This window comes from Topomyia yanbarensis, chromosome 1 (genome assembly GCF_030247195.1).
Source record: "Topomyia yanbarensis strain Yona2022 chromosome 1, ASM3024719v1, whole genome shotgun sequence".
Classification (NCBI taxonomy): domain Eukaryota; kingdom Metazoa; phylum Arthropoda; class Insecta; order Diptera; family Culicidae; genus Topomyia; species Topomyia yanbarensis.
This window is the reverse complement of record NC_080670.1, coordinates 180,458,615-180,701,665: the sequence shown is the minus strand read 5'-3', so window position 1 is coordinate 180,701,665 and position 243,051 is coordinate 180,458,615. Positions and strand designations below refer to the sequence as shown.

At 38.1% G+C, this 243,051-nt stretch overlaps 4 protein-coding genes across 4 annotated transcripts; 2 read left to right on the top strand and 2 right to left on the bottom strand.

Moving 5' to 3' along the window:
• Positions 1-10,890: 10,890 nt before the first annotated feature.
• LOC131683426 (histone H2A.V) lies at positions 10,891-13,511 on the top strand. Its single transcript, XM_058965412.1, has 4 exons — positions 10,891-11,081; positions 11,503-11,580; positions 11,686-11,799; positions 12,916-13,511. The coding sequence occupies exons 1-4, from the start codon at positions 11,079-11,081 to the stop codon at positions 13,099-13,101; spliced, it is 381 nt and encodes a 126-aa protein (XP_058821395.1). The 5' UTR covers positions 10,891-11,078; the 3' UTR covers positions 13,102-13,511.
• A 6,691-nt stretch (positions 13,512-20,202) lies between these two features.
• Positions 20,203-21,604, bottom strand: LOC131683421 (peroxisomal multifunctional enzyme type 2-like). The gene has a single exon (XM_058965398.1). It carries the CDS (start codon positions 21,303-21,305, stop codon positions 20,649-20,651), a length of 657 nt encoding a protein of 218 aa, XP_058821381.1. The 5' UTR covers positions 21,306-21,604; the 3' UTR covers positions 20,203-20,648.
• Positions 21,605-25,497: 3,893 nt separating this feature from the next.
• On the top strand, positions 25,498-28,948 carry LOC131676113 (cation-independent mannose-6-phosphate receptor). The gene is made up of 4 exons (XM_058955237.1): positions 25,498-25,554; positions 26,173-28,159; positions 28,215-28,276; positions 28,805-28,948. The coding sequence occupies exons 1-4, from the start codon at positions 25,498-25,500 to the stop codon at positions 28,946-28,948; spliced, it is 2,250 nt and encodes a 749-aa protein (XP_058811220.1).
• A 17,510-nt stretch (positions 28,949-46,458) lies between these two features.
• Positions 46,459-217,549, bottom strand: LOC131676112 (uncharacterized). Its single transcript, XM_058955236.1, has 12 exons — positions 216,055-217,549; positions 161,510-161,541; positions 127,362-127,421; positions 97,524-97,558; positions 67,722-69,242; positions 66,159-67,659; positions 65,279-65,835; positions 58,857-58,969; positions 49,727-49,791; positions 48,384-49,651; positions 46,843-48,316; positions 46,459-46,790 (listed from the first exon to the last, which is right to left on the bottom strand). The coding sequence occupies exons 5-12, from the start codon at positions 69,032-69,034 to the stop codon at positions 46,470-46,472; spliced, it is 6,612 nt and encodes a 2,203-aa protein (XP_058811219.1). The 5' UTR covers positions 69,035-69,242; positions 97,524-97,558; positions 127,362-127,421; positions 161,510-161,541; positions 216,055-217,549; the 3' UTR covers positions 46,459-46,469.
• Positions 217,550-243,051: the final 25,502 nt, after the last annotated feature.

Sequence of the window (243,051 nt, the reverse complement as noted above, 5' to 3'; positions counted from 1 at the left end):
GCCTTGTCCTTGATTCGTTGAACCGACTGACAAATGTCAAAAACTCTCCAAAGGAGATGTTGGCCAACGACACGACCTGAAACTTCATGAAATCTTCTGATGAAAAAATGCCCGAATAATTTACTGCCAGTTACCAGTACATTAACTCACCCCTCGGTGCAACGTGCAAAATAAGTTTCCCAGCAACGCTTCTTGGTTTATTTGGTTTTCGGTTGCTGTCGTTGCTGTATAGCAACCATGTTATATTTACAACTTCTGCTACCGCGAGTATGATAAAGTACAAGCAAAGATCAAATAATGTTAGCTTCTAGAAGAGTAATTATTACAAGATGGTGCAGACCGAGACACACAATGCGGTATTTACACGATCACCCCCACCCGGTCAAACCATTCGGAATTTGATTCTGAGTCGGAATCGGTTATTGCATTTGATTTGGAATCCATACTGACTCCATTCAGAAATCCGAACCGGTTCCGGAATGAGTTTAACTGGACAGGAGCAACTATCCCGAATGTTACATGTCGTTTGAGCGGTATCGGAAGCTACATCGAGGCATCATGACAAAATTTAAGATACAGGATTTAGCATTGATAACAAAAATTGTTCACGAATCGGATAAACTGACAATGCAAGACTACAAATGGACTGGGCTTGTAGATAGAGATGGGCCTTTCGTTCGCGGACGGTTTAAATGAACTGGTGCTTCGAAAAGAATGAGAGAACCAGCGATGCCAGATGTGAAGACATGTCTTCGTTTTGAAGACATTTGAAAGGCTGTGAAGGCGGGTTTTTCATTTTGAAGACAAATTTGTTTCGGTTATCTGACCGATTTCTGGCAGAATTCTGGCTCAAAATCTAAAACCGATTCAGAATCCTGGTCGGTGAAGACAAATGAAGACATTTTTTCGTGAAATGTGAAGACATCTGAAAAATATGCCTGGTATCTCTGGAGCGAACAGAACAATACGTTCTCGGTACTTTCCTAGTATGGAACCGGGTGAAAAATAACAAGCAAAATAAAAATATTCCCCTCACTATATTTCAGTCATTATTCTCACCACCTTCGTGAAACCTTTCACCGTATAGAGATATGTTCTGTGAGAGCTCTTGCGCAGGAATTACCTCTGTTTGGTGCTTCTCTCAGATTCAAATGTATTGAAACCATTCGCTAGACACAAGTAAAACATCAACTGAATGGAAGAACGGTTCATGTACTCTAGTTCATTTTACAGAACTGTTAAGTCAGGAATGGTTCTTCGACGTGAACTGCGTTGCCTATCTCTACTGAGTAAACGAACTTATTTTTTATTATTTCGATTATAGAGGTTTTAACCTTAAGGTCATTCGCCTCTTCGGGTTAGAAAAATCTCTTATGAAAAGTTTCTAACCCTATGTACGGGGTCGGGACTCGAACCCAGGTGCACTGCGTACAAGGCAATCGATTTACCAATACGCTACGCCCACCCCCACAAGAGTAAACGAACTATCAAAATGCAAGATAGATCCATTGATTATATTTAGTAGTACATCTATCTGCTAGTGTTACTACACGATTAAAAGCCTAACGTACAAAGCTGCCTGAATGTAAGTTCCACGATCTTCAAAGCTGCTTTCAGCTGATGCTCCTTCTCGACGTTCTTTTAGAGTTTAATGAATGCTTTATAGGATAAATCGGCAGCAAAGCTGTACACAATTTTTCCTACGCATACTACCAAGCGTTCAATTCTAGCACATGCTCAAAGAAAGTAACATGAGTCCTAAGAGTAATAAAGTTTGTTTGCAGCTATTGTTAAGATTATATTGATTTGTATGCAGAGCTACACTAAATAATTTTAAATGTTGGAACAGTGCAAGAAAGACTCCTGGCCGAATCAGAAACGAACTGTTTCTCAGTCGTAGTAATATTACGAAACAAGCATTTTCATGGATGTCAGTAATTTGACGTTTCGTTGTTGTACTTTATCGGAAATGCTAAATCGGGTAAATAGCTAGTTTTTGTTTACGACAACAAGTAATATAAGCAAGTGCATCACCATGTTGAGATTCTGCTAGATAGTATTATTTACTGTAAATTTTAAAATATGGAAGAAAAACTTTAGTTACAATGTTTTTTGCTCGAAAAAATATCATCCCTTACACAATATATTAATAAATCGAAAATATTCGAATAGCAAGCTTTTTGACTTATTAGATCGTACAAAGTCATATCAGATGCGGAAGAAGAGAATTTGAGCTGGTTTGTGGTTTCTGTCGGAATTTTGGATCAAATAAAACAACTGATCGCGACTTATTATCGGTTGTTTCATTTAAAATTGATTGTAGCTAGTTTGACTAGAATTAAAAGTACTTACAGGTGTTGTTCCGTTGGGATAATTTTAAATGTGCCATTATTTTTTTAAATTTACGTTTTGGTCGTTATAACGCCTCTTACACTATTTTTGTATGTTATAACCTTGAATTTCATGTACGTCATGATATCCAGAGCTATTGTTTAATATTCTGATTGCAGTTGAAAACTGTAAAATCCAACCAGCGACAATCGTATTTTCTCTGGTTCTGAACAATGGAATCACGTCGGAAGTAGTTAGCATTTAGTTCGCACGACGTCGTGAATTAGCACTGAACAAAAGAGAAAACGATTGTCGCTAGTTGGATTTTCCTGTTTTCAACTGTAACGATATTTTAACTGTACAAAAGACAGATAGATTAACCCTCAAAAAGGCAACCGGGTCTCAGAGGCCCGGCACGTTACAATTTTTTAGATACAAATAAATGTATATGCAGTATAAGCTTGGGCATGGAAATTTTGATAAGTAGCTTTGAAATCTATCACAAAAATAAAGAATTGTGAAATTTTCATCTATGGAGTGATGCGCAGCTATGTTTGAATTTTTTACATGCACAAAAAGGCAAGCCGGGCCTGGCAGGCCCGGTATGCACGCAATATTTACTAGGAATACCACGGAATATATTATACATTAATATTTATCGGAAAAAACATTTTGATGAGTTCATCTTCATATTAGCAGGATTTTTTTTTCATGTTTCGATTGATTTTATCTTTTTACCTTTTTTTATAAGAAAAAAATCTTGAAAGTTGAATTCTATACATTTCTTTTATAAGAAATGTAAAAATAGCATACGACAATGACGTGTGTCATATGTTTTTGGGTAAATACTTTTATTTCACCCACTGTGGTCTACTTGACAATTATTTGGATACAACATAACCTAACTCTGTCGTTATTGTCTATTTTGGTTGTCAATTCTTTGTGTTATAGTTGTCGTAATTATTCAAATAGTAGAATCTAAAAGCAACAAGAATTCAAATAGCTATAAGACCAGCGTTGCCATTATTTATTTTGGAAAATCCGCAAATTTGATATCACTGGCTGACGTAAAAATCCGCAAAAATCCGCAAGCAATAAAAGCCCCTCTTTTTCCACTATTAAGGGCTTTTTAAGCTTTTTTACAATCTATTATCGTTTTGTATGAATAACTTTTATTTTTCAATTTTCAATGTTTGACTGAAAACTTTTTCCACACTCGCCGCTGAATGTGGGAGAAAATCCACTTTCTCAATGAACTAAAGGAGCTGCGGAAATTCGACCAGACGCATATTTAGTTCTGCGCACCAGAAATTTTCAAAAAGGAACATTTAAAAAAACATGAATTGGAAATATAAAAATTGAAAATTAAATGATCGAAAAATCACAATTAAAACCTAATAAATTAAAAATTAAAAAAAAACCTGAACTGAAAAATGACCAAAAAGCACAACAATTTAAGGATGCGTCAATCAATTTCAAAGGGGCGGGCATAGCGTAGATAATAAATTGTTTGCCTCGTTCGCAGCTCACTTGGATTCAATTATCAATCTCGCACATAGAGTTAGAGGGTTTTCTAAAGAGATTTTTCTATCCTGATAAAGGAGGCAAATGACCCTAAGGCCAAAACGTCTATAATCGAAATAAAAACAATCTAACTCAGGAACTCACGAATTTAAAAATCAACGCGCTTCAAAATTTCAAGCTTAATGATTTAAAATTTTAGAAATTAAATATTTTAAAAATCTAAAAACTATGAAATTAAAAAAGTTATTTAAAACTTCAAAAAGAAAATAATTTCAAAATTCAAAAGTTTAAAAGTTTAAAGGTATTGAAAATTGAAAGATATAAAAATTTAAAAAAAATATTAAAATCTGAGGATTCAAAAATTTAAAAAGTTAAAAATTTGAAATCCAGAAATTTAAAAAATTGAAGATTTAAAAATCTAATAAACAATTAAGATATTTTTTTTGCAGGTTCAACTGGAAATTTAAAAATTTACAGGCCTAAACATTAAATTTGAAATTTTTGATTTAAACAATTGAAATGCATAAAAATTTAAAAATATCATTGTTAAAAAAATTTAATTCGAAAAGTAAATATATTTGAGACTTCAAGAAGTTAAACATTTAAAAATTTATATATTTTAAAATTTGAAGATTTGTTAATTGAAAATTTTGTGATATAAAGATTATATCAAAATTTGAGAATTAAAAAGTTTAAAAACATAAGGTTTAAAGGATTAAACATAAAAAACTTTAAAATTCAAAGATTTTAAAGTTCCATTTCTTCTCAAAATTTAAAAATCAGAAATATAAAAATTTGAGAATCCAAGAATTTTGAAATTTAATAAATTGAAAATCAATAAGAAAAATATTCATAAATTCAAAACAAAAAATTAAATATTCATAAATTTGATTTTAAAGCATTATACTTTCAAAATTATAGACTTTTAAATCTGTAAAGTTTTAAAACTTTAGCGTTTTTGAATTTGAATGCTTAAAAATTTAAAGATATACTTAGCGAATAGTTGAAACAACGAGAAAAGCGGAACTGAAGAAACAATCTCAGTTTATAGTATTTTTTGTCGAACTTCAACACTTGTATTGTATTGTCGTCGATTAAAAAAATTACATCGCACACTAACTTAAACCTATTTTTAATTTGAACGAGTCTTTACTAATATTAAAATCAAACAAATGATAGACACTGTTGAAGAGTTGACAGCAAACATCCAAAGGATTATTCTGGCCGTACTGCGTGCAATGTGTGGAGCGTAGGAAAAAACCTATTTTAATCCACCTAGCGGTGCAATTGTGCCTTTCTCAATCATGAATCACGAGAATGTGTGCGTTGTTTATATTCATTAAAAGCTTTTAAATGCATATATTACATTTTATTAATATACATCACATGACAACTATATACAGGACAATAAATCATTATTCTAGTTCTAAAATTTTGAAAAAGAAAAAACAGCCATGGTAATATTGAACTGAAAAAAGGTGCGAAATCGGCAAAGTCCCAAAAAGTCGATTTTGAAAAAAAAATTGAGTTCCGGCTTATATGGGAATTTCATGTGTGACCGGACCGTTCAGTCTATATTTCCGGAACCATACAAGCGATCCGTGCGAAATTTTACAGACATCTGTGGGGATAATATAGCTATCATTTGGGACTAAGTTTGTGAAAATCGGCCCAACCATTTCCGAGAAACTGATATGAGTTTGCTAGTTATGAAAGATGGCCGCTTTTCCCGGGCACTTCCGGAACCGTCTATGGTGGTCAATGTAGTCAACGAAAGTTTGTTTGGCCGTCGGTGACCTAGAACTGCAAAGTTAAGTTATTTGAGAGACATTTTAGCGAAATTTTTACCTTTTTTGCTTCCATCGGGGTATCGGTTTGAATCACAATTTGCTATGTGATCGCACGCCACAACCCGTAACTCCGGAACCGGAAGTCGGTTGGGGATAAAATTTAATAGCCATTTACGGGGACGCAATACCTTTCATTTGAGGTCAAGTTTAGTCGAATCGGTCTAGCCATCTCCGAGAAACCGATGTGACTGTTACTCTGAATTTGGATACTTCCGCCGGGGCTTCCGGAACCGATGATGGTGGCCAATGTGACCAAAGAGACTTTGAATGGCTGTTAATGACCTAGTACTACAAATCGAAGCAGTTGTGGTCACATTTTGGAAAAATTTTCACCATTATACATTCATTGCAGAATTTCTTAAAATCGACGTTTTCTGCGTGATCGTACTCATCACCCTGTAATTCCGGAACCGGAAGTCGGATCCATTAGAAATTCAATAGCAGCCTATGGGAACGTTGCACCTTTCATTTGGGACTAAGTTTGTAAAAATCGGTTCATCCATCTCTGAGAAAAGTGAGTGAGATTGTGTTCGCGTACACACACACAGACGCACATACACACACACATACATACACACACACATACATACACACACACAGACATTTGCCGAACTCGACGAACTGAATCGAATGGTATATGTCACTCGGCCCTCCGGGCCTCCGTTAAAAGGTCGGTTTTCAGAGCAATTGCAATACCTTTCTATTGAGAAAGGCAAAAAACAATTCTTCGGAAAGATCTTCCAGGAACGTTGAGGTCAAGTTTTACTAGAAGCGCAGGAGAGTCTACGTTGTCTGTCAGAAGGTCGAAAATGAAAAGTCGTTGCAGAAAGATCCGTCTGTTTCGCAACGTAGGGAGATTGATGAGGGTACAGCGATCTTCATATGAAGGAAGCTGGAAACGATTTTGCCAGAGTAACCGACGAAGTGCAAACCTGATAAAGTTCTTCTGTACCCGTTCGATACGATTAATATGTATGGTGTGATAAGAAGCCTAAACAGTAACGCCATATTCTAGCATACAGCGAACCAGTGTAATGCATAGTGTTGCGTTTGATGAGTCCAACTCGTGTAAAAGTGATTGTGCTGCATTTTTGAATATTCACACTCATTCCGTTTCTGTCACTCCAGTCAATGATCCTATCGACGTCCATTTGCAATGCACAACAGTCTATCATAGTTGTTATGACACGGTAAATTTTCAGATCATCAGCATACATGACTTTAGAAGACGATAATTCACTGCAGAGGTTGTTCACAATGAGCACAAATAGAAGATGTCCGAGATGACTCCCTTGAGGAACGCCAGATGAAATGTGAAGAGGATCCGAGAGTATAGTTCCAAGTTGCACCGAGGCGCTACAGTTCGCAAGGTACGAGAAGATCCGTCTAGTCCGCCGGTCCAGTCTAGTCCGGCAGTCTAGTCCGCCTTAGCTTTTCCACAGCAAGCTGATGAGGAACACGGTCGAAAATAATCAACACTTAATGTATTTTTATTGAGTTCTCAATGGTTACTGAAACTATTTCGCTGAAATTCAGCAACCAAAATTTACTTTGCCGTTTCGAAATCAATTGTTTACTCGTTCCAGAAATTTCCTAGCTGAGTTAAGTGAGTAGGGGAACATGGGAGACTTACCAAGCGCAGAATTCTATTATTGGCTATGACGAATTCTATGAGGTTCCAAAAAAAAAATTCAAAAAATTTTCTATGCTTTGTAATTTTAAAAGGCAATTTTAAAAGTTTGGAATAAAAAATCCTTTCCTTATAGAAAATATTCCGTAATTAATAAATTTAAGTTAAATTATGTATTTTTTTTTCAAATTTTGTATAGACATATCCACTCGACTAATAATTACATTCAAAGTACTTATATCACATCTTATTCCTTATAGTGAAACGATTTTACATTAATCGGAACATTGGAATTATTATTACTAAAATTTGCACGACATCGAACGTAAGAACCAATGTTGGCGAGACTTGACCAAGTGACAATAATCCGAAGAAGTATACCAAATTTCTGATCTTTACTACGCTGTGGTATCTACTGTTAACGTTAATCACGTCACACAAAAATCCCACCTAAAATACCAGTCTATATATTTTAGTATTAGTAGTCAAAGTTAGCAGTAATATGGATAATTTCGTAACGTGTGAACATGCAATGTAAGCAGTACAGATAATCCTTAAAAGTAAATACATTTAAAAATCGAAATTTATGAAACGCTACCCTTTTATATTTTTTACTGTTACCTGAGGATCTGTACAATATGGAAAAAAGGATTACAGTATGTTTTATGTCTTTATTTTTTGTCCTGGTTTTTCAATTTTTGCTTGGTCAAGTTTCCCCAGGCCTTGGTCAAGTCTCCCCGCAGTTGACCACAGAAAACGTTCACAGAAAAACTTTTACATCTTTTGCAAAAATGTTTTAAAAATTCTGCGAAAAAAATCATGAGCACGCACATTCCCTTTCTACATCATATCTCAATGAGTTTTGAAGGATTTAAAACTTTTTAGAAAGTTATGCAGGTTTAGCTGAAAACCTGGGCAAGTCTCCCCATGTTCCCCTATATGTCAAAGTCGGTTACATTCCTGTACGCCAATAATTGCACAATTTAATTTATTAAAATAATATAATGTACGTATTGTGATTAAACATACAATTTAAAATTGAAAAATTAAGGCCAACCATTTGATTCAATCATGAAAAATCCGCAAAAAATCCGCAAATGCAGAAAATCCGCTGAAAAATCCGCCACTCTATTTTAAATTGCGGAAAATCCGCAAGATTGCGGAAAAATCCGCAACTATGGCAACGCTGTATAAGACGATATGCCCATGTTTTCAATCGTCCCAAAAAATCTGAAATAATGGAAGAAATTGGAGCAAATTCAACAGCAGACGATTCTGATTTGCAAAGCGAGGAAGAAGATGTGAATGATATTGCTTCCCACGATGAATCTGATGCAGAAAAATATGAATATGTAATCCGGTTATGCATCAGAAGAAATTAATAGCAACCCAGAAACATTTATTGGTCGTGTTCAAACGAAATGGAGCTCAGAACCAATCGACAGTCGACGTGATCTTCTGAGTACTCACCTTTTGGAAAAAAAATTGACCTTTTTACATCCATCGCCTTATACGCTGAAATCGGGATTTGCTGCGTGTTCGTACTCATCATCCTGTAATTCCGGAACCGGAAGTCGGATCAATTAGAAATTCAACAGCAGACAATGGGAATGCTGCACCTTTCATTTGAAACCATGCTTATAAAAATCGTTAAAGAATTCGCTGAGAAATAGGTATGACATTATCTTAGGAACTTGGTAAGTTCCCCCGGGGCATCAAGAACCGCCATAGCTGGCCAATGTGGTCGAAGTGCCTTCGGTGGGTCATTAATGATCTAGACATGCAAAGCCAAGTAATGTTGCACATATTTTAATATATATTGCATTATTTGGACATCATGGTGGTATCAGTTTCTATGGAAATTTGCTGTGTGATTGTACTCTTCAACACGTAACTTCAGAACCGAAAGTCGGATCAATAAAAAAAATCAATGGCGACTGATGGGAAGGCTGCACCTTTCATTTGAGACTAAATTTGTACAAATCGGTCCAGCCACCTCAGGGAAAAATCGGTGAAATTGTTTGCCACATACATACATCCATACATACATACACACACATACAGACATTTTACGATCTCGACGAACTGAGTCGAATGGTATAAGAGATTTGGCCCTGCGGGTCTCGGTTAAAAAGTCGAAATTTCGACCGATTGCATAACCTTTCTATATGAGAACGGCAAAAAGGAGCTTGAATTTAGACGGGCCTGAGAGGCCCGGCTTGCCCTTTAATGTTAGGATTTTAGCTTGCCTTCACAAGGGTTAATAAATACACAAATGGTAAAAAATACTTCAACATGATACAGAAGAAATAAAGTCAGAGACTTGGCTACCTCTTGAACAATTATGCTTTTGTACTTCTAACCGTAAATCTATCCATGTATTACCTCTACAAAGGATAGAGAACCGATTGAACGATTCAATGATTGAATATGATGATTGAATCAAGATTAGACTCATCGAGTGGCTCGCAAACCAAAACAATAATATTCCAATCTGATTCACTCACATCGAAACACATCATTCTTAGAAAATATTGAGAGAATGAGAGGCTCTCAGATTTAGAATAAACGGGAGTTAATTGAGTGCTGATCAGTTTTTGACATTTGTCAGTCGGTCCAACCAGCGAATCACGACTGTATTCATATAATTGTGCACTATAATACAAACTACTTCCGACGTGTAGATGGAAAAAAAATGCGGTTGTCCCTGGTTGGATTTTCCAGATTTCAACAGCAACAATAGTGATGATTAGTGTAAACAAAAAATTATAAAAAATCTAGAGAAACTTTTCAATAAGAACATTGAGAGCCTCTCTTTGTTTACTTTCTCTTTCGTTTATTACGACGTCATTACAACACTTTGCACTAATTTTCCAGTACATATCGAAAGCCGACGGTTTTTACTAGAATATTATGCAAAGAGTAGAGTAGCAAATGTTGAAATGGGCGAGTAACGAACAAAAGAGAAAGACCCCAAAGAGAATCTCTCATCGTTACTTACGTCTTATTCTAAATTTTCTCTAGAAATATATACGAAAACCTGAAACATTAGAAATGCCATTATAGCCTGTTCAATTACAATTACAACAATTACGGTTAACGCAGTCAAATAGCACACATTTAACTTGAGTGATGCACCAACGTTGGATGCACATTTTTCGATTTTCCTTAGGATTTATAAACAAATGTGTCAATATAATTCGTCGCATCAAAATGATCGAAAAGCGCGTTTCTAATGAAACAAATATATTTTTGTTAGAAAAAGCTTAATATGAAGTGATTTTGGTTCAGTGCTACTTCATGTGAATCGCTTATTCCAAATTTCAGCAAGTCACCCAAAACAGCATTCTATTAGCCCGACGCTTGCCGGGCAACGTTTTCTACCCGCCTAGTCACCATTCACGATGAATGGGCTCACACTTCAGGAAGTTCCTTTCTTTGGTGTGGCCAACGTCGAAAGTCTACACACGTCTCTCTTTATTCCCTTCTCTCCAATCTTTAGCTCTCTCGCTAGTCAACGGCGCGCATCAGGCAGTTTCTCTTCGGCAGCCGATCTTCGACAGTATTGTACTTTAGCTCGTTCAGTTCGGTTGGGTGTGTTATCTATTCGTGGCGCGCGGCAGCACTAACAGCAAAAGCAGCAGCCATTTTCCAAAGTGTGCGTGTTTACAGAAGAAAAAGTGTGATTTTGGTACATTTTTATTTCGAGACGGCTGAAGTAGCAAAATTTCTAGTTAGAAAAAATGGTAAGCTTGCACGGGATTAAGTTTCTAGCTTGAAGTGGAAGTTACCTGCAACGGAAAAGCGGCTGGAAGCCGGTGACTGACGCCGCCGCTTGATGCGCGAGGCTTCTTTTTCCGTCGAATCAAAAATGGAAGCTCCCTCTTTTTCGGTGTACCTTCCAGCAAAAATCAACAACAGGAGGAAAATCGATAGACGACATCATCATCCTTGAAATTTTCCTTTGCTCTTATCGTCGCTGCTCAATTGAGAGCAAAATTCCCTCGAACTGTGCTCGGTTTTGCAGGCGGAAAATGTCTTGCGATGAGATAACCTATATTTTCGCTTGTTTCCCGTGATGGCGACGGTAGCTTCCACTTCAGACAGTATGATGAAATTCGGCTTGATTTCAGTAAATAATGCTTGTCCCCCTTTTCAATCGCGCAGGCTGGAGGAAAAGCTGGTAAAGATTCTGGAAAGGCGAAAGCCAAAGCCGTTTCTCGCTCGGCGCGTGCCGGATTACAGGTTAGTACTTTTCCCCGTGACGAGGGAAAATTTTAGCGCGAACTTTCTCCCAATATTTATGCGGGATTTGTGCGCATTTTTTAATCGTTTATATTTTTGTTGTAGTTCCCCGTTGGCAGAATTCATCGGCACCTGAAGAACCGTACTACGAGCCATGGGCGCGTCGGGGCCACCGCAGCCGTATACTCTGCCGCTATCCTGGAATACCTGACAGCTGAGGTAGGTTGTGCTTATTTTGGCGCGCAAAACCCAAAAACAACAGATGGGACAAAACGAATGAGGTACAGCGGGATGGGATAACTGATAACCAAAGGGGGATGAAAGCAAAATTTAACGTCTATTTTCGGTTGGACACATGAATCGCGCGCGGGTACGCTGTTTAGTTTTCAGTTGGGCGCCATTTTGTTCGTTTTTTTCTCTGCGTATGCTTTTGTATAGCTGCGACTGTGTTTATTGCAGTGACGCGCGTTTGTAGATGGAGCGTTGCAAAAGGGAAAATGTTTCGTCTAGTTTTAGGGCGGGAAATTTAGGGTGGATTTTTTTGTTTGTAAACAAATACATTTTTGCGCGTTTATTTTTTGGGAGCAACTGCCTACCTGTATGGTATGGCGTTGTAGTCACGATTCCGTAAAAGCGCTTGAAGCATTCTTTAATGATCACGCTTTGCATCAATTAACATAGGCCAAATTAATCGAAATTAGTATTTTTCATTTTGAAACTTATATTATATGTCTTGGATTTTTCTCATGAAACAGAATTCTTTAGCATACGTAATTTGCAATATCAAATTTGAAGTTTTTTGCTTGGATTTTCCTGTTCCCGCAGGAGAAGCGCATAATGTAAAAAAAGTGCGTAGAAAATGTAGGTTTAACCCTTAAATGCGTTATGTTGTTTAAACAAAGCATTGCAAAAAGTATCAGTCACCAATTGAAGCTGCGAGACAATTTTCACAAAATTGAAAAAAAAATTGATTTGCGCCTTTAAAAATTATGATAAACGTGTAAGAAGCGGCTTTTGGGTGTATTTAAAGAAGGTTGTTTAAGGAGCAACTGAAAAATTAAAAGTTTGCCCCAAGAAAGCTGGTATCAAGCAAGAGGCGATGCGCTTCTATTTTTCACATTTTTTTTTTGAATTCTAAAAATAGCGAAATAAAAAATCATTTTCAGCGCGACTAATTTTTGGTGCGCTTTGGATAAACAATAGAATTTGGGTTTAACGGAAATGGGCTGCTGGGAACCACCTAAAAATATTCCAACACTACCATTCCGCGCATCGCCGCGGCGCATATGTCACGCATCACTCGTAAAACTAATCGTACCAATCTCCCCCTCGCAGGTTCTCGAATTGGCCGGAAACGCCTCCAAGGATCTGAAGGTGAAACGTATCACGCCCCGTCACTTGCAGCTAGCCATCCGCGGAGACGAAGAGCTGGACAGTTTGATCAAGGCGACGATCGCCGGCGGTGGTGTCATTCCACACATCCACAAATCGCTGATCGGCAAGAAGGGCGGTCCGGAATAACCTCCCTGCTAAGGTGGCAGAGTAGGCAAGGGGGTTCTTCTGATTGATCAAACCAAACTGTTGATTATTTCCCGGATTCAAGACCTATTTCTCCGACAACAAAAAAAATATGTATCTAACGATTTTATTGAGTATAATAGTCGCGCGTAGGCGGCTGAAGGTAGACAGAGAAATAAGAGAATCTTGGTTCTTAGTAGAAACAATAATGTTGAATTGACAGACAGCGGGCGGACACGACATTCTTGTTCGTTACTATGTTTAGTATCAGTTTTTAAACCAATTACTACAGACGTTAGTGTAGCGTTTTTTTCTTCCTCTAGAGAAAAAGTCAGCTTTACATTGAGCTGATCGACGTATTTCTTTAACAATCGAATGCGACAGTTAAATAAAAGAAACTTGATTTCTCGACACTTTTTGAGTTTACTTCGAAGCTGTACTTTTCCTGATGGGCGATGAACATGAATAACACACTGCAGATTCAAAATACAATTTAATTTTTAACGCAGATTGAGAGAGAAAACTAAAATGAGAAAAATCTAAAACCTAGAGTACATAAGTTAAGTGCGTTTTTCTTATTATATTTTCGATGAAAAATAATAAAATTTTACTACTATTAAGAGAGCAAAAACTGAATTTCACTTCTATTCATAAAGCAAAAGGCTATGGTGTTCTCTCGTTGAATTGGAACATTTTTGGAGTATGGTCGATCGAATAGAAATGCTTAGTTGAAGCCTTACGCCTGTCCTCATCCGATGAGACAAAAGAAAAGCAGACCTTGTATGTAGCTGTCTTTTTCTACAGGGATTTTATAAAGTGCGTCATCTGTTATTTCCCTAATTAATTGGAAAACGATCAATTTTCCAATTTATTGCTAGTTTTTGTTCACATCAACGAATTGGCCGCCTTCTTTGACGTTCGTGTCTTTTAGAGCATCTGGCGGAATTTTGGTACGCATATGTCGCGCTCATAATAAAATCTCACATTACGCGCGTTTTCGGTAGAGCCGCTAGAATATGAGACAGTCGATCATAAGCGAATTATAGAAGACTTCTTAGTAATATGCAGTCTCTATTGTTAATGGAGAGGGTCTCCTCTTTCAATGTTTATTTCCCTGTCTGCTGTGTGCTTTCAAAGGCTCCAAGGAAAAAGCTTCCTGTGAATTTATATAGGCGACTGTCACGCGCCTACTTGAGTTGAGCTTTCATAAAATCGCACGCCGAGTGTTTATCTCGCAACGCACAATGTCTTGAGCCAATCGTATGAAACTTGCTGGCGTGTACGCCAGTGTAAAGTAACTCCGCCGAAAAGCGCATAATGTTTCATAATCGTTAATTGGTGGCCTCAATCATCTTGTTCGTAATACGTTCAACACCCCCTTAGGTTGACAATATAGTTGATTTTGTTTACGCCAATAATGTCAGACATTCATCCCAGTCAAGAAAAAGGCGGACGAGCATTGTCAGGCGAGTTGAATTTTTTGACGGTTTACTCTACTCGCCTATGCTAATTGCAACTAGGATCAAACGCAATTTGCAAATACGATTTAAAGGCAAGTTCAACGGAAAAATTTTTGGCGACTGAAAAGGTTAAAATTTTTTTTTATATTGTTGCCAGCATGCTGGCACCAGCAGATGGCAACCAGCACTAATGTAAACTGGGCATGTAAACGCTACATTATGCTTGTATTTTTTTATTCGTTATAATAGAGTGAGTTTTTGTCACATAAGGTGACTAAGGGAATATGGATTGAAATGTGACTCGATGTTGTGATGTGAGTGACGATGCGAATAGGGTGAAGGGGTCAATAAAAATTTTGTTTGTTGCGTTGCTTGTTCTAAAACGGACATGTGAATAGAGTCGTGATTACTTTTTAATGAGAACGACATTGCTGTACTGGGCGGAAGCATTTTTTTTTTACTTTCAAAATGAAATCTGTAGTTTAGATATTTGGATCGATAGCAGTGCTGATGGGAAAGATAATGGTCCTTATTACGAATATCACTTCGCGGTGAAAATTACCGTTCTCACCTACAAGTTCACTTTCACTTCACCTACACATCAATTCACTTGTTTTACCTATTACCGTTGTCACCTACAGTGAAGTTATTAAAATGAACGTTAAAATAAAATGAAGATCGGATCGTGAATAAAATGATGTCCTGGAAGATCGAATCGGAGAATTCCATGATTCGGGGTTCGAGACGACTGACGAGTTAAATGAGCGACGTACTGGGCAACCGGTTCTCGAAGTAACGAGTGTCGGAAACATTGACCGAGATATACAAGATCGACCCGAATTTCGAACAGAAGCAGTTTCAGCGAGAATTCGAAAACGACTTCATCCCGAACGTTCTGTAGGCGACAGTTCGCGGGGAAAAATTGATGCTTCGAGAGTACCCACAACAATGAAATATTAAGCCACTAATTCCAACGAAACACTCGTTCGTATTTAGTCCCAGAATATCCGACCCAGCACCGGTCAATCTCGATTCTTTATGCAGCGATTAAACAAAGCTGGAAGAATTGTCTTCCTAAATCGGACGACGGCAGTGTCCAGCATATCCACCTACCGGTTACAGAATGTAGCACGACGTGTTATCCGTTCCGTTGAATCGGAAGCATCCAAGGGTAGTGAAGGGTATGAAAGAAAACCTGCTCCAGAGTCAAGGGAAGGTGTTGGACGAGGCTGCATGGACCGGTACGCAGGGAAGGTGGATCGGGGAGGAGATTGGCAAAACTGCCAAAGGGGGCCAGAAATCGACACTCATAGCATTAGATCCCGTGTTTACCGGGCGCCGAAGCAGCTCAGGAAACTGGTTAAAGTTAATTTAGCCGATGCATCGCGTGTCTTCAGAGCCTATACTGATGCACTGGGCATGGAACTGCACAAGGTTAACAAGTTATACCAGAGCTGGCATAATTTCAATGATAATAATGCTTACGTGAACGAGATGATGTCCTGGAAGATGAAGTATAAGGAATCGAAGAATCCCACGATTTTTTTTCTTCACATCAAAATAGCAGTTCGTTCGAACTGGATTGCCCGTCACAGGTTAAATTAGTATCAAATGTTATCGGTATGGTTCAATTTCTTTACAATAGTTTGATCAAACTCTGCTTTTCTACCTAAAAATCAAAGCTTATCGTCAGTAATGAAACAAATAGGAATGCAACTGTTTTTCTTACAGCAAACACCGACGATCGACCCCGAAGCCAGCCGCCAGTCTCCAAACTATATCACTCGTTGCTAGAATAAGGTGCTTCTGATTGGTTTTAGCAGAATGCTACTGTACGAATTATTCTCCACAGTTTTCGCCCAAATTATTGGAAGAGAAATAACACAAGAAGCCTTGGTACAGTCGACTATAGATTTCGTGGAGCGAAGTATTCGAATCAATGTTTCACAGAATAACAAATGTAATACTAATAATGAGGAGTACTATTCGTCTTAATTTTGTTAATTGATATGCAAGTTAGTTGGACGCGTGCATCAAGAATCCTTTGGTTTCTGGGAAATTTAATTTCATGTGTTTATCGTGAGAAAGCTGATGCCTGCTGGAGTTTGTGTCTGCCGTTAACAGTAGGTGTTGTATAAGCAAGCAACGACACGAGTTCTATTCCTAAGACCAGCCATTTTTTTATTGTTCTACAAAATCAATGAAGAAACCGTTGTTTAGTTAATTCTGCTTGCATTACTGATATATACCTGCTAGTTTAAATCAAAAAGTTTAGATTAAAAAACGAACTTTCAAGTTCAGTGATTTAAGGACTTGTGGGGGTGGGGTGCTTCGAAGGCAGCTTTTTTCGACTCCGCAATCAAATCCAAAACCGCTAAGGGACGATCCATAAATGACGTAGCATTTTTTGAGTGATTTTTAACACTCCCCTCCCCCATCGTAGCATTCGTCACAAACCTCCAAATACCCCCCTTGGTAATTACGTAGCTTGACGGTAATTCTCCCCCCCCCTTGTCATCGTAAAATAAAAAAAATAAAAAGCGATGTTAGTTATTCCCCTTTAAAAAAGCTACGTAGCATGACATGACCCCCCTGTCGTCACACATCATCACAAAATACAAGACTCCCCCCTCCCCCATATAATGCTACGTCATTTATGGATGATCCCTAACATCAGCTTTGAACGCGCGTTCTAGCATGATGTGAAAATGCACTTTATGATCGATGTTGATCTGCTGGATGCTGATCGCGAACGATTTGATTGGATTGGAAGTCGTCGCGAGCTGGAACTTCGCTGACTCTCTGTATCCCTCGTAGATCCGAAACATTAGCAGTCTTGCATCGCTCCCAAAAAAACAGAGTCGTATCTAAACTGATATCGAAAGAGGGTCTGCTATAGCTTTACGCGCTAATGGGCAGCTATGCTAGTTTTCGGTCGACTCTTGCAATCCTTCCCTTGCCTTCTCCATGGGCACAAATCATTGTCTGTTTGAAGCTCTAATGGTTTCGATTACTATACATGTTTTCTCGTTGAGAATGCGAACAGTTTCTTGTTAATTTGATTATTCAAATCCTCATCCTCTCGTATATTTGACAGTAGTCAACATATGTGGGCCTAGCCGGCTCTAGGCCCATGTCGCCCGTGCGATAGCATTGGGTTGTTTTATTTTAAACAATGGCAGATGTTGGCTAGGACAAAATGGCTGCCTAGCAGGGGCCTGGTTTTTACCTCAAGAAACACAAACTCAAAATCAGCAGCAGCACTTCTTAATTTTTGACAGTTTGTTTTGACGCCTCAGGTTTTGACATTGAGTTCTTGTCGGTCGGTCTCACGAACACTAAAGCAGTTTCTTGGTTGAAAACAAACCCATTTGCTTTTGCCGTCTTTGTTTATTATTTTCCACCAGCTAGTGATGTAGTATTTGTGTTATGTGACGTGTACGTAAATGAGCCGTAGAAAAGTCTATTGCAATCATCGCATTTCTTTTGAAAAGGTTCTGTGCACTTATCATTTCTTACACGCGGTTTGCTACGGTTTTGAACGGTTCGATATCGATTCGATAGGGTAAGAAAGGATACTGTGATTTAATTGGGTCATTAAGCTATATAATAGGGGCGTACGTTGTTCCCCGGTCAGCGTGGCAAGCAGAAAGTTAGCAAAAGTTGAGCAAAGCGAAATTGATGCTAACAGAGTTTCTGCGAGCATTTTGCGCGATTTGTGCGAGAATTCTGGCAACGCATTCGCTCAAATGCAACAACCGTTTCTGGCAGAAGTGGTTAAACCAACCGATGCTGCTCACTTTTATCCAGAATCCAGCCAGAAATGTACGGCCAAGATCTCTGCACGCTTCCTGCCATATCTTTGTCAGATGTTTTGCTCGATTCGTGCTAAATTCTACCAGGTAGGAATTGCCAGGATCTTTGCATAGTTTATGTCTGAGTTATGCCAGGGTTTCGCTCGGTTCCTGTCAAAATTTGCCAGAAAACGGGAGCGAAACCGAGTTCGCCCTAGCTCAACTAACCAGACAGGATACGCGCAGAAATCTAACAGGGCTGCCAAACTAAGACTTACAGAAATCTAGCAGAGCGGTCTCTGCCAGAAAATTTGCTCACTGGGTGGATTTTGAGGAGAAATTGAAAGTTGAGACCACAGATTAAAGACCAGTCCAGAACGAAATTTATTTAAAAAAAAAAATGGTATAAAGTTTCAAATCGATATAAGTTGAGAATTGGTAACATAAAGGCAGGCCCGTGCGCAAATTTGTGTAAAGAGGAGGGAGAGCTCAAACCCATTACAATGAATGAAATTTTCCAGACCGGGAAAAAAATTGCATTGCAACATCAGCTAAGGATGAAAAACACCGAAGCCAGAAACAATCGGGATAAGATGATCCAGAAAAATATCACTGTCTGTGATCTGTCCTAGTGCCAGAGAGATAAATGGTTTACGAAAATGGGAAACGGTATCGGCAGAAATTCCGAAGCCAAAGTACTCTCAGCACCAGCTAAATAGGACAAAATAATTAGGAACACGTAGCGCCAAGAAAGGTACAGTCAACGACACGACCTGAAACTTCATGAAATCTTTTGAAGAGAAAGTGTGCGAGTAATTTACCGCCAGTTACCAGTTCATTGAGTCGCCCCTCGATACGACCAAAACATATTTTTTTCAGCAACACTTTTTGTTTATTTTATTTTCTGTTGCTGTATAGCAACCATTTTATGTTTACAGGTAGCGTTCTTTCGTTCGATGTGGAAGGAAAGACAAGCTTTGAAATCCCGCTGAATCATGTTTCCCAGTGTAATGCCGGAAAGAACGAAGTTACAGTCGAATTTCACCGGAACGATGAAGCTCCGGTGAATTTGATGGAAATGCGGTTCCACATTCCAACAGCGGAATCGGCTGAAATTGACCCTGTCGAAGCATTCCAGGAGCAGGTGATGAGACAGGCTTCCGTAATTTCTGCGTCTGGTGACGCCGGTGACGCAATTGCTATATTCCGAGAGATACATTGCCTGACACCGCGCGGTCGCTACGACATTAAAGTATTCCAGAGCTTTTTCCAGCTGCACGGTAAGACGTATGATTTTAAGATTCCGACGTCGTCGGTGCTGCGGTTGTTCCTGCTTCCGCATAAGGACAACCGGCAAATGTTTTTCGTCATTTCGTTGGATCCGCCAACAAAGCAGGGTCAAACTCGTTACCACTTACTGGTGACGCTGTTCCAGATGGACGAGGAAACAAACATCGAATTACCCTTCAATAACAATGTTAAGATAAACATAAAACCCGCAAACAAATTCCATACTTATGAAATACATAATCGTCTAATGGAATCAATATTGTGCAGGTTCATAAGTCCTGACTTAAGAAATTCTTAAGCCTTTTTTCATCAGTGTAGTGTAACTGTGCTCGAAATGTTTTATTTGATTATTTTTATTCAACAGAAATCTGAAAAATCCGACTGGGAACCTGAATCAGAAGCGTCGGCAAGTGAATCCGCCGAGGAAGAGGAGGAAGCGGATAAAGCAAGCAGCGACTAAAGTAAACTATCGGGAGCGAAAAATGGATTCTCTTTGACCTAAATATTCTCACGTTTGCACAGTTGGATAATACATAAGTGCGTAATAGACACCAAGACAATTCAATGTAAAAGCGCAGTTTTATTTACGTTTCCGCACTTTTAGTCGCACCTTTGTGCGCAATGCGCTATAACAACTTTAAAGTTAAACTTAAATGTTTCTGTAACGGAATTTTCGGCATGCTTTCCCTCGCGTAACTTTTCCAGTACGTCTACTAAAGATATGCTGGCTTCACTGATGGCATTAAGATGTTTCGCATCCGACATGTCAGTGACTTTATTCCAAACACTCTTAACATACTCTGGTGTAACATCATCATCGATTGATGTACGGAGAATTGATCCTTTTCCCCTAACAAAATGGACCTATGTGGCCCAACCAGCTGCACTTTCAATTATTGCCCCCGTATTCTGACAGGATTGATGACACAGATAAGCAACGACCGGAGCAATCAATTTAGGTTCCGAAAATCAAAGAAAAAATGAATTTACTTCGCCAGTTTTAAATTCAATGAAACTCACTAAGCTCATTGAACAAAACCTCTGGAAGTATTCCCTCGGTCATCCTTGACGCAGCCGTTGGAACGATTACATTGCATTGAATGTTATTTTTAGCTCCCTCGATTGCGACTGTGTTGGCTAACCCGACCAATCCTAGTTTGGCGGCACTATAATTGGCTTGGCCGAAATTTCCATAGACACCGGAGTTGCTGGATGTCATAATTATTCGACCATAGTTCTGTTTTTTCATGATCGCCCAGGCAGCTCGTGTCGTTAGAAAACTACCTTTCAAGTGTACATCATGAATAAGATTCCAGTCCTCATCGGAAATGCGAGCAAGACTCTTGTCTCGCAAAATTCCAGCATTGTTAATCAAAACATCAACACGGCCAAATGCTTCCATTGCAGTCTGAATAATTTTATCCCCATCCACTACGGAGTTGTAATCTGGAACCGCGGTTCCGCCAGCCGCTCGGATTTCCTGTACCACATTATCGGCTGCATTCGATTTGCCCTGACCGTGAAAATTGCCACCCAAATCATTCACCACAACCTTTGCACCGCGGGAACCGAACAGCAAGGCATATTCGCGACCTAGACCGGCACCGGTAACGACCACCACTCGGCCATCGTAACGCAGTTGATTCTCGTTAGCTGATACCATTTTCTCTCCGCACCCAAGCTAATTGACCTCTGGAATGAGCAAATTCGGCGCCGGGAAGCTTATTTGTTCACCAATAATCATAAAATTAATTTTAAAGAATTGAAGATTCCAACCAGTTTATTTATAGTCACAATATTGTAACCATGGGTTACTGTTATTAGAAAAAAAAATATAGCAACAGATTCGTCAGAGCTGCTAGTTTCATGAATATTTTAAGCAAACATCAAATTTGACATTTCCAGTTACCTGAGTCACTGAGGGGTAGTCAGATTTGAGATACAGTTTCGGAATGCAAGTGTCTAGTCGTGTCGTTGGTACAGTCGTGATTCGCTGGTTGGACACTCTTTAACTGGACCGCTTTTTAGTTGGACCTCCGCTAGTTGGACCATTGTCCAATTAAAAAGCATCTGAACGTCAAAATCTCATGGCAAATTTATTTTGACAATCTATCTAACAATCTTTTACACTACTAATGTCTTGTTTGGAGAGTTTTTGACATTTGTCAGTCGGTCCAACTAGCGCATCAAATTCGTTAGTTGGACAGAGGCTGTGGCCCAACCCAACCCAAATATAAAATAAGTTAGGTATACCTCGTAAGTTGGACAGCAAGCAAGAAACAATAGTAATGGGATAACTACTAACAATTATCACATAATAAAAAGAGGAAGCGCACAATCCCTACTGAAGTAATACCCAACGGTGACTGTGTAAAGGTGAAGGCTGGGAGGAACACGAGGTTCAGGTTTAGTCGGTTAGCTTACTACAAATTACTGCAGTAAGAATCCGCACTACCATGAGCCACAGGCAGCGATGTCTGTTGAGGATTCCTTCTCGACATTGTCTCAATTTGTTGAGCTGTGTCGATTGATACAAAAGAAAAGGCCCTCCAGAGCTGAGAAAAGATCTTAAAGTTTGAAGGTTGCAATACGCTTCTTTTGCAAGAAACGAATAAAATTAACCCCTCCCCTCCCTAAAAAAATGGTACTGAGCACGGGCCTGCATAGAGGTGGAGGTAAAAACAGTTAATCCAGTAATTACGAACAGAGATGCTAGATTTGCAGACAAGTCTGCAAATTCGCAGATTTTTAATTTAAGCTGCAGATTTTTTCGATGACGCAGATATTTGCAGATTTTTTAGTTTGGTTGCAGATATTTACAGATTTTTGAATATAAATGCTTTTGGTTACACTAACTCTCCTGACATTTTTTGTTCTTCCCAGACTTATAAAATTATTATTGCAGACATTTGAAAAAAGTACCTGGCATCTCTGATTACAAAAATGGTTATATAAAAACGGGCATGATGGCGGTTAGCATAAGCTTTTGTTTGGATTTCTTCCTATCCAGCTTTTTACGTGCCAGAATGGCGGGCTAAGTTATTTGGATCGTAATACGTTCGATTGTCCCTTTTCGACAATAATCGTTTACGTCAGCTTGACAGCAACGCCCAGTTGAAAATGTCGGGCGTTCATTGAATAAACAACCAACGCATTGGACTAACGTAGGATGACTTTCTCTCGCTGGGCGGATGACGTAAACGATTATTGTCAAAAAAAGGGCAATTAAACGTATTCCGAACTAAACAATTTAGACCGCCATTATGGCACGTAAAAAGCTGGATATTATCCTTCAGAAATAGTTTCATGAAATGTTTTTACCGGGCGGTGGCAACTATATTGCCATCTTTTTCAAAACACTTTTTATTACTTAATAAATGTAAATATATTCCAAACTAAGTGAAAGAACCGTGTTTCCATTAATATAACATTCATTATTAGCCCCAAACTCTGGGCCTTATAAAGGGCACAGAGAACAGACATCCATGATCGAACAAAAATATTTAAAAAACGTGTGTAAACATTTGAATTAATATACTATAAACGCTAGCGCCGCCACACCAACCTATCCCAACTATCTGTCAAATCCATTCCGGAACCGGTTCGAAATCCTGAATGGATTCAGTATGGAATCTTGCTCAAAGAAAACAACCGATTCCGACTCTATCGGTTGATGCATCTGAGCTGGAATTGGTCGGTGTTAAGTCAGAGCGGACTAAGTCGCAAAACATCAAAAAAAGAGATAATTATACCACTGGATAAAGAATTTCTTCGGCTATATTCGAATGTTACCAGATTTGAAATATGTAACAATAAGCAAGAGTTATGCCAAAATACATTTTCAATTATAATGTAAAGGATGCTGCGATGCACACTTTAAACTCGTTTTTCTCAAAATCAATAAATTGACACTTATTCCGGTCTGACTTAACACCGACCAATTCATGCTGGAAGTCCGAACCGGTTCCGGACTAGTCTGACTGGGTAGTGGAATAACTGCTGTCAATTCAGTCGAACTCAGCCACAAAAAACATGACGACAGCAGCGCACCTGGTTTGGATATCCCAAACCGTTAGAGATTTTACACGAGTTGAATGCTGAAGATGGACGTCTGTTCTCTGTGTAAAGGGTTAAAAGAAAAAGTTGTTCTGGAGCCCCCGACCGATTATTTAAATTTTGATTGCAAATGAAAGGGAAAGTCCATTCTATCACATGCTGAAGTTTTAGAGATGCCGACTTTTTTTCGAATTAACTTGTTCTACCAAACACACCGTGACAATGTTGGAAAGTTTTATTCATCATGATTACGTCATAAATAATCGAGAGAGAGAAAGTAAACACAGAGAGGCTGTCATTTGCGCTTAGGCCTTTTTCACGTGTTTGTCTAGAATGAAGGAGTTTCCCAAAATCATCGAAATTGGCATGACCTTAAAATAACGGTGGGTAACCGTAGTAAAGTTCGAGGGAAAAAACGGTGCAAAACAAACCCGCTTTATTGAGTACCTAGGTATATCGCGATTTGCAAAAAATTGTTGCTTCGCTTGTTGCCAATTTTATACTACAAGAACAACTTAACTTTTCAGTGGATTAGTATAAGATTTTCGCATTACGTTGTTAATTAGTATTTTTTGTAGTGCACGGTGACTCATAAGCAGAAGAATAATAAAGGTTCAAAAGCGCTGTACACATGTATAGGTAGTAGTGAGTGACCGCGCATCAGCTGGTTTCAATGATGTTTTTCTTTGCGCAATCATCAGTGGTGTAGGGCTGCCAGTTTATATTATTGAGTTCAATAATTGTGTCAAATCTAAAACACAGTAAACACCCGATTTTATTAGCCTTATACGAAAATCGGTTTGATGGGCCCTGGCAGACGAACCAAATTAAATTTGAGTAAATCCTTTCATGATCAATATTTTTATACCGGTTTTTTAAAAAGAAAATTTGTCCATATTTTTTCTGTTTCCATTTTGTCAGTCTAAAATACGCCAACAAGCTGATAAAAACTGACCTTCGCCGTATTTAGTTATTGTTCTCTAGAAAACACTAACGCAAACAAAAAATATAGACCAAAACTAGGATTTAAGCGTAATTTTGGTTCACGAAGGGATGGAATTATGTGGAAACCAGCAAGCATGGTATTTTCAACCAGTACTCGTTAACTTTTAATAACTTGTGATATCCAAATTTCATTCGAATTCAAAACAAAAATTTATTGGATTATTTCATTAAAAATCAATGAAAATGTAAACTGGCAACCGTTTCGACATCGTGCAAGGTTCACGTTTGCTTTCTCTGTTCAACGCACACTTCGTGTCGGCGAAAAATCGGCGGTGTCGTTTATGTGCTGCTCTCGCGATCGCCGCGAATCAACAAGGATAGAGTTACGTTATTGTTTAGCTGAGTGTCCTTCTGTCCGATACGGAAAATCAAAACAAATTTTTTTCTCACGGCTACGGATTCAACGTACCTATACGGTTGTTTTGTCCCAATTTTCTGCGTTCGAATTCGGTTCCTTTGTGTAATGTTTGTGTTGTGATTGGATAAGCCTTATCAGCGCGGATGGCTGCTAAAGGTGTGTGATTGAATATTAAATATTTTCCCTATTATTTACCTGTGCAGTTAGCGCTTTCGACTTTAGTGTTTGTGTTCGGTGTATAAGCGGCGGTATAGGTATAATCGCGTTTTAAAACAAAAGTGTATTACTGCGTTGTGCAAAATCATCAGTGAGCTGAATAGTATCAGCAGGAGAAATTATTCGTCTTCGAAGGCGATCGGAAAATATGACAACAGACTGGAGAAAATCGATACCCCGCCCTCGGTGGTGGTACTTCTGGTCGCACAGGTGTTCGGCGATGATGATGATGACGATGATGATAGCGTTACTGCTTCCCGTTGAATCAAATAGCCTTGTGAGTATTTTCCTGATTGACTTATGTACCTAGGCACCGAGGAATGGGGTCTGTTTGAAACAACAGAACGTTTGGCCAAATTTAAAAGTTTGAAGAATGCTTGTTTCAAACCGAAATGGTTTGTGTTAATCCTTTCTAGTCCACATTTTTATCATCGCATTGAGGTAAAATTAAAAAGTCATGAAATGTGCCTTTTGACTTCGTTTTAACACCTAACTTTGTTGGTAAGTCGAGCTATTTGCGTTTCAATTTCATCTCATCAGTATCGTGACAGGGCGACTTGGTCGCCAGATAAACATAAAAATGAATCACTACTTGTGTTCACGAGCAAACAACTATTCATTAGTGCTCGTGAGCACTAATGAATAGTTGTTTGCTCGTGAACACAAGTAGTGATTCATTTTTATGTTTATCTGGCGACCGAGTCGCCCTGTCAGGTTTTTGATATGACCAGTACAGAGCCGATACATGTATATTTAAATATGCAAGAGAAATACGCATTCCTTGGTCTGAGTGGGTCAATGACTGATATTTTGAAAAATAACGCTATCAAAGCTCAAACTACACTTTAATTATAAACTAGCTTTTACTAAATAGCGTCCCATTTCATATTTTCAGGCCTTGACCGGGCAGAATTGTACCGTCAAAGAACCGCTGTACGGCATTGAGTTCAACCTATCCTCGCTAAACTCCGACTTGGCACATCACGCCACCTCAGACATCAACGAAAAATTCATTTTCGATGTATGCGACCAGTTGGACGTCCCATGCAACGGTGTGTCCGGTGGTGCGGCTTGTCTGCGCCGGAACGATGGAACAGAAGTGCTCCTCGGTATAACATCCACCCTGCAACTGGTGGACGGAAGAATCCATTTCAATTTCACCGGCGGTGAACGGTGTCAAAAGGTGAAGCACTATTCGTTCGATATAATTCTAATGTGTAGCTATGTGGCGGAAATCGAACCGATGAATGTGGTACCCTACTCGAGCGATCAGTGCAGTTATTTCATGTTCTGGTCAACGGAGAAGGCCTGCGCGCCCTTACCGGACAGAGTCAAGAACAACGAGTGCTCTGTGACGGATGCCACGGGACACGTTTTCAACTTGCTGCCGTTAAGTCATGTCAATCATCATGTGCCCGATCGGAATGGATCGCATTTTTTCGTGACTGCTTGCAAACCCGTACACTACGGTCACATGACAATGTGTCCCCTGGGAAGCAGTGTGTGCTACGTGAATAAGATGGAGGATGATTACACGCATAAATATCACGATTATGGACAAACTGATGCTAACCCGACTATCGAACAGGGAAGGCTCGTAATGAATTTTAAATCGAAGGAGGGAACCTGTCAAGATTCAAAAATTATTTTCGAATGTGATTTAGCCGCTACAGAGGAAGTTCCTGAATATGTAGGAAAGGAAGGTTGCACGCACCTGTTCTCATGGCGTACCTCGTTGGCTTGCAAGAAACGTGACCCATGTGCTGTGATAGATCCCATCAGCGGATTGGTTTTCAATATGACCTCTCTAGCCAATAAAACTTATACCGTCGGACAAGGCGATACATTATATGAGTTCGGTATTTGCAGCCTAGCGAAAAGTCAGTGCCCCGATCAGTCCGGTGCCTGTCAGTTGGCAAAAAACAATTCACAAACTATCAGCTTGGGTGCCATCAACGACAACCTGTTGTACAACATCACGGGGGCACCTTATCTTCGGTACACATCCGGATCGATTTGCGATCAGACCAACCGGAAGTGGTCTACCAAGATAGAATTCATCTGTGAAACGGATAAAGGCGAAAAATTGCCACCTAAACTGGTGGAGAATACTGGCTGCGAAATGATCATTCAACTGGAAACGGAATTAGCATGCACCCACGAAATATCCTGCTCTGCGATGAATTTCTCCAGTGATCAGGAAGTGGATCTTAGTCCGTTGATTTCCTCAGATCACAACTATGAAGCTCTGATCAATAGTTCGTTACCAATTGCCGGAGATAAACGAAAAAAGTTCTTTTTAAATGTGTGTCGCCCGCTAATATCCACCTTCGGCATCGGTTGTCCGGGAGGATCGGCCGCATGCCTAGCTGTTCAAGGCCCATCAGATCCTACACCTACCAACGAACTATCACTCGGATATCCGGATGTATCGTTGACTATTGTTGGCGAACGGGCACAACTTAGATACCTGCGTGGTGACGTTTGTCCGCAGGACAATGCAACGGAGCTTTCAACCGAGATAGAATTTTTCTGTTCACCAAAATCCGGTCGAGGAAATCCAATTTTGCAAGAGGTTCAACACGAATGCCACTTCCGGTTCGAGTGGCCCACGAATGCAATTTGTCCGAGTGCTAGGGTGGAATTCAGTTCGAGCGATTGCGCGATTTTTAATGATCAAACCGATGAACGAGTTAATTTACGTGATATCTTGCCTAACGGAGCACTGTTGGTTAATCCAAACCCGAAAAGTGCTTCGAGTGAATTGAAGGACGGTAGAGTGATGTTTTGTGAGAGGAATGTAACTGCTGTGGTGGACTACAGAAAGCAGGCAGTGAAAATGTTCTTCACAGTTCCGGATGCACTCTGCGAGGGAACGGGAGGTAAGGGTGACGGTTTTCGTTTTCTAATACTTATTGACCGAGGTGTATTTTGCAGGCAACGTTAATGTCAATCTACGAGTCACCTGTGCGGACGAGAAGAGTTTCTCCATAAACGAGGTAAGGCGAGTTTGTTATTTGCTACAGACGGTTACGCCATTAATCTCAATTAAACAGCCGTCTTTTCGTGTATTGTTATCAGTATTGGGATTTTCAGCTAGGGAAGCTCGTGATCTCACTAAAGTTAAAGGAATGCCTAACCTAACAAAGAAAGCAGAATATTTGGGGAGTATTTTTTTCCTTTTTCCTAAAATCTGATAATAACCGGATCCATTGTTGGTAAACCTATTAACCCCGAGCCATTTTTTCAAGACTGCAGAGAAAATATGTTCAGAACATTTTAAGACAAAGGAAATGATATACCGCAGATTAACTGCTTACAATAAGGATTTAGTTTATTAATAGGAAGAGAGGCGAAACCAAAAATACCTTATAAAACTGACCAATCGAACAAATTCCAGCTAAATTACACAAGTATACGGCACGATTACCCGAATTAGGTCTCTCCACGTTGTACTGGGTTCAAGAGGGTTTAGAAGTGTACACGGAAAATTTCTTCGCATATAATTTTTTCCCGACTGGTGACAGCTACAAAGGCGCTTATTGGCGACGGTTCGTCGAGCGGTTAACGAGGGAAACATCGATGAGCACTGCGCACCAGTGTACACGGAACCGAAGCTATTCTATCGAAAGCGAGGAACAGCTAACCCCGATCATTTGGCGTTATTTTGAGAAATGATTACATTGAATGTCTTTTATCAAGACGAGTATAATATTTAGGGAAAATAGCTTATGGTTTCGATATACTGAAAAGGATAGCCGCAATAGTTGAATAAACCGAGCAATTAGAGATCTCAGTTTTACGAGAGTTCAATTCGACATGCTAAAAGAGACGATTCGTTTTTGGCTGTCTCTCTTATGTGTGTGTTTCCCGGGTAGCACCCATAGTGACCACCAGGCGATTCATTGCTGCATTGGTCAACGGAACGCCGCGGCAATACGGCAGACGAGAACTGTCTAGAGGAATTGGAAGACGAATAACTTAGACAAGGATCTTTTCGTTAACGCACTTGGCATAGACAGCGATGTTCAGAATGAACAGAAAAGTGAACCTGGATGCTGAGGTGCCGAATGGAATGGAGATGTGTCTGATGGCTGCGACCAACTCTAGCGCAAGCCGGTGGTATTTGGACTCCCGTTCTACATCTTACAGGACCAATGACATACATTTTTTTAAGGACGTAAGCTCAGCAAAGCAGCCAGAAATTTGCCTGGCCGATGGAACGAGGTTTAAGCCACGCGGCACTGGAAATGGAAAGCTTGAGTCGGTCACTGGCAATGGTGTACGAATGAATGTTTCCTTGAAATATCGGTGTGTACCATGTTCCTTTGTTATGAGGTAACCTACTATCGGTGAGCAAAATTTGTGACTTAGAGTACAATGTTTTATTCGATTGTGCCGGTTGTAAAGTACTAAAAGGAAGCTGCTCTAGTTGGTGAATGAATTGGTGTCTTGTACCGCATGAAGCACTATTCACAGCAAGCATTTGTGGCTAACGCTGAGCATCCGGAGCTATGCGAGCACCTGTTGCATCGATGGTTTGGACATCGACACAGTGAAGCAATCTCGAAGGTTGTCCGCGAAGAACTTGCTTTCGGGCTAAAAATTTAGCAGAGTGAAATTCAGACCGTTTGTCGTATTTGCTGTGAAGGGAAGATGAGTAGTATACTGTTTCCAATTGTCCCACAGCATATCCAAAGCAGTCAGTGGGGGATTTACTGCACTCAGATCTAGAAGGTCCAATGGAGAAGGCCTACAGGTACTACATGACGATGGTGGACGACTAAAGTTGCTATATAGTGATGTATCTGTTGAAAGCAAAGTTGGACACTGAAGAGAAAACCCATTGCGGACGTGCTCCGCGGGAGATTCGAACCGACGGAGGCGGCGAGTATTCCAGTGCATCGTTGAAAGGCTACCTAACGGAGAAGGGTATAATTTTGCAGGCTCCTTACTCGCCGCAGCAGTATGGGAAAAGCGGAACGGAAGAATCGGTACGTAGGTTTTTGCTGGCGGAGTCGGGTCTCGACAAAAAGTATTGGAGTGAAGCAATCTGAAATACCAACTACTTGCAGAATCATTTACCAACATCTGCTCTTGAGAAGATGCCGTCGTACGAGCCGAGCTACGGAAAAAACCGTCATACGCCCACTTGAGAACATTTGGATCGGAGGCCTACGTCCTTGTACCGAAAGACAAGCGGTTCAAGCTGGACGAGGTGAAAAAGATTATTTTTTATTGGATACGCGGAAGAACGAAAAGCTTACCGTTTCCTAGATCCGCAGAATAAGCGGATCACGATCAACCGGGATAATTTGAGTGATTCGAAGGGGATACGAGTTTCAGCTGCTGAGCCAGAGCATTCCTCGTCGTCCATACAGCAGAGGTCGCTGAAGAGGCAAACGTCAGGTAGAGGACAGGATGGTGGTGTTGTCTCTAGAATCGACTTCGAAACAAACGTCGTGTACATCGCCGGTTGTTACAAATGACTACATTGCGTCTGAGGAACGGCATGAGTCGATTAGCGAGTGTATCTGAAGCCAGTTCACGCTTTCCTAGTTGCCCTCTGGATGAAATTTCACGACGTTCGTCGCGGTCGAATAAGGGTATTGCAGCGAGAAGACTAATCGAAGAAGTTTTTGCTCTTAGGTGATGTATCGCTTCAGGACCCGAAGGAACCAGCGAGTTTCAAGGACGCAACGACTGGTGAGAAGCATACGGAATGGAGCTGGGCCATGGAAGCTGAAATAGTATCTCACAAAGTAAATGGTACGTGGGATCTTGTGAAGCTGCCTGACGGAAGTAAATCAGTTGAATGTCGTTGGGTATACAAGAAATATAAAGCGCGGTTCGCGGCTCAGGATTTCAGTCTGAAGTTTGGACAGGACTACGACGAAGTATTCACTTCTGTTACCAAGCAAACGACGCTGAGAACCAGAGTTAAAATAATCGAAGCTCCTATTTTTGAAGGTTGAAAATGAACCTGATGCGACTCGTGGTGAATATAAAAAATATTCATTTAAAGATCCATATTATTCATTCAGTTGAATATCGTACAATAATATTCATTTCGCTATTTACCTAGGCAAATGTTTTCAGATGACGGTAAAGCATGTAAAATAATTATCGCTTACATTGTGCGTTTGATTCGTTGCTGCACGTAATAATCCGAGACGACTGAAAACCTGCATGGATGAATGGGCAATTTGTTCGTTTGACGCATTCAGCTGCGTCACTAAATTGAATACTTTACGCTTACGTCACAAATGAACTGAGTGTTCATTTTTGACAGTTCGCTTGTACTGTTTACATGGATTTTCTTCGAGCGAATCTAGTCGTCCACAATTTTTTCTAAGTCCATTTAAACAGTACAAGCGAACTGTCAAGAAAAGTGAGGTTAACTGTGCCAGTAAAAAAAACCTAATATTGAAAATGACTCCGGCTGAATATGATCAATTTTTATTCAATGAATTTGAATATTTGTAACTCTGCTGAGAACACTATTGGCCGCCAAAACTAATTCTGAAGCAGTTTGACGTGAAGACAGCTTATCTTCACGGGGAAATCGAAGAAGAACTGTACACAAGGCAGCCACCTGGTTTCGAGGAGATCAATGGCAAGGTGTCGATGGTCTGTCACTTAAGGAAGAGCATCTATGGTTTGAAGCAGTCGGCTTGATGTTAAGACCAGTGGCTACATTCCGTTCTCCTGGGGCTAGGTTTCAAACAAAGTGTTGCCGATCCGTGTTTCTTACCTGTCTGTATACGTGGATGATATTATGGTAGGCAGCAAGAGTGAATCTGAAAAAAATGTCTACTAATCTCTGAGCAAAGAATTTGAGATGGCGGATCTGGGCGATCTGAGCTTCTTCTTAGGACTGGAAGTTACCTGAATGGATGGAAACTATAGTATATCACTCTAAGGATACATCGAACGCGTGGTTGAGCATTTTGGACTAAGTGATACTAAAGCCGCTAAAAGTACAATGGAGGTATAGGTTTACGAAGGTTGATTGTAAAAGTCCACTGCTGACGGATGCAACCAAATACAGGATTCTAGTTGGAGCTTTGCTCTACATTGCGGTATGTGCCAGCCCGGACATAGTACCGAGCGCTTCGATACTCGGAAGAAGTGTGTTAGTGCAACACGAGAGCAGAATTGGGTAGCGGCTAAACGTGTGGTCCCTTACTTAAAGGCAACAAAACACACCTACAGTACGGAAATATGATCGGAAAACTAATCGGATATTCTGAAGCGGGCTGTGTGCTGGTAATCACAAAACATGGAAGCCAACATCAGGAAATATTTTATTTGGATACTGGTGCAACGATATCTTGGCTGAGTCGTCTATAAGGTTGCGTAACTCTGTGGTTCATGGAATCTGAGTACGTTGCTCTGAGCGAGGCCAGTCAAGAGGCAGTTTGGCTTGCTTGAAGACTGTTGGCAAACAACAAATTGATCCTGTGGTAATAATTGAGGACAACCAAAGCTGCCTTAAGTTCGTCGGATCAGAAAGAATCAGTCGGCGATCGAAACCAGGGAATATGTTGTGAAGCAATTGCGCGACGATAGTGTGCTGAAACTGGTCTACTGTCCTGCTGAGGAGATGGTATCCTGGTAACCGCTGGGCAGGGTACAAGTTGTAAGAAGTTTCTTCGATGCTAGGTATTGTTGCTGGCAGTCGTTAAGCAGGAGTATTGAAGTCGACAACAATTCTCGACAAAAATGTCAAATGGTCCTAAGTGCAAATGAGAGCCTCTCTTTGTTTACTTTCCCTTTCGATTATTACGGCGTCAGCATAAAACATTGTTTCAGGATATATCGAAAAACGCTGATTTCGGCTAGCATGTTATGCTAAGAGTTAATGAACAAACGTATAAACGGACGAGTTATTAGTGAAAGAAAAAGTAAACAAAGAGAGGCTCTCATTTGCACTTAGGAACATTTGACATGTTTGGCTAAAATTACTACATCATCGGCCGAATCCAATCGCGCGGAATGTCGACTACGTGCTGTCAAACTGAAGAAACGAGAGAGAGTGAACAATATTTCGGTGCGCATTCGCAACGTCTACTGCGATCGACCGATTTTGTGCCATTCCGGTGTAATATCTTGCCGAGTGTAGTTCTATATGTAAAATCAAAACTATTAATAAAAACCAAATTCGTGTTATTGCTGGCTGCTAGCTCAGCCTGGAAGGAGGCTAATTAGGCAATCCATGAGACGTTTCTGATCAGCTGATTATTTCTTGTTTACTTCTTCTGACGTTACTCCGAGGGGTGCGACGTCCAACAATATCGTTGATCCGATCCAACATCAAACGAATCGGACTAACGAAAGATTTTTGTCGGACGAGGTTTTCTGTTCGCAGGAGTAAACTTATTAACAGAACCCACCGCTGAATTGTCAAACAAACGTCTGGTGGACTGCCTAATTGCCAGACAGATGAAAAATTCGGAAGCTGGTGCCACGACCCAAGCAAGGAAAACTGCCAGGATATCCAGCTAGATATCTTCGGGAAGTTAATGGAAAGAGTTGTACTGAACAGCATGATAAAATGCACGGAGTGCGACAGCGGTCTGTCGAATAGACAATTTGGATTCCGGAAAGTAAAATTAAAGGCGGAAGCAATCCGGGCAGTTCTAGAGAAACAGAGCAGAGAAGGTGTCCAAGCAGAAGAGGACATCATGAATGCGTTCAAGGCATATAACAGCATCGTTGAACAAAAAGTGAGTCCCTCGATGTGTGCAACATTTTGAAAAGCTAAACGCCTATAGCAGTTGTACTAACGATAACAAGCGAGATTCTGGAAGAGGTGGTATTGACAATGAAGGCAACCAACAGATTCGAAAATTAGATGAATGTCAAGTTGCAGTTAACGTTTCAGTGGACTCAGAACAATAGCATCAAAACGTGTACTGAAACAGCTGGTAGTAATGATCGACGAACGGCCAAACTTCAATAACCACGTCGATTATGCCCGTGGTTGGCAGGTGGTCTTTGACTGCCCCAAATTCGAGGACATTCGAAGCGAGTTACCGTCGCTAAGCGTAGAGAATGAGGTACGAGAGATATGTCAAGAAGAATGGACTTGGAATACCGCCAGTGGAGCAGTCACGCAGGGACTAGTGGAACTGCAGAGGAAATAGAGAAAAGATTATCAAACTAATGAGTAGAGTTGTCAGTCCGAATAAGCGCCTCCTACCGGTTGCCGTGAAGCAGGCTAGATCCATCGCCGAGGACTAGCTCGAGTTGGGGGTCGACGAGGTGCCGGTATACCGAATATCACGTTCCTACCAGGTAGCTCGTGAGTATTCTAGATCTGCTGATCTTTTCCCCAACCTTCTAACACAATTCGTTTCCCGTGGTGCTCGTGCAGAGGTCGATCTCTATCAACAGCAAATGTCAAACAAACATTGCTTTCCTTCCCCGATACAACAGCCAGGGTCGTTGCTGGCGTCACCATTGACCATTTTATGTTTTATATTTTATCTAGCTGTTTAGCGTGTCTTTTTAGTCTATCTTGTTACTCAACCTTGTTTAGTTTTTGCGTAGTTGCTAGGAGACATAACCGTTTAAAAACACTGCAGATGGTACGTACCTGGGACGGGACATGCGAAGACGGTCTTCTTTTTCCCTCTCGGTTTTGTTGTTATTTTGCAAGGAAAAGTTCGCTCACAATATAATTTCAAGCAAAGGTCAATGATAGAGCTGTGCAGATGAGGTACAGAGTTGTGCCGATGATGTACGGAAAATGATGTAGCTTTCACATGACACAAAATAATGTTATCATTCATATGAATAATCTGATTATAGCTTCATTATCCGTAACTGTCAAGTAGTAGAGTTTTGTACCTATTTTTATCTAGAGACATTAATTTTTACCTAGAGCCGAAAATTAAATAACTGCTTACAAGAATTTTGAATTTGTCTTGTCATAGACTAATAGATCGCAATCGATTGATCAATTTGACCGATCTGATATAAACAGAGCAATTGCATAACCTTTCTGCTGAGAAAGTTAAACTAATTTCTACGCACACATTATTTTCCACAAATTTGAACGAGAGACGCAATGTTTCATAAGTTGTGCAGGTTATTTTTGCTATGGCAACCCAAAATAAGAGGAAAAGAGGCTTCTAGTTCTAGATTTTCTGTACTCCTTCCTGCGGGAAACGCGGAGACAGGTTACTATGATTATTTAACAGAACTTTGTTGGCTGTTTTTGAATTGACAGAAGTGTGCTACCACGGCTCTCAGAAGCGAGGCTTGCTACTCCGCGAATTCTGCGGTGACGTCAGAGAAATCGTTGAGATAAACAGACGGATTTCTACACCCAGCCAAATCATGCAGCGAAATTCATAAGAATTATCTTATGATGCATAGAAAAATAACAAAACTATGTTTTCATAAGATGATTATGTAAAAATAAGACTTTATTGAGTATTGCATACGTTACTCGCTTGAGTTTCATACGAGCATCTTATGATTCACATAAACATAAGAGAAATATATAATTTTGCCTTATGAAAAATCGAAAATGCGTTATGGAAAATTAAATCATAGCAAACCGATTTGACGAAATAAAGGCCGCTTCATACGATAGTCTTATGATTTACATACGTCCTATCCTATAAAAAATATACGAAATACTTATGAAGTTCACTGTATTTTTTGGCTGAGTGTAGAAAGTTGATAATTGAAAATATTTAAACTCTTACGGTAAAAATACAATGTGCAACGAATTCTTGACGTAGTTTACGCCATAATTACACTAGACACCAGAGGTAAAAATAATCGAAGCTCTTATTTGACGGCTGAAAATGAACCTGTTGCGATTCGCATTGAATAGAAAAAAACCGATTTAATCCACCTAGCAGTGAGATGAGACATTTCTTACACATTCACACACTATTGGATTAGTTTGCAGAACTCACGAGAAGTAAGCACCCAACTAGAGGTGGGATGAAAACAGTTTCTAGTCTTGCACGAATACAATCTCGAATAAACTGAATAAATTATAGAAATCAACAAAACGACCGAAATAAAAAAGTAAAGCAAAAAATGAAATAATAGGTTTTTAAATTCATAAAATGAGTAGAAAAATTAATGTAAATCAAAATTATAATATACACGAATCAAATTAGATTAGGTTATTAAATAAAAATTAAGATTATATTTAGAAATAGTTATAAGATTGATAATAAATAATAAATATAATAAAAGATAATAAATTGACTCATACTAACAAATTGAATGAAATAAAACGAATGACTGAACATTAAATGCATAAAATTAAAGATATGAATAAAATGCATCTAATGAATCAATTGAATCAAATGAATTAAATGAATCAAATGAATTAAATGAATCAAATGAATTAAATGAATCAAATGAATCAAATTAATCAAATGAATCAAATGAATCAAATGAATCAAATGAATCAAATGAATCAAATGAATCAAATGAATCAAATGAATCAAATGAATCAAATTAATCAAATTAATCAAATTAATCAAATGAATCAAATTAATCAAATGAATCAAATGAATCAAATGAATCAAATGAATCAAATGAATCAAATGAATCAAATTAATCAAATGAATCAAATGAATCAAATGAATCAAATGAATCAAATGAATCAAATGAATCAAATGATTTAAATGAATCAAATGATTCAAATGATTCAAATGATTCAAATGAATCAAATGAAACAAATGAATCAAATGAATCAAATGAATCAAATGAATCAAATGAGTCAAATGAATCAAATGAATCGAATGAATAAAATGAATCAAATGAATCAAATGAACCAAATGAATCAAATGAATCATATGAATCAAATGAATCAAATGAATCAAATGAATCAAATGAATCAAATGAATCAAATGAATCAAATGAATCAAATGAATCAAATGAATCAAATGAATCAAATGAATCAAATGAATCAAATGAATCAAATGAATCAAATGAATCAAATGAATCAAATTAATCAAATGAATCACATGAATCAAATAAATCAAATAAATCAAATAAATCAAATAAATCAAATAAATCAAATAAATCAAATAAATCAAATAAATCAAATGAATCAAATGAATCAAATTGATTTAATTCATCCAGTGAATACAATGAATCAAATTAATGAAATGGATCAAATGAATAAAAAGAATGGATGAACAAAATGAATAAAGTAAAAAATAAATGAAATGCATAAATAACACAAACGAATCAAATAAACAAAATGAGCTGAAGTGATAAAATAAATAAAAAGAAGAAAATGAGCAGAATTTAATGCATTGATTAAGATGAAAAATTGAACAATGGTAAAAGGTTATAAATTAATATAAAGAAATAAATTGAATCAAACAAATTAATAGGATGGAATGATTAAAACTGAAAAAGTAGTCAGATTATTAAAATGAAGAAACTGAACAAAATGAATAAACTGGAAAAAATGAATAAAATGCATACAATGAAAACAATGAATAAAATAAGTTAAATGAATGATATGAGTAAAATGCACAAAAAGAGTAAACTGATCAGAGTGAATCCAAAGAATGAAACGAATAAAATAAGTAAAATGAACGCAGATGAACAAAACGAATAAAAAGATGCGGAATGAAATAATTAATTAAAAAGAAATGGTCATATATTTGAAGCTAAAAATATTTTTGAATAAAAAAATGAATAAACCGGATTGTACGAATTTGAGAACCATTGCATCAGAAAGTTTTGAAATGTTTTTGAAAATCTCATCTTCTGAGAAAAAGCTAATAAATATGCAATGGACTTTCTAGAGCTTCCATCTTTTTCTGGTTTTATTCTTTTGTTTTCATGCTTTTTTACTTGACGGCTTCGTTTTAAGATTATCTGGTTTTTCTACTTTATTGTTGGACCTTAATTAGTTTTCAGGAACCTGTAACGTTCAATTTTCTTTGGAATTCGAAGTTTACTTTTTGGTCACATATTCCCGAAAAAAAGATTTATGTACAGAATAGAATTTACAGATCCAGTATTTTAACGCGCAATTGAATATAGTAAAGTGAGACAAGGTCACATGTGCTTTCAAGTCCCTTGAACAGAGAACGACAGGGAGAATGCGATTCGTGAATGAGACAGGTAGATATTTCAAAGTTTTTATTTGCATTGAAGTAAATGTTGTGAAATGTCTAGGTTATGTCGATAGTACAAAAGCCGTGCATTCAGTTGATTGTAGACTGCTTTCGATTCATCCTTATAGCTTTCATATTGTTTCGTTCAAAATTCTCGTGCAGGAAATATGGATCAAAAAGTCCTATGCAGACCAATACTGTGAAAAAGAAATGGTTCAAACTACTCAGTATATCCAGATATAGACGACGATAAGTTAGAAGACACATTGTAGTTGCATCCCCCATCGAGAGTGGGTACTTTGGGAGACTTCTTTTCCTGGATCTAATTTGTGGATATTTTTGGTCTTTGATCCGTTATTTTTCATGAAAGTTCGTACCAATACAACTAATGTGCAGCTGATACAACTCATGGTTCATTCGCCTGCGCCACGTTCCGTCTTCCATCTGCACGCCACCATAGATGGTACGCAAAACCTTTCGTTCGAAAACTCCAAGGGCGCGTTGGTCCTCCACGAGCATAGTCCAGGTCTCGTGGCCGTAGAGGACTACCGATCTAATCAGCGTCTTGTAGATAATCAACTTCGTGCGCCGGCGAATTTTGTTCGACCGGAGCGTCATCCGGAGTCCAAAGTAGGCACGATTTCCCGCCAAGATCCGTCTCTGAATTTCTCTGCTGTTATCATTGTCGTCGGTTACCAGTGAACCCAAATACATGAATTCGTCGACCATCTCGATTTCCTCACCGTCAATCCGAACTCGGGTGGGAGGTTCACACTGTCGTCTTTAGAACCTCTCATGTATTTTGTCTTCGAAACGTTGGTGGCAAGTCCAATCCTTCTGGCTTCAGCTTTCAGTCTTTGAACATATATTTCATTCAAAATTCAATAGAGATACGAATAGTTTAAATATTTCACGTGGAATGTCTCTTTTGAAAATTTTCATCGTCAAACTTTCATATTACCCAGTTAAGCCAAATATTTTTCTGATATAGCCATGAATTTCCTTAATTATAGTGTAGATACAGGCTTTGAATAGAATTGAATTAAAGTTGAGTTGATGTAGCAGCAGACAAGACATAGTTTTGTTTTCTCAAACCTTCGCAATTACAACACTGAGAACTGACATACAAGTAAACTTTTCAACTTGTGTAAGAAAAATAACTGTCGCTTTGAAATGACAACAGCAAGTAGACACTTGCCACTGGTCGGCGCTTCGATCGGCCAGCAATCACTATACGGGACTTGAAAGCAAACTTGGATACAATGGTGACTCACGCATGCAAACCTGTATGCGATGGTGATATTCAACGTATTTTCATTTAAATGTTTACACAGGTTTTTCGGGAAAGTTTGTTCCAGCTTATATGTCTGTTCTCTGTGATTACAATTAATAAATATTTCAGATTGGCAGAAGATCTTATCACACAACTTAGAAATGGATACAGAAATAGTTAGATAGATGCGATAGAAGAGAGACAGAGAGAGCAAGAGAGAGAGAGAGAGAGGGAGGGAGAGAGAGATGGTGGAGGGGGGGGGGGGGGGGGGCGTGTGAGGAATGGCAAATGATGGTTAATGCAGTGACATTATTTTTATAGGTATATTATTTTGATATATTGATTCTTACATTCTTATCATAAATAATGTAAGTAGTAATTTTTGCGCCATAACCAGTATAACCTAAATCTTGCAAAAGAGATAAATTTTCGCTAGATTTTTGGGCTTCAAACATACAGTTGCTTTCGGTGACGCCACAAGTATAATTATATTAGAAATCTTTTATCTCACTACTAGGTGAATTGATTGTTGATCTGTGTATTGATATATCATCCAACATTTACCTCATGATTGAACGCAATGCCTAATCCAAGGAATAAATACTAGAACTCACTGTTGCTTTATCAACACATTATTTTGTCTTTGAAGTGAACTTATATATTGATTTTTGAGAAATAGTTAATTTATTATAAAGGTAATTTACAAAATGCTCTCAACATCGAATTCCTTGAAGCACGTAGATGTGTTTTCATACCCCGATATTCAAAATCGGTTTAGATTTGCCCCTAAAACACCAGTAAAGCAATACTCTGTATGAAACAATCTCATTTTTAGTTAGGGGAAATTGGTAAGCGTGGACTAAAAATACAAAATGTTCAATATCTCCGCTGCTCGTGCACGAATTTAGACAATCTATAGCTTGTTAGAAAGGTATTTTTACAAGCTTTCTATTTATATTTGTGGGACGAAATTGTATTGTTTGAAAGTTATTTGCAAAAAACCTGCCGTGTTTTGACAAAATCGCCCATATTTCAGAAAGTAAACAACATATCGAAAATCAAAAATAATAGTGTCAAATGGTAACGTTAGGCCTTTCATTTGAAACTAATTTCATTAAGATCGGTTCAGCCATTGCTGAGATAATTACATGACATTTTGTACATACATACATACACACATACAGACATTGTCTCAATTTGTCGAGCTGAGTCGATTGGTATATGAGACTCGGCCCTCCGGGCCTCGGAAAAAGTTTTCAAAGTTTGAGCGAATCCTACACATTTCTTTTGTAAGAAATGTAAAAATATCTTCTTTAACGCATTCTGATAGCAATAGGAACTTCTTTCCACCTCAAAATATATCTAAAGGTTATTTAACAAAGGCATATAAATATAGATTCAAAACAAATTTTATAAATGCAAAAAATTTGTTTTTAATACGTCATAGACTTTGCCAGGAAATAACGATACTGCCCAAACGTTATTGCTTTCAAGAAAATGAAAATCGTCAAGATAGGTCCGGTTCGCAATGACAGGCCATTGCCGGTTCGCGGTGACATTTGCTTTTTTTCACTTTGCACGTCCCGTCCCAGGTACGTACTATAAAGGAGATACTTATCCCGTCATACACCATCCCATGGAAGAACTTGGTGCACTGAATACACTTCCCGGGGACCATCCATAAATGATAATTTAAAAAACTGGTTTGTCTTTTTTGTCTGTAAGCTGCAAAAAACTCTGGCTGTGCCAGATAAATCTGGGATAATGGCATCCCTGGTCCTATGTCTTTTACATTAAATTCAAGGTCGTGCTTGCCTCTCGAGTCGACCGTGGCTCGGTAGGCGACGCACGCTTGTTCGCTTTCACTAACACAAACCCATCGTTTGCTATACAATTCGAAGAACAGATCCGGTTTAGGTGTAGAGAGGGGCGCGCAGCCGCGTGGTTTTCAGTTGAGATCGGTCGCTTGCTAGTGAGAGTTCGTCGCGTGCGTAAGTTTATTCTGGAAAGCGAAAAACTTTTTAATGCTGGCGTTTTGGAATAAAATTGCAAGTGAAAATAACCTTGTATGTGTCAGTGGTTAAGTCGATAATTGCGGTATAATTTTAACGTTTCGTTGTTTGATTTTCGCGATTGTCGCTCGGGACAGGAAGCAGTTTTTATTCGTGTAAAATGTTTCGATGAAAAGCGTTTTTTGGGTTGGTGGATGAGATAAACAAGGGAAAGTGTCTATTTGTGAAAGAAAAAAGTTATAATGGCGTTCGCTTGTGGCGTCACTTGCTGCATCACCAGTCGTTGGCGAAAGAGAGATGCGGAAGTTTGTGGTGCGCTCACGTGTGGAATACAATTTGGCTGAAATTTTGCTTGAATTAAGGGTTGATACTGGAGTGTGAGCGAGTGAAAAGAAAAAATAGCGTTTTTGCAAAGTTTCGTGTTAAAAATGCATTCAGTTTTGAAGAATCTTTGTATAATAGAAATATTGATGCTTACGGTATTCAGCTCGCAGTGCGTTCTTAGGATACAGTATTTTCAATATAAATGCTCACCTTTTAAATAGATTATTAAAAAAATCCAAGACTTTTGCTCCATTCAAACATATCAGTTATTTATATTTTAAAATAATTTTGGGATAAGGATAAAATATGCTAAATATATTCTGTAACAGTAAGTATCTGTTCTTATTTTTTGCGTTTCGTTTGAATTGCAGTGTTATTTTGCTTTCGAACGATGAGGCCTTAGCACAGACTAACAGACATAACACTATGAGGGAATTCCCTCAAAAAACAGCGATCCGACAATTTTCCCAGAACACTAGCTCCACCTGTTATTCACAGTCCCAAACAATCATTTACTAGTGGGTTACCCCTCAGGTTTGGGAACAATTTTTCACTAGTGGTCTATCCCCCATATGCTTGTTCATATGTCAGTGGCGCCATAATTTCAAATGTGGCCACAGTCCCAACTACAAATATATTATAGTCCTTGTTAAAGCGGGCGAAGCTTTGTTTTTGAGTGTTATGTCTGTTAGTCTGTGGCCTTAGTAGGATCCACTGTGCGCTTTTACCCATTACCTGTCAACAGACGTTGAAATATGCACTCATTGCAACGACAAGCAGTTTATCGCACATTCTTTTTATCTTCAGTAGTCTTAGACCTAACTTCGTTGTTTTAGAAATTGCGAAAAGTTGCTGACAATGCAGCAGTGGCGTAGTAGCGAAAAATTTAATTAAATTTTGAAAAATTGAATATGTTCGACAAAAATGTGCCTAATATTTTAAATGAAATTCTATTGCAAACTTTTCTTCAGGGAATATTTTCTTGTAGTGAAAATGCGCGACCTCGACATCTAAAATGCGCGACCTCGACATCTACCGCTTGACTCGTTGCGGAGGCTAAGTCTACCGCCGAGGACTACATCGAGTACATCGTCGAAGCGGAGAGTTAAATGGCTCACTAGTACCGTGACAAAGCTGGTAGCTAATTGGTTCACGAAACGGACGTCGGTATCGAGAGAAATTCCGCCACCGGGGAAATCTCAGTCAGAGTAGTGGGTAGTTTCACCGCCTGGGAGCTAAATGGTTCAAGAAAATGGGTATCAGTTTCGGGAGAAATTCCGCTGCTGGGGAACTCTCAGTCGGATTAAGGTGAGTTTAAGGCCGGGGATTATCCGAGTACTTAATGGTTCACGGAAACCGGAGCTAAATGGATCTGAAACGAAAGCTAAATAGCTCACGAAAACGGGAGCTAAACGGCTCACAGAAATGCCTTGCAGGTAACTTACCGCTGGGTAACATCCGAAAGGAGTTCGTGGCTAAATGGCTCAAGTACGCAGAGTGTCTGTAAAGCGTAATAGATGAAGTGAACGACGGAAAGCAAGAAGAATGTCGGAAATTAAATGAATAACAGGTCGAACCATTTCATGGATCTAGCGAGGGTTCGAGTTAACTTCAGAAAACTCGCAAAAATGAACAATGTTTTTATGTGCAGCTGTTACGTACCTACAAGGTGGATGGTGGTGCAGTTCAGCCTAATGTTGGAACAGTTAACCGAGTAGTTGATCGGCCGAAAGCCCGGTAGTCATTGGTGGTGACTCAATGCCTGGGTAGTGAAGTGGGCAGTAGAGTAGCCAACACAAGAGGATGTATCCTGCAGGATGTTCTAGTTAAGTTAGACCTACGGTTCCGTTAGCACATTTCGGGGAGACGGGAGTGAGTCTATCATTCTGCAGTCCTTCACTGACGCAACCATCAGGCGATTCGCTACCACATCGACCAAGGAACCCCGCTGCAGCGCGAAGAAGGACGACCGGCGAGCGATAGTGGATGACCCCTTTGTTTAGGCACTTCGGTCGGACAGCGGGACCGAGAACATCGATGCGGCTGATCTTACAAGAAGAATTATGACGCCATAATGCCGCGAAAACTGAAGCCACGCTGTAGTCGGCATCCAGCTCCCGGTCCGGATGGAATACCAAATGTGGCGTTGAAAGCTGTGTGTGTTCAGGATGGTGCTGCAGTAGTGTTTCCCTCTAATGTGAAAGGTACAGAAGCTGGTGATGCTGCTAAAGCGAGGGAAGTTATCGGGTGATCCCACCTCGTACAGGCTTATGTCCACTAGATACACTCGGAAAACTAATCGACGACTGGTTCACCTTCAACAACCACGTCGACAGCGCCTGCGAAAAGTCGGCGAAGGCAACGAACGTGATAGTATCATGCCAAATGTTAGTGGTTCGAGAAACCGCACGAGACGTCTGCTAGCTAGTTTTTCGTCATCGATACTGTGATATGGGGTTCCAGTCTGGGGTGCAGTGCTGAAAACCAAGCGGAACCACGACTAGCTGTACAGTGGCAGTATGCGATATCGTCGGGATGATCCCCATTTGCATCACCCTGGCGGAGAATATCGAGTGCTACAATCGGAGAAACGCGAGGAAGATGGTGAGAATCAGCTTGATGGCGAGGCGGCTGCAGGAATGGGATACGGAAAAAGGTAGACCTACCGGCTCATCAATAGTATGTCAATAGGTAGAGGTAAATTTCCACCTGACACAGCTCATGTCGGGCCACGGATGCATCAGAATGTAACCTCATCGAATCGGACACATAATGTCACCGTTGTGCCTGGAGTGTGAAAACATCGAGGAGACACCGGAGTACGTCTTCGAATATTCGAGGCTTGAAACGATACGCAAGGGGATGTTTGAAACTGGAAGCTCGAACATCAACCCGGATAATGTTGTCCACAAAATGATAAGCGACGTAATCACGTGGAACGCGCTCAACAAAATGGTGACGCAGAAACAACGGTTTCAGAAGAGCAATCACCGCCGGGCAACTCAATGGCGGAGTAGGCCAGATCTACCGCTGGGGATTAGTCGAGTAGACCGCGGCAGGGCACCAGCGAACCGGCTTCCACGCACCACCCACTATCGCCGGACTGACCACGGCACCCTAGCAGTAGTCCCGCGAGAAATATAGGTAAAACTACGTCCGCGTAAGCCAGAATAACCGTCGGGGACTAGGACGCCATACTTCTCCGGAACCGTCGAACTGATCTCAGAACGTGGCTGGTTGGCTTGGTTTCGGGAGAACTTCTTTCACCGCGGAAGTCTTCGTCCAAGTAGGCTAGGTTCATCGTTGGGAATTAGACAAGTAGTTCGAGAACTAGTCGGGAGCTCAACGAGAAAGTGGTACTAAATTGTACAAGGGAGCCGAAGGGTTCAGTAAATTGGATAATCTGGAGTTTGCCGCCCAGATTGTCCTCGTAGGGGGAGAGCACTAATTCTCTGCCCAGAACTAGATTTCCTACTGCCATACAAAATTTGCCATGTTGCAGTGATCCCAAAGAGCAAAAATGGCATTTTTTGATTGCGTCAAAACTGTTGAACAGACTTCTCATTAACCTGTGTGCAAAATTTCGTGCACGCGTTCAACCTCAAACACACTTCGTCTCGATGTACAGGTTCGCCTCGAACACCGAACACAAGCGAACGATGTTCAAACTCTAGTTCAAACATTTGTGTATGTACACCAGGTGCGTACCCAAGAACGATTCGCACAAGGCGAAAATACTCGACGCTACTGATGATGAGAATGAGAAAGAGAAAACTGGTGCCACGAACCTGCGTACGCACACCATGTACGTACATGGGGTTTGGTTGAGCAGGCGAACATGTGCACGTGTTTTGGTACGAAATAGCGTGTTTAAGCACAGAACTGGAGCGCACATTGGGAAGTTTGACTCTAGCAATGTGGTGTCTTTGAGAAAGTTTCTTGGAATAGAACTCCCCTTCTTTCCGTCTTAATGGATTGATGATTAATCCCCCTAATAATGAGTTTCGAATTTTTTTTCAATAATTGAGATTGAAAAATTCTTACTTCAGCAAAGTAAAAGAGAAACTCTTTACAAACAGATTACCTGAAGACTTCAACTCTCTAGTTTTATGCTTTTTGAGATATAACGATAGTTTATTTGTGATAGGCCCCTTAAGAAAAGTTTTTTTATCATAAGTTTTCTTCTCGATTTTTTCCATTAGATTAATGTTTTTAGAACATTGTTTGGATTGTTAAGCTTCCTTACTTTGCGAAGACGAAAACACGCTATCGTTAATGTGTGTCGAGATATTCTCGTTTGAAAATAGCTCTTTTTCCAATGTTGATAACTTTTAATCGGCAAATCATTCGGTAAACAAATTAAAGTGCAAGCAAAGCACAACAAATGCTGGAACCATCAGATCTCCCTGAAGCGGCCATCCAGGAAATTACTCGAGTTAAAATAAAATAACAAGCGCTTTTTCTAGAACTAACGCAGCTCATGAACATTTTTATTCCCCCTCAGTCCTTTCACCCTTGGAGGATGCGGCATAGAGTAGCGGAGTTTATCCCAAAACCACGGATCGCCCCACTTGATGTAGGTGTTCATTTTGAGATAGGCCTTCAGTTCCGAATCCAACCGCTCAATATCCCCGATATCGCCATAGATGACGACAATCACCCGAACGCGCTTTTCAGCCATTGAGTTCAGATGTGCGGTATGAAACTCCATCCGACCCCAACCCGACTCCAGAAAGTTCGTCGATAGGACGACAATCGTTCGGCGCGAGTCGTCCACAGATTTGGCGATCTGAAATCATGTGTTTTATCATTTATTCCTTTTTGAATGGAGTAAAACTCACCTGCGACGGAATCAACTCCCCCGGAATCCAATCGCGAACATGCCAGCATGTCTTGAAATTCATTGGTTCGCTTTCCAACGTCGTCACCAGGTGATCCGTGATGAATTCCTCATCCTTGTGCGAGTAGGAAATAAACGCATCGTACAGCTTGTCCTTGTCCAGTTCCTCCTCCGATACGAACCACATACATAGATTGTGCTTGAACAGCCACACTTTGATCTCCATGTGGTAAATTGAAAATAGAATCATGAAAAACGCAGTCAACATGGCGAAAATTGACAGAACAACAATAACAACGGTGATGGTTGAGCTGATGCTTTCACTGCAAAGAGCGCCTACTATGATCGAAGCGAACTTTCGACCGTCTTCGCAGGTCATGTTTTCAAAATCTTTAACTTTTGTTGTGTTGAACATAATAAAACTCAAAAACTGAGTGGCGTCACAATCACAGTGCCAAGGGTTGCCGGAAAGCTTCAAACTATTCAACTCCTCGGAACTGATCAACTTTTTCACTGCTGACTGATTCAACGTGGTAAGACGGTTTCGTCTCAGATCTAGGACCCGCAAACGATTCGGTAGATTGTCACGTTCCAATGTCCAGATGCTGTTATTTTGAGCGTATAGTTCGGCCACTTGCTCATATCCGGTAAGATGTTCCGTGGTCGGTAACCTGGTGATGTTATTGTCTCCGATATGCAACTCAAGGAAATCGTACCCGAACAGGGTTGGTTTGGGCAGTGGCGGTACCTCGAAGAGTCCTCGCCCACTACAGTTGACGATAGTTGCGTGATCCAGCGGGCGAGTGAAGCAACTGCAACTGGCTGGGCATAGTTTTATGTCCGCATCGGGATGGTCCAGTGAACAGAGGAGTTTATCGGTGCGCACATTCTTAATTTTAATGTTGGAATGTTCCGCGGGTTCGCTACAGCGTAGTTCGTCAACTGAAAACTGAATTGGTTGGCGTTTGGAGTTCTGTACATGTTCGACGAATGATAGGATGTTACAGTCGCAGTTCAGTGGGTTTTCGTTGATGTCGACCAGGATCCTGACATCATCATTAGTTTTATTGTTCAGGTCGACGCTGGTAATGCGATTGTGGGAAAGATTTACGTGGATGTCTTGGGATATGAATTGTAAGTTTAGATAGGACAGGGTAGATATTTGATTGTAGCTTAGATCTAGTTCGCGTAGTTTCACGGTTTGGCTGTTCCAGTCACGAAATATTGTTGTGATGTTGTTGTTGCTCAGGCTTATAATGCGAAGATTAATGAGGTTCTGGAACGGGCTTCCGTTGTCGGTAATGTTTACCTCTTCCTGGATGATCAAGATTGAATCGTGAAAGGACAGCTGATTGTTTTGCATGGACAGTTCTTCCAGGGCGCTTGTCCTGCTAAACGTCAACTGATCAATAACGTAAAGGTAGTTGTTGTCTATCTTTAGTACTCTTAATTTTTCCATCGATTCAAATATATTTCTGTAATGACAGATTTTTGTTTTTCTATTTTTAGGTTGGAAAATCGAATTGGTTCAGAAATACTCACGCTGATAAATTACACAGACGGTTGTAGGACAACTGGAGCACAACCAGTTCCTTAGTGTTCTCGAACAGTCCGTCGGGAAGTATCTCCAGCTTGTTGAATGCCAAGTTCAGATCCTCTAAACGTAGCTGATCTTGTAGAAGCAGTTTCGGCACGGAACTAAGCTGGTTGTAACTGAGATCCATATACATTATATCTCTGGAACCGCGAAACAGTGAAGCTGGAAGGTTAGCAAAATTACACCGGTTGAGTATTACAGTTTTCAACTGGGTAAGATTGCCTAGAAAGTTTTCCGGAAGAGTTCGCAGTGGGCCTTGATTGCTGGACAAGCTGAATTCCTTGAGCTTACGGTTGTTGGATAGAAGTTGCTCCGGCATGACGGCGAATCGATTGAAACCAAGATTCAACACTGTCAGATCCGGTAGCAGGGTGAACACATCCGTGTTGAGCGATTCGAAAACATTATCGGAGATGTCTAGTTCTTCAAGAGTTTCAACCCCACGGAACGTGTCTTTGGTTATGCTATGAAGCTGATTGCGCTTCAAATTCAAGTAAAGCAACTGTCTTTGATCCTTGAACAAACCTGGCTTCAGCTCAGTGATCTGGTTGTCTGCAAGGTCCAGTTTAATCAAACTATTAAAATTAGAAAGTACCCTGCCCAAATCATTAGTGTTGCTACGTAGAACCAACCATCTGATATACGAAACATCTGCCATCTCCGGACTGGGCAAACTCAAAATATCCGGCATATTCTCGAAATGTTGCTGAAACAACAGAAACCTAAGATCTTTGCCGTAGTTCTGTAACCAGAACGTTTTGATATGTTCCATTCCAAAATAGCTGGTAACTGGACAGGGTATAATCTTCACCTGGGGCGTGGACCCAGGTTTCTCGTAGCACTGTATCTGTGCGAAGATTCCTGGTATTTTCACCGTAATTTCCGGATTGATTACGCTGTATAGACTCTCGTAATTGGTACTGGCGTACATGCAACTACAACCACTGGTGAGATTTGACTCCAGACAAGTGAACCACTGCTCGTTCCTGTTAGTGCCGCAGTCGGAATCGCTCGAGCTTGGTGTGGATACTTCTTCGTCGCAATAGTACGCTTCTATCACGTAATCGTAATGCTGCTGAGCTTCTCGCGGTATTGTGAACCCGAAATCTTGCGGTATCGTGAACCCCAAGTCGAAACCGAAAAACTGCGCTGATGAGCTTCCTAGAATGTGTGTCAGTAACACCATTTTAAATAGCAGTGCCATTTCAGGTCTCTTGTTTTAAAACAGTAGATGAATTTTTAAAATCTAGCCAAATTCATATCGTTGCAATCCAAGCGGTGCAAGCACACTGCTGGATCTTTCTCCGTTCTGGGTTGGCTGAACTGTGTGAGCTTGGAGTGTAGACAGAGAGGCTGCAAATATGCAAACAAAAAAACAAACAGATAACGTTAATTAGAACAGATAGATAAAGGATGCTTTCAACGATTGTATCTGAAAAGGGGGTAACTTACCAGCGACCAGCTGATCATCGGTACTAAACTAAGATGCGACAGGTTTTAGAAAGTTCGTCAATGTGAATTGAATTTTGCAACCCAATCCACGCTAGTCCTGTTCTCGATTTCGTGAGCTTCGAATTCCGCCCTTTTTGAAAATTGGTCTAACGTTTGCTTGTGCGATTTCTGACCGGTAAACTTGGGGATGATTAGCTTTCAAATAACACACATCTCATGCATACCTGTTCGGTCTACCGGCTATCTCGTTCTTATCAATGTATACAAATGATATCACATGCCAGATTGTTTCCTTATGTTGATCTTATTACTGGTGGAGAATACTGTTATCTGAATGAATCAGAATCTTCCATAGCTGCTCCTACGATGAACCGGTTGCATTGCATCGAGAAATAAGTATCGACATAGTACCCACTGGGTAGATTAAAAACTACCAACACCTTGATGGGTATAGTACTAGAAATGGTTATTAGGGTAGATGATCCCGTATTCCTTTTATTGGTTAAGGCATATGAAACCATCCGGTTAATTCGAAGGCATACCTTTTTCGTCGTAGGTCACGTAGCGGATTGCTTTGTACAGTCGGCCTAATTTTGTTTGCATTTGACTTAGCGTGTCGTAATTAAAAACATTTTTAATTTTGTTGAATTTTTGTTAGTAATACGATTTCGTAGGCCCGGCTAGGCTAGAAAAAAAATGTACCGCGCTACCAGCCGGTAACCAGCTCCGTCGTCCCGGTCCTGCTTTCGGTGGTCGATAGGGGATTTTTCGAACTCCCTTCTAAGGCGAGTATTTTGCTTGAAATGACGATTCGCTCCCTGAAAGCTTTCTGGGTTCTAGCATGCCACATCACGTCCTGGTAATATGCCGGGATGCTTGGCACGTGGCACTGACGGTTTGCGATTGTACTACCCATCGTCAGAGGGCTTAGGACGAAAATCAAGGACGTGTGCTAGGCTGTAACTGACGGCGACTACGATATTTACGTTCCGACAGAAACTTGGTTTGATGATCGTATCACATCGATGCCACTCTTCGGGGATTTTTACACGGTTTATCGAACGGATTGAAGCGATCGCAACAGCATTCAGGATCGTGGCTGGAGAGTTTTGATCGCTGTTTCTTCCACAATTATCTCCTGGTGTGGATAATACATCAAGCACTGACGCTGTTTGGACGAAGATTACTACGTAGATGACGATCTACTTTATTGGAGTCGTTTACATTCCTCCAGAAAAACGACTTGACTGCAATATTACGCACCATTTAGACCATTTAGACTCTGTAGAACGCACTTCTCACGCAGATGCAAACGATGTTGACGGAAAACTAGGACTAGGCAGACACATATTGATATGATCGAAAGGAAATGTGAAGAATCTTTTGTCTTCTGCTGGTAGGAGTTGGAAGGTCCATCCAAGTTTATGGTATGGTTGGTGTTAGAGCATAACTAATCATCATGTTTTGCCACCAGCACTGGCAAAACATTGTCCACAAATTGGTAGTGGATCATCAATTGTCAATTTTTAACTCTCATACATGATTCAACAGTCATTATTCAACTCAAACAAAACCATGCGTATTTCCCATGCACATTAAATGACCTGTGGATTAGTTCCGTAGTTGGTCAAATAGTCATACCAGAACCACACGCCCCCCCCCCCCTCTCTTTTTTATGTTTTGAAAAAAATGTTCGACAAAAATGTGCCTTATTTTTCAAAAGCATTCTCTAAATTTTGTTTGTAAAATATAGTTTCTGAAAATATTCAAGAAGTCCCTTGTAGTGAAACTCCCTCCCCAAGGTTTAGGGGTTTGACGGTATTGCAAACATCATCAAGCATCAATTGCTTTAAGATGGGTATTGCATTACGCCTCGATAGTGGTGCATCGAGGAGACCGAGAGGGCTAATGCGCCTTTTTTTATTTTATATGTTGCTTCATACTCTGCACCTGCGCATACCAACGCTAAACCACTGATCTATGCGCGGTGGTGTGGCCGACTGGCGGATCGACGTAGATTGACTTTAGCTGTGTGCCATATTTGCAAATACTGTTGTATTGGTGGTATTCGTGGACGGGGCTCACGGAGGGAGTCATTGTGTGTCCATTTATCGGTCGACTTCGTCATCGTGCATATACTAATTAAACTAATTTAATAAAGTAGAATAAGTAGAAACTCATTAGTTGTAGCTTTGTGATAATCTTAGTTTTCCGTACTAGTGTACAACTGTAATGTGCTAGTCGTATGTCTATCTATGTATGTGCTCGTCTGAGTATTTGTGACAGTTGGGTCAGGGAATGGATGCAGAACTGACGTATATGATAGAATAGTGGCTGATGCTTCTGGTGATCAATCCGAGCATTTGGTTCTATTCATTCGGGAAAGTCGGGTTAAATAAATTAGGGTAAAATTAATTTACCGACGCACGCGAGTCATCCATTCCCGGACAGCATAACATGATGAAAGTCTAACAGCATGCAATTGTCGTTAATGATAAATATACAATATTTGCTGCATTTAGATGAGTTTGATTGCATGTTACATATACTTTTCTATTCTACTTCATTAGTCTGTTTCTTTTGTACATCTATTTGATTTTCCATTATTTATGTATACCAAAATAGTATTGTTCAATTTGTACACTTCTAGTCAAGCTCTTTGCATCTTTTTTCTTTATTCGGCATGTTATGATTCCTTTTATTAATATATCTTTACTATACGCTATCTATACTCATATAGGTACAAACGCTCGTGGCCTTCGTGATAACACAAACCTGACCACAAACGCGACCACATATACTTACGCCTGCGATTTCGCCTACATGAAAACACCCCGGTAGTTAAGTAAACGTTGCATTTTTAAACTTCTAAACGCGGTCTCAAACATTAACTCACCACTCGCGCGATCATGAAACGGTCACGTCCGAAAGTTTTACCAGCCTGGACTAATGCCTTCAGTTGAACCAATCAAAAAAGTGACGCTCATATTCACTAAACAACACAACAACATCCCGGTGAATGTCTCAGCTCCTATAAATTTTCAAACGCGGTCTCAAGCGAGAACCTAAAAACTCCCGCACTCGCACGATCATGAATCGGTCACTTCCGGATGTTTCTATCCTTGATATCAGCAGACTAGGTCCATGCCTTCAATTGGATCATTCTAAAAAAGAAAGCTCTCATATCCACTGGACACCACGTTACATGGCGACATGACCGAGGTCTCTAGTGATATGGGGTAACTTATTCCCTGTCAGAATGTGAATTGTACACCAAAAACTAACTATCAGAATAAAGGTCCGCGTGACCATCCAAGAACGCACGCGTATATAGGAAATGCCACGGTTACAAAATCCAGTCTTGTACACGCGAAGTCACATTAACGCGAGCACACGTGACAAACATACGAACGCTTAAGCCCTTCGCGATTATCAACGCACACCTACGTTCGCGATCGCGCAAACTTGATAACACCCCGGTAATAAGGAGAACGTTTTAGCACTCACGAAGTTTCAAACGCTGTCTCAAACCTACAAACGTCCGTTTTCGCGTGCTCATGAATCGGCCACGTCCGGAAACCATTACTCTCTGTCCTAATAACTTAGATCCATACATTCAGCAGGACCAATAAAAAAATAAAGCACATATCCACTAGACAATACCGGGCACTCTAGTGATATGGAAGATCTCACACTCTTTTAGCATCTTAGCAGTGCACCAAAAAATAAAGTATTAGATTCACGGTCCGCGCGCGATTATCCAAGAACACACGAGAATATGCGAATGGCACACGGTTATAAAATAGAATTCATACACGCGAAGTTACATACACGTTAGAACACGCGACATACAAACGCACACGCGATCGAACACGTTAACGTACAAATGCTTGAGCTCTTCGCGATGATACACGCGATCGCGAGTCCCTACGCCCGCACATACCTGAACCGTACAATGAATATCACATTCAGAATCACGCCCCGCTACAATTGGCCTAATGCAGTGTTTTAGTGGGCGACATTGCCTGTCTCGTCTGCCAATTGTAGCATGTGATTCTGACGGGGAGCCCTTCCGAGAACCTAGCTCTACAGCTCCAGCAGGATAACTCTGAAAAAAAAGAAGTTCCTTGTAGTGAAACTTTGTGGAGTCTTATTTTTGGCGAAGCATTTCGTTCGTTTTTTATCGTACACCATTAGTGGGGTTCGAACAAGGTTTGCTTGCGGATCTTGGGAATCGTTATTTTCAAGATTCGTAAACGAATGCGGCATAGGTCTCAAAGATGAACTGATGCAAATGTGCAAAAAAGATATGTAAAATAAAGGAATGTACGTATGTGACAGCTGTATCGGATTATGTGAGTTGACGTTTTCCAAAAAAAGGAGACACGAAACGAAGAACCAATCCAAATTAAATAGTTCTGTAAACAGAAATAATTCACGCCGTTTTCCGGTGTGGCGGACGCCAAGCCAGGTAGTTTGTGAGTAGGCTAGATCCACCGCCAAAGATTACAAATAACAAACCAGTTGACGGCTGGTGGATGACATGCTATCTAATTATTTTCATTTCTGATTGGTTACCGCTAATTTTATGCACCGAGCCGCAAATTAGTTTGTACAGCTCCGCCATGCTAGTCACGAGGGTCAATTGGAACAAAAATCTCCTACACAGAGAAAAAAGCCCTTATCAGTGCTATTAAGCAACCAAGAATTAAATTTGAAAATGTTTTCCACCACCATCTATTATAACATGGAAAAATCGATTTTAAATCATCTGACCGAAACTCATTCCTGATTGGTTTCCGCTAGTTACAAGCTCCGACCCACAAATGTTGGACAGTTTTTGTTCGAATCTCCCTTTGACGATGGCAGTAAACTGATTTCACTTAATGACCTGCCCATTTGGCATCGACCGTGAACTGAACTGAGTACAAAATCGGGGGTCGTTTGCGAGTGCGGCATCATTAATGTGTTGCATTGACTACACCACACATATGATCGCTATGTCTAGATGCGGTACAGAACCGCTCGCGTTGCGTGCCGGTCTCCAGTTTCCTGTTGGCCAAAAACACCGTCTGCTGAGAAAGGGCTACTACATCGAACGTGTCGGTGCCGGAGCATCGGTCTCGTTTGCGCCTGTAATGGAATATCTCACCCCTGAAACATTGGAGCTGGTAGGAAACGCAGCCTGTGGAAACAAAAAGACCAGTCTCCCGTAAGCTGCAGCTGGCCATTCGATGTGACGAAGAGCTGAACAAATCACTCTCTGGTGTGTCTATTGTCCAAGATGGCCGCAGAATGGTATGCCCAACGCCCATACCATTCTGCTGCCAAAGCAGACCGAAGAGAATTAAATTGTTCTTTGTTGGCAGGTGAAACGATCCCGAGGAAAAGTTGGGACTCTAAAGTCGCCTCAATTCATGAGAACACTATATAATTCTAAAGGTATTTCTCTACTGAACACATTCGTGGAACATTGTAAGTTTGTGAAAATTCGCTGAGAAAAGTTATTAACTAAAGAAGCAGCATGACTTCAAAACAAGTGGATTTTATTATTAATCATAGTCCACGATCCTAGCATTTCTGAACATGTTCAGACCACTGTTACAGTAGGTCCTCCCGGATAGATGGAAGATTCAGAAGCTGGAGATCCAGCATCGTATCGGCCTATATGCCTGCTGGATACTCTTGGCTAACTTCTGGGAAAGGTTCAACAGGCTGGCGAACTACACTGAAAGTAGGAACAGGCTATCGCAGAGGCAAATGGGATTCCGGAAAGGGATTTTTATTAAAACCAAATTAAAAGTAAAATAAGTTCATGAACAATAATGGCACTCATATAGTGATGATATACTAGCGTCACTGTTAAATCAGTGGTACATATATGAAACACTTTATGTCAGATTGTCCCCAGGCTGGGCCGTTGCATGATCCGGATTCCTTCATGAAAATACAGGAATTTCCACGATCTCAAGGAATTGATCGTAAAATATTGTGAGTTCTATTCTAGCCATTATCGGATTTGTAGAAGTTGTGAGTTGTTCCGAGAACTCTATGGGAAATGTCGAAGTATCTCTACTGGCGCGCATACCATGCTATCTGAAGCATAAGAGAAATTATATACCACATCATAGATGATCGTCCTAACGTCCTAATGATGTATCATCAAAAATGCGTCAGAGAATCTTGTTTGGCAGCCTTCGACACAAGTTTGACCGTACAAACCAGTAACGCGGGTGACATCGTGTAAACTGTCTAATACGAATTGCCAATTTCCATAGCTTAATTTAATACAGGTAATACATAATGCAAAACTACTTTTTCAGGAATGGTTTCGATAAAAAAATTGGAAATTTTGGTTAAGTACGACGATTGTTCTTTGAAACTATCATTATTAAATTTTTTGTATCCCCATGAGTTAGCCGCCGATTTATCCTACCTACTTTCGGGTTAAGATATAAGTTTCTCAGAATATTACAAATTCGACGTTCAATAATAGTAAATATAAATGCGAATTCCACTCGTCAGTAATTCGTTTTGCCGTAGACAGATACAATTGGACGCGTATGATGCTACTGCAGGTTCGAGTGATTCTATCATTCGTAGATGAGCATAGGATCCAGCTCGGGTGCCCAAAATTAGAAATCTTCAGGATCTTTGGTTGATTCTTCGTATTAGCAAGTCGGGCTCGGATCGGGCTTCTCAAATTATAAATTTTCTAGTAGTTCGGGTTCAAGATTTACAAAATTTTACATTCTCGGGTTCGGGTTTTTCAATTCTAGAATATTTGGGCTTGGGTCGGGTTCTTCAATTTTTAAGCTCTCGGGTTCGGGATCGAAAAAAATGAAACCCGACCATCTCTAATTATCGCATGAAAAACTTCTTTTAACCACTCTATCGCACTCTGAAAAGCATGTAAATGTCAAATTTGTAAGTGCTTTAATTTGCTTTAACAATCAATCTAACAAACGGTTTAAGATATAGCATAGTGATGTGCACAGGTGCATTCCCCATCAAATCATTCAAATTCATTAGTTGGATGGGGGTGGTGGTACGAGCAACGAATCAAGGTTGTGCAGCGAGAGCCCTTTGGGGTTACGGAGGTCGAATCTGTGTTTTTGATGTCGCATGTTTTAGGGGTGCGTGGGACGTTGGGATCCGGTGTCGCCTTGAAGAGCTTTTTTTGGGTGTCGCCTTTTTTAGGCTTGGACGGTGTTTGGGTCAGGATGGGACTGGAGATAGAAGCATTTCTGAAAGTTTTGACATCGGGCAAAGGTTGAACTGAAGAGGAATTTTCTGGCTTTGCGGTGCCTCTTGATAGTGTCAAATTGGGCTCGTGTTTTGCCGGGGGACCTTTTTCGGAGTGGTCTGGCTTTTGCGGTGCGTCCGTTTTGAAAATTTAGGATGACAATTATTTTTTGGCACCCTACTATTGCGATCTCGTAAACATAGAAACGGCCCAGTATTAAGTCAACGTATCCTTATCCACGAATTTATAAGCGTGGTTTCATGCGCGAACATATAAATGCATATTCTCACACGATCACTTATCGCGCACGCCTGTAAGCCCCGAACCTCGGTCTTAGCAGCTTAGGTACATGCCTTCAATTGGACCACCCCAAAACAAATTGTACATAAGAATCACGGCCTTGCGAACATAAACTCACGCGAATATTCAAACAACCACACGGCTATACATACTGATTTCCACACGAAATTACATAGCCGCTAACACTCGCCGCATACAAAAGCTCACACGATCGAATACACGTTAGCATACATACAAACACTCGCGACCGTCGCGATAATACGAATCTGCTAGCAAACGCGAGCAAGCAATCGCGATCATTCATCATACCCCACAGGTCCTACCGCCTGGCGCTAGTTGCTCAGTTGGACCATTCCTACAAAAAAAACAAATTCATGCACCATCACCATAGCCGGAGTCTCTAGTTCTCTTTCAGCATTTGATTCGCAAACTCAAAATTAAACCTTCGAATCTAAGCCACACGTATGTTCAGAATATGATAATTGCATTGGAGTCTTTACAAACGAATTTATACACGCGAAATTACATACACGCTGACACTCGCAGCATACACTCGCTCGCTCACGCGATCATGTTAACATACAAACGCTCGAGCCCTTCGTGAACAACCCTGTCAATAAACGTGCAATCGTAGTTGAATACGTACGTGATCAAAGTAAAAAATACTCTCACACACAAACATTCAAAAAACCATACTTAAGAATACTCAAAAAACAAAATAGCTCCTGCAACAATGTTAAAAATTATATACTGAATTTGATACTAGATGATTTTTAGAAGCCCATGCGCGGATCTTTCTTGATATGCCGTCTGCCTACAATACTGTTTCGTGATCTGGCGTACGTAGTTTTCGCCAGATCTGATAGTAATTTATTGGTCGAGCTTGTTTACTCATTGCTCGAACCACCTGGGAAGTTTCATCTTTAGTGCGATATTTTTTATCAACGTGTTTGTACCCATGAATAGACGCATGGACACATCAATACTTAACATCAACCGCTACGGTGTAGTTTCACATAACAGGAATGTGACACATTGTTCTTTGTCTTCACACAATGTACAAGTGATCAAAAATCTGGCCGAATTAGAGCAGACTGGAGCACTGATTTTTAAGATAGAGTTATTTCACGATACATGATTCGTTATAATCATTGAGTGAGGTGCAAAACTACCAGTACTAATTTGGGGGGAATTATCAACGAATTACACAATTTTATGTGCCTAACCAACCTACCGACTTTCCGTAAAGGAAATTAATCACGTCCAAAACTGATAAACGTAAAATCATTTCTAATAGAGGCAATTTTAAGAATATTCCGAGCAAAAAAAATCTGAAGCTATGCAAAAGTTAGGCAAGAACTGAAACAATCCGTTCATCGTTTTTTTGAATAAATTCTTGCATTCGTCAGCAGCCGCTCACCTTCCTCAGCCACGGTCTTTGCAAGCTTATTCCACAAATTCTTCTTCCGACCAATATCACTGGTAACTGCTCCTTCATCTTCAGTTTTCTCTCCAGTATCGTCCAATATGTCTCTGATGGCCGAAACGGGGGACAATTTTGATTCCATTGTCGTTATACAATTGAAGCAAGCCTTTGCAGTTATGGATGCTGGCTAGATCCGGGCCATAACATAACTTGACTATCGTGGGACTTAATGAAGAGTAAAATCCGTTTTATATACTTCCGAATTTGTTAGTCTTATCAATCACAAAAATGCTGATTTTTTTGGCCACCGGAGCAATTCGCTTGCCAAATCATATTTTTTACGAGAATTTATTTGCGAAACCAAACTTTTATCTCCTCCCTCCCCTTAGGTTGACGGGTTTGACGGTATTGCAAACATCAAGCATATTTGTGTAAAGAACCTCTGACAGACAACTGCTTTAAGATGGTTATTGCATTACGCCTCGATAGTGGTGCATCGCGGAGACCGAGATTTTTCAATCCGCTAGCAGCTTGCAATCCCAAGTTTTATGTACAAACTATAGTGGATCTGATGAGTCAACATATAAAGTTGTACGAGTCTCATGGGTTGTAATATGTTATTGTCCTAAAAGGAAACAATTTAAAAAAAAGGTTTTTTTCAATAGTTTCGTTCCTATAAATAAAAAAGGGGGGGATAACCCATATATCCCCAAAGATCCCTATTGTCGTTAATGGTAAATAAATATTATTTCCTGGCATTTATACGCTAAGGGCACAAGACCTAACTTAAATTATGTTTTTAAACGCGCAAATCGGTTTAGTTCAATTTACCCTTTTTGGGAATTTATTACATAATACAAGGCTTTTGGTTCTTCTACCAAAAGACAATAGTTCGTTTTCGCTTTCTCGTAAGGACAGCACTCGGGACATGTGGCTTTAGGCGTTCACATATGTCGTGTGAACTGTTTGTGATTTTTTGTATCTAACTAGTGCTAATTTGGGTACTAATTTATATACATCGTCTAACTAGACACCCAGATGGTGCTAGTTACTGACGAGATTAATTCGAAACACAAAAAAAACAAAACTTAATTTGAGTTAAAGTAGTTTGATTGCATGTTACATGTGTGCATTTATTCTACTCCATTAGTCTTTTTTGATGTACTTCTATTACTTTGCTTTTCTACCACTCATGTATACCAAAAATAATATCAGTCAACTTATACGCTTCTACTTAATCTTTTTGCACCTTTTTATCGTTATTCTGCGTGTGATGATTCCTTTTATTACTATATCCTAAATTAAATTCATATTAGCACTCACTAAGACAATTAATTGCATATTCTCTCCAATACACTCACAATTTATCCCATTCCAAACGTACAAGCGCTCGTGTCCTTCGCGATAACACAAACCTTGGCACAAACACGAACATGCAATTGCAATCAGCAACACTTGCTTACACCCGCTATCTCGCCAACCTTAAAATACCCCGGTAATTAAGCGAACGTTGTAGCACCTATAAATTTATAAACGCAGTCTCAAGCATTACCCTTGGTTATAGCAGCCTAGATCCATGCATTCAGTTAGACCAATCGAAAAATAACGCTCATATTCACTGGACGACCCGTTCCATGCCTAGTGATATGGGAGAACTCACTCTCTTCTATCATCTGAGCACAGAAAATTAAGTATCATCCGCGGTCCGCGCGCGATTATCCAGGAACCCACGCGAATATGTGAAAGGACACACAGTAATGAAATAGAAGAATTTATACACGCGAAGTTGCATACACGTTAGCACACGCGACATACAAACACCCACGCGATCGAGCACATTAACGCACAAACGCTCGAGCTGTCACCTTCTAAAGCACCTACCATAGTTAAAGAGTCCGCCCACTCATTGCCCGAAAAATGGAGCAATGAGAAGGGACCCAAAACCAAGGTAATCGGGAAAGCACTGACGAACTCCAGTATTTTTTCCCAGAAAATACGTAGAGTCGAACGAACAGCCTTAATGGAACGGAGACTCTCCGAAACGATGAAGTAATGGTCTATGGATAAAGTGTCAATGACCCTAAGGGTCCATAGAATAACAGCTAGTTCTGCGGTAAGTCGAAGCTGAGTTTGTAGGAAGTGATTAACTTTTGATTAAAAATGGACGGATCGAGCGTATCTACCACAAAGCGATAGGCAAACAACGATACTGAATTCTTTCGAAATGTATATGGTGAGTACCCCACCATGTTCCGGTTATTGTGCGAAGAAAATGTATCCTTTGCTGACATTTCTGTTTCAGAGGTTTGGCAAAGCTGTATTATTGTGCAACATGAGGCCAACCTATGCCGCCATTCACCTCTGATACAGAACACCTATCCCTTACCTGTCCGCGGTGCCACCTTTTGCCGATTTTGCTTGCACCGGGGGCTGGGTCGGATTTTGGCCTGAACCGCTGTCAGTTCATACATTTTGCAAGCTGTTGGGGTTGGAGTCTGACTCAGTTTCGCTTCGGGCAGGAGCTACATTAGCGAAGAGCTATGGGTCGTACACAGTTAATGCTGATTTTGGGCCGCTCAAAATTATTTCATATTATCTTCTCTTCTCGAATTTTCTGTTGTATGTTCAGCTCGTTGACTATCTTCGATTAATTTTTTGAGACTATGTCATTCTTTTCCTTTGCTAGTTTTCCTTCTGCAAAAATGTTTCACGACATTTTTTAACGGAAGTTCATGCTCAACGAAAACTAAAAAAATCTGGAAATGATCATTCAAGTGTAAATAAGAACCAACATTCCCGATGATCGACTGTCCGAAGTTGAAGTTGCTTGTTTAAAATTCTAGGAAATTGATCGCGAGGGACTTTCGTACATATTGCTAAGATCATACTGTCTACCAAGACATTCTTCTTGATCTTTTCCCTTTCCTACTAACACAATTCTTTTCCCGTGATGCTCGTGCAGATGCAGAGGTAGTCTCGGTTTCCATCAACAGCGAGTGTCGAACTAACATCCCTTTGCTGCCCCGGTAGAACAGCACATGCCCGGTGTGGTTATTGTCTATTTTATGAAAATGTTGGGTCAGTGAAACATGATGTGCTCTTCCAAAACCATCATTTTTTTTGTTCATTGCACATATTCACTCTTTCGATCAATCGCGAAGTGCGGGTCTATGCTAAGCTTTGTTGGTATTTTTGTTCCAGATACCTAATGTGGCTTTCCCTGGAAGCTTTCGAGACGAATCAGACCCCAAGATCTTTTACTAAGATAAATGATGACCTGTGCGATATGATAGATTTACCTCCGTGGAGAATTCGATATCCAGCTTACTACCCCAAATAGACAAATATGCTAAAGTATCCTGTAGTACTCTTTGTAGGTCGACAGCATTGGGTCCCCCTATCAGAAACCACATCGTCGTCTGTAAGTTACCTTAGTGTAAAGGAGTTATCTATCAAGACATTCATCAATGTCATTGACATATAAATTGACGAGGGGAAATAGGATCGGATACAGGAGAGCAATCGGCCGATACTAGTTGTGATCGGAGGCTGGTTTTCCGATGACGATGATACTCGCTTGTCTCGCATCGAATTGTTGAAGACCTCTGACCTTGTCCGCTTTATTGATAAATGGTAAGAGAGCAAGTGAGAACTCCACCTTTTCGCATACATCGGATCGGAGCTAAAGAATCTAGCGCTAAACGTACTGCGCCACGGAAATCCAACACGTGGAACCGATCAGATCAACGAAAAAAGAGGACTTAACAAGTTATATGGTCTTAATTCGCCGGTTAGACTTTTTTAATTGCACCTCTTTTCAGTTGGATTCAACTGAAAAGCAACTGAATGTCCAAATTCCACGTCAAATTTACTTTGACTGTCAATTTGACAACAGTTTGAGATGTGAACAGGTGCATTTACACTTCCAACATTCCCATCTGTCAGTGGTTCCAACTAGCCAATCAAATCCATTAGTTGGTCAGAGGCTGTCCAAAGGGGTCTTAAGGAGGTCGATGAGCGGAGTTTGGGTTGAGGGAGGGGGGGGGGGGGGGGGGGTATTGGCATAAGCCGATCGAGGTTCGAAAGATTTCACCCGTGCGGGTTGCCGGATGGGGGGAGGGGCTCATTGGAGTTTAGGCGGTCAAATTCGTATTTTTGATGTCGGATGTATTGGAGGTACGTGGGGAGTATTGTGTTTGGGAATCGCCTTTTAGGGCTTGGACGGTTTTTGGGTTATGATGGGGCATTTCTGGAAGTTTTGGCATCAGGGAAAGGTTGGAAACTGTATTTCCGGAATCGGCTTGGAGATTGTCTGGATTCCGAAGGGGCGCCTTTCCTAGGGTACCTTGTTTCCGTGTTTCAAGCATTTCTGGGGTTTCTGGCATGGCGGTGTGTATTCGATTTATGATGAGGGGTTTTCGGGCTTTGACGGCTTCGCCGTGTTCCTTTGTCGTGTCCGATTAGGCTCGTGTTTTGCGTGGGGAGTTTTTTCAGGGTGCTTTGGCATTTTCGGTGTGTCCGATATGAAAATTTGGAATTTTTTGGCATCCTACTGTACCTCACCTACGCATACCTACTTTCGCAATCTCGTAATCATAGAAATGCCCCGGTATTAAGTAAATGTAACAGAATCAACGAATTTATAAACGAACGTATAAACGCCTATTCTCACACAATCATTATTCGCATATACCTGCCAGCACCTTAGCAAACTAGGTACATGCATTCAATTGAACCACTCTAAAAAATTGCAAACAGACGAATTTATACACGCGACGTTACGTACACGCTAGCACTCGCAACATACAACGCTCGTGACCTTCGCAATAATACAATCTGCTAGCAAACGCGAACATGCAATCGCGATAATGCACCTTCAGTGATAGTCGGAGTCTTTAGTAATATGGGGGAATTCATTCTCTTCCAGCATCTGAACCGCAAACTCAAAATTAAACACCCGAATCTAGGTCCACACGCATGTTCATAACCTTATATGAATATGATAATTTAATCACACGGCTTTACAAACGAATTTATACACGCGAAGTTACATACGCTAGCACTCGCAACATGCACTCTCTCGCTCACACGATCAGGCACATCAGAATTAGGTTTTTTACTGACGCAGTTAACCTCACTTTTCTTGACAGTTCACTAGTACTGTTTACATGGACTTAGAAAAAATTGTGGACGACTAGATTCGCTCGAAGCAAATCGAAAAGAATTTTTCTAAGTCCATGTAAACAGTGCAAGCGAACTGTCAAAATGAACATCGAGTTCATTTGTGACGTCAGGGTAAAGTATTCAATACAAACGCTCGAGCCTTTCGCGAACAAACCCAGCCACAAACGCGAACATCCAACTTGGTGGAATACATACGTCATCAAAGTGAAACAAACTCACCCACCATTATTCTAGGGATATTTAGGTTCCACTCTCCGCGATACACAAGAAAACACCATTTAAAAATTTACAAGTTTATTCATCCATAGATTATTCGTTTCGCTGCTTCTGCAACTCGTCGTTATATTGCTACAATTTTTGGATAAGATCAGATACTTGTTTCATACTTTAATCGAACTACTTACGGCTACTTCTGTTGCTGCCTTACAACGCTAGCTTACTGTTAACAAACAATCACTTGCACTACCTAGTATACACTAACACAAACAAAAATAAAGAAAATATATTTTTCGTGGCTTTATCTATTGCTAGGACGTCTACGATAATAGCGGTGTTTGTATGTTCATACACGTCATTCACGCAATTTTAATTTTACAAGGAGTATGTGTGTAAATTAGGATACGACTACGATGCTACTAAAAAAAACGTGTTTACAAAATACATATTATTAGGACATTAGGGAGAGGACATTTCTGCTTCCGCAGAAACTCTCTTTTTCGACGTGTCGATACGTCGACGCAGAATCTCGATAGGTAAATATAAAATAAATAAGTCTTTTTTTATGTACAAAAGGCTCATCGATGATTTGTTGTGTTTTTCGTTTTAATTCAAAAGCTCAAATTTTGCACTACGGCTGTTTCAATTCAGTTCAGAAGCCTCAGATTCAGTAAAAGATTATTTTTTTTCGTTTCATTTTCGAGATCTTCCTTTCGTCCACCATGTTGGGGGTGTGTCTGTGTGTGTGTGTGGATTATATATTCGATATAAATGTCTGTTGACTTAATAATTATTCCACTTTGTTTGTCATAACTCTCTTTGATATATACGTGGAACCGGCGTTAGAATTTTATCACATTTCAAATTGTTGCTTTCGGGGATCCAACTATTGTGGAGAGTACAATAAGCTGTCGATCGTAATGAGTGTCTAATCTCACGTATCAGCTCAGTCTGGTTCTTGTTTTTTGCGACTGCTACTACTAACGATTCCAGTTGGTTCAGAAACTGACAGCTACACGTCACTTTGTTTGGCATTGCTGTTTATCATGAAGGCACCGTTCACGTGACCATTGGCAACATGCCCATTCATAATGTGTCCATTGCCGTGGTATCCATTTCCATTCATCACCTTCCCATTGGAGATGGTGAAGGGCGGGGTAATGTTTCCGTTCATTTCTGCCGGCGGGGTAGTCATCGGAGGAGGAGTAACCGGGACGGGTTTTATCAGTTCCAGTTTGTCGTCGACGGAACTCTTGATGTGATTCTTGATTAGACCTTTCTTGTTCAGACCTCGCACGGTCGGTGGATGCGGCATAGCGTAGCGCAGTTTGTCCCAAAACCATGGATCGCCCCACTTGACGTAGGTGTTCATTTTCAGGTAGGCTTTCAGTTCGGAGTCCAGCTGTTCAATATCGCCGATGTCACCGTAGATGATCACGATCACCCGGACGCGGTTTTCGGCCATCGAGTTGAGGTGTGCCGTGCGGAACTCCATCCGGCCCCAGCCCGATTCCAGGAAGTTGGTCGATAGTACGACGATTGTTCGGCGTGAGTCGTCCACCGATTTTGTGATCTGAAAGTAGGAAATTTTTTGAATAATTTTTTTTTGTTCTTGACGTACTTTTTGGTGGTATCCAACGGGGTAAACAGACCGAAATGGTGAGTTAAGCGAAAGCAATTATGTGAAAAAATCCCTCAGAGGCAGAATTAGAACCTTAGAAGTGCATGGGGCCGGAGTCCCAAGGGTTGCAGGTTCGTATCCTGCCTCTGAGATTTTTTTACATAATTTATTTCGCTTAACTCACCATTTCGGGCTGTTTTCCCCGTTGGATACCACGAAAAAGTTTGAGGAATTTTTTTTATTTAGATTGTTACAATAGTTAAGGTGTAACTAACCTGTGTTGGAATCAACTCGCCCGGCATCCAATCGCGAACATGCCAGCAGGTCTTGAAATTCATTGGTTCCTTCTCCAACGTTGGCACCAGATGTTCCGTAATAAATTCCTCGTCCTTGTGCGAGTAGGAAATAAACGCATCGTACAGTTTGTCCTTGTCCAGTTCCTCTTCCGACACAAGCCACAGGCATATATTGTGGGTGAACAGCCACACCTTAACCTCCATTTGGTAGGAAAAGTACAGCACCGTAAACAAACCGATCAACAGACCCACGATCGACAGCACAATACTGACGGTGATGATAGTGACCGTATTTTCGCTGCACAACTCGCTCACCGTAATCGAATCGAACTCCCGGCCATCCTCGCACGTCACCCGACCGATATCGGCGATCTTTTTGTGGTTTTGCTGCACAAAATTCAAAAACTGTGTCGAATCACAATCACAGCGCCAGCGGTTGTCCGAAAGCTGTAAGCTCACCAACTGCTTGCTACTGTTCAGCACCTCCACAACCGACTGATTCAACATGGTAAGCTTGTTTTTGGTCAAATCCAGGACGCGTAAACTGGCCGGAAGATTGTCCGGTTCCACCACAGAAATACCATTGTTCTGAGCGTACAGTTCCGCAACCTTGCCGTATCCGGTGAGATTTTCCGTCGGCAGTCGGGTGATGTTGTTGTCTTCAATGTGCAGCTCGAGGAAGTTAAATCCAAACATGGCCGGTTGTGGCAATGGAGGTACCTCAACAAGTCCTCGCCGGGTACAGTTGACAATGACACCGCGATCAACCGGACGAACGAAGCAACTGCAATTTGCCGGGCAACGTTTGATTTCCGTTCCGGGTTGATCAAGCTGACAGAGTAGATCTTTAGTTTTTAGTTGGGTAACCGGTGTGTCTCGGTGTTCCTTGGGTTCCATGCAACTTAGGTTGTCGGCTGAAAATTGGATTCGTCGATACACGGCCTTGTCCAGTTCGTGCAGCAGGTATTGGACGAACGAGAATATGACACAGTTACAGTTCAGTGGGTTGTTGTTGACGTCTACGTGGATTCTGGCGTCATCCGTTTGACGCTGTGACGTTATGATGGGTTCCATATCCTTCATATCGATCTCGGTGATGCGATTGTGGGAAAGATTGACGCGAATCTCCTGGGATACGAACTGTAAGCTCAGGTAGGACAGCGTTGATATGTTATTGTAGCTGAGATCCAGGTCACGTAGTGCCAGCGTGTTGTAGTTCCAATCTCGGAAGATGGTTGTGATGCTGTTGTTGCGCAGATTCAGGACGCGAAGATTATTGAGGTACTGGAACGGGGTACCATCGGTATCAACGATGTCCTGCTCCTGTATGAAGCTGAAATCGTGGAAGGACAGCTGATTGTTTTGCATGTACAATTTTTCCAGGGCGGTCGTTCCGCTGAACGTGAATTGGTTGATCACGTGCAGTAAGTTGTTGTCGATGTTCAGCACGGTTAGTTTCTCCAAGGATACAAAAATGTTTCTGAAAAAGAAAAGTAAATCATTAAAGCGTTGAAAGGTAACTTATATGATGGGAATACTTACGCTGACAGATTATATAGACGATTGTACGACAACTGAAGCGTCAATAGTTCCTTGGTATTCTCAAACAATCCATCGGGAAGCATCTCCAATTCGTTGTACGCAAGGTTCAGATCCTGTAGACGTAGCTGATCCCGCAAAAGCAGTTTCGGTACAGAACTGAGTTGATTGTAACTGAGATCCATATGCGTGATATCGCTAGAACCGCGAAACAGTGATGCAGGAAGATGAGTAAAGCTGCACCGGTTGAGTATTACAGTTTTCAACTGCGGAAGATTCCCGAGAAAATTATCCGGAAGTGTTTGCAGCGGTGCCTGATTGTTGATGAACTTAAATTCCTTGAGATTCCGATTATCGGATAGAAGATTCTCCGGCAAAGCGGTAAACCGATTAAAACCAAGATTCAGCACTGTCAAATCCGGTAGCAGAGCAAACACATCCGGGTTAAGCGATTCGATTGCATTTACGGAGAGATCCAATTCCTGAAGAGTTTCAGCACCACGGAACGATTCTTTCGTTATGTTACGAAGCTGATTGCGCCAAAGATTCAAGTGACGCAGTTTCCTTTGATTCTTAAACAGTCCTGGCTCCAGCTCAGTGATCTGATTTGCCCCTAACTCCAATATCTGCAGATTCGTCAAATTATCGAACACATTGTGTAAAAGTTTAACATGATTACTGCGTAGTATCAACCACTTCAAATTCGGAAGATCGGCAAACAGATCCGGCTGGATATCTTCAATCCCGGAGCTAAGGAAAAGCTTTTCCAAATCCTGCATCCCTTCAAAGTGTTGCCGTACGAGCCGAACCCCCAGATCCTTCCCATAGTTCTGATACCAGAAATCTTTCACGTGCGTCACGCCGAGAAAACTAACAAACTGCCGGATAGATTTCCGCTGCGGCAGCGGACAGTGTATAATCTTCACCTGGCTCGTATTGCCAACGTTCAAAATGGGCATCTCACTAAAATCGTGCTTCTCGTAGCACTGTATCTGTGCGTACATCCCCGGTTTGATTTTCACCGTAATTTCCGGATTAATCACGGGACATTGAATCTCGAAATCGGTGCTGGCGTACATGCAACTGCAATCACTGGTCGGGGTCGGCTCCGGGCAAGTGAACTGCTGCTGTTCGTTGTTGTTGTTGATCCGGCCGGCAGATGCTCCCGCAGTGTTAGGTCCAGTGGCTCCACCACCGTAGTCCGCTCCTCCTATCACGTAATCGTAATGCTGCGGAAATGAGTTTGCCAAATTGTGCGTAAGTAACGCCACTAGCAGCAGTAGTAGTTGTAGTAGTGCCACTTGTACGGTGTCCATGGCGGTGTTTGGCCCCGTTAGTCGGGGGTGCTATAGGATGAAACTGTACACCACGTGTTGATAAATCTCGACCGACGTTATGCACTGGTGATTTTTATGATAATTTAACAGAATTGGTAACGTTGCTGCAACAATCTAAGCGGTGTCAGCATGCTGCTAAGTCAGTTCACGGTTGGCCGGTCGGATTATATATGCAATCGGGGTGGTGCTGGAAGTAGATAGAAAGAGAGACAGAAAAAAGCATTAAACTAGTTGTCGAAACAATGCTGTGGTTGTGCTAGGTAAGGAAAGCGATCGACAGTTGCACTCGGGGTAGTTGGACCAGGTCGTACCTATTATAGGTCCAGTATATGCTTGTTGGAATACAAAATCAGAAATTTCTAGCTCAAAAGGGGGACCGCTCCTCTGAAGCCTAATGTATGGGAGTAAAAAAATCTCAACAACCAAGTAGGCACGCAGTAATGTTTCGTTCTCTTATATCACTCGCGTGAATTTCTTCCAAGTTATTCTCCATGTAGTATATCTCCTTGCCAACTATTCGAATATTTACACCTTGTTAAAAGGAGCACATAGCGAACGGAGCAAAGCAAGGCGACTGTATTTTGAAATTTTGGAACAAGTGAGCTTTGAAATTTTGTGCACAGTTGAAAACTGAGCAGTTCAATTAGTTTCTCTTCTGAGCTATCATACAGTTGATATAATGTCTGACGAAGGATATATGTTGGTATGTTGACGTTGTAGTCGGTTTTATTGATATCGATAGTGTAGGTAGCTTAAATTAATAATATCATACAATATCAAATGCATTACTTTTGATTCAGTTTTTTTCATGTAAAACTATTCGAACTGAATAATACTTATGTTTGAATTTTTGATTCTGTAAAAATGGAACCATTCTAATGAAACATTTGATTTTTCGAAACCCTTGGAAAGAGAATTGTGTTCAATGAACTTCTTTAAATACGAAAATATCCTTTCCCTGGCGCATATGAACACAATTATGTTGTAGGGTAATATTAATAGTAATATCAATTACGACAAGTACCGTAAACCGGGGTGACATTGATCACTTTTCGAAGTAATCATTACATATTTTTAGACGCAACACATTTTTTTCAAGTTTAATATTTTTGAAACATGTACTGATGTATGGAGAACAAGATTGGATGGTTTTACTTAAAATTGTCCGCTTACAGCTATTTTTTTCAAAAATTATTTCAAGTTGAAGTCCGTTTTCGTGTTACGGGGTGACTTTGATAACCTGCACGTTCATCCACATTAAGTTATTGATGTCAATGTTTTTCATTCAAATGTTTGCTTAAATCAATTCTGGAAAGATACTCATTATTAAATTGATGTTAATTGGTATTATACAAAGTATTTCAATGTACTTAAAATTCGAGTAACCAAAACTCGTATAATTCCAACTAGAATAAAAGATTCTGAAAACCTTTAAAAACCTTCATTAAATGTAGCTTGTTGAACGCGGAAAATTCTTATGAATACAACAAAAATGAATTCGTTATCAGTAAAATTCAGAAACACCAAATTTTTGGACAACTCTACAAATTACATTTTTTTGTTAAAAGTCTTAATACCTCAACTGCCCCTATTTTTCCAGGATGGAAACTTTTCTCATGCGATCCGGAAGCGTATTTTACACTAAAAGTAGTAAATTTAATAAGAATTTTGTTGTTAAATGGAGTTAATATGTGCAATTTTATGATAAAAATGTGAAATCGGAACTATATATCAGATAATTTGATGTTTCTGAATTTTACCGATAACGAATCTATTTTTATTGTGTTCCTAAGGATTTTTCACGTTTAACAAAGGTACATTTTATGAGAATTGATTGAAGAATAATAGAGATATATGCACGAGAAAATGATAAAATTTAATATTAATGACAAAAGGCCCTATAACCCCAACTTCCCGTATTCGGACAAAGGTCAAAAAGGTTCCGTTCGATATCTGAGATTTTTTCACATTAGAAAAACTCCAAAATATGTATGATTTGCATCACGGAGCAGAAAAATTATTAAAAATAGGGAATTTTGAGGCCAAAATGACCCAGTACCCTATTTTTCCCTATTTGTCTAGAAACAGGAATGTCTTCCTTCAAATACTAAGGTTATTTACTTTAAAAAGAGGTATAAATTGTAATTTTCTGATTGCTACTTCAAAAGTTATAGCATTTAATATATTTTTCCTCCATATTTTCCCATATTACCAATTTCAAAATTTTCAAGCAAAGTGGGCGGGGGTCTAAAATTGTCCATATGATATGGAATTTGGCATCTGAGCTTACTTTGACATTTGCACAATATGAGAGGGGGGCCTTTGAGAAATCAAAAAAAAATTTTTTTTGCAATGCCCTAGTGTGTACGCGAACACAACTCACTCACTTTACTCAGAGATGGCTGAACCGATTTTCACAAACTTAGTCCCAAATGAAAGGTGCAACGTTCCCATAGGCTGCCATTGCATTTATAATGGATCTAACTTCCGGTTCCTGAATTACAGGGTGATGAGTAGGATCACGCATAAAATGTCGATTTTAATAAATTCTACACTGAAAGTATAATGGTGAAAATTTTTCCAAAATGCGACCACAACTGCTTAGATTTGTAGTACTAGGTCACTAACAGCTATTCAAAGTCTCTTTGGTCATATTGGACACCATCATCGGTTCCGGAAGCCCCGGCGGAAGTATCCAAATTCAGAATAACATTCACATCGGTTTCTCGGAGACGCCTAGACCGAACCAACGACTTGGTCTCAAATGAAAGATGTTGCGTCCCCGTAGATGGCTATTAAATTTTATCCCGATCCGACTCCGGTTCCGGAGTTACGGGTTGGGGCGTGCGATCACATAGCAAATTGTGATTCAAACCGATATTCCGATGAAAGCAAAAAAAGTAAAAATTTCGCTAAAATGTGTCTCTCAAACTACTTAAATTTGCAGTTCTAGGTCACCAGAGGTCTTTTAAAACCAGAGGGCTACTTCGCAAAAAACTGACCTACACCAGAAAGTAAGCACCCCACTAGTGAATTTTGGAGCAGCCGTGGACCGGGGATCAATGCGAATAGCATATTTGTTTATTTCTATAGTTACTCTACCTATTTGAACCTGAATTAGTGCATTTAGAACAGATCTAAATACTTTCCATTAACGGATAAAATATACAACATGCAACTCTTCAACTGTAGGCCGAGATCGATTTTCAACAAAATAAGCCTCAAATATAATAATTCATAAGAATGTATTTACTGCGATTATTAATTGCATTTGTAGAACTGATGTATCGTATATTATTGAGATAAGGTGCTATCAGGAGCGATTTCTACATCATATGTGCGGAACAAATCTGAATTTAGTTTAATAAAAAGTATCATCTCCATTCTCGATTTCCCTAATCTGGTGCGAAATGAGGTAAACACCTGCGCGAATCCACTGAACGCTCGTTCCACGCTGACTTGAGTGCATGGTACTGCCAGAGCTATACAAGCCAAGTTGTATAAATCCAGATCGTTGAATTTGTTCTGTTCCCACCATCGAAGAACATCCGTTTCAATCGGTAGACGGTCTTGAACCACAAACTTCTTCAGTTTAACCGCCATTGTGGATACGTCACTGGTAGCCGCAGATGCAGTGTTTTCCAGCAGAAATTGTTCCAATCGACTAACCTTCTGAACAGATTGAGTGATTTGGAATGAACTATCTTTTGCAGTTGTAGTGGACGACGTGCAAGGCTTAGCAGATTCTAAGCTCATTGCTTCCCAAAGCTTTTGTAAATGTTGCTGCAAGTGAAAATATTTTTATTGTAGTAATTAAAAAAACCCTAGACTGACCATTCCTTGGTTCTGCTGTTCTTCGTTCAAAAATGGAGTCCCAATGTAATTTATCCTCCTGTCCATGAAAATTGCAGCCAAAAATGCGTCATTCTCGAAATATGTGCGTTCCCGTTGTTCCATTGCATTAATAAGTCTTTCAGATAATGAGTTCTTCCTGTCCTTCAACTCAAGTAGCAGCTCTCTCCACAAAATATAAAAATCTCCGTATGTGATGTCCTGTTCTTGTAACTTCTTTGTTAGTATGAAAACTGGTTTCAGAGTGTCACGGAGCAAATTGCATATTTCCCAGAAGTCCTTATCAAACATATCCTTCAAAGCATCTGGCAGTATATCCCATATAAACTGCTGATGGTCTACTAAGCAGTTTAGCATGAGATAGGTGTACCCCCATCGCGTCGTGCAGTCTAGAAAAGGAAGTTTCTTTTTGCTAGCGGTAAAACTATGCTTATATGGCTCCACACGAAGAATCTTAACGAGTTCCTTTACTTTTCCAATTATTTTAGTCGAAGATGCATCTGAAAGTGCTTGCGTCACCACAAGGTTCACACCATGTGCTCCACATCTTACAGAATTAATCACGTAGTCTAACTCAGTGATCATTTCCTCATCGGTGTCCTCCGGAACTTCATCACTACTAGAGTCCGTGGAATCGTTTGGAATGTCATTGTCTTGGTTTACAACTTGGTCCTCTGCATCAAGCTGGAAAGCCGATTCTTGTGCCTGAATCATCAACCGTACAAATTTCAAAACATTACTGCCGCAATCTGTTGTTATAGTGTAAAGCTGGGTTTCCTTTAAATTAAATTTAACCATAAACTGCATCACTTCTTTTTGTATATTGATAGCAGTGTGTCGATCCGTCGTCTCAATTAATCCCAAGGTTCGCACTGTAACAATCCCGTTTTGGATAAACTGAACGTTTACACCAATCACAGACCGTCCATGGCGTGTGGCGAGATCCAGTTTCATCGAGAACATTCGGTTTTTCAACTCCTTGGTAATAATTTCAATGAATGTCGATTCCGCTGATTCACAAAATGCCGAGATGTTCGTAGGATTCATGGCTGGAAGCTGTAATTTAGTTGCGATTGGATCTATGATACCTCGAAAGCATTTCTTAGTAAAAAGATTCAACGGATAATGGCATACGGTCACAAGCTCTACACAGTTTTGAACGAATTCCTGCCTGTTAATCAGTATTGTCAACTTTTGGGGCTTCCGCAGCGGACCAACGACGATTCCTAGCTCCCTCGCCATTCTCGGATGTTTACCGGCAAAATGGCGCTCAAGGTTGAAAACGGTTATACAAGTTAACACAGTTGTACACCCGTCCGCACGACATTTCATTCCGACGGCTGACCCGAACGAATCTTCAATAATTTCGAAATAATCACGAATATTACAAGCTTTCCTTTTTTTCGGTTTCTTTGTCGAAGATGTTGACAGGAGTTGACTTTATTTTTTGAATTTAAAATTGGAAATAAATATGAAATTGAAATGTAATTTTCATAGTGCAAACCAATTACCTCATTGTGATTGTCTCTGTAGTGACTGTGCAAAACGAAATGTATACTCAGTAGAGAAATGAGCAAACGAAATGATCACGCACACAAAATTAATCAAGGACTACTAGTCTCACCACTTTTCAAATTTGTGACCGGCACATTGCACGGGTATCTTCAAAACATGGTGACGAGCCATAGAGGATAACATTTCTGCATTGTCACGATTTTGAAGAGAGTCTATCGAATGTTCATCGATTTCAGTAGCCTACTTGATTGTAAAATTCTTTACTACATCATCAGGGAAAAAAGATACATGTGTCGGAGCATTGAATAAGCCTGGGGGGACGTGCCCAAGATTTACCTGAATTAACGGGAACATCAATAAAATGTGAACGGGGGAGGGGAAATCCCGACGAATGAACTGTCAAAGCTTGTAGGTAAATTGTGCGGAAATTCCGGGCAAACCGTTACTTGCCAATAACAGATGTCGGTGGTAAACAAAAGTTTTCTCTTTCATTTACTGCTGTGAACTATTGAGATATCTGACGTTTAAAATACGCACACTGAGATCTCGCATTTTTATACTACCGCCACATCCCTTAAGCCCAGAAGCGGTTTGTGTTCCTCCCATTTCGCCGTGTAAATGATTTATTTTCCTCCCAATTCAAACGTCAAAACGGCACAATACCAACGCAACTGGATAAGTCAATGTTCGACTAATAACTGTTTGTCCGACATTTACCTCCAAAGGGAACTTTGACGGTTTGCTTATGCGCTCTAATCATATGTTTATCGGGAATTTGACCCGTCCCGAGGTGAAATGAAACAATTAGGGTGTTGAACTCATTTTCAACTTATCCCTATTGTTAAAACCAGAGCAATGACTGCCATCTTTGTTCAACTGATTAGTGCGATTTGCACTTTGCTCAAAAACGCTTATTTCACAATTTTTACCCCTCTTCTGTAAGTGGTTTTTAGGAACGAAGCGAATGAGATTTTCGAGTAGAAGGTTGTTAACAGTATTAGCTTGTTCCGCACATTTTAAACTTTCTACTTTTTGTATTAAATTAGTAATTGATGCTTCTATTTGTACTAGTGAGAATAAAAAACCGACGCAAATATGTCCGTCATACAAGGTAAGTGTTTTCGGTACAGTTATTTGCTTATTTCGGGCCGCTCAAAATTATTTCATATTTTCATGGTCAGAGGTTAAAATATGCGCTCATTCTCACGACAAACAGTCTATCGCACAGCTTTTTCTTTCCTAGTAGGCAGAGATTCGACTTTTTACCTTTCAAAAAATTGCGGAAAGTGGCTGACAATACAGTATGGAGGCGTGATGATTTCACGGCTACAAACCTCGTGATAAACCAAGTGCAGGGAAACCAATTAATGTATTAAAGCAATTATTTCTTCACATTACTACAATATTTTGATCACGAATCAGTATGTACTCATTCATATGATTTTTGTGCAACTATTAGTTATTCAACAATTTTACATCATCTCATATTATACCGCTAAAAGAAGATAGCATCCGATCTTGTCGTGAACAGTTGTAGAGCTAACCATGGTGCATAACATGCTTGCTTTTTTATTGCTGGTCGAAGTAGGTGAAATATCGCCTATTTCTGTTAACGAATGCGAAAATTTCAAACACTGTCCGTGGCAATTATAATTCATAATTTTTAAGTTTGTTTACCACTCTTAATTATTTTTTTCGATTTTTTGTGCTTTTCCTTTTGCTAGTTTGTTTTTCATGAAATTAATATTTGAATTAGTCGTGTTTTAGATATTTCCTCGCTATTGGCCGTTTCGATATTTTTAAACATATTGTTAGCACCTAATGAGTTTTCTGGTGGCTGGACCCCAGGACTCCTAGAATCTAAAATCGCGAGCTAGTCATAGCACAAGTTGATACCAGATCCCTATTAAATCCCTCCACTTGTGACACTTGTGAGGGGAAGGCATAAAGTCATTTGGTATTTGGCACAATGGACATTTGACATAATGGTCATTTGACATAATTAAGAAAATTGATCACACTGTAGGTCATTTGGCCTAATTTATTTTATCTCCACGATAACGATCATTTAGCATAAATTCTAATGTTGCGTAAAGTGAGAGTCATTTGGCATAACGGACATTTGGCATAATTGTCCCAAGTGATCACTGAAGGTCATTTAGCATAACACACGAATGTGTAGTTTATCAGGTGAATGACCCATAAAGTTAGAGCTACACCAAGCAATAATAATGTGTTGTTATCCATTACCTGATATTGATCATATTTCGAGTGAATGTATTTTATAACTGATTTTGCCTTCTTTAAAATATGAGCAGGTCTTTTGAGTTTCATTTTTAAACTTTTTGTGCTTGTTCATTTTTGTAATTATGGATTGTTTATCTATAACTTACGTATAGCGTGAATTTTATAGGTTTTTGTTGATGTAGCTCACTAGAACTGCGATCCACTAGACGTGAGTTTTGGTTTTCAATACAGCGTCCAATAAATAAAATTATCTTTATTATCTTTCCTTATATCATGAACTGTTCTTTCGAATTATATACTTTAACATTTGTGGATATCCCCAAGGCGGCTCCTTGCAAGCATACTTGTGATCCACTCGTTTTTCCGGATTACCCAAACATAGGGGCTATAAATTAGTTAATTCCGACGGAGCAACAACGAAGTCGGACAGCACGCGTCTTGAAGCGAAGTGATGTAGCCACATTAGGCGTAAATGTTGTTCAATAATGTGTAAAGAATAATAAATTAATTAATATTGGTTCAAGTTCACTTTTGGTACTGTTGATAAACAAATTCTGTTCCATTTAAATATTTAGGTAGTCGCTGTTATGCTCAAACATTTGAGCCACATGTCACACAACTGCTTACAACTGCATTAGTAACATTCCCTCGAACGAGGAACATTATTGTCAACATATAATCAAAATACATAATGCATACAGGAAAAGATTTACTCAAAAAACATACTGGTAATTAATAGCTTTATCAATACATATACCTATGCCAAACGACCGTTATGCTAAATTACTGTTTTTTTCTTAACATAAAAATATTTATGCGGAAAGGCCTTCAGCAGTAGCACGGTTCAAAATTATGCCGAATTATCTGACTTCTCGCACAGTCTTAAATTATGTATGTTTCCCTGTTGTTAAAAAAAATCGCAAATCCAGTGTGATCACTTCTCAAAAGTTCCCGTTATCCCAAATGTCCGTTATGACAAATGTCCGCTATGCCAAATGACAATCTCTTTATGCAATATTAGAAATTAAGCCAAATGACCGTTATCATGGAGATAAAATAAATTATGCCAAATGACCTTCAGTGTGATCAATTCTCATAATTATGCCAAATGACTTTATGGCAAATGACCCAAACCCTTATTTTTTGGGAAATCCGCAAATGTGGTGGTATCCTTGGCTGACGTGAAAATCCGCTAGCAATGAAAACTCCATACTTAATTTTTTTTGACTAAAAAGCCCTTATTTTTTACAATGTAAAAAATAAGGGCTTTTTAGTACGAAAAAAACATTCTTCAAGTTTCAAATGTCCGGCTGAAAATTATTTCCACATTCGCCGCTGAACATGGGAGGTATCTACGTTCTCAATCGACTAAAGGAGGCACGAAAATTCGTGTGTGCCGACGGCATATTAATAGTGCTACGCACCTTGTTCTAGAAATCTTCAAAATGAAATATATAAAAAACAAGAATTGGAAATGCAAAAATTAAATATTAAGCGATTGAAAAATCACTATTGAAAAACTAAATTACTTTAAAAATTAAGAACAATTAAAATTAACGAAAAAACATTGTGCAAAAAATATTAAAAACTGAAAAATAATAAATACGCAGCACCCCTGGGTTCAATTCCTAACTCCGCACACAGGGTTAGAGATTTTTCTATCCCAAAAAATGGGTCGAATGACCCTAAAATTAGAACCTCTCAAATTCAAGAACACACAAATTTAGAGATCAAAGAGTTTCAAAATTTCAATGTTGAAAGATTTATTTTAAAAATTAAATTCATTAAAAATCTAGAAATTTAGAAATTTAAGTATTTTGGTCTTTAAAACATTCCGAAATTCAAAAGTTGGAAATTTAAATGAATGAAAAATTGAAATGTTAAAGATTTAAAAATATGAAAATTTATATAATTAAAAATTTAAAAGTTAGTGCAAAAATAAAAAATTTTAAGAAATTTGCAATTTGAAAAATAAAAAATTATAGTTTAAAATTTTTTTAAAGATTAAAGCGCATCAAAATTTCAAAATTTAAGGACTCAAAAAATTTAAATTTTAAATTCTAAAATTTTAACATTTTGATATTTTAATATATTAAAATTTAAGCATTGAAACATTTGAAAATTCAAATATATAAAATTTTAAAAATTTCAGGATTTTAAAATTAAAACATCTTGAAAATAAAAAAAATAAAGATTCAAATATTTGAAAATTTAGATACAATGGAGACCCGTTTTTATCAGCCCCCGATTTTATCTACCCCTGATTTTAGCAGTTTTATATGATAGGTGGTAGTTTGATGGGCTCTTGCAGACGAACCAAGTTGAATTCGAGTAAATCCTTTCATGATCATATATTTCTTATCTTAGAGATCCGGAAAATGCAAAAATGAAAATATTTTTTTTTAAATTTTGCTCTCTCAGACCCCCTTAAGGGGAACTTAAAGTAAATAATAAGAAAAGGTTGCGAGGCTATATCTAAGGAACAAAGAAGAATATTTTAAGCTTTATTAAATAGACAGAAAAATATATGTCCCGATTTTAACAATGTCCCTGTTTTATCAACCTAAAATTCGCCAAGGAGCTGATAAAAACGGGTCTTTACTGTATTCAGAAATTTGATATTTTAAAATTAAAAATCTAAATATCTAAAAATAAAAGTTAATTTTTAATCTTAAATTTAAAAGATTAAAAACCTTAAATTTAAAAGTTAATTTTTAATCTGAAAATTTTGAGATTTTAAAATTCAAACATTTAAAAATATGTTATAAATGTTAAAAAGTATAAATTTTGAAAATCAAAATTTAAGTGCTTCATATTTTAAAAATTAAAAGGAATCAAAATTTCTTTTTTTTTTGCATTTGCAGCTTAAAAAATTTAAATTTAAACTACGAAATTTGAAGATTTTAATATTTTAAAATTTAAAAATCTAATATTGATAAATTTAAATTCTCCTCTTGTACTTTTCCTAAGTTTGTATTGGATTTCTAGTTAGCGTTGACATCTAAATACGAATTCTTGCTTTTAATAAACTCTTAGGGATGTTTACTTATTAATTATAAACATTTAAAACTCGAAAGCCTCGTTTTTTTACAATAAATTCCACTGTGTCTGAACTAAAATTCAAAATGGCGTCTACAAAACGGCAACGATTGTTTTACGAAATTGGCAAATTTTGTAACAGTCAGTATAAAACCCGATTCATAGGAGTTTTGTGGGTCACACAGTCGCCATACTGGATCCGCTGTTTTTGAATTTTACATTTTCGTCGACAGAATTAGAATCAGCGACCCCGAAAACCTATCTAAAACTAAAAAAATAGTTGTATCAATAATAAAAAAACCGCGTCGCAAAAAAAAATTTAAAAATTTTAAAATTTTAGGATTCAAAAAATTAGAATGCTAAAAATTTTAAAATTTTAGGATTTGAGAGTTAAAATTCTAAAAGTTTAAAGATTTAAAATTTACCAAATAAAAAATTGAAATCATTAAAAAAAATTGAAAAATTTTAAGGCTAAAATTTAAAAACGAAAAAGGTTACAGGTTTTTAAAATTTCAAAATTCAAACATTTTGAAAATTGAAATTCTAAAGGTTTAGAAATTTTAAACTTAAGAAATTCAGAAATTCAAATATTTTAAAATTAAAATATTAAAATTCCAAAATCCAAAAATTCAAAGGATAAAAAAATTAAAAATTTACAAGAATTTAAAAATATGAAAATTGAAAAGTTCAGAAATTAAAAATTTAAGAAATTTAGGAATTTGAAAAATAAAAAAATTAAATTCTTCAATTTTTTTAATTTTGATGATAGAGTCTTTAACTTTAGGATCATTCGCCTCTTTTCGGGTTAGAAAAATCTTTTTAGAAAAATTTCTAACCCTATGTGCGGGGTTGGGAATCGAACCCAGATGAGCTGCGTACAAGGCAATCGATTTACCAACTACGCTATTCCCGCTCCCTGTTTCATATTTTAAAAATTAAAATAAATCAGAATTTCTAAATTCTACATTTAAACACTTCAAAAAATTTAAATTCAAATTATAAAATTTTAAGATTCTAATATTATAAAATCTAGTATTCATAAATTTAAATATTTAAAAGTTTTCAAACTTCAAAATTTTGAAATTCAAAAATTTATGAATTCAAAAATTGGAATACTTAGAAATTTTAAATTTCAAAAATTTTGAAATTTAAGAATTGAAGGTTTTAAAAATTTGAAAGATCAAAAAATTTAAAATTCAAAAATTTAAAACGCTGAAAATTTGAAAATTTTAGGATTTAAAAATTTCAAAGTTTAAAGATTTAAAAATTTTAGAAATCAAAAATTTAAATAAAGAAATGAAAATTTTGACGTTAAAAAACGAAGATTTAGAGAGTAATATTTTTAAAAATTTAAAATATTTAACATAAAATAATTTTAATTTTTTTCCTCAATATTCAAAAATTGAAAATATAAAAATTTAAGGATCTAAATTTTTTAAATTTTTCGAAAATTCAAATATTTTCAAAAATTTGTAAATTAAAAATTTTAAGGCATCAAATTATCAAAATTTTAGAACTTTAAAATTCTAAAGTTTTAAAACTTAGTAATTTTCAAATTGGGATATTTGAATTATAAAATAATATTTGGCGAATAGTTAATACAACCAAAAAAGTCGAATCGAAGAAACTATTTCAGTTTATTGAAGTTTACGTTGAACTTCAGCACTTTTTGTATTTTTTGCTGAATTCTCAATCTCGGAAACTATTTCGTTTAAATTCAGCAACCAAAATTTACTTTGACATTTTATCAGCTTCGACATTAACTGTTCACTCGGCTGTTCCGGAAATTTCCTAGCGGAGTTAAATGTGTGTATGGGGAAATCGGTTGGATCCCTGTACGACAATGGTTACATGATATAAATAATTAACATACTTCAATGTACGTATTTTGATTGAACAGACAATTTAAGATTTAAGGAATGGTCAGCCACTTGGGTCATCCATGAAAAATCCACTAAAAATCCGCAATTCCGCCACTCTATTTCTAATTACGGAAAATCCGCAGATTTGCGAAAAAAAAACCGCAATTATGGTAACACTGCCTCGAAGCTTTTTGGCAGTGCTGCAAGTGGCTATAAAAATTAGCTGAATAATTAAATTATATCCTGTATTAAATTTAAAATTACCGGATAGACATCAAGCCTATTTGTAAGAATCCGCCGTTTCCGACAGCATTTCGGCAACCACCTTGTCCTACGTAAACTCAGTGGCTTTTCACCGTTCTTATTAGTTTTGCCAAGATGGTTCTGCGGCACCGCGTCATCTTTTTGGACCTTACACCTAGTGGAGAACATTGAAAAAATTGTGAGATTGAAGCCGTGGCAGTATAAAATACATTGGAAACAGTCATTATCCCATAATGCAAAACAGCTCATGATTAAAAGAAGGTTGACTGTCTAATAGAGTATTCATTTGAACGGTAATTAAAATCAGATAATGCATCGCTCTATTTGGAATTCGAAAAGGGGAATTAGTTTGCTACAGAAAAAAAATATTAAGCCATTACTGCCCAACTTTCTTCGCGTTAAGCGCAGTTTGAATATTTCGCTTGAAAAAAGGTAATAGGAATTCAAATAAAAATACTTTCGTTCACGAACTAGTCGGATTAGGAGCAACTATTCAAAATCTCAAAATTTCAGTTCAATGATGAAACGGGCGTTGAGTACCGCCTTTCGGTGTTCTTGAAGTAGCGGGTTATTAATACACTATGCAATAATTCCCTCTAGTGAAGAGCAATTTCGGTAAAAGCTATTTTTCTCCATAAAGGAGAAAAAAAATTACTCCATCTTTGCGCGTAAAGAGCACAAAATCTATAACTAAATTAGTTATGGAATTTGAGTTTCGACTTCGTCTCATCAGAGTCTGACACTAACTTAGTGACAGGACTAAGCTAGCGCCCGGATTGACGCTAGCTCTAAAAAAACGGAGACACAATTTGTATTCCTGAGCAAACCCCTAGTCAAGCGTAATGTTCCGCAAGAAAAGGAGCTCATTTTAAGCTGATGAGAATTAATGAAATCGCAACATTTGGTTTGGCTCAGCAAGCAAATGCAAGATGTATTATGCTATTTTTTTCCTTTTTTTATTTCGACTATGTTAGTCACATTTTCTTTTTTTACATTTTAACGACATTCAATTAGCTAGAGACTACTGGGTAGGGAAAGTTATGAAAGTTAGAGCCATAGTACTCAAGTGAGAGATGGGATGTGAAGTAAACAGATCGGAAAACTAGAAGTGGCAGGGTCATTAGAACAGGCTTAATATCGTACGGGCTTAATCTTTGTCTTCTGCTAATGAGGGTCGAGCTTAGGCAGCATAACTTCGAATCACCCGAGTTCAGTAGCATGTGTCCTGGTATAGATAGACGTGTCCATCTTTACCGTGACAACCGACTGTATTATGTTATATTTATCCTTCATTTAGACGATTTAAAGTAGTTTGAATGCATGTTACATGTGTTCTTTTCTTCTACTGCATTAGTCTGTTTTTGTAGTACTTCTAGTAGCTTGCTTTTCCACTACTCATGTGCACCAAAAATAATATCGATCCATTTAAACGCTTCTATTTAATTTCTTTTCTTTTTCTCTTTATTCGGAATGTTATGATTCTTTTTATTACTATATCCTAAATTAGATTCATACTAACACTTACTAACACAATTAATTGCATATTCGCTCATATACGTACAAGCGCACAAACGCTCGATCCCTTCGCGATTATACACGCGATCGCGAAGTCCCTACGCCCGCACATATCGGAACCGTACAGTGAATATCACATTCAGAATCACGGCCCGCTGCAATTGACCTTAAGCAGAGTTTTGGTAAGTTACATTTCCCGTCTCGTCTACAGTAGGACAAAAAAGATCTAAGTGTGGCTTCAGTTCTAAGTGTGACTTCAGTCGTTGAGATTTTTTGAGATGAAACATCTCTGGTCCCATCTTCTTTCGGAAGGGTTGTAAAGTTGCTGCTCCCGGTGTTGATAATCCAATATCTAGTGCTCCGGATGGTGGAGTAACCTCTATGGTGTTGGTGATAGGTAATCAGTACGGGCATTGACCGACGGAAAATAAATATTAAAAAATGCTAACTGCAAATAACTGCAAAAAGTTGTTTTCGTCTTACTATTGCCGTCATGAAATTCAACTAGTATGGTGCCATTGAGTTCCACTTGCAACATGAAAACAAAGACAATCAAAATCCGAGAAAGCTATCCAACCGATAAAACACTCCCTTGATATATTCAATATACCAACACCGCATATTTTTACAACCAAACCACTTCCGCAGCGCACCGGTACTGAACCTAACCTAAGTCAGGCATCCAGTTAAGAGACTTTTAATTATTAACTTCACCATACCTAAGGAAGGGTTCGAAAAATGCCACTCCAAAAATGTCAACTCATCCGGTGCTGCTCCTACCAATTTAGTTTTACATTGCCACCCTTTCCCCGCCGCCCGGTTCCGATCCCGATCCCTAGACCTGGGCTGGGTTGCCCTGTTAAACGATCTCGCATTAATTGCTTCGATGGAAACTCGTTTTCTGCTAGGAAAAACTTGTCATAACATGATTTCGAAACTTGGCCTTGTCTGCTCCTTCTGGAACGTGCCATCGCCGTCGTCGTCATCGCCGCCACCAGCAGCAGTAGTGGTATCAGTTAGGCAGGACCAGCTCCATCACAATTTTGCGGTGGCATCATCCGACCACCAGATCCTCATCGACGCGCGAACCGAGCGAACGAGCGCGAAATAGTTTTATGAAATAATTAATCCGGCTTGCTTCTATTGCCCATTTTTTTCGCTCTTCGGTGTAACGATGCCGCAAGCTAGTGGTTCTCACTCTGTGAGGAAGAATGAAAATGTTAACCACTTTTTAATTAGTTTAGCAAGTGTATTTGGTCGAAAGCCAGCGTTGGACGAGCGACGGTATGCCTTCCACAGCCACTATCAATTAATAGAGGAGAATGAAGATGGATGACTGTTATGGGGGCTTCTCCGGTTACGTTTTTGAAATTACTCCATCGCTATGAAACTAAAAGTTTCTTCTAACTTGTTCAACCAATTGAATTCAATTCCAAATCAAAAGCCACCTTTTAACATCTTGTCAATTGACGTAACTTGTCCGTGAGCCACCAACCTAAGCCGTTGCCGTTTCGCGGTAAGCATTGTCTTTTTTTCTCGAAAAAAGTTAATGGTCCCAGTCGTATCTCATTAACAGGTTCACATTGAGTGCCATCCGATCCAATGAATGGTGCCGCAGTACGCGCATCTGGCAGCCTGCTAGCCCAGCTGCAAATTTATACACTGCTTGCTTGTTCCATTGTTTGCCTACTCTACGCGGTGTTTCGAAATGCAAACTGTTTCACCACTGCATCCGCCTGCACTAGTTACATTTATTAAGCATTTGCCATTCCGAATTCAATCTCTGTCGCCTCGGTCCTTGGTGACGGGGGTGGATGGAGTGAAGAACCGTCCGAGGAGGCCGAATGGTGGGGTAGCTGGCATGCAATTAGTGTAGTACCATCTATCATCCCGGGCTCGGGCGTAAGGACGTGCCATTGTCAGTCGAAAACTGAAGCTTTCGCGTTGCGCTGCTCCCCCGTAGATGCAGAAAACTGTCCAATGTGTTAGCCTACTTAGCTTCCTCGTCGTCGCATCGTAGAGTGGGGTGCTTCATGACATCTGAACCCTTCACTACCCGAGTCATGAACCGACACATGGCCCTTTCAACCGTGAATACCCCTGCAAATCTGCAAAAGTGGAGCGAAAAAAAAAAGCGAACGTTGATATGTGCATAGCTAAAGAGCGAGATGCCACCACTGCATCCGTGGCGCAGAACATGTAGCTGCTGCTCTATATACGTCTTCTTTCAGGGACAAAAGCCATGTTGCAACAAAAAAAAGCGCGTTGACGATGCTAATGATGGGAATCTGCCCTTTCTATCCCTCCGCTATGGCAACTTAGTCACACAGAGCCAATGGAACAGAAAGTAAAATGGGATTTACGCTTTCGCTGGTTCGTCTGTGGGTGGTGTGCGGGTGTAGCTGTAGACAATGCAATGCAGGTTGGCAGGCAGGCAGCCATAAGCGCCACAGTGCATGGCAAGGAGATTGGGAATGAATAATGTTCCTTCGCAAACTTCTCCACTCGACACCGTACTGCAGGAATGCAACAAATGAGGAAATGTGTGCGCGTTTTTTTTCTCTCTGCCGCCTCCCCCTATTTGTATAGGAGCAGAGGTCACGATTTGCCGCACGAGAGAAGAATCCAACATTTACATATGGTAATTGAATGAAGTGATGTGCTTTCTTTTCCGTCGAGTGTTCAAACAAATAGGGAACAGGTGGGTAGCCTGGCGTTAGGTACTGTGCTAAAATGCAGAAACAGATGAAAATGAAGCGTTCTAAGCATGAAAAGTTGTTGACTTACTTGCAATCTTCTAGAATGTTACATTTTCCTCCAGAAACTCGAAAGATGCATTCGCTAGTAGCCGTGCCCTCCAATGGCTCTTCTTCCGGAGAAATCCAATTTACCATATCATAACCATAGCATAGTAGGCGTCGCACCGATGGCAGATAATTGTCTGCTTCCCGAATCCCCGTGGGTTGCTATTAGAGAAAACAATCCGAATCTTCAAAACAACCGAGCTCTTCCTTCAGCCCTCTCGCCGCAGTCAGCAAGAATCTGATCCGGACCGCATTGTTCGGATTTTATGAAAATTGGAGCGTAAATATTAAATGTTATTACTGTTTGAAGCACAATTTCCTATCCGTGCAAAGCGGCCCCCTTAGGTAGTGTTCCTTGTTTACCATCAGGTATATGTCTGAGACCACCCTAAAGCTCGATTTACACCGAATGTGTTCAAGAAACAAATGGGATTCAACTAATTATGAGAGACCAGTTACGTGACGTTGACGTTTGGTTTATGACGATTAGTGTGATCGTACTTAGAACGCGTAGAGCTTCTGCAGGTAGATGTGTATGTGTTATGATTGGGGAGGAGAATCCATTCGAAACCATATTAGATGAAAATTGTTCGGCAATGTCATTGTCATAATGGTGTTGATGATAGTGTGTCAAATAAGTGTCTCCTCTACCCTGTACGTCACCGAAATACCATTCGCCTATGATTTTAGGGTGAACACGAAATTACTGCGACACCGAAAATGTCATGCCAATTTTCTTATAATGTTTAAAATCAAACCAAAATTTTAGGGTAGTTTTATAAATATATTTACTTCAAAAATCAAAAGAAAAGTTAACCGATGGAGCCTTGAGTGTAAAATTGAACGCATTTTCGCTTGATGCTCTCCATCAAAGTCTTTACAGTGTCATCCGGTACCAGTTTCTCAGTTTTTTTCCATTTTCTTAACATGTCCTTCTCGTCTTTGACTGTCTTCTTGCTTTTCCGAAGTTCCCGCTTCATCATTGCCCAGTACTGCTCCACCGGGTGCAGCTCCGGACAGTTTGGCGGATTCATGTCCTTTGGAACAAAATGGACAGAATTGGCCTCATACCGCTCCAGGACACTTTTAGAATAGTGGCATGATGCCAAATCTGGCCAAAATAGCGGAGCTTCGTCGTGCTGCTGCAAGAACGGCAAAAGGCGCTTCTCAAGGCACTCAGATTTGTAGATCTCGCCATTTACTGTGCCCTTTGTCACGAAAGGCTCACTCCTCAGTCCGCAAGAGCAGATGGCCTGCCAAATGCGATATTTGGAGGCGAACTTCGACATTTTCTTCTTCTTAAATTTGTCGTCCACATAGAACTTGATCTTGCCGGTGAAAAAATCCAACCCCGGAATTTGCTTAAAATCGGCTTTTATATACGTTTCGTTGTCCATCACAGAGCAGCCATATTTTGTCAGCATCTTCTCGTAAAGCTTCCGTGTCCGAGTTTTAGCCGTCGATTGTTACCGCTCATCGCGGTTTGGGAAGTTCTGTACCTTGTATGTATGTAGTCCAGCTCTCTTCTTTGCATTCTGGATGTACCTCTGCGACATGCCGATCTTTTTAGCAAAATCACGGCTTGAGACGTTGGGATTTGCTTTAATCATCCACTTCACCTTTCCCTCCGTCTTTTTGTTCTCCGGTCCCGGTTTTCTTCCAGCTCCTTTGCCGTAGTCCAACGTCAACCGCTCCTGGAACCGCTTCAACACTCTGGAGACGGTTGAATGGTGAATTTTTAACATTTTTCCCAACTGCCGGTGCGACAGGTCAGGAAATTCCAGGTGTTTGGAAAGAATTTGTTCTCTCGACTCGCGTTGGTTCACCTCCATTTTCATTGAATCGAAAAACACGACTTCGAGTTTGACAGCATGTAAACAATACACATCAATGAGAAAGTGTGCAAAATTTTGTTGATTTTTACCCAATGGTAAAAAAGTTATGCCCTGTTGAATGTTTCGTAATAATTTCGTGTTCGCCCTTTAGAATATTTTTTGAAAAACCGTGTTAATTGCGAAATCCGCGCAAAAAAAAAACTGCCAAAATACTTAAAAGTATTTTCTTTGTATTTAAAAGAACTTTTTATTTCAGAAAAAGTTTAAGTCTTACATTCGAAAAGACTTAGAATATTTGTTAATTGGAAAATCCGCTTTAAAAAACCGAGTTAATTTGAAAATAAACATAAAAAACCTCGTAAAAAACCACTCAAAAAACCACATGAAAAAATGAATGTATTTCTCAAACCGCTAGCCCTATCATGCGACATCTTAAACAACCATGACACATGATAGTCCAGAATCCGGATGCACAGGTAAACCATTCTCCTTGGTCTGTAAATATTTCGATTTGGTCTTAAAATTAAATGTAATTCTTTACCACGGACTCAATTATTTCAAGAGACAAGTTTCCAATGCGTCACATGAGCATTGATTGTCAGTCACATTTGACCGATTTTTGGACCCGAAGGGGAAATGGGCCCCACATCTTTGTTTTAGCCAATTGTACAAGATTTTAGCTTTGTCCCATAAGAAATTTCTGTTTGATGAAACTCAGTCCGGCTTGAACCTTTGTTCGATCCGGTCACAAATCTTGATAGCTCCTGGTGTACCTAGAGTTTTTCAAGAGCAACAGCCTTTCTCAAGACGACATACTTTTTCTTTGAACGTGTTACTCCGTTTTAAAATATAAATACAACTTCTCTACCTACACAAGTGTCTTCTGTCAGTCACACCATCCTACACCGCGTCATCTTATGCTACAGTGGCAGGTAACACGGCTAAAATAACCATGACTACCGCGCCTCCAGTTTTATATCCACACAACGCTTCCATTGGTCCAATAGGTAGCATTACGGATTTTTTTGCAGTAATCAATGTTTCAATTGATAATTGCAATGCCAAAAACTACCTCTATATTTGAAGCTTTTTTTACTGGATGGAAATTTGCAAATAAATTTGTCATGAGTTTTTTTGATTTTAAATATTTAATTTTTCAACTTGATGAGGGTATATAACGTGCATATAGCCATTGTGACCGAAACCTTTTTTTAAAACGAAATATAAAATTGAAGAGTAGCTCTAGTTTTGTCATTCGTCCATTCGAAAGAATTGCTGGATTCAGCAGAGGAATTGCAATAGCGGTTAATCGCAGAATCAAACATCGCGTCTTGCCGTCTTTCACACCAAAGTGATCGAGAGTTTGTGTATTGAAGTTGAAAACGATCTTGGTGTCATTTTTATTGCAGCAGCTTATTTGCCTTTTCACTGCACTAACTAGCAAACCAATTTCTTGAAAGGTGACTTACAAAAACTTATACGAAATCGGTCGAAATTGTTCGTAAGCGATGATTTTAACGCTTCCAACGGTAAAAAAAATCTCGAAAGAAACCTGTTCAAGGCTTTGAATTGATCATTCCGAACTGACTAACGAACATATTACTAAGCGTGTGGATTCAACAGAGTGTGTAACGTGTATATATCATATATCCTCATATATTAAAATACCGAGTAAAATATATATCTCCGAAAATAGGAGCAAATAGCCTATATCTGTGCTGAACATCTTAAATAAACTAAAGCATTAAGAAAATCATCAAACCATCGTCCCCGTTAAACACCGTTCGTTACAACTTTGGTCGATAGATCATCCCACAAATCAACAACCGAAAAACTCTGTAATTGATTCAACCCAAATGAACCAAATCAAGTGGAAACAAGTAACCGATTCCAAACCAAACAACCCGAGAGACGTGCGGGTGTGGCGGTGGTACTGAAACAAACACCCTACAGAAGTACATGGAAAATACGGACAAGGATCCTAATTTCCCCATCAGGATCGTTTTTTTTTCTTTCTCCTCGCTTCCGGATAGCTTCGTTCGACCATGCCTCCACCCACTCCGCCCTAATGACGCTGAGTAAGGATGATTTAACTCCGGTAATGAGCGGGCCAATATAAGAGAAACAGCTCTGTTTGAACATTATAATCGGCTTATTTATCAAAGCTCCGCGAAACCTGATACCTACAGTATGTACAACCCACGCTGAATTGCGTTGACGACGACGATAACGACGAAAAAAGAGTGAATCACGAATAATGGTCAAAATCTGGTTGAAATTGAAACTGGCCGGGTTCGGTTTGCTATTTTTGGCGGAGGAATACATAACAATCTTTCTACGAAGCGATTGATCCAATTACATTGAAATATTCTTCCCGTTTCAAATTGGGTCATAGCCATGCCGTTCAATTAGAAGAAACCACTAGATTTTCCGTTCTCCCACCAACTCACCACCGGAGTTCAGTCACCGTATCTCCTTCAGCCACCTTCATTACACATCCACTTTGGAATCGGTGGGGTTTAATGAAGATTTATTTCTTCAAACTCTGTACCCACACACACACTCGAGTCTCACCCGATTCCGAATTCGGGATATGCAAGCCAAGAAGGTGAAGGCAAACCTGCAATCACCCAACCATGACCCGGACCAACGCGCCAACGCCAAAGAAAATAATTAATACCACAGTGAAGAAAGGACGCAAGTAATTACCGGAATGTTCCCACAAAACCCTCACGCGTCCAAGCGCAATGGAACGAACATACCCATACTCGCAGAGAAGACACGTCCTGAGCAAACTAATTGAATCGGTGGGTTCCATCGTTCTCGAAAAATAATTGAACCGACTGACGAAAACTATATAAAAAAGAAGTGGAAATTTTGTCCAACTTTGTCGCCAGCGAAAATTTTTCATCACGAAAAGACTCCCTCCTTTCACTGCGCGGTTGGTGAATTAGGGGGGGCGTAGCCTCTTGTAACCTTAGAATTGAGGTAAGGAAAAGAGCAACATCATCCGTGTCAGCGGAGGCCCGACCATTACAGAGGGTGAGGGTGTGATGAAATTGATATTATGATTACGAAGAGAAGAGACACCCACACTCACCGTGTTCGGATTCATTTCTGCTGATTCCGTGGTGCAACATACAAGAGGTACCTTAATTATCTAACTATGATACCATCTTTGTTTGCTTGCAGTTGACTGACTGACACAGGCCAGGTGGAAAGTTTCTGTTTGGACATACGAAGTCAAACAGTTGGTCGGCTATTGTGTTACATTTTAAAAGTCACGCAAGTTGGTATTGGATTGGTACGCTCGCTGGTCTGTAACAGGTGTGCCAGCTTCTTTTGTTGCTGCGTGGATCTTGTTTCCGATTTAAAGAGTGCTTTTGTTGGGCTAGGGAAATGTCAATTGCTGATTTGCTAGTTAGTACAGTGATCGATCGCCGGCCTTAAATGCCAAAAAGCGATGTACTTTGAGTATTGATAAGTAATATTTTTTTAATGACTGAACGAATAACTTTTAAACGAACTAAATTTAAAAAAAAAACACTTGCGAACCAGGTTCGTAAAAAAAGTTTGACTACGTGCAGTACTGTATGGATTTGTATACACTTGAACATGTTCTTAGCTAACTGTTACATACTAAGAAAAGTTGTATATTTTCGGAATTGGGTGACGAGTAGATGACGGAAATCGATGTCTGAAGCCATTTTAAAATTCAAGATTGCGACGTCCGGTTTAGATAATTTCTCTATAACCTCACCCTAAAGTCGCCATTTCGGATTTCGAGAAGGCTCCAATTTCCCGTTTTCATCATCTACTGATCAAGCCCGTTCCAAGAATACCCACATTGTTAGGGTTATCGAGAATATTGCTGAACCGGAAGTTACCATCTTGAATTTCGAAAAGATTCCAAACATCTTTTTCTATTATCTAATTAAGATTTCGGTGGTATCCAACGGGGAAAACAAATCGAAGTGATGAGTTATAAAAAGCAATTATGTGAAGAAAAAAATCCCCCCAGAGGCAGGATTCGAACCTGCAACCTCTGGGACTCCGGCCCAATGCTTCTGCTATCCCTGGGCTATGATAGCGTCCCAGGAAGAACGCAAGTTTTATGTTGTAGCAATTCATTATGGAACTTGTGACTTTTACACTATTGCTATGTATTATCTGTACTGTTGTTGGATTTTTTTAGTCAATTTACAATAAATGTTTGAAATAATCCATTAGCAAAAATGTCAATAAATCATTTGGAAAATATTCGCTTGCTCTGAAAAGAACATGTTTTTCACAAGAAGAGATCCAAATATCGAGATTTTTGAACCATGTTCATTAGATCATTAGATATTTCGCGGCATCGATTTTTGTTTGTTGCACTTATGTTGCTCCGAATACTTCTTGTGTATCGATTCCTCACTCACACTGCTATAATTTTTGGTAGTTTTATAGCCACTCAAAAATTAAATTGCACTTGCAGCGTGCTATAAAACTTCAATTGTTACTTGGGCTACTTCCAGAGCACGGCAATGGAAGAATATGGTCGAAAACGTTTCTTTTATATCAAACGAATGCTATGGCGCTTATGAGTTCCCAAATGAGGTCTGTGTTAGAGAAAGTCCTCCCGAGCAAATTGTAACAGGTTCAAACATTAAAATACCATAAATATGGTCCGCACCAAATTTTAAAACTATCAAAGCACCAAACAAAAAATGGTCTCCAAAGCCCTTAAATATACCAGAATTTAGTTTTTATATGGCATATTTCGGCCAGAAAATAGCGGACTACGGTAGAGGACAGACGCCCAGTTTAAGTTCACTGCAGTGACTTCCGGGATCGTTTACGCTGAGTGGACGATCTGGTGATTTATCACCAACGTTGCTAAAAGATAAGGGACCGCTGCCCAAGCAGTCAGCGGAAACCGATCGAGAACGTGGCCGTTGTTGTCCCGACCTGTCGGAATGCCCGTCCTCCTTTCACCAGCAACATTGAGATTCAGGTATCAGCAGCAGTGGAGAATCGGAGTGAGTAGGGTTGGTAAAGTTTGTGTTTTGTTTGTTTACAATTGTTTTGTTTGTGTGCGAGAATCCGAAATTCTGGTAGAAGCACCTAGGCCGCCCTGGTATCTGCCGGGCAGGTAAGATCAGAATCCAAGTCTCCTACGTAAAAATCTTTGTCTGTTTGCAATACATCATCATTTTCTAAATTTGTCAGATTTTTCGATGTGACACTATTGAAACACGAAAATAAAGTAGCTGGCAATTTTTAATCTGGAATTATCCGGATCAATCGGTAATCCAAAAATGTAAATCCACCAGGAATTAACAACGCTATAATCGTTTAAATTTATGATACAATTTCGACACGCGTATCGATTTTTCAAATTTCTGATTTGCAGCTCGCTCTAGTCCCATATAGCCGAGTAAAGCATTTTCAATGCTAAAAGTCCTTACTGAGATTAAGTGAACATATTCCGCTAAACCAACCGAAACTTGTAGAAGTATTTATCTGGTGCTAAGTCAGTGCCAGATGAGACGAAGTCAAATACAAATTGTAAGAATTGCCTCACGAAACATTAAACCCGCTTTACCCCTATTTTTGCAAAAAAATGTGTTTTCAGTTAGTGTCATTTAGTCAGTTTGTTTATTTATTCAAAGTTTAATTAGACCAATTTAGAAAATGAAAAACTAAGTAGTCTTATTTTGCCTTCATTCCCCAAGAAAATCTGCTCCTGCTCTGGCAACACAAAGGTTTATGCGATGGATTTATACACCAGTCGTCATTTGTTCGGGACTATCCTCCAGATTTTTAGTGCAAGAAGTTCCTCAACGAACTGTAGTTCCAAATTATGTTTTATGCCATTTTTTCTAATAATTTTAGGCGGTTTTGGAAGAAAAATAAAATATCAAGACAGCTGTTTGAAAGGTACATTTTGTCCTGATTCAAGAAACATTTTTAGTGTACATTTTACACTTTAATAGACTAACAAATAGTCCAATAATTTTTGTCACACGAAAATATGCTCACACCGCATTTATTATAAATTGGAAATTACCACTATCTTTATCGCACAGTCTTTCTATTTGATGGGACCATCTTTCACTAACTTTGTGAAAATCAGCTCAACCACCTTCGAGAAACCGACGTGAATGTGATAATTTAGAAACATGCCCAAATAACCGCATACATTATATTTAAGCATTATTTTAACATCGATAAATCATTCATTTGCTCTAAAACTACTTTCTTAAAGCAGTGCTACCATAACACAACATCCCAAATGTTTCAAGACATTGTCTCTTATGAGCAATGTAACAGGCATTATACATACCTTTAGAGCAACGGTTTAGTGTTTGATCGCATTGCATTTACAAATGCACTATGCTATATACCACCCTAAGGAGAAAAATTGGGTAAACACCAAAATTTCTCACCAGGGCGAATTTTTTTTTTTGATAAAACCAGTCTTTGCACTTGAAGAGCACAAATCCTTACTTATTACATGGGTGCGTTTCGGCTTCGCCTCATCAGAAACCGACACTAACTTTTTTTTTTTCATAAAACGTTTATTTGACACGGCATTTGCAAAAGCTTTTTTACGCCGGGGTTTTTTTACATAACATGTTACAAAGGTTCTTAAGACTATCACGTTATAAAAAAAATTCACTTTCTAATGCTAACACTGAGGATAATCATCATTTTGACACTAACTTTTTGTCGGAATAGATTAGCGCCGGTGTCTTATCGGTATAAACAGAACTTCTGCCGGACGGGACATCACGTTTGATCAGTCGTTCGATTGAAACACAAAGTGTTTTAGTTGTTAGGGATTTGCGTCAAGCTGGCTCTAATCTATTCCGACAAAAAGTTAGTGTCGGTTTCTGATGAGGCGAAGCCGAAACGCACCCATGTAATTTACAAATGCTTTGACGCTCTACTGCGCTACACTTGAAAAGCATGTAATGCTTGAACTAAAAGTTAAAACTGTTTCACATTAAAATAATTTGACGTTTATGAAGCAAATGTTTTAAAAAAAAATACAACCTGAAACGAAATGGAGAGTAGGGTGGCAAACAGACAATTTTCTACGAATGAGGCAAAAATATCGGAGCACTGTACCGCCTATAGCTTTTGACCAATCCTATTTCCGTTGAGGGAATACATGAAATTAAACAACACGAGTATGCATTCCTATAATTTCCAACTCAGATGAAGCATAGCATAGAGAAACCACTAAATGCTCATTATTTCATTTGCACAATTTGTTGTAAAATACGATTGTGTATCAGATGCATCGATATTATATTAAACTTTAGCAGACGCTGCGCTCTCGTTAATAGATGTCAATACTGACCATGTTTCGGAATCTCTACTAAAAACTGATCTCTGCTTCGTTTGTTGATGTTTATATTTCGCGATCCGAGAGCCACACAATAAATACTAATCTACTCAAAAAATGACAAATGTTTGCACCTCTCCTTCTATACCGATGTGTCATTGCATTAACAAAGACTATATAATGTGTGGGTGGGCGTAGCGTAGTTGGTAAATAGATTGCCTTGTACGCAGACCACCTGGGTACGAGTCCCGACCCCGCACATAGGGTTAGAAATTTTTCATAAGCGATTTTTCTAACCCGAAGAGGCGAATGACCTTAAGGTTAAAACCTCTATAATCTAAATAAAAAAAAAACTATATAATGTAAAACGTTATTCATATATTGCAAATATAATTCCGTCGGCAACTATACTCCACAGATAAGAGTGCTAACGGCCTACCTCTTATGAAGCTGATGTCAGATGATCATGGTTCGGATCCCATAAAAATAATTTAAAAAAACCTCAAGGAATTGAAATTTTGTGGTGATGTTAGTGTTGTATCTGACGAATAAGAAGAAGTGGAAAATAGGAAAATGTTCATTTTTCCATTTTAACCATTTTAATTTTGACATTATATCAGCTTTATGTTGTGTTATATAACATCGATCTGTCAAAACGAAACAAACATTATTGCAGCATCTAGTAATGTTTTCTTTTAGCATACTAAAGGTTGATATGAGTGTTACTAATGTAAAATAAATGCTTTCTTTGACAGCTCTTACATCAGTCACTTAATCGCCCTTTTCCACTTTATAAAAGCATTGGTGTTGCATTTACAGCAATGAAGCATTTTATCGCATTCTACGAACGACTCATTTAAGACTGTTAACTTTACATCATTTGAAGCGTCGTGGTTACTTGGGTGGGCTATTACCCCTGGGCTTCCGGAACCGTCGCTGCAGGGAATATGACCAAAGAAACTTCGTTTGGCCATCAGTAACTTAGACCAGCAAATCTAAGCAATTTGGCGGCAATCATAAAAGATTTTTAACATTTTATGGATGTTAAAATCTAAGCATAAAACCCTCAATATCTCTGTTTATATAAAATTTTATAAGTCGATCGCTGAAGAAGAAATATGCGCATTTGCAAGTGCAAACTGTTGTCCGAAGTCAAAATTGACGAGAAATGAGCTAAAGAGATATTATTCTAAAAAAGTCATCCTAAACCAAACAAGGAGAATCGTTGTAAAATAAAAACAATTTTGGATAGTGTTTTGGCATTTTTAACATAGTACGAAAATGTAAAGTACGATTCATTACCCAAAATGATGAATTTCCCATTCGCAAAGTGTTTACGGTGAAGTGTACTGCTGCAAATTAGTGTTTTTTGAGTTGTTTGGTGCTCGCTTACGTTTTTGATAAATTTTTTTTTCTACAAAACTTAGTGAACAACTGAGCTTGAAATACTAAACTTTAGTACCAATTTGCGTATTGATTGTCTATCCTTGTTTTTGGCACTTGACAGCACAGTTTTCTTTGCTCGCGCCCTTTTTTTTGAATCACATGAATGTAGCCATTTAAGATTCCCCTAACAGTGAGATCGAACTATTCCGATATTATTCATCCCATGTGTTATTTGCATTTTCTCAATCAACTGTCAAGGTCGGTCAAGGCAGATACAAGAGTCATAAATAAAATGTTATTTTTTGCATTCTAATTGGAAAACATTCCTAGTATCAGTAGAAGCATTGTGTCAACCTTGTAATGACCAACAGTTTGTTTGAAATCCTCCTACGAAGTAAAAATGTTATACGATTAAAAGTCTTACAAAAAATGTTAAGAAGGGAGTAAAGCAATTCACAGGTTATTAATTCTAATGCAAACTTGAAATTCTTATACTGCCTATGGTCGCAAATCAGTCCCGTAAAGATTGGAAATTCCAGCATTTCCTATACTAATTTTCATACAACGCAATGCGCAAATTGGGGGAGCAACCAATCGTCCCCGAAATTGACACCATCGTTTGAAACTATAAAAGAAGCTCAAAAAGTGCTTTGTTGAAAAATGGCATATGTCAAATTACTCAGGCGTCCATTGGTTGACATGTTTGTGAGTCGAATTAATGACTGAATTTAGTCTAAAAACTTTCCGAACACATGTTTACATTGAGTGGATCTTTGAACATTATTTTTTAATTCAGTTAGAAAAACTACTTACTATTTAATTAATGTTCATGTAGCTGTCCTGTTTGCCTGAAAAGAGAGAAAGAATAACAATGAATATATGTTGAAAAGTTGCCTACAGCTAAATTGTCAAAAATGAGATATGAAGTAACAACTCTCTGTTAACACTTTATCCTACAAGAATAACTTGCTTACAAGTTATCTCCTATTAGCATAATTCGCTACCCAAAATCATTGTCTTTCGATTTGGACTGGAAAATTATTGAAAAATTCTAAAATGGCTAAAAGTTTTTTTTACTGCTGAGAATAAACCTGATGTGAATCGTACGAAATGGAATAAATATTCAATAAAAATGTGTGAGACTCATTCAATTGAATATCCTACAATTATATTCATTTCACTACATATCTAGGAATATGTTTCCGAATGCTGAAAAACATAACACAATCATTATTATTGCTTACATTGTGTCAGAGTCTACTTGGATTCGTTGTTGCACGTTCCCTTCGTGAAATAATCGGGAATTTTGATTGAATGAAATCGGGATTGCTTCGTTTGACATTTTCGGTAGCCTCACTGAATATTGAAGACCAGTGCAAAGGTACACAGTGGATTTTAATTCATTTAATTTCCAATATTTGTAGCTCTAACCGTAAGAAACAACAAAGACAACAAACAAAGAGAGGCTTCCATTGTTACTGACATCTATTTGCAAATTTATGCCAGATTTATGTATTGTATTATCACAGTTGTGGGTCCAACTTCCAAACAAAGCCAATATTAAAGCCAACTTCAACTACTATCCTGCCTCAGCGAAAAACCGGTTTCTCACCGAACGACTATAATCAACTTCGACAACCTTGAGCTCACCTCCCAGTATAGTGACGATAGTACAGTAATCCCCAACGTAGTAGTGGTTTGTTTTGTTTTTCAACATTCAACCATAAATTGAGAAGTTAATAAAAAATGTTCTAAGAATAATGACCGTAAGAATATCTTCGTAATGTTTGATGGAAAGACAAAAAAAAATCTCCGCGAATGTCGAGTACTTCTGTAACTACATACCTACATCCTCCTATTTCGGTATGTCACTCTTTTACACTATAGTGTTCGTTCGGTACAGCTCTCTGCCGTCGTAGTCGCCGTGGGAAACATTACTGCCACCACCTGCGTGCCGTATCACCAATCGGAGATCTAGAAACGACCTAAAACCATAAGCAAGTAATCAAATTAAATTTGATGTGGGAAACAAACGCTTCGCCATTCCGTGACCACCACCACCAGCATCGACCGGTCACGGGTGTAATGTAGATTTTGCACACGGAAGATTAGCAGCGGCAAAATTGTGCGCGGAATGGTGTTGCCAATGGTCAATTGTACTACGGTTCCCCCACGATCGGGACGCTTGTGGAGTTTATCCCCGCAGGCTGGCCGCAGTGCATAATCCCTTCGGTTACGGCTCCGTTTCGGTTTCGGTTTCTTCACGATGAATCCAAGCCAGCCGTGATAATGCGAAACAGCAACATTTTATCTGTGGCGGAGCTAAAACAGCTCAGTACCAGGCAGTGCCGTAGTGAACCGTAATTTGCAACTATTTACTTTCCCGCTTCGGATTGTTGTTGTTGCTGATGGTTTGCTACAAATTCACTGCTTTTTTCTTTTTTATGCTGCTATTACCGCTCTCTGTTTTATGAAGCACTGCACAGATTTTACCGCAATTTCTCAGGTCACATAAGTCATTCGAGGTGAGGTTTAGTTTCCTGCAATGCCCCGGACTTTGCTGATGAGGGTGGGACCGGATTTGTCCTAATTTTGCATATATCATACCGAGTCCAAAAACCCCTACATATGGATGGTCAAAAGTAAACATCCGTTGGCTATGGATCCAAAAAGTTCAACTCTGAGAACACTATCTCTAATGTGACTGGCACTTTTTACGATTCTCCTTTTACTTTTTTATTGTCAACTACGCCACAGAGAATTTGGATATGTGAGTTGTTCAACATTCGAATGTTCAACCTTGCTCGTCATGCTGTGAAGAGTTTAATGAAATTAACCTGCTTTAGTGGGGAGATGTTTCAGTGCCCTCTGATGACAGGTCCCACAGAAGAAAATTAATAGCTTTGCCCACGCCATCTGCACGAACCCGGTTTCATTCGCGATTTTGCTCTGACTATCATTCAGATTGGCTCTATCTTTTTCCAGCCCGAGGAAAAACTGGCCGCGAGGCACATCTTCCCTATCCGTGTGTTTACCTGTTGCACTCTGTAATTTGGTCCTCCTCCCAGTCTCGCACAAGTGAGTGTGAATGAATAATGCATGGGCCAGTTTTACTCTCCGTCGTCGGTTCGCTCGTTCGTTCGTTCCTTGGTTCGGAAGAACTTTCCTAAGAGTTTTTCTTTCTTTAACTTTGGTGGCATCGCAGACAACCGTTGCTGGTTGTGCCAACCGGGGCCGGTAGATTACAGTTATTTTTTTACTTCCAAGAACATGTTGCATCATTGCACGAGTGGTACTGGACAATCGGGTATGCAAGAAGCAGAACTTGTTTTTGTACCCATTTCTTAGATGAACTTGGAGGTTCAATGTTCTGCATTTTGCGCTAATGACTGATTAAGGGTCACTGACATTTCACATGCCAAGCTGGTTTTGTCTTTGGAGGTAGTTCTTTACTTACGTAATGGTTGTTGTTTTCCGCTAATCGGTGAAGAGAATGAAAACAGGTTCAAGATTTCTACTACGGACAAATATTTTTTCCGTAGCAAGTTGGCTAAAGAATAAATTGGTGATTTGCTGCATTGCATAAGCAAGGTATTGAGTTCTACAAGATGACGACTCGAATGAACTCATGGTGAATAAAGTTCATGTTTGACAATTCTCGGTGGTTTGTTTACCTAGTCGGTTGCGTGAGTGCGAGTGCAACGGGTGCTCATTCATCACATTCGAACTCACGTAACTTTCATGTAAACAAACCACCGAGAATTGTCAAACGAAGTTCATCCGGCTCATTTTGTGGGGTTACGTCGGTTGGTGTAAAACCTAATACTTCGTAGATTGCAGACTGATGACACTCATTCTCACACAGCCTACTTGATGAACAATGTTTGAGAATAACAATTCTAGAGAAAATTTTCAATAGGACGTAAGTAACAATGAGAGATTCTCTTTGGGGTCTTTCTCTTCTGTTCATTACTCGGCCATTTCAACATTTACTACTCTACTCTTTGCATAATATTCTAGTAAAAACCGTCGGCTTTTGATATGTACTGGAAAATTAGTGCAAAGTATTGTAATGACGTCGTAATAAACGATAGAGAAAGTAAACAAAGAGAGGCTCTCAATGTTACTTACGTCCTATTGAAAATTTTCTCTAGAATTATTCCACTCCAAGCAAAAAGTTGACCAGAGAGCCACCATTGCAGGCCACGACCATCTCTACCGTAATTTGGGATATTTGAAAGGAAGTGTTGATATGGTACTTACTTAACGAAAGGCTCCGACTCACTCCCGTAAGTACCACGGATAGGGTGATGAGCCTATTTGCGCCATGTTTCTATTATCACCCTACCCATTTGAAGCCTTTGGTTAGAGCAGTGTCTGCCATCTTTGTTCAACGCATTGAGTCAAATGGTAGCGCAACAATAGGGGCACTCGATTCGAGTTTTCATTGTACTCAAACACGAGAATTTTACTGTTTTCAACGCATTTGGGTTATTATATTGGTTTTTAACAACGAAGCAAAGCGGTTGATGTCAATTTTTACGCATTCCATTGATTGTAAGGCAAGAAATTACCGAATTAGTGAGGCACCTTGCTTAGTATGGTGAAAATAGGCTCATCACCCTACCTTTAGTCAGGAATCAATTCAAACAAGCGATGCGATTGAGAATATATTTTTTTTTGTAAAAGTTTTGTAGTTATTTATGTCTAAATAGTTTACTGATTGATTAGAATAAATATATACAGTTCTATTTAAAATATTTTGACTCTGGATAACTTATTAGCGAGAGTAATTTTCAATTTTCATATAGAATTGTTAGCAGAATAAGCAAATACGAGCAACAATAACGACCGTCAAAGGGGAATACAACTAGTTGATAGCCTAAGTCAGGGCTTGTTAGTAATAACGGAGCTTGAAATTAGGTTCAAAAATACAGACGCGCCGAATCTTCAGTACCTATTGACCCGTGATCATCGATACTACTCAGATCAAAGTCGTATGGGATCTGATCTTCGATTAACTATTCATTTTACGGTAGTATTTTTACGCCTAGATCCGTTCGCACCCTCTCATTATGCTACTATCGACAGAAAGCTGATAGCATTCAGTCTTCGCCGATATAAGGGCCTAATATCATCAAAAAGCTTAGACTCGCATGGAGACATGAGATAGGAAACTTGTTAGAACCATGTTGTCTAACCCATTTGATGACCAATTGGTTTCGCTTTAATCAGTATTACTAAAGTAGTAGAGGTTACCCGAATTAAAGGTTAAAATTGAACAACCTAACCTTAAACACAGAAAAAGCCCGAACTGGATTCGAACTAGAGAATTTTAAAGTTTTATGAACCGGATCATGGTTGTCGTCAAAGGTTCAACGGGGTCTTCTACTCTCGAAACCTGAAAAAGAGCCGTTTTTGGAGAACAAATTGCAAAGTAGTTACTGAATAGATTTTGAACTTTTAGTTTTTATTATGAAGCTACCCATTTTGACCTTTAAATTTTAATTTTGAAGATCAGAAAAAACCTCCCCTAGGTTGATGAGTTTGACGGTATTGCAAACAACATCAAGTGTACTTCGTGCATCAGTCTTGTGGAATCTCTAACAGAAAATTGCTTTAAGATGGTTATTGCATTACCCCTCTCGCAGGTTGATGGGATTGACGGTATTGTAAACATCATCAAGCCACAATATATTCAATAGAGTTTTCTAAATATTAGGACCTTCGCTCTTTTTAGTTTTTATTTGCACCAAGTTCTACTACTAGAGGTTAATTAGTTCTCATGTTAATAATCCACCAAACATTATGACTACTGAGGATTTGATTTATATAAGAAACCCGCTTCAAGATGTTGATTACAATACGCCTCGATAGTGGTGTATCGAGGAGGCCGGGAGGGCTGATGTGAACCTAGTTTCTGTTCTATAATTTTCTTCTCTTTACCAGCTCAAACCAACAATCAACCAAGAAAGAAATAGTTAATTGAGAAAGTATATGCTACGTGTGGTGATTGGCTATTCAAGTATTAGTAGTGTTTGAAGTACTAATGTATGTCTCATGTGATGATCATAAGTTCAGCTGTATCTTGTACCTATCTAATCTATTACGTCTCTCATATATTGTCTTTTATTTCTTCTTTTCGAGTTCTATACTGCCATTCTACACCCGCCTTCAGCTGGGTCAACAAAGATGATGATAGTGAACGTCTTAACACTCACACATTCTCAAACGCGGTCTCAGCGGGAACCTAAAAAAATGCCATCGTGCACGCGATTACGACTCGGTCACGTCCGAAAGTCTATCCTTGATCCTAGAAGCCTAGGTCCATGCCTTCAGCTGGGCCAATTAAGAAAATACGCCCATACCTATTAGACAACACGTCTCATGGCGACATGACCGGGAACCCTATCGATATAAACGATCCCACTCTCTGCCAGAATTCTAACCGCGCACTGAAAATTTAATATCAGACTCACGGTTCGCGCGACCATTCAAGAACACACGTTACAAAATCACGTCAGCGCACAAACGTTAGAGCCCCTCGCGATTTTCCAAGCAACCTACGAACTCGCAAACATGATTACACCTGATAAGGTGAAAATCTCAGCACTCATAAACTTACCAACACGATCTCAAGCGTCAACCTACAAACTCCCGCGCTCGCGCCATCATGAATCGGGATCGCCCGGAAGTCTCTATCCTCGGTACAAACAATCTAGGTCCTTGTTAATTAATAAAAAAAATAATAAAATTGAAAAATAACTCCCATATCCACTAGACAAAACGTTCCATGGCGACATGACCGGAAACTCTAGTGATATGGGGTAACTCTCTCTCTCTCTCTCTCTCTCTCTCTCTCTCTCTCTCTCTCTCTCTCTCTCTCTCTGTCAGAATGTGATCCGTACACCGAAAACTAAAGATCAGAATGATGGTCCGCGAATATATGAAGCACCGCAGGGTTTCAAAATCGAATTTATACACGCGAAGTCACATACACGCGAGCACACGCGACAAACACGTCAACATACGAACGCTTAAGCCCTTCGCGATCATCTACGCACACCTATGCCCGCGATCGCGTAAACTTGATAACACTGCGGCAATTGTGTGAACGTTTTAGTACTTACGAAGTTACAAACGCGATCTCAAACGCCAACCCGCAAATGCGCGATCATGAATCGGTCACGTCCGGAAATCTTTAACCTTCATTCTAGCAATTTAGGTCCATACATTCAGTTGGACCAACCAAAAAAAAAAATAAAGCTCATATCCACTAGACCACGCGTTCTACGACGACATGATTGGGAACTCTAATGATATGGAAGAACCCACTTCCTTCTGGAATCTGAACCGTACACAAAAAATTAAGTATCAGATCCACGGTCCGCGCGCGATCATTCTAGAACACACGCGAATATGCGAAAGGCACACGGTTATGAAAAAGAATTTATGCACGCGAAGTTACACGTTAGCACACGCGACATACAAACGCACACGCGATCGAGCACATTAACCTACAAATGTTCGAGCCCTTCGCGATGATACACGCGATTCCGAGTCCCTACGCCCGCACATGCCTGAATCGTACAATGAATATCACATTCAGAATCACGGCCCGCTACAATTGGCCTATTGCAGTGTTTTATTGGGCGACATTGCCTGTCTCGTCTGCAAATTGTAGTATGTGATTCTGACGGGGAGCCCTTCCGAGAACCTAGCTCTACAGCTCCAGTAGGACAACTCTCGAAAGAAAAGAAGATGGTTATTGCATTACGCCTCGATAGTGGTGCATCGAGGTGATCGAGAGGCATTATGTGCCTTTTTGTGTTTTTGTGTATTTTCATACGCTGCACCTGCCCAAACTAACTGACCAACTGACGGGTCGGCGTAGATTGGCTTTTGCTGCGGATCGTGTTTGTAAACACTGTTCCACAGCTTAATGCAGCAGGTGTTAGTGAATGTGGCTCGCAGTGGAGGTCATTGTGTGTCTATGTGGCGGTGGACTTCGGCATCGTGCACAGGCTAACAAATTAAAGTAATCTAATAGTAGAAGCATATTAGTGGTAGTATAGTAATAATTGTAGTTTTTGTACTAATGTACACTCGTTATGTGCAACTCGTATGTCTATCTGTGTATGTGTTTGTCTGAATATTTGTGACAGCTGGGTCAGGGAATGGATGTAGAATTGGCGTATATGATCGAATAGTGGGTAAACCTTCCCAGGATTCGTGGTCATTTTTTCCACTGTTTAATTCTCACATTTGATTCGATTCATTGGGAAAGATCGGCTTGGAAAAATTAAGGTACGATTAGTTTACCGTCGCACGTGGATCATCGATTCCCGGTCAGCATAGCAAAATTCTCTCATATACACTCACAATCTATCTTATTTAAAACGTACAAACGCTCGTGGCATCCACGATAACACACACCACAAGACGAACATGCAATTACAATCATCGGCAAATTCGACCTTGCCAACGATAAAACATCCCGGTAATTAAGTGAACGTTTTAGCACCTGTAAATTTACAAACGCGTTCTTAAGCATTAACTCACCGGTCACGTCTGGAAGTTTCTACCCTCGGTCCGAGCAGCCTTACCTCAAGGCTTCAGTTAGAACAATCAAAAAAATGACGCTCATATTCACTAGACAATACATGACCTGAAACTCTTTTCTAGTATCTGAACCATACACTGAAAATAAGGCATCAGAGTCACGGTCCTCGCGATCATTCAAGAATACACGCGAATATACGAATGACCACACGGTTTTAAAATCGAATCGCTAGCACACGCAACAAACACGTCAACATACAAACACTGGAGTCCTTCGCGATTATCCACGCAGACCTGCGCCCGCGATCTCACAAACGGGATAACGCCCCGATGATTAAGTGAACGTTTTAGCTCTTATAAATTTACAAACGCGGTCTAGAGAGTGAATCTACAAACGCCCATACTCGAGTGATCATGAAACGTTTACGTCCGGAAGTCCCTATCCTCGGCCCTAGTCTGATAAAAAAATGACACTCATATCAACTAAAACAAGTATCAGATGCCTTCGTTTTGATTGGATGGCTTCCTATGCCCTATCTTCAAGAAGGACCACCAACTCGAGTGTCGAGACATAACGATCACCAATGCCGCCTCTCTCGTGTTCTGTTTAGCAGACTGCGCCCATTGACTGGATGCTTTGTCAAAGCGGGTTTCGAGAAAGAGGATCAATGACGGACCGTATGTCAAGGTGGCGGTAAAAATTCTGGGTAAATTCCGGGAATACAATTTGTTGATTTCAAGGTGGCGTACGATTCAGTGAAACGAAGCAAACTGTGACGGATTTTGCTTGAACGTGTAATAGCCGCAGAGAGACATCCGACTCGTTTGTGGCGTTACATACATGGATTAAAGCAGGAAGATGTACTCTTAAATCTTGTGTTCAACATAGCGCTCCATCAGTCTGCTTTCAAATCTTCAAACAGCAAACAAAAAAGAACAGCAGTATTCAACCCGCGCTGCACTGCTACGCCCTAATAAATATCGTATGATTTCCATCGTATCGTATGGTATCATCCAAACAATAAGTGGAATCATTTCACTATATGGGTTAAAGTTCATGTATATTTTTTTATTAGGGCGTGTACACTATAGAAACAGTAAAGTTCCGTTGTAACCTACTGTGACTTTACGTAAACGTACGTGTGATGGAATGCGATGCGCGCGATCGAACAGTCAATAAAGGTGAAAATGGAGCTTGTGCTTACAAAAGTGTCACCCAAACAACCACATTATACAAGGAATGCACTACTGATGATAATAGCATTCGAAAGTGCTATACAAAGATCTGATGTGCAAAAAAAAACGAAAACATCATCACAAGATCTCTCGTAGTCTTCATTGACGTTGATCGCAGAGCAGTGGAAGAACCATTTTGTACATTTCAAACCATTAAAGTTCGTCGGCTTTAGGACTGATCCCCCGCACGCGCTAGCTGTGTGTGAGCGGAGAAGTTGGGCGTGCGGCAGGGGTTCAAAGAGACTGGAGAATTGTAGTTCAGGATCGAGTGATCTGGAAATCTAAAATACATTCGGTCGTGATTCGCCCGGAACGCCCGGATTGGTCGGGCACAATGATGTAGCTGACATTGATGCTGCATAATAGCATTAGTAATGCAGTAATTGGACTGTCGATCTCTGCACTGTAATGGAACAATATTTAACCTTTTCTGGTATTATATAAGCATTTTATCATCGCATAGGGCTTATGGGCCCCTAAATACTGTCCTATACGCAGAATACAAATGGAAAATAAAATATACGGTGAAAACCGGTTTTTCAGCCCCTTGGTTCACTTTAAGATGACAAAACGGGGACATTGCAAAAATTCGGTTTTGCACTTTCTAGCAGAAGTGGGAATGAAACACGTCTAGTGGTCTGTTCTTCTGCAACACCAGTGCAATCCACTGCCCTGGGGTTTTTCAATGAAAAACCCCATAAGACAGTGGGGATAATTCTGACCCACTCGATTTCTCAGAAAATCGTAACACTTTCTGACTGTCGTAGATATTCGTGGAAGAGCTACTCTTAAACATGAATTTTGACAGCTGAATCTAATTCTTCGTTTTTTATAGAAAGGAAATACAACGTGTTTTATTATTTTGCCATCCTCAAAACAATAATCATTCTGATGGTAAAACCGTGATTAAAGCAACAAAAAAAGTAAAAAAAGGAAAGCTTGAGACTCCTATTTCATGGATCGATTTTTGTTTGGGTGAAAACACAGATATTTTCAAGACGCTCACCATTTTTGTACGAAATTAGCGGGGTTATTCGGACCCCCTAATCCATCAACCACTGTTCAGCGGCTTGCAGCTACGCACACGATTGCACACGCCTCAGCGATGAAAATACGTAATGCCCCAATCGCAGCTGTGACTAACCAGATTCAGTTTTTGTAACGCAATTTATTTCTTTTTTGCTTCTTAAGGAGTTTCTCCAATAAATATTCAATAGGTAAACAAAAATTCCACTGCAAAAAAATGACGCTCTGAATTGTCCCGTATTACCCCTACATTGTAAAAAGAATGGAAAACGTAGTTTAGCAAATCGTCACCTAGTGCAGCTAATGAACTTTTATGGTACCAAAATGTAGCTGAGATTTCAAGCTAACAATTAGGACCTTTGACCGGTACATTTTTTCACATCTATCCACCTAAAAGGGCGATTTGCTTAGGTAGGTCCGAATTGACCCGGGTTTCCCTACGAATTTGATACAAAACGATGAAACTAATGGACTAGAGAAGACTGTTGTTACTGTGAATCCAGTGGATCCATTCTTACCTCAACTTCCGTATGCCACATGTCATCCAGGTTGGTTTTGAGCTTGAGCTCGTTCGACCACCACTAGCTGCTACTCCGTTATCGATCTGTACTCAGGCTTCATATCGCTCCTCTGAAGCCTAATGTATGGGAGTAAAAAAATCTCAACAACCAAGTAGGCACGCAGTAATGTTTCGTTCTCTTATATCACTCGCGTGAATTTCTTCCAAGTTATTCTCCATGTAGTATATCTCCTTGCCAACTATTCGAATATTTACACCTTGTTAAAAGGAGCACATAGCGAACGGAGCAAAGCAAGGCGACTGTATTTTGAAATTTTGGAACAAGTGAGCTTTGAAATTTTGTGCACAGTTGAAAACTGAGCAGTTCAATTAGTTTCTCTTCTGAGCTATCATACAGTTGATATAATGTCTGACGAAGGATATATGTTGGTATGTTGACGTTGTAGTCGGTTTTATTGATATCGATAGTGTAGGTAGCTTAAATTAATAATATCATACAATATCAAATGCATTACTTTTGATTCAGTTTTTTTCATGTAAAACTATTCGAACTGAATAATACTTATGTTTGAATTTTTGATTCTGTAAAAATGGAACCATTCTAATGAAACATTTGATTTTTCGAAACCCTTGGAAAGAGAATTGTGTTCAATGAACTTCTTTAAATACGAAAATATCCTTTCCCTGGCGCATATGAACACAATTATGTTGTAGGGTAATATTAATAGTAATATCAATTACGACAAGTACCGTAAACCGGGGTGACATTGATCACTTTTCGAAGTAATCATTACATATTTTTAGACGCAACACATTTTTTTCAAGTTTAATATTTTTGAAACATGTACTGATGTATGGAGAACAAGATTGGATGGTTTTACTTAAAATTGTCCGCTTACAGCTATTTTTTTCAAAAATTATTTCAAGTTGAAGTCCGTTTTCGTGTTACGGGGTGACTTTGATAACCTGCACGTTCATCCACATTAAGTTATTGATGTCAATGTTTTTCATTCAAATGTTTGCTTAAATCAATTCTGGAAAGATACTCATTATTAAATTGATGTTAATTGGTATTATACAAAGTATTTCAATGTACTTAAAATTCGAGTAACCAAAACTCGTATAATTCCAACTAGAATAAAAGATTCTGAAAACCTTTAAAAACCTTCATTAAATGTAGCTTGTTGAACGCGGAAAATTCTTATGAATACAACAAAAATGAATTCGTTATCAGTAAAATTCAGAAACACCAAATTTTTGGACAACTCTACAAATTACATTTTTTTGTTAAAAGTCTTAATACCTCAACTGCCCCTATTTTTCCAGGATGGAAACTTTTCTCATGCGATCCGGAAGCGTATTTTACACTAAAAGTAGTAAATTTAATAAGAATTTTGTTGTTAAATGGAGTTAATATGTGCAATTTTATGATAAAAATGTGAAATCGGAACTATATATCAGATAATTTGATGTTTCTGAATTTTACCGATAACGAATCTATTTTTATTGTGTTCCTAAGGATTTTTCACGTTTAACAAAGGTACATTTTATGAGAATTGATTGAAGAATAATAGAGATATATGCACGAGAAAATGATAAAATTTAATATTAATGACAAAAGGCCCTATAACCCCAACTTCCCGTATTCGGACAAAGGTCAAAAAGGTTCCGTTCGATATCTGAGATTTTTTCACATTAGAAAAACTCCAAAATATGTATGATTTGCATCACGGAGCAGAAAAATTATTAAAAATAGGGAATTTTGAGGCCAAAATGACCCAGTACCCTATTTTTCCCTATTTGTCTAGAAACAGGAATGTCTTCCTTCAAATACAAAGGTTATTTACTTTAAAAAGAGGTATAAATTGTAATTTTCTGATTGCTACTTCAAAAGTTATAGCATTTAATATATTTTTCCTCCATATTTTCCCATATTACCAATTTCAAAATTTTCAAGCAAAGTGGGCGGGGGTCTAAAATTGTCCAAATGATATGGAATTTGGCATCTGAGCTTACTTTGACATTTGCACAATATGAGAGGGGGGCCTTTGAGAAATCAAAAAAAAATTTTTTTGCAATGCCCTAGTGTGTACGCGAACACAACTCACTCACTTTACTCAGAGATGGCTGAACCGATTTTCACAAACTTAGTCCCAAATGAAAGGTGCAACGTTCCCATAGGCTGCCATTGCATTTATAATGGATCTAACTTCCGGTTCCTGAATTACAGGGTGATGAGTAGGATCACGCATAAAATGTCGATTTTAATAAATTCTACACTGAAAGTATAATGGTGAAAATTTTTCCAAAATGCGACCACAACTGCTTAGATTTGTAGTACTAGGTCACTAACAGCTATTCAAAGTCTCTTTGGTCATATTGGACACCATCATCGGTTCCGGAAGCCCCGGCGGAAGTATCCAAATTCAGAATAACATTCACATCGGTTTCTCGGAGACGCCTAGACCGAACCAACGACTTGGTCTCAAATGAAAGATGTTGCGTCCCCGTAGATGGCTATTAAATTTTATCCCGATCCGACTCCGGTTCCGGAGTTACGGGTTGGGGCGTGCGATCACATAGCAAATTGTGATTCAAACCGATATTCCGATGAAAGCAAAAAAAGTAAAAATTTCGCTAAAATGTGTCTCTCAAACTACTTAAATTTGCAGTTCTAGGTCACCAGAGGTCTTTTAAAACCAGAGGGCTACTTCGCAAAAAACTGACCTACACCAGAAAGTAAGCACCCCACTAGTGAATTTTGGAGCAGCCGTGGACCGGGGATCAATGCGAATAGCATATTTGTTTATTTCTATAGTTACTCTACCTATTTGAACCTGAATTAGTGCATTTAGAACAGATCTAAATACTTTCCATTAACGGATAAAATATACAACATGCAACTCTTCAACTGTAGGCCGAGATCGATTTTCAACAAAATAAGCCTCAAATATAATAATTCATAAGAATGTATTTACTGCGATTATTAATTGCATTTGTAGAACTGATGTATCGTATATTATTGAGATAAGGTGCTATCAGGAGCGATTTCTACATCATATGTGCGGAACAAATCTGAATTTAGTTTAATAAAAAGTATCATCTCCATTCTCGATTTCCCTAATCTGGTGCGAAATGAGGTAAACACCTGCGCGAATCCACTGAACGCTCGTTCCACGCTGACTTGAGTGCATGGTACTGCCAGAGCTATACAAGCCAAGTTGTATAAATCCAGATCGTTGAATTTGTTCTGTTCCCACCATCGAAGAACATCCGTTTCAATCGGTAGACGGTCTTGAACCACAAACTTCTTCAGTTTAACCGCCATTGTGGATACGTCACTGGTAGCCGCAGATGCAGTGTTTTCCAGCAGAAATTGTTCCAATCGACTAACCTTCTGAACAGATTGAGTGATTTGGAATGAACTATCTTTTGCAGTTGTAGTGGACGACGTGCAAGGCTTAGCAGATTCTAAGCTCATTGCTTCCCAAAGCTTTTGTAAATGTTGCTGCAAGTGAAAATATTTTTATTGTAGTAATTAAAAAAACCCTAGACTGACCATTCCTTGGTTCTGCTGTTCTTCGTTCAAAAATGGAGTCCCAATGTAATTTATCCTCCTGTCCATGAAAATTGCAGCCAAAAATGCGTCATTCTCGAAATATGTGCGTTCCCGTTGTTCCATTGCATTAATAAGTCTTTCAGATAATGAGTTCTTCCTGTCCTTCAACTCAAGTAGCAGCTCTCTCCACAAAATATAAAAATCTCCGTATGTGATGTCCTGTTCTTGTAACTTCTTTGTTAGTATGAAAACTGGTTTCAGAGTGTCACGGAGCAAATTGCATATTTCCCAGAAGTCCTTATCAAACATATCCTTCAAAGCATCTGGCAGTATATCCCATATAAACTGCTGATGGTCTACTAAGCAGTTTAGCATGAGATAGGTGTACCCCCATCGCGTCGTGCAGTCTAGAAAAGGAAGTTTCTTTTTGCTAGCGGTAAAACTATGCTTATATGGCTCCACACGAAGAATCTTAACGAGTTCCTTTACTTTTCCAATTATTTTAGTCGAAGATGCATCTGAAAGTGCTTGCGTCACCACAAGGTTCACACCATGTGCTCCACATCTTACAGAATTAATCACGTAGTCTAACTCAGTGATCATTTCCTCATCGGTGTCCTCCGGAACTTCATCACTACTAGAGTCCGTGGAATCGTTTGGAATGTCATTGTCTTGGTTTACAACTTGGTCCTCTGCATCAAGCTGGAAAGCCGATTCTTGTGCCTGAATCATCAACCGTACAAATTTCAAAACATTACTGCCGCAATCTGTTGTTATAGTGTAAAGCTGGGTTTCCTTTAAATTAAATTTAACCATAAACTGCATCACTTCTTTTTGTATATTGATAGCAGTGTGTCGATCCGTCGTCTCAATTAATCCCAAGGTTCGCACTGTAACAATCCCGTTTTGGATAAACTGAACGTTTACACCAATCACAGACCGTCCATGGCGTGTGGCGAGATCCAGTTTCATCGAGAACATTCGGTTTTTCAACTCCTTGGTAATAATTTCAATGAATGTCGATTCCGCTGATTCACAAAATGCCGAGATGTTCGTAGGATTCATGGCTGGAAGCTGTAATTTAGTTGCGATTGGATCTATGATACCTCGAAAGCATTTCTTAGTAAAAAGATTCAACGGATAATGGCATACGGTCACAAGCTCTACACAGTTTTGAACGAATTCCTGCCTGTTAATCAGTATTGTCAACTTTTGGGGCTTCCGCAGCGGACCAACGACGATTCCTAGCTCCCTCGCCATTCTCGGATGTTTACCGGCAAAATGGCGCTCAAGGTTGAAAACGGTTATACAAGTTAACACAGTTGTACACCCGTCCGCACGACATTTCATTCCGACGGCTGACCCGAACGAATCTTCAATAATTTCGAAATAATCACGAATATTACAAGCTTTCCTTTTTTTCGGTTTCTTTGTCGAAGATGTTGACAGGAGTTGACTTTATTTTTTGAATTTAAAATTGGAAATAAATATGAAATTGAAATGTAATTTTCATAGTGCAAACCAATTACCTCATTGTGATTGTCTCTGTAGTGACTGTGCAAAACGAAATGTATACTCAGTAGAGAAATGAGCAAACGAAATGATCACGCACACAAAATTAATCAAGGACTACTAGTCTCACCACTTTTCAAATTTGTGACCGGCACATTGCACGGGTATCTTCAAAACATGGTGACGAGCCATAGAGGATAACATTTCTGCATTGTCACGATTTTGAAGAGAGTCTATCGAATGTTCATCGATTTCAGTAGCCTACTTGATTGTAAAATTCTTTACTACATCATCAGGGAAAAAAGATACATGTGTCGGAGCATTGAATAAGCCTGTCTGTACTAGCTGAAGTTGCACAGAGAATAAGTCTTGAAGTGTTGATCAATTCCGGCGCCGGTCAGGCCCGAACGTAGATCGCGGAAGGAAGGGGAAGGAATGTTAGTCCGATACTTGCTTTTGCTAGAGGCCGTATATACTACTGCGCACTCCACAAGTATCACAGGAGGAGGATATTTTTGTTAGTAAGAGTATAGGAAGTTGGATCACTTCTTCTTTACCGACGCCAGAGAGGTGACTTCACTATCGGGACTAGATATCGATCTACCAAACTCATAGACCGAGGACCAACGACTTTACTTCCCTTCCGAAGGAAGACGTGGCCAGAGATTTTTTCACCTCAGAAAAATCTCAACGACCTCGGCTGGAATTGAACCCAGGCCAACTGGAATGAGTGGCGGTCACGCTTACCACTCAACCACCGGCACCGTCCATGTCATCCAGGCTGGTTTTGTTTAGAGAAACATCAATCGTGTAATAGATCCCCTAGTGAACTTGAACCTTTGATGGTAGGAGTATCACAATATTAAGCCACAAAAAATAACCTGAATAGTGGTCGCAGTGGCAAAGTTTCCCATAACAAAAAAATTACAATATTATGTTCACGAAACTCAGTGTGTTTTTTGCCTCTGCTCGAGGTAGCGCAAAGCGAACGATTAAAACAGTGCACTTTTGTGTGTTATGCACATTGTATGACGAACAAAGGTAACCGTTACTTTTATTCTTGCCGCGGTGATCCATCAAAATGGGTGAGTCTGAGTAACCAAACGTGTTATTTCGGCCAATCATGGTCACCATTGACTTCCGGTCTTTTCGCATAAGACCGAATATTCGTGATATGAAACATTTGCTGAAGGTGACACTGGAGCTTAGGCTAACGGATGTCATCTTTATCCAGTTCAAACATGTCAGACATTTAGTGCTAATATAACGTTCAACAAGTTGGCCCAGGCGAAAAGATTAATTTCGCACGTCCTTCGTGCTTTCAGGCTCGCTTTTCAAACCACATGTGCAAGCCACCTGCCAAATAAAGATTTTTGTTATGGGCTGTTGTGTGCGATATTTCCAATTTGTTGCCAACATCTCTTATGAAAAGGGTAGAATTAATCTTCTTCCGGTTATCCGGTTATACTTCTAATCTTGTAATAATGTTTGTCACAGCTTATTTGGCAACATTTGTCATTAATATGTAGATTTCGCAGTAAGTAATACAATAGCAAGTACAGAATTACTAATGATAATTCCACCCTAGAATCACTAAAAAATCATTGAGACACAACATGGGTCCTTCCACTCAAACAGTAGCTCGAATGACGATTCGCTGAAACATTGAGTAAACACAAAGCAAATCAAATATTTAATTGAAAACAAACAAAGCATCTATACTGATCCGGTAACGATTGACACGCTCATAACATAAACATAAACCGCTATCCCAGACTGCGTGGGTACGGATGCATTTCTTAGCGTCGGCCACGTTATTTTCATTTTCAGGTTTTGTTGATTTTTGCCAAAGTTTTGTTTTAGATCGCCAATAAAGCATCGACATTCGTTCTCGGCGGTGGTAATGTGTTTCAAAACATCGAATTCTATAATGAACAATAGACCCTTTTCGGATTGTAGCTGTCAGGGATCAAATTAAAAATATAAATCAAGTCAGGATCCGACCCATCGATATATCAGTAGGCATCACCGAGGATTGAAAATTTTGTATATGAAGCTGAAGCGACTTGGAATAACAGTTTATCTGGCACCCTCACAGTTACGTACCTTTTTCGGAATTTTTTTTATCAGATCAGATACGGAAAGAACACTTCCGTCGTCTTTCCTAAATTTCCGCTGCTTTTCCCCTTTGGCTTAGTCACGGTACCCGCTAATCGACCAACTTCATCTAGCGCAATAATAGGTGGCGAACTGAAAAATGGCCACTTCATTATCGAGCGATGTTTACCCTGCCCAAAACCTGCGGAAGCAGATAACTCAATGACCGAACTAGTAAAGCGCGCGCCCAGCACAAACCAGCTGATGCGGGGTTGGTACAGCTTACGTCGACGGGGTATCGCGCTTCAGTCATAAATCAGCACCCTTATCTAGAACGCGACCATTGGTGCTAGTCCGGATCCACCCCACCTAGCATCAGCTGCGGAACTTTTCCTCACCATCTGCATCACCTGCTCTCTGCACGGTCGCATTTAGTAGCAACCTACAAATCGAGTTGGCCTTCTCGAGTGACCGTCGCCACCGCCGCCGTCGGTTTCAGTTTCAGTGTACCAATCGATAAAATTACACTCTGTTCTATAGAAACAGTATAGTAGGCGGGTGGCAGTAGTTTCCTTCGTGAGTGACAAACATCCACCGGAACAAAAAGTGATTGAATAAAGAGAGCAACCCTATATGGGGCAGGATAATAAATGCACTGCCGCACTGAGTCAGCGGATGGCTTCCCGTACCGACTACGGGAGCGAGCAGGATTCCGGTGGCGGTAAGGTGGGGGTTTGTTTTGGCCGCAAAAAATCGATCCCGCATTTGGATTTCCGTGGCGAGTGCAAGCAACGACTACCGCTACCGGGTGGTGGCTGATAGATTGGAAGGTGTTTTTTCGTGACAGAGAAACATTCAATGGTCGTTCGCGTTCATCCATTGCTCCAGGATAACGGATTGGTTACCGGATGGGTTTGATTTTTCGGTTCTGTTCCGGTTTTTTGCCTGTGATTGCAAACCAAATAGTGTCTCAATCTTTTGTTGTTTTGCAACTCGATAGCTACGCAAACGGTAGGTTGATGATTTTAAATCCGAAATGATTCTGCTACAGCTGGAACTTTGAGAACAGATTGTAATCCGAACTAAAAACATTTCTCATTAGACAATTTCACATCTTCACCGAGATTACATTTCCCCTACCTTCATAACCAGCTGATGTTTACAGTTCCGCAACAATGAATTCGTTCTCGTACGGGCAAAACGTGTACCACTTGATGATTGCGAAAAATGTGCTGCCAATGTTATGATTTATATGTATACACTGCTGCTGCTGCTACGTACCTACTCCACTGGCCTCCAACCAACCAACAAACGTACCCAACAACAACGAGCACCACACACACACACACTCAAACACACAGAAAGCCTTCACAGCCAAATGTGCCTCGTTCAAGTTGAATGAAAGTCGTGCTGAGCTTTGTGAAGTGTATTATGTGAACCATTTTTGCATTCCCCTAACGGTCCTTGGTCTTACGAAGGTGGAACAGTATACACGTGAAGTGGGCCGGTCGTCTGTGCGGGGGGAATTTTTTCGAGTACTCTTATGCGAAACTTGGCTCACGTGAGTACCTACGAAGGTATCGAAGCACTGTTTATTCTTCGCATTAGAGGGGCATGTCTGGGTGCAAAAAATGAGACAGGCTGAGATTTGCTTGGTGAAACTTTTCGCTGTCAAAGTTCATTGTTTGTCGGCGCGAGTCATTTTTGGATAGGTGTAGCTCAGACCGGGTTTCAATTCCGAGCAAGAGATGGCGCTGTGTTTTCACAAACATTAATTCTACTTATAGTTTTGGTAGATTTCATCAACCACAACGTCCGTATATCCACCCTGATTAAAAAAAAACTTTTACCTTCTGTTACGAAGAAAAATCCCACCCTGTTCGCATTACAGTGGTGGCCCGGTGAGCCGCTGTAGTGGCAGAGGCTAGGTAGGTACAGGATATAGTGAGTATCCACCGAGCAGCAGCAGCAGCAGTAGGGAGAATGCGAAAACCCTCTGAATCTGAACTGGTTGGTTGGTGTGTACGTTGCAAACGAAACGATGACTCACCTGTTAGTACCTCTCTCTGTAATGCCAACTGTTGTCTTTGTTGGTGGATCACGTATCACCGCAGCTTACACAGGTTTTGCTGGCTCCCGGTTGTTTTGTCGTATGCTCTGCTCCCGCTCTACTAGGTATGTGTATTTTGTGGGGGGGGGGGGGGGGGATAGGGAACCGAGAGTTTTCATTCTGTGGGAAGACTGTCGATTCTTTTGTGTGTTCCACATTTTTTTCTGCTAGTCGTAGGTAGTACGTTGCAAAATCTGCTCCAGAACTTTCAATGAGATTGCAGATTATTAAAATTGAAAGCATACCTGTGTACGGTCGGAGACGGACTCGGACGCACAGATGGGATCCTCTAAGCGCAAGGACCGAAGTGGTTTAGTGCAGAGAATTAAGTCGTATTGTGTTGAGTACAATTGCACAATTAAAATTGTGTGCCGTCGTGTCCTGCTAGTGCCGACTAAGGGAACTGCACAAGAGAACCACTCCATTATGGACGTACGGTCATTTACTCTGGACTTTGCTTTCTCATTAAGCTTTTGAGTTCCCCAGTAGAAGAATCGTAGGATTAATTGAATATCATCAGTCCTTTTTTGGGTTCGTACGAGAAGGGGTTTGGGGCGAGCGTTGGACTATTTCGGTTCGAAAACAATATAGTTTAAGTTTGGATTCCAAATTCCACTTCCACTTGAATTGCTTGGCTCTTTGTTCTTCAAAGTGCACATCGCAATCGTCCAGAACTGATCAACTGGATTTATATCTTTGTACCTCTGTTTTGTCGAAACAGAGTGGTGACAATCCACCAGAAGACACCACAATAGACACATGATGCGTAAGCAAAAGCAACAGATTCCAGGATATTGTTTTTAACGGATTTTTCAATTTCTGGGTGAACATGCCAAAAGGGCACATGATATGAATCCGAATATATTGGTTCGATTGGTACGCTCCCCACATATTATTCGGAGGTTTGTGCCTTACCATGTCATCACTTTTCTGACGAGAATGGAAAGCGTTGGCAAAGAGAGAGATAGGGAAATGGAAATACAATCACTACACATAACAGTAAACAGCTTGGATTCTTTACTCCCAAAGAAATAATGAATCCTTCTGATAAAGCCTATAGCTCGGGCTCGGAACAATTATATATTCTTGAGTTTTAGCTCACTGTACATAGATTTGTCTATGTATGGAAAACCAAAAATCTGTATACGCGATTGCATTCCTGCAGAACAGTTACATATCAAATTAGATGAAGTTCCTGGTTTTACAAAGATACATATTGTTTACATCCACTAAGTTTTGCAGTTGTCAAAGAGAATAGGGAAAGAGACGGATAGTGAGAAGCCAAAAGTACCTTATTGAGCAGACCAATCGTGCAATGTAAATAAACATTACTCATGCCTGAGTTGGAGGAGATAAGTATTGTACATCCATCGAAAAAGAAATTTAACTTTTCATCAGAATGTAGTTCAATCGTGATTGTAAGGTGCATTCTACAGTAAAAACAAGCTTTAGAATTATTTCATCTCTTTGTTTCGAAATGCCCATCATTTGATGAACAAATCCAACGATCGACATACCTTTTGTTTTCAAAATATGGAGTCATTTAAAATGCTGCCTGTGGAAGCGGTTGCCAAAATTCTAGTGTTGAAATCATCATAAAGGGAGTGTTGCCATTTTGACTATTTTTCACTCTTGCTCTCTCTCTCTCTCTCTCTGCCTATTCTCTCTGGCTGTTGTCAGTTAGATTCCGATCATGATGGAAGAAAATCAGCCAATCGTTCGCAGAAGGATTTTGTTCATCCACATGGAAAATCCTGGGTTGTCGCATTGCGCCTTAAGAAACTGATGGATATAAATCATCGACTGTTTCTCAGGTCCTTCAAAGGTTCTAGAAATGGATGACAGTGAACCACGAGTCAAGAGCTGAACGAAAATTGAGAATGACGTGTGAAAAACCGACAGAGTACTGATTTTTTACTCATTTAAAGCGGAATCTGAAAATTTTGACGCAGGACTTAGCCAAAATAAAACTTTTCGTTTCTCAAAGTTTCGTACAGAGAACCAATAAACGATTCGGAATTAAAACGTGCAAGATGCAGAACTTCCGAAAGCGGGACGAACACCAATGGAGTTTAGCCATAACTGGAATCCGAAAAGCCTACACGACGCTGCTAACGAAATACCAGAGCTGCGTTATTGATCTTGAGATCAACATTAAAGCGGATTTCGTTTTCGTCGAGCGCTCGATCGAGACACAAGTGTTTTGTTTCCAGTCCGTGCAGTGTATAGCGACAAAGAATAGTTCTAATCCGCGTTCAAGGTTATCTTGCGCATTCTCTGCCTCTTCGAAGTTTTGGACTTTTTTCTTCTTTTGTGCGTGTGTTAACCGTTAGGCCGCATTCCTGAGCCTTTTGTTCGCACAGTGAGGATTGAACAATACCCAAGTAACAATTGAAGTTTTATAGCACGCTACAAAAGCAATCTAAGTTTTATCGGTGGCTATAAAACTATCATGAAACCACAATTGTTACTAGGGATTGGTGCGTCGTGGAAAACGAATATACAGATAAGTGAAATCTACCTTTTTGCCTTTCTCAATAGAAAGGTATTGCAATTGCTCTGAAAACCGACTTTTTAACGGAGGCCCGGAGGGCCGAGTGACATATACCATTCGATTCAGTTCGTCGAGTTCGGCAAATGTCTGTGTGTGTGTATGTATGTGTGTGTATGTATGTGTGTGTGTGTATGTGCGTCTGTGTGTGTGTACGCGAACACAATCTCACTCACTTTTCTCAGAGATGGATGAACCGATTTTTACAAACTTAGTCCCAAATGAAAGGTGCAACGTTCCCATAGGCTGCTATTGAATTTCTAATGGATCCGACTTCCGGTTCCGGAATTACAGGGTGATGAGTACGATCACGCAGAAAACGTCGATTTTAAGAAATTCTGCAATGAATGTATAATGGTGAAAATTTTTCCAAAATGTGACCACAACTGCTTCGATTTGTAGTACTAGGTCATTAACAGCCATTCAAAGTCTCTTTGGTCACATTGGCCACCATCATCGGTTCCGGAAGCCCCGGCGGAAGTATCCAAATTCAGACTAACAGTCACATCGGTTTCTCGGAGGTGGCTAGACCGAATCAACCAAACTTAGTCTCAAATGAAAGATGTTGCGTCCCCGGCTATTGGCTATTATGGCTATTAAATTTTATCCCCAACCGACTTCCGGTTCCGGAGTTACGGGTTGTGGCGTGCGATCACATAGCAAATTGTGATTCAAACCGATACTCCGATGGAAGCAAAAAAGGTAAAAATTTCGCTAAAATGTCTCTCAAATAACTTAACTTTGCAGTTCTAGGTCACCGACGGCCAAACAAACTTTCGTTGACTACATTGACCACCATAGACGGTTCCGGAAGTGCCCGGGAAAAGCGGCCATCTTTCATAACTAGCAAACTCATATCAGTTTCTCGGAAATGGTTGGGCCGATTTTCACAAACTTAGTCCCAAATGATAGCTATATTATCCCCACAAATGTCTGTAAAATTTCGCACGGATCGCTTGTATGGTTCCGGAAATATAGACTGAACGGTCCGGTCACACATGAAATTCCCATATAAGCCGGAACTCAAATTTTTTTTTCAAATGGGGGACCCCATGAAATTTCAGAAATCGAATTCGTATTTTTGATGCCAAACATCTTTAAAATGCATGAAACGTCGAGATTTTATGTTATCTCGAAAAAATTTTTTTTATAGAAATCGACTTTTTGGGACTTTGCCGATTTCGCACCTTTTTGCCTTTCTCAATAGAAAGGTATTGCAATCTGAAACCCGACTTTTTAACGGAGGCCCGGAGGGCCGAGTGACATATACCATTCGATTCAGTTCGTCGAGTTCGGCAAATGTCTGTGTGTGTATGTATGTGTGTATGTATGTATGTGTGTGTGTATGTGTGTGTGTATGTGACCAAAAATGTCACTCATTTTTCTTAGAGATGGCTGAACCGATTTTGACAAACTTAGTCTCAAATGAAAGGTGCAACGTTCCCATAGGCTGCTATTGAATTTCTAATGGATCCGACTTCCGGTTCCGGAATTACAGGGTGATAAGTACGAACACGCAGAAAATGTCGATTTTAATAAATTCTGCAGTGAATGTATAAAGGTGAAAATTTTTCCAAAATATGACCACAACTGCTTCGATTTGTAGTATTAGGTCACTAACATCCATTCAAAGTCTATTTGGCCACATTGGCCACCATCCTCGGTTCCGGAAGCCCCGGCGGAAGTATATAAATTCAGAATAACAGTCACATCGGTTTCTCGGATATAGCTAGACCGATTCGACTAAACTTGGCCTCAAATGAAAGGTATTGCGTCCCCGTAAATGGCTATTAAATTTTATCCCCAACCGACTTCCGGTTCCGGAGTTACGGGTTGTGGCGTGCGATAACATAGCAAATTGTGATTCAAACCGATACTCCGATGAAAGCAAAAAAGGTAAAAATTTCGCTAAAATGTCTCTCAAACAACTTAAATTTGCTGTTCTAGGTCACCGACGGCCAACCAAACTTTCGTTGACTACATTGACCACCATAGACGGTTCCGGAGGTGCCCGGGAAAAGCGGCCATCTTTCAAAATTTACGAACTCACATCAGTTTCCCGGAAATGGTTGGGCCGATTTTCACAAACTTAGTCCCAAATGATAGCTATAATATCCCCATAGGTGTCTATAAAATTTCGTACTGATCGCTTATATGGGTCCGGAAATATAGACTAAATCGTCCGGTCACATATGAAATTCCCATATAAGCCGGAACTCAAATTTTTTTTCAAATGGGGGACCTCATGAAATTTCAGAAATCGAATTTTTGATGCCAAACATCTTTAAAATGCATGAAACGTCGAGATTTTATGTTATCTCGAAATTATTTTTTTTTATAAAAATCGACTTTTTGGGACTTTGCCGATTTCGCACCTTTTTTCAGTTCAATACTACCGTGGCTGTTTTTTCTTTTTCAAAATTTTAGAACTCGAATAATGATATTTTCCTGTATATAGTTGTCATGTGATGTATAATAATAAAATGTAATATATGCATTTAAAAGTTTTTAATGAATATAAACAACGCACACATTCTCGTGATTCATGATTGAGAAAGGCACAATTGCACCGCTAGGTGGATTAAAATAGGTTTTTGACACATTTACGGCTATTTCCCGTCTGCGCGGGTGCTGATCCCGTGCGTTGATGGTGTCGATGGCTACCCCAAATGGAGGTCTAGTCGACTCCTAAGGCTCTTCCCCGACCCAAATAATATCCAGAGCTCTCCACCGGTCCCTTTGTGGTCTTCTTTGGCCCGAAACAAACGTAGAAGGTGACGTTTATGAAAGACCAATTTGCTTCAACGAACTTTTCAGTAATACTTATCAGAGAACCCTTGAAAGTTAGCAAACCTCGTGGAGCAATAGTGAACCAGGTAGGTTGCTACATTCGGTAGTCCCTAAGGTATCGACGAAACCTTGGTTCAAGGGATGTGGATGTGGGTCGTGACTTCATTCGTGTGATGTAACGACTCATGGCAAACCATTACACGCTGAATGCGCATCTCCAGCGCATTGGACTCGTGAATAGTGGTATCTACGCTTGTGGCAACGGCTATCACGATATCGAGCACATTATCTGGGCGTGCACCGAGTACAGTTCCGTCAGATCTCGGCTTATGGACACCCTCCGGGCCCGAGGAAGACCACCCAACGTCCCGGTTGGAGATGTTATGGCAAGCCGCGATCTCTTCTATATGTCGCTCGTATACCCTTGTCATAAAAACCATCAATATACAGATTTAACTGCCACTTTTATTTTTCTTATTATTCCCAGAAGTGAATTCTTCCGTCTGTGCCATACACCCATGATGGTTTGATGCGACTCCAAGGCGACACCAAACATCTCTGTCGAATTTTCTGCTCCCTGCCATCTTTGTCCACCCTCCCCTGACTCTTATACCCAGAAGTGGCACCTTTAAGCTAACGCAATCCTGCCTTATCAAATAAACGAATTGAATAAAAAAAGCGTTTTTCAAGCAGTTGCCGGGAGAGGAATATTTCACGGGTACGGACAAATTTGCTATATGTGCCCGTTTCAAACGGAAGAAATTGCCGAAATTTTCTTCTAACTGCCTGATTTGGCAAGCCGCATGCACTTGTGGCAAACATAGTAAACCATTCGTGACCAAAGTCACCATGAATGGTAAGATTTACAAAATTGAGTGCCTTCAAAAATGGTTTTAACGGTTTCGAAGGAGAAATCTGCGGTAAAACATGACGAGTTTGTCTCGCTTACCGACCATGCTGTTAGAATCTAGTTAAACGTTCAATTCCTAGCAAAAAAGAGGCTTACTCACGGTTCCTTTTTTGCGTAGCGTAAAAACGTGGTTGCTCCAAAGTTCATAACGTTGAGAAAACAATATTTTCCGTGTATTTCAATTATTCTGCTTCATATACCCGCCTAGTATCTTAGGTGCTCACATAAATGAGTTCAGCTATTAATAACAACTCTAAATAAGAAAATATTCGGTGTGCCTGAACACCTCCTATGTCTGTGCTAGTTGACACAAATGATATTGGCATTGTCGATTTCTTTGATTTTATTTAAGCTGTAGCAATATTTAAAGGCACTAAAAGCCAGGTAAAGGTCGCATCAGTGAATGTTGTTAACAAAAAAAATTAAACGAGGATTTAAAAAATATATCAGCAGCTCATGTTTGAAAAAAGGATAAATATCCGATCAAACACAATGGTAATTAATAACATTATACAACATAGTACATCACTATTTTTCCATTATTCTGAACATTTACATTCTATATATCGCTAAAATTTGATTGCAAAACAGAAAATAAATCTGATAAAGATGAAAAATTTCTATGTTTTTTTCTGGGGGGGGGGGGGGTATGAGGGATCAGTCCGTTCATTTTAACAAGTTGTTTCTTGTTTCTTTGGGAATGTCGTGTTTGGGGAACGAGTTCTGAAAGATGATTTTCTAAAGAATACCTCGAGGACGCGATTTTGTCAACCACGTTGTGTTTTATGTTGAAAATATCACGGAAACTGATATCATCATATTTTGCGCTTTTAAAAAAAGCTGTTTTAATACGCATAGTGGTGTAGTTCTCATTTCTCCGACCTATGACTCCATCGCTGGTTATGTTCAATTTAATTGTGGAAATGTCTATTGCATTCCTAACACATTTTGCATCTATATGCAATGTCTCGTCAGCCACGAACTTGATGAGTTACCTGTCGACGCAGAAACTCTTGAAACAAAAAATATTATATTTAATTTACTTAATTAGCATTAGTACAACGTTGTCTTCCTGCTAACTTATTTTGGTATACAGGGATGGGTGTGTGGTACAGGGATGAAGAACCCTTGGTATACTGGAGCGGGAGTAATGGGGAGGGATCTGAGGAGGTTTGATGGGGGGGGGGGGGGTTGGATGAGGAGAGAGTGTTGTGATACAGAAGTAATCTCTCACCACACACCCCTAGCTACAATTCATAAAAATCCAGAAAACCTGTGCTGGTAAAAAAAAATTACCAGGATTAGGTTGGCGTTTTTCAGATTTTAACCTTTCTCTGTGATAGATAAAAATGTGCCAAATCAAGTAAATCCAAAAAAAGTCAATTTTCGTTTTTCTTTGAGATCGCATTAAATCTCGACGTTCCGTGCATTTTATTAACATTTTACATCTACATTGCAAATTGTATATTTAAAATTCCCTGTTCACCCCTTTTTGAACATTTTTTTAGTTTTTGCTTATAAGGAATCAAGAACCGTCGTAGGTTGTCAATGTGGTCAAAGCCACTTCTAGAAAACATTATTGATCTGGACTGGCAAATTTAAATAATTTGGCACCCATTTTAATAAGTTTTGCCTCATTTTGATATCGCTGTGGTAACTATTCGACCCGTAACTCCGGAACCAGAGCTCCGATCGACAAAATTTTCAATTACAGCCGATGAAACTGATCATTCTAGCTAAGTTTGTGCAAATTAGTCCAGGTATCTCTGAGAAACAGAGGTGAAATTTGTGCCACACATACACAGACATTATCCAATCTCGGTAGAGTCTAATGGTGCATGACACTGGGCCCTTCAGGCCGGGATTGCTGTATTTTTATATGAGAAAATTAAAAAAACGGATCTTCATCTCAGTCTGCTTCCATCGACCGACGATACCCGACCACGAAAAGTGTTCTGACGGCAATAAACAGTTACTCGATAGTTTCAGTTCGTGTGCACTGAGCTATAGAGACTATATACAAAGTACCGTTATAATTATTATGGTGGGGATCTCTATATCTCAACCTCGAGAACAATGAGTTAACCTAGAAGCGTTGTTTTGCAGCGGTTATTTACTTCAAAACCTCTGGAATTCGCCCGCCTGCGCAAGAAGTCGAACGTTTGTTGAAAAAGAAAATGTGTACATTTCCAAGTACAAAGGTCGACTTTTTCAGTTCCAACATGTACGGAATGTGGTTCTGGTAAAATTCCACAATCTAGGTCAAGTAGATAGCTTTATCGACCCAAACAACAATTTGAAACAATTTGTTGAGCATGATAATGTTATGGTCAAGATGATCCCCATCTATCTTGAGGATGGTGCAGTTGATGTTCCATTACTTCTGCCCTGACAGGACAAGAAAATCATACCGATGGTGAAAAATACGTCAAAGTGCATATATAAAAAAAACTCGAAAATAATAATTGTGGGACTTACAAAACTTCCCACTATACGATGGGGTCTCTTAGGTACTCCATATTATTGTCTCTTTCTGAGATAGACTGAGAAACTTCAGTTTCCTGAAAGAGTCTTTGAAAATTGGTTTATGCGTTGTTGATGAAAGTCATACAAGCTTTGAAACTCAAATTGGTGAACATTTTTCCGACTGATTGGTGTAGTCATTGCATGATTCCGTTTAGTACAATGAAAGTTACCAACGTTCAAAACCGAACACTCCCGTTTTATCGAATATTTTTACAGGGAAATCGTAGTCACAACAAAATTATTGCTGATGTCAGTTCTGGAAGCACTGCTTGCCGTTGTGTGCGAGCATCTTCTTTCTCGGTGGGCAATTGTTTTTTTTTCCTTTACCCTCTGTTGCTTGTTGATCGCTCCGTCCGCCCTCTCTCTTGCTTTCCTGTATGTAGTTGCTAGAGCTACGCGCCTATACAACCTCAAAATCTCCACACTGATTTATTTATATAGTTATAAATAACAGTATAGTAAATAAAAACAATTTATGTATTCGAAAACATTGTCAGGTAAGTGATTTTGATTCAGATATTTGTGATAAAATTACAACTTTGAATTAGTTTATTTCTGAAATCGTTTCCAATCTGTAGAAGTAGGAAACAATGAGTTACCGTACAACTTTGCCAACTTGTCAGGGGTACCACAAGGATGCAATTATCAACCTTTGCTGTCCATGTTGTTTTTCAATGACATTTGCTATGAAATTCTATATTAAGCGATCCCTATGTTTTCAAAATCATTGAAATTGCACGAATCTCATGCTTCTATTGTTTAAAATGTATAATCACAAGTCCTACGACGGTAAGGTTGAGAAATGAAGTTTAGAAAATTGTGGGGTTTTTATATAAAAAATAGAAGAAAAAAAAATCATTCGCCGAAAAAATTGTAAGACAAATGAAACATCGAAAAAATATCATTTTCCGAACACTAGATGCAAAAATAATTTTATATTTTAAAAGAATTGTTTAAAGTGCAAATGCCAATTTTTTCTAATATTCCTTCTAATTTGTTTTAATTTATTGAAAATTCACCTAAATTGTATTCATTGGTCACAATTTCATATGCCTTTTTCTGTTAAAATTATCAAATAATAAATCAGCACTATCCAAAAGACAAATAATAGTTACATATTTGTATTATTATTATCATTATTATTACTTGTTTGGATAACAATTAATGCGAATCAAAGACGAAACCAAAGCGTACCTAAATTAACGCTATTCTTTGTTTTATTTTCTATGTATAAGAAGAGTAAAAAACATACCATTAATTTATCTCCACTGCAAATGCCGCACCGGTTTTCTTTGCCACTAATCCGAGCATCCTGTACGGAAGAAAAGAGAAGAAATGGCAACTATTAAAAATAAAAACACACAATCATAATATTTCCTCAACTGTAAATCAATTTAAACTCTACAGTGATGACCGCTATAATATTAACCTGCTCGTGCGACAGACGAGTACGACGACGACGACGGGTACACCAGATCGAGCCCCAAAATCCGAGCAGAAAAAGGTTAAACGCCCGTTTTCCACCTCATTTCAATGATTTATATGAACGGTCGTCGATTTTTTCGCACAACTTCGGATCGAGCGGAACGTGATTTTCGTGACCGAAACCGGCGCCTACTATGATGATACACTAGCTCCTATACCGACGAAAAGGATTGGCGGGGGAGATGCAGTTTGAGAATGAGAAAGAAGATAGAGCCCATTAACGGGGAAACAGAGCTAGTAAATTAATCTACTCCGTAGCGCTCCAAAAACAATACTAAACTGTGAAGGTATCGTCGGATTTGGTTTTTCTGATGGATGGAGAGGATGGATTGTGTTGAACGGTGGTAAAGGTGGTAACGGGAGGTTGGGAATGTGATTATTGCTTTAGACACGGCGCACAGGTTGATGAAAAAGTACACGTAACTTTTTTATTGCTTTCTCATTAAGATCTGGGACCGTGCTCAAACACAGAAAACTTCGACTTAGCGAGCGTGTGTGTATGTTTGTGTAGTAGTTAGAGCAGCACGAGAAAAAAAAGCAATGATGCCGACCAGCAGCGGAGTCGGACCCAGCTAATGGTAGGTAGTTATTGTTTTATAACGTTTTCGTTTGACGTCGAATCGCGGGAAGTTGAGGCAGGTGGGGAAATGTTCTACGTAATGCGGCCCATACACGATACGATCTGTCGTACAACGTGTTGTACGACCAGTCGGATAGACTGTTGAAACGATATGTCGTACGACCGATTCGCCACACACGGTTGTAACTGCAGTACGATAAGTCGTCCAACCAGTTTGACGTTTTTTTTCTTTCTTTGTAAAAAAGTAATGCAATCACTATGAAAATCGACTTCTTAACCAAAGACCAGCAGAACGAGTCTCATATACCACTCGATTCAGTTCGCCGAGTTTGGCTAATGTCTGTGTGTGCGTGTATTGGAGAGTGTATCCCAAGCAGCACTTGCAAAATGTTCTAGAAAAACAACCAAAGTTATTTATTGCATTACAATCACAACATAATTGCAAAAACGTGACTGTTGCATGTGTGAAACACAGCTACTACACATTACATCGTAGTTATTTATTTGTATTGCTAATGTTTTCTGAAACAATATAATTTGACACATATTACGGGTGTTTTTTGCAACGCCTGTGTGACTCTACTACACAGCTAAAACAATTTTGTTGCAAGCATCATCGCGAAAACTGGTGATGACATTAGTATTCAACTTGTCAGCAAACTTTATTCCGGACATATTTCAATTTTTTATTGCTCTCGAAAAAAGCATATTTGAACTCAGTGCTTTGCGTATGATAAATAATTCACGAAATAAGTATAAAATTTATTGAGTTTATATCAACGATGTCTAAAGGCCATTAAAAATATAAAAGTATTTTCAAAAATTACTCGATTCATTTTATTGGTTATACATTTTTACACACATTAATATTGTCATATTTCAATGTGGTCATAATATTTATGCTTTGTATAACAATTTCATGAAACACATTAAGTTTCATTTCATTTCCACACAGTTGTTTTCAAAGCACTCGTTAGCATTATTGCAACAATCTCTGTTGTTAGTATGATTCTTGGTACATTCGTAACAATTGAACATGTTGTCTATAAGCTCCACCTCTTGCGCTTTTTTAATTGCATAACAGTTGAATAACGCTTGCTGCACGAATATTTTCACAAATTAATCTTTGACATTGGTGTTGTAAAAACAGTTTATCAACATACCGTGTTGCTTGGTAGGTGTGCATGTATGACCAACAAGCTAACATCGCACTATGGGGTAGCTAGGCCAAAAAGCTTGCTGGATTTTAACAGGGGAGTGGCTAGGGCTGTACTGCAAGAGGTTCCCCCAAATATCATCTCCATATTATCCACTTAAACCGATACTCCATGCTACCCAAAATAAACCGGGGGTACATAGAGTTGTCGAAAGACAACCTTCGTAAATTGAAATTTTCATTTCTTCAAAGATCTCGAAAGGCTAATCCAAAGATGATATACTCGCAAGGAACAGGTAAAATACGGAAATCTATAAAACCTGTCATTCTATTAAAATAATGTTGAGCGTACACATTCAGTTTTCGGGCTCCTTCCTAAAATATTTTGATTATAACCCAAAAAACGCTTTTAATCCACCTAACAGTGTGATGAGACATTTCACATAAATATTAGAACTCCCTCTTCGGATATTTACATTGATCAAATTAGCATGGGACAATATCATTGCAAGAAATTTCGAAAATCAAATCAAATCAAAGGTAAAGTAAAAAAAAATGCCCATTAAAATAAGCGGACAATCAACTTATTACTATTACTTTATGAATAAAATGTTTTTGTTCTTCATTCAATTCAATATAAATGGAAAACTCAATTCTCTTCAGGGACTATAGGGTAATTTGGGGAGAGATGCCGCACATTTCTTAAAATCGATCCTGCATCGAAGTTAACCACTAAATATTTGATAAAATCATTTTAATCAATTGCGAGTTTCGAAAATACTGTGAAATGGTTTTTTTCATGAAAAAAAAATTAATCAAATTTCCATGAACATTTAAAAAAAGGTCATTGCTGGAGAGATGCCGTACCATGGTCACAAACTGAAAAATGGTGAACAAAAATATTTTTAGCTATCATTGATGTTTTTGTGATTAGGGGTCTTCAGCTGAGTTTAATGAAGTTTGATTACACCTATAAATCGGCCAGCACCTTCATTTTTCTTAAGGGGGTAATACCATTTCTAGAAACATTTTTTATTCAACATTTTAAAAATATTTTATTTCTACAACTTTGTGTAACGGTTTAGTTGGAGTAACTTCATTAAGGGTACTGTTTATTTATATGTTTGTACGAGCGATATATTGGTAGGGGTTCCTTAAAAGCAGTTTTTGCTTGTAATATATTTAGATAACTTTAGTTTGTTCTTGAAAGATTCATTTTAAAAAGCATCAATTCATCGAAATTTTCATTTTTATGCCAAGATTGACATCACTACAAATCAATTCCGTTTACTACAATTAGTGCCTGAAACTTTAAAGAATAAACCGAAGTAACTAATACTTAGATACATATCGCCCGTTCGAATATATAGATAAATAGACTCATTCCTATATGCCACTGTGTTAGGTCCGTTAGTTTGTGGATGTACCTTATAAATAATCTTTACCTGACGCAAATGATCATTTAATGACGTAATGAGGTGAAAATAATACATTTAAGCTACGCATCCTCCGCCATCGAGTGCGGCATCTCACCTGCAATTTTGATGCGGCATCTCTCCCAATTGTATGGAAGAGATGCCGCACGACGACATTTTCCGCTGAAATTATGGATGACCGTGCTCATGATCAGAATACCTTCTAAAAGGTCCCAGCTACTCAACCGATACACGAAAAATTAAAAAAAAAAAAAAGAAATTTTAATGTGGTAATGAAAAACTTTGGACACTCCGTGATGCAACTGGACGCACATAATCATTATTAAAAAAAATTGTAAGGAATAAGGATTATTTTACATCTCCAGTGTTGTAATTCTTCAAAAGACAAATTCACAATAACATATTACCGTATAAAAGTGACCCTATATACGAGATATAGAAAGGCCGCACTTTCTATATGTCGTATATAGGGTCATGACGCGGCATCTCTCCCGAAATTACTCTATATATTGTGCTTGGGCAAAAAATCAAAAAAAAAATATTGCGTATATTTGAAGTACATCTCATTAATTGCGTTTATTCAAATGTTCATGCCGGTCTGACAACTAGAACTAAAATTGCAGCCTTTGATAACACGCTACCTCAGCGCGATTATTTCGATATGGACTTTTTCTAAACGTGACCTAGCAGTGAGCAACATATTTCGGATACCGTTGGACTCACAATAGCTAGTGATTGAACAAAGGATTTTGATTTGCATCATTATTACTAATCCTAATTCCAAAAAACAAATTATAAAGGTCCCTGGTAACAATTTTAGTTTTATGATAGTTTTATAGCCCCTCAAAAAACATACATTGCACTTGTAGCGTGCTATAGAACTTCAATTGTTACTTGGTTTATCAATAACGGTTTTTTTTTTAAGGAAAATCGCCACCATTACTGAGTGTAGTGAAAAATACAACTCGAATAAATGATTTTCTACCGTTCTGAAATATTCAGTGTGTTCCAAATGGCTTGTCAGTATCGCACGTAGGGGATTTTTGAACAATTTTTTTTATCGATTTTTATGACATTTTCTAATAAAAAGGGTGCATTTTGTTGGAAAATAGAAATGTCTAAAAAACCCTACGTACGTCGATATCTATTGTTCTAAGGAATCGAAAAATCTTTTGTTTTTTGCTCTAGATCAAAGATTACGGGAGACAGATTTCCGGCCATGGATCAAAAGAACTCGCCTGTTGGAAAATACTATCCAACCGATGTTGAAAATAGTTGACAAATTCATTATTTGTACATCAGAACTTGTATTATAAATCGTAATTTACGGGTACTCGATTCTTCGTTACAATGCGTCAAGTGAAATTTCTGAAACATGCCTATTTTTTCGTGCCCTACACTGGTGTAACCCCTTATTAAAATTTTACAATCTTGGTTAGAGAAAATAACAATTTTTCAGATAGCCTTTTGAAGATTCCAACAAACAATATCACCAGAAAACCCGTTGTAACCATTTCTGTAGCATGCTAAAATAAAAAATGTATACCGAAAACACATTTTTTTAGAAAACCGCAGAAAAAAGTTACGGAAAATAAAATCTTTATTGTTTCATTAATTTCAACAAGAATTACGAACTGCACTTTTTCCGCCAATTAGGTATTACAGAAACTAAATAGTCTTTGACTTCGCCTTTTTGTGAAGATTTCCAAGGAAAATTTTTATTTTAGCGTTTCCAATGTGATTACAAAAAACACATACATTTTCAAATAACTAGAACTTTTCCTATCCAAAAAATATGAAAACATGTTTTTTTTGTCTGCTAAAGCAGTCCACCCCCTTACTTGTATCTATTAATTTAGGACACTTTTTAACACAAACTACCCAAACAAACGAACGAATGAGAGAAGAATGGTTAACAATCAAAGTGGTTTATGTATTGTCACCAATACAAAGACAAATAAAATTTGTGAGACAATGGTCCTACAAATGTAACTATAGCCTCCAATCACTAGATTTTCATTTAAGTTAGCTCTTAAAGAAATATTAGAAGAAAAATTTCACACTGTTAGGTGGGTTTTTTTATGGAAAATGTGCTCAACATCAATTATTTAAGCTTCCAAAATATGTTCTGATCTCATCCTTTTACGTTTCCGAAATAAAATTCGAATGGTGTATTAAAACTATATTGAACAATAAAAAACATGCTGTAACTTTTAAAGCATACAAGACAGACACTTGGTGTCTTCAGTAAAGATGTGGGCAGAAAAGCTATAAATTTGCAGAAGACATCATCTCAATATAATCACAAAGGCATTTTTTAAATATTTCGCTTATAGGGGGATTAATATGTGAAAACACAATACCAAAAGAAAGACCATATTACATCCAACAAATTGTCCGAAGATGCCATTAAGCTCAACTTAGCCAACTCCATTTTTACTCATTCAAACAATATCTTAGAAACTAAACTTCAGAATCAAAAACAAATCAATAGCGTGCTGTCTGGGTATTAGGCCTTTTAGTTGAAATTGGTTTGGATAAGATCGGTTCAGCCAATGCTAAGAAACACGAATGAGAGTTTGCCACCTACTTACTCTTGCACATACACACATACACACACACAGTCCGAGTAGATGTCGATAAAACTGGGAGTTAAACGGCTCGAGAAAGCGGGTATCAGTGTCTGGAGAAATTCCTCCGTCGAAAGTGAGGTAGGGTGCGTTCACCGCTGTGGACTATCCTAGAAGATCGTAATAACGCTGGCAGCTTATTGACAATCGGAAATCAGCAGCTAAACGGCTTACTGATACAAGAGCAAAATGGTGACGTAATAGATGGAGAAGAAAAGCAAGAGAAGAGTCGAGAGCTAAATGGACTCAAAGGACGAGCCATTTCATGCATCAAGTGAGGTTCCGAGATAGCTGCGGAAAACTCGTGAGCAAAAGAAATAGGTGCGAAGAAAGCACAACGCCCTCTCTCCCACAAAATAAAACCTTGATGCAGTTCCGTGGGGAAGAAGGGCGAACAAAGAGTAAGGAGTGTTGTAGTGGTAAGGTACGAAAGAGAGCCTCACACAGCACCAATACACTACAGGCCAAGCTTTTGAATCTTTTTAAACCTTACTATAATAAACACAGAGAGAGCGAAACATTGACCCAAATCTTCGAGCTAAGTCGATTTGTATATAAGGAAAAAGTCTTGAAAGTTTGAGCGAGTTTTATGCATTTCTTTTATGAGAAATGCAAAACAACATAAATAATAACATGAGGAACGTGCCAATCGAGCCTGTATATTCTAATAATAGTAGGCTGGCTGACAAATTACAAGATTTTCTATGCCGAATATTATGATTAGTCAACGTACAGATCTTCTCAATCGCAACTATTACCGCAACTATTTCCTCTGTCATGAACTGTTTTACGATTGATGAATTATAATTATCAGCTCTTTAAAAAATGTTTTTTCGGTTTCTCATAAATTACATGTAGTACAGCAAATTAGCCTTTTCATGTTGCTAGTGGTCTTTGAAAACGTCCAAATAACACTCAAATGGAAACAGTTTTGCGCTTATATTTACACGTTTACACGTAACGATGAAAAATTGAGAACTAATTCTAAAATCTCACTTGTCGAGAAGAATAGATATTAATTATATAAAGCACTATATCAAATCTGCTTAAAATACTATCATCAGGATGTTTACATTGAAGCTAGGTGCATCAAGGATCAATTTTATATATAAATTTGATTATAACCTACCATGATAATAGTAAAAGAAATGCACAATTACATCACTAGGTGAATGAATCTGCACGACAAACGAAACAGATTCTCTGGCGAATTTGGCAGAAAAAACATATACCTACAAATTTTCACTCATACATACAACTGGTCGTACGACCAGTTTTTAAGCATGTCAAACTACCATACGACTCGACCGGGTTGTACGACAGAGGCGAAAATTGTTCAGACGGTCAAATCGTACGACCGGTCGTACGATCGGTCGTACGACCCGTCGTACGACCAATCGTATCGTGTATGGCCTGTTTAAGAGTTGCCGATAGCCGCTAGACATGCGGCGAAGTGTCCATTTCCTACACTGATGGATATGGTATTTATCTTAGGCTGAGTCATGAATGATTGTTATGGTTATGGTTAATTTGCGACTGCTCTGCCATCCGTCAGACCCTGCTGCCGGACGAGGTAAAGTAGTGGTCGTGTTGCTTTCATAAACACTTTTCGTTGGCATTGAAGAAATTCGGAGAAGTGCGATCATGTTGGTATGTGTCAATGGTGTAATGAATGTTTGATGACAAGAGCTCAATCGTAATTAATAATAATAAAGACGGCGCCGGTGGTTGAGTGGTAAGCGTGACCGTCACTCATTCCAGTTGGCCTGGGTTCAATTCCAGCCGAGGTCGTTGAGATTTTTTTGAGGTGAAAAAATCTGTGGTCACGTCTTCCTTCGGAAGGGAAGTAAAGCCGTTGGTCCCCGGTCCATGAAATTGATGGATCGTGATCTAGTCCAGATAGTGAAGTCACATCTCTGGCGTCGGTAAAGAAGAAGTGATTCAGCTTCTATACTCTTACTAACAAAAATATCCTCCTCCCGTGATACGTGTGGAGTGCGCAGTAGTATATACGGCTTCTAGCAAAAGCAAGTATCGGACTAACAATTCTCCTTCCCTTTCCTTCCGCGATCTACGTTCGGGCCTGGCCGGCGCCGGTATTGATCAGAAACACTTTGGGATTACCAGGAGTTGCACATTGAAAGATGTTTCGCTAATCCCAAGCATAATTATCTACTGATTCCCTGTGCAACTTCAGCTAGTCCCGATCGATAACGGAGTAGCAGCCAGGGGTGGTCGCACAAGCTGAGCTCAAGAGCTCGCACAAGCTGAGCTCAAGAGCTCAATCGTAATTAATAAAATTCTTATAACAAACACAATGACTAAAAATAAAATGTCGTTACACCTATAGATTGTATGAAGTATTTAAGTTGAAAATGCGGTGTCGGTTTTGACAATACCGCCAATAAAAAGCAATCAACGGAGGTTGAACAATAGCCTATTTAAGGCGGTTTGTTTCCCTACAAATTTCCCGTGTGACATCTTTGCGCGGTTTACTATTAAAATTGTTAACAATGTAATCAGTCTGATTCATCGGATCTCTCTATTGAGGTTATCAGCTATATATTGAGTTCTGGTTTCTGTACTCTTCTCTATTCTGGATCTATTATTACATACTTGTTTAAAGGTAGTATTTCTTCTATCTACCTGTTGTCCCTAATCATATGACTAACACGAAAAACAGTATAATAACCATCGTTTCCTTTTAATTTATGGTGCTAAAATTTACAGTACGATTCATCGTCCAAAATTATGAATTTTCTATTCGCAAAGTGTTTACAGTGAAGCGTACGGTAGCAACTTGGCATTTATTCGAGTTGTTTTACTGCCTATTGTAACGGCATTTAATTAGCAAGGGACTGTAAATGAAGTATATTTTTTCAATATTAGGAGCCATAGTACTCAAGGGAGAACAAGGAGTTGAAGGAAGAAATTTTAGAAAAGCGTGGAATAGCGTCATATGAGCAAGCTTTAGTAATAATAAAAACTACATTTCAATGCAATAAAAAACATAACTAGGAAGGGCTCATTTTCAAAAATATCACTGTTGACGAATGATGACATAGATGGCATGGGACATGTACGAAAAAAGCTGAGCTCTGTCTCCAGTGAAAACTTATAGAACTGATTTATAAGAGAAACTCGGAAGTTTAAAAAAAGGCTTAAGGTTTTAGACTTCAAATACGCAGGTCGCAATCAACTCGGCAGACGAAAGAGTACAATACGGATAAACGCAGTTAGAACAGCTCATGTTCTAAAGATGGAAAAATATACAGTTTATCTAGATTTTCACTGAAATTTCATGATTAATGGTATAACACTAGAATATATCGCAAAACGAAAATATTGCCATGATGACCGACCGACTAACCGCTACGAGCTTCTATATTAGTGGTCTTACGTTAGTTAAAACATGCAGTCAAAGTACTGTTTTTGTTCCTGTAGACTAATACTGATGATTTCGTTTTTGGATTCGAGTCGCTCTAGGTTCATTCTAAAACTTACAACATTTTATGAAGATGAACCTAGAGCGATTTGGATCCAAAAAAGTGTAATCGTATAACTAGCTGATAATCTTATCAATTTCTAATTTTTTTTCCTCTGCTTTTTTCTCCTTCCAGGTACGTACTTGCAACTATATGAAGAACTTTTCATGGTTTTAACGCCGGCTTCCGTGAAAGGTATGTGTCACATGCGGCCACTCACGGAATTACGGCTTGTCTAAATAAGGCACCATTAAAATCATGTTCTCAGTCGAATCATGGACTAACATTGAAATCTAGTTTCCACAAGCAATCCTGGCATGGCGTATATGATAGAATAGTGGGTAAGACTTCCTACCAGGCATTGTAATTCTCTCTCACTCACGCGAGAAGAGGCTTATTTCGATGTCCAACTTTTCCGAGATAAGATGAGTCGCAAAATTTTCCGTTTCCACAAATAGCGTGAGAATAATTTTCCGGATAAAATTTATTTGATTTTTTCCTTCTCACCGGAGAAGGTGATAATATTTTAATTTTGTGATATTTTAAATTAATGAAAGCGTCAAAATATACACTTAATTTCAAAGAAAAGCGGCAGAGAAATACGATAGACTTGTTTTTTCTTGTGTTTTGGAATAGCGTCTGCAAGGCAGTGAGCGCAAAAAGGATACCGTGATAAACACATTCTTATTCTTCGGCGGTTTTATTTATCCGGAGAAATAAAACGTTGTATTTATCCGGAGAAGTTGTGTGAGTCCCAAAAACTTTTCGTGTGAAATTGTCACAGTAGCAAATTATCCGGATGCATTCACTCATATGAGCGATAAATGCAATACCTGCTTCCTAGGATTCGTTGGTCCCTTTTTTCGGTTGCAATTCGCGCATTTGATTCGATTCATTCGGGAGGATCGGATTGGATAAATCAAGGTACGATTAAGTACGAGGACGCACGTGAATCATCCATTTTCGGTCAGCATAGCATGATGTGTTTTTCTCTTCTACGTCATGAGTCCGATTCTTTTGTACTTCTATTAGTCTGCTTTTTCTTTACTCGTGTATACCAAAATAGTATTGGTCTATTAATACTCTTCTAATCAATCTGCATCTTTTTTTCTTTATTAGACATGTGATGATTTCTTTTATTACTGTATCTCTATGCTATACTCTGTCTATACTCATATACGTACAAACGCTCGTGTCGTTCGCGATAACACAAACCTGGTAACAAACGCGACCATGCAATTGCAATCATCTACACATCATCTACACACCCGCGATTTTAAACGTTGTAGCACCTATAAGCTTACAAATGCGGTCTCAAACATTTACCCACTACTCGCGTGATCATGGAACGGTCACGTCCGGAAGTCTAACCTTGGTTCTAGCAGCCTAGACTCATTCCTTCAGTTGGACCAATAAAAAATGACGCTCATATTCACTAGAAAACACATTCCAGGATACCGGAAACATGACCGGGAACTCTAGTGATATGGGGAAACTGACTCTCTTCTACCATCTGTACCATACACTAAAAATTAAGATTAGATCAGATTCACGGTCCGCGCACGATCATTCCAGAATACACGCCACATGATTAAACAATCGATTTTTTCACGCGAAGTCACCTACGCGCGACGAACACGTTAACATACAAATGCTTGAGCCTTTCGCGATCATCCACGGTACCTACACCCGCGATCTCACAAACATGATAACATCCCGGTGATAATGTGAACGTCTCAGTGCTTATAAATTTTCAAACACGGTCTCAAGCGTGAACCTCAAAACTGCCGCGCTCGCACGATCATGAATCGGTCACATCCGGAAGTCCATCCCTAACATCAGCAGACTAGGTCCATGCCTTCAATTGGGCCATTTCACAAAAGTGAGAGCTTTCTTTTTTGAACCCACTGATGGACAACAAGTTTCATGGCGACATGACCGGGAACTCTGGTGATATGGGGTAACTCACAGCCTGCCAGAATATGAATTATGCACCGAAAACTAAATACCAGAATGACGGTCCAAGTGACCATCTCCGAACGCACGCGAATATATGAATGGCCACACGGTTACAAAATCGAATTTATACGCGCGACGTCACATGCAACAAACATGTTAACATACGAACGCTTAAGCCCTTCGCGATCAACAACACCAACACCTTCGCTCGCTATCGTGCAAACTTGATAACACTTGATAACTTGATAAATGGTGAATGTTTTAGCACTTACGAAGTTTCAAACTCGGTCTCAATCGCGAACCTACAAACGTCCGTGTTCGCGCGATCATGAATCGGTCACATCCTGCATCCTGCATTCAGTTGGACCAATCAAAAATAAAGCTAATATCCATGGCGACATGACCGGGAACTGTAGTGATATAGGAGATCTCACTATCTTTAAGCATCTGAGTCGTACATCAAAAATTAATTACACGCGAATACGCGAAAGGCACACGATTATAAAATAGAATTCATACACCCGAAGTTACATAAAAAGCTTAGCACACGCGACGTACAAATGCACACGCGATTTTACTCGTTTACGTACAAATGCTCGAGTCTTTCGCGATGATACATGCGATCGCGAGTCCCTACGTCCGCACATACCTGAACCGTTCAGTGAGTATCACATTCAGAATCACGGTCCGCTGCAGTTGGCCTTAAGCAGTGTTTTAGTGGGCGACATTGCCTGTCTCGTCGGCAATTGTAGTGTGTGATTCTGACGGAGAGCCCTTCCGAGAACCTAGCTCTACAGCTCCAGTAGGACAACTCCCGAAAAAATAATCAATGTCATTTGCTGGCATTCAGACGAGTTCACGTAGTTTGATTGCATGTTACATGTGTGCTTTTCTTTCTACTTCAGCAGTCTGTTTTTGCTGTACTTCTAGTAGATTGCTTTTTCACTACTCACGTATACGAAATGTAATATCGACTACAAATTTAATCGCTTTTACCTAATCTCTCTATATCTTTTTATCTTTAAGCGGCATGTTTGTTTTCAATTTTTACTATATCTTAAATTAGATTAATACTCACTAACTCATTTAATTGCGTTTTATGTCATCTACAAAACGTACAAGCACTCGTGTCCTTCGCGACAACACAAACTTGGTCACGAACGCGAACATGCAATTGGGTCATTAAGCTATTTGTAGTTTTCCGTTCCATTCGATAAATTTTAGGTCCAATATACATAAAATAACATTGTTTCAAAAAAAAAATTCGTTGTAATACGTAAAAACGATTTTTTTGTTCGGTTGTTTACATCTGGCCTATCAAGACAACACCCAAAATGAAAAAAAAACTATACATTGGAGTTTATGTCAAATTAAAATAACTCTGCGGGAAAATCGGGAAAACATGTATTCATTTTTTCTGACAGGGCATCATTTGTCGTGAAATTCGATATGTCAAATGCTTCTGATAGTGTCAAATCAATAATGTCAACATATTTCTTTATTTTAAATTTAAATTTTATTGTCACGTTTCCTGAGTTGAGGGATTCCATGAGAAACCGGCCGACCGCAAAATATGACCATCGTCGATTCGAACGAAACTTTGCAGGTGTGTTCGCTGTATGAATCTCCATGATATTCTCTGGCAATTGGAATATTTTGATACAAGAGTAATTTTTCAAAAGGGCGTAAACGTTTCTACGTGTATGAATTTCAATTTTTTTTTGTTCGATTACTGTATTTTATACAGCAAAACTATCTGAGAACAAGTTACAGGGAATGAATACTTCTGTCCAAAAAAATATACACTGAAAAAAATGTTGTCATTTTTCAAAAAAACTAAAATTTATGATAAAAATTTAAATTGCGAAAAAACCAATTTTTTAAATTTTTTATATTTTGTTACCTAAAGAGAAAAGAAAAATTTTGATTGTGATTGCATGATGGAGAAAAAATCGGTAAAAAAGTTTTTCTAACAATAACTTCGTACATGTTTTTAAATTTCATACTAATTGACATACAAAACTCTTCGCAATTTAACAAAAATCTTCGAAAATGCGATAGTTTTCGAGATATTTGAAATTTTGCTACTTCAAAAACAATTAATTCGTGTAATTATGCTCTTTTTAAAAGGTTTTCGCGTTACCCCATCAAAAAATGTCAAAACATTTAATGTTTATCGTTTTAAAGACGTAAAAGCAACCTTTTTAGTGTATTTGGATCATGGAGAAGCTTTCAATAAAAAAGTTTTCCTAACAACAACTTTTGACATTTTTTTATAATTCTTACTATTTGCAGTCAAAAATACAATTTTCTTTTTGAATATGATTCTAAACGCCATTTTAAATCGAAATGCTCTTAACAAAAATTTTCTAAAATGTAGTAGTTCTCGAGATATTTTAACTTTTGTTTTAACAACACAATTATTTTGTTTTATTACGACCTTTTCATAAGTTAGTCGCGTTTCCCCATCAACAATAATAGGTTTTTCAAAAGGCCCGTAAACTTTCGTGCAACTTTCTCTTTGACATCAAGGCGATATTGTAAACCATTTGAAAGTTAGAATGCTTAGAATTATATTCTGTAACAGAATTACAATTTTGTATGTCTATTAGTATGAAATTTAAAAACTTGTACGAAGTTATTGTTAGGAAAACTTTTTAGCCGATTTTTTCTCCATCATGCAATCACATTCAAAATGTTTCTTTTCTCTTTAGGTTTTTGGTAACAAAATATAAAAAATTTAAAAAATGGGTTTTTTCGCAATTTAAATTTTTATCATAAATTTTAGTTTTTTTGAAAAATGACACAACATTTTTTTCAGTGTATATTTTTTTCAGACAGAAGTATTCATTCCCTGTAACTCGTTCTCAGATAGTTTTGCTGTATAAAATACAGTAATCGAACAAAAAAAAATTGAAATTCATACACGTAGAAACGTTTACGCCCTTTTGAAAAGTTGCTCTTGAGTCAAAATAATCTTATTACCTGTGGAAAATATTTAGTCTTGCATGACGGTGAAAGCTGTAAAGTTTCATTGGAATCTAAGATGGTCGGTCACGATTTTAAAGATTTTCGGACGGATCTTCGTGGAGTTCCTCAGTCGGAAAAAAATATTGTTGTAATCACGAAAATCAGATTTATCGATGTACGTGATAAATTTTTTTTTTCTCATTTAATGACCCAATTGCAATCATTCACACATACTAATGCCCGCGATCTTGCCAACATTAAAACGCCCGTAATTTTAACACCTATACATTTACAAACGCAGTCTCAAGCATTAACCCATGATCTCGCATGAATCGGCCACGTCCCGAAGTCTCTACCATCGTTCCTACCAGCCTAGCCTCATGCCTTCAGTTGGACCAATAACAACAATGACGCTCATATCCACTAGACAATGCGTTCTATGGTGCCATGAGCGGGGACTCTAGTGGTATGAAAGAATTCACTCTCTTCTAGCCTCTGAACCGTACACCAAAAATTAAGTAACAGACTCACGGTTCGCGCGATCATCCGAATATGCGGATGAACACTCGGTTATAAAATAATATGTATATACGTGAAGTTACACGGGATCGAATACATTAACGTACAAACGCTCGATTCCTTCGCGATTATACACGTTATGATAAAGTTCCTACGCCTATCTTTTTTGAACGCAAAATAACAAATAAAAAATATTTCATAAAATTGAATTATGACGACCGCACCTTGATCCCTATCGTTTTGCTGGGACAACTGTCAAAAATGCTAACCCATGTGGCTAAATTCACTATCAAAGAAGAGCGATAGTGTCAAACGGGTGTTTACATCTTCGTAGAAAATCGATTAAAAATTATTCTGAAGTTTTAAGGGTTGAACATATATATTGTTATATTCAGAAAAACGAGCTCTTTGCTTTACAAAAATTACCTTTAGCGATTGTTCAACATCGATTTTTTAGCTGCCTTCGTAAAGACAGTGAAACAATCAACAATTATTTGACAGCTTTAACAGTTAACCTGAAACGGTGATGTTTCAGAAAATGGAATTTGAAACAAACTTGCAGAGCTCGTCAATTGTTCGAAAAAAAAAAAAAATAACAAGATGTCATCACAATTTTTCTCCTCTCTTTCCAGTCACCCTTTTCCCACTAAAACTCGCATTCGAGCTCGGTCAGACGAAAAATTCATACCTTTCCAACGAAGAAAGAAGTCAGTGAGAAGAAATTCCTGCACCGACCCACACACACACCCACAAACACACAGCGAGCTGCCTCTGACAGTTTAAACAAATTGGATAGAAATTTGTGTGACGTCCTCGACACAGTAGCAGACATCACCTTTTCGGGAGCCGAACACAACGAGTTACCGGAAGACCCCCTTCCCCGCACCACAGCACTCGCATCAGGAGTTTTTCCATCCGATTTTCGTAGATATGTTGCTGCAGACAGTTTCCAATTTGATTAAAAATTACATCGGTTTCAGATCATTCATTTCGTGGCGGGAGGCGGGGAGCAATGGAAGCTACCTCGCTAGAGAAAAAAAGCAGTAGCAGTAGCATAAGGATCAGAATTATAAATTGGATGGAGGAACGAACACCCGAAGGGTTTTTTGATGAACGAAAATGAAAAAAAACGTTTCGATGGGAACTGTATACGTGGGAACGCTGTTCTCGCGAAATGCTAAATCGAAATAGAGAATCGAATTTTCATCATCATCGATTGGGACACACGACGCGGCAAGGAAGAGGGAATTCCGACGTTTATTCTAGGGTTATATCACTCTTGATGATGGTGACGCTTGCTTTCGGCATCAATGTGTCGTCGAACGTAATTGTAATTGACGGGAGCTTCAGTGTAGGAGATAAAGGGAAGTTACATTTCGACAGCCCTTTTTGTGATACAGTCCGGAAGCTATTGTCAAATTACTATCTGATGCTCATAGGTTATCAACGTTGTCTGAAAACTGACCGATTGTGATGTACGATGGGTTGTGAACTAACAAAGTGTCAAAATGGGCCCTGAACAATTTTACCCTATCGTCATTTGCTTTAATCAAATTTAAAACGATTCACGGAATACTAAAACTCTCGCTAACTGCCCATAAATCACATTCACACATTCTGTGGAAAACGAGAAAAGTATTGCCTTCTGGATCCGCTCATTTTCACGGTATGTATGAGCTTCCCAAGGGACAGAACCTCGTCGTTTCAATCCGGACGAGATGCTTACATTTGCTTTCGTTCCTTCACATACATTACAGTCAGCATGAGCCAAAAGCGCCAAGGGCGCGAAAAGGAAATAATTTTCCTTTCTTCCGTTGCCCTCGGAGGGGCGTAAAAGTCAAACGAAATGGTTTTTTTCGGGTGCAATAGACATTTACCGAGAATTGATTATGCCCAGAAATCAATCGACGTGCCGTAGAGTTAGCCAGCTAAACCTAGCTGATAGTTATGGGAAGTTCGAATGGCTCCAGGGGACGACGAGACCATCACATCGTTCGGAACTGTAATTTACAAGATCTATTTGTGTGTCTGGTTTTGCGTCGGGATTCAATTTCAAGATTATGTGGTCGGTCGTGGTCCATCTGATGGATGTGTTCTGTTTTGTTTGAGAACGAACGATACACGCACATTCCCGATGTAGGTAGGCAACATTGACGTTCCCGGAGTAGAAATGGCAGGAGAATATAAAATTTAATTTCCTTTTCCGAACACAACGTACAGCACGAGATGCACTGGGCAAACCATAAACAAGTGTATCCAATGTATACAACCTAATAGGGAATGTACCGGGTGCTGCAGTTGTAAAGCTGGTCAAGATACAACCCGGCAAAACGGGTATCTCTAGCTTACTTGTAGCTGTACTTTGCGGTTGTGCACCCTTCCGCCGTCGCCGTTGCCGTTGCCGCCACCGCAACCGGACCCTGACCGGTGTGGGGCGGCCTGGACGTACGTATCTTCTTTCGCCTCGAACGCAGAACAAACGGAACTGGACAAACGAAGCAAAAACACGTTTCGCTTTGCGATTTAAAATAATGGATCCGTTTTCTTATTGGCGAGATGCAGAACGGCAGAAATCACTTGCCAACTTGTCACTCACTCACTCCCCCGCGCATCTGCGATGAGGGTGGAAGAAAAAAAAAAGAGGAATAACTGTTCCCGTTATTAGCTACTGCTGCAGTTCTCTGTGTACATGGAAATCTGATTTTTTTTGCTCGCTCCTCGCTTTCATATCATTCCCATCCGTCGCGTTCCAGTGCGCGACCCCAGCCGGTCTCAAACGTTACTTCAAACCGAACTTGGTCATTGTATATTTAAAAGTGGTTTTGCTTTGATTTTTTTTTATCTCGCGCATTTAGCACTTAGCAGACAGCGACAGGTGGCGTAGTTCGTTAAATTTCAACGAGCTTTGGAATTGCAGCTTTAAGAATACCTCCCTGTCGACGCCACCGACCGAGCGCAGTGGTTGGTTCGGATCTGTGCACCTTCTACCCATGGGAATATAGCTTTTCCCATCGTCTGTGTAGAACGTTGCATTTGCAGCTTTTGCTGTTTACTTGTTTCTCGTGGGTGACCGAGGCACGTTTTCAAAAGCCACTGCGGTAGACCGTTCTTTACCTTCGCGGGAAGCAAATAGATCCGAATCCGTAGCTGGCTTTTTGTCTACATATGCCGAAGCGAAGGGAACGATACATCCGTCTAGGGTCTGCTGTGAAGACTGTGACTCTGTGTAAGTGCAGGATTATCCGATCACTCTTTTGCCCGCCCTATCGGCATTTGCATACATTTCGCAGCTCACACGGGTGCTAGCGTAAACCATCCAAGTTGGCATCTGTTTTGATGGTTACACGCACACCGCATCTGACGCATGGGAGCGAAAAAAAAATTTCCATTAATTCCATCGAATACCATTTCAACGAATAACTCGAGGAATCCATTCTAATTCCAAATGCCAATCCTCTTTCCTGACAAAAAAAAGAATCTGTTTTCAATCCGTGTCAGAGAAAATCCGACTTTTAAATCCGTTGTAGCACACGTGTGTGCGTGTCCTATTCTTCCCCTCATCGATTCGCGTCCGTCAAAAACATCGGAGCGAGCGCCGGCACTAGGACTAAACACGCCTTCTGCCTTTTTCCAAGGCGCATTGCACAGTGATTCAGAGTGCAAATTTAACCGGAATTTTGAGATTTTAGGGGGTTTTTAGTTAGGGTGGTTCGAATTTTACCAAAATCGAAAAAATTAACTTTTTAATCATATTAGCTAGAGCCAAACGACCTTCAACGAACTTGTAGAACGACAAATTTTGGAAATGTTTGCTGAAGACATGTAAGCTGTATCTGTCATACTTTTCATTTTACAACCAATTTAAAATCGGAGGTTAGGGTGTTTCTTAGCAAAAACTGTTTTATTCAAATTACTTTTGCGGTATTGACTTAATACTGTCTTCAGACAACTTTAAGATTGTTTCAAGGCGAATAATTTATTTCGTGGCACCACATATCTAACCATTTTCACTAAAATGTTATGAGCACTTTTTCGCCAAAGATGAGGTTCTTTGTAATAATATCACTCATTGGGGCAAACAAAAGATAATTCTTTTTCAACTATAACTAAGGTCACAATTAGAGTTATAATTCAGCAAAACGTGGCGAATAAAATTTCATAAAATTCAAAGTGTTAGAAGAAAATGTTCGTCCTCAAAAACTCTGAAAACCATGTGAGATAGGTTCGAAAAAATGAAAGTTGAAAAGTTGTATTAAAAATCTGGTTTTTCATGGATTGACCCTTTGTAATATGTTTAAAGAACTTTCACGGCGGACAATATAAAAATATAGTTTCATTTTCATGATAAAATATTGCACTTTACAATACTTTTCTATCATTTTAAATAGTGAGTAGGGTGGTGCTATTTTTTTTTAAATCAGCAAATTAAGTTTTAAATGGTTCGAAATAGTTTCGCTGTTTTCCAGGAAATTTTAGAAAATACAATTTTAAAAAACTTTGTCGAAGATACTTGAACTCTATGTCGTGTACTTTTCATAAAAACAATAGTGTTTCTTAACAAAAATAGTTTTCTTTACATAACTTTTGCAGTTTTGATTTTTCATTAGGATCACTTGGGAAATATTTTCAGATATTTTGAAGGAGAACAATTTGTCTCAGTATATCGAAACTCTAGCTTCTCTTGTTAGAAAGTTATATATACTTTTCACTAAAAATAAACTATTTTTTAGTAAATATTACAAGTTACAAAAAAATACCACATTGCCATTTTTTGGTGATCTATACCACAAAGCATGATATTTCATATGACAACAACGGTATTTAATGTTAAGTGCCCTAATCGAAATAATGCTATTTGAAAGTGATATTTTTTATATAAAAGTTCTCATAACTTCGAAACGAAAAAAGTTTAGTAGTTGATGTTTTAAAGCAAATTATTCGCTTTAAAATAATCTTCAAGTTGTCGCAGGGGTACTTTAGTGTAAAATAAAAACTACAAAAGTTATAAAAATAGAACCGTTTTTTAAGGAACACCCTAAAGCTAAAGTCGTTCAATGGAAAGTATAAAAGCTAGAGCTTGCGTGTCTTCAGCAAATTTGTCTAAAATGTGTTGTTCTACAACTTGACCGAAGACAGTCAAACTTTATCTCGAAGCGTTAAAAATTTTAATTGCTAAAATTAGAACCACCCTAGCTTCTGTTTAAACCAAAAGAGGTAGAACAACTTTGCCAAACCTATTGTAAGGCTGCAATAAGCTGAAATTCCTGCTAAATTGACATTCTGGACCACTGAGCAGCCGGCTGACAAAAGGGTGGAACACCTTCTTGACAAAATAGTGTCGAAGATTGGAAACTTATTTTTAACACGGTTTTTATTTAGAGTTTAGCGAATAGTTGGACAAATCACACCATCATTGACTACAATAACTACTAATCTGCATGGAGTCCATTTCGTCAATGATCCTTTGTTACTACAAACGGCTCTTGGTGATTCTTTTAGTGTTGTTCCTATTGGTCAAACTTAAAGGTATAGCAGATCTATTGGCGATGCAATCTCAAAGAGCATGTTCGCTAGTGCCAATATACAATCGTGTTAATTCGCGTGCAAAGCCAAACATGAAAATTACAGAAAAACAAAATAACATTTTGATATTAGCTTCAAATTCAAATGTTAGTTTGATTTAATGATGTGATTGCCAAATAAAATAAGAGAGTTTGTTTCCACTTATTTGTTTATTTTAAATATCAAATTGATTATTTGCTTTGATATCAACAAGTAATTTCAACAACTCAATGAATTTTTAATTTACTTTCACTAACTGCACTAGTAGAAATTCTTTTTGCTGTTATGAGCATGAGCATGAGCATGATGACCGTACAATTCGTAGTTGCTACTCCGTGATTGACCAGAACAAGCAAAATTACACAGATAATCAACGAATGGAGCCTGGGAGTAGCTATCCATCCTCAATGTGCACGTTTTGATAGTTCTATGCTTCAAAATGTCAATAACGGCGCCGGCTACGTCCTTACAGTCATCGGGGAAGGAAAGGAATGTTAGTGTAACAAACGTCTTATGGAGACCTCTGCATCTTCACGTTTGCCACGGGAAGGAGTTTTTGTTAGTAGGATGGGGTAAAGAGTTACACAAATCTGGATTCACCTTGATAAGTGATGTGATCTATGCAACTCTCCGAAGTGTTATCATGTGTTTATTGCTCTGGGCAGCCGGCTGCTGAGAATTTATGAAAGATTTATCGTTTGTTGAATTAATTTGGAAATATTCAGATTGAAAAAATGCAACTTAAACTCCGGACAGTCGACTGTGAGAAGTGTTGCTTTTGTTTGACTGAATCAAACGGTATTTGTACGATTTTATTATTTATCGTTTCTTTATTCCGGCGAAGCATGACATTCTAAGAACAATACCGTATAATGAACAGCGATTACTTTTAGTGTCTCAAAACTATCGAAATAGGTAAGGTAATACTTATGTAGACCGATTTTGTACATCGGGCATACAACATGAACCGCGCGTTTTAAGTTTTAAATACTATATACTAAAAATAGAATCAAGATTAGAGGTAACAAGTATGAAAAGAAACTAATTTACTAAATGCATACAATAAGGTATTACAACTAGAAAATGAATTATTGAAATTATTGATGGTATGCATCTGAAAACGGAAAATCGATTATTTGAATATTTGCGCTACAATATGCTTCAGTTTGATATGTTTGGTAAGAAATTTACTAAAAACTTCTCACATATGCCGACGTTTCCCACCTTGCAACTCTTTCCTTCTACCAGAGGTCATTTCCACGAAAAACCAAAAATTTGTCGAAGATACGATTTGCTTGTTGGCGGGAATTTCATCAATATGTCAGTAGTTCATTGACAAAACTGTTCCAATACATCAATCTGACCTCAATAATATTGCAGTAATATCTGACATCATACCATTAATACGTTAATCAAAAAATACTATACGAAATGGCAACAATTCTGCCCGCGCAAATTGCGGTTCAGATCGATATGATGTGCGTCCGGGAGTAGAAATTCGTTTTTCTGTTATAGGGCAATTAGTCTGGCGAACACCACATATAAATTCTGCATCCTTGAAGAACAGGGTGTACGACAATGTACCCATATTACTTCCTTGTGTAACTCCTGATTTGTCGCTAAACTGAGACGAAACGCGAACATCTAGGTACCATTTTCTCAGACAAATAAAATGCTTTCTGATTTAGGCAAATCCCTTGTTCCACACAAAGCAGATTTTTGTAAAATTAATACAAATTAGCTCATCCCTTAAGGTTGTCCTAGCGTACATTGTTACGACTGAATTTCGGATGCTTTTCTCACAGCAAAGTCGAAGCTTTCTATCGCAATCACAACAGAATGTATCTATTGATTTATATTTATATGGAATAATATTTAAATTTATAACAAAGTATATTTATTTTTAAGTAGAAAATAATTTGCTCCTTGCTTTTCAAGAGATTGTAAAAACTGATTTTTTGGTTCACTTTCCTGTCAGTCGTTTTCGTTGCCAAAGATGGGTTGTCAGATGCGACGCAACTGGTATAACACTGACTGTGGCTCAGTCCGTTTTGCGTACGAGGGGTATTTGTCCGCAACATACATATTGGTGTCGATACTTTCAGGAAAACCATAGAAAAACAAATAGGAGAACAACTAGCACAAGTGTTGATTCAACCACATTCATTAAAGGTCAGTCTGTTGAGAAGCGTTGCTTTTTTTTATTCGTTGGTCAGTTAGTAATAATCCAATATCTTACTGCAGCTTTTAAAGGGTCATTCTTAGGTAAATTGCCTATAGATTTCACACAAGCAAATCACTTAGGACACTTGATCTTTGGTTTATTCCTCAAAGATCTATTCCATTCTGACGAAAAAATTGTACACTGAGCTGGGCGGCGAATCCATCTCCGAGAAGACTGCAAATGTCACCGAAAAGGTAAACAACCTAACAGTAGCCCCAAATAACTAAAAATGGTAGGAGCCCGGGCCTGTTTGCTGTACGGCCGAGTTCTGATAAAACTCGATGGTTGTGGCTTGATCGACGATGAAACTTATGCTAAAGCCAGTTTCAAATAAATTCCGGAACTCGAATTTTACAATGCTATTGCTTGCGGTTTCTAGCAGATTACAGTTTGTTTTTGCGAATGAATTTTCGAAAACAAAAAATGATTTGGCAAGGGAACTGTTCCTGTTGCAAGAAAATCAGCATCAGCATATTGATCCAGTTACGTTATGGGCAGATCTAGCCGGCTGCCGGCGTAACAGCAAGCTGAATTTAATAAAATTGTCCACAGTTCCAGCCAGTAGCGACATATTGGACGATAAAGCTGAAGATGAAGGGAGTATTGACATTGTTCGAATGAGGAATTGGTAGAACTTGCTTGCCAAGACCGTGACTGAAGATGTGCGGCAAAGTTCCTCGATAGGCGGTTAAAAAATACACGCATTTGAATGTGTCCCATAAAATCGGTACTTGAATATTTGTTTCGGTACTTGAATATTTGTTTTATTTGAAAGCGAACTCCATAGTGGAATAGAACGTTCAAAATCATATTATTGTTTTTTTTAAATTAAGCATCAGATTCACGATCCGCGTGATCATTCGAGAACATACGCGAATGGCCACACGGTCATTAAATTGAATTTATGCACGCAAAGTTACATACATGGTAGCGCGAGCGACAAAAACGTTAACATACAAACGCTCGAGCCCTTCACGATCATCCACGCACACCCATGCCCGCAATCTATCAAACATGAAACACCCCGGTGATTAACTGAACGTTCTAGCACTTATTAATTTACAAACGCAGCCTCAAGAGTGAACTCACAAACGCCCGTGTACGCGCGATCATGAATCGTGACATACAAACGCACATGCGATCGAATACGTTAACGCACAAACGCTTGAGCTCTTCGCGATGATACCTGCAATCGTGAAGTCTCTACGCCCACACATATCTGAACCGTACAATGAATATCTTATGCACAATCACGTTCCGCTGCAAATGGCCTTAATCTGTTTTTAGTGGGTGACATTTCCCGTCTCGTCTGTAGTTGTAGTGAGTGATTCTGGCAGAGAGCCTTTCCGAGAACCTAGCTCTACAGCTCCAGTAGGACAATTCTCGAAAAAAATGAAAATGCGATTTCCAAACATTCACACCGAGGAACCTGTTTCACTTCAATGAACCAGTTATCATTCAAGGATGTGACACGTTTAGCTTCAAAAATTCCAACTACAAAATTTAAACCACAAAAGGGGGCATCAAACTTTCCATGTGATAAAATACGATACGGTGAAGTCACTTTGCAAAAATTAAATACTAGAACTCCTTTCTCTCTAGGGAAACTTACCTCTAACCGGAGAGAGAGCCTGGCTATGAATTATTACGCGCGTTTCATGCAAACTTTTCCCCCCGGCTCCTTCCCAAAACTTGTGAGGGTCTTCCGACAGGAAACCATAATTCATTCGAAACCGCTCCCACGGCAACAGAAAAAAAGGATATAGAAGTTTTGTATGATACGAGAGAGAAATAAATTTTCGTTCACCTATTACCTACCCCTTATGAGATTATGTGCAACTTTTTAATTTCGGATTTCTACCTTAAGGATAGTCAGAGAAACAATCAGGTTCTTAGCAGGCCATGGCTATAAACTATTTTCATTGAAGCTGACGCAAATGCGTATTTCTAGTGTACGTGAATTCCTTAAAGAACTGACCGCGCACTGAGACACACCTCACCGTCCGACCGTTGCGACGACGGCGTAATCAATTACGAAGAAAATTTCTGCCGAACGATGACATAATGCATTTATTTCGGTCTTATCCGCGTAGGCAGGCATTGGAAAATGTTCGCGCGTTTGCACGTCAGTTGTAATTAGGGTTTACTAGAGGAAGACCGCGACGGAGCTGCCTGTCTGTCTGTTCATCAGCTGAAAGCAAAATTTGGAAACATGCCGCGCTGCTGGTTCGTGCGAAAAGCACAGCTCAGCCAGTCAGTGATTGCGAAGAAGCAAAGCGGACTCTCGGATTGTTGCTAGTATTAGCTGGTGATGTGCTGCAATCCAATGCTACCCCGACTGATGGTGGCTTCATTCGGTTGGAGCTACGCTCCGCTGGGTCTCTATAGAGCGTTCTGCTGTTGCTGAAATGATACGGATATCGCACCTGGCCGGTGCGGCAGTTCAACCAACCAACCAACCGACTACAGATATGTTCCAGTGATTGAACACTTTCGAAAATACAGCTGGACTGCGCGGACTGGCTGACTGACTGACTGACTGACGACCACACACACACATACACACAGACACACGGGCTCTAACTCCAAGCTGAGCGATGGCAAGCCCATTCCGCCGTCGCAACTCTGCCCCGGACCGGACAAGGGTGTGGTGGACGAATAGAGGATGCAATTTCGGACCGCCGCGGCGTATAGTCGGTACACAGTAAGCCAACCCACTTCCATTTAGGTTTTGATTTGCTCGAAAGAATCATAGCGGAAATCGACGAGCGCCAATTTAATGCGTGATGCTCTCTCGTCGATGGTGGCCTAGTGATGCATCGAGATGAACGCCACCGATCAACATCCGCGAAATTTGCTGTTGGGGCTAGTTTTGCTAAATAAATGTTAAATTTTGGGGTAAACAGATGGTTTTTTTTCGGAATTTGCAACGGATCGGTTACAGTCAGCTCGTTACGTACTAAAATAACCACTTAACCGATTTAGCCATGCTTTCCTCTAGCTTCGCATTTATTTTCAATCTCATTTGTTTAACTCGTTCGAGCGGAACATAACTGACTGACTGACGACTGGTAGCATCAGCTGTGGCTGCCCAGTTGCAGAAATAATCAATGTATGCTTTCACACGATTGCAATGATGGATTTATGATTTTTATGCGAGTTGTAAGGAGCCTTTTAAACCTTTATAGCAACTAAACTCTCAAATTTCATTAAAATTTTCGATTTAGTTTTCATTGAACTATTTCTAACCTCTGCAAATTGTGTTTTCCATAGTTTGCAGTACTGACACGTGGGATACTGGTTGCCATAAATGCATAGCGTAGGTTGAGCACAGGTAAAGGACAAAGAAAGGAATAGCGTACGTCAGTCGCATTGTCATCACTCAAACTCCTTTGCTGATGCCCGGTAAGGAATTGCTCCGTTTATCATTGCTAATGGAGGGTACTACTCTGTATCGCGACATGAATATGCGAATAGTACTATCATGTGTCTGGTGACGCAAATTAGGTAGTTGTGCTTCGATTTCGTTGTCTTCACAATTCACCTTAACTTAGTTAAAAATGAATTGTTCTGTTGAATCCTACCAGTACGAGATTACGTATATGGTGGAACTGAGAATAGTATAAACTTAAGTTTCATCAATGCACATTTTAATTTCTTAATGTTACAAATGCTGCCGACGGTGAAATGACCTCGGAATATACCTTTATCATTTATCATTGCTTAGGTGGAAAATTGGCAGAGCTAACACCTACTACGTTCTGAGATTATAAGCATATGCAGGATTTTTTTGCTAAAACCACTACCGTTCAGTGGGAGTGAGTGAGGTTGTAAGGTTGTATATCCGACTACATACGGGGAACGTGTCATTTAAGCCAATATATTCTGATTCCTGATTCCTGTAAGGTTAACTCGCACACATAGACATATGTTGCATAGATAAAGGTTGTATGCCTTCAACAATGTTGTTTCAAATTACTCAACAACTTTTCTACATAATTATTGACGATATTTTATGTTGCAAAACTACTTTGAAGATATTAAATCTCCTAAGTTGACGAATTCGTAATTGTGTGACCTTAACCTTTGTTTGAATTATTTTATTAGATTTTTATTTCTTTTAAATATTATTCATTTTAAATTTTTTTATTTGTTTCATTGTTTTGTTTATTTTGTTCATTCTATTATTTTTTATTAATTTGTTCATTTTACCAGTCTTTTTCATTATATTTATATCATCTTTGTTGCTTTATTTTATTTTTTATGTTCATTGTGTTATTTATTTGATTAATTTATTTTAATTGCATTTATTTAATTGATTTTATTATTTTATGTAATTTAGATTATTTTTTCAATATTATGTTTTACTCAATAATAAATTTACATTAATACATTGTACTTATTCTACTAATTAATTTAATTGTATTTATAGTATTCATAAACGTTTTTCTTTTATTTTATATACTTCATTCTTCATTTTTATTAACTTTTACGTTGTGTTCATTGTATTCATTTTAATCAAATTAATCGTTTTATTCTTTTTGTCAATTTTATTTGAATAACGTTTTTGTTATTTTTTTATCATACATTAATTTAGTTTTATGATTCATATTTTTTAAAATTTTGTTGTTTTTATTAAGTCGATTTATTTTATTCAATATTTTAGTATTATTCGTTCATTGTTTATTTCATCCATCTTATTAATATAATTGTTTTCCCCATATTTTGTGCATTTCAATATTTCTTGAATTTTGTCTATTCCATACATTTTTTGCTTCATTTTTTCACTTTTTAATTACAATACATTGCTTTAACTCAATACGTTTAAGCTGTTATTTTCTGTTTTTCATATGATTTATTTATTTTTGGACCTGTGTACTAGGTAATCGATTTACTAACTACCTCTGTCTTGTAATTTGCTTATTTGTTATTTTATTTATTCTTTTATTTGTTATTTATTCTCATCATCATCATCGTGGCCGAAAAATCCGGGTACAGAGCAACAAGGAGTATCAGCGATTCGTATAAAGTGAGTTTTTGTAAGCTACGGAACATTACCTGACAACGTGAACCATAAAAAGTCATGTACGTAGCTACAACACGTCATGAATTCGTCGACCACCTTGTACAGTAGACTGCCCAGAAAAATGATGAATTTTTGAAAACTCAATCGGCCCACCCTTGATTTGATTTCTGGTCCCACCAGGAGTACTTGCACCAAATTTGAAGCAAATCGGACAAGTCTAACTACAGGACCAACGTGCCTAGAGTTTGTATGGGATTTTTCAGCAATTTACATGGAGAAAACCCGCTAGTTCTTATTTTCGCCGCTAGATGGCACTGTATGCATCGTATTATCATTGTTAGTGAAAATAAGAAAGATAATTTAATTCTCTACAACTTTGTCGAAGACTGCTAGTCAGTCCGGCTTTGTTAAAAGAAGTTATTAAACATTTAACGAAGTGATGTGTGAGACAGTTTTGCATGGGGCCTAGCAGTGCATGGTTGTGTCTCAGTACTCGAGTCCCGCGAACTATACATTTTTGTGAAATAATGGTTTGATTTAACTGAATAGTATGTTTACAAGAATTGTAGTAAATAATACGAGTTATGTTTTGGTTAGAAAATTTTAGTTCCACCTGTGACCGCGTAGGCCAACACTATCTTTTCATAGAAGAGAGATAGAGTATCAAGATGTTCAGTGGAAATACTGAAAAATGCCTGTTCTACAACTTTGTAGAAGACAACAAATTTCTATCTCCCTCCGTTGAAAAGTTAGTGTTGGCGCCCTCTCTGCGGCAACATGTGGAACTAAAATATTCTAATCAAAACATGACTCGTATTATTTACTACAATTCTTCTAAACATACCATGGAGCTAAACCTAACGATTATTTCACAAAAATGTTTAGTTCGTGCGAATCGAGTACTGATACACAACCATGCTCTGTTAGGCCCCATGCAAAACTGGCTCAGACACCACTTCGTTAAAAGTTTAATAACTTCTTTTCACAAAGTCTGATTGACTAGCAGTCTTCGACAAAGTTATAGACAATTAAATTATCTTTCTAATTTTCACTAACAGTGATAATACGATTCATACAGTGCCACCTAGCGGCAAAAATGCGAGCTAGTGGGGTTTCTCCATGTAAATCCCATACAAACTTTAAGTACGTTGGTTCGGTAGACTTGTCCGATTTGCTTCAAAATACTCCTGGTGGGACTAGGAATCGACTCAGGGGTGGGCCGAATGGGGTCATTTTTTTCCTGTCACTCTAGTGTACAGCACCCCATCGAATTCCACTACAAAGTCAACATCGTTCGGACCTTGGATTCTTTGCAATGATTTTTTGTTTAAAATTTTGAGCACAACAACACTGATTTTTTTGGATAACATGTTTTTCTTGTAAGAAAAACAATTTTTTTTGGGAAACCGATCCGTTCAAGTACACTACAATATATTTTTCTTCAATAATCTTTTTAGCTTTTGGAATTCAGTTGAGCCGTTCGGCTTGGAGCGCGTTCACCGCAAACCTCTGCCAAAAAACATACTTCGGGGGATGTTCGACAACCTCGAATTTTTTTTAATTCAATTTGATTTTTTATATCTTTGATAGTGCTACCAACGAACTGCCTTTCGCTTTTTCAAATAAAATTTACATAAAACACTTTAAAAAATCACGAACTTAGCTCGCTTTTTCGTCCCAAGTTTGTATAGAACCCCTTAATGCACAAAACGTGGTTTTAATCCAAGTTCCTCCTTAGGGAGTTATGGGTTATACACTCCAAACATTTCGAACTCTATAGTAAAGTAACTACGAAAAGGCATGAGAATATACTGATATACACAATAGCAAGAGCCCAATTGGTTTGGTTCCCTCCACATAATTCTGTCATTTCCTTCGACCAGATGCTTCGATGCCCGTACATACTGACCCTTGCACATCAGTATTACGGCTGGCAATTTAAACTGTACGACATGAAAGTGTACAAACGACGCGATGAAACAACACACAGACATCAGTAGGTGTTCCCCGAGAGCGACTAAAATGTTGCAACTAGTAGCCTCTTTGTGTTTATTCGCAAGAACATAGCGAAGCATCGCGTTTCAATTTCAAGCAAAAAGTAGCAATCGATTAAAATCATTCCAAGAGATTATGAACTCTTAATTTATACAAATTTTACTTACCAGAACCAGTAAGACTTAACACATGTAGTCAACTTCTTATTTAACATCCACTATAGTTTTATAGTAACATATCTTAATTTAAGTGTCATTCATATATCAGCCTCAGTTTCTGAATGTTGTTGCTCCGAAAGCTTTTATTAGAATTAAATGGTTCCGGTATTATACGTAGATGGCCTATGACTGGAATAAAATCAACCGTGGAAACTTGTTTAAAATGCACTTAATATAACAATTAAAATGATCGTAAATGTCAAGGGTAATATTGCGGTACCTATTGGAATATGCTTTATGAAGCATCACCAATATGTAAGTGATGTATATGTATAAATTAGAAAACAGCTTTGATATCTTTAGATCAAGTTTTTTGAATTTATACCAGAAATTGAAATGTACAAATGCGAGCATACTCTTCAGTTTATTTGCTTCCGGGCCTTGTGTTCCTTTTTTCGTTTGTCCAACGATCGCTGAGATAGCTTAGTCGGACAACTTTACCAAATACGACCATCGGTCTCTCAGAGTAACGCTTAAGCCACTACGTTTAAAATAGTTCTAAAACTGCAGTGGATGGTGGATTATTCTTCCATATAAATGGCAGGAGTCGCTTTTCAATACACTTTTTCTTTCTCACTATTGATTGTTCCACATGTGATGAGAGAAGGGGTAATTTTCCACATCCACCAATTGCCTGCCAGATCAGAAATTTCTTCAAACATGCTCTGAAGTGCTAAACATAGACTATGACGGGAAATAGCTTAAACTTACGGTTCTTCGTTATGCGCGTAACTGCGTTTAATGTTTCCAGCACCGGCTTTTTGGTTTAATGCTCACAGCACCTTTTTACATGTAATTCAATCCTTTCGTTTTTAAAATTTCAAGCAATTTTCAGCGACTATCTCAAGCCGTGTTACAACTAACTAAATTATGTGTCTTTTTAAGCCCACTCCGAAGCGAAATTCTGGTTATGGACCTGTTGTCAAAAGCCAAAAAATTCTCGAAGTTCCGGATTATTTGTAAAGTTGAGCTCTTTCAGTACAAAAAACAATATTATTGGTTACGTGTCAGTCTAAACCGGTCCGAGCATAAAAGAAATTGCTTTGAAGTGGTTTGTCAAATGACGAACGCAAAGACATATTATGAGCTCGACCAGATGTGCCTGCTTTACAGGACTGGCGTCGAAATGAATGATACCGTTTGTATTACTAAATAATTGCTTTGAAAGCAATTTGAAACAAACTTTACGTATCAATGAAGGTTTCGACTGGTGAAAATGGCAGCCATTTCTTCTGCCCTTAATTATTTTTCATCTGGGCCCTACATATAGACTTTACTTCCCCCTATGAAAGAATGCGCGACCGAATTTTTTTCTAATCTAGTCTAGTCTACACATACACAGCCAATACATGTAGGGATTCTGGAAAATTGCAGACGTTCGTCCACAATTTTTCTTGTCATTATTAATATTTGTGGCACATATTGAATATGACACAAGCATTAAAGCGGCCAGGCCAACTGTGCAGCGTACAAAATAAAGATGATTCAAAATTATACTGCAATCAAATTATTCATTCAATGAATAATTTAATCAACGGATTATTTTGAACCTTGAATAAGGAAGAAACGTGGACAACCGTACACAACCGTTTCAATTTGATGGGGGTTTAATAAATCGTTGGGAGTGACTTTGCTAAGAGGGTTAATGTCACTCCTTTGGTCCTAGGTTCCTGGGATGGAACAGAAGTATTTAGCCCTGCCCTGGCTAATGAGCCAGAGTTATAGCACCCTTACTCGCTCTCTGAAACAATAGAGAAAATTGGCGAACTCGGTTAATTAGTAGTTATATGAACAAAAAACGCATAAAAATACAAACGAATGCGCGACCGAAAATTTTTCACCTCAAAAATTCCCAACGAACTCGATTTGGATTGAATCCACCAGACCGCCTGGGGTGAAAAGCAGTTAGCCTTACTACCGAACTATCAACACCATCTCTGAAATTTGAGTAAGGATAATATTAACACGAGAATTGAAAATGAGGAAACCTTATAGCGATACCCGGGCATAGAATCAGTCTAATATCGATTGATTTCAAGGGGTGCAAGGTTGGCCGCATGTTAATTAAAAGATAATATGTGGCTTATCCTGAAGTTGAAATTCAGTTCTGTCCAGTTTTATCACATCAGAAACGTTGTACTTCTTTGAATCAAGATTTGAACGGGACAATATAACAGAACAATTATAATAGACAGTTAAACGAGTCCTCGGCACTTGCACTTCCGATTTCAGTAAGCTCAGTTTGAAGCAAAACACTTTAAACGGTTTTATTGTGGATGCTTTAGAGATAATCTTCTGAAAAGTAATGTTTGTTCAGGTACTGACAGAATAACTTCGATGATGGGAAAATCAGATACAGTGAGAAGCATATTACTGAAAGTGTTTAAGACATTATAAATATCAGCGCACCCCGATCACAAAAATAACCTGAAACACATCACAGAATACCTTTTTTCTGGTCTAGACAACGTTCCAATGGTGGACAGTCAACCCATCCTACCTAATTATTCCTGCTTCTTGGCTTAGGCTCTTCATTCTCAAAGAACGTCGAGCAACTATGAAGTTCAAATTACGACGTGTTAATTCTTACTGTTAACTTCAAATTACATTATGCTAATGTTGTTAAGAAAAGCACAACGCAATATCTTGAATTTTTGCTTTTAGCTTTCAAATGGCCTGCTATCTTTTAAATATGTCTTATTCTGAAAACCTTGGATTAAAGCACCATCGCTGCTGATATGCTGATTTTTTTCATTTTCATCCATAGTAACTCTACATTACACCTGTTCAATTAAACAGGGACTCAATAGTTTAACAGTACCAAGAGGCTCCGATTTCCATCACCAGTAATTGGTCCACATATCGAACAGTTGGTCTAAAATCAAGAGACCTGAAGTCTCTGATTATCGTGTTTGAGAACTAATCTCGATAGATCACCACGGCAAGAATAGCAGTAATGATTTGCTTCGTTTCTTCAGACAATGTACACTTGGTAGAAATAACGGTTTTGTCGTTCGCTTTACGCTGAATCGCTTCGAAGCAAAAACTATCCTGACCGTTGTCCTTTTTTAAAGAAAATCTTGCGTCAAAATGGTCCGATGGCCTGTGGCAGACATGAAACTTCATAAACTGAACACAACTGCAAAGTTTCGTTCGAATTGGAGATGGTTGAGTTTTATAGTTTACTGCTTTCTCTTGGAAAAAACTTGCTCTGATATCGCTTTAGTTATAGCTTAAAAAGCAGCGGCCAACAAAGTTGGATTGATTTTTAATCTTCGATAAAGTTGTAGTTAATAAAATTAGCCTTCTGATTCACACTTGCCGGAATAATTTGATGCATAAACTAGAATCTAGCGTCAAAAAATACGATCAAGTGGCAGCATCAGTTTGCCTTGGATCGCCACTCGGAACAGTCACCCATAACCAACAGTCTTGCGACGATTGGAATCAGTAATCTGTAACAGGAATTATCGTTGATGGAGGATATTTTCAAATTTCAAATGACGAGAACGTCTGCTCTTTATGCCAGGAGCGGCTTTGCACAACGTCTGTTCCGGATCTGGCAATTGATGGAGTAATGCGATGCCTCGTCAACTATATTCAAGATGGGGAAGCCTTATCACGAGGTTAGGTATCGCAGCCCTGGTAATGCGATTGAGTACCGAAGAGTTACGGACGACTGAAAAACTAGGCCAGAAGCCGAATGCTTGCAGCGGCCAAATATCACTACCTGAGCGCAGCCGAGAAAAAAAAACTACATCGGTATAAGAAACGTAGGTGTGACGTAAAGATACTCGTTTGAGTGGTTCCAACGTTTGGAGTTCCAACAAAGAAGCCAATCTCAGCTCCCCAGTTTAGCTCAAAGCAACGCTGTCAGGTCAGCCAACGAGAACCGTAGCAAAACGCGGACGTTGTTGTCCCTCTACTAGCACAAGCAGTAGTGGAAAGTTGCAGAATCAAATCGTAAAGTTCAATATTTACTATTTGCTTACTTTCGTGTGTTATCTGTGTGATTCGATATTCTTGGTAGACGGCACTTGTGCCGCCCTGAAACAAAGGGTCAGCCAAGCAAAATAACCTGAACCCGCTCTACTTACATAACCAAATTTAACTCAATCTATAGCAATTCTTTGTAATTAAGAAATCAATACTTACCGAGAATACGTAGAACCCCTTTGGACGCTAATCTGAAATGGTGAAAATAAAAGAAAGTTATATTAGATAAAGCAAAACCAAATGTTACATACAAACATAACTTATGTTAGACTATGGTTTTTTACATTTCTTTTCGTGAAAAGTTAAGTTAAGAAACAAGTTTATTTTCCCATTTGATTTGGTATTAATCTTGACGAATTTCGCGAAAATGATTTAGACTGTCTTTTGAAAAGGGTCAAACTTTTTCAAATCAAGTTGTTTTCAAATGGCTATAATCTAAAAATGACAAATCCTACAAAAATGTTGTAGGAGTGATTTACACAAAATTAGTTAAATTTTTGAATAAAAATATTGAAAAAATTCTTCATGGACTCCTACACTGAAAAAAATCGATTTGAAAAATTTAAAGTCGATTTAACAAAAATACCCTATCTTTGATTTGGATGAAATTTTGTTCCAAGATAGGTAATCAAGTTGGGCCTTTCAACGAAAAAAAGTTATTTGAAAAAAACTTTTCGTTGTCCAAACTGAATTTTTTTCAGTGTATTTTTATCGAAAACTAAATCAATAAAAGTCATAATCATCTCAGAATCCAATTTCCCAACTGCTAGTGTCTTGATACATGCAAAAAGAATTAGTAACGAATTTGGTACATATTCATAACAAACTTGAATGAGGGCAAAGATAGGCCGAGATTTAACTAAATATCATTTGGGCGTGTACGAAGAAGTATCTTGTCTATGTACCCGCCCGGGAAGTAGAGATTGATGGTGTAGTCTCCAACAGGGGCCTTAATTACGAAGCTCCTTCAAGAATCCTTTGCTTCAACCAGTGAAAATTCTGGTTCGCAAGCAATAGCGTTCAGGAAAAGTCAAGGAGTATATGAAAACAACTTATTTTCCATCAGCCTCATTTCAATCCTTTCCGCCGAATCTGCTCTTCTAAACTTTGATCTTCTGGACAGGGCTAGTCTACCGGTTTTTGTGCCGCGAGGTATGAACTGCCGTCGTTGCAAACAATTGGTCCTACGTCGACTTATTGTAGAAACAAATGCAGATAAAATAATGAAAAGCTTTCCCACTGTGGAGAGACTCCGCATGATCTCTCGACATATCCCGCTATTGCTTAGAATTGTACGTGAAAGGGACTTTTGAGCGTCGGATCGCCCGAATTGTTCCCAATATACGCGACGCTACAAATGCAAAGGAAAAATTTGATGAAAGCTGAAAAACGCAAATATTGGCACCGGTCCTTCGACGGATTAACGGACGGATCATCAGATTCAGATTTGTGTATTCGATTCATCCAGTGATTGGAATACACGGAACGTTCGCCATATGATGACAGCTATGCATCGCTTTTATGCTAATTATTATGACAGTAGTGGCGAGTGCAATCATAAAAGAGGCTGTGCTGCCAACACTGTCCCTATAAAATTGATGGTTTTATATTTACCTATCAACGACCATGCCCACTTCGTAACAGTTACGGGAGGCTCTCCGTTTAATGGAGCATGGAAAGCACTCTTTGTATTTCCTGGAGAAAACATAGGAGTTTTTGAGTACTTTATCTGAAAAATCATAGCAGATTACCGTAGTTTGAGTTCTTCGCAGTGCTTTATTCCGGGTAATGAGAAGGTGGACACTTGGATTAGAATGATAATGAGAAGGTGAACATTTGAGCATTAGATGGTGTTATTTATGAAAGATCGCGTAGCTTCAACGAGTTTTTAATTACTTCTCTTTAGAGGACGCTCAAAAATTGGAAAATTTCGTGGAGCGATGGAAGCTCAGGAATCCCAAAGGTATCAATAAACCTTGGTCCAAGAGAATGGCTGAGGGTCATGACATCATTCGGGTGATACCTCGGGTCATGTACAATAATTATACGTAAAATGTCTGTCTTCGGCGTGTTGGGGTCGTGGAGAGCGGTCTCCGCGCTTGTGGTGGCGGTTATCGCGATATTAAACATGTTGTCTGGTCATGCGCTAAGTGTTTTAGTATCAGATCTCCGTTAAACGAATCCCTTCGGTCTCGTTCCAGTCCAGTCCAAGATATACTATACCGAATTCGTTACTGATACTTTTTGTATGTATCAGGCAACTAGCAGTTGGGAAATTGGATTCTGAGATGATTATGACTTTCATTGGTTTAGTTTACGATAAAAATACACTGAAAAAAAATTCAGCCTGGATAAGGAAAAGTTTTTTTTCAAATAACTTTTTTCCTTGAACTTGCCTAACTTGAATTTTTGACGGTAGGTGTGGAACATACTTACCTATCAACAAAATTTCATCCGAATCAAAGATGGGATTTTTTTGTAAATTGATTTTAAATTTTTAAAATAATTTTTTTTTCAGTGTAGGAGTCGATAAAGAATTTTTTTCAATATTTTTATTCAAAAATTTGACTAATATTGTGAAAATCACTCCTGCAACATTTTTTGGTAGGATTTGTCATCTTTAGACTATAGTCATTTGAAAAAAATGATAAAAAAGTTTGACCCTTTTCAAAAGACAGTCTAGATCATTTTTGGAAAAAAAAAACAAAGTATACAAAGTGGCTTTTTGTGACAAAGTTCTCATGTACAGAAAGTTTCATTAAAATCTGAGAGGGTGCCTATTACTGCCAAAAAGATAAGAAACCGCAGCACAGTGGTCGGAAACGCCAAAAACGTGAACTTAATTCACTAGAGGCCAAACCATCAAATATATTCACAGGGTGTCTTTGGAGGAATTGTTCGTATGAATATTCCCCACAATCTGAAAACAATTTAAATTAGGCGTGGCTTACTATGATCGAACTAAAAAAATTAACTTTTTATACTAACGAGATAGAAAGTTGGTGTCTTCGACAAAGTTTTAGGAATGCTTATAGTGAAGAATTTTGTTAAAGAACTTGAGCTTGTAGGAGTAAAGGCTATCGATTTATAAGGCGTTTTCTATGACAACCCCCTTAAATCTAGTTTTCTTAATATAACTTTTTTCATTGTGACTTTTCGTGCAAACTATGTATAACACAAATATGTAGGTATCAAAACTACATAATATTGTCGAAGACTGTATGTAAAAATACTCATTTGTTTCAAAGTTATTGAAGATTTTTACGTTTTTTACACCAACTTCAATTACGTATAAGAAAGAAAGGTGCAAACTAAAATTCACGAACAGGCACTTTTTTAACTCTCTAAACTATGCACAATAAATCTAAGAAGGTTTGGTGCGTGGCACTCTAGAACCCTATGAATAGCGTTATTTTACTTTATGATGGTTTTTGACTTTTTCCATACAAAAATCAGCAAAAAAAATTTTTTTAGGTTTTTTTGCCCCAATTTTTGAAATTCTTGGTTCAATGTTCAATTACAAGTATTATTTTCTCTTATACCTGAATATTTCAGATTTTATAAACGTGGGAGCAAAAATGTAAAGTTTTTAATATCATTGCAGATTCCAAACTAATATATACTCAAATAGACATGTCATAATGAATTTAATGCTTACAAAAGAATGTCATACCATTATTTATTAAATTTTACGGAAAAAATTGAAAAAAAATTTTTTTGCTGATTTTTGTATGGAAAAAGTCAAAAAACATGATAAAGTAAGCTTACCCTATTCATAGGGTTCTAGAGTGCCACGCACCAAACCTTCTTAGCTTTATTGTGCATAGTTTATACAGTTAAAAAAGTGCCTGTTCGTGCATTCTGGTTTGCACCTTTCTTTCTTATACGTAGTTCAAGTTGGTGTAAAAAAATATAAAAATCTACAATAACTTTGAAACAAATGAGTATTTTTCCATACAGTCTTCGACAATATTATGTGGTTTTGATACCTACACATTTGTGTTATACATAGTTTGCACGAAAAGTTACAATGAAAAAAGTTATATTAAAAAAACTAGATTTAAGGGGGTTGTCATAGAAAACGTCTTATAAATCGATAACCTTTACTCCTGCAAGCTCAAGCTCTTCAACAAAATTCTTCACTATGAGCATTCCTAAAACTTTGTCGAAGATACCAACTTTCTATCTCGCCAGTATAAAAAGTTAATTTTTTTAGTTCGATCATAGTAAGCCATGCCTAATTTGAATTGTTATCAGATTATGGGGAATATTTATACGAATAATTCCTCCAAAGACACCCTGTGAATATATTCGATGGTTTGGCCTCTAGTGAATTAAGTTCACGTTTTTGGCGTTTCCGACCACTGTGCGCAGGCATTGCCGAATCGGTCGCACATGTCCTTGTTAGAGATGGGTATTTTGCAAAATAAAATCGATTTTGCTACATCGATCTTTTTAATTTAAAAAAAACGATGCTGTCAAACATCGAACCGAAAAGATCGAATGTAAAAAATCAATTTTTCAAAGTGACAAAATTGATTTTGAAAAAATCGCATCGACATCGTTCATACCTAGACTACTTGTGTTTGTCCAATAATTTTCAAAGGTTTTCAGAGGAATACAGTGTATATTGAACCGGAAATCGAAGCCAATTGTTCACTCGGTCGTTTCCCGTGTTAAGTTATGTGTTGGTAGGTTAAAAAATCGTCAAAAGAGTGAGATTTTACGTAGCGATTTTATCATCAAATTCTAATGACTTTGCCGTACGCGTCCGTAAACCGAGCCGCCAAAAAATACACCCGTTAGTTCCGCTTAGCGCCTACAGCACCATCTGAACGTGACTAGTCGATGCAATGATTACATTGATTAATGATGGAGAAGAATTCTTCGCAGAAATGTCATGAACTAATTAATTCAGAGTAGGACGTTGGTGAGATCGTTTTATGTTATTTTTTAATGCTTATAATTTTTTCCTTATAGTTATAAGTAACAATAATTTGAAAGTGCGAATATATAGGGTACAAAAAGGCTTATTATTTAGCTGTTTATTTTTATAACGGCGATTCCCACATGTCGGCTCATTTTGCTTTATATACTCCTGTTACGGTTAATGCATACATTCATGATCCTATCACTATCCGCGACGACGACTACGACGACATTGCAAGATAAACAAATAACTCGCAATGAGAACGAACTAAATCATCCAGCAGAAGCGGCGGATCCAAGTCCGAGTCTATTTACGTAACGAACAGCATGTAAACATCCGCCCCGATACCCTGTAAAACAAGTATAGTAATTCATTGCTACACATACATACAGGCCAGGGAATGGAGATCAGAACTGTCATCATCATCATCATCATCTGCGAACCGGTTCCGAGAGTGCGGAGTGACGACGGACCTCGTTCGGGCCGGGTGATAAGATTCAAGTTCAATTTGCAAATGCAAATAACTAATCGCGGGGTTTGTTTTTCCTGGACAATTGAATTGATTAAGTTGGTGTAGCAAGCAATATGAATAGCCACATTTATGTTACGTTGCGATGTTTCATGTTGGGTCCTTCACTTCCACTTGCGTATTGTGTAATCAACGCTTCAAGAGGTGCGTTTAATCCTGTCGACTTTCGCTGTATTGGCGGTATCACCATCGATGTTCTGATTGCAACCGAGTACTCTTCAGCGCAATGACATGACTGCGGGGGAAACCATAAAGCAATACACATGGCACAAACGCGCGGAAAGTAGCATTAAATTCGTCAATCCCTTGTTGACACAGTTTTCCAGGCAATAATCCCGCACAATTGGTCCGCTGTAGTTTACAATACAACAAGCTCTGCACGGCTTGGCTCGGTTCGGCTCTGCTCATCAACAATTGAAAAACCGCACGCGGAAGCCAGATGCAGCCCAATACATCCTGTGGTGCGTCCGAAGGATCCCCATCTCCATAGGCGTGGAACATTGTTGTTGTTGTTTAATGCTGTCTGCATTCAGTGCTGGCGGGACAGCAGCTTACCCGGTGTAATCATATTACAGATGATTTACAACCTTCGACTACCGCAATCAATAATTTACCGACCGCACGCTGCTCCGTCAACTGTTCGGAACAGTATAGTCACAGCCAGGGTACGTACGGTGAACGGGCAATAGATGGCGCGCAGCGTACAATTGACAGCTTAATACAGGATTCAGGTAATAATTCAATCACACTCGAACGTTCTTCCACTGGTAATTGAGTTACCATTGGAAGTCAATATAGTTGTGTTGCCGTCAATGGTTTTGGATATTGTAACCTCCTGTGTAATTGGTAAAAGTGGTATAATAATTGAATTTTGGAATCTTATATACACTAGGAAAAAGCAGAACATGAAAGGGTTGTGTTTTGGTCAAAATGTCGGAGTATCACCGACACAGCTGTTTATGTTTCAATCTTCATAGCCATTCATATTCTAGATGCATAGAAGATTCTTTCGAAGACTTCAGAAGATTTACCGGACCTGTTTACAGAGAAAATCTTCAGAACATTCTTTAGATTTATCCGAAGAATTCTTCCGAAATGTCGGGTTCTCCAATTTCAACAAATTTAATTAATCAAATATAAACTTTTTATATTAGTTTATACGTGATTTTTTTATATTAGTTTATACGTGATTTGCTTACAGGTACAGGTAAGATCAATAACTGGAACTACCACCTTTCATTTGAACTCTATCAGTTGTAAGTCCTGTTCGTAGAACCGAAATTATTGTAATTAATCTGATTGGACTCCATTACAGCAGCGCTGCCAGACAGAGTTTCAGTAAGCGATAAAAAATTAAATTTTCATATATCTTCGTTGTGTGACAATACTTTTTGAAAGCTGATATATCCTATCAATTTAGATTGTATTCGGCTATCTTTTTCATGTAATTGGAATATTGTAAAGATTCTAGGAGAACGGTATTGAACATCGGAAGGTCAAAATTGAGCATTGCGAGAGAAGTCCATATCGTCATAAAAATAGTTTTTTTGTGGTTTTTGGATCGTATATGCGCTAGAAAAAAATTGGGCGCGAATGCGCATGCTGAATAACTTCCAATAGATTCTTCTGTACATTCTTCTTAAGACTCATCGCAAGATTACTCAAAAGACTCCCTCTGAAAAGTCTTTCCGCCGATTTTTTAAATCAATCATCAGAAGATTTGTCTTAAGACACAAGACAGATTTCTCAGAAGATCATTCAGTGGATTCTTCAGAAGAATTAATAGCTGATTCTAAGTGAACTCCAGAATTCAACCGCCAACCGAAGATATCAATCCGAGGTGTTCCTAAAAAAATCCAAGGTGTCATAGGACTACATGTTTACAAGGTGCAATACTGGAATAGGAAGCAAACTGTCATTGCAAAAAACTGAGCTCAAACGCTCGATCCCGTCGCGATGATACATGCGATCGTGAAGTCCCTACGCCCGCACATACCTGAATCGTTGACTCGCTGCATCGACAGTAAAACTCGATTATCTCGGAGTCATCTTTTGTTGAAAAGTTCATTCGCGGCGATCACGATATCTCAGGAACTAATTAACCGATCAATCTGAAATTTTCACTAGTTGTTCCTTATTTTATCAGCTACTTTGTGATGCGCATGAAAAATAAGTTGGGCAATAATGGGTTAAGCAGTGGTTTAGTGGGTGACATTTTCCGTCTCGTCTGCAATTGTAGACTGAATGATTCTGATGGGGAGCCCTTCCAAGACCCTAGATATACAGCTCCGGTAGAGCAACACTCGAAAAACATCTTTTTTTTGCAATTACATTTTGCTTCTCATTCCATTTCTGAAAGTTTTCTGGATAAAACAGATTGTTTTTTTTGGAATAACTCGGTTGGAGATTGAATTCTGGGGTTATGATGAATCCTCTGAATAACTACTGCAGAATCTTTCAAAAAAATACAACTTTTGAATCTTAAAAAGAATCTTCTGAAGAAGAAAAATCTACGAATTTTACTGAGTTTTCAGAGGAAACTCTTAAAGAGTCTTCTAAAGATGAACCATAAGAAGAGTCTTCGGAAGAATCTATTGTTAAATCTTCAGCATAATTTTTCTGAAGAGACTTTTCTTTTATTAAATTTAATGAAGAATTGTCTAATGAACCTTCTCAATAATCTGTTGAGGAATTTTCTGCATTTTTTGTATCTTCTTTGGATGATTCTTAAAAAACCAACAATCAGAATCAAAAAAACACATCTGATGAAAAATTGTTTTGAAAAATCTACGGAGAGACTTTTACAGAATTTTCAGAGAACAACTTAAAGTCTTCTGAAGATTAACCTTAAGAAGAGTCTATAAGAATCTATTGGAAAATCTTCGGCATAATTTTTCTAAACAAACATTTTCTAAACAAACATTTTCAGAATTTTCTAAAAAAAATAATTGAAGGATCTGCTGAGAATTCATTGGAATAACTCTTCAGATAATTCTAAAGAATACTCTTCTAGAGATCTGCTAAATCTTCTGAATAAAATATGTCGCAGAATTTACTGAAGCATCTTCCGTAAAAATCTTTTGATCAAGTTTAAGACCAATCTTCTGAATAACGTTCTTTGGAATCTCGTGAAAAAAAATCCGTAGAATCTTCTAAAGAATTCTAGTAAAGAATGTTTTGATGAATCTTCGACAATTGTTTTCTGAAGAGACTTATGCTGCATCTTCTCAAAAATCTCCAAGAATTGTATGAAGAATCTTCTAATGTACCTTCTCAGGGATCAGTTGAGGATTTTTTTTGCAATTCTCATGTATCTTCCGAAACATTTTCAGATGGTTCTTAAACAAAATCTTCGGAAGAATCAGAAAAGAAGATTGCTTTGGAAACTCTAGGGAGACTTTTGCTGAGTTTGTTCCTCTTAAACAATCTTCCGAAGAGGAATTTTGAGAAGAGTCGGAAGAATCTATTGTAAAATCTTAAGTATATTTTTTTCTGAAGAGACTTTTACCGAATTTTCCAAAAAAAAAGTTGAATGTGCTAAGAAATCTTCTGATAATTCTAAAGAATAATCTTCTAGGGATCTGCAGAATCTTCTGAAGAGCCTTCCGAAGACTACGAGGAAAAAATTGCTGAAAAATCTTTTGAAAAATTCCTCTGATGAAATTAAGAATAATCTTCTTTGGAATCTTGTGAAAAATGTCCGATGAATCTGAATTCTGAAGAATCTTAAGAAAAATTCTACTCAAGAATAGTTTTATAAATCTGCGACAAAAATTTTCTGATGAGGCTTATGCTGCATCTTTTCGAAAATGTCCAAGAATTTTCTGAATAATTTTCTGCAGAATTTCATGAACAATCTTCTGAGGGATCTTCTGAAGTATCTTCTAATAAACCTTCTCAAGATTTTTTTTGAGGAATTTGCAGAAGCTTTGGATGAATCAAAAAACCCATCTAATGAATCTTTAGAAGACTCTTCTGAAGATCGTTTTGAAAAATATATGGAGAGATTTTTACTGATTTTTCAGAGGAACGTTTCAAAGAGTCTTACCTAAAGAAGAGTCTTCGGAAGAATTGGAAAATCTTCACCATAGTTTTTCTGAAGAGACTTCCTGATGAACTTTTCAAGAATCTGCTAAGAGTTCTTTGGAAGAACTCTTCTGATAACTCTAAAGATTAATCTTCTAAAGATTGTCTAAATCTTCTGTAGAGTCTTCTGAAATATATGTCGAAGTATTTGCTGATGAATTTACTGAAAATTTGTTTTGATGAAGTTTAAGAATAATTTTGTAAAAAATCTTCTTTGGAATCTTGTGAAAAACGTCCAAAGAATCTTCTAAAGAATGTTCTGATGAATCTTAAAAAAAATTTTACTAAAGAATGTTTTGATACATCTTCGACAATTTCTTTCTGAAGACTTATGCTGTATCTTCTAAAGAATCTCCCAGAATTTTAGGAACAATTTTCTGCAGAATTTTATGAAGAATATTCTGAGGGATCTTCTTAAGAATCTTATAATAAACCTTCTCAAGAATCTGTTGAGGGATTTTTTTTTTCATTTTTGTATCTCCTGAAGAATCTTTTGAAGAATCTTCAGATGATTCTTAAAAGAATCTTCTGAAGAATTTACTGAAAAATCTTGGGCATAGTTTTTTTGAATAGACTTACTGTCACTTCTTAAAAATGACTGTCACTTCTTAAAAAAGACTCTACCAAGAAATTTTCTGAAAAATTCTTCTGATAAATATAAAGATTTTTTCTGCGAAATGTTTTATAGAATCTCCCGGATAGTCCTCTAAAGAGTCTTCTGAAATATATGACGAAGTATTTGTTGATGAATCTACTGAAAATTGTTTTTGATGAAGTTTAAGAATAATTTTGTAAAAAATCTTCTTTGGAATCTGAAAAATGTCCGAAGAATCTTCTAAAGAATGTTCTGATGAATCTTTAGAAGAATTCTACTGAAGAACGTTTTGATATACATTAAAAAAAAATCTGAGAAGACTTATGCTGCATAAAGTGTCTTGCAGAATTTTCTAAATAATTTGTTGTAGGATTTTATGAAAAATCTTCTGAGGGAACTTGCGAAGAATCCTCTAATGAACCTCCTCAGGAATTTGTTAACAAATTTTCTGCAATTGTTTTTGTATCTTCTGGAGAATTTGGAAAAGACTGTACCTCCTTAAAATGAAGACTCTGCCACGAAATCTTCCGAAAAATTCTACTATTAAATAAAAAAAACTCTGTAAAATGTTTTGTAGAATCGAAGTGTTTGTTGTAGAATCTACTGAAAACTTCTTTTGATGAAGTTTAAGAATACATTTTCTAACCAATCTGCTGAACAAAGTCCCACGATTCTTCCGTAAAACCTTCTGAAGAATGTTCTAATGAAGAAGACGTCTTCTGAAGAATATTGTGAAAAATCTTCGATGAGATTTTTCTGAAGAGACTTATACTGCATCCTCTTACGAATCTTAAAGAATCTTCAGAGCAATTTTCAACAGAATCTTATGACGAATCTACTGAGGGTTGTTCTGAAAAATCGTATAACCCTCCGGCACACGCGCGAATGGTTCCCCGAATGAGCACCCGCTGGTGCTGGAAGAAGATTTCGCTAGAGTTTCCGAAGGTGTTGCACAAATTACAACGGTGCGAGTGCTGGAGGGTTAAGGAATCTTTTGAAAGTTTTTTTTGTATCTTCTGAAGAATTTTCAGTTGATTTTTAAAAATAATCTTTGGAAGAGTTTGTTGAAAAAAGTTGGCATAATTTTTCTGAAGAGATTTTTACTATATCTTCGTAAAAAATAAGACTTTGCCAGGAAATCTTTTGAACAATTCTTCTGATAAATCTGAAGATTTTTCCTGCAAAATGTTTTGTAAAAACTTCTGAATAGTCTTCTGAAGTACCTGTCGAAGTATTTACTGAGGAATCTATCTGAAAAAATATTTTTATGAAGTTTAAGAATAATCTTCTGACGAATTTTCATAGAAATATTCTGAACAATGTCCGAAGAATCTTTCGTAAAATCTTCTGAAGAATCCTCGATGAAATTTTCTAAAGAGACTTATACTGCATCTTTTCACGAATCTCCGAAAATCCTCAGACCAATTTTCGGCAGAATCTTATGACGAATATTCTGAGGGTTGTCCTGAAAAAAAAACGGCTGAGGAAATTTCTAAGGAAATTTTTTTAGAATCTTCTAATAAACCTTCTGTAGAATCTGTTGAGGAATTTTCTGCATTTTTTTTTTGTATCTTCTGAAGAAGCTTTTGAAAAATCTTCAGATGATTCTTAAAAAAAATCATTGAAAGAACATACATATCGAAGTTTTGGGCATTATTTTTCTAAAGAGACTTTTACTGAATCTTCCTAAAAATGAAGACTCTATCAGGAAATCTTCCGAAAAATTCTTCTATAAAGATAACTATAAAGATTTTTTTCTGCAAAACGTTTTGTAGAATCTTCTGAAAAATTCTTTTGATGGAGTTTGCTGAATAATTTCCTGAAAAATTCTTTTGATGAAGTGTAAGAATACATCTTCTGAAAAATCTTCGATAAAATCTTCTGAACAAAGTCCGTAGAATCTTCTAAAGAATGTTCTGACAAAGAACTGACTTCTTTTGAGAATATTGTGAGAAATATTCGATAAAAATTTTCTGAAGGGGTTTATACTGCATCTTCTCACGATTATCCAAGAATCTTTTGAGAAATTTTCGGCAGTATCTTATGACAAATCTTCTGAGGGATGTTCTGAAAAATCGTTCGAGAAATCTTCTGAAGAATATTTTGAAGAAACTTCTAATGAAACTTTTGAAGAATCTGTTGAGGAATTTTCTGCATTTTTTTACCTTCCGAAGAAGCTTTTGAAGAATCTTCTGAAGAATCGTATGATGATTCCTAAGAAGAATCTATTGAAATCTATTGGGCATAATTTTTCAAAAGAGACTTTTACTGAGTCTTCCAAAGAATCGGTTGAAGAATCTTCGGAGGAATCTGCTACGGAATCTTCTACAGAATTCTTTTATTAAATCTATCGAAGAATGTTTTGAAGTTTTTTTGGCGACTACAAGCAAATCCAACACAGCTATCATCAGCTTCAGCAAAATCACAAACAGCTTTCTCGAAGTCACGACAAGCGCAGCAGTCGCCAACTGTGACTTCCGCTAGGTTAATCTAGATCCGGTGGTCAAGTTGATCTGCAAGATACTGATGAAACGAACACAAAATGGTTTTAATCCAAGTTTCTCCTTAGGGAGCAACGTAGAAAATTGCTGACCGTTATCCAGATAACTGACTGTCAAGAGTGGATTCTAATTATCAAACAAAAAAGCTAATATAAAAAGTAAACATTTCCAGCTTTAGAGTAAAGAAACCGCATTAAAACATGAAAAGACCCGATAATATACAGTTGCAAAGCGAACAATTAGCACCGGTTGCATATGAGCTATGCGTATACGTTGGCTCTATGTTATTATCCGGCTGAAACAACCAGCTGGGCAGCGTACAAAACGAAATTAATGTAGCCATTGCTCCATCAGACAATCCGCAAATTGTATTTTCTTTTAGCACACGTGAAGCTGCTTCAATGAAGTTGTTGTTTCGTTTCGTGCAGTCATCCCCCTCGCACTTCCCAGTTACCATGGAAGCGGAGAAAATGCAGCATCCGCAGAAAACAACAAAAAACGATGTGTGTGAGCCATACCCCGGTTTACGCCTTTTTTCTTTTGATATTTTCTCCAAAATAGACGCTCATTACGATGGACAGGCCAGCCAGCCGCACTGCATATCATTATGTATGTACACTTATTCAGCAATTTCACGTACACAAGCTGCGTAATTTCGCGAACGGCTGCTGCATTCGATAGCCAATGCCAAATTTATGGCAGCTGCATTAGGTCGGTGAATAAGAAGATACGCGAGTTCTCAACTATCTAAACGACAGACCAAAATTTAACAAGGTCAATTTTTTTTGGTGTATGATGTTTGCAACCTTCTCAATAATAGGGTTACTAGAGCGTTACAAGTAAAATTTGATTGTCCAAAAACAAAATGGCGAAATTTGTCACTTGACAATGGCGTCTAAACATTCGAAATGTGAGCGCTAAAAAGGATTTGAAACCGTCTAATTCCTCCAAAACTTCATTTGCGTCGAAATTTATCGTTAAATTTGGACAAATATTAGCCTCGAATTAAACGGTCGGTCTGTTTAAGTGATATTGTAATTCATGTATAACATGATTTTTTTTTAATTAGCTGAAGGATGCGCCTGATGAATCCGGTATACTGCCAACCCTGTTTAGAAATAAGTTTGGTTGGCTTCATGTGAATTGTTCGCCAATAGAAACTTGTTTTTTTCGTACAGATGACAAGCACCATCGTTGAAGACACAAAGAGCAACAGTATGTCAGTTGTGCGTAGCACATGTTTTTGAGGTTGGTTAGACTGCCGCTGAAAAAAAATGTGTAACCAGAAACAGCAAAAAATAGAATCATCAGACAAATTAACATAAATCAAGTGATCATTTTTTTGTTGCCTCAATAGAGTCTGAGTGAGTACTGCTTTGCGCCAACCAGACGGCGCTGTTTGTCTGCTTTTAGATATAATCGAAGTACAGTTTCTTTTTCTTCCCAGAAAAACGAGGGGTCGTTGTTTCCGCAATTTCTTCAAATTAAGAAGAAATTGACAAATCGAAAGGAAATGGAGAAAAAACAGTGCCAGTGACATTTAACGATTGAAAGCTAATTGTCCATTGTATGAAAACTCGCGAGAAAACGGCCGGACAATTTTCTGTTCTGTTCCGTAACGTGAAAGACCCCTTCGAGGGGAGGCTACATTTGAACCGATGATTTGCTATCCCGGTCGAGAACACGAATTTACGAAAGACGAATTTATTACGCGATTTTACGCTATACATTCGGTTGTTGTTGTTGTTTTTGCTGTTGCTACGGCTACCACCAAAGTGCCTACTCTTCTTCGCTTCTGTTATCCACACTCTGCCTATACACACAAATGTTTACCGATTTGTTTATCCGTTTTTTTGTGCGTCTCCCCTTTTCCGTGCATATTTTTGCCGGCTGATTTTTTTTTCTTTCGTTGCCGTCTTTAGCTTCTCATAACCCACGATCATTGCGGGGCGTCACCGTCATCACCATTGAAGCGAACTTATTTACTATACATAGATCGGCACACTAACATTCGCGAATTGTGATTGCGACGAGGGTGATGACGACGACGACGACTACGATGGCACGCACACTAGAACACTCGTCATCGACGTTGGTGTAAATACCCATTCCGTCAAGACGTTTTGCATTTTTTTGGACTAGTCATCGACGGGACCGATCCGATCGGTTCGGTGATCTTTTGTCGGAATGTTCGTGTGGTGGCGGATAAGAAGCGATGATACTTGGTTAAGGCTTAGTGGTGACCTTTAGAAGTGCTGCGTTGATAGCATAGTATATTTGCGTCGTCCGTCCGTCAGTCGCAAGTAGAGATGTCAGGGGATTATTTTCAATCACAGAGTAGGAGAATTCTTGAGCATTTTTTCAAAACGTCATATCTGCGATGAGTTACTCTCTTTGTTTACTTTCTCTTTCGATTTTTATGGCTTCACTATAACACTTTTCACTTATTTTACAGTACAGATCGAAAGACGGCGGTTTTAACTAGCATATTATGCAAAAAGTTGAGGGATAAATGTTAAAGTGACCGAATTATTAACAGAAGAGAAAGTAAACAAAGAGAGTAACTCATTGCAGATATGACGTTTTGAAAAAACGCTCAAGAATTGTCTGCGCGCTTGAAATTGTCAAAATATTACACTTAAGATCATTCAGCATAGTTTTGAGAAGTTCAAAGGTCATTTGGCAGTTCTTGTAATTATTCAACATTCAAAATGAAGCTTTTAAAGAATTTTTCGAGACGTTAGAGATCATTAGAACTTCTGCCAATTTTCATGAAACGCAGCAAATTTCTACAATATTCAGGAAATTCGTAAATAGTTTTTTTTGTCAGACTTCAGAGTATTTGTATGAATTTCTGGCGAGCCTGTTAAACTTCAAAGAAACCTTAAAAACTTCAAAGAAAGTCGTATGGAATTCAGGGACAGCATAAAAACTACAGTTAAATATTTCGAAATTTGGATGTTGAGCAGTTACTGCGAGCTTCACAGAAAAAAAAACCAAACGGGAGCCTGCTTCGATCGAACCCAAGATGAAAAGAAGGAAGGTTGGAGTATTTGACACTTTTGAGTGTATTAGTTTTGTACTAGTAAAATTAAACATGGCGTCGGGGCCACTGGAAGTAAGCATAAGGATTCGGACGAGTATATTAATTCTTTGCAGAGAGAAAAGATCAAGCCTAACCTCTGAGTCCGATTCCGATTCGAACACTTAGGGACATTCTTGATCTCGAAACTACAGATAAAAACGCAACAAAACTTATGGCAACAAAAAATCCCACTACGTCAGTTGTTTATGCTTTTCTTCTTCATTTTCTCTTGTTTTTCGGCTTCATCGAAGACAAATAAGAACCGCACTAAAACATAGAAAAAAATTTGCCCACTTGTACCCGTCTTGGATCAAACCACATTCGTTCGAAAATGTGATCCATCGTAATGCAGAATACGGCCGATAAGCTTCTAGAGAATTTCTCGAAGCTTGAGATATCATAACTGCCCATAATCGTAAGTACGTCCCCTGTGGACGAGAAATCTCATAGAAGATGGAACAAATACGCCATTATGGGCATATGAACTTCTGCTAATTTCCATGTGACGCATTAAAGTTCTACAATATTCAGGGAATTCATTTTTGTCAGATTTAGAGTATTTCGATGACTTTTGGATATGCCAGTTGAACTTCAAAGAAGCCTTACAAAGAATTAAATAAAGACCTTTGGGATTCAGAAACAGCGTAAAGACTACAGAGAACTATTCATATATTTGGATGTTAAGTTTCAACTGAAAAAGCTTGGAAAAGCAGCCATATTGGAAAACGAAAAAGGCAGTTTTTTCACACACACACAGGTAGAAAAATCTTCAAAAAAATCAATCAGTAATGGTCTACCAATGCACCGAATACACTGAATCATTTCAATTCTCTTGTTTTTTCGGCTTTATTGAAGAAAAATAAGAACCGTACCAACACATAGAAAAAAAATGTGCCCACCTGTACCCGTCTTGGATCGAACCACATTCGTTCGAAAATGTGATCCGTCGTAATGCAGAATAAGGCTGATACACTTCTAGAAAATTTCTCAAAACTTGAGAGCGCATAGCTTCCCATTAATCTTCAGTCAGTCCCATGTGGATGGGAAATCCCATAGAAGATGGGACATATATGTCATTATTTTAAGAACTTCTGTTAAATCCCATATGACGCTTTGCAGTAAAGTTCTATAATATTCAGAGAATTCAATTACAGACTTAAAAAAAAAATTAAACTAGGCCTTTGGAATTCAGAAACAGCCTTAAGACTACAGAGAAATATTCCTATATTTGGATGTTAAGCAGTTACTGCGAGTTTCATAGATACTCTTCGAACTACAGTAAAACCCCACTACCAATTTTATGGGAAACAAACTACAAGCTTCAAACAAGTCCAGAATGTCTTACTAACTTAAGAATTGCAATAGACCTCAAGAACAATTTTCGACCTTGAGGAATATTCCAATAATTGCGGAAAAGTTTTAGATGCTTCAGGAATGTCTCATGGAATCCTACTTTTACCAAATCTCGAATTTTTTTTAGAAAAGTCCTCCAAGATTCAAATGAATTATTACGAAACTGAGAGCAATTCAATGAATCTTAGCTGTAGTTCTGCGAACTCCAGTGAGTTTTTCCTAAATTGAGAATGCACTACAAACCAAATACAAAATTATAAATAAATCACATATTTGTATTTGCTACAAACTTAAGCAATATTTCGACCGTTCTCCGAACCTCAAAAATCTTCGACCTTTAGGATAGTCTTATGGATTTTGGTTTAGGAAATTCAACAAGCTTAAAGTGAATCTTTTAAGTTTCTGGAATGCCCAACGAACTGTAGCAATTTTTTACGAGCTCCAAATTTACGGGGAAATTCCAGAATCTATAGGAATATCCTTCGAAATGTTGAGATAGTTCTATAGCTTCAAGAGAAGTTCAACAAAATTTAGAGAAGTCCTGCCATACTCAAACTACGAACTTCAAGCAAGATCAATGTAATTCAACGAACTTCCGGGTAATTCGATGAATCTCATGATTTGACTATAAAGTCCAGCGAAGTGCTTCGAATTTCGCGGCAGCCCTAGCCCAGTTGCTGTTCAAAGAGATACTCTGAAGTTCGACCAAAAACACTTGAAATTTGTTCAACTTCTCTGAATAATGTAGCGCTGAACCCAGAGTTTCGCAGGTATTACATGGCATTCTTAGGGTCTCCCGGAAGTTTAGGAATCTTCTGATGTTTACTTTTCTTAAAAATTCATAAGTCAATATAGTTTGTGGGAATTTTCCTGGTACTTGATACGCCTTATCGGTGTTCTTAGAGCTTACTGGAAGTTCGTTTAGCAGTTCTGAGTTGCCCAGAACTTCTGTAATGTGTGCAGTAGCTTCATGGAAGATCGCACGACTTCCCCAAAATAAAACCCATTTGCCTAAAGATTATGGAATAAAAAGAAAATAATACTACTATCGAAACAATATATAAATCTTTCTAAAAAAGTGAGGAATCTGCTGAATAATCTTCTGAACAAACTTCCGAAGAATCTTCTTAAGACCATCTTTTGAAGAATTTTCTAAAAGTTTTTCTGAAGAATTCTAATGCATCTCTAGAAAGACTTTCAGAAGAATATTTTGCAAAATATCCGACCATTTTTTTCAGAAGAGAGTTAATTTCCTAAGAAATTTCCTAAAAAATCTCTTGAACAATTTTCTGCAGCATCTTATGAAGAATCTTCTGGGGAATCTTCTGAACAATTTTATTAAAAAAATACTGAAGAATTTTCTGAAGAATCTTCTATTTATTCTTCTGAAGAATCCGTTGAGACTGATGATTCTGGAGAATCTTCAGAAAAAAGTTCTGAATGATCTTCCGAAGAATCTTCTGAGCAATTTTCTGGAAAAGCCTCTGAAAGATCACTTAAAGAATCTTCTGAGGAATCTTCCGCAGAATCTTCTGAAGATTATTCTTAACAACTTCCCCAGTGAATGCTCTGAAAAATCTACCGATAATTCTTATAAATATTTTTTTTCTGATTAATTTGAAAATCTCCTAAAAAAAATCTGAAGAATCTTCTGACGGATCCTAAGAAGAATTTTTGGAGAAATCTTTTGAAAAATCTTGGGCAGAATTTTCCTTTCCTGAAGAATTTACTGAGGAACCTCAGAGGAATTCTTCTCATACATCTGTAGAAGAATGTTGTGACGAATCTTACAGCTTAAGAATAATCTTTTGAAGGATCTTCGAAACATCCTGCTGGAGAATATGCTGCATTTTTTATGGATCTAACGAACCATTTTTTGAAGAAAAAAATCTTAAGAATCTTTTGAAGAATCTGAATTTTTCTCAAGCATCTTCCGAAGAATCTTCTGTAGGCTTTTCTGAAGAATCTTTGTGAGAATCTTTTCAACAATGTTTTGATGAATCTGCTAAGAAATCGCCGCTAGAATCCGTTAATGAGCCTTCTGAAAAAACTGCTGAGGATTCTTCTGGTTACTTTAAAGTAGAATCTTCTGATGAATCTCTTGCTAAATTTTGTTGACAATGCTCAGAGGAACCTTCCGATAAATCTTGAGAGGAATCTTCGAAAGAATATATTGAAAAAATCTTGGGAATAATTTTTTTGAAGATTCTAACTGGATCTTCTAAAAAAATGTCTTGAGGAAGCTGCTCTTCTGCGGGATGCATCTGATAAATCTATAGATGATTTCTGTAAAACTTTTTTTGGCAAGTCTTCCATAGAATCTTTTAAAGAATTTGAAAATCTCCTAAAAAAATCTGAAGAAACGTCTGATGAATCTTCTGATGGATCCTAAGAAGAATCTTTGGAGAAATCTTTTGAAAAATCTTGGGCAGATTTTCCTTTCCTGAAGAATTTACTGAGGAGCCTCAGAGGAATTCTTCTCATGCATCTGTAGAAGAATTTTCTGACGAATCTAACAGAATTGTTTTGGTGAAGCTTAAGAATAATCTTTTGAAGGATCTTCTAATCATCCTGCGGGAGAATATGCTGCATTTTTTATGGATCTAACGAACCATTTTCTGAAGAAAAAAAAATCTTAAGGATCTTTTGAAGAATCTGAATTTTTCTCAAGCATCTTACGAAGAATCTTCTGAAGGCTTTTCTAAAAAATCTTTCTGAGAATCTTTTCAAGAATCTTCTGGTGAATCTGCCAAAGAATCGTCGCTAGAATCCGTTAATGAGCCTTCTAAAAACACTGCTGAGGATTCTTTTGGTTAATTAAGAGCAGAATCTTCTGATGAATTTCCTGCAAAATTTTGTTGAGAATGCTCTGAGGAACCTTCCGATAAATCTTGAGAGGAATCTTCGAAAGAATCCATTGAAGAATCTTTGAAATATTTTTTTTAAGGGACTTACTGAATCTTCTAAATAATGTCTTGAAGAAGCTGCTCTTCTGCGGGATGCATCTGATAAATGTATAGATGATTTCTGTAAAACTTTTTTTGGCAAGTCTTCTATAGAATCTTTTATCTGAGGAATCTTCTGAAAGAATTCTTCTTCTAATGAAGTTTAAGAACAATCTCCTGGACAATTTTCTGCAGAACCGTCTGAAGAATTTGTTGAGGAATTTCTGCAATTCTTATGTAAAAAAGTTCTGAAGAATCTTATGAGGAGTCCGTTGAATTCTCTCAACAATCTTGTGAAGAATCTTCTGAGAAAGTCCTTTGAAGAATCTTTCGAGGGGTCTTAAAGAGAATCTTCGAAAGAATGCAGCATATTTTTTCTAAAGCTTGAGCTTGTGCGACCACCCCTGACTGCTACTCCATTATCGATCGGGACTAGCTGAAGTTGCACAGGGAATCAGTAGATAATTAGGCTTGGGAGCAGCGAAACATCTTTCAATGTGCAACTCCTGGTAATCCTAAAGTGTTTTTGATCAATACCGGCGCCGACCAGACCCGAACGTAGATTGCGGAAGGAAAGGGAAGGAATGATTAGTCCGATACTTGCTTTTCCTAGAGGCCGCATATACTACTGCGCACTCCACAAGTATCACGGGAAGAGGATATTTTTGTTAGTAAGAGTATAGAAGTTGGATCTACTTCTTCTTTACCGACGTCAGAGAGGTGATTCCACTACCTGGACTAGATATCGATCCACCAATTTCATGGACCAGGGAACCAACGGTTTTACTTCTCTTCCGAAGGAAGACGTGACTACAGATTTTTTCACCTCAGAAAAATCTCAACGACCTCGGCTGGAATTGAACACAGGCCAACTGGAATGAGTGGCGGTCACGCTTACCACTCAACCACCGGCGCCGTCTGCAGCATAATTTTTCTAAAGAGACTTTTACTGAATCTCCCGAAGAACCTTCTGAAGAATCTATTGAGCAATTTCTGAAAAAAATTCCAATAAATCTAAAGAAGAATCTTTTGAAATTTGAATTTTGTTTCATCTTCCGAAAAATCAGCCGAAGAATTCGCTGTAAAATTCGTTTGGTGAAGCTTAGGAATAATATTCCAAGAATCTTCTGTGTACCTTCTGAAGACTCTGCTGCTGAGAAATCTACTGCACATTTGGTGAATCTCAGTTCAGAAAGAAGAATCTACAGAAAAAAATCCTGGAAAATCTTTTGGGGAATTTTCTGAAATTTTGAATAATTTTATGAAGAATCTTCTAAGAAATGCTGTGAAGAATTCTCAGAAGAATAATCTTACGATTCTTCTGAATAATTCTCTAATGAACTTTCTAAAAAATCTTCTTAGGATTTTTCTAAATAATGATGTATCTAGAGTAGATTTTACTGTAAAATCCTGCGATAAATCTTCTGAACTTTTCTTTTTGAAGAATCTTCCGAATATTTTTCGGATAAATCTTAATATGAATCTTGGAAGAATCCATTCAAAAACTTTGTGCATAATTTTTTGAAGAGACTTTGACTGAATAATCCACTGTTTGAATATTTTTCTGAAGAATCTGCCGCAGAATTTGCTGTCGAATTTTCTGAAGAATCCTTTGAGTAGTTCTTTTGATGAAGCTTGACAATAATCTTTTGGAAAATTTCTTAGGAATCTTCTAAAGAATTTTCTTATTAAACTTCTTTAATGAATCTTCTGTGGAATCTTCTGCATCAATTTTCTGTTGACCTTAAAGACTTTTGAAGAATCTGCTGAATAATCTTCCGAAGAATCTATTGAGGAATATTCTTAAGAATGAAAGAATCTTCAGAAAAATCTGCTGAAAACTCTCCTGAAGGATTCTTCTGACGAATTATTCTGATAAATCTAAAGTTGAATCTTCTGAAGAATTCTTCTGATAAATCTAAAGTTAAATCTTCTGAGAAGTCTTCCAAATAATCCTCAGATTAATTCTCGACGAATCGTAAGAAAAATCTTCTGGAGAATCCATTCAAAAATCTTTGGATTATCTTTCTGGAGACTTTTACTGAACCTTCTAAAGAATCTCGTGGCGGAATTTACCGTAAAAATCGCTGAAGAATTCCTTTGATGAAATCAGAGAAAGATTAATCTGTTGAAGATGGTTCTAATGAACCTTATGAGGAATCTTCTGACAAATCTTTAGAGGAATTTCTGAACAATTCTAAAAATCTTCAGAAAAATCTTTCGAAATTTTTTCTTACGAATCTTTCGAATAACGAATCTTTTAAGGAACGAATAAAATCTTTTAAGGAACGCTTCGAAAAATATGTTGAAAAATATTCTGAGAAAATCTTCTGATGAATCTCCCGAAGGGTCTGTGGAAGAATCTTCAGAAGGATCTTCTAAAGAGTCTGAAAAGTCTACATAATCTGTACTTCTGATCAGTTTCATGCATACCTACACCTACTATTTCGCAATCATGAAAATTTTCCGGCGATTAAATCATTGTGTTAGCACTTACGAATTTAATAAAAATCCTTTGAATAATATGTTCGAAAATCTTCAACAATTTTTTTCTGAAGAGGCTTATACTGAATATTCTAAAGAATTCCCTGACCGGATTTCTGTAGGATCTTATGAAGAATCTCCTGGGAAATCTTTCGAGGAGTCTACTAAACAATCTTCTGAACAGTCTTCCGAAAAATCTTCTGAGGAATCCTCAGTATTTATTCAGAAGATTTTACTTTAAACTAAGCTGTAGGATTCTTCATAATAATCCTCGGCTGACTTTCCTGAATGTTCATTAGATAACTTTTCATAAGATTATTAATAATTCTTCTCAAGAATCTTCTGACGAATCCTGTAATGAACATTCTGAAAAATCCGCCGATGATTCTTTTGAAGAATTCTTCAGCTTAATTTAAAGTAGAAACTTATGATAAATCTTCTAAAAAAAATTCTGCAGAATTTTCTGATTAATTTCAAGAAGAATTTTCGGAGGAATCTATTGAAAAATATTTGGAAAAATTTACCTTTTCTTAAGAATTTACATATGAATCTCATAAGCACATTCCTCATAAATCTAAAGAAGATTTTTTAAAGAATCTGTCGAAAAATTTACTGAAGAATTGTTTTGGTGTACCTGAAGAGTAATCTTCTGGAAAATCTTCTTCGATCCTTCTGAAGAATCTGCTGAGGGTACTTTTTTGATGACCCTAACAAAAAATTTTCTAAAAAATATCTTATGACTCTTTTGTAGAATCCACTGAATATTCTTCTGAATCATCTTCCGAAGAATCTTCTAGCGAATTCTCGGAAGAATCTTTTGAAGCATCCTCTGAGAAGTCGGCTAAGGTATCTTCTGAAGAATCAATCCTCTTATGAAACTTCTGCAAAACTGATCAGAATTCTTCTGATTAATTTGAAGTTGAATCTTCCTATAAATCTTTTGTTGAATCTTAACGAATTCTATTTAGAATGCTTTGAAAAATCTTCTGATAATTCTTAAGACCCTATTGAAAGATCTTGGGCATCTTGTTTTTTTAGAGACACTTGCTGAATCTTCTACATAATCATCCGAAAAACCCTCTGAAGAATATTTTGAGGAATCTTCTGCAGAATGTTTTTTTATAAATCTATAAAAGGTTTCTTTAAGATTTGTTTTGTAAGTACTTTGTAGAATCTTCTAAAGAATTCTTTTGACGAAGTTTAAGAAAAATCTTCTAGAAAATCTACTACTGAAGCTTTTGAAAAATCTGCCTAGAAATCGTGTGAACAATCTTTCATAGAATCTTCTGATGAATCTTAAGAATAATCTTCAGAAGAACATTGTGGAAAATCTACGGCTGTACTATTCAAATGCTTCGGAGTATTATTTAGTGCAATTTGTATGCCAGATAGATAGATAAGTTTTTCTTGGCGATAGCAATTAATTAAATCAATTGTATTATCATGTTTGTGCTTCTTCTGGATAATAACTTTCATATTCATGTCTTATTTTGGGTAAGACTATCAACTGTTTTTGTTAAATCGGTGTGCGAATTGTGAAATACACGTTAGTCCAATTCGCTTTCTTTCGCTGTCAACGTCATTTGATACGAAATTGCAAAAAATATTCTGAGAGAAAAATTTGCAAAGTCGGTACAAATTTCCGGAAAATAAAAGCTGCAAATCGGATGACGCATTTCAATCTTATAGCTCATAATCCCCATAACTTCTTTTTTAGGTTCAAATTGGACCAGCTCCTACTTTATATTTTACCAATCGAAATGAACTTTCATTCACAGTGGGTTGGTATTAATTTGTATTGACTTTCATTTACAAAAAATCGGTAAGAAATAGATGGTTTGAATTGGAATATGCGCACGACTGTACGGTTATCGACACGCAATAGTTTGCACGAAATTACAAATGCGCTAGCATACGGTACATACAACCGCTCACGCGAAAAAAAGTACGCACACAATGACATACAAACGCTCAAGCGTTTCGCGATAGTACAAACTCGGTCATAAACACATATCATTAAAACGCTCCGGCGATTAAGTGAACGTGTTAGTGCTTACGAATTAAGCACCAACATAGAAACGTCCGCTCTTGCACGATCGTGAATCGCATTGAGCCGGGGGCCACTATAGTCGGAGACTCAAGTGAAGCGAAGCGTACACTCAAAATTAAACATTAGCATGACGACTTCCGTGAGCATACAAAAGCTCACGCGAATATGCAACTGACCACAAGGTTATGCAATCGAACTTATACACTCGAAGTTGTATACACACTAGCACGCGCGATAAACACGTTAACATACAAATGCTCGCGCCCTTCACGATCATTCAATCGTAATCGAGCTGTTTTTAAGTACATAAACCATAGAGATTCATTTTCTTCTTCTTTCGTAGATTTTTTGTAACCCTTCCCCTCCTTCTCATGAGTCTATGCGATTTATGCACGGCCCCGATATTTAAGTACTCGGACAACTCGTAGAGCATTTTTAATACCCCAGATCAGTAGGCGGAAAATTTTCCTTGCAAATTGTGAAGCATACACTACGGAAGAATCCCAAGCATGTCAAATCTGAGGAAGACGTGAAGAAAAAGTGAGTTTCCGCACAAAATAAGTTGTAGCCAGATGTTGTACAGAACCTAATGAGTGGAGTTAGGCGTAAGGTTCGAGCGTACGGTTATGGTATTTAAGTTGAGTGAAAAGAATATAACAAAAGCTTACTGAATTTGCTAAATTTAATGGTCTGAAAGTTTGAAGAAAACTAATGTCAGTCCGTCGTACGCATCCACACAAACATTGTTTTAAGTGCATCAAGCGAACAACACCTATAAATTAAGTAAAGGATTTCCATTTCGACTACGTCTCATCAGTATCTGGCTGTCCGACTTGAACACCAGATAGACGCTAAATCCAAAACGAAACAGTAAGTGTGTTTACAAGCAAACCTCATCCGTCGCCAGTTGTTTACTTTGGCACACACATACATAGTGTTAGTCAAGCAACCAGATACTGATGAGACCACATCGAAACACAAATTCTTGGCATAATTAACCGCCAGGTTCGCTAAAGCTAACACTACTTCCGGAGGGTTAAATACATATTTAATTTCAAACATCATGATACACCTGCTGGGACTCTCGTTGGAATTTGACATTTATTCCATTTGAAACTTAAACACGAATTGAAACCATGGCTCCCGTCCATGGCCGCTAGAACAGAGATGGAAAAAGATAATTCACTGTCGGCTACAACATATTCACTATTCAGTATCAATCCACCGCCGTATCGCAGAGAACCGGCTGTCAATTGCAAAATCGAATGATTGAATTAGTCTATCTATTCATCGATCAATTCACGTACAGCATCTGTCAGTTAGTAGTTAGCATCAGAGCGATCAGATCATTCATTCCGAAAGCGCGGTGCGCGGAGGCGGCAGATCAATTAGCGGTCCAACCCCGAAATTCAAACCCCCGAAACAAAACCGTCAGGATATCGGGTTGCAGCAGCCAATTAATCAGGCCAACCCATCAGGCGCACACATCCTGAGCCCAGCCACGCCAGCACTCGAAAAGGGGTTGAGTCGAGTTATTGTCGGTTCAATAATGGATAGCGCGCTATTCGAAACAGCGTTTTAAACAAAGAGTGATTGCTGCTAAAGGCCAATCCTGGCTGCTGATAATAATGATGATGCAACGTATATGCAAATTCCGCCGATGGGAGGAATGTGTTATACTCGGTTTTTGGATATAATGGCAAAATTTCACACGGACCAGTGACGGATGGTGTTCGGGAAGCGATGAAGGATGGACAGGTCTCGTTCATGTTTACATACCAACTGCTGCCAAATGTGGTTTATGTGCAGTGTTATACGTATCCATCGAATTGAATGTTCAATCAGTTTTAGTTTTTTCGACGGTTCAGTCGCATAGTAGATGGAAAAACTTCCGACTTAAATGATTTTCGTGCGTTGCTTAGCAACAAGAAACTCCTTTCACTCAGACAACGCTATCAACGTACGAAAACCAAGTTGCTAGGTGTCAAGCTTATCGAAAAACTCCTTTCTGTGACAATGGTTCTCATAATCGTTACAATCAAATCGCTAGTCTCTAGTTTCTAAAAAAGAGTCCGTTGAAGTATCCACGTCAATCCCAAATGACAATTGAGTTTTATATCATTTCGTTTCGGTAACATTTTCATCAATCAACGTCACTGATTGAAAACTCAATCAAAACAACAAAAATATCACTTTTGTTAACACGAAAGACTCTATAGCATTCCGTTTCTCTTTACATTCCATATTTATAACAAACTCGATTAAACACTCCTAATCGATTAGCATGTATTTAAAAAACAAGATCAATGTTCAACCCCCACGGCTTTCCAGTCGAAAAAAACCCCGAACCCACCGAAACAAAAACCGGAATATCGGCTGGGAAATATAGGATTCACGTCAAACCCCCCGACGACGAAACTGGTTCCGCGCAACCCACCATTTCTATAGCAGAGCACCGCTGCCCGTAGGAATCGCTGCTGGACGGACGGACGGATAATGGACTGTGGATGGTGGCAAAATATCCAAATTACAATCTGTCATCTCATTTGCATGTGTGACAATCTCGACCATAAACCGTCAGTTTGGTTGTGGCCGGTTTCGCCGGTTGGGCAACGGGAACGGCAACGCGACCCAAATTGATTGTTAATGTATGCATACATGCAGGCGGGGCTTCCAGCAGCCAACAGATGACTGCCCGATTCCATCCGAATCCCGCGAGGATTGAAGTGATATCAAAATGGGGACCCATCAGGCCAACGAAACAAAAAAACATGCTAATGTCGTGAACCGCGCTCGCTGCTTTCAGCTCATGCTTGTTTTCATTTAACAAGAGGGCCGCCTTTCTCCGCACATCGACACAACACGCTGCTGCCAAATTATCGTGTTCCAAGTGTTTCACGATCAAATGAGGCAGGTTTGTTTTGAGCGTATTTTTTCCGAGTCAGAGGCCATAGATCGTCGACAGCAACAACAAGCGAAACAGCATATTTTCAGCATTCATCTGCTGCCAATTGCATGCCAATCCAATGCAGATGTGAAATGATTTTCCCATAACCTTTCTCTCTTATTTTGTTGTTGTTGTTGTTATTTTTCTGGTGGCATGTTTTCGGAAACAAGAGCTTTCATCCGGTTCAGTGGCCATGCTGCAGAGTAACAGATAGTTGGAGTGAAGGGAAAGGGCGAGGGATCATTAGCGATTCGTGGTAGTAATTGGGCAAATTTACTAGGAAAATTTTCCGCCTACCGATCTGGTATATTAAACACTCTACATGTTGAGCGAATTAGGGAAATGGTTCGGAAAACTCTAGGAAAGGAGATGAAGAGGCATCTCAATGGCTTACGTAGCTCAGTTCAATTTTGTTGGTACTTAAAAACAGTTTGGTCACAATTGAGTGATCGTGAAGGGCTCGAGCGTTTGTATGTTAATGTGTTTCATCGCGGGGGCGTTTGCTTGTCGCGCGTGTTAGTGTGTATGAAACTTCGCATGTATAAATTATACCTTGTGGTCATTTGCATATTTGCGTGGGCTTTTGAATGATTGCGCGTGCCGTCATTCTGATTTGTTTCCTTTTGAGTTCCGATGAAGGAACAAAATGAGCTCCCCTAACTTCCAACTATGACGACCTGACACTTGTTATCTAGTGTATATAAGTTCCACATTTCAGAGTTGAGTAGGACTCATGATCGCGCAAGAACGGGCGTTTGTATGTTGGCACTTGAGACCACGTCTATAAATTCGTAAGTGCTATCACACTAATTTAATCGCCTGGGAGTTTTTGATTGCGAGATCATTGAATTACCCCAATAGAAATGTACAGCAACAAAACCATAATTTTTACTGTGACAGTACAGTAATTTTACTATAATTTAAAATAAAGTCTAATGTTTCGCTACAATACAAAAACAATAAACGTCAACGTTACTACAGTAAATTTTAATGTATAATCGACTTTTACGGTAAAAATATTAACATTAAAAAAATTTCGATACAATTTTTGCTCAGAAAGAGTAACATTTGATGTGAATTTACTGTACCATTTTTTCGCTGGTCAATAGCATTAGTTGTTACAAGAAGTTTTATTGTAAATCTACTACAAGAACTCTGCTTCAAAAAATGCACAATGGTCCAGAATGTGGATTTAGCAGGAATTTAAACTTTTTGCTAAAATCTAGCCTTACAATATGTTTGGCAAAGTTGTTGTACTTTGCAAGGTCCTTTTTTATATTTGAACAGAAACTAGGGTGGGCCTAATTTTAGCAAGATTTAAAATGTAACTTTTTATCGGTTCAAGATGGAGCTTGATTGTCTTCAATGAAGTTGTAGGGCGACATTTTAGACAAATTTGCTGAAGACATGCAAGCTCTAGCTTTTATACTTTCCATTACACGAGAAATCCAAATGAAAACATTAGGATGTTCCTTAAAAAACGGTTTTATAACTTAACAATAACTTTTGTAGGTTTTTATTTTACACAAAAGTGCCCTTATGACAATTTGAAGATGATGTTATGACGTATAATTTGCTTTAAAACAGCAACTACTAAACTTTTTTCGTTTCAAAGTTATGGGAACATGTACATAAAAAATATAACTTTTTCAAATATCTTCGATTAGGGCACTTAACATTAAATACCGTTGCTGTCATATGAAATAGTATGCTTCGTAGTGTAGATCACCAAAAACTGCCAAATACGATATTTTTTTATATATGGCAATATTTACTTAAAAAATAGTTAATGATTAGTAAAAGGTATATATAACTTTTTAACGAGAGAAGCTAGAATTAAATTAAATTAAAAGTACACGACATAGAGTTCCAGTGTCCTCGATAAAGTGTTTTAAAATTTTATTGTCTTAATTTTTTTAGAAGACTGCGAAACTCTATCTCGAATCATTAAAAAGTTAGTTTTCTGATTAAAATAAAAAAAAAGAACCACTCTACCCACTATTTGAAATAATAGAAAAATATTATAAAGCGCAATATTTTGTCATGAAAATGAAACTATATTTTTTTATTGTCCACCGTGAAGGTAATTTAAACATATTACAAAGGGTCAATTGATGAAAAAACAAATTTTTAATATATTTTTTCAGTTTTCTTTTTTTTTCCAATTTATCCTTTGGATGTTTATCAGAGTTTTAAAAACGAACATTTTCTTCTAACACATCATAGCTTCCACTATTCAAAAGATAGAAGCATTTAATATATTAAAAACAGATTTTTTAAAATCAATTTTATAAAATTTTAAAAAATATCGTGTTCGCCATTTTTTGCTCAATGATAACTCTAATCATGATCTTATTTATAGTTGAAAAGGAATTATCTTTTGTTTGTCCCAATGAGTGATATTGTTATTCCAAAGAACTTCCAATCTTATTTGAAGATATTTGAATAATACAGTTTTTCTAAGAAACACCCTGACCTCCGATTTCAAAATTGTTGTAAAATGAAAAGTAGCTTGCATGTCTTCAGCAAACTTTTTCAAAATATATCGTTCTACACTTTCGCTGAAGTTCGGTTAGCTCTAGCTAGAATGAATAAAAAGTAATTTTTTTGATCTTGATAAAATTGGAACCACCCTAACTATTGCTATAACAAAAAGAAGGGCTCACAAACTACGAAAACTTCTCCAACGACTTTATATGACTATGTTGTATAGTTTAAGTAAAATCTTAAAATTTCTGCTAAATTTGCATTCTGAAGCACCGTGCAATGTTGAAACAGTAATAATTATAATATCTATTGTTTTATGATTGTAGAGAAAATGCTATCGCAGATTTCTATCCGGGTGAAAAATCGCGTTTGCGACCGGGTTTGTACTATCGCGAAAGGCACGAGCGTTTGTATGTTATTGCGCACATTCATTTAATCGCGTGTATCAATGTTGTTTATATAACTGTGTGGTCGTATGCATATTCCCGTGTTCTTTTGAATGTTATCGTGAAAGAAACAACAAAGGAAGAAAAAACTAATTAATTAGACATTCATTTAGCATAGGCTGGCTAGACGTACGACTCATATACTGTTTTATATTAGAGAAAGGCATTAGGTACAGTCGTGTTGTACGGAAGTCGTGTTAATTGCACCAGATTTATATTCCACATTTCAGAAAAAAAAACTCAATAAATTTAATTTGTTCTTGTTGTCTTCAGTACATAGTTATAGTTATAGTAGAACGAATAGTTTTTACAAAGAATCTGCTTTAAAATGCTCGAGATAGGAAAAAAAATATTAAAGTAATGTATTTTGGTGTTTGCAACAACTTAATCTAGCATTCCAAACTTATAGGGCTCATGTTTGAGTAGATATTTGAGAAAATCGATTTTTTAAGAGTCATCGAGCTCTATACAACACAAGGAAATCTTTGAACAATTTTCTAGTGGACATATATGAAAGAAATATATTGAAAGAACAGCTCATGTTAAAAAGAAGGAAAATATCCACAGAACGTCCAATAGCTACAAATACCGTAAATACAACAATAAATAAATTCAGCGTCTTCAGTGAAGTTTTATGAAACTTGATTACACCTGTAAATCCATAGCACCTTCACTTTTCTTAAGGGGGTACTCCCATTTTCAGAAACAGTTATTTTATTCAACAATATAAAAATATGTTTCTTCCGCAACTTTGTATACTGGTTAATTTGGAGTAATTTTATCCACTGTACTATTTATCTACATATTTGGACGAGAGATATTCATCTATGTGTTGATATGACGCTTCTTAAATCAGTTTTGTTACACTTTTTGCATACGATAAATTTATATTACTTTTTATTATATTCTTGAAAGCTTCACATCTAATCGATAATGGCACTTTTTTGTATAGTTTTTTTTTTGGTGTAATAAAAGCACAGTTTATAAAACTACTTCAACAATGCAAACTTTGCTTCCTAAAGAAAAAAGATGAGTGGGTAATGTCTAGGACATAACCGGAGTGTCGTGACTACTCGTTTGACTTGTAACTAAAGTCGAATGATACTCAATGAAATATGTGGGAATGTTTCAAGTTATTCTTTATACTAATTATGGTGGTTCTGAAAAGAACCTTTGTTGTTGGCGTCTGCGTTGATAGGGGATGCGCTGGAGTCTAAGCTCGTTGAGACATTCATTCATGAAATGAACAAATTTCATATTTTCTTGCTTTGAAATATCAATGTAAAAATCTCAGCGAAATTTTTCTGGGGATCCCGTTTGTTAGTATATTCAGCAAAACAATTTTATTACCGAGTTCTCCGCATTGAATACAGGTCAATAATTTCATATATTAATTTCAACAAGCAGACAATGTACATGTATGACAGGTGGGAGTGTTCTGAAGTGTTTTAGTGGAGGTAACAACATAAAATCGTGTATTGGACATTTTACAATGATTCTCCTTAACCCTGCAATACCACGGGGTTAGCAGCACAGGGCTAAGTTGTTTGGAAGAGATGAGAGTTAATATATGATAACTAAAAATATAAAATTGTTCTATAAATTGCAAAGTTATTGCCGCGTTGACCTGACGTTGATTTGAAATAATTTCGAATTGTGGTCACGACACCCCTGTTATGTCATATACATTACCAACCCATCTTTTTCCATTTTCATTCGTCCTAATAAGAACAGTTTGTAGATAACTATGTTGATACAAGACGAGAATCTTTTGAAACAATTCAAACCTTGCCGACGATTGTTTTTACTGCGTACATACATATGATCTTTCCCCTTTCGCAGCTCACACCGAATGAGCACGCTTTGCATCAAGGCGTTCTATTTATTGACTTTTCACTGCAGATGGAAGGCCATCATTTTCATCATTCGTTTTGGTGTAGCTTTCGCTTAGTGGCAGAGTTACCACATTCACTGATTTTTTTGGAAGGATTTGCAAAAACCTTCGGGTTTGTAGATTAATTTGAAAAATATTTTCTTATAAAATTATTTTTAATTATACAAATCAATAAAAGGAAATTCCTAATAAAATTCTTTTTCCATTATATATTCATCCTAAGGACGGTTTGCATACAACTATGATACAAATCCATCTACAATTAACAGCGCTAACGGAAAATAAGCACCACTAATTCTTTACAAGTATTTTGTTAGTCCTGAAAAGGACTGTTGGCAGCATTAGAAACGTGTGAATTTACTTATCTTCTTCGGGCAGCTTTCTTGGCAGGTTTGGCGGCCTTCTTTGGCTTGTTCGCTGCAGCCTTCGATGCTTTGGTGGCATTTTTAGTGGCAGTTACTACCGCCTTTTCAGTGATTGCGTTTCTTAGCCTTTGGCTTTTTGGACTTCTCACCGCCACCACCTCCACCAACGTTTCTCTTCTCTCCGGTGGTAGCCGATTTGATTGGTCGTCCGATGCAGCTTCTCACGACCACGCACGTCTGTTATGCACTGCGTCTTACACACGTCTGGCTTTGAGAAAAGCTGCGACACCCCTATTTATAGGTTTTATCATTAATGTTGATTCTCATTTAAAGTAGTTTTTGAACTATTTAAACAAATTGTATATAGCAAACAACGTATCGGTAGCAAGCGTTGAACGTTTTCCTTCCAATTTATGAAACAAGATTGGCAATCCATTTAGTAGAAGGAAAGTTATTAAGGTTCAAAATGTACGTAACGCTTTCGCTAATTTGCACTACTATCGCTTTCTTTTTTTACCATTTTTTTGTTAACCATTTTTGTTAACGACCTATTGAGTCAATTTGTCAACAGTTTTTTCGGCATTTAATTAGCAAAGGACTGGAAGGTGAAGTATATTTTTCAATATTTCAATACATGTGACCATATTGTCACACATGCTGAGACAGTCACAATAGTCGATAAAATAAAATCACTCAGGCAGGCAATTGGTGAGGGAACAAACAAAACTGGCTCATTCAATGAGTTTCAACGTTGCAAATGCTTAGTGTGGAAGTTTACCGTGACTTAACTTTTTGTCGGTTCCGACAGCATGAAGTAACAAGTTACTTTACGCTTGTTCGGACATGCCGTAGACTCAGGTGATTCGCATTTCTAATGCCAAAAGACCCTGACCCCTACGGTAGCAGACAAAAGGTTAAGTCGCCGGTGAGCTCTAAGCTTGCATATATGATCCTTCCACGCTTTTCTAAACTTTCTCCTTTCAACACCTTGCTCTCCCTTGAGTACTATGGCTCTAAATATTGAAAAATATACTTCACCTTCCAGTCCCTTGCTAATTAAATATCGCTTTCTCGCTCGTTCTAGTGCCGTGCATGAGCCTTTCCTTTCCGTCCGGCTTCTAACGGCATAACAAAAACTAATATGCCGGCTTTCCCCCACCAACTGCTCTCGTCAAGCAACCCAATACGAATAATCATAGGAACAAACATGTAGTGGACCTATATATAAACTTTTCATTATTTTATTGTTCGTTTGCTGCACCATATTGACGGCTCTGTGCGGGATGGGATGAAAAATTTTCACTTTTCCGAGTCGTTTTCGAAAGGTTTTTCAAAACGCTATTTTTCCGTTGATAATGAATGTTCTACATATTCCAAAATTTAATACAACATTGGTACAAATATTTTCGACAAAATGCCGAAGAAATTGATTAAATCCATTCAGTACAACAAAAGATATAAGCGTTCAAAATCTTACATCATTTTTTCCGAAACTTTGAAAAGGGGCCCCTATATTGAAAGGTAAGTCGTTAGTCACGACAAAAGTGGACTGGACAAATTTATACACGAACGCATACTACCTAGCATAGAACAATTGAATTTAGTTTCTCGAATTCATCTCGTCAATAACTGGCACCAACTTGGGGCCAACTAGACGCTAAATTCAAATGTCCCGGGAAGCAAGCACAGAAGCTCTGGTTTGCTGAGGAGAAAACGAAAACAAATCTTTTTTTTGTCGACTTACCTTTCAATATAGGGGCCACCTCCTTTTCAAAGTTTAGGAAGAAAAGTTGTGTAAACTTTGGCTCGTTTATATCTTTTTTTGCACTGCATAGTATTAATCAATTTCTTCGCCATTTTGTCGAAAATATGCTGAGCAATGTTGCATTCAATTTTCAAGTATTTATGACATGCTCTAATAATGAAGAAACTGCGCCTTGTTTTTTTTTTTGAAAACTGCTCGAAAAATTTGCTGGAGAATAGCTTTGATTAACCTAAGTAGATTCTTCTGAAGAATCTTCCGTGAACCTTTCGAAGAATTTGTTAGATAACCTTCTGCTATATTTTTATGAATCTCTAGAAGAATGTACTGAAAAAAATATCTGGTATTTTCTGACGAAATTTCTAAAGAATATTCCTAATCCTTTGAAGAATTATTTAATGAATTTTTTCAAATTCGAGCAGAATCTTCTCAAGAATTTGTCTGGGAAGTCTAATGTAGAATCTTCTGAAGGATTTTCTGAAAAATATTCTACGGAATATTTCAAAAATCGTTTGAAGAATCTTCTAAAAAATTTTCTTCAGAATCTTCTGAAGAATCTTCTAAAAAATCTTCGAAAGAACCCTTTGAAAAATTTTCTCTAAAATCTGATGAAGAGTGTTTTGAAAAATTCTTCTGATGAATCTGTACAATAATTTTCTGAGGAATCTTTTGAAACATCTATGGACGTGTCTGTTGTAGCACATTCCAATCAATCTTCTGGATAATCTACATAAGAATCCTTTGAGGATCTGATGAAGAATCTATTGAAGTATTTTCTGAAAAATGTGCTCAAAAGAATCATTTACATTTATTTACATACATTTTTTAGAAGATTTAAAAAAACTTTTGAATCATCTGCTAAAAATTCATTTTAACATTTTTTTTTCATTTTTGATGAAACTATAGATGAATGTACTGAAAAAAGATTCTTAAGAATTTTCTGAAGAATCTTTTCAGGAATCTTCTGCAGAATGTTCCCAATCCTCTGAATGAATCTTCTAAAAATTTGCACAGAAATTTCTGAATAATTTGTCTGAGAAGTCTAATGTAGAATCTTATGAAGTTTTCTGAAAAATCTTCTATAAAATATTTCGAAAATCGTTTGAAGAATCTTCTAAAAAAACGCTTTTAATCCACCTAACAGTGTGATGAGACATTTCTTATAACTCTCTATCACTCTCTTCGAATATTACATCGTTTGAGAACATATAGAACTTGATGCTTCGCGATGTTTTTGATAACACATACTACATGGGATAGATCTCAAACCAAATCAATGGGAAAGCGAAAAAATGACCCATAAACTAGACATACAAACGAATTATTGCTAATGCTCTGTTAATAAAATATCTAAATTCTTCAATCAATGCATTGTAGTGGGAAAACTGAATTTTCCTGAAGGGGTTATATATTGTACTGAGCCAAAAAAATCGATTTTTTTTAATCGACTTGAAGTTTATACTTTACTCAAATTTCCAACGTGACTGAGAACTAAGAAATCAACACTTTTTCTTGAGAAAAGCGATACTAGCATTGACACCATTCAAAGAAAATCAACAGTGAATATTTCCAGACTTGGTTTTATTTCCTTTTTAAGAACTATTGTGTTTTTTACATCCTAGATTGCATGATTCAGTGATCGAAATCCAAAACTTCATGAAGTATTTAAAATTATTAAATTAAAATTTGTGTTTGCTATTGAAATTGACAAAATGATAGTATCGCCCCTTTGACAATTGTTTACTTTTTCGGTCCCACCTATCAGCATTGAAGTATCGCCCTTACGTTTTTTTTACAATACCAATTTTACAATTTGTGGGGGTTTGGTGAAAATCGATCTTACTGTCCAAACGGCATAATTCCGAAACCGTAATATTTGAAGTTTTAAAATTATGCAGAATTAATTTTTCAGACAATAATAACAGAGTTCGTGTCTTTAGCGAATTTGTTGAGACTTTATTGTAGTCGTGAATATTAACCTGAGAAAATTCACCATAAATACTTCTTGGACGATATACCGTCAAAATTATTTTATCAAATGATGCGCTGTTTAACGTTTGTAAAACTCATCGAAGATACTAAACCTCCGAAATTGGCGGTTTCAAAATGATGCTATCTTGACCTTAAATTACTGTTTTTGAATATTTTACCTATACATATAATTGGTCATACAACAAAAATCAAATGCTCATCAAAATCGATCAGAACCTGCTAGAGTCGAATGGAAAGCGTCATTTTTCATAAATTTCTCTCTACATTCGGAAATTGTTATCCTCGTTATTAATCATATTACGTTTTCGTCTCAACTCGACGCATTCCCAAAATAAAAACCTGTTTTAATCCACCTAATGGTGCAATTGTGCTTGTCTCATTTGTCCAGACTACGATTCCATGGCTGGTTATGTTCAATACAATGGTGGAAATGAATATTACATGTTCAGTACGATTTGCACATACATACAACGGATCGACAGCCACGATCTTGAGATACTATGTGATACTGAAACATCGCTTGAAACCAGCGGCGGATCAAGGAGAAAGATCCGGGAGATCCAGGTCCTGCCGAAAATTTTCAACTTGTTAAGAAATTTTAAACTAGTTTTAATTTTAAAGTAGCAACCCCTCACTGCATACTCCCTCCGGGCCGGTATGATTGACGATTTTTAGAGTGATTGCATAACCTTTCTATATGAGAAAGGCAAAAATGTACCAAAGTCCAAAAAATCAATTTTTGTCAAACAGCTCAATGTTTCATGCATTTTAAAGTCATTTGGCATCAAAAATACAAATTTGATTTTGAAAATTTTTCATTTCAGTTTATATGGGAATTTGCTGTGTGATTGCACTCTTCAACTCGTAACTCCGGAACCGGAAGTCCCATCAATTAAAAAATCAATAGCTGCCGATGGGAAGGTTGTAGCTTTCATTTGAGACTAACTTTGTGCAAATCGGTCCAGCCATCTCTGAGAAACAGAGGTCACATTTTTTCCACATACACACACAGACATTTTCCGATCTCGACGAACTCAGTCGATTGGCATATGACACTCGGCTCTCCGGGTCGGGATTAGATTGACGAATTTTAGAGTGAATGAGAAAGGCAAAAACATTTTTAGCAAATGTTGAAAGTTATGCATCTTTTTGGTGAGCTGTTCTATGTTTCATAGACGTTAAATCAATTTTAACTTCGCTTCCTATTAAATAAAGACCTTTATTACAGTACATCTCTACAAAAACGAGCTCAATTTGAAAATAAATCTGAGGATTATGATTGATTACAGAACTCTGGAATTTTCTATTGGAATGTTTTCAGGCAGGAATTTGATATTGATGCAATTAGACAACTGTGAAATCAAGACCAATAGATCAGTTACATATCAGGATCACATTCCGACAATTTATCAAAAGTCCTCATGATGTTTACAACAACAGGTTATCAATCCACGGATCAGATAATTGTTATTGTAAAATTGAATTAAATCAGTCTGCATCAATAAATTTTCAACTTCAATCCAATATTTTTTTTGGGTGTGGTGGAGGGGGGGGGGTTGTATGGTGTTAAACCCCAAAAGCTTCTCTTGGCTACGCCGTTGCTTGTAGTTATTTATTTCGCTTTTCATTTTCCGATATGTTTCAGATCGATCCGATGGTCATAAGTTAGAAAAATTGCAGTCAGAAGGTTCGCACAAATGAACATTTTTGCACTGATAAGTTATCAAGTTCCTTCCAGACAACTTGGAAGTGTTCGGTGATTATTTCTAGCGGTTGTAGATAGAAAAATGAAATAAAAAATTCGTTTTATCGTAATAATGTTTGGCTTATTTCAACGGATTATTACTATATTGAACAATAAATAGGCGACAAAGAGTAATCCACAAACAACAATCCATAACTTTTAAAGTATTCAAAATAGATATTTAAAGTCTTCAGCAAAGTTATTCGCAAAAGTAAGAGCTACAAATTTGCTGAAGACGTCATTTCGATATAATCACTTCCAAGAAAATTTGTGAAAATATCTCACTCATAGGGGGATTAATCAGCAAAAGCACAATACCAAAAGAAAGGGCATATTACCTCCATTAAATTCTCCGAAGATACTATTTACCTAAAATAAGCCGTTTTGGCGTTAATAATAGATTACATGTTTTTGGTCATATTTCTGGCAATGGGAAATGATAAAAATCTTTCGTCCGCATTTAATTATAAATATCTCTTTTTATAATAGTCCGATTTCAACAATCTATAGCTTGTTCGAAAGGTATTCGTTAAAGCTGTCTAAAAACATATAAATTGTTAATCTATATTGTCAATTTCGGCAGATAATTCAAAAAAACTGCAAAAAACGCCATTTTTACGCATTCAAACATTCATATCTTGGAAACTAAACATCAGAATCAAAAACAAATTAATAGCGTTCATACTGTTTTTTAGTTCTTTCATTTAAAATTGGTTTGGATAAGATCGGTTCAGCCATTGCTGAGAAACACGAATGAGAATTTGTCCGTTACATACACACACAGACACACACACACACACAGACATTGTCCCAAATCGTCGAGCTGTGTCGATTGGTATATAAGACTCGGCCCTCCGGGCCTCGGAAAAAATCTTGAAAGTTTGAGCGAATTCTATACATTTCTTTTATAAGAAATGTAAAAATCGTCCGAAGAATCCTCTGAAGAATTCTTTGAATAATCTTGTACAGTATCCGTCGAAAATCCCGCTGAAGAAAGTTCTGAAAAATCCTTCTGATGAATTTGTAGAATATTCGGAGGAATCTTCTGAAAATCTATAGAAGTGCCTATTGTAAATTTTTCTAATCAGTCTTCTGAAAAATCTACATAAAAATCCTCTGAGGGATCTGCTGAAGAATCTATTGAAGTATCTTCTTAAAAGTGTTCGGAAGAATCTTTTACCCAACATTTTGAAGTATATTCTGGAGAATCTGCTAAAAGTACTTCTTACCCATCTGCTAAAGAAGTTTTTGAAGAATTCTCCTGAATAAGGTGGTAGTAGCGGAAAGTCGAAAAGAAGCTCCGTACCCCATTCAGTCAAAATCCTGTCCGGAGTTTTTCAATCATATAAAAATTTGGTTCGACGACGAATTCATCGATTTAACGCATTCCATTCGTAGAATCCCCGGAACCCCCCGGCGAAAAAGAGAAAGTGTTCCTTCGATAAAATCTCCTTATCCATTCCGGTCGTGCTTCAACACTGTACAATCAGAAACATGATACCCGCCGATTGCACCCATCCTGCAGTGATCTTAATCTTGCTCTGAAAAACTTACACCGCGTACAGCCATAGTATCGAGACTTCGGCAACAATCGCGCAGCATATTTTCCCAAACTTTCGCCACCACCGCAAATTTAATCACGCCAATCCTCGATGCCAATAGCTCCAACAGCCGCCGCCGCCACCACACCCTACAATTTCTCATCCCCCTTGTCCCCAAACCCGCAGACCACATTCACATTCTTTAACGAGTCCATTATACCGAAAACATATTTACGAGAGCCTAAAACGCGGCGCGGCTGGCTGGGTAATATACCGTCGACACTGGTAGGTAGGTATGTACAATCTCTCCGCACCGCAGAAAACACTTGCGCACAGAGCTCTCCGGGTGTACCCGATGTAGCGTAAAATCAGAACACTTTCATCTTATCGCCCGGTTTTGTTAGCCCCCTCCCTAAACCCCTTCTCATCAGACCCCAACCATTCAACGGTAACATAGCAAGCGTGCAGCGAAGCCCCAAGCGCGCTCCATATGGTTAGCGGCAATCCGTGTGCATGCTTTTCTGGTTCATGGTTATCATCGTCGTCCTCATGTGTGTGTGTGTGTGGTACGGTCGTCGAATTCAAACAATAACAACACGCTGACGCTACTGCTCTGCTGCCTACTAGATGTACTGTTCGTTCGGTTTGCGCGGGATAAAAATTCGCGAAACATAGAGACAGAGAAAGAGAGAGAGATACAGTAATCAGCACTATCACCAGAAACATGCACAGTTTGAAAGTGTTTCTCTATTTTCTGCAAATGGAATTTTTAAATTTTAATTACAACGTTTCACTTCCCAGAGGGCATGTTTTCGACCCCGGACCGACTGTATGTGTAAGCAGGTGGGGAATAAAACTTGAAGGTTGTCCGAAATATGGACGTACGTAGATGAAATTAAATGTTAGTAAACGTAGCGCAGCTATTGTTTGTTCGTGGAATTGAGTTGAGTGCATTGGGAAAGGGTAAACAGAATTTTGTTTCTATTTTCCACTTCAGAACAACTATTTTTAAGGGGGTGCACTTGTTACAACAAAGGTTAATTCGGCCCTGAGACGTGATACATAATTGTTTATTTAAAGGCAGTAATTGTCAACCTAGGTTACATGTACTGGTTGCAGTGGCATGTCATTTATGTCAGAGGTTAATGATACTATATTGCTGAATTGTGTGTACTTTTACACAATTTTTTTTCGAGAGTTGTCCTACTGGAGCTGTAGAGCTAGGTTCTCGGAAGGGCTCCCCGTCAGAATCACATACTACAATTTGCAGACGAGGCAATCAATGGCGCCCACTAAAACACTGCTTTAGGCGAATTGCAGCGGGCCGTGATTCTGAATGTGATATTCATTGTACGGTTCAGGTATGTGCGGGCGTAGGGACTCGCGATCGCGTGTATCATCGGGAAGAGCTCGAGCATTTGTACGTTAACGTGTTCGATCGCGTGTGCCTTTGTATGTCGCGTGTGCTAACGTGTATGTAACTTCGCGTGTATAGATTCTATTTTATAGCCGTGTGCCTTTCGCATATTCGCGCGTGTTCTTGGATAATCGCGCGCGGAGCGTGAAACTAAGTTTGGTGTACGGATCAGATGCTAAAAGAAAATGAGATCTTGCATATCACTAGAGTGCCCGGTGATGTCGCCATGGAACGTGTTGTCTAGTGGATATGAGCTTTATTTGTTGATTGGTCCTACTGAATGTACCTAAGTTATTAGTACAGAGAGTAATGGTTTCAGGACGTGACCGATTCATGAGCGCGCTGAAACGGACGTTTGTAGGTTTGCGTTTAAAACTTCTTAAGTGCTAAAACGTTCTCCTTATTACCGGGGTGTTATCAAGTTTGCGCGATCGCGAACGCAGGTTTGCGTTGTTAATCGCGAAGGGCTTAAGCGTTCGTATGTTAACGTGTTTGTCGCGTGTGCTGGCGTTCATGTAACTTCGCGTGTACAAGACTGGATTTTGCAACCGTTCTTGGATGGTCAAGCGGACCTTCGTTCTGATAGTTATTTTTTGGTGTACAATTCACATTCTGACGGGGGTAAGTTACCCCATATCACTAGAGTCCTCGGTCATGTCGCCATGTAACGTGGTGTCCAGTGGATATGAGAGCTTTCTTTTTTAGATTGATCCAATTGAAGGCATGGACCTAGTCTGTTGATATCTAGGATAGAAACATCCGGAAGTGACCGATTAATGTTCGTACGACCGCGGGAGTTTTTAGGTTCACGCTTGAGACCGCGTTTGAAAATTTATAGGAGCTGAGGCATTCACTTTATCACCGGGATGTTATCATGTTTACGAGATCGCGGGTATAGGCGCCGTGGATGGTCGCGAAGGGCTCGAGCATTTGTATATTGACGTGTTTGTCACGTGTATGTGACTTCGAATGCTTGGAGAATTTTTTTCCCTGGTATTCCCATCGGCGTCCGAATGCTGAAAATGCGGTTGCCCAAACCTATCCCTTCCTATCTCATTTTTGAAGCCAGCTGAAATAAAGATTTTAGAGTCTGAAATCCTTGGCTATTTCACCTTTTCGATTTTTTGATCGATCGGATTTTAAAATTTCTCATTTTTGGATTTTGCTATCTTTCGATCCGATTTTCATATACTTGAATTTTTGGACCATTGCATCTGAATTGAATCATCGGACTTTTGAATCTTTTCATATTTGAAGATTTAGTTGGATTTTTGAACCTTTTTATCTGCAAATTTTCAGATCTTTGAATATTTGAAGCTCTGAATGTTTGGATCACCAGACGCGATTTTCGGAAACTACAGGTTTTGTATCTTTGGAACTGGGACTTTTAAGGTCTTTATCTTAAGATAACCATTGAGTCTTATGAACATTTCATATGGCTTGTTGAATCTTTGGATATTTCACCTCTTTTTATTCTTTAGATTTTCGGACTATCGCGCTGGATTTTTTTGTTGATATTTATATCATTGGGATTTGATATTCTTGGTTCATTGAATCATTGAAAATTTTAATTTTTAAATGTTTTGATCTTTCAAGCTATGTATTCTTGTATCATTAGGTTGACTGGTTTGAAATCATATTTTTGAAATATTTTATCGATGTTTTAGTATTAGATTTGGAGCTTGGTATCCTTCTATCTGTACATTTTTGAACCATCGAATATTTGAATATTGGAATCTTTAAATCTTTGATTGTAATTCAATTAAAATTTTGGATGTCTTGACTCTTTTGATTCTTCGTATCTGTAGATTTTTTGGATTCTTCAATCTTTGCATTTTTATACTATTGAATCTTTGTATCTTGGATCTTTAGACTTTTTGAATCTTTGTAGTATTGGACCTTTGGATCATCGAATATTTGAATCTTCTCATCGTTGAAATATGTAATTTCTGGATCTTTTTCTACTTGGATCTACAGAAATTTTGTATGCATGAACCTTGAGATCTTCGAAACGGGGAATCTTTTGATCACTAGATGTGATTCACGGATCTTTTGATTTTTGTATTTTTGGAGTTTGGTATTTTGGAATCTTTTTATCTTAAAATCATTGAATCTTGGAACCATTTCTTCTTTGCGACTTTGGATCTATGCAGCATCACATGTTTGGAGTTTCTTATCTTTGTATCTTCAGATCGCTGCGTCTTTGAATCTATGGATCACTGGAATCTTTGGCTGTTTGGTTTTATGCATCATTGGGGCTCGGTATTTTTAGATAGTTGCATTTTTGGGTATATGGGAAATATTGGATCTTTGCATTTTCGGATTTTTTTGAACATGTTGTTTTTTTCAGTATTAGATTTTCAGATCTTTGGAGCCTGGTATTTTTTATCTTGTAGGCCTCTGGACCTTTTTAAGTTTTCATCTATGAATCTGTGAATCTTGAAGCCTTCAGTATATTTAATCTAACCTTTGGATCTTTCAAATCTTTTGATTTTTCGTATCATCAGATTTTTGATTATTTTTATATTTGGAGTTCTGGATCTTCGGATCATTGGATTATCGCACATTTGAGTCCTTTCGTCTGTGGAGTTTCCGTGTTTGGGATCTTTATTCTTTTTATTTCTGGATCTTTTTACTTTTGAATTTGTGAGACTGGATATTTCAGTCCTTTCCGAATTTCTTAGATCATTGGTTTAAGCATGTTGAATTTCCTAGACCTATTTAACGTTGTGATTAGAAATCTTCAAATATTTGAATCGAATCCATCTTGGAATTTTCGGATGATCTAAATTAAATGTGATTGTAATTTAATCGGCTTCGATCACACATCAGCCCAATGTGGCAAAATTAACAAATGTTTTCTGAACTTCAAGAAAATAGAATGGCCACCTGGGTTAGATTCACATTCACGTCGCACATAGGATCAGAGATTTATCTAACCAGAAAAATGAGTCGTATGATCCTAAGGTATTTATAATCAAAACAAAAAAATCCTATGATTTCGACGCAAATTTTGATAATCTCTCGGACGTTCTTGAGTTTGCAGAAATTTGCAAAGGAATTTTTGGAAGTCTTTGAAACTTTTACAAACTTCATAAAATTACTACGAACTTCATGGAAACTTTATGAATCTCAAAGTTGTTCCACAAATTCTACTGAAGTATTTTAAGAAAAATCTACAAAATTAGAAAGTCGCCTGAATATCAGAGAAGTGATGCAAACTTCAGAAAAGGCGTACCAACTATAAGGAAATCTTTAAATTTTAGAGATTTAGATATTTAGCGTCTAATCAGTCCTAAATCGGTGTCAGTTATTGACGAGATGAAAGACCAAATGCAATTTTTCTAAGTTGGGTGTAAATTCAATCAATTTTTCCTTTTAAGAAGCTAATTTAGCAGTCTAAAAATAGTTTAGTAGACTGTGGTGTTATTTTTACACCAATAAAATGCACATAAATCAGTTTTTTCGGCTTTCTGGATGGTCGGCCATGAATTTCGTAAAGATTCAAATTACAAGAAGGCCTTCGAAAAGTTTATACCAACTTTAATAAAATTCTATGAATTTTAGAAAAGTTCTAGAGCTTCAAAGAGATCCTACAATTATTAAAGAAAGCCCTAATATATTGTTACGAAGCTCACGGCATTTCAACAGTACTACGAGAAGACTTTCGGCTGAATCTCTTCGAATTTGTGAGAAACTATGCAAACTTTGGATAAACCCTGCACATGTTAGGAACGGAAATGAGGCAATCAGGAATCCGATTACACATTTATTATTATTCCCTACACAAACGTAAAGAAACTGTACGAAACTGAGGGCAGGGTTTTTGCTCGTCAGGAAGTTGTTTACTAAAACTCGGAAAACATTTCGATTACAATCGCACAGGTAACAACCAAGTATTAGTATATGCAGTAAAGTAGCACATTATTTGCATTTCAGATGCTTATCATTATAATTGCTTCCTTTATCCACAATTCTTGTTAATCAGAATTCAAATTAAAAAAAAAACTTGACAGCAGGCAGCTTTTTGATTACATAACAGCAGTAAAAAAGTATTGGAACAGCAGCTAGACAGCCGTAAATTTTGCGAAAAGCAACTTTTAAAATGGAAGTCATTAAAACGCATTTTCCATGCTAATTGGTTACTTGGGCAGCAAGCTCACGAACGCTTTGTTGAGTTATCAGTTTTCAAAACTTTCACGATTACGCGGGCAATTGTCGCAGCAGAACTGTGAGTGAGAAAGCTTAATCAGGACAGAAGAGAAAGCTTAACGAAGTCCGTTGGTCATTTCTGCTTGTAAAGGTTCGGACATATCTTTACAATGCGTTGTCAATTCTGATGTTCGGGATTGGGAATCAAACCGAGGTGAGCTGCGCACAAGGCAATCGATTAATCAACTACGCTATACCCGCCCCTGGATTTAAATCCGTGTAAATACGCTATTGAACACATAACGATAAGAAACCTTCACCGTTAAAGAGGTGGTTAGTAGATGACCAAAATTGCTTATTAATGCTCTTTTGAAATTCAAGACTGACATCTTTTGGACACCAATTTAGTCATCAATGTGGATGGGTGCTTGTTGTAGGACGGAAATTAGTGTTGGAGTTATTTTTAAATTCAACATGTCTGCTTTCGGTTATCACAAAACAGTGGATGACCAATAACATTTTAGAATAACAGATAAAGATTTGTAGTCAATATCGGTTCATCCAATTTGAACCTCAAAATCTCACTGTAGAATCTGAATCCTGGAACGGCCATTTTGTTTTCAAAAATTAAAAAAAAAAATGTTCGTTGAACTTGAAAAGAAATGAAAACTTTTCCTACCAGCTAATCAAAAAAGTAGGGATACAATATGTTGATAGAGGAGCGAATAGGCAGATAGCAATCTTACCTTCATAGATACATATTGTTGTTTGAGCGCGTCGCTTCTAGGGATAATGATGAAAGCGGCTTGGCGATCGAAACGATTTTGCATAACGCTGCAAAGACTTACAAAAAATGAAGATTTTATTATTCAACGATGGAGCACGTAGCAAATTCACATTCCGCTAGATTATGTTCAATTTTGTAGTCATTATTTTGCAGCAACCTGCGTACAATTCGGAATATAATTCAAGGAATAACTTTTATTCCGTGAACTATTTCATGAAATATAATAATGTTGTGTCTGCTTGCTAGCAACCAGTCATAAGTAAGAGCAGGATATATAAGAACACATCGTTATTCATTTAATAAGGTCCAGTGTGATACCCGGACAGAAAACAGAAACTGTGCCGAGTGCCAAAACAACATTATAGAGCAACAAATCATGAAAAAGTTTATAAAATAAGATGCTGCGAATCATGATCCTGTTCACATTGTCACGTGATTCCGAGTAAAAATTTTTGAGGTACTTTAGAAACTTCAATTTAACGGAAGATTGAGCACTGTGTAATGCGCTATTAGAGTATTTAAATTTGGTTATTGACAGGAAAAAAGTAATCGGTTTCTGCGCCCGAATACTTAACAGTTACAGTCAATATTGCGAAGAAGAATATAGCCAGTCTTGGTTCAAAACAAGCCGAAGACGTTGAGATTCTCTGAGATGAAAAATCTGTGATCACGCCTTCGTTCGGAAGTAAAGCCGTTGATCCCGATCAATATGTTGATGGGCCGACATCTAAGATCCAGAAGGTCGAGTCATCTCAGCGTGGACAAAGGATTTGCGTTTACAAAAAAAATGTAAAAATTGCATTCTTTTGTCAAAATTGCAGTTGGTACAAATTTTTGTGAATTTTACTACATTTCGCAATTTTTACAAAATTGTGCACTTCTTACAAAATTGCATGATTTTGCAATTTTTACAAATTTTCGTAAATCTTTTCCAAATTTTGCGATTTTTACAATTTTTGTAAATTTGACAAAATTTTGCCATTTTTACAAATTTGTAAATATTACAAAATTTTATTGTTTTCACAACATTTCGTAATATTTAAAAAATCTTGCACTTTTTTGAAAATTTTGCTATTTTTACAATTTTTTGTATATTTGTCGATTCTCATGACAAAGAGAGACAAGTCTGTCTTTGCCGGGAGGCGTGTTGATGGACTTATTCGTAGTAGCTCGACTCCTGCCCGCAGAAGATAAAAGATTAGCCCGTATGATTTTGAACCTGTTTCTAATGGCCCTGCCACTTTTAATTTTCCGATCCGTATATTTCACATCCTTGAGTATCACTTGAGTACTATGGCTTCAAATTTTCATATCTTTCCCTACTCAGTAATCTCCAGCTAATTGAATGTTGTTCAAAAGTAAAAAAGAAAATGTGACAATATTAGTCGAAATAAAAAAGGAAAAAAACTAAATGTAAGGTTCTCTAAATTTTGCAATTTTTACAAAATCTTACAGTTTTAACAAAATTTTGCAATTTTCATAAAATTTTGAAATTTTAACAAATTATAGAAAATTTCGTAATTTTTTACAAAATTTCGTAATTTTTACAAAATTTTGCCAAAATTTGCAGTATTTGCAAATTTTTAAATTGTACAAAATTCGTAATTTTACCAATTTTGTAATTTTTATAGAAGTTTGTAATTTTTACAAAAATTTTGTAATTTTTACAAAATTTCGCTGTTTGTAGATTTGCAATTTTTAGAAAATTTTGCAATTTTAACATAATTGCAAATTCAACAAAATTTTGCAATCTGCAAATTTGTGTCTATTTTACAAAATGTAATTTTCACAAAATTTCGTAACATTTACAAAATCTTGCAATTTTTACAATTTCGCAATTTTTACAATTTTTGCAAGAAATCAGTAACCAACTGCCAGTACCAGCACCGAAGTAACAACGATTGCGCCTAGTGTCTCCAAACCAACAACCAGCATTGTCCCGTGAAGAAGCAAACGTCGAAAAAGACTGATATAAATTATTCGAGCTTTGACCATTCTGTGGCACCCTTACATAAGGACTTTTGTCGAGGTGCTGAACCTGTTTCAAGTTTGTAAAAATTAAATTGCCCCTTTTTATCATACTATCACAGCTTATTCGATCAAACTGTTTTACACTGAGGGATGGTTCTGCGAACTTCAGAAATGTTTTCTGAACGTCAAGAAAGTTTTACGGTGTCGAGGGAAATCCTAAGCATCTCTGGGAAATCCTGGATACCTCAGAAATTTCCAATGAAATTTTAGGAAATCCGAAAATACGACCAATCCGATGGCTTTAAATAGCAGCATTTTAATAAAAATCACAATTCTTTCTGTTCAAGATTTGCGACCGCTGTATGCAATTTCCGAAGCTGGCAACTTCACCTACTTAGTTTCCAAAAGATTTTTCGAAACACAGTTTCCAAAAATTACAAAATGGAAAAATAACGAAATTTTGTAAAAATTGCATAATTTCGTAAAATTAGCACAATTTCGTAAAAAATTCGAAATTTTGCAAAAGTTATGCAATTTTGTAAAAACTAAGAAATTTTGTGAAGATACAGTAAACCCGAGCAAACGAAAAACCCATAATACCCCCATGGTCATGGGGTTTGACATGGGTGTTTGAAATGGGTTCAAACCATGAAAACACCATCACCATGGTCCGGTAGATTCCATATAAAATACCATATGTTGGTGTATTTATGGGTTATTGAGACCATTTTATGGTACCTCGATGGTTGTGAATTTTGTCACGGACCATATTTAAGGTCTTTTCAAGGGGATATGTGGAGTTTGAACCCATGAGTATTTGCTCGGGAAGGCCCGTTTTTATCAGCCTCTTGGTGAATTTTGGGCAGATAAAACGGGGACATTGACAAAAGGGACATATATTTTTATTTCTTTTTAATAATCCGAAGCTCTTAAAATATTCTTCTTTAGTATCTAGATATAGATATAAAAAATTTTAAAAAATAAAATTTTTATTTTTGCATATTTCGGATCTCTAAGATGAGAAAAATATGCTCAAGAAAGGATTTACTCAAAATCAACTTGGTTCGTCATATGAGGTTGATAAAATCGGGCCTTCACGGTAATTGAAAATTTTGTAAAAATTGCGAAATTTTTTTGTAAAAATTGCAAAATTTTGTTAAAGTTACAATTTTTACAAATTTTTCTAAATTGTGCAACATTTCGCATATTTTACCAAATTAGCACATTTTACAAAATTTTGCAATTTCGTGTTACAATTTTTTGCAATTTTCACAAATTTTCGTATATTTTACATTTTCCAATTTTTACCTAAAGTTAATTTTTAAAACATTTTGTAATTTTCACAAATTTCAAATTTTTACAAAATGTTATCTTTACAAAATTTTATAATTTTTACAAAATTTTGCACTTTTTAGAGAATTTTGCAATTTTTAGAAAATGTTATAATTTTGGAGTTTTTAGAAAATGTTGCAATTTTTACAAAATTTTGCAGTGTTTAAAATTTTTTACAAGTTTTCGTAAATTTTACAAAATTTTGGATTTTTACATAATTTTGGATTTTTACAAAATTTTGTAATTTTTTCAAAATTTTGTTATTTTTTCAAAATTTCGCAATTTTTACAAATTATTAAAATTAATTTTTACAAAATTTCTAACTTTCACAAAATTTCCAATTTTTGCAAAATTTCATAAATTTTACAAAATTTCGGATCTGTGCAAAATTTTGTGATTTCTGCAAAATTTTGCTATTTTTAGAAAATGTTGCAATTTTTACAAAATTTTGCAGTGTTTACAAAATTTTACAAGTTTTCGTAAATTTTACAAAATTTTGGATTTTTACAAAATTTTGAATTTTTACAATATTTTGGATTTTTACAAAATTTTGTAATTTTTTCAAAATTTTGTAATTTTTTAACTTTTTTTTTCTTTTTTTTTGTCGGCTCCGACAGCATAGGTCATTAAATTGACTTTACGCTTGTCCGGACATGCCGCAGACTCAGGTGATTCGCATGTAATGCCAAAAGATCCTGACTACTGCGCTGCAGAAGACAAAAAGCTAAGTAACCGGGAAACTCTAAGCTTGTTCATTGACCCTACTCCACGCTTTTCTAAACTTTCTTACTTCAAATCCTTGCTCTCCCTTGAGTACTATGGCTCTTAATATTTGAAAAATACTTCACCTTCCAGTCCCTTGCTAATTATATGTCGTTACAATATAAAAAAGTAATTTTTTAAAAATTTGTGATTTTTACAAATTATTAAAATAAATTTTTACAAAATTTCTAACTCACAAAATTTCGTAAATAATAAATCTAGGATTTTCACAAAATTTTGTAATTTTTTTAATTGTATTTTTTACAAAATTTTGCAATTTGTAAAAATTCTCGTAAATTTTACAACATTTAGCAATTTTTACCAAATTATGCACTTTTTACAAAATTTTGCGATTTTTACAAAATTTTGAAACATGATTTTGCATTTTTACAAATTTTCGTAAATTTCACAAATTTACACATTTTTGGAACATTGACACATTTTTGCATATCCTACCAAAAAAATTTTGCATATCCTACCAAAAAAAATTTTTTAAAGATTTTGCAATTTTTACAAAATTTTGCTATTTTAACAAGGTTGCATAAATTTTACAAAATTTCGGATTTTTACAAAATTTTGTAATTTTTAGAAAATGTTGCAACTTTTACAAAATTTTGCAGTGCTCACAAAATTTTGCAATTTTTACAAGTTTTCGTAAATTTTACAAAAATTCTAATTTTTACAAAATTTTGTAAATTTTACAAAATTCCGGTTTTTTTTAATTTCTATTAAATTTTGCAATTTTTAAAAATTGTTACAATTTTTGCAAAATTTTACATTTTTTTTTTCAAATTTTACTACATCTAGGATTTTTACAGAATTTTGCAATTTTTAAAAAAATTTCACAATTTTTATAAAATTCAGCAATTTTGGCAAAACTACAATTTGAACTCTGACAATATTGCAAGAAGATCTACTGCTGGTTTTTTGGAATTTGAGGCAAACTATGTAAACTTTTGAAAAATACTGCAAAAGTTAGGATCAGAAATCAGGAATGAGACAAAAATATCCGATTACACATTTATTATTATTCCCTACACAAACGTAAAGGAACTGTGCGAAACTGTGGACAGATTTCCACACGCCATTTTCAACCATTCTAGAGCGAATCAGTTATAAACTTAGAACTAAAAACAACGGAAACTGATTCACTCTAGAATACCTATCCATGTTGTAAATTCACGTCTTGTCTCTCTCTCTGTTATTCACTACCGAAAACGTCCAATGAAATTCGACACAGTGATATTCAATTTTCTGCCGAAACTATTTGGTCGAAATTTTCACAGCTGATAACGCAGAAAAAGTGACAGTTGTTTGCTAAAACTCGGAAAATATTTCGATTACAATCGCCCAGGTAACAACTAAGCATTAGTATAAGCAGTAAAGTAGCACATTATTTGTTTTTCAGATGCTTATGGTAGTATATTTACTTCCTTTATGCATAATTGCTGTTAATCAGCATTCAAAAAAATTTCAAATAACTTCTTGTCAGCAGGCAGTTTTTTGAATGCACAACAGCAGTAAAAAAGTATTGGACCAGCAGCTATGCAGCCGTAAATTTTGCGAAAAGCGACTTTTAAAATGGCATTTAAAACGACTTGGCTGCTTATTAGGTAGCCATTAAAACGCATTTTCCATGCTAATTGGTTATCTGGGCAGTAAGCTTACGGTCGCTTCGTTGGGTTATCAGTTTTTAAAACTTTCACGATTGCGCGGGCAATTGTCGCAGCAGAACTGTGAGTGAGAAAGTTTAATCAGGACAGAAGAGAAAGCTTAACGAAGTCCGTGGGTAATTTTAGACATATCTTCTTTACAATGAGCACGGAGATTGCAGTTTTCTTGATGGCGTGTCACCGAATAACGTCTGTTCAGTTCTTTTCTTCAAATTCATTAGATATGAGTTCGTTCTTGATTGTGTCTTGTTTTTCACGACCGGTTAAACGCTTAAATAGTTGTAAATGGTTCAACAGTGTTTACTGATTTGGCAGTACAGTTGTTTCTAGTTTAGTTGAAGATGTTTAAACAACGACACGACCTGCTACTCAATGAAACAGAGCGAGGAAATATACACCAGGATCTTAACATTGACTTCTCCTTAGCTAAAATCGCGTTTTAGGCGTTTTTGTAGGAATAAAGAGATGTGCCACCTTGCTGGACGATATCAGCACAACATTCCTAACATGATGCAACTGTATACATGTGAATGAATAGGCTGGCCCCGTGCACTCCGTGCCTCTCTTGAACTCTCTTATGGGTCTAATCGAATTAAAAATAGTGTAATATTCGACGGTGATTGACATGAGTATTTATGGGTCGGCTTCGTCATTGTGCACAGGCTAATTAAGTAAAGAAAAGTTTAAGTAGAAGCCTATAAGTGTTAAATAACCACATTTTCACCACCCGATCCTCCGTTATCAATGTCCGGAGAAAAAATTCTCGAACTCTCATTCGCAACAATATCTACTCGTTCCATTTATATATCATTCCATGGTAATAAGCGATGACTAAGGAATGTAGTCGTCATACCTCGATTATCTAGTCGTCTTTATACACAAGGATCTTAACATTAACACTTACTTAGTTGACATCACGTTGCAATCGGTTTTGTAAGAATAGCGAAATGTGCCAAGGCCTCCCTGCTGAATGATATCAATACAACATTCCGCACATGATGCAATTGTATATAGGTGACTGACTATGGATATAATCAAATTAAGAACCGTTATAGGTTCGAGAGCAATTGATTGCATTAGTGATATAATCGAGGAATTATTGTTTAAATAGAACTTTTACAAAGATTCGGCTTTTTATTTTTGTGAAAAGTTAAGGTACATATGTACTGTGGAGTGTGGTGAAAATTTCTCATCAAATATGGGGTGCGATTCGAAATCGAGTGATAGAATTGAATGCCACACTAACATAATTCATCACTTTATTAGTTATTTGTGCCCTTTCAGGAGCAATTTTATTGCTCCACAAATAGATGAATAGCAACAAAAGCCCCTGGTTCGCAATTTGCTACATTCGCGTAGATCCGGCGCAAATACTTATTCACGACCTTTCAAAAACCAGCCTGCAGGGTCCCAATCCGCTCGTCACGTAATTGATGATCTTCTGCTCGTTTATTTCTTCTCGAGTACCATTAGTATAGGTACAGCAGGCGAATGGCTCTTTTTAAAAATTGCATTGAATTGGAAATAATGTGGGAACATTTGCTAATGGCAACCACAGCAGCATCAGCAGTAGTAGCAGCAGCAGAGGCACCTTGCAAAGCGCAACCCTCTGCCAGAGTGAACGAATCGAGAGCCACTCATTCCGGGCTCTTCATTTTTTTGTAGGACGAAAGAAAAAGTACCTACCTACCAACACACCACACTTCACAGGAAAACAATCGAACGTGGATGCGCCGTAAGCTTCTCTGTTTTCACAGATGGTGATGTGTTTGCTTGGTGGGGGGATGCTCCAGCGAGTGTGACGCGGGGGTATGGTGAACTAGGCCATTATACTACATACACTAGACGGCACTGCCGGATAACGAAGAGTAGTCTTTGTCCGCGCTGACAATCTGGCATAGGAAACAGTTTCTTTTGCTCTGTGCTCATCTTGAAATAACAACCAAGAATCAGCAACTTTTCGAGTGGGAATTGATTTGTTGCCATGTTTAGGTATGTAGCGGGCTTCACGATTTTCGTCCAGTTCCTTTGAAGTGGACGACTCTATCTCTTTCGGGCGAAAAAATCCGATGGGAAAGTAAAGCTTGTTTGTGTCCTTCGTTTGCTGCTGTTTGGCTGGATCGACAAACAAGCGGAGAAAATCGTATTCTGGGAAGCGAAGGAGGACGAGTGAATCACAAATCTAACGTATCGGTGTCGTCTTCCGTCGTTCCGACCTCGCTGCTAACTGCAAAATTCTGCCGCAGAATTTGTTTTTTTTTCTTCTACTCCGTCTCATCATTCGCTGATACAATCGAAATTTGAGCAGAGGCTACTACGTTTGAGTTCGGGTGTTTTCCAACCAACAGCAGTGCCCGGAGGACAAGCAAAACTTGCATGGAACGTGAAATGTGAGTGGAAATATTTTTTCTCTCGGGGTTCTGTTTGTTATCCTGGTACTATGGGAACGGAAGTTGGACTTTGGGTGTTGATCAAGTTGAGTGCCTCTAACGGATATGTGTGGAGGAAATCGGTTGTTATGATCTGTGTTTTAAACGGGAAATTGTGTGTGGGGAAATCAACCATCGCAAGGATTTTTTGTGACAAACAATATTCAAAAGCAAAAGCTTCAGCTTGAGTGGTCCATCAATCAAAAAAGTAAACAAATGTTTTCAGTGTCAGATTTAAAGTTTTTATTTAAGCTATCATCAATTTTTGACAAGTCCTAAAGTCCATTGTAGATCCGGGTAAATCCAACAATGTGAATACCCCAAATCCCGTTCTAAGTGGGCAAATTTCCGGTCATTGACACTGAGTCATCGCATTCTAGGGATTGCTATAGGAACCCTTCCCTCATCAACCCGTTAAATAAATATGCCAAAAACAAAATCTCACCTTGAAACTCCGCCGAAGACACTCGTTAATTGATCTTCCAAACAGTCGATAGATAATCCACAGGGTTCTGTTCTTCCCCGAAAGAGCTCGTCTCTGACGCAAAACCTTACCGCACCTGGTTTCCCTTCAAGACAATGTTTTCGCTGTTCTGTCTGCCTGCACCCGACAGGATACACCGATCCGATCCGATCCCCACCCGTTCCGGGAATTAATGCACGCACGTAACGAACACCGATACATACATAAACAGAACACAGCGTCAGCGAGATGCAGCTGTCATTTGCTGGTAAGGTAATTCAATCACTGACATTAGCATACATTAACCGGCTTCGCGGTGAATATATCCGTTCGGTTCGTTGTATCGTTGTACACTCTCAAGAAGGCGGCTATAACAGTACCATCTGAACAAAGACGACGGCTGTTTACCTGGCTTCCTGTCTCCTCCTCCCCTCTAAATCCAACGAACAATACCGGGTTCTCTGATGGCCCGGGTCACACGAATCACACCAGCTTTTTCGCTGTTTTCAATGTTTTATTTCTCCCTCTAACCGTGACTTTGTAGCTAAAACAGCTAGTTAATTTAAACTTTATTAGAGCACCGGAAAATTAACTGTACATACTTCACTCTGCCGGGCGACGGGAACTGGGCGAAAGCGCTATTCTGTTGTTGTGGTCTAATTTTGCGGACTGGTTCACCTCACACACACGCACACCGGTCGGTGGTTGCTGAATTGCTCCCTTAACGAGCTGTGGTCTTCGGTCAGTTTCACTTGCTACGATGAGCTACGCTACGCTTCCATTGTTTTAATTAACTCTGGCTGTGGGCAATCCCGATCGAGACTCACGATAAACACCCGGTGGTGATCTCACGAGCGATGTTATGAATTCCGCGAAGTCCTCTGAGTTCCCGTTTTTTTTTCATGCGACGACAACTATTACGAATTATTATTTATTCGAGTAATTAATATTCCATCGCTTGCTGGCCACTGGTGGCTTGTCGCGTTGACCACGCGAGAACTCGTTTTAGTAGCTCCACACACAACACCGATTCTCTATCGCGCTTATATACCGCCGACCGATTGCTATAAACGCCAAAGCAATCTCCAACACACGAAGGTCACGAACACTACAAATCCGCTGTTTCGATCATCAGTCAACACACAAAAAAATCAACGCCTTTCAAGGTGCAATAATTCCGTCTTTTTTCACGTTATGCAAATCAACCTAGTCTCACGTAAAACTACGCAAGGCGTCCTATTCGTGACTGAAAGCTAAATCAAATCTATTGTTTCACACTATGAACACGCGCGCGTAACGATGACAACCAGTAGGCAACACGCGTGACACAAACAAAATGCACTTGTGCCTTCGACCGCTGACAATCACAAAACAACCGTACCCATTCGAGTTTCCTCACCGACTGACTGTGACTGACTGACTTGAAACTGTACTCTGGTTGGACAGGATCAGAATATTAGGTTCGAAAGCGACAACAACACCACACCACACACCGAGATCGAGATGAGTGTTCTCTGGTGAATGTTTCCTACGTAGGTATACAACAACACTCGGACTGCCATCAGCAGACACTATACGCTACAGTTTACACCGTGGATCAGGGTTTGCCCCGGTTTGCCTCGGAATTGTGGGAAAGCCCAGCACTAACGCATTCACGGGGCAAGCGGAGTTTTGTTTTGTTCCTTCGCACGATTCGGAGAGTGTTAAGAGAGGGAGAAAGAACAACAGAGAGCGGTTCACTCGGTGGTGGGTCACTCACCTACGTGATGTTTGTGCAGCTAGAGAGAAGTATGAATGAATATTGAGAACGAGTTGCTTCGGCCTACCTGCTATCGGGGGAAAGCCTTGATTATTGTTTTGGAATGGGCTTAGTTGTGGAAAGTTTTGGGAAATACTGCATTTTTTTTGGAAAGGTTAGGCAATATGAATTTTTTATGGCACCGAACGGCCACACCATAGAACTAACTATTATTTATAAATCCCTTCCTATTGATAGAAGGCAATATTAAGTTTTTCTCGATTAACATAAGATACGAAAAAAGTATGGTTAATTTCAGATGAAGGGTGGATATTCGAAGTCGTATAACCGCCATTTCCATTTTTTACAGGAGAACAGAAAAATGCTCTCTTTTCATTCACGATTGTTTGTTCATTATTAAGTAATACGATAGTTATTAAAGTTTGAAACTATCGATTTAAGTTGAAGAAAATATAACCACTTGAAATTTGAACACGTGTAAGTCGAGGGGATCGGGTAGTTAAAAGCCGTATATCAGCCATTAGCGTCACGAAATGGAAGTCAGAGAAATGAGCTTCGTGAAGGTTATAATAATGCTCAAATAATAAATAACAAAGCATACACAGATATTTGTTTATTTGTTTTTGTGTATTCGGTGGTTGTATTTCGAGATTGTCAATAAAACGAATTTGTAATGGTACTACTTTGCCGATAAGACGAGATTCTAGTGTATCTGCAAAATTTCTTTGGACAATCTTTTTAATGATTAATAACGCTAAGGGGTTACATATCTTTTTATTTATTATTTTATTTTATTACTTTATCTGAAAGTACTTGAGAATATTTTCCCTAATTTTCATAGTGATCCGATCAATAGATCGAAAGTTACAGCGCTTCGAAGCGCGCCTCGTCTACCAAGAGTAGTGGTAACTTGAAATTTCAAACCCTATTATCATTTTTCCGAATATGGCTTTTCCGTGACCACGATTGCCGAAAAACAACTCAACCGATTTTCTTAAAAAAAAATCTCAAATGTTCGTTGTTAATTTTTCTCGTACCTTAACGATTCCTTTTTACGCATATATTTTTGTTTCATAGATAGGAATTTTTGAATGCAATTTTTAGAGCTTAACACATCGATTTTTTAAGGAAAACGTACCCGAATTCAGGAAAAAAATATTATTTATTCAATTAATAGTTAAGGTACGAGGAATACTCCTATACTAATGGAATTTTTCGAGTTTTGGAATTTTAATTGATCTATTGGTCTTCAATCGTGACCGTAACTTTCAATTTATTTTTATAAACTTTCCCTTGTTTTTTTTTCATTGAAAAATGTACTATCACAATCGTATATCTTCAATGTGTTAAAATCATTGCTTTATATGCATTTACGTAAAGTCAAACTTTCTTGAAATTTTTCTCGCAAAAATGTATGCAACCCCTAAATACCACAGAAAACGACATAGGGAATCACTTTTGCTGGAATGGGTTTTCCCAAAGTCGTCGTGTACTCCTTGCCGCCGTTTTTGTTTTTTCGCGACGCGATTAACCACGATTTTCTCCGGAAATACAAGACCTACAACATTGTTTCATTCATCAAAATGTTTGTAAATTAATGCTAACATATAATCATACGCATGATTTGGCGATTTTCAACATTCAATTACATTTTCATTCGTCAAAAACAAGACGGAATATTTACCTTGACTGAAACGTGGTTGGCACTGGGTCAGAAAGGTTTAAATTGCAAATTTTGAAAAAATCTCACAAAAAAACTATTGCAAACTTTAATTTGTTCCTCTTGCCGAAATGACAGTATCAGCGTAAATAAATAAATAAATAACGCGAATTTAAAAAAAAACTGGCGGTTATACGACTTTGAATATCCACCCTTCATATGTGCTTAACAAATTGTGAAAATTTAAGGTAACGTGTGGAAAACATGAAATTAGTAAGAAGCACATTATAATGTTCAAATAAAAATTAAACGTGAGGCACTAATATTTATTTTAAGCTTTCAAATATTATGGACAAAAACAAACATCGCTCGATAATACTTTTAACAGTGATTTTTGTCTACTACTGCTCCATTAAATTAGCATCAATTCAGGGGAATTTAAAATCAAAATATTTTTTTTCCGAAATACAAGACATATTTCGAATTTTATAAATTGCTTACAACTTTGAGAAAGGTTCCCGTTTTAATTTCAGTTGTACTTATACAAACACCTTGTAGTATGTAGTATAATACAAGTGTAAATTTAAAAGTGATATCAAGTATTTGTATAGCGCAATACTCCTTTTCAAAGTAAGTCACTCGAGAATATTTGAAAAGATTTATTGTTATAACTCAGCGATTCTCAACCTGCGGTCCACGGAACCCTAGGGGGCCGTGAAGTCGTTGCTGGGGGTCCGCGAAGAGGAAAATCTTTTCCGGACGGATATTGAGACTTCAAGTTTTTTATCGTATCAGACTGAAAATAATATATTGACTGCATATAAAACGATGTTAAACTGTGGGAGTCCGCAACCGCCCTGAGTGACTTTGAAGAAGTCCGCGATCGCTCAAGATAATTTCGAAGAGGTCCTCGATGACTCAAGGTGATTTCGAAGGGGTCCGCGGAGCAAACAAGGTTGAGAACTGCTGTTATAACTAATTCAAGTTTAGCCGAAATGTCACTTACACCAACAGTGCAGAATTGCAGCATTAGTCGAGCATTAAAAATTGATAATCTTTAGGAAATAATTTGAAATTATGCTGTCGAGGTTCAGTATTATCTGGACTGAAATATTAAACCAAGCATGCACACACATTTCACACTGCAAAATCGTAGCATAGGAATGAGCATATCCATTGTCATATCAGTTTTCGCCATAATCCACAATGACGTAGACCCGCTCATTTCCACACACCTGGCCACGTCCTTGCAATCGTTTTTATTTTATAGTAGTCTACTTAAGGAAAACGCTCGGATACAGTTTTCATAGACGACGGAGATGACAAAGCGAATGATATAAATAATGTAATAATTGGAATTTATATAAATAAATAATACTAAAACTAATTATTAATACTTACAGATGCAGCCCTCCTAGGACTCTAGCCCTTTTTCTTATTTTAATCCACCTAGTGGTGCAATTGTACCTTTCTTATTTATCCAAACTAAGATTTAATGGCTGGTTATGTTCAATATAACATTGTGGAAATGTCTATTACATTCTTATTACACTTGATGAGCATATATAAGGGCACGACTGTGACGAACCTGATAAGCAACATGTAGATACTGACACACTTGAAACAAACAAAAATATAATATTTATATAGCTTGATCAGCGTGAGCTCAATGTTGTCTTCATGTTAACTTCATGGTGGAGAAGGGACGGGATATAATTAGTGGGAGGGGGAGGATGCGTCGGGAATCATCTATCTTATTTTAGTATACATGTGGGATGTTGGTCTGAGAGGGTGGGGGTGAGTTGAGAGGTAGGAGGGAGAGGGGTAGATGGAGGGTTCAACACCGAACTTCATTTGAGACTAGGTTACTAGATTGAAATTTGGATCAGTCATCACCGAAGTTTTTTTATTTTTATTACCCGAATAGAAATGTACAGTAACAAAACCATGATTTCCACTGTGACAGTACAGTAATTTTACAATAATTTACAGTAAGTTTTAGTGTTATGCTACAATACAAAAACAATAAACTTTAACGTTTTTACAGTAATTTTCAATGTAAAATAGACTTTTACAGTGAAAAAGTGGGGTGGTTATGTATCTTAACATTAAAAAAATCAATTTTTCTCCATACATTTTTTTCTTGAAAACAGTAAAATTTAATGTGAATGCACTGTATCAGTTTTTTGCGGAACAGTGAAATTTATTGTTACATGAAATTTTATTGTAAATCTACTGTGAGAACTTGGCATCGAACAATGTTGAAACAATAATAACTATAATATTTATTGTTTTATGATTGTTTGTAGGGTAAATGCCATTGTAAAATTCTATCCGGGTAACGTGACTTTAATTTTTTTTCATTCAGGTCTGGAATTCGCCTGGGACCCCGGGACTTCCGGAATTATTGATAAGGAACAATACATTTCAATAATTTTTGATTTGCCATCAGTGATCTAGGCCTGCGAATTTAAGTAATTTGATGTTCATTTCAATAGATTTTAAACATATGAGATATTACGATTGTACCGGTTTATCTGAGAAATTGCTATGTGACCGCAGTAATCAACCTGTAACTCCAGAACCAAAAGTCAAAACTGAAAAATTCCATAGCAGTCAATGGAAGTACTATATCTTTAATTTGAAATCAAGTTTGTAAACATCGGTTAAGAGTTTGCTGGAAAACAGATGTGACATTAGCTCAGGAACTTGACGAATTCCCAGGGGGCTCAAGATCCGTCATAGGTGACCAATGTGATCAAAACTACTTTGATTGGTCATTAGTGATCTAGACCCGCAAATCCAAGTAATGTTGAACGTATTTGAATATGTATTACATCATTCGGACATCATAGGGTTACCAGTTCATATGGCAATTTGCTGTGTGCCCACACTCTTCAACCCGTAACTCCGGAATCGGAAGTCGGATCAACTAAAATTTCAATTGCGTCTTATGGGAGTGTTATACCGTTTATTTGAAACTAAGTTTATGGAAATCGGTTCAGCCATCTCTGAGAAAATTGAGTTTATTTGACACACATACACACACAGACGAAATCTGTCCATAAATAATAGTTATTAGCGTTCAAATAGTGACGCAAAAACGTGACATCGATGAATTTTAGATTTTAGAATAATACTTAGCCCCAGATAGTGAAGCAAAGCATTTCTAATGTCAAAAATAATAATTATTTCCCTTAAAAAAGTTTGTGTGTAGGTAAGACCATTCAAGGGTAATTAAATAAACTTATTTTTAAGTATTTTTCTTTTAGGATGAAAAATACTCTAAAACAAGTCGATCTGACGACAACAATTATGAAGCGCTAAACCAACGACACGACGAGACACTTGCATTCCGAAAGTGTATCACAAATATGACTACCCCTTAGTGACTTAGGTAACTGGTACTGTCAAATTTAATATTTGATCAAAAAATGCTTGCAACCAGCAGCACTGATGAACCTGTTCACGTTGGTCTCCTTTGGTTACTGTTGGTTACGCAGAAGAAAATAACAGAAAATTTTTCTTAGCGATATTCTATTTTGCTATGCTTTTAAATAAAATTATTTGTTGAGAATTCCACGACTAAAGCTTCCGTCGGTTTTCAGTTCGGTGACCTTTGTGATTCGTTCAATTTTGATAAGTCAAAATCAGCCACCCGATGGAAAACACTTCGTTGGTCTATGTCCATTCTGTTTCATGTATATTAAACTGGTTAAACCAAATAAGGTAGTTTCTTTTTGAATATAACGATTAATTTTTCTTTCAGACTTCAGACAGAATTTATTTAAGGACTGTTGGTTACTGTCTTCATAGACGGGCCGGTTTGGTTATACAATCCGTTCAACTACATTAACTTTGAACCTTGAAATGATGACCTTCTAGAAGTATACAGCATTGTGGACTCGTTATTCAAACAGCGGCTCCATTCCTAATTTGTTTCCAGAACCTTTGGAGTTAAAAGAATTAGATAAAACGACATCCTTGTAAAGCAAAATAAGAAAATGAGTAGTGCATAGAAAAACAGTTTTCTCCCTGTTTGTTCCGGAATACTTCTATTTTCACGGTGTACTGGAACAAACCTACTTAACCCGTATTGTTGGCTAGACATGTGGTAACCATTCTTCTAATCTATGCTAATCGTATGCATTGTGGAACTCACAGAAAGCGAAGGTGAACTTTGTTCTGAGAAAAAGAAAATGAATTTCAGTTCAAATCTATACATATACTTTTCATGTACATACACGTATTTATTTACTTTATTCGTAAAACTGTATTATGCAATATAATATGTCATTGTAACTTTTCCACTACACCATAGCACATCATACATACAGCAAATAGAGTCCGACAAATGATCCACCACAGATTCTGTGCTCGAGGACAACGTTTGACTTATCCGGAAGGATTGAGGAACGGGTCTTAGCGAAGTTGAATTGTTTCTAACATTCTTTGTATTCAACAAAGTTATGGCAATTCACTTGATAAACTCAACTATACATACAAAATATAATTTATCTTGTATCCCGAAGAAGTTCATGCAATTCGTTGCTACATTAAACCAGAATCTCTTCAGTACTGATTACAAGAAGCAACTTTGAGTTTTAACTTTTCTAATCTAGTCCAATTATGCGTTAAATTGCATTTACCTTCATGTGTACATTACGGCCAATTACTTTGAGGGGAATGTTATTCTAGAGTTCTCCTCATATAGTTAATCCGGGATAACAGGGACAAATTGAATTCTTGGTACCATTTTTGTGCTATACGTGTCAAAAACCTCAATGATTCCTCAGCTATGCAGTTGAGAGATGTTATCCAATGACAGGTCTAACGAACATTTAACAATAACCTTCAAAAGTTGTGTTTTAGTCCGCACCCTCCACGATTACCAGAGAAAGTACTTGGATGGCTGTTGCGAAGCTGTATACTTTGCACGCCCACAAACGTTTATTACAGGAAATTTGTCCTATGTTTATAGTGAAAAACACTCGCGTTGAGTTGTTCAATAGCTTCATTTAACTACAATAGAAGAACTGTCGCGACTGCATTAACGTGAATGAAATGAGCCAAGATCGAAATGTTTCATCAATTGGATGGTCGTGCCGTTGGTAAGTTAGCTGATAATCAACGGGCAACATTTTGGCAACTCTATTGGCTATTTCAAATTCAATCTTTCGAAGGTTAGCCCCGAGAGCGGTGATTCCATTAGTATCAGTTAGGGTAACATTTTCACTATACTAGTAAAAATAGTAAAAGAAATCGTAGTCGTTTTCAAAATCCGACCTGAAACCACCCTTCATGTTGTGATTCCTACATTTGATGGCCTTTATACATAGCTGCATTGACGTTGTCCGTTCAATTTTCTTTCATCTGATGCTCCTTATCTTATCGACGGTGATGTTGACAAGGAGTATGAACGAAGAGTGAAGATCTCGAGACTGCATCAATTACGCAGCTTGATTCGGTTCAGCTCGTGTCATGATGCGAATCACTGTTAATGTCCAGATTGTGCTGTTCTTACACAAGGCAAAATCCTTTGGTGATCGCGGATCATCGTTTTCATCTTGTTGTATTGATTTAGTATTCCTGTAAGCTTTCGACACATGCTTGGCGAAATAATTTTTATCGCATTAATCTTAACCAGCTATGTCGAAGTAAACCTGAAAATGCTCCCAAATTACACCAAAAATATAACATAGCCAACATTCAGAACTTACCGTTTGCCTCATATGTCAGTTCGTTATCATATTCAGAACATTCTCGCTGACCCGGGTCGACACATCGGGCGGTAGCACGTTCAGAGGAGTTGTGTCCCTATGGAATTAATCTTTTCAGTTATAAGGAGTTTATGTTGTAAACATAACATGGTTGCTATACAGCAACAGAAAATTAAATAAACAAAGAAGTGTTGCTGAAGAAATTATTTTTTGGTCGCATCGAGGGGCGACTCAATGAAGTGGCGGTAAATTATTCGGACACTTATCCTTCAAAAGATTTCATGAAGTTTCAGGTCGTGTCGTTGGCTAAACACTGGCTACCAACTTGCTATACAAACACACTTCCATTGACCTATGATCTCGCTTGGGTCCAATCTAATCATTGGAATGAATATTTTCAAAAGTAAGTTAACATTTACAAACAAACATTTTTGCAATTTATTGGGGTTAAAAGATCTTGTCGCTAAAGGTTCTTGATGTTTGCATGGCGTCGATTAATGCTGCTGTTTCGGCGCTAACAGAGTATATTACAGACTAGGTCATCAATGATATATTTTATCATAAATAACATCTATCCTATGTCCTTATAACTTTCGTACTACTAAGAGTTCAATAATTCATTTTGATCCTTCCATCCTCTGGCAACCATCAACCGATTTTAGTTTGATCGACTAAGTAATCATAAAAAAAATTGTATTTGTGATCCAACATTGCTTTTGAAAACCCCAAAACGACCCAGAAAAAACATTCGCTACAGATTGACAAAACGCTGTGAAAACAAACAAATGGTGTAGATGGTACGTTAGGAATATATCAGAATGAAATGTTTATTGCCTTCTTCATTTTAACCCTTTTCGTTAATTTGAATTTTACCGTACAGTGCAGAGCAGAATGCAGCCATAAAAATGACGAAGCAACTAGATTGAATGGTGTTAGAGTGTGTTGTTACCGATTATTTTAATCCGGCTCAAGATATAATCTGGTTCAACAAGAACTAGTAAATACGATTTGCAGTTTATCGCGATTAGTGTTGAAAGATTTTATCTCACTGTTAAGTGGATTAAATGCGTTTTTGAAATAAAATGTGAAAATTTAAATGAACATGTGTCGATTTCGCGGAAAACTTTTGTTTTTGGCTCTAGGTCAAATATTACGGGAGATAGATTTCCGGCCATGGATCCTTTCCAAAAGAACTCGCCTGCGAGAAAATGCTGTCCAACCGCTATCTTGCGCTGAAAATACTTGACAATTTTATGATTTGCTTGTATTATAAATCTTATTTTACGGGTACTCGATTCATCTCTTCATTGTTTCAAGTAAAATTTCCAAAACATTCCTATTTTCTTCGTGCTCTACAGTGGTGTAATCTGCAACTGGTATTAGCTGTAGTGGGCATGTGGCATGTTAATATATTCCTTTCAAAACATTTGGTTGAATTTCCGTCGAAATATGCGGAAGGCTAAAGATATACCGGGAAAATAACCAGTGCTTTCTCGTGATGAAGATGCGAATTACCAAGTAGGTATCTAGTTGTTATTTCTAGTATGTGTGAATGAGTGCCACTACGGTTTCTCTTGATGTGATAAGCTACTGCTCAAGTTTTCAGATTTAAATACCGTAATGCGAGTATCGTTGATCACCAAGGAAACTTTGACCGCATGAAGCTTGTTTCGGTATCTGTTCGATAAGAAAATTCCCTTTAACAAAATCATCGAAACAAAAAAACAATTTCCTGGAAAACTTCGGTAAAAGTACTTTGTATCTTTACACACTTTTTCGCACGTTATTTCACTTTTCCATCCAATGATTCGACTGATCAAAATTATCCCGAAAATTCAAAATAAAATTATTATATTTTTACACTAAAACAAAATAAATCACTTAACAATTTGAATCTATGGGTATCTGCTTTAGAAATACAAACAATTACATCTAATTAATATCATGAAAGTTATTCGAAGTTAGTTTGAAAAAGTGATTACTGTTGCCCCATTTTACGGTAAACCGAATCGAACTACGGTTTGACTCTAAAGGTACCTAGGCCGTAGTAAGGCAAGATGCCACATTCATTGAACGAACTTTCTTGGGCTCTGGGTATGTATCATGCAAGTTTGGTGTTTTCGACAGAGTATGTTTGATTGACAAAGCATCACTTTGAGAACTTTGGTTGCGATTTAGATAAGCACCAACTGATCAAGATCAACTTTATATTTTGACAGAGAAATCCCAACGAAAAAAATCTCATGCAAAAGTGTTTATAAGTATCACATGGTAAATATCATCGCTAATGTGATGGACGATGATTCTCCTGAAAGAACCCAATCCGTTCGAACTGTATTCCCACCTGAACAAACTGGGTTTTCCGCTTGAACAAACCACACCGATTTCAGTGAGCGACTTAACATTTACAAGAACCAGGATGATTAGTTTTTGGGAAACATTAAAAACCACCCAAATTATAGCTCGTATCTCTCTAGTGCAAGTTCTGCCCTCGTTTCCTGAACAAACCTCACACTCAAGGTCCAAAACTCAATAACCAGAAGGAACCACGCATAATCCCACTCAAATGAATTGATTAATTTTCCTGGTCGATAAAGTTGAGAACATTTTCATAATCACTTATACCAATAATAAATATGTTTAGCAGTATAAGGTGCCGTCACACTGTTAGGTGGATTAATTAGTTTTTCCTGTATGTCAGATAGATTTTCAAATCAATAAAACCTCCTTTGAAATTACTAAAATTTTCATTTATAAACTGTTTATCGGCCAGAAGATGAGCAATAACAAGTGATCGGTGAATGGATTATCATTGTTTGTGTTGGTCGGTGAATGGTCCTCGAGAGCAGCTGGGCGTTTCGGCTATTTTTCACTTTTCACGAATTCTTTTGAAAATTTGCATAAATTTTCCTTAGTAGTGCTTTGAATACTCTAGTTGAAAACGGTATCTATTAGATTTATCTGTAAGTAACATTGAGAGCCTCTCTTTGTTTACTTTCTCTTTCGTTTATTATGACGCCATTACAACACTTTGTACTAATTTTCCAGTACATATCGAAAGCCGACGGTTTTTACTACAATATTATGCAAAGAGTAGAGTAGTAAATGTTGAAATGGCCGAGTAATTAACAGAAGAGAAAGATCTCAAAGAGAATCTCTCATTGTTACTTACGTCCTATTGAAAATTTTCTATAGAATTCTTCTTTTTAATGAACGATGAAAGTTAAAATGGTTGATAATTAAACGGTAGATGGGCCCTGCACGGTAATAAGATTCCGGAATTGAAACAGAAGGGACCAGTTCAAAATGACACCAACTGTGAGCGCATGCTGATGGTGTGGCGCAAAAAAAACTCTGCGTTGCATTCTCTCAACGCCATTCTATTTCTCGCATATATGCTTGCGCGCCATTGTGGCTCTCATTCTCACACCATTTTGACGGTGGAATAATGAGCGCTTGCTGCGTGAAATATAACGGATACTCTGCTGCCACCCGACATGAATGAAACTGAAAAATTAATTGCACAGGGCAACAGTGTCCTGGTACCTATCACTTTAATTTTATATTCTTCTACTACGTGCCGGTAAAAGATATCTTTCGCTTTACGTATGAAACGGTTTAAGGGGCGAGCAATGAAGTGAACCGCTGAGTAATAGTTTAGTACTACTTTGAAGAGCTGTTTAACGTCCTGTTTCCGGAGATTGCTGCGCGGTCGATTTCTAGTGTGCAGAAATGTTTATTGATACTACTGGTAATTTTTAATAGATCTTTCCGGTGTCATTTTTTCTATTGAGCGCTTTCTAACTGCTTAAAAAATAGTTGTAAAGTTTATTTTGTAGTCCTTCAAAATGAATATTTCGGATTTATAAACAGATGATTGGGTTGAATATAAATTTAATTCGTGGAAAATCTGGAGTGGGAGCCATTGAATTTGTAATATTTTGTTAAACAATGCAACAAGACCAATTACTTTAATATATAACTATATTAGTCTTTTTAAGAAATAATTTCTTTTGATCACATCATGCCGAGACAGAAGGTGCATTGAAAAGACTTTGTAGTTTTAGTTCCCAATCGAATCACCATCCCAGAGATGGGAATTATCATTCATTCGCATGATTCTTGGCGAATCCGTTCATTGCATTGACAGCAGCCAGTCGTTCATTCACGATCCGACTAAAACTCTCCAAATGAACACAACTGAACATAGGTAGAGGTGAGCTTCCGAAAAAGTGAGCCAGGTAAAAGAATGACACGTACTATGTTGAATGAAGAAGATTGTGGTTCTTTATTCGCGGATTGAATCGGAAGATTGAATTGTAAACATTCACAAGTGAATCAACTTTTAGTTCACAAATGAATGTGAGATTGTATTCTCCAGTTGGGTTAGGTCAACTTTATACTGCAAATGTACACTATAATCAATATTGGGAAGCATATTACACTAGAATCCACTTGAAATTGATAATGTTATATGTTATATTATATGTTATTAAACAATCCATGTTGGGCTTTCTCGTTTGGTGGTGCTGTTAAATTCAATACTGCGTATACAGCAGGGTGCATTTTAAAAATGTTCCTTTTGAAATTTTCGAGCATTAGCGGTGCTTGCTTATATTCACAATTCTCATCTGCTTTGCAGTGGAATTTTCTGCCCTCCTCCTGGATAACTTGCAACAGAATCTTTTTCTGGTTACATCGTCGTTTCATTCTAAAAGTTGTTTTTTTTTTCACCAGCACATTGCAAATTACTTACTTGACAATTAGAGATCACCAAGTGAAAGTTTCAAAGGTCTATAAACACGAACGACAAGTTTTTTTTAATTAGAACGATCTGGTGAATGTTTTGAAAGGAATCTTTGTGAATGAAAGAATGCATTCATTTGCGATCCTTTCTGCTTTCATTCAAAACACTATATATGTAATGGAGAATGAATCGTTGGGTGAACACTAACACTGCCGTGCGCTGTCATTTTTTTCAGTTTTTTGTTTTGTTTCTCGCTTTCGCACGAACGCGTAACTCTACACAAGAAGGGTTACCGAGATCGGGTTTCACAGTAGGAGCATGTTAGTGGATGATTTCAAATTGATCGTTTCGTGAAATGATTTTTCCCATGCCTGCACCATCCAACTTCGTAAAAATTATACTGCCTCATCTCACGGCCTGATTCGCCCTAACCTTTAATTAGTTAAAGCACCCAAGTCCCAAAAGCTTTTAAGTGCACCAGCATCGCGTTTGTCGTCATATCTATCGGCCATTCCTCTGCTGCCGGGCGTAATGGAGAGGAAGGCAACTAATGTGGTTTCCATCTATACTGACATCTTCACCGGCGGCGGCGGCGGTGGTGGTAACTAACCACACGATATGAGAGCGGAGAACCAGCGGTTTGTGTAGTATGCCAGCCACCAGCGAAATCGTATAGAATATTAGTTAAGGTGCATCTGGTGCATCTTGGTGCGGTGCGCTGAATAGAACGACATACAAACAAGAATCGCCATGCGCGCCGCAAGGAAACAGGAAACAGATATTCGTTGTTCCCCTTCGCCACCGCCCGTATCGTGTGTGGGAGGTCTAATAGCAGCATGCGAGTAGGTACTTTGCAGCCACACGGCCGGGAATACGAGTGGTCCAACCAACCGTCATAGGGTAGGTACGTTCGTACATGGAAGTAGAAGAGTCAAGTGCACTCAACTCCTGCAGGCTATGGCGATAGTTGGAGGTGGCCCACGCCTTCGCGTTTCGGTGGCGGCGGCGGCGGCAATAGAAGCACAATTCACTTTCTTTCTCTCTCTTTCTCCGAGCGAACCCGGGGTTATCTTTTCTATTAAAATTTACAGTTTATTTCATTTTCCAGGCGTAAATCATGCCAGCGCAGCGCGCTCTCTTATCACGTCGGTACCACTCTCGCTAGTATTGCTGATGACGGTGTGTGCACTGTTTCATTTTATCAAATTAAGTCTGTTTCACTTGCAGCGTTCTAATGTGAGTTTAAGCCGGAAGGTGGGTGTGTGGGTGGAACTCGGTCTAAGTTCTTGTTCAGTGCACCGCTTGGTGTCGTTGTCTTGCTCCGCAAAGGGAAACTTGGAAATAAATGATGTTGATGCTGTAGCATATGACAGGAAATGGAAAGTAGCCCTCCATAATTTTTGAGAAATATTTTTGAAAAGACAAAAAGATTTATCAGATAACGCTTCTTGTGAATCACAGCTTATAATTTAGAGTTTGGTTTACGGGTTCTGCTTCGAAGCAGATGACCTCTTCCTGTCTGTATTCTGATCTGTACATTCTATACATCGGAACCACGTTCTGTATCAATCATTGTTCTTTGCACATTTAGTAAGGATCTAGCAGATAAAATTATTCCAATTCAAGTTCTCCATTATTTAATCATTTGTCATTCCGTGGTATATTTGGACTATCAACAAATATTATCGCTAGCAATAAAAGACAATTATCCACTTAACGATCTGCTGCAGGCCACCCCTTCCTCTTCATATCTACAGAAATTAAAAAAAAAAATGAACACTCCATTTCTTTACGCGAGGAACATGCCCCGCGTATAAAAGGCGTACATTCCACTAATTAACTTCTAGCGTAGAACCCCTTCCCCGCAACAAAACCATACCAAATAGTACCAAGAAAAATGCATCATAAAAGGAGGCCTGGTCTGCCAGTCTCCAAGGGAACATTTCTGGTATAATTTGCGATGTTTAATCGCATGAGCACGTGTCGTTCGTAGAACCAAAAAAAAAGCAAACACCCACAGTTTCGAAGCAGAATTTTCGAAATGCCAAGACAGTCGTGCCGATGTTTTTACTGGTTCCCCATCATCAGCAGATGGGAAACAATTAAAATTAAACTACGCCGAGATGCTCGAAACCGATAGGGATCCAAAATGCACACAGCGTCACAGCCGAACGACCCGGCACACGAGTGCTCGAAGAACCTTAATTGAGTTTTCGCTTCCTCCCGTCCGTCCCTGCGTCCCGGAGCTTCAGCCAGAAATCCATCCCGAATCCCGAACAGAGAGTTCCTTGTGCGGAATGAAAAATCCAGACACACGGGTGTACTCATAAATTCAATTTACTTTTTTTCTCTTTTAAAAACATTTAAACCACAAGAAATAAAATAAACACTTTGTTCTCCGGGCGCGGCGGCTGCTGTTTCGGAACAGATACAGATGATCTCGCTTGATTCGGTTGCGCCTCGTGGCTTTGGCTGGAATGGTAGGAAAACAGAAAAAAATATCCTCCTCACAGTAGAGATATAAAAGGCTAGTCGCCGGAAAACAATTTGAAAATAACTGGCACCGGTTTTTTGGGTGTATCTTATCCAAGTGGTGCAGTGGAAATGTTAGCAAAAGAACACACTAAAGAATATATAGGTTCTCTAGACTAATTTGGAATGTTTGGAGATAGTAATTGATGTTTAGAAGAATGTGACTGTGCTCGTAAGGACTCCTGCCATCAAATCATTGGTAACAATGTAAATTTTGTTGCGAATTGTATTTTTTAGTCATATTTTGGACAAATAAAAAATTTTGTGTTGACGAATTTCGCGCCAACACGAACAAATGTTGGCAGCACCCTCTCCGATTTTAATGAAACTTTCTGTACAAGAGAACTTTGTCACAAAAAAACCACTTTGCATACTTTGTTTTTCCAAAAATGGTCTAGACTGTCTTTTGAAAAGGGTCAAACATTTTTTACCATTTTTTTTTTCAAATGGCTATAGTCTAAAAATGACAAATCCTACAAAAAATGTTGTAGGAGTGATTTAAAATTAGTTAATTTTTTTAATAAAAATATTGAAAAAATTCTTCATCGACTCCTACACTGAAAAACATCGATTTTAAAAATTTAAAGTCGATTTACAAAAAACCCCCATCTTAGATTTGGACGTAATTTATTTTTAAGATAGGTAATTATGTTCTCTACCTACCATCAAAAATTCAAGTTATTTAAAAAAAAAACTTTTCCTTGTTCAAACTGAATTTTTTTCAGTGTATTTTTATCCAAAACCGAACCAATGAAATCATCTCAGAATCCAATTTCCCAACTGCCTTATACATGGAAAAAGTATCAGTAATGAATTTGGTATATTATCTCGGACTGGACTGAAACGAGGCCGATGGGATTCGTTTAACGGAGATCTGGTACTATGATACTTAGCGCACGACCAGACAACATGTTTAATATCGCGATAACCGCCACCATAAGCGCAGCGACTGCTCTCCACGACCTCAATACGCCGCAGATGGGCCTTCCACGTATAATGTTTGTACACGTGTAATGTCATGACGCTCATCCATTCTCTTGGACCAAGGTTTGTTGATACCTTTAGGATTCCTAAACTTCCATCGCTCCACGAAATTTGCCAATTTTCGAGCGTCCTCCGAGAAGAATTATTTAAAAACTTCTAATGCCAAAATGTCCAGCTTCTCATTATCATTCTAATATAAGTGTCTGCCTCAGTGTGGAGCACTGCAAAAAAATTCAAACTAAGGTAATCTGCTATGATTTTTCAGATAAAGTACTCAGAAACTTCCATGTTTTCCCCAGAAAATACAAAGAGTGCTTTCCATGCTCCATCAAACCGAGACCCTCTTGTAACTGTAACGATGTGGGCATGGTCGTTGATAGGTTAATATAAAACCATCAATTTTATAGTGAGAATGTTGACAGCACAGCCTCTTTTATGATTGCACTCACCACTACTATCATAATGTTTGGCATAAAAGCGATGCATAGCTGTCATCGTATGACGAACGTTCCGTGTATTCCAATCACATGGTGAATCGAATATATAACGTAGGCTCTATCCACCAGACGAAACATCGTTTCTCTGATGATCTGCCCGTTAATCTGTCGACGGACCGGTGCCAATAATCGCGTTTTTCATCTTTCATCAAGTTTTTCATTTGCATTTGTAGCGTCGCGTATATTGGGAAAAATTTGGGCGATCCGACGTTCAAAAGTCCCTTTCGCGTATAAATCTCAGCAATCTCTGCCCACCACGAGGTAGGAGAGTGTTCACCTGGGTAAGGACTGAAATATAAGGACACTAGGGTTTTTGATGTCGCACGTGGAAATTCCTGCTAGTTTCTAAGATTACCGAGACCAGGAACTACTTACTTCGGTTTTGTAACAGTACTCTTCAAGGGACACTCTCAGGCCTTTACGAGGAAGCTTAGGAGAGAAAACTGATTTTCCTCTTTCGCAAATTTATAGGCACATTAGAACATGTTCCCACAATGGGATGGTCAGACTCTCGCTCTTTAGTGTACAAGGAAACGTAGAAATTATTCGTTGTCGGTGGCGTAGCACTCTTTTGCATTATCGGAACGTTTCGTAAAAGAGTGTTTCATTTTGTCCCCGCAAAATGTATATGCTTTTTGCATAGCATTTTCCACAGCGTGCCTTGTTTATACAATAAGTCGCTATATTGTTTGCAACAACGGAAGTTCATGCCTCGCGGCACAAAGAGGCGAACAACTAGACTAGCCCCGCCCCAAAGATAAAAGTTTGGAAGAGCAGATTCGGCGAAAAGTTCGAAATGAGTTGTTTTCAAATACTCTTTGATTTTTTCCTGAACGCTTGCGAACCAGAATTTTTACTGGCTGAAACAAAGGGTTCTTGAAGGAGTGAACCCATATTTCGCAATTAAGGTCCCTGTTGGAGACTACACCATCAATCTCTACTTCCCGGGCGGGTACATAGACAAGGTACTTCTTCGTACACGGCCAAGTAGTATTTAGTTAAATCTCGCATACGCATGAAAAAATGAATTCAGTTTGGACAAGGAAAAGTTTTTTTTAAATAACTTTTTTTTTTCTTAAAAGTGCCGAACTTGAATTTTTGACGGTAGGTAGGGAACATAATTACGTATCTTGAAACAAAATTTCGTCCAAATCAAAGATGTTTTTTTTGTAGATCGACTTTAAATTAAATTATCTTTAAAATCGATTTTTTTCCAGTGTAGGAGTCGATGAAGATTTTTTTCAATTATTTTATTCAAAAATCTAACTAATTTGAAAATCACTCCTGCAACATTTTTTGTAGGATTGTCATTTTTGGACTACAGCCATTTGAAAAAAAATGGTTAAAAAAGTTTGACCCTTTTCAAAAGCAAGTCTAGTTCATTTTTGAAAAAACGAAGTGTGCAAAGTGGATTTTGGTGACAACGTACAAAAAGTTTCATTAAAATCGGAGAGGGTGCTGCCAACTCTGAATACAATTTGGCGCGAAATTTGTCTATTATATAGTAGACATTTGTATTTGGTTTGCATGTGCGCATGAGACTCAAAAATCTAGTGTTCGCAGCATTTATGCTCAGTGTTTATTTGACCAATTAGGGAACTGATCCAGAGGGCATCAACGTGCGTGGGTAATACGCATGGTCTTGTTTGAGTAGAATTATGACTGTTGAATCATGTATGAGGGTTGAGAATTGACAGCAACTTTTTTCGGGATTTTCCAGTAAAGTAGATTGGTATATTGAAAGGTCCAATTCTTCATCTCGAAAGATATTCTATAAAAACTTTGTGGCATCCACACTTGGGTAAAACTTGGCACATAAAAGGAGCAAGCCTGTATTTCAATGGAATAGTAGTTTCCTCTACTACTGGTGTATTCAATAATTATATAAATCAATCTAAAAATCTTTTCACATTGATGTAGTTGGAACCCTGAAGCCCTGTTATCTCTTTATTTGTTCTGCTCCCAAGCCCAGTTCGTTGGAAAAATTCGATCAAAAATGCCCATTTTCACCTAGAAGATGTAATTTAAGAAAAAATCACAAAACTTTGGTTTTAAACTGTGAAGTCCCGTTCCATATTTTTTAAAAAAATCTTTTCACATTGATGTAGATGGAACCCTGAAGCCCTGCCATCGTTTCATTTGTTCTGCACCCAAGCCCAGTTCGATGGGAATTTTTTTGTAATCATAGGGCATTACAATAAACTTTTCGATTTTCGAATCAAAAATTTCAAACTCCTTGGAACTAATTTTTTTTTAAATTTGTTTTTAGCTGTTTTTGTTTGTTTTGACACCAGATGCTGATGTTTTATGATATTTTCAGACATATTTCGAAAAAAATATTTCGATTTTCAACATTTCATGTACTCGCCCCTTTTCTTATATTATGAAATCAATATTCAAACGCCGCACCCCATCTACTAGACATTTTACGTCTTGGAGTTGAAATTGCTGTTTTTAATAAACAAATAAATTACTCTTGGTGGCCGGCTATCCAGAGTTTAAACACAAGAAAAACCTAACCAAATATCTTCTTACTTTGAATATTCGCGTATTCGGAGACTAAACAACCCATCACTTAAAACATTCATTTCGTGGTCGCATTTCCTGCCTGTGGCGAGTCCTCGACCAATATCTGTCCTTTAATCCAATTCCGTGATACTTATGGAAGCGTTGGTGAGTCGGTGGTCTTCCTTTAAGTAGGTATCACATCAACATTTCCTATCCTATCCTAAGCATCGGTGAAGATGATCGCAACGATGATGCAGAAACTGGCACCGACTTGGCACCAGATTGATGCTAAAACCAAAAAAAGTTAAACAACTATTTGTGTTTCCAACTAAATCCCTAGTTACGATTTACGATTCACTGTGTCTCATCAGCGAACAGAATCTACTTTTCTTGCAAGGCGCCAGTTTAGTTGTAACCACAGATACCAATATGAAAAACTCTTAATTATAGTATTTAGCGTCAATCTAGTGCTAAGTCAGTGCCAGATTCTGATGAAACGACGTTAGAACGAAAATTTCGCAACGACGTTTTTGAATTAGGTATTGTGCCCAGCAGGTAGAAACTAGTTTAATACAGTAATTAACACACTTGGAAAAAAATGCTTACATTTTACGTAATCAATGTAGCGACGTATTTTTCTGTCAGATAATAGGATTTTACAAGTTCTGCTATGTGGAATTAAATATTGTGTTTCTATTGATGTAAACCCCAGACTGAATTACCTAGGAAAAAACTCATATTTTTAGATGCAATTGAATGTAAATTTATGCGACTTAGGATGATTTTGGAAGACGTAAAGTTACGACATTTTTTTTACTGTGTAGGATATGTTTTATCAAGCAGCGTAACAATATTAGTTGATTTGTATATTAATACATTTTTTTCTCTTTCCAGGTAAATTCAAAGCTACGCACTGTAAACAAAAAGTTCGGTCTACTATCAAATTGGTAAGAAGTCCCGTTATTTTCAATAATTGTAAGCAGTAGTGTCTCTGCCGCCAATTCAACATGTGCCGTGCACAGGTCACAGTTTCCTATTAACGGCCGTCTCAGTCCCATTCAGATTTAATCATAATAAGTGATGTTTATCTCGAATGAAAAGTAAATAAAACGATCAATGACGAACGTGTTTGAGTTGTACGACACGCACATTTTAATTATAAATACTACAATTTAAAAAAAAAATAGCGAAGATTATTGCCAACCGGGAGCAGTTCCGCAATATCACAAAATTGCTGCTTGAGTTTTTTTTTGAGTTGCTGGAAGCGCTGGAAACTCCTTGTTTGATCTTATATTTCGAAGGAGCTGTTTACTTCGGTTTTGTATCAGAGCTTCCTCGAGTTGTTATATTTGGAGACTCCTTGTGAGAACAATTTAAACCTTTACAAGAAATTTCATTTTCCTCTAGTTTATCGAAGCAGTAAAAGACTACCACTCTTTTTTGAACTGAGAGAGCTTTCCCAATGCAAGTGTCACCCTCATGCATGACGCGCAATACAAAAAGCCTAACAAGCAGACGATCATTGTGGAAATAGACACAGGAGCAAAGGATCCTTGAAACAGCTAATCTTGTAACGGTGGCCACACCGTCGATCTTAGCTTTGTAAGCGGGGGTGTATATGCGGTAGTCCGTCATAAATGACTTGTTGCCAGTTGGGGCACTTGCAGATTATTAGACATAATCTCACAATTCTGAATTTATCTGAGCGAATATACAGTATCAGATTTGCAGCTGGAATTCACATGAAATGAGCGAGAGTCAACCACGAACGAACATGAAGTCGAAATCTTTTGGAAGGCGAGCTTTTCGGTATACTTGCAAATTTCTAACCATCATTAATACATATAATGGTTAATAAATTCGAGTTGTTCTATGATAGAGGCGGGTTGAGTTCCCTAATAAATCGTGTGCTTAGTAAACCGGTCGGCAAGTACAGTCTCCTGGAAAGTACAACCAACACAGGCGATCGAACACGTCAACCTACAAACACCCGAGACCTTCGCGATGATACACGCGATCGTGAAGTCCTTACACCAGCACATATCTGAATGAATATCACATTTAAAATTATGGCCTGCAGCAGTTGGCCTTAAGCAGTGTTTTACTTACCTTACCGTTCTGGCTAGAGCCTTGTTGTCCCTTGCTGTATGCAGAAGCCGTCTCCACTCCACTCGGTCCATTGCTGCTTGTCGCCAGCCTCACAGTCTTGTAAAAGTCCGCAGGTCGTCCTCTATCTGGTCGATCCGCCGTGCTCGCTGTGCCCCCCCCCCCCTCTTCTTGTTCCTGTAGGGTTGCCCTCAAGAACCATCTTCACCGGGTCGTCGTGCGACATTCTTACGACGTGTCCAGCCCACCGCGAACGTCCTATTTTTGATTTGAAGTCAGGATATATCGTATCGATCTGAGCATCAGCGTTCATATTTCGTAAGCAGAATGATGAAAATTTAACGAGATTCGTAGATGCAGTTGACAAAACTGCGGTCATTTCTATAAACAGCATCTGTATCGCCAAAAAGCTGCCGAGAATCAATCCTATCCTCTAGCCAGGTATCGGTGAAATCAATTATGTCGTAATAGGAAGAACAGACTGTTAGGAAAACTTCACTTATTTTTGTGCGTAGGCCTCGGACGTTCTGGTAATAAATCGTCAGTTTATCATTATTATTCCCCCTAGAGCAGTGGGTTTTAACCTTTTTCGTTACATGTACCCCTTTCCGAATATTCATCCCCGTGATGTACATTGTACCCATTTGCTTATCAGCATTACCCTGTCAGAAAAACAATAGTTTTCAAAGTAGACACCTGTTCCTGAATACTCTGAGTAAGCATCTCAATTCATGATACACTGAAACAATATATAAGGACACTTATCCGACGGGAATGTTAGGATAACAAGTTGGAATTTACCAAGCATAATTCACCCCCTACAATAGCCAAATTTACCCCTGGGGGTGAATTCACCCCCGGTTGAAAACCACTGCCCTAGAGCCTCAGTTAGCCACCGACGACTTGGCGATATTGCGGAGCTTCTCCCCGCGCCGAGATTCGTTCGCATGTGGACGGTAATCTCTGATACCCACAGCAGCGACCATCTGCCAATCGTGAATGATATTGCTAACGGTTCAGGGCCATCGAATACAATCAATGTTTCGTATGACCTCACAGAAAATATTGATTGGAAAAGCTACGCGTGCGCCATATCCGGCAACTTCGAGTCCACACAAGAGCTTCCTCCAGAGGAAGAGTACAGGTTCCTGGCTGGCTTGACTCTCGATACCGCGATTCAAGCTCAGACTAAACGCGTTCCAGACGCAAACACTTGCGAGCGTCCTCCAAACCCATGGAGTAACAAAGAGCTATCAACAGTACGCGATGTTCGAAACGCGATTGAAGAGTTTGATGAGAGCCAAGAAACGTAGCTACTGGTGCCGGTTCGTTAACGGGCTAACGAAAAAAAAAATCGATGAGCACTCTTTGGATATTCGATTTCGCCAAGAAGGTTTGTCCGGATTCCGCTCGGGACAGAAGATCTACTGTGCCGCGTTCCCTCACGATAACGAAACGAAACACTGTTTTCGATGGTTGAGTTCGCACTTGCTCTCTTATCATGTAACAATAAATCCTTTGACTAGTTAAAGTTAACTAGTTACAGAATCTGCCAGATTCTTCCAAGAGACACTTGTTGAATTTTTTTAATAAGTTTCTTTGAGAGTAACGTTGTCCCACATAACTGTAGGCAAGTGAAGGTCATCGCCATCCAAAAACCAGGAAAACCAGTCTCCGACCACAGCTCGTATCGACCGATTGCAATGCAATCCTGTATCCGAAAGTTGTTCGAGAAGATGATCTTGTGTCGCCTTGACAATTGGGTCGAAGCAAAAGATTTACTGTCAGATACACAATTTGACTTCCGCACAGGAATTCGATCGGTTCTTCCCTCTAAAATAAATATCTATCAGTAATATGGCTCACTGCAGAGTTTTAGTGTACGATATTTCCCTTTTTGTCTATTGCGGTAGCGTTATGCTGACCTGAATTCATGTCTCCGGTTGTACCACTCTTAAAACATTAACTCTGAGTTCGTATTCTGAATAACGACAACAAAAACAAACGGGAGCCTTCTTCGATCAAACCACATTCGTTCGAAAATGTGATCCGTCGTAATTGCAGAATAAGGCTGTATATTTTAAATTAGATCCATGTTAACACTCACTAACACAAATTGCTTATTCTCTCATATACTCTCACAATCTCTCATTCCAAACGTACAAACATGTCCTTCGCGATAACACAAACCTGGTCACAAATGCGAACGCCCGTGATCTCGCCAACATTCGAACACCCCGGTAATTAAGTGAACGTTTGCACCTAAAAATTGACTAACGCGATCTCAAGTATTAACCCACCGCTCGCGCAACCATGAATCAGTCACGTCCCGAAGTCTCTACCCTTGATCCTAGCAGCCCACACTCATGCCTTCAGTTGGACCAATAGAAACAAAAACTAGACAAGACATCCACGCGCGATCATTGAAGAACGCGCGAACATGCGAATGGCCACACGCTTATAAAAATAATGTGCCCACGCGAAGTTACATACACACTAGCACACGTGACAAAAATGTCAACATACAAACGCTCGAGTCCTTCGCGAACATCCACGCACAACCACACCCACAATCTCGCAAACAGGATTACACCGCGGTGACTAAGTGAACGGTTTAGCACTCATAAATTCACAAACGCGGTGTCAAGAGTGAACCTCCAAATGCCCGTGTTCGCGCGATCATGAATCGGTTTCGTCCGGAAACCTTTATTTTCGGCCCTTGTTGCATAAGTCAGGTGGACCAATCAAAAAGATGATGCTCATATCCACTAAACTACACATTCCAGGGAGACATAAAAATCGAATTTATGCACTCGCGACAAACAAACATACAGATGCTGTTCGCGATGATTCACGCAACCTACACCCGCGCTCTCGCACTCGCGCGATCATGAATCGGTCACGTCCGGAAGTCTCTATCCTCGATTCCAGAAGTCTAGGTCCATGGCTTCAATTGAATCAATCAAAAAAAAAAGCTCTCATATACACTGGACAACACGGTCCATGGCGACATGACCGGGAACTCTAGTGATATGGAAGAACCCACTTTCTTCTAGAATCTGAACCGTACACGAAAAATTAAGTGCCAGATTCACAGTCCGTGCGCGATCATTCTAGAACACACGCGAATATGCGAAAGGCACACGGTTTTAATATAGAATTGATACACGCGACGTTACATACACGTTAGCACACGCGACATATCAACGCGCACGCGATGGAACACGTTAACGTACAAATGCTCGAGCCCTTCGCGATGATACACGCGATCGCGAAGTTTCTACGCCCGCACATACCTGAACCGTACAATGAATATCACATTCAGAATCACGGCCCGTTACAATTGGCCTAAAGCAGTGTTTTAGTGGGCGCCATTGCCTGTCTCGTCTGCAATTGTAGTATGTAATTCTGACGGGGAGCCCTTCCCTAGTTTTACAGCTCCAGTAGGACAACTCTCGAAAAAACATGATATTAGTGAAATGATTCTAACTTATCAATTTACATTAGGTTTGCTTCCTATTTTTATATTCTAGTTAATTTTTCAAAGGTTTTCACATTCCATGTCATGCAATAAGGGAAGGGTAATTTAACTCATCATCAGTAAAGGTATAAAAGCACCGATAATACTAATGCTAGCCATGAACGGTGAGGGTCGTTCAACAATAGCTGATCCCAAAATGTATTCGCCCAAGGGACCAATATGTTCTTACTAGGGAGAGTACACAGTAGGAATGTTTGCAATGGGAAGCAATACCCACGTCGATAGGGATCTGATCTGGGCTACACATATAGTTTAACCGACTCTTGGGAGTTATTTGAATTTCATTGCCAGTTGATAGCTTGTTGTGTTGGGACACAAGGGAGCAATGTGTTTCTGAGACAATCAAACTATCGTAAATCATATATCACACGGGCTTTAAAACCTGGTTGTTAACCAGAACGAAATTGTCATTGGTATCTCGTGTAATCAGTAATCGTATTTAGAGATAATATTTATTTATAGTCAATATCAACGGACACAGTATGGTCCGAATGATAGCTCCAAAGAATTCCTGGAAAGGATTATTGTTTAATTACATCGAGAGTACGGTCTTGTTCTATTTCGCGTTGCTTGTCCTGCACAACAATGTAAAGTACCTACCTGTCATCAAAAGCTGCTCATTTTGTAAACATAAGTGAATTCAAAGGTAACCAAACACTTTTCTCGTGCATAATTATTGTATGTATGTACCTACTTTCAAATAAAATACACCTGGAGATATTAAAACAAAACGTAATCGAAAACCACATTTCGTTTTGTTTAAAATTACGTTCCCACGTAATTATTTCCACAATGATCCTTCGAGTATGGAACAAAGTCTAAAATTTCAGTAAGGATTCCTCAGCTCTCTTCTACGCAATATATTTCAAAACATCTCGATTCCAAAGGCACATCTCGCCCTCGGATTGCATCCGCTGCGAGGAAA

What these genes read in the sequence shown, in the direction of transcription:
- LOC131676113 (XM_058955237.1), top strand. Translation starts at nt 25,498, where the DNA reads ATGATGATGATGACGATGATGATAGCGTTACTGCTTCCCGTTGAATCA. An exon ending in ACTCTGCGAGGGAACGGGAG is followed by an intron (nt 28,160 to 28,214) that starts GTAAGGGTGACG and finishes TGTATTTTGCAG; the next exon opens with GCAACGTTAATGTCAATCTA. An exon ending in AGAGTTTCTCCATAAACGAG is followed by an intron (nt 28,277 to 28,804) that starts GTAAGGCGAGTT and finishes GACTGGTGACAG; the next exon opens with CTACAAAGGCGCTTATTGGC.
- LOC131676112 (XM_058955236.1), bottom strand. Translation starts at nt 69,034, where the DNA reads ATGGACACCGTACAAGTGGCACTACTACAACTACTACTGCTGCTAGTG. An exon ending in AATGCCAAACAAAGTGACGT is followed by an intron (nt 58,970 to 65,278) that starts GTAGCTGTCAGT and finishes TTCGGCCATCAG; the next exon opens with AGACATATTGGACGATACTG. An exon ending in ACGGAGAAAGATCCAGCAGT is followed by an intron (nt 49,652 to 49,726) that starts GTGCTTGCACCG and finishes TTTTAAAACAAG; the next exon opens with AGACCTGAAATGGCACTGCT.
- LOC131683426 (XM_058965412.1), top strand. An exon ending in CGGCGCGTGCCGGATTACAG is followed by an intron (nt 11,581 to 11,685) that starts GTTAGTACTTTT and finishes TTTTTGTTGTAG; the next exon opens with TTCCCCGTTGGCAGAATTCA. An exon ending in TGGAATACCTGACAGCTGAG is followed by an intron (nt 11,800 to 12,915) that starts GTAGGTTGTGCT and finishes TCCCCCTCGCAG; the next exon opens with GTTCTCGAATTGGCCGGAAA.
- LOC131683421 (XM_058965398.1), bottom strand. Translation starts at nt 21,305, where the DNA reads ATGGTATCAGCTAACGAGAATCAACTGCGTTACGATGGCCGAGTGGTG.